Source organism: Saccopteryx bilineata, chromosome 3 (genome assembly GCF_036850765.1).
Source record: "Saccopteryx bilineata isolate mSacBil1 chromosome 3, mSacBil1_pri_phased_curated, whole genome shotgun sequence".
In the NCBI taxonomy this organism is placed as follows: domain Eukaryota; kingdom Metazoa; phylum Chordata; class Mammalia; order Chiroptera; family Emballonuridae; genus Saccopteryx; species Saccopteryx bilineata.
In genome coordinates this window covers 248,786,615-249,074,972 of record NC_089492.1, presented here as the reverse complement: position 1 = coordinate 249,074,972, position 288,358 = coordinate 248,786,615, and the positions used below count along the sequence as shown (strand labels likewise).

The 288,358-nt window shown below is 43.6% G+C and overlaps 3 protein-coding genes, 1 long non-coding RNA gene, 3 other non-coding genes and 1 pseudogene across 9 annotated transcripts; 6 read left to right on the top strand and 2 right to left on the bottom strand.

The window, feature by feature from the left end:
- Positions 1-12,236: 12,236 nt before the first annotated feature.
- On the top strand, positions 12,237-16,892 carry LOC136329057 (uncharacterized). Its single transcript, XR_010730145.1, has 3 exons — positions 12,237-12,513; positions 13,705-14,220; positions 16,026-16,892. It is a non-coding gene; the product is annotated as an uncharacterized lncRNA (long non-coding RNA).
- Positions 16,893-30,359: 13,467 nt separating this feature from the next.
- Positions 30,360-30,461, bottom strand: LOC136332715 (U6 spliceosomal RNA). Its single transcript, XR_010730875.1, has one exon. It is a non-coding gene; the product is annotated as a U6 spliceosomal RNA (small nuclear RNA).
- A 1,395-nt stretch (positions 30,462-31,856) lies between these two features.
- LOC136332651 (U6 spliceosomal RNA) lies at positions 31,857-31,963 on the top strand. Its single transcript, XR_010730817.1, has one exon. It is a non-coding gene; the product is annotated as a U6 spliceosomal RNA (small nuclear RNA).
- A 605-nt stretch (positions 31,964-32,568) lies between these two features.
- On the top strand, positions 32,569-98,238 carry ZYG11A (zyg-11 family member A, cell cycle regulator). The gene is made up of 14 exons (XM_066269169.1): positions 32,569-32,658; positions 41,746-41,911; positions 53,638-54,389; positions 62,839-62,979; positions 66,024-66,200; positions 72,609-72,673; positions 74,665-74,764; positions 74,862-74,915; positions 86,050-86,211; positions 86,286-86,330; positions 87,134-87,328; positions 88,844-88,905; positions 89,291-89,388; positions 97,983-98,238. The coding sequence occupies exons 1-14, from the start codon at positions 32,569-32,571 to the stop codon at positions 98,216-98,218; spliced, it is 2,343 nt and encodes a 780-aa protein (XP_066125266.1). The 3' UTR covers positions 98,219-98,238.
- Positions 84,641-84,732, top strand: LOC136332624 (U5 spliceosomal RNA; annotated as a pseudogene).
- A 3,890-nt stretch (positions 98,239-102,128) lies between the features above and the next one.
- Positions 102,129-127,578, bottom strand: ECHDC2 (enoyl-CoA hydratase domain containing 2). 3 transcript variants are annotated; one of them, XM_066269173.1, is made up of 10 exons: positions 127,359-127,578; positions 120,189-120,256; positions 120,031-120,118; positions 114,920-115,006; positions 113,972-114,064; positions 112,232-112,333; positions 111,828-112,015; positions 105,119-105,169; positions 103,341-103,388; positions 102,129-102,503 (listed from the first exon to the last, which is right to left on the bottom strand). In XM_066269173.1, the coding sequence occupies exons 1-10, from the start codon at positions 127,489-127,491 to the stop codon at positions 102,426-102,428; spliced, it is 936 nt and encodes a 311-aa protein (XP_066125270.1). In that variant the 5' UTR covers positions 127,492-127,578; the 3' UTR covers positions 102,129-102,425. The 3 variants fall into 3 exon arrangements, with proteins under 3 accessions (XP_066125270.1, XP_066125271.1, XP_066125272.1); XM_066269174.1 differs by having other exon boundaries at positions 112,232-112,288; positions 127,359-127,577; XM_066269175.1 differs by lacking the exon at positions 113,972-114,064 and having other exon boundaries at positions 112,232-112,288.
- Positions 127,579-135,512: 7,934 nt separating this feature from the next.
- Positions 135,513-281,713, top strand: SCP2 (sterol carrier protein 2). The gene is made up of 16 exons (XM_066269172.1): positions 135,513-135,680; positions 164,102-164,159; positions 175,607-175,678; positions 183,178-183,309; positions 184,460-184,524; positions 192,876-193,002; positions 203,609-203,672; positions 208,457-208,543; positions 209,659-209,809; positions 214,426-214,573; positions 217,772-217,879; positions 234,534-234,687; positions 254,562-254,655; positions 266,308-266,437; positions 277,670-277,749; positions 280,724-281,713. Exons 1-16 carry the CDS (start codon positions 135,612-135,614, stop codon positions 280,817-280,819), a joined length of 1,635 nt encoding a protein of 544 aa, XP_066125269.1. The 5' UTR covers positions 135,513-135,611; the 3' UTR covers positions 280,820-281,713.
- On the top strand, positions 275,837-275,912 carry TRNAT-AGU (transfer RNA threonine (anticodon AGU)). The gene has a single exon. It is a non-coding gene; the product is annotated as a tRNA-Thr (tRNA).
- Positions 281,714-288,358: the final 6,645 nt, after the last annotated feature.

Here is a 288,358-nt window from a genome sequence, read left to right as displayed (position 1 = left end):
ATGAGAGGTAGATTGTTTTGAGCATTGTAATCTTGTCAAGGAGAAAGTAATAAGCCAGTGATAGCATTGGTCGGTGGGATAGGAGCATTTATGTTGTGAAGCTGTAAAAACAGGCGGGTCTTGTGAATTGAACAGGGTTAGAAAATAATCCCTTTACTTCTGGAGAAACTTGATAGTTGACTCGGTTATTGTGATGGTCTTTAGGAAATTGAATAGTTACCATGATATTGAAGAGTTCAGAAGGGAGGTGACCTACTGGGATAGTACCTTGAGCAATAAAGCATAGGGGGGCAGGTGAAAGAAGGTGGGTATCCAGAGTGACTAGTCCTTGCCTGACCTGTGGTGGCACAGTGGATAAAGCACCAACCTGGAATGCTGAGGTTGCTGGTTTGAACCCTGGGCTTGCCTGGTCAAGGTATATATGGGGGTTGATGCTTCCTGCTCCTCCCTCTCCTTTCTCTCTCTCTCTCTCTTTCTCTCCCCTCTCTAAAATAAGTAAATAAAATCTTTAAAAAAAAAAAAGAGTGACTGGTCCTTGAGCAGGAGGGGTTGGGGTTTTAATTTCTCTAGCTGGGAGTTGTAGGTTTGGTGTAGCTTGTTTTCTTGGTTTGCAGCTGAGGTGATGTTGGGCAGATAAGTTTGTAAACTGTAATTTTATGCTCACTTTATTAAAGATGGTGCTGCCCATGTGGATGGCTGTTGCCTAGGTGATAATATTAATTACCTTTCTGCTTGGGAAGGGGCTTATTTCCTTCCTTTGGTTATGCTAATGTGTGCTGGGGGAGGGCTTTCGCTCTGGAAAGTTTTAAAAGGAGTTGCTAGGAGGCCTGTAAAGCCAGGAGCCGCCATCGGGGCCATTCACATGCAGGTTCGCATTGGATTCGGACAGTCGGTAAAGAAACAGCGGAGCCAAAAACTGATGGGCCATAGTCTTTTTTTTGTGTGTGTTTTTTTTTTTCTTTATTCATTTTTAGAGAGGAGAGAGAGGGAGAGAGAGAGAGACAGAGAGAGAGAAGGGGGGAGGAGCTGGAAGCATCAGCTCCCATATGTGCCTTGACCAGGCAAGCCCAGGGTTTCGAACCAGCGACCTCAGCATTTCCAGGTCAATGCATTATCCACTGCGCCACCACAGGTCAGGCTGGGCCATAGTCTTTAATTCTAGCTTGCACCCGGCGGGCAAGTAAAAATACACACTGGGCTCCAAAACCCAGTCACATTCAGTGCTCACAAAGCCACTGACTTATCCGAGTTTCCTAGAATCAAAGGTTTCTAGCTCACCAGCCTTATTCTCCTCAGTTCCCCATCTCCTTCCTTATCCCATATACAAACTCTACACAAACTGGGGTCTCACTCAGCACTCCGCCATCTTGGCTGCTTTTCCTGGCCTCCTCCACGTGGCCTCCTTCCGCTGCTGGCTCTACCTTCTCTGCTCTCTCATGCTAACCTCAGGAACCAAGAGTCCAAGCTCTCGCTCCATCCCCATTTTATAGTGTAGAAATCCAAACCCTTAATCCAATATACAAAATAGGGAAGTCTCTAATACAAAGTCACTTTCTGAGGCATGATTGGATTGTACCACCCCACAGCAAAAAGGGTGGGAAAGGCTTAATCCCAAAACCAAACCCCAGGCTACAATGATCCTGCCTGCCCCCAACACACATTAATATCACCTGGGTGACGGCATCTTTAACAAAGTGAGCATAATACATTTTATCCGCCCAACAAGGCCATTTTGGGAGAGAGAGGCCATCTGGTTGCAGAGGAGGCAGGGAGCAAGATGGAGGCATGCAGAGGGGACTGAGTGAGGCTGGTGAGGCCTTTGATTCTAGAAAAAACTGGAGAAAGTGGCTTTGGGAGCCCTGAATGGAAAGGGAAATGTTTTCCCGCTGTATTTTCTCCCCCTCCGATTGCGAGCAGGAATAAAGGATGGCCCACCAGTGATTGACTGTGGATTCATTATGATCTACCCAAATTAAACAGGAACCTGCACGGGCCAGGCGGCTGTGATGGTAGCCACGGCTACTGGCCCTACAGGTGGGGTAATCTCCTATGAGAGTGCCAGCTCTCTCAAAGAAGGTGGCCCCTTTCTGAATCTTGTACATAAGAGTGGTGTGGGCCCTGGCCGGTTGGCTCAGCGGTAGAGCGTTGGCCTGGCGTGCGGGGGACCCGGGTTCGATTCCCGGCCAGGGCACGTAGGAGAAGCGCCCATTTGCTTCTCCACACCCCCCCCCTTCCTCTCTGTCTCTCTCTTCCCCTCCCGCAGCCAAGGTTCCATTGGAGCAAAGATGGCCCGGGCGCTGGGGATGGCTCCTTGGCCTCTGCCCCAGGTGCTAGAGTGGCTCTGGTCGCGGCAGAGCATCGCCCCCTGGTGGGCAGAGCATCGCCCCTGGTGGGCGTGCCGGGTGGATCCCGGTCAGGCGCATGCGGGAGTCTGTCTGACTGTCTGTCCCCGTTTCCAGCTTCAGAAAAATACAAAAACAAAACAAAACAAAAAAAAGAGTGGTGTGAAGGAGATGAGTATTATTAAGAGGAATAGGGAGAGCTGAGTAAGCTGAAGATGACATGGACAGACATATCCAGCAGTCAGCTGCATAGGAGTTAGTCTTGATTAAGAGATTTTGTGTAAGATTAAGAGAGCATTCTAGATATGAGGATTCCAAGAGAGAGGGTATGGGGGCAGAGTATGCCTTTAAGGGTAAGGAGATAAGAAAGAATAGAGCAAGCTGGAATCTTCACCCTATCTGTTGCCAGAGGGTAGTCAGAGTTACTCACAGGCCAGGCTCTTCTTCTTCTGGGATTTTAATCAGTCTGAACTTGGCAGATCCTAAGGGGGAGCAGGCATATCTGGGCGATAATTCAGGTTGACTGGAAAGGCCATCCATAGGTGTGTGTGGAGACTGAGTTTTTGTCTTCTTTAATCTAGAGACATGAAACCAGGGGACCTTTCCCTGGAGTTTTGCAGCCATGGGGATGGCGAGCAGAACCTTGGGATTCACTATGCTGGGTGGTAGAGGTAAATTTGTAACAGAAGAAGGCAAATCTAGCTGGCTGAGAAGCAGTAACAGGGCCAACCCCAAGGATAGGAGGTAAAAGGGGAGAGAGGCTCTGAATTTGGAGAGTAGGTCCTGGCCTAAAATAGGCATAGGGCATCAAGGTAGGAGGAGAAAAGAGTGTGCAAAGGAGACACCATGTATTAGACAAGGCAGCGGATCCATGGCAAGTGGGAAGGAAATAAGACCATCAACACCCACAACAGAAATCTTTAAGGGATGAGCTGGACCTGAATATTTGGGCAAGGCAGAGTAAATGGCCCCTGTGTCTATAAGAAATGAGATAGGCTTACCTGCCACTTGGATGGTTACAGTAGGCTCTTTGATGGTGATGTAAGATGGGGCCCACAGCCCTGGGAACCTTCAGTCTTCAGTGGCAAGTCCCATCAGGCTTGGCAAGGTTCGGTAAGAGGTGGCTGGGGTAGGGCTGGAAGAGACTGAACTCTCCCTTAGAGGAGCAAGGGGGCAGTCTACCTTCCAATGTCCCTTTTTCCCATAGTGAAGGCAAGGACCTGGCGGGGGCTGAGGAGCCAAACAGGCTTTTGCCCAATGACCTTCTTTTCCACACGTGAAGCAGGGCCCTGTTAGAGTCTTACAAGGCCCCTTTAGGGGCGTTGGAGGCTTTAAGGGTGGCCACCAATAGCTGGTATTTTGCCTGATCTCTTTAGGCTCTGTCTGCCTTCTCCTGTTCTCTCAGTCATTATAGACCTTAAAAGCCATGCTCAGAAGATCTCGCTGAGCAGTTTGAGGGCTCTCCTCTGCCTTTTTAAGCTTTTTCTGTATATCGGGGCTGATTGGGAGATAAATGAGTGTTAAGAACTATGGCGTTGCCTGACCAGGCGGTGGCACAGTGGATAGAGTGTCAGACTGGGATTCAGAGGACCCAGGTTCGAGACCCCAACGTCGCCGGCTTGAGCGCAGGCTCATCTGGTTTGAGCAAAAAAAGCCCACCAGCTTGAACCCAAGGTCACTGGCTCAAGCAAGGGGTTACTCGGTCTGCTGAAGGCCCAAGGTCAAGGCACATATGAGAGGGCAGTTAATGAACAACTAAGGTGTTGCAACTTGCAATGAAAAACTGATGATTGATGCTTCTCATCTCTCTCCATTCCTGTCTGTCTGTCCCTGTCTATCCCTCTCTCTGACTCACTCTCTGTCTCTGTAAAACATAAATAAATAAATAAATTTATTAAAAATTTATTAAAAAAAGAACTATGGCACCCTCAACCGAATTGGGGTCAATTTTAGTATATTTTGCAATGCCTTCATTAGGCAGGACAGGAATTGAGCCAGATTTTTGTCCACTTGTGTAATTCTCGGAGTTTTTCGTAATTAACTGCCTTGTGAGCGGCCTTTTGGAGTCCCGCTATTCAGGCGACCATATGGTTACAAAGGTCTCTGCCAGGTTTGTCAATTTGATAGTCCCAATTAGGATCTTCCCGGGGAACAGCCACTGCTCCCACAGGGTGTTGATTGTTCGTCCTGTGGAGGTCATCAGTGTGCACCTGTGCAGCCAACCAGACTTGGTCCTTCTCCTCAGGTAGTAAAGTGGAGGAGAGAGTGATAATAGAGGTCATGCCAGGTCAGATCATAAGACTGGGTTAGGTATTTAAATTCCTTTACATAGGTGTCTGGGTCTGTGGAGAAGAAGCCTAGTATCTTCTCTATCTGTGACAGGTCTGAGAGGAAGAATGTAACATGGACTCTAACAATTCCCTTGGCGACTGCTACCTCACGGAGAGGGAGGAGGGGAGCTGGAGGGTCCTGGGGGGTATGTCGCCTTGGATGGGAGCTAGTATGAGGGGGGAAAGGAAGGTCGGGAGGGGGGTCAGTATCTGATCCTGAGCTTGAATGATCCCCAGATGGCAGAGAGTTGTCAGCATGGGGGGAGGTAGAGAGGAAGCAGACAGATTGACAGCGTGATTATCTGGATCGAAAGAAGGAGGGTCAGAATTTGTAGGAGGAGGAGGAGGTTTGGAGAGTGCTAGGAGGATCTGATATGTGAACAGGTTTGACAGAGAGAGGGATGAGAACAGAGAGCAAAGAAGGCCTGAACGTAGGGGATTTCTGTTGTGAGCCAGCATGACTCATAATTTTGCAGGTCTCAAGTGGGGACAGTGGAGGACTAGAAAATAAACACAGAAAGAAAAAGGGTGGGATCAGGAAGCCTCATTGCCAAGCTAATGGCTTGTAAGAGTGAACCTGCACCCCCAAAACACTTTATAGTGCAGAGAGCAAAGCCATTTGCAAAACAAAGAGAGTTCAGATACAAAGTCATATTTCTAAGGCAAACCAAAAATTCTCCCAAGTGCAGAAACCCCCCCACCATGCATAGCATCTTAACTTCACAAAACAAAGGATAAAAAGAAAACTGCCTCTAGTCACTTTCCAGGGACATGGGGGATAGGAGAGTAGAAACCATCAGCATCACAGCTAACATGGAGGTGTGGGGAAGGGCATGTAAATTGCCTTTACCAACTTAATTGAACAATCAGAGGTGTGGGTAAGAGCTTAGCCTTTAGCAGAGGGGTCCCCAAACTATGGCCCGTGGGTCGCATGCGGCCCCCTGAGGCCATTTACCCGGTCCCTACCATACTTCTGGAAGGGGCACCTCTTTCATTGGTGGTCACTGAGCACAGGATGCATCCGCCTCAAAGCACGGCACCGCTCACATACAGTACTACTTCCAGTGACACGGGACACACGCCTCATGGCTCCGGAAGCACGTCATATCACTTGTTACACTTGAAGCAGGGCCCTGTTAGAGTCTTACAAGGCCCCTTTAGGGGCTAGCAGTGACAAATATGGAACCGGACATTGACCATCTCATTAGCCAAAAGCAGGCCCATAGTTCCCATTGAAATACTGGTCAGTTTGTTGATTTAAATTTACTTGTTCTTTATTTTAAATATTGTATTTGTTCCCGTTTTGTTTTTTTACTTTGAAATAAGATATGTGCAGTATGCATAGGGATTTGATCATAGTTTGTTTTTTTTATAGTCTGGCCCTCCAACGGTCTGAGGGACAGTGAACCAGCCCCCTGTGTAAAAAGTTTGGAAACCTCTGCTTTAGCAACTTAAGCAAGTGAGGTGGGGGGATGGGCAGTAAGGGCCTTGTCAGATTACTGCCAGTCCCCCACACATCTGTCACCCAAAAGTCTAAACTGTCTCTTGCAGCCTGTTTTTCACTGATTTCTGTGACTGGACTCAGGGGTCCCCAGTGGGAATTATAAGTTGCCCCAGTGCTAGGTCTTTCTAACCTAGGAAAACCTTTTGTGCTGTATGTCTCAGAGAGGAGCAAGACAGCAATAGTGTAGTAACCCAGGACTTGGGGTCATGGCCTAGGGATAGCCTACCTCTCCAAACAACTAGACAGAGTTGCAAAGAGCTGGCCACTATACTTGAGAGCCCCAGCAGCCACAGCTATGCTGGTATAAGAGGCAGACAAAATAACTTTGGGACAAGACCTAAAGGTGCAGGTGTCACATGCTGTTGTGACTCTGATGAATGCCAAAGGACATCACTGACTCACTAATACTTGCCTCACTAAGTACCAGAGTTTATTATGTGAAAACCCAAGACTGGTAATAGAGGTGTATACCTCTTTAAATCTAGCCACACTGCCTGACCTGTGGTGGCGCAGTGGATAAAGCGTCAACCTGGAAACACTGAGGTTGCCGGTTCAAAACCCTGCGCTTGCCTGGTCAAGGCACATATGGGAGTTGATGCTTCCTGATCCTCCCCCCTTCTCTCTCTCTCTCCCCTCTCTATAATGAATAAATAAAGTCTTTTAAAAAAAATGTAAAAAAGAATCTAGCCACACTGCTTCCAGTGAAGGAGGGAAAGCCTCAGCACAATTGTTTAGAAGTTTTATTCAGTATACTCCAGCTGGATGGACTTACTAGATCAACCCCTAAAAGAGCCAGACTGAGCCCTGGCCAGTTTGCTCAGTGGTAGAGCGTTGGCCTGGCGTGTGGAAGTCCTGGGTTTGATTCCTGGCCAGGTCACACAGGAGAAGCACCCATCTACTTCTCTACCCTTCCCCCTCCCCTTTCTCTCTGTCTCTCTCCCTCCCTCAGCCAAAGCTCCATTGGAGTAAAGTAGGCCTGAGCACTGAGGATGGTTCTGTGGCCTTTGCCTCAGGCGCCAGAATGGCTCTGGTTGCAATGGAGCAACGCCCCAGATAGGCAGAGCATTGCCCCCTGGTGGGCATGCCGGGTGGATCCGGTCAGGTGCATGCAGGAGTCTTTCTGCTTCCCTGCTTCTCACTTCAGAAAAATACAAAACAAAACAAAACAAAACAAAAAAAACCACACCAGACTGGAAACTATGTGGATGGAAGCAGCTCTGTCAACTCAAGGGGAGAAAGGCAGACAGGGTATGCAGTAGTGACTCTAACAGAGACTTGGTAGAGGCTTGGCCTCTACCCCAAGGCATTTCTGCTCAATGGGCAAAATTGATTGCCCTGACTTGAGCCCTAGAGCTCAGTGAAGGAAAAAGAGAAATTTTTTTTTTTTGTATTTTTCCGAAGTGAAAAGTGGGGGATGGGGGAAAGACTAAGGGGGGGGGCGGTGTTGGCAAGCAGACAGACTACTCCCACATGTGCCCAATCGGGATCCACCAGGCATGCCCACCAGGGGGCAATGCTAGGTCCCTCTGGGCATTGCAACCAAAGCCATTCTAGTGCCTGAGGCAGGGGCCATGGAGCCATCCTCAGCACCTGGGCCAATTTTGCTCCAATGGAGCCTTGGCTGCAAGAGGGAAAGAGAGAGATAGAGAGAAAGGAGAGGCGCAAGGGTGGAGAAGCAGATGGGCACTTCTCCTGTGTGCCCTTACCGGAAATCAAGCCCAGAATTTCCACATGCTGGGATTACGCTCTACCACTGAGCCAACCAGCCAGGGCCTAGAGCAAACATTTTTACCAACTCCTGCTTTGCCTTTCTTTTCTTTTTTTTCTTTTTTTGTATTTTTCTAAAGCTGGAAACGGAGAGAGACAGACAGACTCCCGCATGCACCCAACTGGGATCCACTCGGCACGCCCACCAGGGGGCGATGCTCCGCCCATCCTGGGCGTCGCTATGTTGCGACCAGAGCCACTCTAGCGCCTGAGGCAGAGGCCACAGAGCCATCCCCAGTGCCCGGGCCATCTTTGCTCCAATGGAGCCTTAGCTGCGGGAGGGGACGAGAGAGACAGAGAGGAAGGAGAGGGGGAGGGGTGGAGAAGCAGATGGGCGCCTCTCCTGTGTGCCCTGGCCGTGAATCGAACCCGGGACTCCTGCACGCCAGGCCAACGCTCTACCACTGAGCCAACCGGCCAGGGCTGCTTTGCCTTTCTTACTCTGCAAGTCTATGAGGCAATGTACAAGGAAAGAGGGCTCCTGCCAGCCAGGAGCAAGAACCTCAAATATCCAGGAAAAATTCTCCACCTGCTAGAAGCAGTCTAGAAGCCAAAACAAGTAGCAGTAATCCACTGCCAAGAACATCAGAGGAGAGGAATGGTGGAAGCCCAAGGAAATGCCAGAGCAGATGCAGAGGCAAAGAGGGCTTCTGTTCTGCCCTACCACAAGGCTACTATAACTCCTCTCATCCCATAGGCCCTGGATCTTACACCCAAACATTTTTTTTTTTTTTTTCATTTTTTCTGAAGCTGGAAACAGGGAGAGATAGTCAGACAGACTCCCGCATGCGCCCGACCGGGATCCACCCGGCACGCCCACCAGGGGCGACGCTCTGGCCACCAGGGGGCGATGCTCTGCCCATCCTGGGCGTCGCCATATTGCGACCAGAGCCACTCTAGCGCTTGAGGCAGAGGCCACAGAGCCATCCCCAGCACCCGGGCCATCTTTGCTTCAATGGAGCCTTGGCTGCGGGAGGGGAAGAGAGAGACAGAGAGGAAAGCGCGGCGGAGGGGTGGAGAAGCAAATGGGCGCTTCTCCTATGTGCCCTGGCCGGGAATCGAACCCGGGTCCTCCGCACGCTAGGCCGACACTCTACCGCTGAGCCAACCGGCCAGGGCCTTGCACCCAAACATTTTAAGGGAGAAAAAAGGTGGATTGAAAAAGAAGGAACAAATGAATTGAAAGATGGCTGGATGCAGCTGCCAGATAGTTATCATCCTCCATCTATTGGGACCGGCAGTTGTCCAGGCTTTACACACTGCCACCCATCTGGGACAAGAAAAGACAGAAAAATTTCTAGGGAGGTAGTAGATCTACATCCCTCTCCTAGTAACCTTAGCCAAGAAAGTCAGCCTGCACTGCCCAACCTTCCACCAGAACAACACAAGACAAGGACCTTCAGTGCCCCCCAGTATCCAGTCTTACGGGGCAGCTCCCTTTGAGGATGTACGGGCAGACTTCACCGAGATGCCCAAAAGCCAAGGCTATCAGTACCTGCTGCTAGTATGCACCTACTCAGAATGGGTAGAACCCTACTCTACTCAGACTGAAAAGTTAGGGAAATAACCAGGACATTGCACAGTAAGTTATTCCAAGATTTGGATTGCCACTTCGGATAGGCTCTGACAACGGTCCTACCTTTGTGGCTAAAGTAGTGCAAGAGACTGCTCAAGCCCTGAACATCACATGGAAACTTCATGCGGCATACAGACATCAAAGTTCAGGAAAAGTGGAACGTATGAATAGAACTTTAAAATTAGGGCTTAGCAAATTGTTAGAGACTGCAAGCTGACAGGGTCTTGGGTCAAATAAGTTTGCAAATATGATGTATATGTTTGCTCTCTTATATATAGTTTGCATTGGGTGTGGGGGACAGGCTGTAAGCAGGCAGAGTCCTTATAGCCTAAGGCTTAGTTTTAAGACTAAGCCTTTCCCACCCTTTTAATCCTAAAATCTTCTCAACACTATGCTTCCCCCCACAACCTTGACTGTTGCATAATGTGGGGTGGTGCACTCTCATGAGGAATCCCATTTATGCCTAAGATAAGTGGCTTTGTATCAGAGACTTTTTTATTTGTATATTGGATTAAAGGTTTTGATTTCTACATTATAAAATGGGACAGAGGAGCCCATGCTGGAGGAGAGCAGAGAAAGGCCACGTGGAGGAGAGGAGAAGCAGCCAAGATGGTGGAGTGCTGAAGGAGAAGCCAGTTTGTGCAGAGTTTGTACAGAGAGAAAGAGATGGGGAATAGAAGTGAATAAGGCTGTTGAGGTAGAAACCTTTGATTCTAGGAAACTCAAATAAGTGGCTTTGGGAGCCCTGAATGTAAAGGAAAGTGTTTTCCCATTGTGTGTATTTCTTGCCCACCAGGTGCAAGCTAGGATTAAAGCTAATGGCCCACCAGTTCTTGGCTCTGTTGTTTCATTACCATCTGTCCAAATCAAATGCAAACCTGCATGGGCCAGACAGCTGTAATGGTGGCTGTGGCAACTGGCCTTACAGGGTGTAAAGCCAGAAGCCACGGCCACCAACACAGCAGCCCGGCCCATGCAGGTTCGCATTGGATTCAGATAGTCGGTAAAGAAACAACGGAGCCAAAAGCTGATGGGCCATAGTCTTTAATTCTAGCTTGCACTCGGCAGGCAAGCAAAAACAGACTGGGCTCCAAAACCCACTCACATTCAGTGCTCACAAAGCTACTGACTTATCTGAGTTTCCTAGAATCAAAGGTTTCTAGCTCACCAGACTTATTCACCTCTGTTCCCCATCTCCTTCCTTATCCCAGATACAAACTCTACACAAACTGGCTTCTCACTCAGCACTCCGCCATCTTGGCTGCTTTTCCTGGCCTCCTCCACGTGGCCTCCTTCCGCTGCTGGCTCTACTCTCTCTGCTCTCTCATGCTAATCATCCCAGGAACCAAGAGGGCAAACTCTCGTTCTGCCCCCATTTTATATTGTAGCTTCACAACCTCTAATCCAATATACAAAATAGGGAAGTCTCTAATACAAAGTCACTTCTCTGAGGCATGATTGGATTGTACCGCCCTACATCAAAAAGGGTAGGAAAGGCTTAATCCCAAAACCAAGCCCCAGGCTACAAGGATTCTGCCTGCCTTTAGCCCACCCCCAACACACATTAATATCACCTGGGCGACGCCTCCTCGTGTCATCTTTAACAAAGTGAGCATAATACATTTTATCTGCCGAACACAGGGTCCTTGTGGTTTAGATTTCTGGGGGACAGAGGTGTGGGGGACTGGCAGTAAGCTGGTAAACTGACAGGATCTTTGCTACCCATCCCCCCACCTCACTTGCTTGATTAATGTGCAGAGCTAAATTCTTCCCTACAACCTCTGTTTAAGTTGATAAAGGCAATTTCCACGCCCTTCTCCACACCTCCATGTTGGCTGTGTTTCCATTCATCCCATCCCCCATATCCCTGGAAGAGACTGGAGTTAAGATATTATATAGGGTGGAGGGTTTTCTGCACTGGCGAGAATTCTTGGGTTGCCTTGGAAATGTGTTAAGCCAGTATCCATGGTCACTATCGCAGCCGCCTGGCCCATGCAGATTCTCATTAGTTTCAGACAGTCGGTAAAGAAACAACGGAGCCACCTGACCGGGCGGTGGCGCAGTGGATAGAGCGTTGGACTGGGATGCGGTGGGCCCAGGTTCGAGACCCCGAGGTTGCCAGCTTGAGCAAAAAGCTCACCAGCTTGGACCCAAGGTCGCTGGCTCAAGCAAGGGGTTACTCAGTCTGCTGAAGGCCTGTGGTTAAGGCACATTTGAGAAAGCAATCAATGAACAACTAAGGTGTCGCCATGAAAAACTGATGATTGATGCTTCTCATCTCTCTCTGTTCCTGTCTGTCTATCCCTGTCTATCCCTCTCTCTGACTCTCTGTCCCTGGAAAAATAAAAAATGAATAAAAAATAAATCTTAACCTTAAAAAATATATATATATATATATAAAAGAAAAAGAAACAACGGAGCCAAGAACTGTTGGGCCATCACCTTTAATCCTAGCTTACACTCGGCGGGCAAGTAAAAACACACACTGGGCTCCAAAACCCACTCATTCAGTGCTCCCTAAGCTACTGACTTATTTGAGTTTCCTAGTGTAAGGTCGGTGGATAGAGGGATAGTCATGTGGAGAACTCAGACCCGCCCATTTTGGCTAGGACCACCCACAATCAAGCCCGCCAAAGGAAGCTTCCCAGGAACCATTTGGAAAGAAATGATCGTCTGCCAGCCAGTGAAATTTTACTACGTCATAGTAGCTCCACTTCCCTAGAGGGACCCTTTAAATATCTCCCACGCGGTTTAATCCGTGCAACTTCCCTATCCTCCATCTTTCTTTCCTCGGGGCCAGGGAACCTTGCCGGGTGGGGTGTGCTCTCTGTACTCAATAAAGCCGTTTACTTATTCCACACTTTGCGGCAATACCTTACATTTTGGTGCCGAAACCCAGGAACGAGTTAGCAGTCCGCAAGGACCGCTCCTTTCTCCTCCCCTCCGAGAAAGTACCAGGATCTCCGACTTCCACCCACTTCGGCGCACAGTGCGGTAAGTCCCCTGCCTCCAGCTTTCCTCTCAGTTCTTTCCTCTGAGACTCCCTGTCCGAAACCGTAGCTACGTCAAGGAACTCTTTTCCGTCGGAGTGCGTTTGCTTGTCCCCAAGCACATCCACTTTCGTCCGTGGCTGAACTCTTGAGGTTTTGGGTGTTTTTTTTTTGTATTTTTCTGAAGCTGGAAACGGGGAGAGACAGTCAGACTCCTGCATGCGCTCGACCGGGATCCACCTGGCACGCCCACCAGGGGCGACGCTCTGCCCACCAGGGGGCGATGCTCTGCCCCTCCGGGGCGTCTGTCGTGACCAGAGCCACTCTAGCGCCTGGGGCAGAGGCCAAGGAGCCATCCCCAGCGCCCGGGCCATCTTTGCTCCAATGGAGCCTTGGCTGCGGGAGGGGAAGAGAGAGACAGAGAGGAAGGAGGGGAGGGGTGGAGAAGCAAATGGGCGCTTCTCCTATGTGCCCTGGCTGGGAATCGAACCCGGGTCCCCTGCACGCCAGGCCGACGCTCTACCGCTGAGCCAACCGGCCAGGGCCTGAACCCTTGAGTTTTTAGGACGCTAATGCTCAGGTCTGACCACTCCGAGAACTGAGCGCGGCTGTGAGGGCACAGGAATTTCCCTCCCTAAGGAAGAAGAAACTGTTCTTCTCAGCTGTGGCCAGGCCACAGAACCCACTCATTAACCCACTTTATTAACCTGAAGGGTTTATTAGTCCTGAAGGGACTTTCGGTTTTAACACCCTCACCAATATAACTATTGCCAAAAAGCTGGGAACTGATTGGAGATCTCTTAAATACACGGCTCCTAATTATTGGCGCACCTGTCCTTAATCTCTGTGCTGCCTGTTCCACCGCACGGCCCTTTTTCTGGCCAGAGAAACCTCACCTAAAATCTCCACTCCTAATCTTTCCTTCTCCGCGGACTGCCAACTCTCTTTCCCTCCTGCCTGACCCCCGGGGGCGCCTCTCTCCCTCACTTTTTCTCTCTCTCCCTCTCTCGGAACTTTTCTCTGGTCCCTCTGCGGATGTCTTTTGTGCTCGCATCTCTCTTCCCTCTGAGAGTTCCGTCCCCCCTCCCTTCGCAAAAACCTGTTTCTTATTCGCCATCTACTACCATCTCTTTCTCCTCCCCTGCAGGCCAGGGGCCCCTGGTTTTCAGGACGTCCAACCCCAATTTTCTTACAGGAAGTTCCTGCCCTGTCCTGCCTTTGGCTCCAGCGTTTTTCCTGTGAGATCTGGATGCCGGGCTCCGCATGAGCCCCCCTCCTCTTATTCCCAATCCCCCAAACCCCTATCCGGAACCTGTGAACATGGCATTTAAAGTTTTTAACGGTCCCAACTACTAAAAACAGGCCTGTTTGCCAGGCCCCCATGCAGCAGAAGGTAACGCTCCAAACCCAAACTCTTGTGGCAACCCTGAGACCAGCAGAGCCACTAGCAGCTTGCTTTAAGTGTGGCAAGCAGGACCACTGGTCCCAGTAGGGCCCCTGCCTGTGGCTGCCCACTGAGCCCTGCCCTGACTGCAAGCAGCCCAGTCACTGGCGGAGTGATTGCCCCTTTGGGCAACAGGTTTTTTCCTTAGCGCCTCTACGTGGAGGACAAGCCGCCCAAACGGAAGGCCAATCCAGCCAGGTGGGTGCATCGCTCGAACTCCTAGGACACAGCCTGGACTCGGAGAACCCAGGGTTCTGCAACAAGTGGGTAAGTCAGTCCATCTCATTTCTTGTGGACATGGGGGCTGCCTTCTCTGTTTTTGCCTTTAAACTCTGGACCTCTAGTTCCTTCACAGGTTTCTGTTATGGGAATGGATGGGACCTTCTTCCTTTCCCCTTTTTATGCCACTCCTAACATGCAGTTTTGCCTCAAGCTTGCCTCCTTATAGGACCTCTGGCAGTCGGAACCACTGGACTCCATCCATCTCCAGCTCACCAAAAGGGTGGACCCTGAAAATTCCCCTATTACTCCTCTCTTTTTTTTAAAATCCTTACAGGACCGCATCTGCAAAGTTTCTCCAGTCACAGCCACCACCTTCTGATCTCCCCCTCCCCATGACGCCCCTATTTAGCAGGAAGTAGCTAGACGAATAAACGGCGCCCCTTTTTCTATTTAACACAAAAGGTCAGAATGTAAGGTTGGTGGATAGAGGGATAGTCATGTGGAGAACTCAGACCCGCCCACTTTGGCTAGGACCGCCCACAATCAAGCCCGCCAAAGGAAGCTTTCCAGGAACCATTTGGAAAGAAGCTATCGTCTGCCAGCCAGTGAAATTTCATGTCATAGTAGCTCCACTTCCCTAGAGGGACCCTTTAAATATCACCCACGCGGTTTAATCCGTGCAACTTCCCTAGCCTCCATCTTGCACCTCCATCTCTCTTTCCTCGGGGCCAGGGAACCTTGCCGGGTGGGATGTGCACTCTGTACTCAATAAAGCAGTCTGCTATTCCACACTTTGCGGCTCCGGCTCTCTTCCTTCCTTCTCGGGGAAAAATACCTTACACCTAGAATCAAAGGTTTCTAGCTCACCAGCCTTATTCACCTCTGTTCCCCATCTCCTTCCTTCTCCCTGCACAAACTGGCTTCTCCTTTAGCATTCTGCCATCTTGGCGCCTTCTCCTCTCCTCTCCACGTGGCCTTTATCTGCTCTCCTTTCTCTGCTCTCTCCTCTAACACTAATCTCAGGAACCAAGAGAGCAAGGTCCCGGTCTTCCCCACTTTATAGTGCAGAAATCCAAACCTTTAATCCATTATACAAAATAGGGAAGTCTCTAATACAAAGTCACTTATCTGAGGCATGATGGGACTCCTCATGAGAGTGTACCACCCTACATCAAAAAGGGTGGGAAAGGCTTAGTCCTGAAACCAAGCCCCAAGATACAAGAATCCTCCTGCCCACAGCCCACCCCCAACACATATTAATATAATCACACCCATCCCAAACAATCACCTGGGTGACAGGCTTCCACATGGGCAGCGCCATCTTTAACAAAGTGAGCATAATATATTTTATTTGCCCAACAATATGTGACTTTGTTTCTGAGTTCTCTTTAATTTGCTAATGACTTTGCTCTGCCCTATAAATAAAGCAGTTTTGGGGTGGAGACTTGCTCTTGCAAGCTATTAGCTGTGCAATGGGTCCTCCCAATCCTATCCTTTTTCTTTCTGTGTTTATTTTTTAATCCTGCACCGTTCCCACCCAAGACCTGCTAAATTATTTGCTGCGTGGGTTCACTACAGTAAGTTATGTCAGGAAATAGGTCTTAAATGGGTGCAAACTTTACCTTTAATTCTGTTCAAAATTTGGTGTACCCTATCGAAGAACATACCTTATGAGATATACAGTAGGCCTCCTCTAATATTATGTAGTTTGCCAGGGACCCCCTGAGAACTAGGAGAAACAGAACTACACAGGCAATTAGAGGCATTAGGCAAAGTAGCCTGTACCATATCCAAGTGGGTACTAGATAGGGCTCAAATCAGTTTGTTTACCTGTGTCCATTCTTCCCTAGGAGACCAGGTGTGGTTCATGGACTGGAATACAGCTCTCCTCTGACCCAGGTAGAAAGGATGCTATACCATAATCCTGACCACTCCTACTGCTACCAAGGTAGAAGGCATACCTGCCTGGATTCACCAGAGCTGGCTGAAGCCTGCAGCCCCTGCAGAGATGCCCTCGTGGACAGTAGAGATAGACCCCACCAACCCCTCTAAATTGACCCTGAGGAAGAGAACATGTCCTGCTCCAGCCCCAAACTGGAAGTTGGCTAGTCCATTGTTGGTCAAATAAAATATATGATGCTCACTTTGTTAAAGATGGCGCTGCCCACGTGGAGGCCGTCACCCAGGTGATATTAATGTGTGTTGGGGGGGGGGGGGCTGTGGGCAGGCAGGATCCTTGTAGCCTGGGGCTTGGGTTTGGGCTTAAGCCTTTCCCACCCTTTTTGATGTGGGGTGGTACAATCCCATCATGCCCCAGATAAGTGACTTTGTATTAGAGACTTCCCTATTTTGTATATTGGATTAAAGGTTTGGATTTCTACACTATAAAATGGGGGCAGAACGGGAGCTTGCTCTCTCGGTTCCTGAGATTATCATTAGAGGAGAGAGCAGAGAGAAGAGGGGAGAGAGGCCACGTGGAGGAGGCCAGGAGAAGCAGCCAAGATGGCGGAGTGTTGAGTGAGAAGCCAGTTTGTGCAGAGTTGGTGCAGGGAGAAGGAAGGAGATAGGGAACAGAGGTGAATAAGTCTGGTAAGCTAGAAACCTTTGATTCTAGGAAACTTGGATAAGTCAATAGCTTTGTGAGCACTGAATGTGATTGGGTTTTGGAGCCCAGTGTGTTTTTACTTGCCCGCTGGGTGCAAACTAGGATTAAAGATGATGGCCCATCAGTTTTTGGCTCCGTTGTTTCTTTACTGACTGTCTGAATCCAATGCGAACCTGCATGGGCCAGGCTGTTGTGATGGTAGCCGTGCCTACTGGCCATACATCCATGTACTACCAAAGCATGAGGAACTTGCCATAGGGCTCCTTATAATTGGACTCTGGAGAGGGAGAGGAACTAGGATAGAGGACAGTGAAATATGTATCCATATCACCATGGAAGGTCAAAAGGTCTCCACCACCTTGCTTTTGTATAGCTTCTGTGAGTGTAAGGTAACTCAGAAAGGGGCCTGTACCTATAATCAGACTCAATATTCAGTGTGTGACCCAGGGAATAACCAGCCCTATGTCTGTTATCATCCTACAGATCCTCCTACTGCAATATAGTATTTGACAGGAGGATGGGAAAAATAGATAGAACCAACAATAGCCCAGATGAAAGTTAAAAGAAACCCCAGTAGGCCCTGGCCGGTTGGCTCAGCGGTAGAGCGTCGGCCTGGCATGCGGGGGACCCGGGTTCGATTCCCAGCCAGGGCACATGGGAGAGGCGCCCATTTGCTTCTCCACCCCGCCCCCCTCCTTCCTCTCTGTCTCTCTCTTCCCCTCCCGCAGTCAAGGCTCCATTGGAGCAAAGATGGCCCAGGCGCTAGGGTGGCTCTGGTCTTGGCAGAGCGACGCCCCGGAGGGGCAGAGCATCACCCCCTGGTGGGCAGAGCCTCGCCCCTGGTGGGCATGCCGGGTGGATCCCAGTCGGGCACATGCGGGAGTCTATCTGACTGTCTCTCCCCGTTTCCAGCTTCAGAAAAATACAAAAAAAAAAAAAAAGAAAGAAACCCCAGTCAAGTTACACTGAGGTTTGATGCATGTGCAGCCATAAGCCAGGCGCCATGGGCACAGGGAAGGAACTGCAGGTCTCTCAGCTGGGAGAGAAGCTACAGGGTAGAAGAAAAGTATATATGTTCACAAAGTTTCACCTGTGAAACCAGCTGTGCACCATGGTCATGTGTCTTATAGGCAACCTGGGAAAAAATAGCATCAAAAGTAAAAAAACAAAAAAAAAAAGAAAAGAAAAGGGAAGTAGCCTGACCAGGCAGTGGCGCAGTGAATAGAGCATGGAACTGTGATGTGGAGGACCCAGGTTTGAGACCCTGAGGTCGCCAGCTTGAGTGCAAGCTCATCTGGTTTGAGCAAAACTCACCAGCTTGAGCACAGGGTCTCTGGCTCGAGCAAGGGGTCACTTGGTCTGCTGTACCCCTCACCCCTCATCAAGGCACATATGAGAAATCAATCAATGAACAACTAAGGAACCGCAATGAAGAACTGATGTTTCTCATCTCTCTCCCTTCCTGTCTGTCTGTCCCTATCTGTCCCTCTCTCTGACTCTGTCTCTCTCACAAGAAAAAAAAATTAAAAAAAAAAAAAGAAACAAAAGGGGCCTGATCGGGCAGTGGCACAGTGGATCGAGTGTCGGACTAGGATGCGGAAGACCCAGGTTTGATACCCTGAGGTCACCAGCTTGAGCGTGGGCTCATCTGGTTTGAGCAAAGCTCACCAGCTTGGACCCAAGGTCGCTGACTGGAGCAAGCGGTTACTCGGTCTGCTGAAGGCCTGCGGTCAAGGCACATATGAGAAAGCAATCAATGAACAACTAAGGTGTCACAACGAAAACTGATGATTGGTGCTTCTCATCCCTCTTTGTTCCTGCCTGTCTGTCCCTATCTGTCCCTCTCTCTTACTCTCTCTCTGTCTCTGTAAAAAAAAGAAAGAAAGAAAAGAAAAAGACTCATATACCTTCATTTGGCAGACAGTGGATACATATTCTGGATTTATAGTAACCTCTGTCAGAACAGGAGAGGCTGCTAAGCATGTTATAGCTCAGGGGTCCCCAAACTTTTTACACAGGGGCCAGTTCACTGTCCCTCAGACCGTTGGAGGGCCAGACTATAAAAAAAACTATGAACAAATTCCTATGCACACTGCACATATATTATTTTAAAGTAAAAAAACAAAACGGGAACAAATACAATATTTAAAATAAAGAACAAGTAAATTTTTTTTTTTTTTGTATTTTTCTGAAGCTGGAAATGGAGAGACAGTCAGACAGACTCCCGCATGCGCCTGACCAGGATCCACCCGGCACACCCACCAGGGGGCGACGCTCTGCCCCTCGGGGGTGGGGGGAGGTCGCTCTGTTGCGACCAGAGCCACTCCAGCGCCTGAGGCAGAGGCCCTAGAGCCATCCCCAGCGCCCGGGCCATCTTTGCTCCAATGGAGCCTTGGCTGCAGGAGGGGAAGAGAGAGACAGAGAGGAAGGAGAGGGGGAAGGGTGGAGAAGCAGATGGGCGCTTCTCCTGTGTGCCCTGGCCGGGAATCGAACCCGAGACTTCTGCACGCCAGGCCGACGCTCTACCACTGAGCCAACTGGCCAGGGCAAGAACAAGTAAATTTACATAAGCAAACTGACCAATATTTCAATGGGAACTATGCTCCTCTCACTGACCACCAATGAAAGAGGTACCCTTCCAGAAGTGTGGCGGGGGCCGCATGTGGCCCGCGGGCCGTAGTTTGGGGACCCCTGTTATAGCTCATTGTCTGTATGCATTGTTCTATTATTGGATTTCCTAAACTGGTTAAACTGAAAATGCTCCTGCATATGGAGCAAAAGCATTTACTGTATTTTGTCATTTTTACAATCTTTAAAGTTAAGGTATTATTAAAGTGTACCCAGTAAATATTTTAAGGTCAATTAAAAAAATTTTTTAAAGGTGCTAGTCATATCCTGGAACTCCTACGGGTCTACCATATCATACTTTTTACTTTAAAAAAAGTTTAAATTTCTTTTGAATGCTGAATAACAGGAGACGCCAAATCTTTTTCGCCTGCAAACAACTGCCTTCTTTATTTGATCCAGCTAATAACACTGTTTTGTCTTTTTCCAAATAGCTCCAGATATAAGGAAAAGATTTTTATAGGTGGATGGGGATCCTCAAACCCCTCAGCGAGATGTCCTGAGCATGGCTTTTTTTTTTTAATTTCCTTTTATAATTTTTATTTTTTTATTCATTTTTTTTAGAGAAGAGAGAGAGAAAGAAGAGAGAGAAAGAAGGGGGGAGGAGCAGGAAGCATCAACTCCCATATGTGCCTTGACCCGGTAAGCCCAGGGTTTTGAACTGGTGACCTCAGCATTCCAGGTCGACGCTTTATCCACTGTGCCACCACAGATGAGGCTGAGCATGGCTTTTAAGATACCTAGAGGCAGAAAAAGCCCAATAGAGATCAGGGGAACTACCAGCTTTTAGGATACACCCTTAAAGGCTCCAACGCCCCAAAGGGGTCTCATAGGATGCCATCTGGGTCCTGCTTCAATAGTGGAAAGGAAGGTCATTGAGCTAAAGCCTGCTAGACTTACATGCCTCTGCTGTGAGGAAACAGGGACACTGAAAGGTAGGCTTCCTCCTTGCTCCTCTAAGGGAGGGTTCAGTCTCTTCCAGCCCTGCTCCAGCCACCTATGACCTAAGCTTGCCCAGAATGCTGGGGTTTGCCACTGAAGGCTGATGGTGCCCAGGGCCGTCAGCCCCATCTACGACACTGTGGATGAGCCTAGGGTATTTCTTCCAAGAAGCAGGTAAACTGATCTCATTTGCACAAGGGCCACTTAACTGTGTCTTGCCTGAATAGTCAGGTTTTTTATTCTTCCCTCGAAGATCTCTGTTGTGGGTGTTGATAGTCCTATTTTCTGCTGCTTTGTTTAATATATAATGTTTCCTTTATTCCTCCTACCTCAATGCCCCACTCATATTTCAGTCTGGGACCTACTCCTAACTTAGAGCTCTCTTTCCCCCTTTTGCCAACTTCTGTTATGAATCTACCTCTGTCACCCAGCTTAGTGTATCCCAAGGTTCTCTTTACCAAGCCACAGTCACAGAGCTCCAGGGAAAAGCAACCTGGTCTCATCTCTCCAGGCAGAGGAGAACAGAAGCTCCATCTCCACACATGCTGCAGATGGCTTTTCCAGTCTACCTGAATCATTACCAGCTAGAAGCAGCGGTCATTGGGACTGGGACATGAGCTGCAAAGTATAGAATTGTGGCCCTGGCCAGTCAGCGGTAGAGCGTCGGCGTAGCGTGCGGAGGACCCAAGTTCGATTCCTGGCCAGGACACACAGGAGAAGCGCCCATTTGCTTCTCCACCCCTCCGCCGCGCTTTCACTCTCTGTCTCTCTCTTCCCCTCCCACAGCCAAGGCTCCATTGGAGCGGAGATGGCCCGGGCACTGGGGATGGCTCTGTGGCCTCTGCCCCAGGTGCTAGAGTGGCTCTGGTCGCAACATGGCGACGCCCAGGATGGGCAGAGCATCGCCCCCTGGTGGGCAGAGCATCGCCCCTGGTGGGCGTGCCGGGTGGATCCCGGTCGGGCGCATGCGGGAGTCTGTCTGACTGTCTCTCCCTGTTTCCAGCTTCAGAAAAATGAAAAAAAAAAAAAGTATAGAATTGTGACAACAATTCCAGTGCCATGCGAACTTTTCCTGGACTCCTGCTCCTTGTGACAGCTCCTAACAGACTGAACTGGGGTTGGGTTGCATTTTCCAGGGATTTGGCATGGTGATGGGGCCAACTTGGACTCGGTGAACATGTTAAGGACACTACTCTTTTATGGATTGTTGCTGTATTGGCCAAGAGTTTGCTTAAAGGCTTTAATCACTGTAAAAAAAAAAAAAAAAAGAAGACTAGATAAAGAAGATGTGGCACATATACACCATGGTATACTATTCAGCCATAAGAAATGATTACATTGGATCACTTACAACAAAATGGTGGGATCCTGATAACATTATACGAAGTGAAATAAGTAAATCAGAAAAAAACAAGAACTGCAGGATTCCACACATTGGTGGGACATAAAACGAGACTAAGAGACATGGACAAGAGTATGGTGGTTACGGGGGGTGGGGGGAGGGAAGGAGGGCAAGGGGGAGCGGGAGGGGGAGGGGTACAAAGAAAACTAGATAGAAGGTGACGGAGGACAATCTCTCTTTGGGTGATGGGTATGCAACAGAATTGAATGACAAGATAACCTGGACATGTTTTCTTTGAATATATGTACCCTGATTTATTGATGTCACCTCCCCCCAAAAAAAGAAAAGAAAAAAAGGGAAGTATACCTGAGAAAAGGAACAGCCCTGTCAAATTGCACTACCCATGGGTGCAATCCCTTAGAGCTAGTTATAACCAATCCTCTGGACCCCTGCTGGAAGAATGATGAGATATTAACCCTTACATTAATGGAGCTGGCCTAGACCCCTATGCTCAGTTTGTCATCCAAAGCCAGGTGCAGAACTACCCAGCTCGAGCCTTTCAAGTATATAAGTCTTTTTATGAAGAAGCAAGTAAGCCCCTGCTTTCTCCAACCCAATCTACTAAAAACTTATTCCTCAGGCTAGCAGAAAGGATAGCTCATTCCCTAACTATCACCTCTGCTATGTGTGTGGAGGTACCCTAGTGGGCGATCAGTAGCCATGGAAAGTCAAGGAACTGGTTCTCACCAAGACTTTGCCTAATGCCACAGCCCCCAGGATCTCGGAGGATAGTAGATTTTGAAACATACTATCATAGGGCAGTACTGCTTAGCCAGAAGAGGAGAAGTCTGACTGGATCAGTTGGGGAACTGACTTGCCTCGGGCAACAGTATTATAATGACACCTCCAAGCAAAGCAAATTGTGGGCAAACCAAACATAGTGAAATCTGTTGGCCAGATTCCCAGAGCTAACTAGAGCCTGGCAGGACCCAGGCAGGGCCCAAGACTGGATAACACCATGTGGACTTTACTAGATCTGTGGAAACAGGACCTATTCCTGCCTTCCCAGGAATTGGGAAGGGAGCTGTATAATTGGTATGATAAATCCATCCTTCTTCCTCCTGCTTCTGAAAACAGGGGAACTGCTTGGCTACCCGGCTTCATAGCCCTCACAATGAGTAAAGAGAGGACTCCAGATAGGAGACTAGAAAGATGATGAGTAGCCCCCAGAACAGATAATCCAATACTATGGGCCTGCCACCTGGGCAGAGAACAGGAGATACCATATCCCCGTTTACATGCTAAACCAGATTACTCAACTTCAGGCAGTTCTAGAAATCATTACCAATGAGACTGGGAGAGCCCTAACGTTCCTTGCATATCAACAAACTCAGATGAGAAACGCCATTTCCAAAACAGGTTGTCATTGCCTGACCAGGTGGTGGTGCAGTGGATAGAGCATCGGACTGGGATGCGGAAGGACCCAGGTTGGAGACCCCGAGGTCACCAGCTTGAGCGCGGGCTCATCTGGCTTGAGCAAGGCTCACCAGCTTGGACCCAAGGTAGCAAGGGTTACTTGGTCTGCTGAAGGCCTACGGTCAAGGCACATATGAGAAAGCAATCAATGAACAACTAAGCTGTCGCAATGCGCAACAAAAAACTGATGATTGATGCTTCTCATCTCTTTGTTCCTGTCTGTCTGTCCCTATCTATCCCTCTCTCTGACTCTCTCTCTGTCTCTAAAAAAACAAACAAACAGAAAAAAAAAACAGGTTGTCATTAGACTATCAATTGGCAGCAGAAGGAGGAGTATGTGGGAAATTTAATCTCACTAATTGTTGCCTGCAGATAGATGACCAGCGCCAGGTAGTTGAGAACCTGTCATCAAAAAGATGACAAAGCCTGACCTGTGGTGGCACAGTGGATAAAGCGTCGACCTGGAAATGCTGAGGTCGCCGGTTTGAAACCCTGGGCTTGCCTGGTCAAGGCACATATGGGAGTTGATGCTTCCAGCTCCTCCCCCCTTCTCTCTCTCTGTCTCTCCCTCTTCTCTCTAAAATGAATAAATAAAAAATTAAAAAAAAAAGAAAAAAAAAAAGATGAGGCCCTGGCCGGTTGGCTCAGTGGTAGAGCGTTGGCCTGGCGTGCAGAAATCCTGGATTCGATTCCCAGCCAGGGCACACAGGACAGGCGCCCATCTGCTTCTCCACCCCTCCCCCTCTCCTTTTTCTCTGTCTCTCTCTTCCCCTCCCGCAGCGAGGCTCCATTGGAGCAAGGATGGCCCGGGCACTGGGGATGGCTCCTTGGCCTCTGCCCCAGGCGCTAGAGTGGCTCTGGTCGCGGCAGAGCGACGCCCAGGAGGGGCAGAGCATCACCCCCTGGTGGTCAGAGTGTCGCCCCCTGGTGGGCATGCCGAGTGGATCCCGGTTGGGTGCATGCGGGAGTCTGTCTGACTGTCTCTCCCCGTTAACAGCTTCAGAAAAATACAAAAAAAAAAAAAAAAAGGATGACAAAGCCTAACCACTAACCAGGCGGTGGCACAGTGGATAGAGCATTGGACTGAGATGCGGAAGGACTCAGGTTCGAGACCCCAAGGTCGCCAGCTTAAGCGCAGGCTCATCTGGTTTGAGCAAAGCTCACCAGCTTGGACCCAAGGTCACTGGCTTGAGCAAGGGGTTACTTGGTCTGCTGTAGCCCCCCGGTCAAGGCACATATGAGAAAACAATCAATGAACAACTAAGGTGTCGCAACAAAAAACTAATGATTGATGCTTCTCATCTCTCTCCATTCCTGTCTGTCTGTCCCTATCTATCCCTCTCTCTGACTCTCTCTCTGTCTCTGTCTAAAAAAAAAAAAATGATTTGCATCAAATTACACAGTAAGTAGAGGAGCTTGTAGATTAAATCTAGACACTGTTTAAATTTTTAAAAATTATTTATTGATTTTAGAGAGAGGGTGTGGGGAGAGAGAGATGGAAATATCCATCTGTCCTGACCAGGTGGTGGCTCAGTGGATAGAGTGTTGGCCTGGGACACAGAAGACTCAGGTTTGAAACCTTGGGGTTACCAGCTTGAGTGTGAGTTTACCAGCTTGAGCACGGGGTTACCAGCTTGAGCACGGGGTTACCAGCTTGAGTGTGGGATCATAGACATAAGCCCAAGGTCGCTTGGCTGGAGCCCCCCAGTCAAGGCATGTATAAGAAAGCAAAGCAATCAGCCTGACCTGTGGTGGTGCAGTGGATAAAGCGTCGCCAGTTTGAAATCCTGGGCTTACTTGGTCAAGGCACATATAGGAGTTAATGCTTCCTGCTCCTCCCTCCTTCTCTCTCTCTCTCTCTCTCTCTCTCTCTCTCTCTTTCTCTCTTTCTCCTCTCTAAAAATTGAATAAAATCTTTTTTTAAAAAATAAAGCAATCAATGAACCGCTAAAATGCTGCTACTACGAGTTGATGCTTCTCATCTCTCTTCTTTCCTGTCTGTCTCTCTCGCTAAAAAAAATAATAATAAAATAAAATATGAAAAAAAGAATCTATGGAACAGCCTTAGGGAACCATTTCTCTAGTAATCTAGTTCCCCAGGAGCCCTTTCCCTTTCTCCAAGTTCACTCCTTCAGTGTATTTCCTTTACTAATAATCTTCCAGGGACACCTCTTAACTCTTTCCTATTTAGGGCTGCTGACATTTGGTACTTCTCTAAATTTCCAGTTCCTTTCTTTGTTTCCTAGGCAGGCCCTTTCTACACTAAAGATTTTACTGCTGATCACTACAATGGGAGAAATAAACCAAAGCTAACAGATCTAGAGATGGGTAATTCACAAATTTTATTAGGTAGTGTCTGTGTTCCCGATGCCCAGAAAGAGACAAAGACATGACCCTCTCCCTTAGAAACAACCTATTTGAAGAGAAAAAAAATTAAGACATCAGGTGTTAACCAATCTCTTGATTTTTGAAAATTTGCAAGTTTGATATTATTTATCTCATTTTCCAAAACAGGAAACTGAAGCTCGTAGGTTGAATAACTATCTTTTTTTCATTTGTTTCCAGGTAACCCTTTCATGAATTATCTTCAACTAATATTATTGGCCACCTTCTAGGCATGGTTTTAGGTCTGGGGATACAACATGTTGTTTATAATTTTTTCTTAGTGGGAAGAGGCAGAAAATAAACAGAAATAAAATAAATATATAGCATGACAAATAGTGTTAAGTATGTAAGCAGAACAAAAGGGACAAGAAGTGTGGGGAGGGTGTGCGGATGGTGGTGAGGATTTCCTTTTAATGTATCATAGTGAGGGAAGTTCTTATTAATTAGGCAACATTTGAACAAAAACTCAAAGAGCCATCAGTGAGGGTAGCAAGGAGTTCAATAGTGCCAGGAGGAGTGGCAGAAGATGAGATGAGAAAAGGGTATGCAGAGGACATATTATGTAGAAACTAGTAGAGCATTATCCTAAAAATGTTTTAGTTATTTTTTAATTCTATGTGAGATGGGAAGCTGTTAGAGATTTTTGGGGCAGAAGAGTGACATGATTGTTTAAAATGACCACTCCAGGTCCTATGTTGAGAATAGATATTAAAGGAGCAAGGGTGGAAGCTGGGAAACCAAACAGGAGAATACTGTGAAAATCCAAGTGGGTAACGACAGGGGCTTGGACCAGGGTAGCAGTGGTGGGAGAGGTAAGACACAAGCTGTCTCTGAATGTGTATATATTTTGAATATAGAGCAAACAAGATATAATTTTAAAAAAAGATTTTATTTATTGATTTTACACAGGGGTGGGGAATGAGAAGTAGTTGCTTCACTCTAGTTATTTATTGGTTGCTTGTCGTATATGTGCCTTGAACAGGCAAGCCCAAAGCTTTGAACAGGCGACCTCAGCATTCCAGATCAACACTTTATCTACTGTGCCACCACAGGTCAGGCAAGATTTTTTTAAAGATAGGATATAAAAATAATAGAGGAGTTAAAAATGATTTCCAAAGTTTTTGTCATAAGCCACTAAAAGGAATTGCTATATACTGACTTGGGAAAGACTTAGAAAAAGTAAGTTGAGGAGAGACTATCAGGAGTCTATTTTTGGATACATTAAGGCCATTTAGATAACCAGGTGGACATACTGAGTAGACAGCAGGATATATGAGTCTGAAGTTTAAAAGTGAGGTATAAGCTAGACCAGTGGTGGGATTCAGCCTGTTTGTACCAGTTCAGAAAAATGGAAACCTAATTTTTTGTTGAGTTCAGCGAACAGTTGTTAAAATGGCACATGAGGCCCTGGCCGGTTGGCTCAGTGGTAGAGTGTCGGCCTGGCGTACAGAGGTCCCGGGTTTGATTCCCGGCCAGGGCACACAGGAGAGGCGCCCATCTGCCTCTCCACCCCTCCCCCTCTCCTTTCTCTCTGTCTCTCTCTTCCTCTCCCGCAGCCGCAGCCGAGACTCCATTGGAGCAAAGATGGCCTGGGCGCTGGGGATGGCTCCTTGGCCTCTGCCCCAGGCGCTAGAGTGGCTCTGGTCGCGGCAGAGCGACGCCCAGGAGGGGCAGAGCATCACCCCCTGGTGGGCAGAGCGTCGCCCCCTGGTGGGCATGCCGGGTGGATCCCGGTCAGGCGCATGTGGGAGTCTGTCTGACTGTCTCTCCCCGTTTCCAGCTTCAGAAAATTACAAAAAACAAACAAAAAAATGGCACATGAAATCAGGGTTCTCTCTGAGCCGGGCTCCTAGGCAGCCACCCAATGTGGAAATCACAAATTTACATTCCTTACTTTTTTTTTTTATTATTCATTTTAGAGAGGAGAGGGGGAGAGAGAGGGGGGGAGAAAGAGAGAGAGAGAGAGAGAGAGAGAGAGAAGGGGAGAAGAGCTGGAAGCATCAACTCCCATATGTGCCTTGACCAGTCAAGCCCAGGGTTTCAAACCGGCGACCTCAGCATTTCCAGGTCGACGCTTTATCCACTGTGCCACCACAGGTCTCCTTACTTTTTTTAATGTTCACCTGCACAAGAGCGTACTGTATTCTAAGTGCCCATTATAATGTTCATTCAGTTCATAGTTGAAAAAAGTTGCAGGTGAGGACAACAGTCAAGATCTTTCTTGCCTGACTGGACAGTGGTGCAGTGGATAGAGCGTTGGACTGGGATGCGAAAGACCCAGGTTCGAGACGCTGAGGTCGCCAGCTTGAGCGAGGGCTCATTTGGTTTGAGAAAAAGCTCACCAGCTTGAGCCCAAGGTCTCTGGCTCGAGCAAGAGGTTACTCAGTCTACTGAAGGCCTGCAGTTAAGGCACGTATGAGAGGGCAATTAATGAACAATTGAGGTTGCAGCACACAAAGAAAAACTAATGATTGATGCTTCTCATCTCTCCGTTTCCTGTCTGTCTGTCCCCGTCTATCCCTCTCTCTGACTCTCTCCCTGTCTCTGTAAAAAAAAAAAAAAGAAAAAAAAAGAGATCTTTCTTTAATTTTTCTTTTTTGTTATAGAGACAGAGAGAGGGACAGATAGGCAGGAAGGGAAAGAGATGAGAAGCATCAATTCTTTGTTGTGGCATCTTAGTTGTTTATTGATTGCTTTTTCATATGTGCCTTGATGGGGGTAAGGTGGGGTTACAGCAGAGCGAGTGACCCCTTGCTCAAGCCAGCGACCTTGGGCTCAAGCCAGTGACATTGGGCTTCAAGCCAATGACCTTTGGGCTCAAGCCAGCAACCATGGGGTCATATCTATGATTCCATGCTCAAGCCAGCAACCCCGCACTCAAGCTGGTGAGCCTGCACTCAAGCTGGTGACCTTGGGGTTTTGAACCTGGGGCCTCTGCATCCCAGCCTGATGCTCTATCCATTGAACCACTGCCTGGTTAGGCAAAAATATCTTAAATAACAATTTTACTATTTTTTTGTCAGGTGTTATTTAATATTTTTTTCATAAATATTTTAAAACTTTTTCTTATGGCTTGACCTGTGGTGGTACAGTGGATAAAGCGTCGACTTGGAATGCTGAGGTCACCGGTTCAAAACCCTGGGCTTGTCTGATCAAGACACATATGGGAGTTGATGCTTTCTGTTCCTCCCCTCTTCTCTCTCTCTCTCACACACACACTCCCTTCTCTAAAATGAATAAATAAAATCTTTTAAAAAACTCTTAAAAATCTAGTTTTGTGTACTTTTTTTTTTTTAATTTTTATTTTATTTATTCATTTTAGAGAGGAGGGGGGGGTAGAGAGACAGAGAGAGAGAGAGAGACAAGGGGGAGGAGCTGGGAGAATCAACTCCCATATGTGCCTTGACCATGCAAGCCCAGGGTTTTGAACCGGCAACCTCAGCATTTCGAGGTCGACGCTTTATCCACTGCGCCACCACAGGTCAGGCTACTTTTTATTGTTCTTATTTAAGTATTAAATGCATGAAATAATAAACTACCTTTAGGTATATAATTTTTTTTTTATACTTAAAATAGTCATTAGGGCAGAGAACCGGTTGTTAAATTATTTGAATACTATCACTGGACTAGACATATAAAATTGAGATACATGAACACATATATTGCTTTTAAAGTTATGAAATTACACAAAGTCACCACAAGTAAAAGAGACCAGATAGAGAAGAGGTATAGAAGTACTAAATCCTAGGGTACCCAAAGATTTAGAAGTCCAGGTGATGAGGAATCAAGAGGATAAGAAGGGCCTAACCTGGTGGTAGTGCAGTGGATAGAGCGTGGGGCTGGGACCCAGAGGACCCAGGTTTGAAACACTGAGGTCTCCAGCTTGAGCGCAGGCTCATGACATGACCCTATGGTTGCTGGCTTGAGCCCAAAGGTCACTGGCTTGAGCAAGGGGTCACTTACGCTGCTGTAGCCCCCAGTCAAGGCACATATGAGAAAGCAGTCAATGAACAACTAAGGTGCCACAACACCTTATGCATCAAAGACTTGATACTTCTCATCTCTCTACCTTCCTGTCTGTCTGTCCCTCTCTCAGTCTCTCTTTCTGTCACCAATAAATAAAGAAATAAATAAAAAGGATGAGAAGGATGGCAATAATCCAAAAAAGAGAGAAATGGTAATGCAGGAGGAAAAAAGGATGTTGCTGGATGATATCTTTGAATAAGCAGTAGGGAATGAGATTTAATGCACAAGTTCACGGGTTGGCCTTAGATAAGTTCAAATTGCAGAGTAATAGGAGGAAATGCAAAAACAAAGAGCCTACACTGGTGGATAGATTTGACAATGGGAGTTTGGGATGTTCTTTTTTCCCCAAAAATTTTATTTATTCATTTTAGAGAGGAGAGGGAGAGACAGAGAGAGAGAGAGGAGAGACAGAGAGAGAGAAGGGGGGAGAGGAGCTAGAAGCATCAACTCCCATATGTGCCTTGACCAGGCAAGCCCAGGGTTTCGAACCAGCGACCTCAGCATTTCCAGGTCGACGCTTTATTTATTTATTTAAATTTAATTTTTTTATTTTTTATTTATTCATTTTTTAGAGAGGAGAGGGAGAGACAGAAACAGAGAGAGAGAGAGGAGAGACAGAGAGAGAGAGAAGGGGGAAGGAGCTGGAAGCATCAACTCCCATATGTGCCTTGACCAGGCAAGCCCAGGGTTTCGAACTGGGGACCTCAGCATTTCCAGGTCGACGCTTTATCCACTGCGCCACCACAGGTCAGGCGGGATGCTCTTTTTTGATTGTTTTTCTTTCTTTTTTTTTAATGCTTTATGAATTTGTATGTCATCCTTACTCAGGGGCATGCTAATCTTCTCTGTATCATTCCAATTTTAGTATATGTGCTGCTGGAGCAAGCCCAATTGCTTTTCTTTTTTTCAGTGAAAGAGGAAGCTGAAAGTTTGGTGTTGGAAGTTTGAGGACAGAGGAGAAGCTATGATCTAATTCAGGGGTCGGGAACCTTTTTGGCTGAGAGAGCCATGAATGCCACATATTTTAAAATGTTATTTTGTAAGAGCCATACAACGACCCATGTATGTTACATATTATCCAATAAAAATTTAGTGTTGTCCCAGAGGACAGCTGTGATTGGCTTCAGCCACCCACAACCATGAACATGAGCAGTAGGAAATGAATGGATTGTAATACATGAGAATGTTTTATATTTTTAAAATTTTTTAAATTTATTCATTTTAGAGAGGAGAGAGAGAGAGAGAGAGAGAGAGAGGGAGAGAGAGAGAAGAGAGAGACAGAGAGAGAGAAGGAGGGAGGAGCTGGAAGCATCAACTCCCATATGTGCCTTAACCAGGCAAGCCCAGGGTTTTGAACCGGCAACCTCAGCATTTCCAAGTCGACGCTTTATCCACTGCGCCACCACAGGTCAGGCTGTTTTATATTTTTAACATTATTTTTTTTATTAAAGATTTGACTGCAAGCCAGATGCAGCCATCAAAAGAGCCACATCTGGCTCGCGAGCCATAGGTTCCTGACCCCTGATTTAGTTCATTAAAAAAATAAGAATATTGACTTGGACTTGGAATTAGAAAACTCGATTACGGCTCCCAGATTTTCCATGCATCAGGTTGGTTAAATTTGTCTATTCAACCTCTCAGGTGTTCAGTTTCTCAATAGGTAAAATGGAGCTACCTACTGTCCAGAGGTGTGTGTGTGTGTGTGTGTGTGTTAAATAAAAGAATAAATGTGAAAGAAAAAGCATTTTGCAAAGTTATTTGTACTTGAAAAATAATTTTAACATTTGAATGAGCTACTCAAGGACTTGCTTTGTGAGTATTGTCATGTGCTTTACATACATTATCTTATTTAATCCTCACATTGACCCCGTGAGGCAAGGACTTCTTATTCCATTTTACTGTTGGCAAGTTGAGCCTCTACTCTAGAGGTGCTAAGAATCTTGCCCAAGGTTCAGAAGTTACTAGAAGGCGGAGCGGCATGCCAATCAAGGATTCAAATCCAAGGCCCAGACTGAAGAACTATACTTTTCCAAGACATATTTTCTTTTTGATTAGCTCAAGTGTAGTAATTTAGTGCTTTTTTGGCGCAGGTTATAAGGGTCGCTTGGGACCTTTTAGGGAACAAGAAAGATGAGTTGTTCGTTCTGTGGACTTTAACAGGTTAAAGTGGTTTTGATATTTGATTCGTCCAGTATCGATGGCAGCTGAAACAGAGAGGACTTATAGGAGAGAGGTGCTGTTGCCAGATTTTTAGGAGGCAGCTTTTAAAAAACTATTTTCATGCTTGCTTGGGCAGCATATATACTAAAATTGGAACGATACAGAGAAGATTAGCATGGCCCCTGCTCAAGGGTGACACGCAAATTCATGAAGTGTTCCATATTTTTAATTGAATGACAAGATAACCTGGACATGTTTTCTTTGAACATATGTACCCTGATTTATTGATGTCACCCCATTAAAATTAATAAAAATTAAAAAAACAAAACAAAACAAAAAAACCCCCTGTATTTTCAAGTATTAAAAATACACATTCTACTCCCCAATTCTATAAACTGGTCTACGGGCATCCATGCCCGCCGAGGGCGACAGCAATGTGGCGTGAACCCTGAGGGTGGGTCTTAGGTTGGTCTCACAGGGGTGGGTCGGGACTGCGCCAGTCGTTGGGCAAGAGTAAGGTAGGTCTGGGCCGTTAGGGTGGCGGAAAGAAGACGGTTGGGCCCTGACAGGGTGGAGTAGTGGTCAGAGGGGCGGGGGTGGGGATGGTGAGGACTCCTCCTGGGGGCGGGCCTGCGGCCGGCCTGCCGTCGCGGGGTGTGGCCGCTGCGGGCGCGTGCGCATCGCTACGCGGGGCGTTTCAAAAACCTTGCTGCTGGAGCCAAACGGCGCCTAGGCTGCGTGCGACGCCCGCGGACCCGAGCTGTCCAGCAGCCTCCCACAGCGGCCCGGCTCGACGCCCGCTCTGTCCTCACGCTCTGCTGGCGGGGTTGCCATGGTTCATTTATTGCATTCGGGCCTCTCGCCCTGGACCATCGTCCTTCCCGACGCTCGGAAGGATGCCCTGGGCTTTTCCGTGGTGCAGGTGAGCACTCGGGTGGGGGCTAGGACGCGAACCCCGGTAGGACGTGCGATGCCGGGAGAGCGCGGCGAGTCGTCAGAGACGTGCGGAGGTATTTGCTCGGTTGACGCGGGGTCAAGTCTGAAGAAGCTGAGCTCCTGCGGAACTCACATTGGCCAAGCGCAAGCTGGAAGGGACTTGACTGCCCGGGGCGTCCAAGCTCAGGGCCGTGCGCAGGACCTTGCGCAGCTGAGTGAAGGCACCGCGAGAGCAAGTCCCGCCCCTGCTTGACCTTGGGCGAGTTACCCTTCTGGTCTCTGGCTCTCCCCTGGGCGGCTGCGGCTGGTTTTTTTGCCGGGTGGTGTAAGATTGGATGTTACGTGCTGAGCATCACGCTAGGCCTGGCCCGCAGTAGACCGTGGTATTTGTTGTAATGAACCAAATGCCCCAAACCTCGACGGTTCCCCCGCGTGCATTGTGGACACCGTATCCCCTCGAGGGGCGCACCAGCCCCTACTACCCAAGTCCTTGGGGACGGGCACGGTACCCGGAACACCCTCCTGAGTGGGCTGGGGAAACTAGAAACCCTGAGGACTGAAATTCCTTCATTTTCAGTGTTTCTTTTCCTTCTTTTTTAACTTGGAATGCCTTTTAAACTAAACAAAATGCAAACTAAAAGAATGGCGCCTACTGTGGGTTAAGTGGTATCACATTAAATTAAAAAGTTACTAACTTTAGGGGGGGAGAGAGAAAGAGAAACAAGCATCGATTTGTTTTTCCACTTGTTTATGCATTCGTTACTTGGTTCTTGGAGGTACTCTTTTTTTTTTTAATTTATTCATTAGAGAGAGAGAGAGAGAGAGAAGGAGGGGAGGAGCAGGAAGCATCAACTCCCATATGTGCCTTGACCAGGCAAGCCCAGGGTTTCGAACCAGTGACCTCAGCATTCCAGGTTGATTGCTTTATCCATTGGGCCACCACAGGTCAGGCCTTGGAGGTACTCTTACCGGATATCCTACCGGCAACCTTGGCATGTGGGGTTGGTTGTGGCTCCAACTTGCTGAGCTATAGAGCTGGGGCAGTATCGCATTTCTGAAGTAAATCCCATCATCTCTTTTATTTGGGGTGGAGAATAGGCATTATAGTCTTCGTTAAACTGCTGTGTAGGGAAGTTGAGAACCCTGAAAGTTAATTGATTTGCTTATGAACTTGAACTTGACATTAGGTGTAATGATGTCAGTTACCACATTCTACAACAAACACCCCAAGGACCATCCTCTTAGAACTGAAAACCTAGTGAAGGCTCAACCCAAAATTAGTACAGAGGGAAGGAAATATTCTGATTGAGGGTATATTTTACCTCCCACTGTACTCCTGTAGTACTCTTTTGGACTTAACTTTTAAAAGCTTCTACATTAGTTCTTTTTTTTTTTTTTTTTTTTTACAGAGACAGAGAGAGAGATAGATAAGGACAGAGACAGGAATGGAGAGAGATAAGAAGCATCAATCATTAGTTTTTCATTCCACACCTTAGTTGTTCATTGATTGCTTTCTCATATGTTCCTTGACCATGGGGCTTCAGCAGACCGAGTAACCCCTTGCTTGAGCCAGTGACCCTGGGTCAAGCTGGTGAGCTTTGCTCAAACCAGATGAGGCTACGCTCAAGCTGGTGACCTCAGGGTCCCGAACCTGGGTCCTCTGCATCCCAGTCCGATGCTGTATCCACTGCGCCACTGCCTGGTCAGGCCTAAATTTGTTTTGTAGATAATTGAGAGACTGGGTTTTTAGAAGCAGTGTCTCAAACACATTTTTTTGTTTAGTAAGTTTTTATTTTAATTTATTTAAAAATTTATATTTACTGATTTTAGAGAGAAACAGGAAAGCCCTGACCTGGTAGCTCAGTTGCTTGGAGCATCATCCAGATAAACCAAGGTTGCGAATTCAATCCCAGGTCAGGGCACAGAAGTGGAACAATGAATAAATGTCTATCTTTTTGTTGCTGTCTCTCTGTCTCTTCCCCCCTTCCTCTCTCTCTAAGAATTAATAAATTAATTTAAAAGGAATCAACCAACGAATAAGTGGAACAACAAATCAGTGTTTCTTTGTTTTTCTCCCTCTGTCTCCCTCTCTCTCTAAATCAATCTATAAAAATTTTAAAAAATATTAAAAAAAAAAAAAAAAAGCCCTCCACAACGTTCAATTAGAAGTTGATAATAGGAGACTCACAGGCTGGCTGAAGGAGGAAAGTGCTGGCCTGGTTAGTTTTATAAGAAGTTTATTTAGCCTGACCTGTGGTGGCGCAGTGGGATAAAGCGTCGACCTGGAACACTGAGGTTGCTGGTTCGAAACCTTGGGCTTGCCCGGTCAAGGCACATATGGGAGTTGATGCTTCCTGCTCCTCCCTCCCCTTCTCTCTCTCTCTCTCCTCTCTCTCTAAAAATTAATAAATAAAATATAAAAAAAAATTTTTTTTTAAAAAATATAAAAAAAAATAAAAAAATAAAAATAAAAAAAAGAAGTTTATTTAGCCTAATCAGGCAGTGGTGCAGTGGATAGAGCATTGGACTGGGATGTGGAGGACCCAGGTTCGAGACCTGATGTCGCCAGCTTGAGCCCAAGGTTGCTGGCTCAAGTAAGGGGTTACTAGGTCTGCTGTAGCTCCATGGTCAAGGCACATGAGAAAGCAATCAATGAACAACTAAGTGCCACAACAAAGAACTGATAATTGATGCTTCTCATCTCTCTGCGTTCCTGTCTGTCTGTCCATCTCTCTGACTCTTGCTCTGTCTCTGTAAAAAAAAAAAAGAAAGTTTATTTATACATCTGCAAAACAGAATGGCTGAGACCCTAGTCATATCAGTGGAGAGCTGCAGGAAGGGGTGTCTGACAAAAGGGTTGCTGCAGACATTTGCTGGCATGGGGTTGGGACATGCCCAGATCAGCATATCTTGGTTTGTTGCCTTTTGTCATAGACTCTCTCCCTTTCTGATGGCCTTGTCCCAAGGACATTTCCCAGAACCTTCCCAGGGTGGTAGGGGAGGGGGAAGTTGGGTGAGGGAGATGCTTAATGAAGAAGTTGAGGGGAATTTGAGTTTAAAGGGGCTTTGGATTTAAAGGAGCACTGAACCCAAACCTAACATTATATAGCCTTTGTTGTTTAAGGAATAGGGGTAAAGGTCTCTTTTTCTGTATCTACTTTCTGCTGGTTAGGGTCTGTGAAGTATTTATGGGGAGGTGGATGAATGGGAGTTGTTTGGTTGTTGATGTGATCTTCTGGGGTTCGGGCTATGTGGTATGAAGTGGTGGTTTGAAGTAACATACAGTAATTTATCCAATGGATTGATTTGTTAATGTCTGTGGGTCAAATAAGTTTGCAAATATGATGTATATGTTTGCTTACTTATAGTTTGCATTGGGTGTGGGGGACAGGCAGGATCCTTATAGCCTAAGGCTTCATTTTTTGTTTTTTTTTACAGAGACAGAGAGTCAGAGAGAGGGATAGATAGGGACAGACAGACAGGAACCTAGAGAGAGATGAGAAGCATCAATCATTAGTTTTTCGTTGTGACACCTTAGTTGTTCATTGATTGCTTTATCATATGTGCCTTGACCATGGGGCTACAGCAGATCAAGTAACCCCTAGCTTGAGCCAGCGACCTTGGGTCCAAGCTGGTGAGCTTTTGCTCAAACCAGATGAGCCCTCACTCAAGCTGGCGACCTCGGGGTCTTGATCCTGGGTCCTCAGCATCCCAGTCTGATGCTCTATCCACTGTGCCACTGCCTACTTAGTTTCAAGACTTTTTGCTTTTCCCACCCTTTTAATCCTAAAATCTTCTCAACACTAAGCTTTTCTCCACACCCTTGACTGTTGCATGATGTGGGGTGGTGCACTCTTATGAGGAATCCCATTTATGCCTCAGATAAGTGGCTTTGTATCAGAGACTTCTTTATTTGTATATTGGCTTAAAGGTTTGGATTTCTACATTATAAAATGGGCAGACTGGGGGCTTGCTCTCTTGGTTCCTGAAATGAGCATTATAGAGAAACAGCCAAGATGGCAGAGTGCTGAAGGAGAAGCCAGTTTGTGCAGAGAGGAGGAGATGGGGAACAAAGGTGAATAAGGCTGGTGAGGTAGAAACTTTTGATTCTAGGAATACTCTGATGAGTCAGTGGCTTTGGGAGCCCTGAATGGAAAGGGAAGTGTTTTCCCACTGTGTGTATTTCTTGCCCACTGGGTGCAAGCTAGGATTAAAGCTAATGGCCCACCAATTCTTGGCTCTGTTGTTTCATTACCGTCTGTCCGAATCAAATGCGAGCCTTCATGGGCCAGGTGGCTGTGATGGTGGCCGTGGCTGTGATGGTGGCCGTGGCTACTGACCATACAATGTCCTAAGGCCATCCTGGAAAAAAGAAAGGAGGTGTACAAGACATGGTCCAAAAATTAGAGCAAGTATGAGGAGGAATACGGGACTTATGAAAGGGAGTAGCCATGCATACTAATTAATCTTGTTTAACCAAGTGTCCTAGATGTTAGACTAACATTCTTTTATCTTAGTGGCTTTTTTAGTTAGCTGATAGGTCAGGTCTGGAACTAGGCCCGATGGACTGACATAGAAGCAGCATTCCTCATCTAGGAAGAGGCAAACTCCCTTCCCTCTTTTTCAGCTGTGAGGAGATTTAATGCTCATTTGTTTTGTAAGGCAATGGCTGTGAGGGAGTCTATTTGGTCTTGTAAATTGACTAAGATTTTTGCAATATTATCCACGCTCTCTTTTTTTCCGATCATCTGACAGGGTTTTGAAATATTGTAGAGCTATTGTTAGTCCTCCTATACTAGTCCTAACCCTTGAAGTTATGCTGAGAGTTACTAAGAGAGGGATGAGCTGCACTGCCCTCCTATGCCGGAGTTGCTGGATCTCTGGAATGGATAGGGATTGGTTATTGGCGGCTATGTCAACATTGGGAGAAAGGTATGTTCCTGTCCAGTTAGTAGGAAGGCAAAGGTAGGCATCCTCACCGCAGAGGAAGAACATTCCCTGTTGTGTTAGGCAGGAAGAGAGGTGGATTGAGAAAAGGTGAGAAAGAGAATAGGGAGGTGTGCTCTTTTCTTGGGGTTCTGCTGTCCAGAGTGATAATGTAGACGCTACTGACTGCAGCACCGATACAGGGAGAGAGATGGGTACTTGCTCCTTGGATGCAGTGAAAATTAGAGGAATCTCCAGGGTGGAGGTGATCCAGGGGAAAAAGGAGAGGAAGGGACAAGAGCAATGAAAAGAAGAGGCTTGTAATGTAAGAAAGGAGGAGAATTGGACTGGTTGGAGAAAGCAGCCCTTTGTCTCAGGAGGGGCCTGATAGTCTATTCATCGAGACTAATGTGTGGTTGGAAACTGGAGTGACAGTGATGTTGCATGCTGTTTTTGGCAGATGACCCACTGTTCCCTGATGTTCCGGTGAAGCATAAGGGGGCTTGAGTTCATAGGAAAGTACGCAGAGCAATGGAGTCTTTTATTGGGGTGGGGGGGGGGAGTTAAGGGTGAACATTTTTAAACTGTCATATGAGTGTATGATGTTAAAGGTGCATTTGGAATCTGTATATATGTTAATATCACATCCCTGCGCTAGGGTGAGTGCTTTGGTGAGAGCAAATAATTCATCTTTTTGAGATGTGACTTCTAAGGGGCGGGATTTGGCCTTGATAGTTTGGTGGAGAAAAAGGGTTGAATTCAGGAGGGAGGGAGAATTTGTGTAGTTTTGTGAGATAGTAAGTCAGAAAGATTGTGGGAGGAAAGAACTGTTGTTGGTTGTCCAAATGTGAGGTTTTTCTTGTTTTTTTGTGTGAGGAGAGCGGCAGCTGCTAGGGCCCTGAGGCAAGTTGGCCACCCTTTAACACAGGGGTTGGGAACCTTTTTGGCTGAGAGAGCCATGAACACCACATATTTTAAAATGTAATTCCGTGAGAGCCATACGACCTGTGTACATTATGCATTATCCAATAAAAATTTGGTGTTGTCCCAGAGGACGGCTGTGATTGGCTGCAGCCACCTGCAACCATGAACATGAGTGGTAGGAAATGAATGGATTGTAATACATGAGAATGTTTTATTTATTTATTTTTTACAGAGACAGAGTGAGTCAGAGAGAGGGATAGACAGGGACAGACAGACAGGAACGGAGAGAGATGAGAAGCATCAATCATCAGTTTTTTGTTGCAACACCTTAGTTGTTCATTGATTGCTTTCTCATATGTGCCTTGACCGTGGGCCTTCAGCAGACCGAGTAACCCCTTGCTGGAGCCAGCGACCTTGGGTTCAAGCTGGTGAGCTTTTGCTCAAACCAGATGAGCCCGCGCTCAATCAAGCTGGAGACCTCAGGGTCTCGAACCTGGGTCCTCTGCATCCCAGTCCGACGCTCTATCCACTGCGCCACCGCCTGGTCAGGCTGTTTTATTTATATATATATATAATGTATATATATATATATTTTTTTTTTCTTTCATTTTTTCATTTTTCTGAAGCTGGAAACGGGGAGAGACAGTCAGACAGACTCCTGCATGCGCCCAACCGGGATCCACCCGGCAGGCCCACCAGGGGCGACGCTCCGCCCACCAGGGGGCGATGCTCTGCCCATCCTGGGCGTCGCCATATTGCGACCAGAGCCACTCTAGCGCCTGAGGCAGAGGCCACAGAGCCATGCCCAGCGCCCAGGCCATCTCTGCTCCAATGGAGCCTTGGCTGCGGGAGGGGAAGAGAGAGACAGAGAGGAAAGCGCGGCGGAGGGGTGGAGAAGCAAATGGGCGCTTCTCCTGTGTGCCCTGGCTGGGAATCGAACCCGGGTCCTCCGCACGCTAGGCCGACGCTCTACCGCTGAGCCAACCGGCCAGGGCTATATATATATATATATATATATTTTTTAAGGTTTTTTAAAATTTATTAATTATAGAGAGGGGAGAGAGAGTGAGAGAGAGAGAGAGAGAGAGAGAGAGAAAAGGGGGGAGGAGCAGGAAGCATCAACTCCCATATGTGCCTTGACTAGGCAAGCCCAGGGTTTTGAACTGGCAACCTCAGCGTTTCCAGGTTGATGCTTTATCCACTGCGCCACCACAGGTCAGGCCTGTTTTATATTTTTAACATTATTATTTTTATTAAAGATTTGTCTGCAGGCCAGATGCAGCCATCAAAAGAGCCACATCTGGCCTGGCCTGTGGTGGCGCAGTGGATCCAGCGTCGACTTGGAACGTTGAGGTTGCTGGTTCGGAACCCTGGGCTTGCCTGGTCAAGGCACATATGGGAGTTGATGCTTCCTGCTCCTCCCTCCTTCTCTCTCTCTCTCTCTCTCTCTTTCTCTCTCTCTGTCTCCTCTAAAATAAATAAAAAATAAAAATAATTTAAAATTAGTAGACTCTTAAAAAAGAAAAAGAAAAAAAGAGCCACATCTGGCTCGTGAGCCATAGGTTCCTGACCCCTGCTTTAAGAGTACATAGTTTCAAGCTGTTTTGATAAATAGGCTATGACTTGTAGGCTTGTCCTAAAATGCCAACAGCTATTTCCTCCCTTTCATCAGTATAAGGTTTGAAGGGTTTAGTGAGATTGGGAAAAGTTAGGGCTGAAGCTGAGAGAGGGCTTGTTGGAGTTTTTTAAAGGGTGAAGAGATGTTTGAGGAGGGATCTAGGGACTCTAGAGCAGTGGTAGTCAACCCCGGTCCCTCCTGCCCACGAGTGGGCATTCCAGCTTTCATGGTGGGCGGTAGCAGAGCAACCAAAGTATAAATAAAAAGATAGATTTAACTATAGTAAGTTGTTTTATAAGGATTTATTCTGCCAAACTTAGTGAAAATTCGACATAAAGTACTTGCTAAATAATTATTATTATATGCTTTAACTTGCTGTAACTCTGCTTTATAAATTTTATAAAGTAAAATTACTTCCCTACTTTATAAGTCACCATTACTGTGGAACCGATGGGCAGTTAGAAAATTTTACTACTAACAGAGATACAAAAGTGGGCGGTAGATTATAAAAAGGTTGACTACCCCTGCTCTAGAGGATAAGGGACCTTTTGTTGCTTGATGGAGGGGATTTGGTGTTCTCTGCTTTGAATAGTTTCTTATGTTGTATTGAAATTGTCAGATTTCTTGGTTATATTCCCCAGTAAACTGTTAGCTTAAAAGGATTAGAACTATATCTTATTCATCCTTGTATTTTCAGTGCTTGGTACAAAACAAGTGATAGATAAGTGAAGGATTGAGAGAGCTTATTTTTCAAGATATAACATGAAATTTTCAATTCAGTAACAGTTGGAATAAAGTGGTTCCATTACTTATAAATCATTATTAGAATAAGGAGAATGCATTTTTATTTTATTAAAAAAATTTTTGTGTGTGTGACAGAGACAGAGAGAGGGACAGATAGGGACAGACAGGCAGGAAGGGAGAGAGATTCATTGTGGCACCTTAGTTCACTGATTGCTTTCTCATATGTGCCTTGACCAGGGGGCTACAGCAGACCGAGTGACCCTTGCTTAAGGCATCAAACCAAATGAGCCCACACTCAAGCTGGTGACCTTAAGGTTTCGAACATGGGTTCTCCACGTCCCAGTCTCACGCTCTATCCATTGTGCCACCGCCTGGTCAGGCAAGGAGAATGCATTTTTAGATGTACTCATTAAGTAGTTAATGTATGGCATGACCACTTTTTTTTTTTTTTTTTTTTACAGAGACAGAGAGTGAGTCAAAGAGAGGGATAGACAGGTACAGACAGACAGGATCGGAGAGAGATGAGAAGCATCAATCATTAGTTTGTCATTGCGCGTTGCAACACCTTAGTTGTTCATTGATTGCTTTCTCATATGTGCCTTGACCGTGGGCCTTCAGCAGACCGAGTAACTCCTTGCTGGAGCCAGCGACCTTGGGTTCAAGCTGATGGGCTTTTTTTGCTCAAACCAGATGAGCCTGTACTCAAGCTGGCGACCTCGGGGTCTCGAACCTGGGTCCTCTGCATCCCAGTCCAACGCTCTAATCCACTGCGCCACCGCCTGGTCAGGCGGCATGACCACTTTTATGTTGACTTTTTGTACCTGTATTCTAACAAAAGATTTTTGGGGGTTTGTTTGCTAGGAGGAAGCATCTCCCTACTCTTTGGTACACACCTGCCTGAATGTCCTGATTGCTAATCTGGAGAAATTATGTTCTGAAAGATCTGACGGAACCCTGTGCCTTCCGGAACACTGGAGTTTCCCTCAGGAATTAGCTGATCGATTCCTTGGGGTGATGACTTGGCAAGGTAATGATAAGGTACTCTATCGTGTACTTTTATAAGACTCTACAATTTGAAAAGCACATTCAATTCCCATTTTGTTTCTTACAACAACTTGGTGAGAAATGAATAAATTATTCCAATTTTATCTGTGTGGAGACTCAGAGTCTCTCTGAGATCCCTTGGTGGAAATTGTTTTGCTTCTAGGCTTGACCTAGGCTTGTCCTGCGATTGGTTTAGTCAAGTGGAGATAGTGGAGAACTAAGTCAAGTTACAACCAGCTGTCTGCTGTCTAGCTGCTGAAATGCAGTTGCTGTAGTCTTGTCTCTTGTTCTTTTGATTAACACGAGCCTTTAAATAATTTTCCTTTACCTCCCATTATGTGGGGTGTTCAAATGGGCTATGTTTAATTTGCCATGTTATAGTGTTTCCTTAACAAAAAAAAAATTTTACCAACAAATTATTGGAATGTAATTCATATACCATATAATTCATCCATTTAAAATTTACAATTCAGTGACTTTTTTAGTGTATTCACAGATTTGTGCAGTCATCATTACAATTTTACAGCCATCATCACAATATTTCATCACTTCAAAAAAGAATCTCCTTACCCATCCTGCCTGCAACCCTAAGCAACCACTAATTTACTTTTTACCTTCATGAATTTGCCTATTCTGCATATTTAATATATTAAAAATGGAATCATGCAAATATGTGTCTTTTTGCATCTGGCTTCTTTTACTCGGTGCACTATTGTCAGAGTTCATCTATGCTGTAGCATCAATTGCCTTGTCATTTTTTTGGCTCATACTACAGCATACCTCAGAGAAGATATTGCAGGTTTGTTTCCAGACTACCACAACAAAGTGAGTAACACAGTAAAGCAAGTCACACCAATATTTTGGTTTCCCAGTGCATATTTTTTTTAATGGATTTAAAAAAAATTTTTTTATTTATTCATTTTAGAGAGGAGAGGGAGAGAAAGAGAGAGAGAGAGAGAGAGAGAGAGAGCGGAGAGACAGAGAGAGAGAAGGGGAGAGGAGCTGGAAGCATCAACTCCCATATGTGCGTTGACCAGGCAAGCCTGGGGTTTCGAACCGGCAACCTCAGCATTTCCAGGTCGACGCTTTATCCACTGCGCCACCACATGTCAGGCCCCCAGTGCATATTAAAGTTATGTTTACACTATACTGTAGTATATTAAGTGTACAATATCTAAAAAAAAAAATTATAAACTTTAAAAACTTTAGGCTCTAGCCTGTTGGCTCAGTGGTAGAGCGTCGGCCTGGCGTGCAGGAGTCCCGGGTTCGATTCCCGGCCAGGGCACACAGGAGAAGCACCCATCTGCTTCTCCACCCATCCCCCTCTCCTTCCTCTCTGTATCTCTCTTCCCCTCCTGCAGCCGAAGCTCCATTGGAGCAAAGTTGACCCGGGCGCTGAGGATGGCTCCATGGCCTCTGCCTCAGGTTCTAGAATGGCTCTGGTCGCAACAGAGCGATGCCCCAGATGGGCAGAGCATCGCCCCCTGGTGGGCATGCTGGGTGGATCCCGGTCGGGCGCATGAGGGAGTCTGTCTGACTGCCTTCCCGTTTCCAACTTCAGAAAAATACAAAAAAACCCCAAAAACCCAAAAACCTTTAGCCCTGGCCAGATTGCTCAGTTGGTTAGAGCGTCATCCAACTGTGCAAAGGCTGCTGGTTCGATCCTGGGTCAAGGCACATACAGGAACAGATCAATGTTTCTGTCTCTCTATCTCACTCTAAAATAAATAAATAAATAGATTTAGAAATGCTTTATTGCTAAAAATGGCATCTGAGCCTTTGGTAAGTTGTAACCTTTGCTCATGGAGGGTCTTTGCCGCCATGTTGATGGTTGCTGGCTGATCAGGTTGGTGGTTGCTAAGGGTTACGTCGCTGTGGCAGTTTTTAAAAATAAGACAACAGTGAAGTTTATTGCCTTGATTGACTCTTCCTTTCAAGAACGATTTCTCTGTAGCATGTGATGCTGTTTGATAGCATTTTACCCACAGTAGAAGTTTTTTCAAAAGTGGAGTCAGTCCTCTCAAACCCTGCTAGCGCTTCATCAACTAAACTTATGTAATATTCTAAATCCTTTGTTTTTATTTCAACAGTTTTCACAGCATCTTTAGCAGGGGTAGGTTTCATCTCAAGAAACCACTTTCTTTGCTCATCCATAAGATGCACCGCCTCACACGTAAAAGTTTTATCATCAGATTGCAGCAATTCAGTCACACCTTCAAGCTCCATTACTAATTCTAGTTCTTTTGTTATTTTTACCTAACCTGTTCTTGCTTCCTCCACTGAACTCTTGAACCCCTCAAAGTCATCCATGATGGTTACAAATAGCTTCTTTCAAACTCCTGGTAGTGTAGATATTTTGACCTGTTTCCATGCATCACAAATGTTCTTTTATTTTTTTATTTTATTTTTAACTTTATTCAGTTTTTTTTTAGAGAGAGAAACACACACACACACACACACACACACAAACACAGAGAAAGAGAGAGAGAGAGAGAGAGAGAAGGGAGAGGAGCAGAAAGCATCAACTCTCATATGCACCTTGACCAGGCAAGCCCAGGGTTTTGAACTGGCGACCTCAGTGTTCCCAGGTCGACACTTTATTCACTGCGCCACCACAGGTCAGGCCACAAATGTTCTTAATGTCAGTTTTAATGGTCAGTCCTTTCCAGAAGGTTTTCAATTACCTTTGTCCAGATCCACCAGAGGAATCTTTATCGATGGCAGCAATAGCCTTATAAAATGTATTTCTTAAATAAGAAGAATAATATTGAAATTACTCCTTGATCCATGGGCTGCAAAATGAATGTGTGTTAGCAGTCTTGGAAACACTGTATCTTCATCAGAGCCCTTGTGTGACCAGGTGCATTGTCAGAGCGCAGTAATATTTTGAAAGGAATCTTATTTTGTGAGCAGTAGGTCTCAACAGTGGGCTTATACTATTTAGTAAATCATGTTGTAAAAAGATATACTGTTGTTCTATTTGTAGAGCACAGGTAGAGTAGATGTAGCATAATTCTTTTTTTTAATTTTTATTTTTGTAGCATATGTGTGAGGGAGACAGACAGGAAGGGAGAGAGATAAGCATCAGCTTGTAGTCATGTCACTTTAGTTGTCCAGTGATTGCTTTCTCATATGTGCCTTGATGGGGGGCTACAGCTGAGCCAGTGAACCCTTGCTCAAGCCAGTGACCTTTGGGGCTCAAGCCAGCGACCATGGGGTCACGTCTATGACCATGTGCTGAAGCCAGTGACCCCGTACTGAAGCCATTGAGCCCTCACTCAAGCCGGCGACCTTGGGGTTTTTTTGTTTTTGTTTTTGTTTTTTTTGCATTTTTCAGAAGCTGGAAACAGGGAGAGACAGTCAGACAGACTCCCGCATGTGCCCGACCGGGATCCACCCGGCACGCCCACCATGGGGCGACGCTCTGCCCACCATGGGGCGACGCTCTGCCCACCAGGGGGCGATGCTGTGCCCATCCTGGGTGTCGCCATGTTGCGACCAGAGCCACTCTAGCGCCTGAGGCAGAGGCCACAGAGCCATCCCCAGCGCCCGGGCCATCTTTGCTCCAATGGAGCCTTGGCTGCAGGAGGGGAAGAGAGACACAGAGAGGAAGGCGCGGCGGAGGGGTGGAGAAGCAAATGGGCGCTTCTCCTGTGTGCCCTGGCCGGGAATCGAACCCGGGTCCTCCGCACGCTAGGCCGACGCTCTACTGCTGAGCCAACCGGCCAGGGCCTGTTTTTTGTTGTTGTTGTATTTTTCCGAAGCTGGAAACGGGGAGAGACAGTCAGACAGACTCCCGCATGCGCCCGACCGGGATCCACCCAGCATGCCCACCAGGGGCCACCCTCTGCCCACCAGGGGGTGGTGCTCTGCCCCTCCGGGGCGTCGCTCCGCTGAGACCAGAGCCACTCTAGCGCCCGGGGAAGAGGCCAAGGAGCCATCCCCAGCGCCCGGGCCATCCTTGCTCCAATGGAGCCCTGGCTGCGGGAGGGGAAGAGAGAGACAGAGAGGAAGGAGGGGGGGGTGTGGAGAAGCAAATGGATGCCTCTCCTATGTGCCCTGGCCTGGAATTGAACCCGGGTCCCCGGCACGCCAGGCTGACGCTCCACCGCTGAGCCAACCGGCCAGGGCCGACCTTGGGGTTTTGAACCTGGGTCCTCTGCATCCCAGGCCAATGCTTTATCCACTGTGCCACTGCCTGACTGGTCAGGCACAACTGAGCTATTTTTTTTTTAATTTTTTTTATTTGTTTATTCATTTTATAGAAGAGAGAGAGAGAAAGAGAAGGAGGAAGGAGCAGGAAGCATCAACTCCCATATGTGCCTTGACCAGGCAAACTCAGGGTTTTGAACCGGCGACCTCAGTGTTCCAGGTCAACACTTGATCCACTGTGCCACCACAGGTCAGGCACAACTGAGCTATTTTTATTGCCTGAAATAGAGGCTCCACCCAGCCATCCTCAGCGCCCTCAGTACTGGGGCCCATGCACTTGAATCAAATGACTGAGCTTTGGCTGTGGGAGGGGAAGAGAGAGATAGAGGGGTTGAAAAGCAGATGGTCGCTTCTGTGTGGGGCTGACCCTCTATTGCTGAGCCAGGGCTCTTGTTGGGTAAACAAACATTTTTTTTTTTTTTTCCCAGAGACAGCGAGAGAGTCAGTGAGAGGAACAGATAGGGATAGACGGACAGGAACGGAGAGAGATGAGAAGCATCAATTATCAGTTTTTCGTTACGACACCTTAGTTGTTCATTGATTGCTTTCTCATATGTGCCTTGACTGTGGGCCTTCAGTAGATCTAGTAACCCCTTGCTCAAGCCAGCGACCTCAGGTCCAAGCTGGTGAGCTTTTTTTGCTCAAACCAGATGAGCCCGTGCTCAAGCTGGCGACCTCAGGGTCTCGAACCTGGGTCCTCCGCATCCCAGTCTGACGCTCTATCCAATGCACCACTGCCTGGTCAGGCTACACAAACTTTTTTTTAGGTTTGCTGCTTGTATTGGTCCAGTGTCATGTATGTATAGTTTATGGAAGGCTGTATGTGCTTGTTCTGAGGGCAACAGATTGCAAATTGCAGATTGCCTTCCTGCTTGGAAGGGGCCATTGTTGCTATTGTTTGCTGGAGAAGGGGTTTTTTCCCCCAGCCTGTTTTCCTGTTTTGCAGAAGAGTAAAGAGAGAGAGAGAGAGAGAACCTTGCTGAGGCTTGTGGGGGCTTAGGAGTCCAGAGGGTGACTCCGGAGAATGAGTCTGGGTTGTGGAACCTGAGACAATGAGTTGGGGTTTCGGAGCCCTGAATTCCACCTGGCCTGTTTGACTGGGGAGTGCTGAGGCTGGTGGGGGCGTATGAGTCTGGCTGAGTCTGGAATGCTGAGGGGCTTGGGAGCCCTGCATGTTTGCTCATCCGCCCTTATGAGATTTTAATAAGCGGAATGGCCCACCATCCTTCAGCTCTACTGTTCCTTTACCATTTGCCCGAATCCAATGAAAATCTGCATGGCCATGCCAATGGCCCTTGGCCCTACAGCCCTAGAATCAGTTTCTTGATATCCACAGAATAATTTTCTAGGATATTTATTGGGATTGTATTGACTCTAGACCAAGTTGGGAAAAACTGGTAAGATTGACAATATTGAGTCTTCCTCTCTATGAACATGGAATATCTACTTTTTAGTTCTAATTTGTTTCATTTATCAGAGTTTTGTAGTTTTTCTCATACAGCTCTTGTACATATTTTCTTAGATTATACCTAAGTAATTTCACTGTTTTGGGGTGCCAATATGTCACGAGCCAGCACCACTTGTAATTATGCAGGTCTCTTGTGAGAATGGTGGAGGATTAGAAAATAAACACAGAAAGAAAAAGAATAGGATTAGGAGGCCTCCTGTAAACTGGTGATTTATAAGAGTGGCCTATACTCCCAAAAGCTTTGTTTTTATAGTGTAAAGCAAAGTTATTTTGCAAAACAAAGAGAGCTCAGATACAAAGTCACATTTTTGAGGCAAACTCAGAATTCTCCCAGGTGCAGAAAATCCCCCACCATTCATAACATTTTAACTTCACAAAACAAAGGGTGAAAAAAAACCTGCCTCCAGTGTCTTCTAGGGACATGGGGGATGGGATGAGTAGAAACCATCAGCGTCACAGCTAACATGGAGGTGTGGGGAAGGGCATGTAAATTGCCTTTACCATTTTTTTTTCCTGAATATGGAAATGGGGAGAGACAGTCAGACAGACTCCCGCATACGCCCGACCCCCCTCATGCACCCTACCGGGATCCACCCGGCATGCCCACCAGGGGGTGACGCTCTGCCCACCAGTGGGCGATGCTCTGACGCTCTGGGGCATGCTCTGTTGCGACCAGAGTCACTCTAGCGCCTGGGGCAGAGGCCAAGGAGCCATCCCCAGCGCCTAGGCCATCTTTGCTCCAATGGAGCCTCGCTGCGGGAGGGGAAGAGAGAGACAGAGAGGAAGGAGAGGGGGATGGGTGGAGAAGCAGATGGGCGCTTCTCCTGTGTGCCCTGGCCGGGAATCGAACCCGGGACTTCTGCACGCCAGGCTGACGCTCTACTACTGAGCCAACGGCCAGGGCCACCTTTACCAATTTAATCAAACAATCAGAGGTTGCCTTTAGCAATTTTTTTTTTTTTAGATTTTATTTATTCACTTTTTAGAGAGACAGGAGAAAGAGAGAAAGAGAGAAAGGAGGAGGAGCAGGAAGTATCAACTCCTACATGTGCCTTAATCAGGCAAGCTCAGAATTTCGAACCAGGGACCTCAGCATTCCAGGTCTGCTGGTTGATACTTTATCCACTGTGCCACCATAGGTCAGCGCCTTTAGCAATTTAAGCTTTAAATTGCAAGGCTATTTTGTCAGTTTACAGCAGGGGTAGTCAACCTTTTTATAATCTACCACCCACTTTTGTATCTCTTAGTAGTAAAATTTTCTAACTACCCACCAGTTCCACAGTAATGGTGATTTATAAAGTAGGAAAGTAACTTTACTTTATAAAATTTATAAAGCAGAGTTACAGCAAGTTAAAGCATATAATAATAATTACTTACCAAGTACTTTATGTTGGATTTTTGCTAAGTTTGGCAGAATAAATCTTTATAAAACAACTTACTATAGTTAAATCTATCTTTTTGTTTATACTTTGGTTGCTCCGCTCCCGCCCACCATGAAAGCTGGAACGCAGTAGGGGCCAGGCTGACTACCACTGGTTTACAGTCTCCCACAGCCTCTAGCAACTTAAGCAAGTGAGGTGGGGGGATGGGCAGCAAGGACTTTGTCAGCTTGCAGCCTGTTTCCCACACTAATACAAGTGGTGTTATGTTTTAATTTCAAATTCTACTTTTATTTGTTTGTATATGGGAACACAGTTGACTTTTGTATAGTAACCTTGTATCCTGCAACCTTGGTAGACTGCTGTATGTCCAGTTGTCAGGGCCATCGTTGCTGTGCATGTGCAGGTTCCCATTAGATTCAGACAGAAGGTAAAGAAACTGCAGAGCCGAAAACTGGTGGGCCATTCCTTTATTCTAGTCTTGCACCCTGCAAGCGAGTAAAAACATACAGGGCTCCAAAACCCACTCCTTCAGAGCTCACAAAGCTACTGACACATCTGAGTTTTCCTAGAATCAAACGCCCCCACCAGCTCAGTCACCTCTGGTTCCCCATCTGCATACCTTCTCCCTTCCCATCTCTGCACAAGCTGGCTTCACCTTCAGCACCCTGCCATCTTGGCTTCCTTTTTCCTTCTTCCTCACAAACTTTTTGGCACGAAACCCCTCCTCCAGCAACATTAGCTTAACAAAGCCCCTTCCGAAGCAGGAAGGTAATTAACAGTTTCACCTGGCAGCACCATTCACATGGCAGTGGCCATTTTTAACAAGAGTAAGCAAACATAAAAATCACATTTTACAAACTAATTTGCCCAACAACTGCTTATTAGTTCCAAGAGTTGTTTTTGAGGTTCTCTCAGATTTTCTACATAAGCAATTATATAATTTTTTAAATTTATTTATTTATTTATTTATTACAGAGACAGAGAGTGAGTCAGAGAGAGGGATAGACAGGGACAGACAAACAGGAACGGAGAGAGATGAGAAGCATCAATCATTAGTTTTTCATTGCACGTTGCAACACCTTAGTTGTTCATTGATTGCTTTCTCATATGTGCCTTGACCGTGGGCCTTCAGCAGACCAAGTAACCCCTTGCTGGAGCCAGCGACCTTGGGTTCAAGCTGGTGAGCTTTTGCTCAAACCAGATGAGCCCGCACTCAAGCTGGCGAACTCGGGGTCTCGAACCTGGGTCCTCTGCATCCCAGTCCGATGCTCTATCCACTGCGCCACTGCCTGGTCAGGCAGCAATTATATAATTTTAAACACAGTTTTGTGTCCTCCCCAATCTGTGTATCTTTCATTACCATTTCTTTGTCTTCTTGTATTAGCAAGGATTTTCAATACATTTCTCGAACATTTCACAGGAAAAGCCAAGTTGTTTTTCCATGCCAGGACTTGAGTGTCTCCCTCTAACTGGAAATTCAGCAACCTTTGCCTTTCACATCTTTTAGGTTTCAGCTTAAATGTTACCTCATCAAACTACAGAGTGACAGAAGATTCTCGTCTTCCATTACCCTATCCGTGTATTATATTCTTGTTTGTTTCCTTTGGAACACTTGCTGTGTTTTTAGTATTAGTAGTATTCTGCTTGTTCTGTATTCTCTTGTGTCTGTATTTTCCCTCTAGGATGTAAAGAAGCTTCATGACGGGCAGGAGCCATGTCTATCTCATTCACCGTTCCAGGCATGTAGCATAGCACTTTATATATAGTGAGCACTCCATATTTGTTGAATAAATGTATGAATGAATGTGCTCAGTTCCTCTGCAAAGCCTGAAGTAGAGGGGCTTCCTTTCTCCTGTCTTAGTAGCACAGCCTACTTCAAACTGGGAACCTGGGAATTGGCTTAGATAGCTTTTTCCTCAGTTTTTCTCCCTAGTCCATTTAGCTACCATATTCTGTAAGCCTTAGTTTAAATTTTCATCTCTCATGATAAAAATGATTAGTAACCTCTTGCTCCATCTCACTCCCATCAACCACCATTGTAATTCCTTTACCTCTGTCACATAATTGGTTTTTCTAAAAATATAATTATGACCACTAACTTTTCTGCTTAAAATTCTTTCTTTCTTTCTCTCTCTCTTTCTTTTTTCAGAGACAGAATCAGAGAGAGGGATAAATAGGGACAGACACAGGAATGGAGAGAGATGAGAAGCATGAATCATTAGTTTTTTGTTGCGACACCTTAGTTGTTCATTGATTGCTTTCTCATATGTGCCTTGACCGTGGGCCTTCAGCAGACCGAGTAACCCCTTGCTCAAGCCAGCGACCTTGGGTCCAAGCTAGTGAGCTTTGCTTAAGCCAGAAGAGCCCACGCTCAAGCTGGCGACCTCGGGGTCTCGAATCTGGGTCCTTGGCATCCCAGTCTGATGCTCTATCCACTGCGCCACCGCCTGGTCAGGCTGCAGTGTTTCTAAAGTGTGAATTTTCCAGCTTTGTGTGTAGGCCCTGTCTACCTTTTACTCTCTACTCTGATTCCCAGTTATGCCTTCCATCGGACACTGTTTCTAGCAGTGCCAATTTACTGTTCTGAATAATCTCCTGTTCTATGCCTCTGTGTCTTTTTGTTATTGTTTTTGTGGCAGAGACAAAGAGAGTTAGAGAGAGGGACAGACAGACAGGAAGGGTGAGAAATGGGAAGCCTAAATTCTTTTAAATATTTATTTATTTTATTTTTTCAGAGACTGAGCGAGAGTCAGAGAGAGGGATAGATAGGGACAGACAGGAACAAAGAGAGATGAGAAGCATCAATCATCAGTTTTTTGTTGCAACACCTTAGTTGTTCATTGATTGCTTTCTCATATGTGCCTTGACCGTGGGCCTTCAGCAGACGGAGTAACCCCTTGCTAAAGCCAGCGACTTTGGATCCAAGCTGGTGAGCTTTTTAGTCACACCAGATGAGCCCACACTCAAGCTGGGGACCCCGGGGTCTTGAATCTGAGTCTTCCACATCCCAGTCCAACGCTCTATCCACTGCGCCACTGCCTGGTCAGGTGGGAAGCCTAAATTCTTTTTTTTTTTTTTTTTTTTTTTTTTTTTTTTTTTTTTTACAGAGATAGAGAGTCAGAGAGAGGGACAGACAGACAGGAACGGAGAGATGAGAAACATCAATCATTAGTTTTTCATTGCTCATTGCAACACCTTAGTTGTTCATTGATTGCTTTCTTATATGTGCCTTGACTGCAGGTGTTCAGCAGACCGAGTAACCCCTTGTTCGAGCCAGCGACCTTGGGTCCAAGCTGGTGAGCTCTGCTCAAACCAGATGAGCCCGTGCTCAATCTGGTGACCTCGGGGTCTCGAACCTGGGTCCTCAGCAACCCAGTCCAACGCTCTATCCACTGCGCCACCGCCTGGTCAGGCTGAGTCTAACAACAAGTGCTTTTTTTTTTTTTTCATTTTAGAGAGGAGAGGGAGAGAGAGAGAGAAAGAAAGAGAGAGAGAGAGAGAGAGAGAGAGAGAGAGGAGAGACAGAGAGAGAGAAGTGGGGGAGGAGCTGGAAGCATCAACTCCCATATGTGCCTTGACCAGGCAAGCCCAGGGTTTCGAACCAGCGACCTCAGCATTTCCAGGTCGATGCTTTATCCACTGCATCACCACAGGTCAGGCAAGCCTAAATTCTTTATTGCGACACCATAGTTGTTCATAGATTGCTTTCTCATATGTGCCTTGACTGGGGAGCGCTACGGCACACTGAGTGACCCCTTGCTTAAGCCAGGGACCTTGGGCTCAAGCTGGTGAGCCTTGCTCAAACCAGATGAGCCCTCACTCAAGCTGGCGACCTTGGATTTTCGAACCTGGGTCCTCTGCATCCCAGTCTGATGCTCTATCCATTGTGCCATCGCCTGGTCAGGCTGTGCCTCTGTGTCTTTAACATGTTCTTCCACCCTTCACCTTCCCCCTGGCAAAGTGATATTTAGTCCTCAAAACTTTACCCCAAGTTAATCTCATTTGTACTAATTCAACACCTGGGATGAATCACTACTGCATATAATACACTATTTATAATTTATTTATGTGCATTCCTAAACTGAATTCTAATTACCTTGTGTGCCGTCTCACACGTAGAATATGCTTAGTAAAACTTTTCTAAGTGAAATCTAGTACAACCCACTTATTTTATAGATGAGAAAAATGAGACACTGAGAACTTTTCTAAGGCTATCCACTAATTTGGTTTAAAGTAATCATTAATAGAGTTATCTGCATACTATATATTTTGTACTTACTATTTTATTTTGTCTTTTTTCTGTGAACAAGGTTGATAATGGATAAAACTGGGTTCTGGAGTCCCACTGACTTTGATTCTTGATTCTGCCACATATTTGGGCCTCGAACAAGTTACATACTTAATGTCTTTAAGCTTTAGTTTGCTCAGCTTATAAGATGGTTAATAGTAATAGTCTTTTTTATAGTATTGTTGCAAAGAATAAGTGATATAATTTGAGTAAAGGGTTTCGAACAATGTTTGGCACAGAGTAAGCAGTAAATATAGTTATTGTTATATTATTAGCACCTGTCATAGTTTATTGGCCGTAGGCCTTCTGGAAAAGGTATGAGATTTAGTTATTACAAACTGGTTCTGGTCCTTTTTTAGGCAAGCTGACTGACAGAACAGCAAGCATTTTCCGAGGTAGCCAAATGAAACTGAAGCTGATCAATATTAAAAGAGCTAAAATCTCTACAACTGCATTCATTAAAGCTTTCTGCCATCACAAACTCATTGGACTGGATGCTACTGCACTGCACACGGACCTCCCAGTCCCAGACATCATACGGGGACTCTGCAGCAATAGCTGGATCCAGCAAAACCTCCGGAATCTCTTTTTGGACTCAACAAGCATTCCTCAAGATTCAGGACTCCTGCTCGTTGGTCAGCTCACTGGTCTTCGTGTTTTAAGTGTTTTCAGTGTTTGTTTTCATAGTGAAGACCTGGCTAGTGTTTCTCAGTTACCAAAACTGGAAAGCTTGGATATTTCCAATACTCTGGTCACTGACATCTCTGCACTCCTTACCTGTAAGGATCGACTCAAATCTCTCACAATGCATTATCTGAAATGCCTGACCATGACCAAACCACAAATTCTTGCAGTCATTAGAGAACTTAAATATCTGCTTCACCTTGATATTTCTGATCACAGGCAACTCAAATCAGATCTAGCTTTTCATTTGCTACAGCAGAAGGATATTCTACCTAATGTTGTGTCACTGGATATTTCGGGAGGCAGCTGCATCACTGATAGAGCTGTAGAACTATTTATACAGCAGCGGCCTGAGATGCAATTTGTGGGACTATTGGCTACAGATGCTGGTTATTCCGAGTTCTTTACTACAAAGCAAGACTTACGGGTTAGTGCTTATCCAAAATAAGTTTATTTCATTTGTTCAGAACATTATTAGGCTGCTGTTATATATATGAATCTAGATATTGGGGTTACAGAGACAGATAAAAAAAATCCTTAAGAAGCTTAACAATGAGTTATTGTATAGCTACTATGTGGTAAGTTGTAGAAATGTAGTCTTAAAACAAGGTACAGTCCTGGCCTCTAGTTTAGTTTCATAATGACAATGCTGTCATTTATACATCATTTCCTATCTGCCAGACATCATATGTGCACATTGTTTTCTTTTTTTTTTTTTTACAGACACAGAGAGTCAGAGAGAGGGACAGATAGGGACAGACAGACAGGAACGGAGAGAGATGAGAAGCATCAATCATTAGTTTTTGGTTGTGACACTTGAGTTGTTCATTGATAGCTTTCTCATATGTGCCTTCAGCAGACAGAGCAACCCCTTGCTCAAGCCAGCAACCTTGGGTCCAAGCTGGTGAGCTTTTGCTCAAACCAGATGAGCCCGCGCTCAAGCTGGCGACCTTGAGGTCTCAAACCTGGGTCCTCAGCATCCCAGTCTGACACTATATCCACTGCGCCACTGCCAGGTCAGGCTGTTCTCTTTTTAAATCTTCCCATTTTACAGTTGAGAGAATAGAAATTCAGGGAGCTTAAGCTACTTATCCACAGTCATAGATCTATTAAATGGTATAGCTAGGATTTGTACGCAAGCCTTTGTGACTCTAAAATTGTGTCCTTCACCTCTATTAACAGCTAAATAGAATTAATAAGGCAGGTGATCGGTATGGTTGACACTGTTTTTGGTGAAGATACGACACAAAGCAATTTGAAAAGAACCTTGGCCCTGGCCGGTTGGCTCAGCGGTGGAACGTCGGCCTGGCGTGCAGGGGACCCGGGTTTGATTCCCGGCGGGGGCACACAGGAGAGGCGCCCATTTGCTTCTTCACCCCCAACCCCTCCTTCCTCTCTGTCTCTCTCTTCCCCTCCTGCAGCTGGGGCTCCATTGGAGCTGGGATGGCCTGGTCGCTGGAGTGGCTCTGGTCGCGGAGGGGCGATCCCCCCCCCCCCCCCCGCAGAACATCGCCCCCTGGTGGGCAGAGCGTCGCCCCTGGTGGGCGTGCCGGGTGGATCCTGGTCGGCCGCATGCGGGAGTCTGTCTGACTGTCTCTCCCCGTTTCCGGCTTCGGAAAAGTACAAAAAAAGAAAAGAAAAGAAAAGAACCTTAAACATGTTTTGAATAATACTGGAATAGGGTTATAGTCTGTCATGGCGCTATTTTTTTTCTTTTATTCCCCCTATACCCTCCTTCACCACCTTTCACTACACCTAATCCTGTCCTCCCTTTCACCTCATCTCCCCTCCCCCTATCATAGTGCTATTTTTAAAGCAGCATATATTTAAATATTTATGCTTAGAATAGTTTTTAAAACAGTGGTTCTCAACTGTACATTTTAATCACTATGAAAGCTTTAAAATATACTGATACTTATGTCCCATCCCCCAGAGATTCTGGTTAATTGGATTGGGATTTGGCGTAGGCATCAAGATTTTAAAAGCACCCATTAATTACATATAATGTGCAGCCAAGGTTTAGAACCACTGCTTAGCCTGACCAGGCAGTGGCGCAGTGGATAGAACATTGGACTGGGACGTGGAGTACCCTGATCGCCGGCTTGAGTGCAGGCTCATCTGGCTTGAGCGTGGGATCATAGGTATGACCCCATGGTTGCTGACTTGAGCCCAAAGGTCGCTGGATTGAAGCTCAGGGTTGCTGGCTTGAGCAAGGGGTCACTTGCTCTGCTGTAGCTTCCCAGTTAAGGCACATAGGAGAAAGCAATCAATGAACAACTAAGATGCCACAATGAAGAATTGATACTTCTCACCTCTGTCTTCTTGTCTGTCCCTATCTGTCCCTCTCTCTGACTCTCTCTCCGTCTCTGTCAAAAAAGAAAAAAACAAAAACAAAAAATAACCACTGCTTAAAAAGAACCCCTTCTTTATGATTATACCTCATATGATTCTTCCTAGGATGAATAAGTAAAGTGATTTGGAGTCATTAGTTGTTTTACATTTTATTCCTTTAATTTTAAAACAGCAATTGTATTTTACAGTCCTTTTTATTTTCTGGCATCTGTAATGAAGGCAGAAGCCATCAGTAACATCATTATGCTTAAAATAGAGAGGTAATTTGAACTTTCAGATTGAATATGCGCAGTACAGAATTGTTTATCAGGAGTGTACATCTAGACCTGTTTAAGATTAATAGCATTTAATCACAGTGATCAAAAGACCACAGTGAGGCCCTGACTAGTTGGCTCATTGGTAGAGCGTCAGCCAGCATGTGGAAGTCCTGGGTTCGATTCCTGGTCAGGGCATACAGAAGAAGCAACCATCAGCTTCTCTACCCCTCCCTCTTCTCTCTCTCTCTCTCTCTTACTTCCCCTCCTGAAGCCATTGCTTGAAAGGTTCAAGTGGTTTGGCCCCAAGTGCTGAGGATGGCTCCATGGCCTCGCCTCAGGAGCTGAAATAGCTCTGTTGCTGAGCAATGGAGCAGTGGTCCCAAATGGGGAAGAGCATTGCCCTGTAGGGGGCTTGCTGGGTGAATCTGGTCAGGGGCGCATGTGGGAGTTTGTCTCTGCTTCCCTGCCTCTCAGCTATCACTTAATTAAAAAAGAAAAAGACCATAGTGATAAAAAATAGATTTTAGCACTTAAACTCTTGTTATATACAATAATGTAGGACAAGTGGTGGAATATTTATTCTATGGAAGGATTATGAGTGTAAAGATACTGACTACTGAAGCAGGTACAACAACAGAAAATGGGAAGTTTTTTTTTATGTAAACTTCTCTGGTATCCATGTAAGTATAGTTTATTTTAGATTTTTTTTTAAGCAAGTGATGGAGAGAGATGAGAAGCATCAGTTTTTTGTTGCGGTACCTTAGTTGTTCATTGATTGCTTTCTTATATGTGCCTTGATTTGGGGGCTCCAGCTGTGCCAGTGACCCCTTGCTCAAGCCAGTGACCTTGGACTCAAGCCAGCAACCTTTGGGCTCGAGCCAGAGACCACAGGGTCATGTCTATGATCCCATGCTATGAAGCCAGCAACCTTGCACACAAGCTGGTGAACCTGCGCTCAAGCCATCGACCTTGGGTTTTCTTTTTTTTTTTTTCCTAACCCCCCTCCCCCACTGGTTCCACCGTAATGGTGATTTTTTTTTTTTTTCAGAGACAGAGTCAGAGAGGGATAGACAGGGACGGACAGACAGACAGGAACGGAGAGATGAAAAGCATCAATCATTAGTTTTTCGTTGCGCATTGCAACACCTTAGTTGTTCATTGATTGCTTTCTCATATGTGCCTTGACCGCAGGCCTTCAGCAGGCCAGATAACTCTTTGCTTGAGCCAGTGACCTTGGGTCCAAGCTGGTGAGCTTTTGCTCAAACCAGATGAGCCCATGCTCAAGCTGGCGACCTCGGGGTCTCGAACCTGGGTCCTCGGCATCCCAGTCTGTCACCACTCTATCCACTGCGCCACCGCCTGGTCAGGCGACCTTGCATTTTGAACCTGGGTTCTCCATGTCCCAGTCTGACACGATCCACTGCGCCACCACTTGGTCAGGCTCAACACTCAATCTTATATATATTTTTTATTATTATTATATAGGAGGTGGGGAGGCAGAGAGACAGACTCCCACATGCATCCTGACTGGGGTCCACGTGGCAAGCCCTCTCTGGGGCAATGCTCTGCCCATCTGGGGCATTGCTCAGCAATCGAGCTATTTTAGTGCCTGAGGTGAGGCCATGGAGCCATCCTCAGGGCCTGGGGCCAACTTGCTTGAACCATTCTGAGTCATGACTATGGGAGGGGGAGAGAGGAGGTGAGAGAGAGAGAGAGACAGAGAAAGGGGAGGAGGAAGGGTGGAGAAGCAGATGGTCTCTTCTCCTGTGTGCCCTGACTGAGATTGAACTTGACACTTCCACACACTGGGTTGAAGCTCTACCACTGAGCCAACTGGCCAGGGCTTTATATTTTTTTTATTTACTTAAAAAATTTTGTTTGTTTTCATTCATTTTTTAAAAAAATATTTTTTTAACTGAATTTTTAGAAAGAGGGGAGAAGACGGGGGGGGGGGGAGCAGGAAACATCCATTTGTAGTTGTTGCTTCTCATATGTGCCTTGGCCAGGCAAGCTTAGGGTTTTGAACCAGTGACCTCAGCATTGCAGGTCGACACTTTATACATTGCGCCACCACAGGTCAGGCCCCTTGTTTGTTTTCTTGTATTTCTTCTCCTTAGTAAATTTTTATTTAAATCTTTCTTGAGTACCTTTTAACTTAGTTTTTATATTTAATATGATTTTGTCTTTTTCCTTAACTATAATGAACCCTTCATCTTTTTGTTGAAGGTATTTTTTCATATCCCAAAATACTAATTGAGACTATTTAGTTCAGTTTAAAATAGTTTTCTTCTCATTTGTTGGTATATAGGAAGGACTTTCTTTTTTTTTAGACTCCCACATGTGCCCTGATCAAGATTTACCCAACCATCTTTGGGGCTAATGCTCAAATCAACCACTGGCAGTGGGAGGGGAAGAGAGAAAGAAAGGGTAGAGGGAGGGGAAGAGAAGCAGATGATCGCTTCTCATGTGTGTCCTGACAAGGGATTGAACCCGGGATGTCAGTATGCTGGCCCAGTGCTCTGTCCACAGAACCAGCAGGCCAGGGTCAGAGAATGTCTTTTTAACTGAAATGTGTAGATTGGATTTTTTAAAAATTTCTTTCTTAAATTATTTACTCTACAGCAGTGGTCGACAAACTCATTAGTCCACAGAGCCAAATATCAACCGTACAACGATTGAAATTTCCTTTTTTTTTAATAGAGATAGAGAGTCAAGAGAGAGGGATAGATAGGGACAGACAGACAGGAACGGAGAGAGATGAGAAGCATCAATCATTAGTTTTTCATTGCGACACCTTAGTTCATTGATTGCTTTCTCATATGTGCCTTGACCGTGGGCCTTCAGTAGACCTAGTAACCCCTTGCTCGAGCCAGCAACCTTGGGTCCAAGCTGGTGAGCTTTGCTCAAATCAGATGAGCCCACGCTCAACCTGGCTACCTTGGGGTCTTGAACCTGGGTCCTCCACATTCCAGTCCGATGCTCTATCCACTGCGCCACCGCCAAGTCAGGTGAAATTTCTTTTGAGAGCCAATTTTTTTTTTTTTTCCTGAAGTTGGAAATGGGGAGGCAGTCAGACAGACTCCCGCATGTGACCGACCGGGATCCACCTGGCACCCCCACCAGTGGGTGATGCTCTGCCCATCTGGAGCGTTGCTCTGTTTCAACCAGAGCCATTCTAGTGCCTGAGGCAGAGGCCACAGAGCCATGCTCAGCGCCCGGGCCAGCTTTGCTCCAATGGAGCCTTGGCTGCAGGAGGGGAAGAAAGAGACAGAGAGGAAGGAGATGGGGAGGGGTGGAGAAGCAGATGGGCACTTCTCCTGTGTGCCCTAGCCGGAAATCGAACCCGAGACTCTTGCACGCCAGGCCGATGCTCTACCACTGAGCCAACTGGCCAGGGCCTAAGTGCCCTTTTTTTTTTTTTTTTGTATTTTTCTGAAGCTGGAAATGGGGAGAGACAGCCAGACAGACTCCCGCATGCGCCCCACCAGGATCCACCCGGCACGCCCACCAGGGGCTACGCTCTGCCCACCAGGGGGCAATGCTCTGCCCCTCCGGGGCATCGCTCTGCCACGACCAGAGCCACTCCAGCGCTCGGGGCAGAGGCCAAGGAGCCATCCCCAGCGCCCAGGCCATCTTTGCTCCAATGGAGCCTCGGCTGCGGGAGGGGTAGAGAGAGAGAGGAAGGAGTGGGGGTGGGGGATGGAGAAGCAAATGGGCGCCTCTCCTGTGTGCCCTGGCCGGGAATCGAAGCCGGGTCCCCCGCACGCCAGGCTGCCGCTCTACCGCTGAGCCAACCGGCCAGGGCCTGTTTTGGTTTTTTTTTTACAACCTTTGGTATGATGCTCTAACTAACTAAGCTATCTTGCCAGAGCCAAAATAATTTCTTATAGGAGACTTACATGGAATTAGTTTGAATCTTTTTATTTATTGGCATTTAATGTGTTCCTAACTCAAAATCACACTCCTGCCTGACCAGGCAGTGGCACATGGATAGAGCGTCGAACTGGGATGCGGAAGACCCAGGTTTGAGACCCCGAGGTCACCAGCTTGAGCGCGGCTCATCTGGCTTGAGCAAAGCTCACCAGCTTAGACCCAAGGTCGCTGGCTCGAGCAAGGGGTTACTCGGTCTGCTGAAGGCCCGCAGTCAAGGCACATATGAGAAAGTAATCAATGAACAACTAAGGTGTCACAACGAAAAACTAATGATTGATGCTTCTCATCTCTCTTTGTTCCTGTCTGTTTCTATCTATCCCTCTCTCTGACTCTCTGTCTCTGTAAAAAAAAAAAAAAAAAATCACACTCCTGTCAATTTAGTGATTTTGAGATTTCTTCAATGGATGGTGATGTTACTAGTCATGGTGAAGTGGAGATGGGGTTGTTTTTCAAGTGAGGAGAGGAGAGGCAGAGAGAGACTCCCATATGTACCCCTACCCGGATCCACCCTGTAAGCCCCTACCCAGCAATGCTCCATCTGGAACCACTTGGCAACCGAGCTTTTAACATTATTCTTTTTTTTTTTTCTTTTTTCTTTTACAGAGACAGAGAGAGGGACAGATAGGGACAGACAGGAACAGAGAGTGATGAGAAGCATCAATCATTAGTTTTTCATTGTGCATTGTGACACCTTAGTTGTTCATTGATTGCTTTCTCATATGTGCCTTGACTGCGGGCCTTCAGCAGACCGAGTAACCCCTTGCTCAAGCCAGAGACCTTGGTTCCAAGCTGGTGAGCTTTTGCTCAAACCAGATGAGCCCGTGCTCACGCTGGTGACCTCGGGATCTTGAACCTGGGTCCTCCACATCCGAGTCCGACGGTCTATCCAGTGTGCCACCACTTGGTCAGGCGGCAACCGAGCTTTTTAGCGCCTGAGGTGAGGCTATGGAGCCGTCCTCAGCACCTGGAGCCAACTTGCTTGAACCATTCGATCAATGGCTGCTGGAGGGGAAGAGAGAGACACACACAGAAGGAGGACGGGGAGCATGGAGAAGCTGATGGTTGCTCCTCCTGTGTACCCTGACCGGGAATTGAACTTGGGACTTCCACATGCTGGGATGATGCTGAGCCAACCAGCCAGGGCTTGTGTTTCAAGATTGTGCAATCCCCCCTTTTTTTTCTTCACTACCCACAAGTTCTGAGAACTGGGTCCTATCTAGTTTTATTTATATTACTTGTAGATTTTATGGTTTAGATCAGGAGGGTACCATTATCCTCTAGACCAGAGGTTCTCAACCTGTGGGCCGCGACCCTGGCGGGGGTCGAACGAGTGTTTTGGTCGTTCGACCCCCGCCAGGGTCGCGGCCCACAGGTTGAGAACCGCTGCTCTAGACCCAAAGTCTGTATATAGATTTTTGAAATTATTACTTCATACATAGGTGGAATATAAAACAGAAACTAATGGACAAACATATGGCAACAGAAAGTGATTTGACTTTGGGTGACATGCACACAACATAATCAGCAATTCAAATGCTATAGAGATGTTCACCAGAAATCTATGTACTCTTATTAATGTCATTCCATTTTTAATTTCTAACTAAAAATATATTTAAAAACTTTACTGCAGATAGCAAAGAAGAATTATATTAATATTAAATAATAATAAACAAGTAAAAATAGTACTACCACTGGAAAAGACCTTTTTGTCTTTTATTGTCTAATTTATCCTATTGAGTATTTAGAAGACATATGCAGTCATGATTATTGGTTGTTTAAAAATTTACATGCTACCCATTTTTCATTTGAGGTCTTAACTGTAATATAGTTGTGAGGAGATGGTATTTTTAGAGAGAGGGATAGCCAGGAAGGGAGAGATGAGAAGCATCAATTCATAGTTGGGGCACTTTAGTTGTTCATTGATAGCTTTCTCATATGTGCCTTGATTGGGAGCTTCAGCTGAGCCAGTGACCCCTCGCTTAATCCAGTGAACTTGGGCTGAAGCAACCTTTGGGCTCAAGCCAGTGACCATAGGCTTCAGGCCTGCAACCTTTGGGTTTAAGCCAGTGACCTTGGGGTCATGTCTATGATCCCATGCTCAAGCTGGCAACCCTGCACTTAAACTGGTGAGCCTGCGCTCAAGACGGCAACTTTGGGGTTTTGAACCTGCATCCTCAGAGTCTCAGGCCAATGCTCTGTTCACTGAGCTACCATCTGGTCAGGCTCACCTGGAAAATTTAATTGAACATTTATTGTTTCAAACATTTGTGGCACCTAAAAGCCTGTGCTTGAAGATGAACAGTGAAACCTATTGGTAATACCTTTGTTTTTCAGGTTGCTGGAGAAGCCAATATGATTCAGCTATCAGAAGCATTGAGCCAGTACAGGAACAGGTCATGTTTTATTAAGGAAGCCCTTTACAGACTCTTTACAGAGACGTTTTCAATGAAGGTAACCATGCCTGCTCTTTTAAAAGTAAGTACACCTCAGAAAGGAAGTTTTTATTATTACTTCTTACTTGATTCAGTTAAAGTTGTTCACTAGATTCATTGAATACGGTGACTTACATGTCTCATTCTATAGTGAATCAAAATGCCCTCATAGAGAAAGGAAAACAGTGTTAGGTTTAACTGCCGGATCATCTCTTATTTTGAAAATCTGAATTAATTAGAATTATCATCCAGCATTTTAAAATTAATATGAGGAAAGGATAATAGGACCATTGTACTACAGTGTGTCCGTAAAGTCATGGTACACTTTTGATTGGTCACAGGAAAGCAACAAAAGACGATAGAAATGTGAAATCTGCACCAAATAAAAGGAAAACCCTCCCAGTTTCTGTAGGATGATGTGGCAGCATGTGCGCATGCGCAGATGATGATGTAACACCGTGTATACAGCGGAGCAGCCCACAGCCATGCCACTTGAGATGTGGGCAGTACAGAGGAAAGTTCAGTGTGTTCTGTGGCTTGCTAAATTAGAATCCATGCAATGTGAATATCGGCGCGTTTATAACAAAGCGCCACCACATAGGAATAACATTACTTGGTGGGATAAGCAGTTGAAGGAAACCAGCAGTTCGGTGGAGAAACCCTGTTCTGGTAGGCCATCAGTCAGTGACGAGTCTGTAGAGGTTATACGGGATAGCTATCTAAGGAGTCCTAAAAAATCTGTGCGTGAGCCCACATCAAACTGTACTGAATAGGTATGAAACTGGGAGAGTTTTCCTTTTATTTGGTGCAGATTTCACATTTCTATTATCTTTTGTTGCTTTTCTGTGACTGGTCAAAAGTGCACCATGACTTTACGGACACACTGTATTTCACCTAAAACAAGACTGACTTATCTATAAATATGAATTCACTTTGCCCTAAACATTATTTCTTATTTATTTATTTTTTAAAAGCGAACATCTGGTTTTCTGGAAAGAGAACAATAACAATATCCCCAGTAAGAACAGAACAAAATAACAGTAATTGAAGGTGGCTAAATCTCCCATTTAAAGTATTTTATGACTGAAGTAAAATTACCAGTATTGATAGGGCCAGACCTTGCTTTGGCTTATGGAAGGGTTTATTTATTTTAAATGTAAGTATTAAGTGGTTTGGGGAAGAAAACCATAATTATTTAAAATTAAATAAAATATGAAGATGAAGAGTCTTAAAATCACCTTGTTTTTATTACTGTAATTCTTTGCAGTTTCTTAAAAATATGACTTATTTATGTACCATGGGAGGTTAGGTTTAATTAAAAGCAATATTTTATAAAGAACAAACTGGACTTTTGTTTTCCATCTGTAATGAGATTGAATTAGATCTTCTAAAAGTCCTTTTTTCTTATCTAAGAATCTGTAATTTTTGAAAGTCTTGTTTCTTTTGGTTTCTCCATACTTAAATTGCAAATGATGGTAATCCAGGGAAATCCTAACAGTAGTTTAGCAATATAGAAAAAGTCATTTTCCATAGTAAAAGTAAGTGTATGTCAGGTCTGCCTCTAGGCTCCATGAGTTCATGCAGCTGTCAAACTGAGGGGTTCTGGTCTTTTAAGGTCATGGTTTATGTGAGTATCAGAAGACCTATCTCTGAGGTGGGTAGGGATGATTATCACTATTTGAGAGACAAAACAGACCATATTGTCCCTGAATGTTAGAGCAGGTGTGATCTAGGTGTGTTGCAACACCTTAATTTTACATTTATGTTCTAAGTCTTCCACAATCTGTTGTTTAGTTACTGTTCTAATGCTACATTTTACTTTTCAGATTCTTTCAGATTCAGATTTCTTCTGTGTGAGTGCATTCCATTCCTTTGTCTACCTTGTGTTTTCCCTGTCACATTTCCCTTCCCTACGAAGCTCCTCTTCATTCCATCCCCACCTTCATCTGCTTCTCTCCATATCCTATTTGAGACCCTTGCCTAAATGTGTTCTCAGAACTAAGCCCTTTGATTGCATACCAGAAATAATTACTCTTTTCATAACTACCTTAGATGGCACTTCATTCCTCTTTTATGGTGACTTTTTCCGTTTTTTATTGAATTTATTGGGTGACACTGGTTAACAAAATTATACAAGTTTCAGGTACACAATTCTGCAATGCATCATCTCTGTACACCGTATTGTGTGTTTACCACCCCAAGTCCAGTTTCCGTCCATCACCATTAATGCCCCCTGTACCCTCCTCCACCTCTCCATGGTGGGTTTTTTTCCCCGCTTTCATGTTTTGGCATCTTTCACAATGTTGTTTGTTTATATACCTTATTTCCTTCACAAGGTTTTATGCTAAAGAACTGGATATAAGTGATACATGTTTGTGTCCCCTGTAGTGCTTATCACAATATTTTACGTGGAGTGAAGCTCAGTAAATGATTATGAAATTACAGATTAGGAGATGGTGGTCCAGAGAAAGGAAGTGACTTACCTAAAGTCATGCAGCTAGTTCACGGCTGCATTTGGATTAGAAGGTATTGCTGGTGTTCTAAATATAAATGTTGAGGATAGGGAAAAGTCTGTTCCTTTCTTTCCCAATAAGAAAATATTTTTGCCAACTGACACAGGGACAAGACAATATAAAGAATGATAATGGGCCCTGGCCGGTTGGCTCAGCGGTAGAGCATCGGCCTGGCGAGCGGGGGACCCGGGTTCGATGGCCAGGGCACATAGGAGAAGCGCCCATTTGCTTCTCCACCCCCCCCCTTCCTCTCTGTCTCTCGCTTCCCCTCCCGTAGCCAAGGCTCCACTGGAGCAAAGATGGCCCGGGCGCTGGGGATGGCTCCTTGGCCTCTGCCCCAGGCGCTAGAGTGGCTCTGGTCGCGGCAGAGCGATGCCCCCTGGTGGGCAGAGCTTCTCGCCCCTGGTGGGCGTGCCGGGTGGATCCCGGTCGGGTGCATGCGGGAGTCTGTCTGACTGTCTCTCCCCGTTTCCAGCTTCAGAAAAATACAAAAAAACAAACAAACAAAAAAAACACCAAAAAAAAAAAGAATGATAATTTTGTTATAAGCCACTAAAATCAAGTTCGTCTTCAGTTTATAGCTATAGGAATGAGGAACCATCCATTGGATTTGCCAGTGCAGTTCACAGCCAGTGCCTGTGCCCTCAACTTAACACACCAGGGCCTGGCCAGGGGAATGCCTGTTCGTCTGTTGTCAGAGGTCACCTGTCTACTGTTCAAGGCTCTGCAAAATTTCCCCCATTACCAGCAGGTAATTTAAATTGAATACTTGACTCTGGGTTTTACTTTAGGACAGATACATGAAAAATATGTATTATTGTTATTATTTATTCATCTGAGAGAGAAAAAACAGAGAGAAATAGAGAATAAAGAATTAATGTTTGTTTTTTAAAAATAGGAAATATAGATAAGGAATATCGCTTAAGTTAAAAAAAATTCTCAGAAACCAATTACCCAGAAACACTTATTAACACTTTCAGTACATTCGTGTAGGCTTAATATTATATGTGAAAATTAAACTGAATTGAACCACAGTTCTAAATATAAAAGTTAAAACCATAAAAACTTCAGAAGAAAACAGGAGAAAATATTTGTGACCTGTAGACAGTTTTCTTGGGACACAAAAAGTGTACCCATCGCCCTAGCCGGTTGGCTCAGCGGTAGAGCGTCGGCCTGGCGTGCGGGGTACCCGGGTTCGATTCCTGGCCAGGGCACATAGGAGAAGTGCCCATTTGCTTCTCCACCCCCCCCTCCTTCCTCTCTGTCTCTCTCTTCCCCTCCCGCAGCCAAGGCTCCATTGGAGCAAAGATGGCCCGGGTGCTGGGGATGGCTCCTTGGCCTCTGTCCCAGGCGCTAGAGTGGCTCTGGTCGCGGCAGAGCGACGCCCCGGAGGGGCAGAGCATTGCCCCTTGTTGGGCAGAGCGTCGCCCCTGGTGGGCGTGCCGGGTGGATCCCAGTCAGGCGCATGCGGGAGTCTGTCTGTCTCCCTGTTTCCAGCTTTAGGGGGAAAAAAAAAAAGGTGTATCCATCATAAAAGAAAAATAAATTAGAATTCCAAAAATTAAACTCAAGCACACCTGAAAAACATTAAAAGTGAAAAGGTAAGCCTGACTAGGCGGTGGCGCAGTGGATAGAGCTTCAGACTGTGCAGAAGACCCACGTTCGAGACCCCGAGGTTGCCAGCTTGAGCGCAGGCTCATCTGGTTTGAGCAAAGCTCACCAGCTTGGACCCAAGGTTGCTAGCTCAAGCAAGGGGTTACTCGGTCTGCTGAAGGCCCACGGTCAAGGCATATATGAGAATGCAATCAATGAACAACTAAGGTGTCGCAACGAAAAAGTGATAATTGATGCTTCTCATCTCTCTCCCTTCCTGTCTGTCTGTCCCTATCTATCCCTCTCTCTGACTCTCTGTCTCTGTAAAAAAAAAGAAGAAAAAAAAAAAAGAAAAATGAAAAGGTAAGCCCTGGTTGGTATCACATGGATAGAGTGTCATCCAGGAGTGCCAGGGTTGCCAGTTCCATCCCAAGGTCACTGATCTCAAGGTCACCAGCTTACTTGTGGAATTGCCAGCTTAATCCCCAGTGCAGTGGCTGGTTTGATTCCTGGTCAGGGCACATACGTGAAGCAATCAGTGGCACAACTAAGTGGAACACTGTGTTGATTCTTCTCTTTTTCCCCCTCTCTCCTCCCTCCCATCTTCTTCCCTCTCTAAATAAAATAAATAAATAAATATGTAAAGGTAAGCTATGGACTGGGGAAAATGTTCATTATACAGGGTATGGCAAAAGTAGATTTATAGTTGTAATTGCACGAAACACAGTTTATTCTTGTATTATTAATTATTGTGTTATTTTCCATATGAACAGCTGTAAGCTTACTTTTTTTTTTTTTGTATTTTTCTGAAGCTGGAAACGGGAGAGACAGTCAGACTCCCCGCATGCGCCCGACCGGGATCCACCCGGCACGCCCACCAGGGGGCGATGCTCTGCCCCTCCGGGGCGTTGCTCTGCCAAGACCAGAGCCACTCTAGCGCCTGGGGCAGAGGCCAAGGAGCCATCCCCAGCACCCGGGCCATCTTTGCTCCAATGGAGCCTTGGCTGCGGGAGGGGAAGAGAGAGACAGAGAGGAAGGGGGGGGGGTGGAGAAGCAAATGGGCGCTTCTCCTATGTGCCCTGGCCGGGAATCGAACCCAGGTCCCCCGCACGCCAGGCTGACGCTCTACCGCTGAGCCAACCGGCCAGGGCCTGTAAGCTTACTTTTTTCCCACCCTGTATATATGATGAAAGTCTTTTATTTTTTTATTTTTTTAATTAATTAATTTATTTTGTGACAGAGACAGAGAGAGGAACAGACAGAGTGGAAGGGAGAGAGATGAGAAGCATCAATTCTTTGTTGCGGCTCCTTAGTTTCTCAGTGATTGCTTTCTCTATGTGCCTTGACCGGAGGGCTACAGCAGACCGAGTGACCTCTTGCTCAAGCCGGCGGGGCTACAGCAGTCCGAGTGACCCCTTGCTCAAGCCAGCAACCTTGGGTTCAAGCTGGTGAGCCTTGCTCAAATGTGATGAGCCTGCACTCAAGCTGGCGACCTTGGAGTCTTTTGTTGTTGTTGTTGTTTTTTATTTTATTTTATTATTATTTTTAAATTTATTCCTTTTTAGAGAGGAGAGAGAGAGGGAGAGAGAAAGAGAGGGAAAGAGAGAAGAGAGAAAGAAGAGAGACAGAGAGAGAGAAGGGGGGAGGAGCTGGAAGCATCAACTCCCATATGTGCCTTGACCAGGCAAGCCCAGGGTTTTGAACCGGCGACGTCAGCATTTCCAGGTTGATGCTTTATCCACTGCACCACCACAGGTCAGGCCTGTTGTTTTTTTACAGAGACAGAGAGAGAGTCAGAGAGAAGGATAGACACGGACAGACAGACAAGAATGGAGAGAGATGAGAAGCATCAGTCATCAATTTTTCATTGCAACACCTTAGTTGTTCATTGATTGCTTTCTCATATGTGCCTTTTCCGTGGGCCTTCAACAGAGGAACCCCTTGCTCAGGCCAGCGACCTTGGGTCCAAGCTGGTGAGCTTTTTGCTCAAGCCAGATGAGCCTGCACTCAAGCTGGCGACCTCGGGGTCTCGAACCTGGGTCCTCGGCATCCCAGTTCGATGCTCTGTCTACTGCGCCACCTCCTGGTCAGGCGACATCGGGGTCTTAAACCTGGGTCCTCTGCATCCCAGTTCAGCGCTCTATCCACTGTGCCACCGGCTGGTCAGATTGACGAAAATCTTTTATACAGAATGTTAAGACTTCTTAATGCAATAACATAAGACAAACCAATTTTGAAAGGCAAAAGATTTGAGAAAACATTTCATCAAAGAAGATAGCAGATGACAATTAGCATATGAGAAGATGCTTAGTATCTTCAGTCATCAGAGAAATGCAGATTAAAACCCCAGTGAGGCCTGACCAGGTGGTGGCGCAGTGGATAGAGCATTGGACTGGGATGCCAAGGACCCAGGTTCGAGACCCCCGAGGTCGCCAGCTTGAGCTCGGGCTCATCTGGTTTGAGCAAAAAACTCACCAGCTTGGACCCAAGGTCTCTGGCTCAAGCAAGGGGTTACTCGGTCTGCTGAATGCCCGTGGTCAAGGCACATATGAGAAAAGCAATCAGTGAACAACTAAGGTGTTGCAATGAAAAACTGATGATTGATGCTTCTCATCTCTCTCCGTTCCTGTCTGTCTGTCTCTGTCTATCCCTCTCTCTGACTCTCTCTCTGTCCCAGTAAAAAATGAAAATAAAATAAAAATAATAAAAAAACAAACCCCAGCGAGTGGCCTGACCTGTGGTGGCACAGTGGATAAAATGTCAATCTGGAATACTGGTCGCAGCACATATGGGAGTTGATGCTTTCTGCTCCTCTCCTCTTCTCTGTTTCTGTCTCTCTCACTCCTCCCTTCCCTCTCCCTCCCTCCTCTCTGAAATGAATAAATAAATAAAAAACCAAAATGAGTTATTACTAGAGAACCCTTAGATTGGTTGAATTAAAAGACTGACAATACAACGTGTTAGCAAGTATGTGGAGCATCTGATATTCTCATACAGTGTGTTGATGTTAAGAACGTAAAACAAAAAACCAGATAGAAGATGACAGAAAATAATTTGACTTTGGGTGATGGGTATGCAATATAATCAAATGTGAAAATAACCTGAAGATGTTTTCTTTTTTTTTTTTTCTGAAGTTGGAAATGAGGAGGCAGTCAGACAGACTCCTACATGTGCCCGATCGGGATCCACCCGGCATGCCCACCAGGGGGCGATGCTCTGCCCATCTGGGGCGTTGCTCTGTTGCAACTAGAGCCATTCCAGTGCCTGAGGCAGAGGCCATAGAGCCATCCTCAGCTCCCGGGCCAACTTTGCTCCAATGGAGCCTTGGCTGCGGGAGGGGAAGAGAGAGCCAGAGAGGAAGGAGAGGGGGAGGGGTGGAGAAGCAGATGGGCACTTCTCCTGTGTGCCCTGGCCGGGAATCGAACCCGGGACTCCTGCATGCCAGGCCGACGCTCTACCACTGAGCAAATCGGCCAGGGCCCTGGGAATGTTTTCTCTGAACATATGTACCCTGATTTATCAATGTCACCCCATTAAAATTAATAAAAAAAACCCCGTTAAACAAGCCTGACCAGGTGGTGGCGCAGTGGATAGAGCGTCGGACTGGGACGCAGAGGACCCAGGTTCGAGACCCTAAGGTCACCAGCTTTAGCACGAGCTCATCTGGTTTGAGCAAGGCTCACCATCTTGAGACCAAGGTTGCTGGCGCGAGCAGGAGTCACTCAGTCAGCTGGAGCCGCCCAGTCAAGGCATATGTGAGAAAGCAATCAATGAACAACTAAGGTCCTGCAACCAAGAATTGATGCTTCTCATCTCTCTCCCTTCCTGTCTGTCCCTGTTTGTCCCTCTCTCTGACTCTCTCCATCTCTGTCACACACACAAAAAAGAAAGTAAAACAATACAACCACCACTTCAACAGTCTTATTCATAATTCCCTAAAATTGAAAACTTCCCAAGTGTCCAACAACAGGTGAATAGATAAGGAAATATCATTTGGCAGTACAAAGAAATGAAGTACTGATTGAAGTATATGGATGACTCTCAAAGAATATGCTGAGAAAAATAAGCCAGACACAAAAGAGTAACTACTATATGATTTCATTTACGTGAAAACTTAGAACAGACTAATGTGTGATGACAGTGTAATCTTCCAGGGCTGGGGTTTGCAAACTCAGGATTGATTTGAAGTGGCAAAGTAGAACTCTGGGGTGAAGTTTTTTTCTTGATTGTGACGGTGGTAGGGGGTAGTGGTTATACAGCTGTATACATTTGTGATAGGAAGCATCAGTTCTTCGTTGCGGCACCTCAGTTGCTCATTGATTACTTTCTCATATGTGCCTTGATCAGGGGGTTCCAGCATAGCAAGTGACCCCTTGCTCAAGCTGGCACCTCTGGGTCTTGAACCTGGGTCCTCTGCATCCCTGTCCAATGCTCTATCCACTGCTCCACCACCTGGTCAGGCTGAAGTGTGTACTTAAAATGGAAATTGATTTTTAAAAATACAATAAGGAAGGTGGTCTTCCTTCATTTAAAATTTAAACAAAATTTCTATTTTTGCTTAAAAAGTTGGACTTTCCTTCTTAATTCAGTCTTAATTCCTGCATGACAATCATCAGTTGGAGTGGAGTAACTACTGCCCTTATAAGAGTACGTTAATTCTCCAGTTTGCCATGATTTTACTAGTACTCTTCTATGGTTTCAGACTGCCCTCTTCAGTTATATTACTGCCTAGTTTCCACTGGCATTTCCGGTTTCTGGCCCTGGCCCATACACTATACTTTTGTCACATTGGCCTACTCATGGCCTTTCAAAGAGATGTTATATTTCTTTATTTCTATGGCTTTCCCAAGAGGCTTTCTCTCTTCCTTTCCTATCTGAAAGGCCTACCAATCTTAGGTAGAAAGTGAAAACTCTAGTTTAGTTATGAGATATGCTAAGTACACTTGTCTTTTAGTAGATGGGCTAGGCCTCAGGTAATGATTGGAGCTGATGTACATGAGGCCACTCTCCACCTAGACCCCTCTTTGCCAAAAACGAGAGGGGGAAAGGATTGTGGGGTTTTGTTTGGTTTTTTTTGGTGGCAGAGACAGAGTCAGAGAGGGACATATAGGGATAGACAGACAGGAAGTGAGAGAGATGAGAAATACCAATTCTTCGTTGCAGCACCTTAGTTGTTCATTGATTGATTTCTCATATGTGCCTTGACTGGGGGGCTACAGCAGACCGAGTGACTCCTTGCTCAAGCCAGCAACCTTGGGCTCAAGCTGGTGAGCCTGGCTCAAACCAGATGAGCCCACGCTCAAGCTGGCAACCTCGGGGTCTCAAACCTGGGTCCTCTACATCCCAGTCTGACGCTCTATCCATTGCGCCACCGCCTGGTAAGGCTTGGAAAGGATTGTTCTTTAGTCAGAGGTGCATGTGACAAACTTTATTGGTAAGGTTAAGTGAATAACTTGGAGAGGACCAGTTACACAGAAAAGCTCATTGGTAGCACCTTCCAAATATTCAGAATCATTTAGACTTGAGTACACGTTTACTCAAAATTAATTATCTTTATTCCTTAAAGTTACAGAAGAATTGTCTTCTCTACTTAACCAATTCCAGGATTCTTATGGATGTTCCATTTGACAGGCAAGTATAAAACTTGGGCATTTGATTTTGGGGTGTTGACCAGTGTTTCTCTAAGCATTGTTGGCTTTTAGGTTATTAATTCAGCAAGGATCTGAACAAGGCTGGGATAAGGTGTTTGGGGAGAAGGCTGTTGTGCTTCTTTCTCAGAGGTGATTGGAAGTACCCTGCCTGCAAATGTTTCCCAAAATGTGACTCCAGGGTAGTAAGACTAGGGGCTCCAGAGAGTCAGACGTACTTGGATTCAAGTTCTGGCACTTTCATTATCTTTGTGCATAAGTTTTCTCATTTGTAAAACAGTGACTCTTATGAGGATTAGCTATAATGTTTGTAAAGTACTTACAACAGTGCTTGCCTTAAGAAGTACAGATTGTTCTAAACATAAATTATCACTTTTGCTATTATTTTATTGATAGTAATTTAAAAAATCCTTATCCTAGACTCTAGAGGGATTCTTCTTGAGGCCTTTGTAATCTCCCAGATTCATGAGTTCAAAACCATGTATAATAGCTGCTGGCAGCAGGAGGAAAATTAAGCACTGGCTCACATGAACAAAGCCTGTGATTTATGGGTGCTGGGCTCAGCCAAAAGTGCGATGGGGAAGGTGGGCCTTCTCATTAAAAAACCAAACCTAAAAAAAAAACAAAATAAAAAAACCAAACCTCGCTTGACCAGGCGGTGGTGCAGTGGATAGAGCATTGGACTGGGATGCAGAAGGACCCAGGTTCAAGACCCCGGGGTTATCAGCTTGAGCGCGGGCTCATCTGTCTTGAGCAAAAAGCTCACTAGCATAGACCCAAGGTCACTGGCTCGAGCGGGGGGTTACTCAGTCTGCTGAAGGCCCGCGGTCAAGGCACATATGAGAAATCAATCAATGAACAACTATGGTGTCACAATGAAAAACTGATGATTGATGCTTCTCATCGCTCTCCGTTCCTGTCTGTATGTCCCTATCTATCCCTCTATCTGATTCTCTCTCTGTCCCTGTTTAAAAAAAAAAAAATACACAAAAAATCCAAACCTCTATTCCCACCTTCACTTGAAAACTTGGAAGCTCTTTCTAAATTCAGTCTTTGTTCCTACATCGCAATGATCAGCACTGAGTAACAACTGTCTCTATAAAAGGGAATGAATTCTCTCTAGCTAATTGATTTTTTTGTTGTGGTGTTTTAGCACTGTCTGCATTTCAGATTACAAATTGCTACCTCTTGGGGAACTTTTTTGTATTTTTCTGAAGTGAGAAGCAAGGGAGAAGGAGACAGACAGACTCCCGCACGCACCTGACTGGGATCCACTCAGCATGCCCACCAGGGGGCTTCGCTGGAATCAGAGCCATTCTAGTGCCTGAAACAGAGGCCACAGAGCCATCCCCAGCGCCCGGCCAACTTGACTCCAGTGTAGCCTTGGCTGTGGGAGGGGAAGAGAGAGACAGAGAGGAAGGGGGGGGTAGGGGTGGAGAAGCAGATGGGCGCTTCTCCTGTGTGCCCTGGCCGGGAATCGAACCTGGGATTTCCATATGCCGGGCTGATGCTCTACCGCTAAGCCAACCAGCCAGGGCTTGGGGAACTTCTTTTCTTTTTCAGTTTCATCATATTAGAAATTGAATACTAAATATTAAATCTTTCTTGAAGCTTCCCATCCTTTTTTAAAGTCCTGTGCATTTTGCTCACATTCTTGTTTGCAGGGTCTTCTCTTCCTCCTCTGATTTTTTTTTATGCCAGCTGCTCTTGGTTTTCATAGCTGAGGCTTTAGAAGTTGAGACTACATTTGTTACAGGATTAAAAAAACTTTTTAGTTGAATTTATTGGAGTGACATTGGTTAATAAAACTATACAGATTTCATGTGCATTAGTCTATAATACGTCATCTGTATTACATTGCATTGTGTGTTCGCCATCCATCACCATCTATCCCCCTTGTTACAAGATTGCTGGATTTTTTCTTCCCTCATACAGTTTTACAAAGTTTATTGTGAGAAAAATACTGCTTTTCAGGTTTGATGCTGCCAAATTTGTTATCAGATGGCTCTGTAAGAGTGAAAACTCCAAGATGCAAACAATGGCAGTGAGCATCATGTCTGTTCTAGCCTTGCAGGTATGTGATTGTTAAAAACAAGATCTCTCCCCCTTAGTTTTGAGGGAGCTTTGATGGAGAGCTGATAGTTTACTCTCAGCTTTTTGTTTGCTTCTAGCTCTCACCTGAGCAAACTGTACAGCTTAAAGAAGAGCTCTTCATGGCAATTAAGGTAGGTTGTCACTTACATATTTTTTTTCCTTCAAAATATAAGAGGAAGTTAGAAAGTCACAGAGGGCCTGATCAGGTGGTGGCGCAGTGGATAGAGCGTCAGACTTGAATGCGGAAGACCCAGGTTCGAGACCCCGAGGTTGCCATTTTGAGCACAGGCTCATCTGGCTTGAGCAAAAAAAAGCTCGCCAGCTTGGACCCAAGGTCGCTGGCTCAAGCAGGGGGCTAGACGGTCTGCTGAAGGCCCGCGGTCAAGGCACATATGAGAAAGCAATCAATGAACAACTAAGGTGTCGCAACGAAAAACTAATGATTGATGCTTCTCATCTCTCCGTTCCTGTCTGTCTGTCCCTGTCTACCTCTCACTCTGACTCTCTCTCTCTCTCTGTCTCTGTAAAAAAAAAAAAAAAAAAAAAAAAAGAAAGTCACAGAGGGCCCTGGACAGTATGCGCAGTGGTAGAGCATCGACTCGGCATGTGGAAGTCCTAGGTTCGATTTCCGGTCAGAGCACACAATAGAGGTAACCATTTGCCTCTCCTTCCCTTGCCCCTCCCCCTTCTCTCTCTCTCTATTCCTTTCCTGCAGCCCTGGCTCGATTGATCCACAGCCATAGCTCTACTGATCTGAGCACTGAGGATGGCTCCCTCGAGCCTCTGCCTCAAGTACTAAAAACAGCTTGGATGCAAGCATGGCCCCAAATGGGCAGAGCATTGGCCCCAGACGGGGTTGCCATGGATCCCAGTGGGGCGCATGCAGGAGTCTATCTTTGTCTCCCCTCCTCTTACTTACCAAAAAAAAAATCACAGATGTAGAAGAAATGGGCTTTAGGGAACAATTACAGAGGTAGAAGGGGCCATTGGAGCTTATGCGAGTGGAAGGTAAAAGTAACATGCTTGGGAGGGAACAGGATGGGAGAGAGGAAGAGTGTGGTACTGTGGACCAGTGCGGCTCCTAATTCTGGGTTTTGAGTGAGAGCGGTACGGAATTAAGAAAACAGATTCATTAAGAAAAAAGGATGGGATCGGGAGGACTCTTCAGTGTTGATGGCAATATCCGAGTGCCCCATAGCCCCAGTTTGCTTTATTATATAGCAATATAGAATATATAGAATCTCCCTGCCATGCATAAGTGAAATCAACCACCATCTGAACAGAGTAAGAGGAAGGGCATGTAAATTGCTTCTAGCAACTTAAGGAAGCAAGTGAAGTGGGTGCAAATACTCAGCATCATAGCCAATATGGAGGTGGTGGGGGGAGAACTTAGCCTTTTGCTAAGCCTCAAATCTACAATGGCTTTTTGCCATTTACGATCCACAATAGTGTGGCATGCTCCTGGGAGGGAGAGCATTTAATGTTTTCTTTTTCAATGAAAGTAATTTATGAACATAGTTTATAAAAATTAAATTATTATAAAAGGCCCCAAAATGACATATCTGTAAGATCTGCTCTCCAGAGGACATTACTTTCTACTATCATAGCTATTTCTTGTGGTATTTACCTCCACATCTCTAAATAAATCCTTATTTAGTAAATAATTAAAATTTTTTTTTTTTTGCGAAAAAGAAAAAAAATTTTTTTTTGTGCAAATTCTTGATTTATCAGTTTTAGATGTTATTTAGTGATTCTGTCGCTATGGTAAATAAAAACTTAGCTCTCCTGCATATATCTCTACAAATTACCTCCTCCCCCAACCCCAAGAAACATATCACATTTTTGGGGTTTTTTTTTGTTTATTTGTTTCTTTCTTACAGAGAGAAAGTCAGAGAGAGGGATAGATAGGGACAGACAGACAGGAACGGAGAGAGATGAGAAGCATCAATCATCTTTTTTTTGTTGTGACACCTTAGTTGTTCACTGATTGCTTTCTCATATGTGCCTTGACTGCGGGTCTTCAGCAGACCGAGTAATCCCTTGCTCGAGCCAGCGACCTTGGGCTCAAGTTGTTGAGCTTTTGCTCAAACCAGATGAGCCTGCGCTCAAGCTGGCGACAACGGGGTCTCGAACCTGGGTCTTCCACATCCCAGTTCGATGCTCTATCCACTGCGCCATCGCCTGGTCAAGTGGAAATAAACCTTTGACTATGATATGCAATGCAAACATTTTTGTTCAATTGGCTGTCTGTTTTTCCTCTTTATGGAATGTTTGCTTTACAATAATTTTATAATTTTTATGTAGTTGAGTTCTTCCATGCCTCTGGGATTTTTAGCACACTAGTTAATTTTAAAAAGACCTCATGTTTTCCTTGGCCAGCTGGCTCAGTGGTAGAGCGTTGGCCTGGCTTGGGAAATCCCGGGTTCAATTCCCGGCCAGGGCACACAAGAGAAGCGCCCTTCTGCTTCTCCACCCCTCCCCCTCTCCTTCCTCTCTGTCTCTCTCTTTTCCTCTTGCAAACAAGGCTCCATTGGAGCAAAGTCAGCCTGGGCACTGAGGATGGCTCCATGGCCTCTGCCTCAGGCACTAGAATGGCTCTGGTTGAAATAGAGCAACACCCCAGATGGGCAGAGTATCCCCCATCCTGCTGGTGGAGCCTGGTTGAGTGCATGCAGGAGTCTGTCTCTTCCTCCTTGCTTCTCACTTCAGAAAAATACAAAAAAAAGAGAAAAGTAAAAAGACCTCATGTTTTTTTTATCTATAACTTTTTATTTAATTAATTTAATGGAGAGCTGGAGAGAGGGACAGACAGGAAGGGACAGAGATGAGAAGCATCAATTCTTTGTTTCAGTGCCTTAGTTTTTTTTTTTGTTTGTTTTTTACTACAGGGTCAGAGAGAGGGATAGATAGGAACAGACAGACAAGAACGGAGAGAGATGAGAAGCAGCAATCATCAGTTTTTCGTTGTGAGACCTTAGTTGTTCATTGATTGCTTTCTCATATGTGCCTTGACCATGGGCCTTCAGCAGACTGAGTAACACCTTGCTCGAGCCAGCGACCTTGGGTCCAAACCAGATGAGCCCGTGCTCAAGCTGGTGTCCTTAGGGTCTCGAACCTGGCTCCTCTGTATCCCAGTCTGACGCTCTATCCACTGCACCACCGCCTGGTCAGGCATATTCTGTTTCATTAATTTGTGTATTTGTTTACATTCTGATGTCAAACTTATCATATACTAGCTTTATAAATCCTCTATAAGTGACAATCTTTCCTTGGGTGTCTTTCACTTATACTTATTTGTTTGTTTTCTATGTGAACGCTAGAACTGGCATGTCTAGTTCTAAGAAAGCACTATTTTTTTTTTTAATTACATTGCCTGCTTTTTTTTTTTTTTTTTTTTTTTACAGAGAGTCAGGGAGAGGGATAGACAGGGACAGACAGACAGGAACGGAGAGATGAGAATCATCAATCATTAGTTTTTCATTGCATGTTGCAACAACTTAGCTATTCATTGATTGCTTTCTCATATATGCCTTGACTGCGGGCCTTCAGCAGATCAAGTAACCCCTTGTTCGAGCCAGTGACCCTGGGCTCAAGCCAGTGAGCTTTTTGTTCCAACCAGATGAGCCTGCACTCAAGTTGGAGACCTCGGGGTCTCGAACCTGGGTCTTCCGCATCCCAGTCTGACGCTCTATCCACTGCACTACCGCCTGGTCAGGCAGAAAGCACTATTTTCTTTGTGATTGTATTATATTTATAAATTGACTTCTTTGTGATATTGTTTCTTCCTTTTTTTAGTCTTTCGTGTCCCCTAGAACAGTGGTCCCAACCTTTTTTAGGCTGCGGACCAGTTTAATGTCAGAAAATATTTTCATAGACCAGCCTTTAGGGTGGGATGGATAAATGTATCATGTGACTGAGACAAGCGTCAAGAGTGAGTCTTAGACGGATTTAACAGAGGAAATCTGGTCATTTTTTAAAAATAAAACATCGTTCAGACTTAAATATAAATAAAGTTGAAATAATATAAGTTATTTATTCTTTCTCTGTGGACTGGTACCAAATGGCCCACGGATCGGTACCGGTCCACGGCCTGGGGTTTGGGATCCACTGCCCTAGAGGTATGTGGGTGTTTTCTTCATGTTGATAGTATGTATTTCTTACATTTATTCTTAAGGCTTTTACCTTTTGCATTGCTATTATACGTGGAATCTTGTGTCTTGTGAGTGTTTTGAGGGATGAAAATCAAGAGTGATTTTGGAAGTGTTAATTTCTGAGATGCTCAAGATGAAAAGTAGGCAGTTTGATATATGGGCTGCAGCGCAGAGAACTAGACAGGGCTAGAGAAATAATTTGAGTCATCAGTTCTGACATAGGATACAGCCAGCTAGAAAATGTGGAATATCTATAGGGAAAAGGAAAAGGCTGAAATTGGTATGTTTGGAAGTAAAGGAGGAGCCAGAACAGGAGATAGAAAAGAAGCATCCCGAATAAGTTACTACTACGAGTTGATGCTTCCTGATTCTCTCCTTCTCCCCCCTCTTTTTGTCTCTTCTTGCTCTTTTTAGCTCTCTCTCTCTAAAAATCAATAAATAAAATATATTAAAATCTGGCAGTCATGTCATTCATGTGCTACTGAGAGATTGAGCCAGATGAGGACAGAGAGTTGACCATTGGATTTTGGCAAGTTGGAAATCATTAGTTATCTTGCTTACGTTATTTTAGTGGACTAGTGAGACAAATCTGATTGGAGTATAGTGATGATCAAATGGGAGGTGAGAAATGGAGACAACTTTCTGATATAATGAGAATGAAAGCAGAAGTTTGACCTGTGGTGGCACAGTGGATAAAGCATTAACCTGGAATGCTGAGGTCACTGGTTCGAAACCCTGGGCTTGCCTGGTCAAGATACATACAGGAGTTGATGCTTCCTGCTCCACCCCTCCCCCATTCTCTCTCTCTCCCCTCTCTAAAATGAATAAATAAAAGTATATCAAAAAAGAAAAAGATACTATATGGGGTCAGTAGTTTTTTTGTTTTCAAGATGGGTTACATTAAGATGGGTTTTATGATATGAGACTAATTTTGAAAAGGGAAAATTTAATGGCATAGGCAAGACTGAAGGAAATAATTATTTTTATTTTATTTTATTTTTTTTACAGAGACAGAGAGTCAGAGAGAGCGATAGATAGGGACAGACAGACAGGAATGGAGAGAGATGAGAAGCATCAATCATTAGATTAGTTTTCTTTGCGACACCTTAGTTGTTCATTGATCGCTTTCTCATACGTGCTCTGACCGTGGGGCTACCGCAGACCAAGTAACCCCTTGCTCAAGCCAGCGACCTTGGGTACAAGCTGGTGAGCTTTGCTCAAACCAGATGAGCCTGCGCTCAAGCTGGTGACCTCGGGGTCTTGAACCTGGGTCCTCCACATCCCAGTGCGACGCTCTATCCACTGCACCACCACCTGGTCAGGCCAGAAGGAAATAATTTTGATACCAGATCTTTATTTGTGTACACTAATCTCATATTAGAGCAGAAGTAAAGATGTTGGCTCTAATTTGGAGCAGAAGGGAAGGCAGAGTTTATTGATGCAAGTACAAGTAGGTTGGTAGATGTTAGAAAGAATAGCTGTAGTTCTCAGTGAAAAGTAGAGATGTGATCAAATGAGAGGAGTGAAAAGGTAGTAATTAAAGTTTGAGGAGAGAGAATCATAAAATAGAATTCTTTTTAAATATTTTTGTTAATTGATTTGAGAGAGAGAGGAAGGAAGGGAGATAGAGGAACATCGATTTGCTGTTGCACTTATTTATGCCTTGATTGGTTGTTTCTTGTATGTGCTCTGGCTGGGGATTGAACCCACAATCCTGGTGTATCAGGATGATGCTCCAACCGACTAAGTTACTGGGCCAGGCATGAAATGGTGTTCTTTTTTTTTTTTTTTTTTTTTTTTAGAACATTTTTTTTATTCACTTTTTAGAAAGGAGAGAGAGAGAGGAGAGAAACAGAGAGAGAAGGAGAGGAGGAGCAGGAAGCATCAACTCCCATATGTGCTTTGACCAGGCAAGCCCAGGGTTTCGAACCAGTGACCTCAGCATTTCCAGGTCGACGCTTTATCCACTGTACCACCACAGGTCAGGCGAAATGGTGTTCTTTAGAGCAAACTCACTGAGAAATATAGTAGGATTGCCAGGTACAGTCAAATGCCCTTTTAAAATTTTGGGGGAGATAATGAATGTGAGACTCAAGCACAGTCATTTTTTAATTTTTTGACAGGGAGAGAGAGAGTCAGAGAGAGGGACAGATAGGGACAGACAGGAAGGGAGAAAGATGAGAAGCATCAATTCTTTGTTATGGCGCCTTAGTTCATTGATTACTGTTTCATATGTGCCTTGACGGAGGGGGGGCTACCGCAGAGCGAGTGACCCCTTGCTCAAGCCAGCGACCTTTGGACTCCAGCTAGTGATCATGGGGTCACATCTATGATCCCACACATAAGCCAACCACCCCACTCTTAAGCTGGCGAATCTGTGCTCAAGCCGGGTGAGCCCACACTTAAGCCGGCAACCTCGGGGTTTCCAACCTGGGTCCTCCATGTCCCAGTCCAATGCTCTATCCACTGTGCCACTTCCTGGTCAGGCTCAAGCATGGTCTTTTAAAATATTCAGATGTCTATGGGTGAGGCATTATACAGGATTTAACTGAGGGAGTTTTGCCAAGATGATGGGATGGAGCAATATTGAGGTTAGTGGGAATGGTAACAGGAATAGAGTAGAGACGGAGTGGTAAAGATAGTGATATTGATAGAGAGCAAGTCCTGAAAGTGATACAGAAGGAAGACTAGCACTGTAGTTCTCAGAGAAATAGTTTTGTGTAGTTCAGGCTTTAGAGAACAAACCAGGTTGTTAGCCACTAGCCATAAAACCTTAGATAATTTACTAATCTAATCACCTTTGTCTCTTATATTCTTCACCTGAAAATTGGCAGCATTTGGAAAACAGTCATCTGTCATAGGAGCAATACTGTATTTCAGTTATTTTGAGTATCATTAAGATAAAATATATGAAGCATCTAACCACGAGCCTGGCCACAGTCATTATTATTGCTTTCAGGGTCGGCCTCACCTTCCATGTTTCTTGCTTATCTTGCTGTCATTCACCATATTGCCTGTCTAGATGATCGCTCCTGGTATTGTGTGCTGTGCATATACAGGGAATCCTTGGGTTACGACAGTCTCTAGTTTATGATGCTTACTAATATAAAAACTTAAAAAAAATTGAGGCATGAGTGTTTTGGCTTATGCCATTAGCATTGTACTTATGGACTACCGGGGCAAACTAGTTTGGTTACGCCTGGCGGAAGAAGAAGCAGAAACGCGGAATATGAATAAAGGACTTAGAGTCCCCCAGGACGCTTACCTTCGCCATTTTAGACTGTTAAAAGCACAAGTGTTCCGTTTGTGTTAGGTTAGGATGTGTTTTGACTTACACCAAAATTTGGGTAGTCACTGTCGTAGGAACGGAACTAGGTCATAACCTGAGGACCACCTGTAATCTCTTGGCTCTCACAGCTTTATTTTTTATTTTTAAATTTTAAATTTTATTTATTGATTTTAGAGAAAGAAGAATGGGGAGGGGAGAGAGACAGAGAGCCAGGAACATCAATCTGTTCCTGTATGTGCCCTGACCTGGTATCCAACGGCAATCTCTGCGCTGTGGGCCAGTGCTCTGACCACCTGAGCTATCTGGCCAGGGTGACAGCTTTATTCTTGTAATGTACTCTCTTCATAGGTTCTGTCCTAGTTGGGTAGAATATTTGAGGTTGTCTCATTCCTTCTGAAAACAGATGTTTTCATTTATTTAGTGCTGTTACATTTTATATATCTTTTTACTAGCTGGTTACTTGAAAATGGCTGTCTTTTTTCACTCACGTGACAGTCTAATATGCTTGAAAGAAAGCATAAATGCTAGCCTTACTGACCAGTATTGAAACAGTAGATAGAGCGTCAACCTGGGATGGTCCCAGGTTTGAAACCCAAGGTCGCTGGTTTGAGCATGGGGTTGTGGGCTTGAGCGTGGGATCATTGACATGATCCATGGTTGCTGGCTTGAGCAAGGGGTCACTGGCATGGCTGAAACCCCAAGTCAGGGTGTGTATTAGATGCAATCAGTGAACAACTAAAAGTGCCACAACTGTGAGTTGATGCTTCTCATCCCTCTTCCTTTCTCTCTCTCTCAAAAAAACCCCACCAAAAAACCCACCAAAAAACAAAAGAAAGGATAAATACTAGCTTAACTATGTCCAGAAATATTCTGACCTGAAATGATATGTTAGAATACCTGTAATAGAGAGCCAATGTCTTCAAACTATCAGAACAATAATGGTTATAATATTAATGTTACCCTCTAAGACAGGGGTCAGGAACCTATGGCTCGTGAGCCAGATGTGGCTCTTTTGATAGCTGCATCTGGCTCACAGACAAATCTTTTCTTTTTTTTAAAAATTATTTATTTATTCATTTTAGAGAGGAGAGGGAGAGACAGAGAGAGAGAGAGGAGAGACAGAGAGAGAGAAGGGGGGGGAGGAGCTGGAAGCATCAACTCCCATATGTGCCTTGACCGGGCAAGCCCAGGGTTTTGAACCGGCAACTTCTGCATTTCCAGGTAGACGCTTTATCCACTGCGCCACCACAGGTCAGGCGACAAATCTTTAGTAAAATAATAATATTAAAAATATAAAACATTCTCATGTATTACAATCCATTCATTTCCTAGCGCTCATGTTCATGGTTGCGAGTGGCTGGAGCCAATCACAGCTGTCCTCTGGGACAACACCAAATTTTTATTGGATAATGCATATCGTACACGGGTCGTTGTATGGCTCTCACGGAATTACATTTTAAAATATGTGGTGTTCATGGCTCTCTCAGCCAAAAAGCTTCCCAACCCCTGCTCTAAGACATACCTATTCAGTGGCCTAGCACAGCAGACTTTTTCTTTGCTAGGCATATTCTTTTCCACACCTCCCTCTCTGTGTCCCCATTCCTTGCCTGGCTGGCATCCTCTTTTCTTCTGTTACAATTTACCTTTATATGGAGGCTCCCCTTTCTCATGTTCTCTAAAGTAAATTCTTTTACATGTTTTCTTCAGAGCATTTACCAAAACTTAAAGATTAATTTTGAGAGGTGAAAACTGTGGGCCAAACAGAAAACACAAGGCTAGTATGTTCCAAAAGGAAAGTTTATTTTCAAAGAGCCTGGGTGCAAGTGAGCTGAGACCAGCAAAGGGTGTCAGCTCCGAGTGGCCATAGGGAGTATTAGATACAGGGGTTCCCACAGGCATTTGCTGGCATGGGGTTACCTGCACCTGGACATGCTCAAATTAGCATATCACAGTTTGTGGCCTTGATCACCGACTTGACAGTAAGCAGGAGGAGGGGGATTCAGCTACAGAAACACAAGTTCTTTCTGATGTAGCACAGGCCTAATCTGCATGGTCCTTTCTGGTGTCTTTGGTAAATTTTCAAGACAGCTGGGATTAGGCATCTCCAAGTTACAGTTCTTCCTGGAGTCCTTGGGCCTGTGGCTAGGCTTTCACAAACAACTATTGTGATTTAGACTCCCCTGTCAGGTCCCTTCCCCGATGTAAGCTTTCCCTGATATTCATGCAAAGGTAAACTTTTTGCTTTATTTCAAAATAAAGACCAGGAAGCCATTAAGAGAGAGACTAGCAAGCAAATTAACTATAACCTCACAGAGGGGGATGAGAATGTTCTGTTTTGAGCCCTAGTGGGAAGTTGGGTGAGGGGGATTTGAGTTTTGAAGGGGTTCTGGATTTAAAGAAGCCCTCAACTTAAACCTAACAATTTTCTTTTCAGAGCATATAAATCTTTTGCCTTTTACTAAAGATTTCCATGGGGAGGAACATCTATTGGATTTTTCTTTTTTTTTCTTTTTTTCTTTATTTCTTAGGTTGTTGTATGTCTTTTTGGCCTTTATTTATTTATTTATTTATTTATTTATTTATTTTATAAATACATTTTTATTAATTTTAATGGGGTGACATCAATAAATCAGGGTACATATATTCAAAGAAAACATGTCCAGGTTATCTTGTCATTCATTTATGTTGCATACTCATCACCCAAAGTCAGATTGTCCTCCATCACCTTCTATCTAGTTTTCTTTGTGCCCCTTCCCCCTCCCCCTCTCCCTCCTTCCCCCCCCACCCCCCTGTAACCACCACACTCTTGTCCATGTCTCTTAGTCTCGTTTTTATGTCCCACCAATGTGTGGAATCCTGCAGTTCTTGTTTTTTTCTGATTTACTTATTTTACTCCATATAATGTTATCAAGATCCCACCACTTTGTTGTAAGTGATCCGATGACATCATTTCTTATGGCTGAATAGTATACCATGGTGTATATGTGCCACATCTTCTTTATCCAGTCTTCTTCTTTTTTTTTTTACAGTGATTAAAGCCTTTAAGCAAACTCTTGGCCAATACAGCAAGAATCTATAGAAGAGTAGTGTGATTAACAAGTTCACCAAGTCCAAGTTGGCCCCAACACCATGCCAAATCCCTGAAAAATGCAACCCAACCCCAGTTCTGGATCTTTCTTTTTTTGTGTGGGGAGAACATCTATTGGATCTTTCTTTTCTTTTTTAATTGATTTCAGAGAGGAAAGGGAGAGACAGACAGACAGACAGGACATCAATCTGCTCTTGTATGTGCCCCTGACTGGGGACCAAACTGGCATCCTCTGCTCTCTAGGAAGATGCCCCAACCAACCAAGCCAAACAGCCAGGACAACTCTTGGGTCTTAACCCAATTTTTTGAGGCCTTGTTTTGGCAAGGCCTAAAAAAATTATTTTCTAATACATAGTTGAGAAAAACCAATTATTTTTTTTATCTGTCTCTCTTACCTGAATAAGTGTCTAATTTCAGAAGTTGATGACTAGATATTCTCAATAAATGAATAATGCAAAGCTGATATGTACTTGAGTATGAGGTTTATTAACAAGCACCAAAAACTAGTGTACGTGCTCATTAAACTTTAATTTTTGTTTGCATTTAATCCTCATAAAAGCCTTTGGAGACAGGAGTAACTCATTTTATAGGGCAAAATGGTTCACAAAGCTTTCAAGTAGTAGAACTTGGATTTAGAACCCAGGTTTGATTCAGAAGCTTTTCTTAACTGTTGCTTTTCATATACTGGAGTTGAGTTAGGCATTAGGGCATCTAACTTCCTGTCTCTTTATTTGTAGGAACTTCTAGCAATAGTAAAACAAAAGACTACTGAGAATTTAGATGATGTCACCTTCTTGTTTACTTTGAAAGCACTTTGGAATCTTACAGATGAGTCTCCAGCTGCCTGCGAGCACTTCCTTGAAAATCAAGGATTAGCAGCATTCATCAAAGTCTTGGAGGTGGGAATCAGAATTGAGTTGATATGTAAAGTACTTTTTTTGGTCATAAAGTAACCTGTATATTCTTTTGACAGACTTTTTCAGAGTCAGCAATACAAAGCAAAGTACTCGGTCTTTTGGTAAGGCTTTGTTTTGAGTTAATTCTAATTACTTAAGTCAGAAAACTAATATTTATGTAGTACCTACTATATGCTAGGCACTTTTGTCAGTGGTTAACTCATTTAATCTTCACATTATCCCTATAAAGTAAATACTATTATATGTTAGTCATTTATTGTTGTGAACATACTATGGTTTAAAACAATAGCCATTTTATTTCCTTATGAATCTCTGGGTCAGCAGTCTGAACGCAGTTCAGCTATATTGTTGTGCTGGTCTCATGTGGAGTTCTCCCCTAGCTGTAGTCATCTGGTGGCTCAGCTAGGGCCAGGTGTCAGTGCAGCTCCGCCAGCACTTTGCTGCCATGGGAGACCTCAGAGTAGAAGACCCAGCTAAGCCATGCCTGGGCTCTTGACCCACAGAGACTGAGAGAAAAATGTGTGTTGTTTTAAGCAACGAGTCTGTTGCAATTTGTTTACACAGCATAGAAAATGAATACAATATATATAAAAAAAGAAAATGCTACCTGTCTTTCTTTGTATAACAATTTTTAAGAGATTAAATGAGAAGTTAGATTAAAAACCATTTTTGTCTGTCTAGTACAGTGCCTGGCACTTAGTAAGTGCTTACTGAGTGATTTATTACAGATCATCATTATCAGGGGGTGGGATTGTGGGTGTTAGGCTAAACTGACTGGGAGCAAGACGGGACCAAGTGTTCTGAATGTATTTGACTGAGCTGAGTGCTAGGAGAGGGACAGGAGCCAGTTCCTGAGTCTCCCCTTCTTTCCTGTCCCTGATACTCTGCTCCATTCGACCTGTAGAACAACGTAGCTGAAGTGAGAGAACTCTCTTCCAAGTTGGTGACCAAAGATGTACTGAAGCATATCAGCATCTTGCTCCACAGCAAAGAAATTGAAGTCAGCTATTTTGCTGCAGGCATCATAGCCCACCTGACATCTGACAGACAGCCCTGGACATCCTGTGACCTTCCAAGGAGTGCTCTTCTCCAGGATCTGGTACAAGAGTCATTCCTCTTTACCAAACCCAGCGTAATCTCTTTCTGTAGAACACCTGTTTGTCTAGAGCACAAGAGTTTTAGTAACATGTATTCATTGTATAAAGTGGGAAACACAGGAAAGTATAAAGAAAATATTGTAAATCACCTATACCCTATCCTCCAAAGCTAACCTCTATTAACATTTTGTTGCAGGTCTTCTGATTTATATATATATATATATATAATATATATATATATTTTAAATAAAAACGTTATAGGCCTTGGCCGGTTGACTCAGCGGTAGAGCGTCGGCCTGGCGTGCGGGGGACCCAGGTTCGATTCCCGGCCAGGGCACATAGGAGAAGCGCCCATTTACTTCTCCACTTCCCCCTCCTTCCTCTCTGTCTCTCTCTTCCCCTCCCGCAGCCGAGGCTCCATTGGAGCAAAGATGGCCCGGGCGCTGGGGATGGCTCCTTGGCCTCTGCCCCAGGCGCTAAAGTGGCTCTGGTCACAGCAGAGCTATGCCCCGGAGGGGCAGAGCATCGCCCCCTGGCGGGCAGAGCATCGCCCCCTGGTGGGCATGCCGGGTGGATCCCGGTCGTGCACATGCGGGAGTCTGTCTGACTGTCTCTCCCTGTTTCCAGCTTCAGAAAAATACAAAAATAAATAAATAAATAAAAACGTTATACAGCTTGACCTGTGGTGGCGCAGTGGATAAAGCGTTGACCTGGAATGCTGAAGTCACTGGTTCGAAACCCTGGGCTTGTCTGGTCAAGGCACATATGGGAATTGATGCTTCCTGTTCCTCCCTCTTTTTTCTCTTTCTCTCTCTCTCTCTCTCTCTCTCTCTCTCTCTCCTCTCTAAAATGAATAAAAAAAATAATCTAAAAAAAAAAAGAAAAAAGTTATATATTCAAGCATTGTATGGGCTTATTCCAGTTCTCTTTCCCATGTTCAGCCCTTTTTTAAAGCTAACTCTTTTGGTATTTACCTCCATATCTCTAAATAATATATGTTGCTCTTTCTTGACATCTCAGTTTTAGGCATTACTTATTAATTCATTTTCCCACTCTGGAAGTTAAGATATTTTTTCCTCACTTTCCCTATGCACACCCTTCCCTGTACTCCAAGTATAAATCTCCTTTTGATACAGTCAAGCAGTTTCTATCTGTTTCAGCTTCTTAGCAACTTCTTTCCCAGAGCCTTCTATCTTTGTTTCATATGGTTTGGTTCTTTTTTTTCTTTTTTCTTTTGGTATATCTGCTGTCATCCCGGGGGTTCTGTTTGCTGCTCTTATGTTGGATTTCCTGTTTCCTGGAGTTCATATTCTACATATGTTGTAATAGCTTACCTAATTGATATTTTGGCAAGAAGGTGTACCTAATTTGGGTAATCATTCCTGTATTTTGAAAAATTATGTTGTTGTTTGTGTGTGTTTGTGTGTGTGTGTGTGTGTGTAATTATAAATGAAACAGCCTATTTTGACCTTTTAAAAATGATGGAGTCTTAGAATTCTTGTTCTCTTTTTGTATAGTATGCAACCATCCAGAATTGGCCCAGGTCAAGTTGTAAGATGACATCATTGGTGACCTATAGGTAATTTCATGATGATGTAGTACTTTTCTTAAAGTCTGTCCTCAGTCTACTTACTGCATAGAGGCCATATTACAGTGATAAAAATATTAGAGTTAAATAGCCTGTGTTCAAATTCTATTTTCTTTGTAATATTGGGAAATCACTTAGATAATCTGAGACTGTTTTCCTCATCTGTAAAATGAAGCAAGATTAAGGATGAAATGAGGTATTGAATGTATAGAGTTTATAACAGAATGCGATTTCTTAAAAGCTAGTTCCCATTATGTTTTCTATAATATATCTACTCGGTAAGGAATTGACTATATGTGAGAAATGGAGAAAATTATTCTTATATTCCTGATGTTAGCCTGAGTTCTGAATGAACATCTTATTTATATCTTTTTAGATCCTTCAAGTCATTTTTCCCGCTCCTTGGTAACTTCTCTCAACCAGAGGTTCAGCTCTGGGCACTATGGGCTATATATCATGTCTGCAGTAAAAACCGTATGTATTCAAAACAATAGTTTTACAGCTATTTTTCAGTATAATAATTAATTTCTATGTGGAATTTGAAAAAGTTCTTCACCTGTGCCAACTCCTTTTTAAAAGAAACTGAAAAGCGTTTTTATTAGTTTTAAAAATGCAACAAAAAAGCCTGACCTGTGGTGGCACAGTGGATAAAGAGTCAACCTGGAAATGCTGAGGTCGCTGGTTCGAAACCCTGGGCTTGCCTGGTCAAGGCACATATGGGAGTTGATGCTTCCTGCTCCTCCCCCCTTCTCTCTCTCTGTCTCCTCTCTCTCTCTCTCTCTCTTTCTCTCTCTCTCTCTCTTTCTCTCTCTCTCTCTGTCTCTCCTCCTTTCTAAAATGAATTAAAAAAATAAATAAATAAGTAAAAATAAATTTAAAAATGCAACAAAACTATAATATTTATATATTTGGGGGTGAATGTTAAGCAACATAGAAAGTGCCTCTCTCCCACAGGCAAGCGCTGGTCATGATTTGATAGCTATAGGGAGCGTTTGAGATCTTGCTCCTTGGCATATGTTGTCAGTTTGACTCAAATAAACTCGTACAAAAATTTTTAAAAAAATTGATAGCTGAGCCTGACCAGGTGGTGGCACAGTGGATAGAGCATCGGACTGGGATGCAGAGGACCTAGGTTCAAGACCCCGAGGTCACCAGCTTGAGCGCGGGCTCATCTGGGTTGAGCAAAGCTCACCAGCTTGGACCCAAGGTCGCTGGCTCGAGCAAGGGGTTACTTGGTCTGCTGAAGGCCCGCAGTCAAGGCACATATGAGAAAGCAATCAATGAACAACTAAAGTGCCACAAGGAAAAATTGATGATTGATGCTTCTCATCTTTCTGTGTTCCTGTCTGTCTCTATCTGTTCCTCTCTTTGACTCTCACTCTGTCTCTGTAAAAAAAAAAAAAAAAAGCCTGACCTGTGGTGGCTCAGTGGATAAAGCGTCGACCTGGAAATGCTGAGGTCGCTGGTTCGAAACCCTGGGCTTGCCTGGTCAAGGCACATATGGGAGTTGATGCTTCCAGCTCCTCCCCCTTCTCTCTTTCCTCTCTCCCTCTCTGTCTCTCTCTCCTCTCTAAAAATGAATAAATAAAATAAATTAAAAAAAAAAATTGATAGCTGTACCTATTCTTCAAAATAATTTTCTGTATACATACTGTAGTTAGTATGCACTATATAAATATGTTTTTAAACAAAATGGACTCATTCTGTACATTTTGATTTATAACTTTCTTTTCACTCCATAGTTTATCATGAATTTTCTTCCTTATAGTGGTACTCAGATCTGCCTTTTTGTAATTAATGATTTATAGGAAGCTGGGTGGATCAGGAGTTGTTTCCCAGCCAGATTAAATGGTTTTCTATGTTTCGCTATTTTAAATTCCCCTTTAATAATTTTTGGCTAAGGATAATTGTAAAATTTTTGGCTTTTACTATAAAAAACTAAGCTATAATTTTATGCTAAAAAACCAAGAGGTAATTTTTATAATTAAAGGTTTAGCTATCAGTAAAAGCATAAAATATCTAAAGGTGCCTTTCGTAAGTAATGAGATCTATATGCAGAAAACTATGAAAAAAATCTTAAAGGCCCAAAATCATTATGAGACATACTTTATTCATAGATGGGAAGACTTAAGATATAGGTGTCAATTCTTTTCAATTTATGGATATAATACAATTGAAGTTAAAGAGTAAGAGATGAGGGATCTGAAAATTGAAGTTAATCTGGCAGAATAAAAAGGAAGAACTGACCAAGAAAAATGGTTTTAAGAAGTTGACTTAATCTCTTTAAGTTGTAAAAAAAAAAAAAATACAACGAATGGCACTGTGAAATATGAATGTATATATATAGGCAGATCATTTGGTTAGAATGGCCCTGGAATAGACCACTGTATTCAGTAGCAACAGCAGTAACTGTAACAACTAGAACTTAGTTGAATATTTACTATGTGCAAATAGTGTTGTAAGCTCTTTATAACTCATTTAATTTTCACAACAATTATAAGAAAGTATTTCATTCAGAACTGCCTGAAATCCAGCTGAATGGAAGTTCCTACAATTAGGGAATTAAAGAAAAAGCCACATTGAGACTGGGCGGAGACATGGAACTGGCTGGTTCCACATCCATGTGTGGTGGATAAAAATTGGGGGAGATGTCTTGGCTATGAAGGTTCCCCTTGAGGAGTGAGGGGTCCCAGGCCCATACCAGGCCTTCCAGATGAACTTTCCAGTGCTGGAAAAAGAAGTCCCCATAACTTCTGGCTGTAAAAACCAGTGGTGATTGAACAGGCTAAGGGAAACAGAGGACTGATGAAGTCCCAGGTAGTTCCTATAAGTGGCTTACACATGGACTTACTCTTACTCCCTCTGAGCTCCAGCATTGGGGTATGAGCCTGAAAGGCACCAGTCATATGGGGAGGGAACTGAATTGTCTGGCATCAGGACTAGAGCTAGGGGGACAGCTTTTTCCCAGAAAGAAGTGCTGACAGAGCCTGACTGGTGGTGATGCAATGGATAGAGCATAACCTGGGCCACTGAGGTCTCAGGTTCAGAACCCTGAGGTCACAGGCTTGAGCACAGACCCGGCTTGAGTGCGATAACATTGACATGATCTTGTGGTCACTGGCTTGAAGCCCAAGGTTGCTGGCTTGAGCAAGGGGTCACTGACTTGGCTGGAACCCTCCAGTCAAAGCAATCAATGAACTACTAAAGTGACGCAACTACAAGTTGATGCTTCTCATCTCTCTCCCTTCCTGTCTCTCTCTCTCCACCACTCTCTCAAAAAAAGATAAAAGAGGAGCCCTGGCCGGTTGGCTCAGTGATAGAGCGTTGGCCTGGCGTGCAGAAGTCCCGGGTTTGATTTCCGGCCAGGGCACACAGGGGAAGCGCCCATCTGCTTCTCCACCCCTCCCCCTCTCCTTCCTCTCTGTCTCTCTCTTCCCCTCCCACAGCGAGGCTCCATTGGAGCAAAGATGGCCCAGGCGCTGGGGATGGCTCCTTGGCCTCTGCCCCAGGCGCTAGAGTGGCTCTGGTCGAAACAGAGCGACGCCCCCTGGAGGGCGTGCTGGGTGGATCCTGGTCGGGTGCATGCGGGAGTCTGTCTGACTGTCTCTCTCCGTTTCCAGCTTCAGAAAAATACAAAAACAAACAAACAAACAAAAAAAGATAAAAGAGGTGCTGGCATAGGCCATTGTTCCTTTTCTGAGCACCCTCTCCCCACCCCCAGCCCCAGAGCCAGCCATATCTGAGTCTCCATTAACCTGGCTATAACTGTTTGGCTCTGCCCAACTTTCTGGCTCACCCAAGGTATTTTTAGTGGCTTTTCCATACAAATGGACTGTCTTGGTTCAGGCTTCAGATTTTCCTAAAATCTTTCAAACAAGTAGGATCTGGCTTAGCTAAGCATGCCTCATACCTCTCACTAAGTGGCCCCAGGCTTGGCACTAGTAACAGCCAGCATTGGTTTACAGCTTGGCCTCTCCTTTGTACCTCCAAGCCCAGCACAAGCAGCAGCCACCTGCATATAGCTTTGTAGGTCATGCCAGGTGACCCCTGGCAGAACACAGTGGCTGACCTTGACCTGCACCACCTCAGAGGCCCCAGGGCCAGGCACCCCAGTGAATAGCTTCAGACAACATCAGACCACCACCACCCAACTACTTCCACAAAGGACACGCTCAAGGCGTTGATTCAGTGGACAAGAGAGCCTGCTGAAGTAGGTTATGCTCTGCTTTGTGGGGTGGGCCCCTTAACAGCTAAACCTCCATGGTAGTCAGAGGTTGGTGATCAGTGGTTACAGCCAGTCCTTGCAGCTGATCAGCCTGGGGATAAATCCCTTCCAGTGATGTGCCAACAGCAATCAAATCTCAACTACAGGGGGAGGTTGTACATATCCACATGGGGACACACTTAGAGTGTCAGCTTAGTGTGCCACTGGATGCTACAGAATACCTACTACTTTAGGCCATTTTGTCAAGCCTGGGAAATGTGGTGATTCTACCTGATACATAGAAACAAACACAGGGAGACTGCCAAAATGAGGAGACAAACTCCCAAATTTTAGAACAGAACAAAATTCCAGAAAAAGAAGTAAACAAAATGGAGATAAGCACTGTACTAGATCAGTGGTCAGCAAACTGCGGCTCACTTTGGCCTCTTGAGTGTGGCTCTTCCATAAAATACCACGTGCGGGTGCTATCTCGATAAGGAATGTACTACCTATATAGTTTAAGTTTATAAAATTTGGCTCTCAAAAGAAATTTCAATCGTTGTACTGTTGATATTGGGCTCTGTTGACTAATGAGTTTGCCGACCACTGTACTAGATGCAGAGTTCAAAACACTAGTTATAAGGATGTTCACTGAATTTACTGAGAACCTCAACAACATAAAAAAAGACCAGTCAGAAATGAAGGATATGCCCTGGCTGGTTGGCTTAGTGGTAGAGCATCAGCAAGGTGTGTGAATGTCCCAGGTTCAATTCCCAGTCAGGGCATATAGTAGAAGTGACCATCTGCTTCTCCACTCTTCTCCCTCCCCATTCTCTCCCACGCCACCTTCCTGCAGCCATGGCTCAGTTGATTTAAGCTAGTTGGCCCTGGCACTGAGGATGGCTCTATGGCCTCCGCCTCCAGTGCTAAAAATAGCTCAGTTGTAGAAAAACAGAGCAACACCCAAAATGGACAGAGTACCTCCCCATAGGGGACTTGCTGCTTGAATCCTAGTCAGGGCACATGCAGGAGTCTGTCTCTGCCTCCTCTGCTCTCTAAGAAAAGAAGAAAAAAAGAAAGAAATGAAGGATACATAGGTCTTGTCCAGGAGACTCAGTGAATAAAGCATCAGCCCTGGATACTAGGTTGCAAGTTCAACCTCCAGGCAGGGCATGTATGAGAAGCAATCAGTGAGTACAGAACTAAATGGAACAACTAACTGAAACAAGTTAATGCTTCTTGCTCTCCTTCCGCCACCCAAAATCAATGCAAAAAAAAAAAAAAAAAAAAAAAGGAAATGAAAGATTAACTGAAATGAAGAACAGAATAATGTATAGGGAATCAACAGCAGAGTAGATGAAACCAAGAATCAGATCAGTGCAAAAACACCCAGTCAGAACAGCAAAAAGAAGCAGCAAGAAAAAAGCAATTAATTACCTTCAGATGAGCTGTGAGCTGATTTCTCAACAGATATTTTGCAGGCCAAAAGGGAGTAACATATATCTTTTTGAATTATATATATATATATTTATATATAAAAATATATATATATATTTTTTTTTTTGTATTTTTCCCAAGCTGGAAATGGGGAGGCAGTCAGACAGACTCCCACATGTTCCTGACTGGCATGCCCACCAATGGGTGATGCTCTGCCGCAATCAGAGCCATTCTAGCGTCTGAGGCAGAGGCCACAGAGCCATCCTCAGCGCCCGGGCAAACTTTGCTCCAGTGGAACCTTGGCTGCGGGAGGGGAAGAGAGAGACAGAGAGGAAGGAGAGGGGGAGGGGTGGAGAAGCAGATGGGCACTTCTCCTGTGTGCCCTGGCCGGGAATTGAACCCCGGACTCCTGCACGCCAGGCCAATGCTCTACCACTGAGCCAACCGGCCAGGGCCTTGAATTATTATTTTATTTTCCTTGTATATATACCCAAAAGTAGAATTGCTTGGTTGTGTGGTAGCTCTATTTTTAATTTTTTTTTTCATTTTCAAGTGAACGTTGGGGAGGCAGAGAGATAGGCTCCCACATGTGCCTCAGGGGGGGTCCATCTAGTCACCCTGTCTGGGATGCATGCTCCCAGTGGGGATATTTTTAGCACCTGCAGCTGAGGCTCAATGGAGCCATCCTTAGCACCCAGGGCCAATGCACTCAAACCAGTCGAGCCATGGCTGTGGGAAGGGAAGAGAGAGAGAGGGAGGGAGGATTGGGTAGGGAAGGGGTGGAGAAGCAGATGGTCGCTTCTCCTGTGTGCCCTGATCAGGAATCAAACCTGGGACATCCACACACTGGGTCAACACTCTACCACTGAGCCAACTGGCCAGGGCTCTATTTTTAATTTTTGAAGAAATTCCATACTGTTTTCCATAGTGGCTGTACTAGTTTACAATCTTACCAACAGTGCATGAGGGTTCTCTATTTTCTGCATCCTTGCCAGCACTTGTTATTTATTGTCTTTTTAATAATAACCATTCTGACAGGTATGAGGTGGTATCATTGTGGTTTTGATTTGCATTTCTTTAATGACTAGTGATATTGATCATCTTTTCATCTGTGAGTAGGCCAGCTGTATGTTTGCTGTCTTTGGGAAAATGTCTCTTCGGGTCCTCTGCCCATTTTTAAATCAGATTGTATGCTTTTTCCTTTTTTTTTTTTTTTTTTTTGCTGTTGAGTTATATGATTTCATTATATATTTTGGATGTCAACCTGTTATTGGCTATATCATTTGCAAATATCTTCTCCCATTCCATAGGTTGCCTTTTTATGTTGATAATTTTCTTTGCTATTGCAAATGATTTGATATAGTCCTGTTTATTTTTTTCTTCAATTTTTCCATTATTTGAGGGGTGTTAGGGAGGAAGAGAAAGAGACAAGCATCAACTCATTCCACTTAGTTATTCGATTTGTATTGCAACTATAAACCTTAAACCTACTTTTGCCCACCCCTGTATATAGCAGCCTATGTATGTAGCACTATATTACTGTGTGTGTGTGTGTGTGTGTGTTAGCCAGAGACAGAGAGAGGGACAGACAGACAGGACGGGGGAGAGATGAGAAGCATCAATTCTTTGTTGCAGCACCTTAGTTCATTGACTGCTTTCTCTTATGTGCCTTGACCAGGGAGCTACAGTAGAGCAAGTGACCCTTTGCTCAAACCAGTGATGTTGGGGTTCAAGCCAATCAACTTTGAGCTCAAGTCAGTGACCATAGGGTCATGTCTATGAATCTGCACTCAAGCCAGCAGCCCCGTGCTCAAGCTGCCCTTTTCTTCTCATTCTCCCTAGAATGAGAATGTTAGTAAACTTTTCTCATTAAAATTTTTTTCTTTTTTACTGTTCATCTTGGTTGAATTCGACTACTCTGTCTTCTAGATCACTGATTCAGTCTTCTATATAATCTAATCTGCTGTTGATTTCCTGCAATGTATTTTTTATTTCAGTTATTTTATTCTTCAGCTCTTATTGTTACTGTCTTATATCTTCTATATCTTTTTTGAAATTCTCACTTGTGTCAATCTATTCTTTCATGTTTGATGAGGATCTTTATGACCAGTACTTTGAACTCTTTATCTGGTAGTTAATCTTTGTTTCATTTAGTTCTTTTTCTGAGGTTTTGTCTTGTCTCTTATTTGGAACATATTCCTCTACTAACTCATTTTGCCTAAATCTTTGTGTTTCTATCATTGCCAACGCCTCCTAGAAGTAGTGGCCTTATGTTGGTGATGTCCTATAGAGTTCCTCAGTGCAATTCCCTCTGGCCACAAGAGCCAGGTGCCCCAGGGCTGTCACATGCGTGGCCTGCATATGCCTCTGTTTCTGGCAGGGCCACAACTTCTGCAGGTGTGCTGATGTTTGGGGCTGGCTGCAAGGCATAGCTGTGACTGCTATGGATATGCTGACTGGGCAGGTTGCAAAGTAAAAAAAAAAGTCTCCGTATCTTTGTTTATTTTTGTGTGCAGTATTTTTGGTAATTGCCTTAGATATGTTTTTGGATCATTACTTTTCTCTAATCAGTTCTTGGGCTAAATAAGGTAATTCTTTTCAGACTATAGTGTGGACATATATACGTCTTCAATATAATTTTTTATTTGCTTCTTTCAAGTGTTAAGAGGTTAGACTAATTTTTATATTAATTCCTGAGCTCAGGGTTCCCAGAAATTTCCAGTAGTATTAATTCAAACCCTATACCCACTTAGGACTGAGGTTATGAATTCTCAGGAAAGTCTTCTCCTTTCTACTCCTGTATATCCACCTAGATCCCAGGCCAAGATAAAGATGTTTCATGTCTTCTCCTTTCTCTTTTCTAGCCTTTGGAGGGACCAGCCTTATGAACTGATTTTGCTTCTAACTTCCTAAATTAGAGTATAAATTCCTAGATTACTGCAGCTGACATCCCTTTCTGCTCTAGATTCACTGCAAGTTAGGTTATGTAATTCAGGTGCTCTCTTCTCCTTGTGTCTGGTTTCTGGACATTTTCTTTATTTTGTAAATTCAACTATGCATTAAAATTTCTTTCCATTATAATTTATGCAGCATCGGGTGTTTTCAGCTTATCTAGCTCACCATATTGCCTGAACCTGAAATGTGTATTAGTTTTATAATAAAATATGTTCTTATCCGTTTTTGCTAAGATTAGAAATATGAGAAGCATAGAGTTGCCTGGAAACAAACATACTAAAATAATCATCTGTTATGTCACTACACAAGCCAAGCATTCTTTAAGTTTGACCTCTTTCTTTTGAATTGATTCACTTTAGGTTAGTTCGTATGTCAAGGGCTTAAATCTTTGTACTCTTTCTTCAGAAGGGTGATGTGGGAATATTTAAAATACCAATTTCTCCATCAAGTTTTTTGCTTGATTTTCTTTCAGCCAGCAAATACTGCAAAATGTTAGTTGAAGAAAAAGGATTGCAGCTTTTGTGTGACATCCAGGAGCACAATGAGGCAGACCCCCAAGCACAGCAGATTGCAACCTCCATTGTAGATGACTTCAGAATGCATTTCATGAATTATCATTTGTGTGAATGCCCTTTTAAGCTTAGAGGGCCTCAGAAGTGCCCTTTCTTCCTCCACGGCAGGCATGCCTTCCACCCTGTCAGCGATTAAATGCTGAAAACTGTGTTGGAGTTTGTGAGTTAGCCATCTTTTATTGCTGATGTTCTGTAAGTTACCCAAAGGTTGCATTTTTATGATGGCCGTACTTCTAAATCAAGTTGGAATCATTCTGGGAAACAGTCCTTCAGCAGTGTTGGAAAGTCAAGACCTGATCTCGGTGAGAAGACCTGTGAGCTTGTGTTGGAACAGTTATGCCAGTTACTTCTCTCTAGCTCTGGCCAATTCCTTAATTCTGGGAGTTGGTCCGAGGTAGGGAAAAGAAAGATCTAGAGACCTTGTTATTTATGTTAAATTTCATGTTTGAAAGAAATCTCCTGAGTTGTTATTCCTGGTTATGTGCAGCCACTAGAAACGAAGTACATGAAAAGTATTCTGGGTAACATATGCTAATAAATGTTTTGTTTGGAGGAGAGAACTTATGCTGGAGGGGAGAGAAAATAAAATAAAATACTAAAGTACCTTCCACTTGTGGGGTGGAGGAAAAAGAAATATATTGTTTGCAATTTTCAATATTTTCCCCATGGCCATTTTCCCTCCAGCCTTACACATTCAATTGAGTGGCATAATAGTCTGGGTATGTGGCTGTGCTGGAGGGACATGGTGGGACTTGGGACTGAGAGTAGTGTGTAGATGGAAGATTGTATGGGAATTGTAAATCTCAGTTCCTCAAATTTTAATTTTTTCAAAGTATTAAAATTTTTAATTTAAAATTTTAATTAAAATTGTGTTTAAAAATTGCCCTGGCTGGATAGCTCAGTTGGTTAGAGGATCGTCTTGAAGCACAGAAGATGCTGGTTCAATTCCCAGTCAGGGAACATACAGGAATGAATCGATGTTCCTGTCTTTCTCTTTCTCTCTTCTTCTCTTGCTAAAATCAATAAATAAAATTTTTGCCTGACCAGGCGGTGATACAGTGAATAGAGTGTTGGACTGGGATACCCAGGTTCGAGACCCTAAGGTCGCCAGTTTGAGCGTGGGCTCATCTGGTTTGAGCAAAAGCTCACCAGCTTGGACCCAAGATTGCTGGCTCGAGCAAGGGGTTACTCGGTCTGCTGAAGGCCTGCGGTCAAGGCACGTATGAGAAAGCAATCAATGAACAACTAAGGTGTTGCAATGCGCAACGAAAAACTAATGATTGATGCTTCTCATCTCTCCGTTTCTGTCTGTCTGTCCCTGTCTATCCCTCTCTCTGTCTCTGTAAAAAAAATTAAATTAAATAATAAATAAATAAATAAAATTTTTTTCTAAAGATTTACTAAAAGTTTATGAAAGCTAGGGACAGTGAAACAAGGACGGGCTTAGGACAGAAGAAGCAACAGGAGGGAGCCTAGGCGGTCTACTTTGGCTCACTAGGAAATAAAAGTCACAATGAAGCCTGACCAGGTGGTTGCGCAGTGGATAGAGCGTCAGACTGGGATGCGGAGGACCCAGGTTCGAGACCCCGAGGTCGCCAGCTTGAGTGTGGGCTTATCTGGCTTGAGGCAAAAAAAAAAAAAAAAAAAGTCACAATGAAAGAAATGAGCCAAGGTGGGGCTGCTGTCAGCTTCCTGGAAAGTCAGGGAAAGGTGGGGGCTTGGAGACAGGATCAGGGGTTATCCTGGGATGAGCTGCTGCCACCCATTGCTCCCCTGGTTGCAAGCCACAGAGGGACCCTTAGAGGGGATGCACGCTGTGAGGGAAGAAGAGAAGGAAGGGAGAGGCGAGGGTGTGCTCCTGGAAGAGAGGGACGCTCAATCCCTCAGATTTTTAAATGGAGTAGAACTCTGACCAGAGCTGAGGGGAACAAGAAGAGCTACAGAAAGACTTTGCCAAAGATTTCGAAAGGTGCTCTTACCTAGCTGGAGACTTCTGAGAACTAGCCTCCATCACAATGTAAACTATAGGAAGCTTTTGTTTGTGTCTTCTGCAAACCCCCTTTGTAGAATAGAGTGTGAACTCCTGCCTTGCCTTATTATTGACAACTAACAAAACATTTTGCCATTCATGTGTTTAGGTTTTTCATGGAATAAAAATATTCCTTTTTTATTAGTAGCATATGTTAGGACTAGAATTTTATTTCCTTAACTGGAGTGCTATGTACCATCCTTTGGAATGAAATGAGACTTATTCTAAACCATATTACAAACTATTGCTTACCAGTGTCCCACTGGATAAGGGGAATTGTAACCTTCCTCCTAAAGCCCTGAAACTGCACTATATTTTTTTCCTTATTCACTCCTGCATGATTTTAAAAGCCTTAGTTTCATGACATAGGTTCTAGTATTTTTTAACAGTCTGTTACCAGATACTATCTAATGTGAGGATGTGGTGGGACGTTGGGCCTGTTGAGGTCCATTTAGTTCTACACTAGGCACCCCTCCAAGTTTTGTCTCATTCACAACAATGCTCTGTGATTTTATTCTCCCCATTTAACATATGAGAAAAAGGAAGTTCAGTAAGTTTGTTACTTTCCTCAGTAGTTAGCAGCTTATTAGGTTGGGGCTGATTTTGATTTTAAGGCCTGGGTTCTTCTGTGTTACTCTCCCTTCCAGGAAATGAACACAACCTTGGAGCACATTTGTATTTAGCTGCAGATTAACAACATTATGGGTATGTGTCCAGGCCCACGGCTTGGTAAACCTAGGCCAGGCCTAGACTCCAGAAGCTCAGGCAGAACTTAGTTCTGTTAAAGAATGTCCACAAGGCCCTGGTGTAGGATTCAGCCTTCTCTTCTCCTGCCTTGACACAGCAGGAGGGCTCCTGAAACGAGTGTGCAGAATAGCCCTCCTTCATTTCTCAGTGTGCCAGCTTGTTCACCTTGGCTCACACTGTACCCTCAACTTTCCTCTACTTCGCCGCAAATGTCTGAATTCTTCAGGCCTCACCTCTAGTGTTACTTACCCATTTCCTGACCTCCATTCTCCATTAGTTAACTACTTTCCTCCTTATGCTCCTGAAGTGTGTAATGGAACTGCAGAGGTTGATTGACCTGCCACCTCATAGTTTACGAAAGGTTGTCACAGCAGTGATTTCACTTGGTTCTCACGTGGACACTGTACGTTAGTAACTCACATTTATTGAACATGAGGCATTTTATTAACTTTTTAAAATCCTCATAACAGGCCCTGACCGGTTGGCTCAGTGGTAGAGTATCGGCCTGGCATGCAGGAGTCCTGGATTCAATTCCCAGCCAGGGCGCACAGGAGAGGCGCCCATCTGCTTCTCCACCCCTCCCCCTCGCCTTCCTCTCTGTGTCTCTCTTCCCCTCCCGCAGCCGAGACTCCATTGGAGCAAAGTTGGCCCAGGTGCTGAGGATGGCTCTATGGCCTCTGCCTCTGCCTCAGGTGCTAGAAAGGCTCTGGTTGCAACAGAGCGACGCCCCAGATGGGCAGAGCATTGCCCCCTGGTGGGCATGCCGGGTGGATCCTGGTCGGGCGCATGCAGGAGTCTGTCTGACTGCCTCCCCATTTCCAACTTCAGAAAAATACAATAAATAAATAAATAAATAAATAAAATCCTCATAACAGTTTCATTTTGCAGCTGAAGAAGCTGAGATACACAGTGAGTAACTAGCAGAGAGCTGGGATCCGCTGTCTGATTCCTGGCACCTAGTCATCTACCATGGTTTCCTTATCTGCTGCACAGAGTTAGAAACCAGGGCAGAGACATTTCTTACTACCTCTTGCCATCTCTGGTAAGCACCTGATAACAGAGAGGTTAGAGGTCAGGCCTGAGAACCAACAATACAAAGGCCTAGAAGGGTCTATATAAATGCTTAGTTTATCGTCAAGTAGGGAGAGACAGGTATTCTCCAAGCAAACCCACCCCAGTGATTATCTTGCCAGGTGGGAATAATGAAGGTAGCAATAGGTAGCATGGTCAGCACCGTAGTACCAGGCACCATATCAATCTTTTTTAAAAAAAAAAAATTATTTATTGACTTTAGAGAGAGGAAGGGAGTGAGACAGACAGACAGAAACATTGATTTGTTCCTGTATGTGCCCTGACTGGGGATCGAACTCACAATCATTCCATGTTGGGATGATGCTCTAACCAACTGAGCTACCCAGTCAGGGCCCATATCAATCATTTTATATTCATCATTGTGAGGAAACTGAAGCCCAGAGAGGTGAAATAATGAGGACAGTCCAGCTGCAAACTTCCTTCTGAAGCCTACACTTTAAGGTGTGCGTCTCCCATGCTTGAGGTTAAATGGGAGTCACTCGCCGACAAATCTGGGGGGTCGCTTCTCCCTGAAGGCTGCCATGCCCTCTAGCCGGTCCCTGGTGGGAATGTTCTGAAACAACAGGATATTAGTTTGTAGGGGTGCAGGACCAAAGACCAATAAAGACTTGCTCATGTTTGTCCAGCCCATGACAAAGCTAGGATCCAAGTCTTCCCATTGTCTGCAGACTGGAGTGTTGGGCCATGCAAATGTAAGGGCCTCAGTGGCTCCTTAGTCTAATGGAAGGCAGGCTGCCTCTTTGGAATCTGGCCTGTCATTATTAGCCTCCGCTTGCACTCTGTTTACATGCCTCAAAGAACGAACTGTCTCTTGCAGCAGTCTGATAGGAGGCTCCCCAGTTAGAAATCGGGCTTTGGACCCAGGTCTGTAGCTCATTAACACCACACTCTGCAAGTCCCAGGACCCACTGTTCAAGAATATTTTGGATATTTGTTGCTCTGGAGGTTAGTACCTTTTGACTCACCCAGGAGTCAGCTAAATAGGAAATAGGTCAGCCCCAGGTTTTTCACCCCATCGTCAAACACACAGCCTGCAGGCTATAATTTCCAAGGCCTTGACATCCCAACCCTAGCCTGGCTGCTGTAGTGGCCACTGGTACAGAGATAGCAGAAGCCATTCTTCCTCTCTCTCAAGTACTGCTGTGTTCTGTGAGTCTGGGCACTAAGTGGGGACAGTATGTGTCACCATTGGATGCTAAGGAAACGGTCCCAGGGAGAAGCAGTGTGGTTCCTTTGGCATCACCCCAAGCTAACTAAGGAGCAAGTGGTACAGAGTGAGACCCTTTGGGTTGGGAGGAATCTACTTAATTGGTCATGTATTTCACAAGGCCCCCACTGACTCAGCCTTTGCTTATAAGCATGCATGGATTGACTGGCAACAACTACATACCTGTGCATAGCATATCCCTTCAATGGCCATCCCTGATGCAATGTCCACCTGCAAGAAGGAAGTACCTGGGTCAGCCTGACCTTGTTCACCTCCATCTGCCCTCCAACTGCACTGGAAGCCAGCCCGCTCTACTGCCTCTGCGATTTCCTGCTGGTTCATGGAGTCCTCCAGCAAAGAATTACTGTGGCTTACTGCATGCCAGTCATGGCCAGAGATGATAGGGGCTGTGCGAACAATGGGGAGGCTTGCACACGGCCTGTAGAGCTGAGAGGGTGTGCATGAGCTGTGCTTGCACCGCCGGTGTTCTTGCTGGGGGCTGCCTCACCTTGCCTTCCTGCCACCCCCATTAGAGAACCTGCAGGCTTTCCACTGCCATAAAGAAAAAGAAAAAGGTCCTGGGCCTTCGTGACCTGGCCCCTGGCAGCTTCCCCGCCTCTAGTGCCTAGTGCTTACTATTACTACTGGTTAACAAGCATTGTTCTAAGAAAAATACTGAGTTTATATAAACTTAACAGCCAGGGTTATCCTTATTATGCATTTGAGAAATCTGAAGCATAGAAAGGTGAAGGAATTTGTCTAAGTCACCACAGTATGTGAAAAAATGGGTCTTAGAGCTCAGACCGCCCAACACCAGAGCGCATGCTCCTAGCCTAATGCTGTGTGGTCTCACTCACCCCCTACTCCCGTTCAGTCGAGTTGCTTATTTATGCACTGCTGTGCTTTTGCTCATACTTTCCCCTTTTCTGGAATTCTCATCCTTCCCAAGGCTCAATTCTAGAAAAATTCTCTAACTTGACACTACCCAGTGGGATAGTGTAGCTCTAACCTTTCTGGGGTATCTGCTTGGTACCCCAACCTTTTATTAATAATCTGGTCTGTATCTGTCCCCCTTCCCATCTTGGGGGCAGTGACCATATTAGGCTTACCTCTGTGTCCCAGTTCCCAGCTCAGCTCTAGACTTAGTGTGATGTAGGATTGAGGAAGTAGGAGGGATGGACTAGCTGCACCCAGGACTACTCTGAGCCGTGTCCTAGAGGTCACATTACTGTCCACCAGCACAAACCCAAGAACATGAACTGGGAGCCACACAGACCTAGTTCTTATTACTTACTCTGTGAGCCTAGATGAGTCATTTACCCTTTCTGAACCTCAATTTCCTTTACACTCCCAGGGAAAAAGATAAGAATAAAATGTACTGTGGACTATTACCTGGCCAAACTTGACATTTTGTAGATGGGTAAACTGAGGCACAAAAAGAGAGGGCAGGCCCTGGCTAGTTGACTCAGTGGTAGAGCATCTGCTCTGTGTGGATGTCCTGGGTTCTATTCCCGGTCAGGGCACACAGGAGAAGCACCCATCTGTTCTCTACCCCTCCCCCTCTCACTTCTCTCTCTTTCTCCTCCCCTCCTGCAGTTATGGCTGAATTAGAGCAAGTTGGCCCTGGGCGCTGAGGATGGCTACATGGCTTCTGCCTCAGGCACCAAAATGGCTCTGGTTGCAATGGAGTAAGGCCCCCAGATAGGCAAAGCATCACCCTCTAGTGGGCTTTCTACAATAGGTGGATCCCAGTTGGGGAGCATGTGAGAGTCTGTCTCTGCCTCCCCTCCTCTCACTAAAAATTTAAAATAAAAAATAAGTAGTAAAAAGAGAAGTGACAGGCTCAGTCAGTTATAAGAGTCCAGTTCTTGAGTTTCCCAGCTGTGCTTTCAGAGTATGTGAGCCATGACAACACTGCCTCTCAGACTTTAGGGGACCCTGGTCCTGACGAGAGCCCTCACCTCCATTCCTCGGTCGATGGCTACTTTGCTCAGCCGCACAGCAATTGGGGCCTAAGGAAGAGAAAAGGCTTGGTTAAGGAGGGGATGAATGCTGATAGGGAGCTGAAATAAAGGCATTAGCTCCATGGTGGAGGAAGAGTTGTGAACAGGAAGGCAGAATTCTGGCTGTTCTGCTAAGTGTTATGTCTTAGCACCTACTGGTTCTGTTGCTGTTCCTTTATAATTATTAAGGAAATCTGACCCCTGACCTGCCCAGTCCTGACCATCTGGGGTTCTTGTCATTTAATTCATTCCTATGAATACTAGACTTTACAAAGTGATGCTCTGGCCAGGTAGCTCAGTTGGTTAGAACGTCATTCCAAAATGCCAAGGTTGCATGTTCAATCTCTGGTCAGGGTACATACAAGAATCATCCAATGAATGCATAAATAAGTGGAACAGCAAATCAATCTTTCTCTCCTTCTCTCTCTAAAAAGCAATCAATAATAAAAAACTCAAACTGCTTTCCCTCTGACAGACTTGTCTAATGGTGCTCCCTACCATTCTCATCTTTAATTGAGACTCAGGGAGGTGAAGCACTTGGCCACATTTGCCCAGGAAGCCAGTGGTGAAGCTTGAATTTTCCCAGTCACGTTTCCCATTGCTGCTGTGTGCCTCTACCCCTCTCTCAGCAAGTGCACTGCAATCAGGTTTCATCCCAGCAGAATAAAAAGAGATGGCCAGGAGTAGGAAGTTGGGCTTTGAAGTCTGACAGACCTGGGTTGAAATTCCAAGGTGGCATTTTGCACAGGCACTTAGAAGCAAGACAGGGCGGCCAGCTTTGCTTCACTGGTTTTCCAATGAAGTGCATTCCCAGCTCCACTTCCAGGCAAGGAATGCACTTACTTCCTATAGTATCCAGGTCATTTGAAATGTTTATAAGTAAAACTTTATCAGAAAAAGTATGATTATTTTAAAGTCTGTTAGCATAGAAGCCATATCAAAAAAGCTAGTAACATAAAAACGAAGTTGGGAAAACTACCACGAAATAAAAGGCAAAAGTAAAAAATTGAAAAAAATGTACCCTGGCCAGTTGGCTCAGTGGTAGAGCGTCGGCCTGGCGTGCAGAAGTCCCGGGTTTGATTCCCGGCCAGGGCACACAGGAGAAGTGCCCGTCTGCTTCTCCACCCCTCCCCCTCTCCTTCCTCTCTGTCTCTCTCTTCACCTCCTGCAGTGGAGGCTCCATTGGAGCAAAGTTGGCCTGGGCGCTGAGGATGGCTCTATGGCCTGTGCCTCAGGTGCTAGAATGGCTCTGGTTGCAACAGAGCAACACCCCAGGTGGACAGAGCATCGCCCCTGGTGGGCGTGCCAGGTGGATCCTGGTCAGGCGCATGCGGGAGTCTGTCTGACTGCCTCCCCGTTTCCAACTTCAGAAAAATACAAAAAAAAAAGAAAAAATTTTTGAAAAAAATGTATTTGTGATATTTAGACAAATTTTCTTCATTTATAAAAAGCTAGTGTATATATATATATATATATATATATATATATTTAAAAACAAGGGTATGAAAATGTATAAACATAGATTTATTCTTTTTCTGTCTTTTGTTTTTAAAGATCTTATTGATTTTCAGAGAGAGGGGAGAGAGAAAGGGGGGAGAGGAGTAGGAAGCACCACTTAGTTGCTTCTTGTATGTGCCTTGACAAGCCTGGAGTTCTGAACTGGCAACCTCAGCATTCTAGGTCAATGCTTTGTCCACTGTGCCACCACAGGTCAGGCCCCAGCTTTACTCTTCAGAAAATGCAAATCAGTGAGATGCAGCCCTGGCTGGTTGGCTCAGCAGTAGAGCATCGGCCCAGCGTGTGGAAGCCCCGGGTTCGAATCCCAGCCAGGGCACACAGATGAAGTACCCATCTGCTTCTCCACCCTTCCCCCTCTCCTTCCTCTCTATCTCTCTCTTTCCCTCCCGCAGCCAAGGCTCCATTGGAGCAAAGTTGGCCCAGGCGCTAAGGATGGCTCCATGGCCTCCGCCTCAGGCACTAGAATGGCTTCGGTTGCAGTGGAGCAACAACTCAGATGGGCTGAGCATCACCCCCTAGTGGGCATGCTGAGTGGATCCCAGTGCGGTGCATGCGGGAGTCTGTCTGCCGGCCTCACCCCTTCTCACTTTGGAAAGATACAAACAAAACAAAAAAACCCCGTGAGATGCCCCTTTCACTTTCACTTCACACTAGGCAAATAGTAAAAATGTTAGTAATGTCCACTATTGCTGGATCAGAAAACAGGTATTTGCACACATTATTGGTAGAATAAATTGGTACAATGCTTTGGGAAGGCAAAAAGTAGCAAATGTTAGACCACTTGCTCTTTGATGTTGCATCTCTATGTAGGAATCTACCCTACAAATACATATCTACAAGTACAGTAGGATGTACAAAGTTATTCCTCCAACTAGTTTGCAGTAGCAAAAAGATGTAAGCAACATAAATGTTCACCATCAGAATACTGTATAAATAATAGCACATGCAGACCATAAATGAAAAAGTGCAGTTGTTTAAAAGAATGAAGTCAATAAATATACAGGGGTGGGCAAAAGTAGGTTAATAATAATAATAAACAGTACAATAATTAATAATACAAGAATAAACTTTCACCTATAACTGCAAACCTACTTTTGCCCACTCCTGTATGCTGAAATGAGAAGCTCCAAAAAATTAGGTTAAGAGAAAACAAGGTTTTCCTGACCAGGAGGCGGTACAGTGGATAGAGTGTCGACCTGGGATGCTAAGGACCCAGGTTCAAAACCCCAAGATTTCCGGCTTGAGCGTGGGCTTGTCCAGCTTGAGTGTAGGGTCGCTGGCTTGACCATGGGATCATAGACATGACCCCATGGTCGCTGGCTTGAGCCCAAAGGTAGCTAGCTTGAAGTCTAAGGTTTCTGAACAACTGACGTGATGCAACTATGAGTTGATGCTTCTCATCTTCCTTCCTTCCTGTCTCTCACTAAAAAAAAAACCCCAAACCAAAAACCCAAGGTGTAGTCTAGTATGTATATTATTACTCCATTTGTGTAAAAGGTGTTGATATGACATATAAACATAGTCTGATAGTATTACCAGGACAACTTTATTTTTTTGTACTGTTTTTATTTTTTATGTTTATTTATTTTTTATTTTTATTATTATTTTTTTTACAGAGACAGAGAGAGGGATAGATAGGGACAGACAGGAACACAGAGAGATGAGAAGCATCAATCATCAGTTTTTCGTTGTGACATCTTAGTTGTTCATTGATTGCTTTCTCATATGTGCCTTGACCATGGGGCTACAGCAGACAGAGTAACCCCTTGTTCAAGCCAGCGACCTTGGGTCCAAGTTGGTGAGCTTTGCTCAAACCAGATGAGCCCGCACTCAAACTGGCATTCTTGGGGTCTCAAACCTGGGTCCTCCGCATCCCAGTCCGATGCTCTATGCAGTGCACCACATAAAAAAAAAAATTTATTTATTTATTTATTTATTTTTGGTATTTTTCTGAAGCTGGAAACGGGGAGAGACAGTCAGACAGACTCCCGCATGCGCCCGACCGGGATCCACCCGGCACGCCCACCAGGGGCGAAGCTCTGCCCACCAGGGGGCGATGCTCTACCCCTCCGGGGCGTCGCCATGCCGCGACCAGAGCCACTCCAGCGCCTGGGGCAGAGGCCAAGGAGCCATCCCCAGTGCCCGGGCCATCCTTGCTCCAATGGAGCCTTGGCTGCGGGAGGGGAAGAGAGAGACAGAGAGGAAGGAGGGGGGGGTGGAGAAGCAAATGGGCGCTTCTCCTATGTGCCCTGGCCGGGAATCGAACCCGGGTCCCCCGCACGCCAGGCCGACGCTCTACCGCTGAGCCAACCGGCCAGGGCCTATTTATTTTTTTAAAGAGAGAGAGAAGCATCAACTCGTAGTTGTGCCATTGATTGCTTCTCATAAGTGCCCTGACCAGGGCTGGAACCAGTGACCCTGGAGGGTGGAGCCTGCACCCTCCATAGAGCTGGTGCCCTAGGGGTCAAGCCAGCACCCTTGTGATGGGCGACCCCACCATTGAGCCAGCAACCTCAGATTGTTAGCCCAACCTTCAGGCTCCTAGGCAGCGCTCTATTCACTGTGCCACCAGCCAGGGCTGATGGTGTTACCAGGACAATTTTAATGCTGTCAATTTTTATTACACTTGGTCAGAAAGTATCTGAACTAATGCAAAACTCTGAGTGACTCAAGATAGTGGCTGAAAGCACTTTCACAGAGAAGGCCTATCTAGCAAGACTTGCAGACTGTGGGGTTTGTGTCTTTCTGCATTTCAGCTGCTTTCATATCTTTTTTTTGTGTGTGTATTTTTCTGAAGCTGGAAACGGGGAGAGACAGTTAGACAGACTCCCACATGCGCCCGACCAGGATCCACCTGGCACGCCCACCAGGGGCGACGCTCTGCCCCTCCGGGGCGTCGCTCTGCCCCGACCAGAGCCACTCTAGCGCCTGGGGCAGAGGCCAAGGAGCCATCCCCAGCGCCCAGGCCATCTTTGCTCCAATGGAGCCTTGGCTGCAGGAGGGGAAGAGAGAGACAGAGAGGAAGGAGGGGGGGGTGGAGAAGCAAATGGACGCTTCTCCTATGTGCTCTGGCCGGGAATCAAACCCGGGTCCCCTGCACGCCAGGCCGACGCTCTACCGCTGAGCCAACCGGCCAGGGCCTGCTTTCATATCTTTATGGAAACTTGGGACCTACCTCTGGGTCCTGTTAGAGTCATGAGAAGCTACTAGAGGCTATCAGGTCCTCGGAGACCCCATCAGTCAGGTCCAGGGTATCCTGCTGAAGGCTATGGGCCTGCCAGCTGGTAGTATTAAAGTAGGGGGGCCTAAAACCACACCTGGCTTCTCTAAACCTTTGGTGCGATCATGCTCAGAGGCTATTTGAGGATTTAAAAAAATTAATAGGTCTTAACACATGTCCTACATGATGTACTTCAGGTCTTTCTCCACCATGCAGTATGGTCAGAAAGATGGACTTACAGTTCTTTACCTTGCTTTTTCCGTTTTGGGGGCACATGATACTGTCTAGTACAGTAGCCACTAAACCCATGTGGCTCTCAGCATTTGAAATGTGTGAAGTGTAACCGAAAAACTAAATTTTTTAAAAAAATATTTTATTTATTGATTTTTAGAGAGAGAGGAGTGAGAAAGAGAGAGAGAGAAGGGGGAGGAGCAAGAAGCATCAACTCCCATATGTGCCTTGACCAGGCAAGCCCAGGGTTTTGAACCGGCAACCTCAGTGTTCCAGGTCAACGCTTTATCCCACTGCACCATCACAGGTCAGGCAGAGAAACTAAATTTTTAATTTAATTTTATTTATTTTTTTAATGTATATTTTATCCTTTTATTTATTTATTTATTTTTTACAGGGACAGAGAGTCAGAGAGAGGGATAGATAGGGACAGACAGACAGGAATGGAGAGAGATGAGAAGCATCAATCATCAGTTTTTCGTTGCGACACCTTAGTTGTTCATTGATTGCTTTCTCATATATGCCTTGACCATGGGCCTTCAGCAGACCGAGTAACCCCTTGCTTGAGCCAGAGACCTTGGGTCCAAGCTGGTGAGCTTTTTGCTCAAGCCAGATGAGCCTGCACTCAAACTGGTGACGTCGAGGTCTCGAACCTGGGTCCTCCACATCCCAGTCTAACGCGCTATCCACTGCGCCACTGCCTGGTCAGGCAATTTTTTTTTTCAAATTTTTAATTTTAAATAACTACATGTGGCTAGAGGCTGCCTTAGTGGACAGCACGAGTATAGAACATGCTATCATCTCAGAAAGTTCTCCTGAACGGTGCTGTTCTGAAGATTTTCAAGCCCATTTGATTCCAGTCCCTTAGAATTCAATATTCATTCTAACTTAAATTTTTATTTAATTTGCCTGACCTGTGGTGGCGCAGTGGGTAAAGCATTGACTTGGAATGCTGAGGTCAACGGGTTCAAACCCCGGACTCGCCTGGACAAGGTACATATGAGAAGCAGCAACTATGAGTTGATGCTTTCTGCTCCTTTACCACCTTTCTCTCTCTCTTCTCTCTAAAATTAATAAGTAAAATCTTTTTCTTTTCCTTTTTTGTGACAGAGACAGAGGGACAGATAGGGACAGACAGACAGGAAGGGAGAGAGATGAGAAGCATCAATTCTTCGTTGTGTCACCTTAGTTGTTCATTGATTGCTTTCTCATATGTGCCTTGACCAGGGGGCTACAGCAGACCGAGTGACCCCTTGCTCAAGCCAGCGACCTTAGGTCCAAGCTGGTGAGCCTTGCTCAAACCAGATGAGCCTGCATTCAAGCTGGCAACCTCGGGGTTTCGAACCTGGGTCCTCCGCGTCCCAGTCCAATGCTCTATTCACTGTGCTACTGCCTGGTCAGGCAGTGAGTAAAATCTTTAAAAAACAAGCAAAAACAAAATGAAAAACACCCAAGGCACATACTAGAAGCAACTATGAGTTGATGCTTCCCACTCGTCTCTCTCCTCTCTCTTTAAAATCAATAAATTTGATTTAATTTTGTTTACTGGGTGGCTAACTGGATGCAAAACTCCAAAGAGGATTACTTTTATAAGTCTAAGTGAATGGATCTTGCGTCTAGGTGAGTGGATGCCCTGGCCTCCCACGCATGTGTCCCCATGACACAGGCCCTCCCTCCTGTCTTGGGCTGTCACCACACCTGGGGTAGGATCTCTTGGGCCAGTTCTCGTGCCCGGTGGTAGGCAGCATTGCCCTCCTCATTCTGGGCCACAGCATGATTCACCAGCCCCAGGGCCTGGGCCTGCGCCCCACTCAGCCGTCGACCCGTGAAGATGAGCTCCTTCGCCAGGGCCACCCCCAGGCATCGAGGCAGCCTCTGAGTCCCTCCTGCCAGGGTGGAATGGAGGTGGTAGGTCAGTATGGGCAGTGGGAGTAGAGAAGGCCTGGCTGGGAGTCAGCCAAGGCTTCTCAGAAGCAGATTCTGAGTTAGGATAGAAGGGCAGAGCCCAGAAAACAGGAACAAAAGGGCAGGCACAGCAGGGAAATACCGTGGGCAGAGGAATTGGGCAGGTGGAGGAGGATGGGTGCTGTGGGTGATGTTACCTGCTCCTGGGAAGAGCCCTCGGGTGGTCTCGATCAGCCCCATGACAGCTGAGGAAGCTGCATAAACAGAGTGAAGCCCCCATCCTCTCCTTAGGTTCAATCCTTGGGAAGAAATGACACCTCCGGGCTGTGCTCACCTCTTTGGCCACCCACTTCCATCATGGTTTGTCCACAAACAGACTTCTCCAGACTCTGCCTTTGGAAGAGCCCAGCCTGCAGGTCAGGAGGCCTAGGATTTTATCCTACCATCCCCACTGGGGTCTGGGCTGAGGGCTGTGCATCACCAGACAAGTCTCTTACTCTTTCTGAACCTCATAGGTGAAAAAAAGATAATTACCCCTCTTCTGGCTGCTTCAATGAGCTGCATAGGATCAAATGAAGTTTTGGTGCTTGAAACAAGGAAAGGGTTCCTGCAAGGTGCCTAATACCTGTTTTGGATTAACAGATTCTCTGTCTCACAGACCCTTAGCTATGGCCTAGCCTAGAATGTCCATGACTCTCGCTCCCACCATGGTTTTTCATCCCAGCTTTTCACTGTTCTAAAATGTCCTGTGTTCATTCCACATTCTTCTTTTGCATTCTCCTTTCTCTGGGAAGCACTCCTTGAGTGTTCCACTCCACAGGTGTCTCTTCTAAATCCCCTCTGGCCATCTGAACCCTGCAGTGTGGGCAGAAGGGAATGGCCATCTCTCCTCCTTGTGAGGGGTTCTCCCCTCACTCCTATTGTCAAAACCCTACAAATTAGTTGCCTTCAATATGGGTAAGGTGAGAAGCAGAGTTGGGGTTCTCACCTGACCAGGTATGTTGTGCCTCCTCTTTGACATGCATTATTTAGATATAAGCTACCTCTATGGATGAAGTTACATGTTCTGGTGTGGCAGGAGAAGGCCTTGAAGGGAGTTGTAGCACCATGATGGCACTCCAACTTTTTGTAAACTGCATTCAAGAAGGGTGCACTTAGCCTGACCAGGCGGTGGTGCAGTGGATAGAGCGTCAGACTGGGATGCGGAGGACCCAGGTTTGAGACCCCGAGGTCACCAGCTTGAGCGCAGACTCATCTGGTTTGAGCAAAGCTCACCAGCGTGGACCCAAGGTCGCTGGCTTGAGCAAGGGGTTACTCAGTCTGCTGTAGCCCCTGGTCAAGGCACATATGAGAAAGCAATCAATGAACAACTAAAATGCTGCAACAAAAAACTGATGAACAGAGATGCTTCTCATCTCTCTCCCTTCCTGTCTGTCTATCCCTCTCTCTCTGACTATCTCTGTAAAAAAAAAAGAAGGGTGCACTTAACCGCAAGCCAGGTTAAAGCGTGATCAGGTATACTTATTGCCTCCTTCCACTTGTCAAAGTTTAGTTACCTGGAGCAGTGAACCAGAAGGCAATGTACCTGCCCAGGTGTGTTTGTGTTAGCCGGGCTGATGATAAACTGTCCCTATGGCTTGGACATAACTGGAAGGTTAAACAAATAATCTTGTTCCCTTTCTGTGTGGTTTTTTCTGTCCTGTCAGGGTTTGCTTTGAGATTGATAGATACACTCCGAAAGTGAGAGAAGCTGGTACCTAGAGGTGATCTGGCCTACAGCAGTCGGGGGCTGGACCCTTCACTCTGGGTATACCTTGCCTTTAGATCTGCTGTTGGCTGGAAAGCCAAGAGCAGTGGCTGACTTCACAGAATCCCTGGACTCACCGGTTTCCCTCATCCTTTCCTCCCACCCTATCCCACCTCTCCCTGCCCAGTACCTGCCACTCGGAGGTCACAGGCCAGGGCAAGTTCCAGGCCTCCACCCAAGGCATACCCATCTATAGCCGTGATGGTGGGTGTAGGGAAGGCCGCTGTGGAGAGGAAGAAGGGCTCAGCCTGTGAGGCTCTGGCAGGGTCAGGACAGGGAGTCCAGATTGGAGAGGGGCCAGGTGATTAGGGGAGAGGGGCCAGGTGATTAGGACAGAGGGCCTCACTGGTCTCAGATTTGGGGGCCTCACATGGTACCTTGGCCAGGTTATTTTAGAAGTTGGTTTTTCTAACAGGGAAATTTGTGGGACCAGTTTAGGAACCAGAGTGGGGAGATGGGCTGGATGAAATACTGTTCAGGACCCTCCCTGCTGGCCACTCTGGGCCTAGCCATTCTGTTCTCCTGTCTTGTTCTGTGTGCCAAGACCTGTGCTGGGTGCTGGGAACACAAAATTGAATCAGACATGAGGAAGACAGACCCAGGGTGATTGGTGCTCTGTTAAAGGAAGCTGGGAGAATGGTTCCAGGAGGGCTTCCTGGAGGAGGAGGTACTAATGGTCTTAAAGGATGGGTATAAAGTTCAGGTGGCGAAGGAGGGATACTCCAGGCAAATGGAACAATTGTCAAAGCCTGGAAGTATGCTTGGTGAAAGCTGGCTCTGCTGGATTAGCTGCTTGAACCCTGAGGTCATGGGTTAGGAGGTGGGGGTCAAAACCAACAGGGCACAAAGACTGAAAAACTAGAGCCCCATGTGAAGGAAGTGCCCTCTACACCATCTTGTCACTCTCCTCTTTGTACAATTCCTTATGCCCATCTTCCCTGGAAGTCATTTCTCTCTCCATAGAGCTCACCAGAAACTGTCCCCTCTTTAGAGGATGGTGGGTAGGTGGGTGGGTGGTTGGGGTTGGGATCAGCAGGACCCCTGAATGCCCTCCTCCACCCCATTCCAGGACCCTCACCAATCTCATTCATCAGGCCTCGGAGCCGCTGGGTACAGACCCCCACCTCGGCCTCGTTCATCTGCTCCCGCTCCTTCAGGTCTGCACCTGCGGATGAGGGGTTGGTGACAGTCTTTGGGAAATAACCCGTTACTGAGTCCTAGGCTATTTAAGGTTCCAGCAAAGGAGTCTTGAGGAGAAGCAGCCAGAGAGGAGGGAGAAACACCAGGAAGCACTTGACCAAGGAAGCCAAGGAGGAAAGGGGGGAGGGACAAAAAAGGAGAGGTGCTATAACGGAAAAATTGAACTTACCAAAATTAAAACTTTGTGTATCAAGGAGTGAAAAGACAACCCACAGTGTGGTAGAAAATGTTGGCAAAGGACATTTCTGATAAGGGATTAACAATATCTAGGATATAAAAAGACCTCCTACAACTCAACAACAAAAAACACCACAAAGGCCTGATCTGTGGTGGCACAGTGGATAAAGCATCGACCTGGAAATGCTGAGGTCGCTGGTTCGAAACCCTGGGCTTGCCTGGTCAAGGCACATATGGGAGTTGATGCTTCCAGCTCCTCCCTCCCCTTCTCTCTCTCTGTCTCTCCTCTCTCTTTCTCTCTGTCTCCCCCCTCCTCTCTAAAATGAATAAAAACAAACAAACAAACAAACAAAAACACCATAAAGGACAAAGAGTTGAAAAGACTTCCCTCCAGTCTACGGCCATACCACCCTGAACGCGCCCGATCTCGTCTGATCTCGGAAGCTAAGCAGGGTCGGGCCTGGTTAGTACTTGGATGGGAGAAAAGACTTCCCTCCAAAGATAAACAGAAGGCCAATAAGCACATAAAAAGATGCTTAACATCATTAGTCATTAGGGAAATGCAAATCAAAACTTACAATTAACATTCAACACCCATTAGGATGGCTATTATAAACAACAGCAGCAGACAACAAGTGTGGACATAGAGAACCTTGGTGCATTGCTGTTGGGATTATAAAACATAAAACGATACATTGCTGTAGAAAATAACATTGGTGATTTCTTTAAAAAGTTAAATGTAAAATTGCTATGAACCAATAATTCACTCCTAAGGATATAGCCAAAAGAGGGGAAAGCTTGGACACAAACAGATACTTGCACACCAGTGTTCACAGAAGCACTATTCACAATAGCCAAAAGATATAAACAATTCAGTGTCCACCAACGATGGACGGATTAAAAAGGTGTGTATATACATAATGGAATATGATTCAAGCATAAAAAGAAGTGATGTTCTCATTCATGCTGCAACATGGAAGAATCTTGAGGACTTTATAGTAACTAAAATAAGCCAGACACAGAAAGACAAATATGTGATTCCACTTGGACAAGGTACCTAGAGTAGGCATATTCATAGAACTAGAAAGTAGACCAGACTGTGACCTGTGGAGGCGCAGTGGATAAAGTAACAACCAGAATGCTGAGGTTGCCTGTTTGAAACCCTGGGCTTGCCTGGTCAAGGTATATATGGGAGTTGATGCTTCGTGCTCCTCACCTTCCCTCCCTCCCTCCCTCCCTCCCTCCCTCCCTCCTTCCCTCCCTCCCTCCCTCCCTCCCTCCCTCCCTCTCTCTCTCTCTCCTCTCTAAAATAAATAAATAAATAATAATAATAATAATAATAATAAAGACCAGAGGCTACCAGGGCTGGGGGAAAGTGGGAATGGGAAGGGATTACTTAATGGGCACTGAGTTGTGTTTTTTTTTTTCTTTTGATTCAGTGAGAGGAGCCTGACCAGGCGGTGGTGTAGTGGATAGAGCATCCGACTGAGATGCAGAGGACCCAGGTTCGAGACCCCGAGGTCGCCAGCTTGAGCACAGGCTCATTTGGCTTGAGCAAAGCTCACCAGCTTGGACCCAAGGTTGCTGGCTTGAGTAAGGGGTTACTTGGTCTGCTGAAGGCCCATGGTCAAGGCATATATGAGAAAGCAATCAATGAACAACTAAGGTGTCGCAACGAAAAACTAATGATTGATGCTTCTCATCTCTCTCCGTTCCTGTCTGTCTGTCCCTATCTGACTCTCTCTCTGTCTCTGTAAAAAATAAAAAAAAGTTTATGATTCAGTGAGAGGAGGGAAAGTAGAGACAGTCTGCCACATGTGCTTGGACCCGGATCTATCTGGCAAGCCCACTAGGAGATGATGTTCTGCCCATCTGGGGTCTTGATTTGTTGCTCAGCAACCAAGCTCTTCTTAGTGCCTGAGGCAGAGGCCATGGAGCCTTTCTCAGTGCCCTGGGCCAACTCATTCCCATTGAGCCATGGCTGCAGGAGGGGAAGAGAGAGAAAGAGAGAGAGAGAGAGAGAGAAAGAGAGAGATGCAAGAGGGGGAGAGGGGGAGAAGCAGATGGGCGCTTCTCCTGTGTGCCCTGGTTGGGAAGCAAATCTGGGACTTCCACATGCCAGGCCGATGCTCTACCACTGAGCAAACTGGCCAGGGCCAAGTTCCTTATGTAATGATGAAAAATTCCTGGAAATGAAGAGTGATGATAGTTGCATAACCTGTGAATGTACTTAATGCCACTGAATTTTACACTTAAAAAATAGTTCAGCCTGACCAGGTGGTGGCGCAGTGGATAGAGTGTCAGACTGGGATGCGGAGGACCCAGGTTCAAGACCCCAAGGTCGCCAGCTTGAGCACAGGCTCATCTGGTTTGAGCAAAGTTCATCAGCTTGGACCCAAGGTCGCTGGCTTGAGCAAGGGGTTACTCGGGCTGCTGTAGCCCCACAGTCAAGGCACATAGGAGAAAGCAATCAATAAGCAACTAAGGTGTCGCAAGGAAAAACTAATGATTGATGCTTCTCATCTCTCTCTGTTCCTGTCTGTCTGTCCCTATCTATCCCTCTCTCTGACTCTCTTTCTCTGTCTCTGTAAAAAAAAAAAAAAAAAAAAAAGGTAAAATAATGTAAATTTTATGTAATGTATATACTTACCATAATTTTAAAATTATACAAAATAATAAAATTGATTTGGTCCCCAGTATTATTGTGTAATAACTGACATGCATCACAGTATAATTGGTTATGTTTTTTAAAAATTTTTATTTATTGATTTTAATGAGAGAGGAAGGGAGAGAGAGACAGGAACATCGATCTGTTCCTGTATGTGTCCTGACCGGGGATCAAAGGCAACCAGTGTGCTTCTGGTCGATGTTTCAACCAACCAAGCTGTCCAGCCAGGGCTGGTTATATTTTTTAAAAGAGTGAGGGGTCGGTGGGGTCCACAAGTCTGAGGGGTCAGGTAAGATGAGGGAACTGAAAAGTGAACGGAGGACACAGTGGCATGGAGGTGGGCAAGGATGTTGGTGAGAGTAGTGACGCTGGTGAGGTCACCAAAGGCCATATGGTAGAAGGATGAAGTGGGAGTAGAGGGTGAATATAGTTCCTTCCAGTCCTAGACTACCAAGTCAGAGCTGAGAGAGCCCTTGGAAACCTTTTTTTTCTTTTTTTTTTCAGAGACAGGGAGAGTGTCAGAGAGAAAGAGATAGACAGGGACAGACAGACAGGAATGGAGAGATGAGAAGCATCAATCATTAGTTTTTTGTTGCACATTGTGACACCTTAGTTGTTCATTGATTGCTTTCTCATATGTGCCTTGACCGCAGGCCTTCAGCAGACCAAGTAACCCCTTGCTCGAGGCAGCGACCTTGGGTCCAAGCTGGTGAGCTTTGCTCAAACCAGATGAGCTCGCGCTCAAGCTGGTGACCTTGGGGTCTCGAACCTGGGTCCTCTGCATCCCAGACTGATGCTCTATCCACTGCGCCACTGCCTGGTCAGGCGGAAACCTTTGATTAGTTCCAGCCCCTCAGTGATAGATGGAGAAACTGAGGCCCAGGGAATGGCAGGGATTCCGGAGCAAGCTGTGGGTAGATGCAGACCTTTGGCAACCTGTCTATTTCCCTGTGCTAATCTGGGATAGTGGGATTACAGAGGCATGGAGTGACCTTGCTAGAGGAGGTCAGACAGAGGTAGAAATACAGGAAGAGGCCAGGGCATGATGAGAACCTCAGTCAGGGCAACTGGGTCCAGCAGACCCGTCTGCATGCTCGTCCTGCCAGGGCAGACTCCAAGCTGGGCATGAAGATCCCAACAGCCAACAGCTCAGATCTAGGGACTGAGCCACATCCCCTCAGAAACTCCTGAAAATAACATTCCTTTCATCCTATCCCTCTATGACCACTTCCTGCTTCCCCAGTGACCGGCATTACCCTCTCCCCGACCCTCCCAGCGTAGGTTCTTAGCTCAGCTCAGTTGTCATTGACTTGCTTCTTGTGGGCTTGGGCTATGGTATTTCTTTGAAACAGAAGTTCATTGTGCTTTCCCTATTTTGAGGACCAAATAGTGTAAGGGATAGTGGAAAGCTTTGGTGACAGGGACTGGGAAAGGGGCACAGGGTCCCTTCTTGGCTACTGACCTTGCAAATGTCTTTGACTCAGTTTCCTCACTTCCTTAGTGACGGGTCAGAACACAGCATGGTGTAGCCAAAAGAATAAGGATGTGGGGGTCAGAGAGGCCACGTTCAAATTGAGTTCTACCTCTTACTAGCTGTGTAACCTTAGGGAAGGAGTTTTACCTCTGAGTCTTTTTTTTTTTCTTCTGAAGTTGGAAACGGGGAGGCAGTCAGACAGACTGCCGCATGTGCCCGACTGGGATCCAACCGGCATGCCCACCAGGAGGTGATGCTCTGCCCATCTGTGGCGTTGCTCTGTTGCAGCCAGGGCCATTCTAGCGCCTGAAGCAGAGGCTATGGAGCCATCCTCACCGCCCGGGCCAACTTTGCTCCAATGGAGCCTTGGCTGCGGGAGGGGAAGAGAGAGACAGAGAGGAAGGAGAGGGGGAGAGGTGGAGAAGCAGATGGGCGCTTCTCCTGTGTGCCCTGGCCAGGAATCGAACCTGGGACTCCTGCACGCCAGGCCGATGCTCTACCACTGAGCCAACCGGCCAGGGCCTTACCTCTGAGTCTTGAGTTCACATCTGTAAAATGGGAATAATAAGTCCTATGCTAGAGCTGACTTAAGCCTCCTCCCCCACCAACACCTGTAGGCTAGTGGTTCTCCCTGCTGAGCCTCTGGGTGGGGGAAGGGAAAGAAACTCACCTGCACAGAACACACCCTTCACTCCACTTCTGAAGAGCAGGACACGTATTTGTTGGTCATCCCGCAGCTGGGCCAGAGCTTCCAGCAGCTGCAGAGGAGACTCCATCAGAAACCTCCTAGCCCAGCCCCAGCCCACCCTGGTGTCCACTGTTTCTCACCTCGCTGACAAAGACGTTTCCCAGTGCATTACAGGCATGTGGTCTTTTCATCAGAATCTCAGTGATTCCTGCAGGGGACCCGGCAACCGTGGGTGAGTCAGCTGGCCTGCTCATTCCTGGGCTGAGGCCTGGGCAGCCTCTACCCTTGAGCAGCAGTGTGACTTGTGATAGTCACACATGCCCAGGCCTCAGTTTTCCTGACTAAAATAGGATAGCCCTTACCCTTTCCGCCTCACAGAAGAAGTGGAAGGGCTTGTGAGCTGTAGGAACATGGGGAGAGGAGCCAGAATGACCACCGCGGCAGTGTCTGCTACTCTGCCATTGTTACACACACGCGCACACTCTCTCTCCCTCGGTTCACAGCTCCTTCCATGTTATTCTTCCTTTCACAGCCACACTTCCTCCTTTAGAGTTGAGTGAGTTATAATAAGCAAACACCCTTATAACCACCATCCAGAAACCTCCTCATGTGCTCTGACTCGGTCATAGCGCCCTTCTCAGCCTCAAAAATAACAACTTTCTTGACTTTTAGAGTCATCATCTCCATCTATTTCTTTACAATTTTATCACCCAGCTGTGCATCACTAAACATTATAGTTTAAACTTGCTCATTTTAAAAAGCCTGATGTGTCTTGTACTTATTTGTTTATGTATTTTAGCGAGACAGAGAGAGACAGGAAGGGAGAGAGATGAGAAGAATCAGCTCATAGTTGCAGCACTTTATAAAAAAATCTGCTCTGCCTGACCAGGCTGTGGTGCAGTGAGTGGATAGAGCATCAACCTGGGATGCTGAGGACTCAGGTTTGAAACCCCAAATCACTGGCTTTAGTGTGAGCTCATCTGGCTTGAGCATGGGCTCACCAGCTTGAGCATGGGGTCACCAGCTTGAGTGTGGGGTCATAGACAAGATTTTCTGGTCACTAGCTTGAGACCAAAAGTTGCTGGCTTGAAGCCCAAGATCGCTGGCTTGAGCAAGGGGTCACTGGCTTGGCTGTAGCTCCCCCCATCAAGGCACATATGAGAAAGCAATGAACAATTAAGATCTCGCAACGAAGAACTGATGTTTCTCATCTATCTCTCTTCCTGTCTGTCTATCCCTCTCTCTGTCCCTCTCTGTCTCTCTCACTAAAAAAACCCAAAAAACAGCCTGATCAGGGAGTGGCGCAGTGGATAGAGCATTGGACTGGGATGCGGAGGACTCAAGTTCAACACCCTGAGGTCACCAGCTTGAATGCGGGCTCATCTGGTTTGAGCAAAGCTCACCAGCTTGGACCCAAGGTCGCTGGCCCAAGCAAGGGGTTACTTGGTCTGCTGAAGGCCCGCGGTCAAGGCACATATGAGAAAGCAATCAATGGACAACTAAGGTGTTGCAATGTGCAACGAAAAACTAATGATTGATGCTTCTCATCTCTCACCGTTCCTGTCTGTCCCTGTCTATCCCTCTCTCTGAATCTCTGTCTCGGAAAAAATAAAAAATAAAAATTAAAAAAAAAATAACAAAACAAAACAAAAATGTTGCTAAGAAAATAGTACTTAAAAGTTCTAAGAATGAGGGGGAAGAATATGTAAATATGTGTAGTGGTGGATCTTAACCAGACATATTGATTGTGGTGATTATTTCACAGTGTAACAAATATCAAGTCATTTTGTTGTACACCTGAAACTAATATTATATATCAATTATACCTAAATATACACTAGATCTTAGCCAAAAGGCTGAGAAGCAATATATTTTATCTATATCTCAATTAAAAAAAAAAGTTTATACCTCAACTCTTACAAAAGGTAATTCCACAAAAGAAGATACACAAATGGACAATAAACACATAAAAAGATATTTAATTTTATTAGTATCAAATAAATGAGAGTTTGCCCTGGTCTGGTAGCTCCATTGGTTAGAGCTTTGTTTCCATATGCTAAGATTCTGGGTTTGATCCCCAGTCAGGGCACATACAAAGATCAATCGCTGAATGCATAAATAAGTAGAACAACAAATCAATGTTTCTCTCCCTCTCACACCCTTCCTCTCTCCCTAAAATCAATCAGTCAATAAGAAGGAAATCTTGCCTGACCTGTGGTGGCGCAGTGGATAAAGCGTCAACATGGAAATGCTGAGGTCGCCGGTTCAGAACCCTGGGCTTGCCTGGTCAGGGCACATATGGGAGTTGATGCTTCCACCTCCTCCCCCCCTTCTCTCTCTCTGTCTCTCCTCTCTCTCTCTCTCTCTCTGTCTCTCTCTCTCCTCTCTAAAATGAATAAATAAATTTAAAAAATAAAAAAATCACTGAAAAAAAAAAAAAAAAAAAAAAAAAAAAAAAAAAAAGAAGGAAATCTTACCTTTAAAAATACTAAAAAATCTGCCTGACCAGGCGGTGGCACAGTGGAGTCAGCATCGGACTGGGATGTGGAAGACCCAGGTTTGAGACCCCGAGGTCGCCAGCTTGAGCGTGGGCTCATCTGGTTTGAGCAAAAGCTCACCAGCTTGAGCCCAAGGTCGCTGGCTCGAGCAAGGGGTTACTCGGTCTGCTGAAGGCCCGCGGTCAAGGCACATATGAGAAAGCAATCAATGAACAACTAAAGTGTTGCTATGCACAACGAAAAACTAATGATTGATGCTTCTCATCTCTCCTTTCCTGTTTGTCTGTCCCTGTCTATCCCTCTCTCTGACTCTGTCTCTGTAAAAAAAACACAAAAAACAAAAGAAAACAACTAAAAAATCTGAAGATAAAAACTAAATGTTAAAAAAAAACAAAAACAGCCTGACCTGTGGTGGTGCAGTGGATAAAGCGTCGACCTGGAAATGCTGAGGTTGCCGGTTCAAAACCCTGGGCTTGCCTGGTCAAGGCACATATGGGAGTTGATGCTTCCAGCTCCTCCCCCACTTCTCTCTCTCTGTCTCTTCTCTCTCTCTCTCTCTCCCCCCCTCTCCTCTCTAAAATGAATACATTAAAAATTTTTTTGGAAAAAAAACAACAACCCAAAAACTGAATGTTGTTGATGAAAAAAGAAACCCTACATATCTATTGAACAATTATATAAGAAATTGTGGGAGTTATAAATATGTCAGTATTTTTTAACCACTGGTCTTTAGATCAGTTTGCCAGAAATTTCATGTTGGTTTGCAAAAGAGTTAACCACCCTGATGTTATATGAAGATTATAGACCCAATGATCTTAACAGAATTTGCTTATGCTTAGGGTGACTTCTGCCTTTGCAGTCTCCAAATTAATTCTCCTATTTTCAGTGGTCCCCAAGTGTAAAAAGGTTGAAAACCACTGAATTATGTAACAGTTGTGTAACAAGGTGATTATAACCTAATACAAATAAAGTATTTTCGTGGTTACCAGAGGAGTGGGACGTGAGGGAAGAGAAAAGATAGGGGGGTGGGAGAAGAGTGTAAAGAGGGACAAATATATATAAAGTGATGTAAAATGATTTGACTTTGAATGATGAGTATACAGTACACATACCGTATGTCCCTCATAAGGAAATGAAGACCCCAGAAATGGTGGAACCTACTGCTTTTATAGTAGGTTGAACAAAGAGAGGTTGTTGTGGAAAGGTAACTAACCTATGTGGGGAGGCTAAAGGAAAATAATAATTTTCTTAACAAGGTACATTTGTATAGAATTCTCTTCACTTTGACTCTGTTGAAGAAGGCTTCTTTTCTCCTAGTCCAGGAAGGACAGCTTTCACAGGGGAGGATTTATCTCCTGTGGTCAGAAGAAAAGGGGAAATCTACTGCATCTCCTTTCTTTCAAATGCAGCTGCTGTTTTTTTCAAGTGCCTTCAGCTTAAAGTAATCCTAATGCCAAAGAGGCATATTTAAGGCTAACATATTCTGCCACCTTTCAGTGTCTTCCAGAGCTGGAGGAGTTTGGAACAAAGGGAGAGCAGTATGAGGTAGGGTAGGAGAGTGGAGGATCTGGGCCTGCTCAGCTGCCATGTCTTCTGCACCTCCCACGTGCTTGCCTCCATATCTCTAGGGCTGCCCTGCCCCCTGGCCAGCCCAGAGCTCTCCTCCGAGCTCCCAGCCTGCAGGGCCAACTGCCTGCCCACTTGACATCTCAACCAATATGTCCCCAGATTATCAGTCTTTCTCCTGTTCCCTTGGTATGAATGACTGTACTGTCAACCCAGAAGTCCTTTGTGTTGCCTTCCTCTCCCTCACCCATGAATCTTACTAATTAAGGCCTGCAATTCCCACCTTGTAAATAAATCTCAGATCTTTCAGCCCCTAGGCCTCCTTGTAGCCACTAACTTGGTTCAGGCTCTTTTCTCTGTGATGTGGGTCATCCAGCTGGCCTGGCCCTCTTGCCCTCTGTCTTGCTCCTCCTTCCTATATAAGTCTTCATTTGAGTCACAGTTAACTTTCTAACCCAAATCTGACCATGTCCCTGCCCTCCCCTTTTAATCAAAATAAAGTCCAATATTTAATGCCATCCACAGGACCCCCCCCCCCCAATCTGCCCTTGCACTCCAGTCTGGCCTCAACCCATCCCCCCAATCTGAGCCAGTTGTGGTGAAGAGACACCAGTTCTGGGCAGGGGCCGTTTTCCTTCTTCTAAAATGTCAAGGATGGACTAGAGGAGTGTTTACCAATCCTTTGACATTCCAAGGCCCCGTATTTTTTTTGTCCCAGGGTTCTCAGCTTTGTTGATGGAACCTCTTCTATTGCGTTTCCTTGGTTTGCTTATCTGTATCCCTCAATGGCCTTCTTCTTCGTCTTCTTTTTTTTTGTATTTTTCTGAAGTGAAAAGCAGGGAGGCAGAGAGACAGGCTCCCGCATGAGCCCAACTGGGATCCATTGGGGGCCCTGCTTTGCCCATCTGGGGTGTTGATCCATTGCAACTGGAGCCATTCTAGCACTTGAGGGGGAGGCCATGGAGCCATCCTTTGTGCCTAGGCCAACTTTGCTCCAATGGAACCTTGGCTGTGGGAGGGGAAGAGAGAGAAAGAAAGGGGAGGGGGAAGGGTGGAGAAGCAGATGGGTGCTTCTCCTGTGTGCCCTGGCCGGAAATTGAACCTGGGACTTCCACACACTGGGCTGACATTCTACTGTTGAGTCAACTGGCCAAGGCTTCCTCAGTGGCCTTCTAAATGTCCTCTGGCAGGGGCAGAGGCTTAATCTGCTGATCCTTGTTATTTCTGGATGATAATGTTGACCCTGATAACATTTTTTTTTTTAAGTGAGAGGAGGGGAGATAGTGAGACAGATTCCTGCATATGCCCAGACAGGGATCCATCTGGCAACCCCTATCTGGGGCTGATGCTCAAATCACCTGAGCTATCCTCAGTGCCTGAGGCCTTTGCTCAGACCATTTGAGCCACTGGCTGTGAGGCAGGGAGAGAGAGAGAAAGGGGTGAAAGAGGGGAAGAGAAGCAGATGGTCACTTCTCATGTGTGCCCTGACCAGGTATCAAACCTGGAACGTTTGCATTCTGGGCCAATATTCTATCCACTGAGCCAACTGGTTAAGGCCCAACATTTTTTTTTTTTTTTTACAGAGACAGAGAGTCAGAGAGAGGGATAGGTAGGGATAGACAGACAGGAACAGAGAGAGATGAGAAGCATCAATCATCAGTTTTTCATTGCAACACCTTAGTTGTTCACTGATTGCTTTCTCATATGTGCCTTGACTGTGGGCCTTCAGCAGACTGAGTAAGCCCTTGCTCGAGCCAGCGACCTTGGGTCCAAACTGGTGAGCTTTGCTCAAACCAGATGAGCCCACGCTCAAACTGGCGACTTTGGGGTCTCGAACCTGGGTCCTTAGCATCCCAGTCCGATGCTCTATCCACTGCGCCACCATCTGGTCAGGCAGGGCCCAACATTTTTTTAAAATGTTTATTTTTTATTGATTTTAGAGAGAGAAGAAGGGAGAGAGACAGGAACACTGATCTGTCCCTGCATGTGCCCTGCCCCGAGGATCAAACTGGCAACTTCTGCAAGGGGTGGTGGTGGGGAGGGGTGGTGGTGGTAGGGCATACTCCAATAACATTTTTTACTGATGTACAAATCTGTGTTTTGTACAGAATAGGCAGTTATGAGCTAATAATTGAGAACACAAGTTTTGAAATCAGACCTGGCTCACATAGCTTAACCTTTCCATGTCTGTTTCTTAATCTGTAAAGTGGGGAGAATAATTATAACTATCTGAATGCCAGCACTGTTGCCAGTCTGGCAGTGAACTAAACAGAAGAGTAAGGGGTACAGTATTCTCTTAGACTCCGCAAACCCATATGGCCAGAGAAGTTGACACCAAGTTATGTAGCAGGATGCTGGCAGCCCCTAGATATCCATCAAAAGTGGGGGGTGCACACCAGGGAGTAGTATCTACAGCAGGAAGGAGGAAACTAGATTCATATGGCAAAGCAGCTCTTCAAAAGTTAGTGTAGGGTGGGGGAAGGGAATAAGAGTCAAACGCCATCTGTGTAAAGAAAAAAAGTGTGACACAAACAATGCTACTTCAAACGCAGGGAAGAGGGGATAGGATTGGGGAGAAAGTAAAGAGAACAGAATGGCCTTGGCCTGATGGTAAGGTACAGCGGACTAAGGAACACAAAGCACAGTCGAAGGTGTTTTCTGCCAGTGTATTCGAACTTTCCCCTCTGAGTCAGCGGGACACAAAACTCATCTGGCAGTGGCGGGACCTGTACGCAGTGAAAGACGCGCAGTCCTCTGCCCTCACTCTCCTGCCTTCATCGCGGCCCTGCACGCGGATTGGCTCTGCTGCCTCAGCCCCCAAGGAGCCTTGCTGGGGCCCTGGGCCCTGGAGGGCAATCAAGCCTTTTAACCCTCAGGGGGTGGGGAGAGCTGGTGCCAAGTCCTATACCTGAGCGACTCCTCATCCTTACAGCCCAGGCCATCGAACCAGGCAGGGACTGATAGGACTGATATTGAACGAGTCCCACTCCAACTAGGGTCGGGGCAGTCAGTGGGGTGGTCATTCGCTTCCGGGGGGCCTAGATTGGAATGCAGAGGATTTGGGACCAAATCCTGAAACGCTCTGAGGGACCGTCCTTCCTCTTATTGATCTCAGTCTTTCCATATGTAATGGACGCGCTGGCCATCGCTTCGGCTCGGGCAGCAGTGCCAGGCTCCCCACTCCTCAGCTCGGCATGGGCTCGCCCCAGTCACATCCCGGTGCTCTCGGGCACTGTGCACTCTCACCTTTGTCGGCACCCGCCAAGGCGCGCACTTGGATCTCCGGGGCCAGGGCGGCTCCAACCGAGGCGCAGCGGCGGGCCGAAATGGGTGTCCGGGGGCGCGTTAGGCGCAGGGCGCTGATTAGGGCGCGCTGCATCTGGGCTCCGAAGGGAAGGTGCCGCTCGGCTTCTCCACTACCCGCTCTCACCGAAGGCCTGCCGCGGGCCCCGAGGCCTGCGCAAATTGCTCCACCTATCGGCCGACGGGAGACTGGGAGACCTGGGTAGAGGGGAAGCCCAGCTCTGCTATGTAATTTGGGGCAAGACTGCTGCGTTAATTAAGCGCAGTGTTTTAATCTGTAAAGTGGAGACAGTAATATTAACACTGAGAAAGATGAAGGCAGACGCCAGTTCAAGTACGGACAAGGGATTTAAATAGGCAGTATCCTACTGCAAAATAAAAATGTCCAGCCTGAACTGGACTCATTTGGACCCGGGGCAGGAGTTCACAACCCGTTGAGGACCTAGTCAATCTCAGCCATTAAATTAAAAAACTTTTCAACCTGAACCAGCCATTACGGTTTAGTTTCTCTAGGATAAGGAGTGTGGACCTTTTTAATATCTGAAACCTGTGATGGGATTCAAATAATTTAACAACCGGTTCTCTGCCCTAATGACCGTTTGAAGTATAAAAAAACTATATACTGAAAGGTAGTTTATTATTTCATGCATTTAATTCTTAAATAAAAACAATAAAAGAAGTACAAAAAACTAGATTATGTTATAAAAAAGTTTTAAGCCTGACCAGGCGGTTTAGCAGTGGACAGAGCATCGGCCTGGGATGCGGAAGGACCCAAGTTGGAGACCCAGGGGTCGCCAGCTTGAGCGCGTGCTCATCTGGCTTGAGCAAAAACTCACCAGCTTGGACCCAAGGTCTCTGGCTCGAGCAAGGGGTTACTCGGTCTGCTGAAGGCCCGCGGTTAAGGCACATATGAGAAAGCAATCAATGAACAACTAAGGTATTGCAACGAAAAACTGATGATTGATGCTTCTCATCTCTCTCCGTTCCTGTCTATCACTCTCTCTGACTCTCTCTCTGTCCCTGTTAAAAAAAAAAAAGTTCTGCCTGACCAGGCGGTGGCGCAGTGGATAGAGCGTCGGACTGGGATGAGGAAGTACCCGGGTTCGAGACCCCAGAGGTCGCGCGCGGGCTCATCTGGCTTAAGCAAAGAGCTCGCCAGCTTGGACCCAAGGTCGCTGGCTCCAGCAGGGGGTTACTCGGTCTGCTGAAGGCCCGCGGTCAGGGCACGTGTGAGAAAGCAATCAATGAACAACTAAGAAGTCGCAACGCGCAACGAGAAACTGATGATTGATGCTTCTCATCTCTCTCTGTTCCTGTCTGTCTGTCCCTGTCTATCTCTGCCTCTGTAAAAAAAATATTAAATAATACCTGACCAAAAAAATAAAACTGTTATTTAAGATTTTTCATATTGCTTCTCGATTGGCGTATTCACTTGCAATTTTCTTTGCTTTTATCCAACCATCACTGGCTGTGTGATTTATCCTTTACTATCTTTTTACTGTAGGAATAGGATCCCATTCCTTTAACTATGGATGGAATGAACATTAATTACTATGGGTGCTTAGAATACACTGTTGTGCAGATGAACTTTGATAACGAGTAAGGAATGTAAATTTGTGATTTCCACATTGGGTGGCTGCCTAGGCGCCCACCTTAGAGAGAACCCTGATTACAACAAGTTCCATTTTAACAACTGGTTCATGGAACTCAACAAAAAATTAGGTATCAGTTCTGCTGAACCAGTGTGAACGGGCTGAATCCAACCACTGTGCAGGTGGTAGATTTCCCCAGGAAGGAAATACATAGAACAAAATGGACCTACAGTTAATGGCCAATTTTCTTTTCTTTTCTTTTCTTTTTTGGATTTTTCTGAAGTTGGAAAGGGGGAGGCAGTCAGACAGACTCGGGCATGCGCCCAACCAGGATCCACCCGGCATGCCCACCAGGGGGCAATGCTCTGCCCATCTGGGGCGTTGCTCTATTGCAACCAGAGCCATTCTAGTGCCTGAGGCAGAGGCCATGGAGCCATCCTCAGCGCCCGGGCCAACTTTGCTCCAATGGAGCCTTGGCTGTGGGAGGGAAAGAGAGAGACAGAGAGGAAGGAGAAGGGGAGGGGTGGAGAAGCAGATGGGTGCTTCCCCTGTGTGCCCTGGCCGAGAATTAAACCCGGGACTCCTGCACGCCAGGCCAACGCTCTACCACTGAACCAACCGGCCAGGGCCTTAACGGCCAATTTTCATTAAATCAAAAGACCTTATAAAAATTGTACATTGCCTGACCAGGCAGTGGCACAGTGGATAGAGCATTGGACTAGGATGCTGAGAACCCAGGTTTGAAACCCCGAGGTCACTGGCTTGAGTGTGGGGTCACTGTCTTGAGCGTGGGGATCATAGATATGACCCCATGGTTGCTGGCTTAAAGCCCAAGGTCACTGGCTTGAGTGTGGGGTCACTGGCTTGAGCGTGGGGGTCATAGATATGACCCCATGGTTGCCAGCTTAAAGCCCAAGGTCACTGGCTTGAGCAAGGGATCACTTGCTCTGCTGTAGTCCTACATCCCCCGTCAAGGCACATATGAGAAGCAATCAATGAACAACTAAAGTGACACAACTACGAATTGATGCTTCTCATCTCTCTCCTTTCCTGTTTGTCTGCCCCTATCTGTCCCTCTGTCTGTAAAAAAAAAAAAAAAGAAAAAGAAAAGGAAATTGTACATTTATACCCACCATACCACACCCAATAAAAATCACCATAAGTTCAAAATATTCATATCCTAGGCCACACTCTACTGAATCATAGCCTCTGGGAGTAGAGCCCAGACATCAATATTTAAAAATTACTGTTCTAAGGAGCTTACACTGGGCTAGATAAAAACTCCTGGGCTAGGACTAGATCAATTTAGTAAAATCTTTAGTCAATCAGGGAAGAGGTCAAGAATCTCCCTTTTCTCTGCCTACCCGTATGGCCTGGCACAGGTACGACACTGAAGAGGCATTAAATGTAGAGAAGAGGCAATGTAGAGTTGTTTCTTTTTTTTCTTAAGTGAGAGGAGGAGCAATAGAGAGGGACAGATGCTCCTCTACCAGGATCCACCTGCCCCTGGGCCCCTGGTCTGAGGCAATACTTGAATCAACCCAGCTCAGCGCCTGAGGCCAACAGCTTGAACCAATTGAGCCACTGGCTGTGAGAGGGGAAGAGAAAGTGGAGTGAGAGGGGAAGAGAAGCAGATGGTTGCTTCTCATGTGTGCCCTGACCAGGGATCAAATCCAGGACCTCTATATGCTGGATCAATGGTCTGGCTAGGGCCAGAGCTGTTTCTTTTCGTGTGTGTGTGTGTGTGTGTGTGTGTGTGTGTGTGACAGAGATAGAGAGAGGGACAGATAGGGACAGACAAATGGGAAGGGAGAGAGATGAGAAGCATCAACTCTTCGTTGTGGCACCTTAATTGTTCATTGATTGATTTCTCATATGCGCCTTGACCAGAGGGCTCTAGCTGAGCCAATGACCCCTTGCTCAAGCCAGCAACCTTGGGCTATAAGCCAGTGACCTTTGGGCTCAAGTCAGCAACCATGGGATCATGCTGACGATCCTATGCTCAAGCCAGCAACCCTGCTGCTCAAGAAAGCTGGTGCTCAAGCTGGTTAGCCTGTACTCCAGCTGGATGAGCCTGTACTCAAACTGGTGACCTCAGGATTTCAAACCTGGGACCTCAGCGTGCCAGGTGAGTACTCTATCCACTGCGCCACCACCAGTAAGGCTGAAGATACTTCTTTTACATTTGTGGTGTGGATAAAAAATGGGGCCACATTCTAAAATTGACAAGCTCAGAGGAGGCCTGCATGGCAGGCCCTACAAACTCAAGACACGGAAAGTAACTACATTGGATGGTCCGAATATCTGAACATAAAAATTTCTAACTAAAGATGAGTCATGGTGGGTTGTCATGTCCTAGGCCAGTATCTTCCTTGACAAAAAAAAAATCAATCTTTACCTTAATTGAGATAGTCTGTCTATTGTCTTTTTTAAAATATACAATAACAGCCTGACCTGTGGTGGCGCAGTGGGATAAAGCGTCGACCTGGAAATGCTGAGGTTGCCGGTTCGAAACCCTGGGCTTGCCTGGTCAAGGCACATATGGGAGTTGATGCTTCCAGCTCCTCCCCCCCCCCCCTCTCTCTGTCTCTCCTCTCTCTCTCTCCCTCTCCTCTCTAAAAAAAAAAAAAAAAAAAAAAAAAAAAATATATATATATATATATATATATATATAATAACATACCGTTGAAATGTCAGAGTAATTTCCTTTTTCCAGATCCCCTCAGGGCACAAACTCCCACCAGAGCATAAGACCACAGAACCTTTCATTGATTCTTACCTTCTTTCCCAAATACCATCTATGTGTTCTGTAAATGTTAATTGTTAACTATCCTATAGCCATTAATGTAAAAGAGATATATGTTTCTCCATTTTACTTTTTATCTGATCTCAGATTTCCCCACTTTGCTTTCTTGTGCCTATGATTCTTTAAGGAGCAAAGGAAATGGAGTTGTATAACTGCCATTCTCTGGAGCATTTTCTCAATCCATTGAGATTTTGCTTCCCAGCAATTGTTGTGAGTTTGGCTCAAATAAACTCATAAAAATTCTCTACATGCCTGACCAGGCGGTGGTGCAGTGGATAGAGCATCGGACTGGGATGCGGAAGACCCAGGTTTGAGACCCCGAGGTCGCCAGCTTGAGCGCGGGCTCATGTGGCTTGAGAAAAAAAAAAAAAAAGCTCTGCTGAAGGCACATGGTCAAGGCACATACGAGAAAGCAATCAATGAACAACTAAAAGCGTCACAACGATAAAACTGATGATTGATGATTCTCATCTCTCTCCCTTCCTATCTATCCCTCTCTCTGACTCTCTCTCTGTCCCTGTTAAAAAAAAAAATTCTCTACAGGTTTGGACATTTCTTTTTTTTTTGGATTTTATTTATTCATTTTAGAGAAGAGGGAGAGAGAGAGAGAAAGAGAGAGAGAGAGAGAGAGAGAGAGAAGGGAGAGAGAAGGGGGAGGAGCAGGAAGCATCAACTCCCATATGTGCCTTGACTGGGCAAGCCCAGGGTTTTGAACCAGCGACCTCAGCATTCCAGGTCGATGCTTTATCCACTGCACCACCACAGGTCAGGCTGGACATTGCTTATATTGACAGTGGATATAGGATAGTTAACAGTTAATATATATATAGTACATAGAGATGGTATTTGGGCAACAAAAAAACAATGAGGGGTTCATGCTCTGGTCTCATGTTCTGGTGGGAGTTTGTGCCCTGAGAGGTCTGGAGAAAAGAGGATTACTTTGACATTCCAAAGGTATGTTACTGATAGATATATGAATTTACCAGAACTTCCAACTGCCCTTTTGTTGTCCCACCTGGCTGCCTGACCTCACCTTTACTTACTGAATAATCACCCCTAGGCAGAAGAGTTCCAGAAAGCAGACCAACTGCCCAAGGAGGAGCATTCCAGAAAGCTGAAATCCTAAAACCATAAAAGGAAACATACCAGAACTTTTGACTCAGTATCCCTTCAGGCTCTTCCAAACCCTATAAAATTCGCCCCTACTCTGTAACCAATGCCCTTCTCCCCTGAGAAGTGCCCAGCAGGGTTCCTTTCTTCCTTTCAATAAAGCCTGTTACTCTGGTCTTTTCAAACTCCCATGGATTCCAACAGTTACTGTGGATTAAAAAAAAAAAGGACAATAGACAGACTGGCTCAGTTAAGATAAAGATTGACTTTTGTCAAGGAAGATACTGGCCTAGGACATGACAACCCACCATGACTCATGTAAAGCCAGCGGCTGCGGCCACCATCACAGCCGCCTGGCCCATGCAGGTTCGCATTGGATTCTGACAGTCGGTAAAGAAACAATGGAGTCAAAAACTGGTGGGCCATCATCTTTAATCCTAGCTTGCACCCGGTGGGCAAGTAAAAACACACACTGGGCTCCAAAACCCACTCACATTCAGTGCTCACAAAGCTACTGACTTATCCGAGTTTCCTAGAATCAAAGGTGTCTAGCTCACCAGACTTATTCACCTCTGTTCCCCATCTCCTTCATTCTCCCTGCACATACTCTGCACAAACTGGCTTCTCACTCAACACTCCACCATCTTGGCTGCTTCTCCTGGCCTCCTCCACGTGGCCTTTCTCTGCTCTCCTCTCTAATGTTAACCTCAGGAACCGAGAGAGCAAGCTCCTGTTCTGCCCCCATTTTATAGTGCAGAAATCAAAACCTTTAATCCAATATACAAAATAGGGAAGTCTCTAATACAAAGTCACTTATCTGGGGCATGATGGGATTGTACCACCCCACATCAAAAAGGGTGGGAAAGGCTTAGTCCTAAAACCAAGCCCCAGGCTACAAGGATCCTGCCTGCCCACAGCCCACCCCCAACACACATTAATATCACCTGGGCAACAGGCTTCTATGTGGGCAGCGCCATCTGTAACAAAGTGAGCATAATATATTTTATCTGCCCAACAACTCACTTTTAGTTAGGAATTTTTATGTTCAGACCATCTGATGTAGTTAACTTCAGTCTCTTGAGTTTGTAAAGCCTGCCATGCAGGCTTCCCCTTGATAGATATGTGTATTCCAAACTGCCCTCTTTTTTTTTTTTTTTTTTTTCCAAACTGCCCTCTTGATGTTCCGCTTATCTGTCAGACCTCACCCTTACTGGACTATCGCCCCTGAGACAGAGGAATTCCAAAAAGCTGACAAGCTGCCCCAAGGAGGGGCTCCAGACATACCAGGACTTTTGATTCAATACCCACGTGCTCAAAGCCCCCCAAAGAGGAACATTCCAGACATACCAGAACTTTTGCCTCAGTATCCCCTCAGGCTCTCCCAGACACTATATAACTCGCCCCTAGTCTGTAACCAGCTCTCTTCTCCCCCAGAGAAGTGCTCCGCAGGATTCCTTTCTTCCTTTCAATAAAGCCTGTTACTCTGGTCTTTGGGACTCCCATGGATTCCCACACCCCTGAGTTTATTAGTTTTAGTTGTGGTCCCATCTTCATCCACAATAGGGATTCACATTCACAAATATTTTTGCAACCCAATTATTGAGGATAAAAATGAGATAAGTATGGGGAGGGAGCAAGCCTCCCTTCTCCCTCGAGAGGAGAGAAATCAGAAGAATACAAGAGAAAGGAGCCAGCAGGGATAACTGAGTCAGCAAGTTATAAATTAACTGCATACAGTAGTTCTCTAAATTGTTGCTTAGAGCCGCTTGCAACGCAAAGCAAGAAAAGCAGGATCTGTATCTAGCTACAACCAGTGATCTGGAAACCCCTTCCTCCTTGCTGACCCCACCGAAACTCCCCTCCCCTTGAGTCTTGGGAAACATTAAACAAAGGAATCACGCGCACATTGCTTAAATGCTGTAGAGGTATATAACCTGTAAGAAAATCTAATTCAGGGAGCTCCTGCTTTGGTGCTACTAGCCCACGTGTCCGCTGGCTACTAAATAATTCTCCTTGCTTTATTAATCAAGTTGAATGAGTGTCTTATCCTCTGTTGGGGTCGCTTCCTGCAACAAATTGAGGTTGTATATGGGACGAGAGGTAGTGAAGTCCACGAATGTAGACAATGCCAGAATGAAATGAAATGACATTTTAAAAATGAGAAAACATTGAGCATGTGTCTACAAAGAGCTACATAAGGGCGCGCTCCCGGAGCATGCACACACCTTTCTTTCCTCTCAAGGGTGCATGCCTCTAAGCGTCCCCACGGACCTGCAGCCAGGGGAGTACTGGGCATATTATTCCCTCACCTGGGGCAAGCCGTCTCCCGCTCAACCTGTCTCCAAAGCCCACTTTCTCTGACATACTAGAGCGCAAAAGCAGCCCACCTAGGCTCTCTCCCGTTGCTTCTTCTATCCTAAATCCTTCCTTGTGTCACTGTCCCCAGTTTTAATAAAGTACTCTAAAAAAAAAAAAAAAAAAAAAAAAAAGAGCGCCAAATGACAGTCCCCGCCTCCAAAGCTGCGCACGCAGCTGGCTTGGCTCCGGCGCCCCCTCTTGTCCCAGCCCCCTCCACTCACTCGGAACCTCCCACCTCTGTCCCTAAAGCTGAGTGAACTCTGGCTCCCCGGCCACTTCAGTCGTCGCACCGCCTCTGCTGCGCCGCCTTCCGCCAGAATAGCCTCTGCCATGACTCTTGCCTCCCTACGGCCTCCGCTCCGGCGCCGGGCGTTCGTGGTGGGGGTTGGGATGACCAAGGTAAACCAAGCCGCAGTCCCCCAAGGCGGGGATCTCTGTTCTGAGCCTTCGGGGTGACGGAGGTTGCTGCAAAACGGGGGGCGGGGCGCGGGCCAGAGACTGACACTGCCCGTGGGTCTGGCGTTTCAACCTTGAGGGCGCTCGGGACATCCCCCGTCCCTGGAATTTGGCCCTTGGGACATCAGAGTGGCCACTGAGTTGGGTTGTGATGTAGGTTGTCTCTGAGGTATTGTAAGGTCTCGGTTTTTCCTGTGGTCATTTCCTCTTGTTCCCTACATTTCCTCAGGGGTCAGACTTGTGAAGGACCCCCCCCCCCCAAGATAACCTGAAGTCCACATCGCCTTTGATTCTGAGTGGGAGGAGGTGAGGTCTGCCTTACTCCCAAAAGGGCCACAGATTATGAATGTCACTAGCTCTGCACTCCTAGGACTATACTGTATTCCAGGGGTCCCCAAACTTTTTACACAGGGGGCCAGTTCACTGTCCCTCAGACTGTTGGAGGGCCGGACTATAAAAAAAAACTGAACAAATCCCTATGCACACTGCACATATCTTATTTTAAAGTAAAAAAAACAAAACCGGAACAAATACAATATTTAAAATAAAGAACAAGTAAATTTAAATCAACAAACTGACCAGTATTTCAATGGGAACTATGGGCCTGCTTTTGGCTAATGAGATGGTCAATGTGCTCCTCTCATTGACTACCAATGAAAGAGGTGCCCCTTCCAGAAGTGCAGCGGGGGGTGGGGGGGATAAATGGCTTCAGGGGGCCGCATAGTTTGGGGACCCTTGCTGTATTCCCTCCTCATACACGGTTTCAGCTGTGAAATAGTCAATAGCTGGAAAATAGTCAATGGAAAATTACAAAAATAAACAATAAGGTTTAAATTGCACACTGTTCTGAGGAGCGTGATGAAATCTCATCATCCCACTCCATCCAGTCTGGGATGTGAATCATCTCTGTCTAGTTATCAATACTGTATACAACCTGTATGCAGTACCCACCGTTAGCCACTTAGCAGCCATTTCGGTTATCAGAGAGAGAGAGAGAGTGAGCACATTGACATAACTTATTACAGTATATTGTTATAAGTTTTGTCTTTTATTTTTAGTTATTTTTATTGTGCCTAATTTATATATTAAACTTTATTGTAGATATGTATATACAGGAAAAACCCCCCAGCATATATAGGGTTAGGACCGTACTATTTGTGGTTTGAGAGATCCACAGAGGGTCTTGGAACAGGTCCCCCAACAATAAGAGGGACTACTGTACTGCATGTTGGGATTCCTTCTAAGCGACAGTATGGATGAGGAAGAGAAACAGGGATTTTTCTGGATCTTCCTTGTTTCTGTTCCTCAAGTGGTACTCTGCTTAGTACTTAGGGGGCCGAGGCTCCTACAGTCTTATTTCTTGACACTCACCACCCCCATGCTGTAGTAATGCCCAACTGCTTTGAGTTTCACTGCACACTCTTTTATGCTTCTGTTACTTTGCTTCTGTTGTTCTCACTACTCTTGTACCATTTGTCTTCATGTGGTTAACTTTACGTTTTTTCAGAGCTCAGTTCAGATCTTCTCCAAGAAGTCTCTGATCCTCCTGACTTTCCCACAGAAACTCTGTACTTCTGTCTTGCTATGTTATACTGAAATTCTGCTTATGTGTCTATATTCTTCCTAGCATGTAAGCTCCTCCAAGGAGAATACCATGTCTAATTCCTACCTCTACCACTCTGAAAGTACCTGGTGCCTGAAGACACTCGATGAATATTAGGTAAACAGTACTAGATGATATGCTTTGTGAAAGAGAGCTTCCAGGGGAGGTTCTTTTTCTGAGAAAACATCTTTAAAATTTTAATCTTACCAATGGGCTGTATAGAACTCCAGCCCACTGGGAACTACCAGTGTCATGTGGAAAAAGACTAAAGACACAAACTTATGTCAAGAGGAAGAGAGAGGGAAGCCTGCTAAGGGAGGCAAAGAGACCTCCTGAATCTCCTTCTCCCTCAGCTTTTATTATCAGAAGCAGAACAGAGGTAACAGGATCACAGGGGAGGGAGATCAGATGACAAGGGGAAGAATGACTAATGGCCCTTTTGGTGACATAGAAAAAGGGCTAAATTGGTCAGTACATTCCTTTTCTTTTGCTAATTAACAAGCACAAAGGAAGGGGCAATCCAGAATCTCTAGGCACATGCATTCCTTTGTGTCTGCACAAAGGTCACTCACTCACACTTTCTTGGTGTTTGCATCTGAGAGACATTCACTGTGGCTTTCAGCTACAGTTCCCCCATAGAGGGTTCAAGGTTAGATGGGTGATTCCCTACAATGGGCCACCATCACAATTCAATCAGAATACACAAAATCAATTAATACATTATAAAACATATCTAAGAGATCATTCTATTGTTACATGAGAGAAGGAACTTCTAATATAGGTAGACAGTAAAACCTTTAAGATTTTGATATTAACTCAGATCCTTTATTATTGTTGAGTGTTTGATTATATTGGCTATATAGGAAAGCACGTAGAAAGAGTTTTCCAACACTTTGGGAAATAGGTGTATGTCTTTTTCCTAAAGTTGAGAGGTGATGATGTCAGGGGGTATTATACTCTTGAGAGAAGAAATTGGAAGTGTGGAGAACAGCTTATTAATGTGCTTTTTAGGTCAATGTACTTTTCCCGGGTTTGATTTTTTTTAGAACTTTGGGTAGGATTTGATGAAGAGGGAGAAATTTACTAGATAATAGTTTACGCTCTATTGGTAGGTCTGACTGGTTGGGTTCCTGTGTTATTCTGTTTTTGTGTGTGTGTGTGTGTGACAGAGACAGAGACACAGAGAAAGGGACAGATAGGGACAAACAGGAAGGGAGAGAGATGAGAAGCATCAACTCGTAGTTGTGTCACTTTAGTTGTTCATTGATTGCTTTCTCAATGTGCTTTGAAGGGGGGGGGTTACAGCAGAGCGAGTGGCCCCTTGCTCAAGCCAGTGATCTTGGGCTTCAAGCCAGAGACCATGGAGTCATGTCTATGATCCCACACTCAAGCCTGCAACCCATGCTCAAGCTGGATGAGCCCACACTCAAGCTGATGACCTCAGGGATTTGAACCTAGGTCCTCTGCGTCCCAGTCCTACACTTTATCCGCTGTACTAACACCTGGTCCGGCCCTGTGTTATTGTTTTTAATTGGAATAGCTGAATTATTCAGACACTTTGAAGTTCTCTTAATGAGTTTTTATTATCAGTGTAGGAAATGAGTTTGAATTCTATTGTGGATGTCAACAGTTTTTTTATTAATTTTTAATGCAGTGACATTGATAAATCAGGGTACATATGTTCCGAGAAAACATCTCCAGATTATTTTGACCTTTGATTGTGCTACATACCCCTCACTCAAAGTCAAATCGTCCTCCATCACCTTCTATCTGGTTTTCTTTGTGTCCCCACCCTCCCCCAACTCCCTCCCTCTCCTTCCTCGCCCCCTCCCCACCCCTCCACCCCACTCCTTGTTACCATCACATTCTTGTCCATGTCTCTGAGTCTCATTTTTTTTTTATTTATTCATTTTTAGAGAGGAGAGAGAAACAGAGAGAGAGAAGGGGGGAGGAGCTGGAAGCATCATCTCCCATATGTGCCTTGACCAGGCAAGCCCAGGGTTTCGAACCGGCAATCTCAGCATTTCCAGGTTGATGCTTTATCCACTGCGCCACGACAGGTCAGGCTGAGTCTCATTTTTATGTCCCATCTATGCATGGGTTTTATAGTTCTTAGTTTTTTCTGATTTACTTATTTCATTTCGTATAATGTTATCAAGGTCCATCATGTTATTGTAAAAGATCCGATGTCATCATTTCTTATGGCTGATCAACAGTTTTTTGTTTGTTTGTTTTCTTTTGTTTTTTTGTGTTTTTTTATAGCCTAAGGCTTAGTTTTTTTTGGTTTTGTTTTGTTTTTATTTTTTACAGAGACTGAGAATGAGTCAGAGAGAGGGATAGACAGGGACAGACAGACAGGAACGGAGAGAGATGAGAAGCATCAATCATTAGTTTTTCATTGTGCATTGTGACACCTTAGGTGTTCATTGATTGCTTTCTCATATGTGCCTTGACTGCGGGCCTTCAGCAGACTGAGTAACCCCTTGCTGGAGCCAGCGATCTTGGGTTCAAGCTGGTGAGCTTTTGCTCAACCCAGATGAGTCCGCGCTCAAGCTGGTGACCTCGGGGTCTCGAACCTGGGTCCTCTGCATCCCAGTCCGACACTCTATCCATTGCGCTACCGCCTGGTCAGGCTGTTTTCTTTTGTTTTTGAGACAGAAAGAAGGAGAGGGAGAGGGAGACGGAGAGACACAGGAAGGGAGAGAGATGAAAAGCATCAGCTCGTAGTAAGTAGCAGCACCTTAGTTGTTCATTGATTGCTTCTTAGATGTGTCTTGACCTGGAGTGAGGGACTCAAGCCAATCCAGTGACTCCACATGCTCAAGCTCATGAGCCTGCACTCAAGCCAGATGATCCCACACTCAAGCCATTGACCTTGGGGTTTCGAACCTGGAACCTCCACGTCCCAGGTTAATGCTCTTATCTACTGCACCACCATGGGCTAGGCACATCAACAGATTTTAACACAACTAAATTACACCGGCTTCCTGGCTAACAGTGGGCTAGGTCCTTTGCTTATGCTGCCTACCTCCTGATATAACCTCTTTTGATTGATTTAAATTCTACGTGTTTTCATGAACTTGTCTTACTCTGTTTGTGCTGTAACAACAGTGTCATAGACTGAGTAGACTTAAACAACAAATATTTCCTGGAGGCTGGGAAGTCCAAGTTTAAGGTGCTGGCAGATTTGGTGTCTGGTGAGGTCCTGCTTCTTGGTTCATAGACAGCTGTCTTCTTGCTGTGCTCTCACATGGAAGGAAGGGGCAAAGGAGCTCTCTGGGGTCTCTTTATAAGGACACTGATCCCATTCATGAGAGCTCCAGCCTTATGATCTCTCAAAAGTCCCACCTTTATATATGATCACACTGGGGATTAGATTTCTTTTTTTTTTTTTTTTTTAATTTTTATTTATTTATTCATTTTAGAGAGGAGAGGGAGAGACAGAGAGAGAGAGACACACACAGAGAGAGACAGAGAGAGAGCAGGGGGAGAGCTGGAAGCATCAACTCCCATATGTGCCTTGACCAGGCAAGCCCCGGGTTTCGAATCGGCGACCTCAGCATTTCCAGGTCGACGCTTTATCCACTGCGCCACCACAGTTAAGGGATTAGATTTCAATACGTGGATTTTGGGAGAGCATAGACATTCAGTCTATAGCAGAGTCGAAATCCTATATTTTCTTAAAATTTCCTCAGATATCACCTTTTTGAAATTCTGGTGTCTTTGGAGTCAGGGCCATATAATTAAGTACTCACTATTTCTTTCTTTCTTTTTTTTTTTGTATTTTTCTGAAGCTGGAAACGGGGAGAGACAGTCAGACAGACTCCCGCATGCGCCCGACCGGGATCCACCCGGCATGCCCACCAGGGGGCAACGCTCTGCCCACCAGGGGGCGATGCTCTGCCCCTCTGGGGCATCGCTCTGTCACAACCAGAGCCACTCTAGCGCCTGGGGCAGAGGCCAAGGAGCCATCCCCAGCGCCCGGGCCATCTTTGCTCCAATGGAGCCTCGGCTGTGGGAGGGGAAGAGAGAGACAGAGAGGAAGGAGAGGGGGAGGGGTGGAGAAGCAGATGGGCGCTTTTCCTGTGTGCCCTGGCTGGGAATCGAACCCGGGACTTCTGCACGCCAGACAGACGCTCTACCATTGAGCCAACCGGCCAGGGCCATACTCACTATTTCTAATACTTTTATGTGTGATAATTCCACTACCCACAGCTACCCACAGAAAAAAATACATCTTACATTGCAACTCAAAGAAGTTTGCTAAAGCAAAAACCCTGGGCTTTCCTGGTCAAGACACATATGGGAGTCCTACCCCCTTCTCTCTAAAATGAATAAATCTTTTTTTTTTTTTTACAGAGACAGAAAGTCAGATAGGGACAGACAGGCAGAAATTAACAGAGATGAGAAGCATCAATAATCAGTTTTTCATTGCAACACCTTAGTTGTTCATTGATTGCTTTCTTATATGTGCCTTGACTGCGGGCCTTCAGCAGACCGAGTAACCCCTTGCTCAAGCCAGCGACCTTGGGTCCAAGCTGGTGAGCTTTTGCTCCAACCAGATGAGCCCGCACTCAAGCTGGTGACCTCGGGATCTCGAACCTGGGTCCTTGGCATCCCAGTCCAACGCTCTATCCACTGCGCCACCACCCGGTGAATAAATAAAATCTGAATAAATAAAAGGCTGAATAAATAAAATCTTAAAAAAAGAAAAATATTGCCTGACCAGGTGGTGGCGCAGTGGATAGAGCGTCGGACTGGGATGTGGAAGGACCCAGGTTCGAGACCCTGAGGTCGCCAGCTTGAGCGCGGGCTCATCTGGCTTGAGCAAAGAGCTCACCAGCGTGGACCCAAGGTCACTGGTTCCAGCAGGGGGTTACTCGGTCTGCTGAAGGCCCACGGTCAAGGCACATATGATAAAGCAATCAATGAACAACTAAGAAGTCGCAACACGCAACGAGAAACTGATGATTGATGCTTCTCATCTCTCTCCGTTCCTGTCTGTCTGTCCCTGTCTATCTCTGCCTCTGTAAAAAAAACAAAACAAAAAAAAAACACACACAAAAAACCCCAAAAATATTACATTATTTTATATAATCCTCACCATTTAATGGATAATTTTCTCCATTTTGTCCATCTCTGAGGCTAAGCAGAGCTAATTTTTTTAGACACACCTAAATTTTGAAATTGATTACTTAACATCTTATGTTCCTTCCATGCTATCACTACCACACATTACTGGTACAGTTAATTCACCATTTAAGCATATAGTAAAAAAACATAGTATGTGTTATATGCTAGAAATGCAAACTTAAATATGATGTATTGGGACATTTGGTTAAACATGGCGGATTGATAATATGAGTTTATCTCTATTGGTGCTTTCCAGCTCCCACTAAAATGACAATAAGGAAATAAAAAGGTATTAACCCATAAGGGCAAAATGAACAGAGGAGAACAATAGTAGAGAAGTCAGAAAAACATTGGGTGATGAAAAGTTGATGGAGTAGTCATGACTGATCCAGAACAGAGGAACCCACGACCTAAGTTCCTGAAGAGGGGTTATGCTAGCTGAGTCTTCCTGCAGAACTCCAGAAGGCTTGTCATAGGTGCCAAGTAAGGTGGGGATGAAGGAGGGAAGGAAAAGACTCCTATGGAATAATGAGATCCCACAATCCCTTTAATGGAGGCATGTACTGTGGAAAAACTGAACAGATGAGACTCTAGAATCATCTGGGTCAGTAGGTATAGTGAGGCCCAAGTTGAAAAAGGCAAATAAATGAAATCTGCATACTGAATGATGGTACTTCCCAGCCTTGTTCCCAGAACACTGACAACCAGACATATACCAGCTTCCTGGTAGAGAAAATTATTTCAGATGACTCCAGAGAAAAGCCAGATTGCCACTTTATTTAAAGTGCAAGATTTTAGTGAATTTTAATATATCAAAGTATGAAAAGTTTATTGATATGGTTTTAAATTCTACATTGCGACTAACCTGTAAGAAACTCACTTGTCACCTGACCAGGTAGTGGCTCAGTGAATAGAGCATCAACCTGGGATGCTGAGGACCCAGGTTCACAACCCCTAGATTGCTGACATGAGCACGGGCTCATCCAGCGTGAGTGCAGACTCATCCAGTTTCAGCATGGGGTTGCTGGCTTGAATGTGGGATCATAGACGTGACCCCATAATTGCTGGCTTGAGCCCAAAGGTTGCTGGCTTGAGCAAGGGGTCACTGGCTCAGCTGCAGCCCCCTGGTCAAGGCACGCATGGAAAGCAATCAATGAATAACTAAAGTGAGGCAACTAGGGGTTGATGCTTCCCATCTCCTATCCTCCTTATCTCTGTCTCCAAAAAAAGGGAATTGCAGAAATGCAAAAAATGCTCTTCATCACTCTTTTGAGGGGAGAAATATAGTTATTTTTAAAAATTTATTTATTTATTTATTATTTATTCATTTTAGAGAGGAGAGAGAGAGAAAGGGGGGAGGAGCAGGAAGCATCAACTCCCATATGTGCCTTGACCAGGCAAGCCCAGGGTTTCGAACCGGTAACCTCAGTGTTCCCAGGTCAATGCTTTATCCACTGTACCACCACAGGTCAGGCTATAGTTATTTTTAATAAAAATTATGTGTGTTTTTTTTTTTTTTTTTTGTATTTTTCTGAAGTTGGAAACAGGGAGGCAGTCAGACAGACTCCCACATGTGCCTGACCGGGATCCACCCGGCATGTCCACCAGGGGGCGATGCTCTGCCCATCTGGGGAGTTGCTCTGTTGCAACCAGAGCCATTCTAGCGCCCGAGGCAGAGGCCACAGAGCCATCCTCAGTGCCCGGGCCAACTTTGCTCAAGTATTAGGGAGGGGAAGGGGAGAGGCAGCTGGAGGGTCTGTCCCTGACAATCCCATCCTCCATAATCCTATCACTCATGATCCCATCACTCATTCTCCTTCCTGGAGCTGCAATTCATTTCAAGGAACTGATAACCAGCAAGGTTCACACCTGTGGTTTGTTATTTTCCAAACATTTCCATCTGGCCCTGTTCCCTTTTCTTTCTCTAAGATTCTTCTAAAGAAGTTATATTTTTTTCTATTTTCCTTTTTTTTTTTTTTTTTTTTTTTTTTGTATTTTTCCGAAGCTGGAAACGGGGAGGCAGTCAGACAGACTCCCGCATGCGCCCGACCGGGATCCACCCGGCATGCCCACCAGGGGGCGATCCTCCTGCCCATCCGGGGCGTCACTCTGTTGCGACCAGAGCCACTCTAGCGCCTGAGGCAGAGGCCATGGAGCCATCCCCAGTGCCCGGGCCATCTTTGCTCCAATGGAGCCTTGGCTGCGGGAGGGGAAGAGAGAGACAGAGAGGAAGGAGAGGGGGAGGGGTGAAGAAGCAGATGGGCGCTTCTCCTGTGTGCCCTGGCCGGGAATCGAACCTGGGACTTCCGCACGCCAGGCCAACGCTCTACCACTGAGCCAACCGACCAGGGCCTCTATTTTCCTCTTAATACTATTTCTTCCCTGTATCTTCCAAATAGGTAAAACTTCTTTGGGTCAGTAGGTGGATATCTGAAACTAGTTTCTACTCTATACCTCCTTGTAAACCCACTAGCCACGGCCCATGCATGTTCACATTGGATTTGGACAGTTGGTAAAGAAACAACAGAGCCAAAAACTGGTGGGCCATCACCTTTAATCCTAGCTTGCACCCAGTGGGCAAGTAAAAACACACACTGGGCTCCAAAACCCACTCACATTCAGTGCTCACAAAGCTACTAACTTATCCGAGTTTCCTAGAATCAAAGGTGTCTAGCTCACCAGACTTATTCACCTCTGTTCCCCATCTCCTTCATTCTCCCTGCACAAACTCTGCACAAACTGGCTTCTCACTGAGCACTCCACAATCTTGGCTGCCTCTCCTGTTTTCCTCCATGTGGACTTTATCTGCTCTCCTCTCTAATGCTAATCTCAGGAACTGAGAGAGCAAGCTCCGGGTCTGCCCCACTTTATGGTGTAGAGATCAAAACCTTTAATCCAATATACAAAATAGGGAAGTCTCTAATACAAAGTCACCTATCTGGGGCATGATGGGATTGCACCACCTCACATCAAAAAGGGTGGGAAAGGCTTAGTCCTAAAACCAAGCCCCAGGCTACAAGGATCCTACCTGCCCACAGCCCGCCCCCAGCACACATTAACATCATCTGGGCGACAGGCTTCCATGTGGGCAGTGCCATCTTTAACAAAGTGAGCATAATATATTTTATCTGCCCAAGAACTTCCTCCAGCACTCTCTTAGATCATTAGTTAGTTTTTTAGCTTTAAGCAATATAATATTTCTATGAATTTTGCTAGTTTTATAATTTGTGGGCTAGTTTACGAATTTTCCTTCACTTTTGCCCTCTGGTTTTAAGCCAGAAATTTCCAATTGAAATCGCCTCTTTAAGGCTAAGTGCCTCACATAAGAGGAGAGTTAGGAGCTAACAGAAAAAGCAATTTCCTCTGGGGAAAAGTCAGACAGAGAGCCCTGAAACTAGAGGTCTTGGATCCAAGAAAAGAGATCTAGCAAGTCTGAAAAAGGTGGCTCAGACCAGAAAATGTCATGAGAGATTTCTCTGATGAACAAAGAAACTTCAGACAATTTACCATGTACATTTACACTGGACTTTTAGGCAGTTCAACAGACAAGGGGTTGCCCTGTCAGGGGCCTCTCAGGTGCTCGCCTGGCCACCTCCCTTACAGGAGCTACAAACTGGAAACTCAGATGCAGGCACCAGAGATTCCCCACTCACACACTAATCACTCAGGGGTTTTTTAACAGAAACAATAAAAACAAAGAATGAGATCTCGACATGGACAGCCACCACAAAGGTGTCCCTGGAAGTCCGAGGCAGGACTCAGCCTCTACTAATTGTCTTCCTAGAGCACAAACAAATGTCCCTGGAAGCCCAAGGCAGGACTTACTCTCCACCAACGTCTCGGTCTTGGAGAGCCCATTGTATGAGTGTGATCGCATCCGAATCTCCACTGTAATAGTTTCAAACTGACTAGTCACAAACAGAAAAGCTAGAATAGAATTCAGAATAGACAGAAAGCTGGAATTCAGCAAAGCAAAAGATTTGCCCTACTTACCTCCGGAGGTCAGAATTTACACTCCTTGATTTCTCTGCTGAATCATTGAATTTAGGGACCGGGGGTGTCTGCCAAGAAGTCTGAAACCCACAGGGAAACTGGAGCCCTGGAACTGTAAGGTATTTCACTCCAAGGAAGAAAGAAGGACATAGCTACCAAGTGTAGACAAGCAAAAGCTTTATTTAGAGCATTCCCGGGTGAGGGTCACTGGACCCAAGACAGGGGCCAGGGAAGTCGCACAGCTTCTCCCACCCTGGGGGGGGGGGGGCGGTGTAATTTACAGCATGACATTTCATTGGCTGACAGACAGTTGTTCTTTTTCAAAATGCTCCTGGGCCGTTTCTTTTGGTGGGCATGGGCGTGGGTGGTTCCTCATGTGACCTTCCCCCATTGCCGACCAACCTCACATTCCGACCTTTTATGTTAGATAGGGGCGCCACTATTTGTCTGGCTACTTCCTGCTGGTTAGGGGTGTCATGGGGAAGGGAGGTTGTAAGGAGGTGGCTCTGAGGACAGTTGCATATATAGATATAGGAGCATCTTGTCGACCATGTCTCGAGAAACCTCGTGGATGCGGCCCTGTAAGAATCTAAGAGAAAGAGGAGCAAACATGAGTAATATGCTGATAATTAGAAGAGTACCTAGGATAGGGGCAACCCAGGTGAGGATGGGTGACTGCCACCAGGAATTAAGTGGGTTGTAGGAAGAGGGGTCCTTGCATAGTTTCTCTTGCAGATGGTGGAAGACATTGATGTTTTCTTTCACCAGGCCAGTCTCATTGATATAGAAACAGCATTGCTCTCTACTTTAATTCACTTTGGCGGCAGGTTCCCGGTGGGAGGGACAGGAGTAACAGGAGGATCTGCAGGGCCCAACCTTTTGGTAAGCCAAAGATGGGTGGGCCCAGTGGTTCTGACTGCCAGTGGTCCTGCATGGGGGCAAGCTTGAGGTGAGAGACATGGTACTAAGGTGTTTGCCCTAAGAGCTTGACTGCAGTAGGAGTAGTCAATATTACCGTATGGGGTCCCATCCACCTGGGCTATAGGGAGCCGAGTGGAAGAACTTTGTCCCTTGGTTCGAGGGGGACTGCTGGATGAGCTTCACTTGGACCCCGTATGGGAGGGAGAGTCCGGTCCATGTGTTCCCTAAGAAGATGGCGGAGTAAACAGAAAGGGGAGGTATGTGGCAAGAGGAGGGGGGTTGACAGGTAAGCTGTGATTGATTAGGAATGGTCTACCGTAAACCAGCTCAAAGGGGCTGAGTCCAGTGGGGTTTCGTGGGGTTGCTTTGATTCTGGTGAGTGGCAGGGGGAGGAGGTTTGGCCAGGAGAGCCTGGTCTCGATGGAAAGTTTAGTTAGTTGACCCTTCAGCATGCCATGGGCCCTTTCCACCTTACCCGATGATTGAGGGTGATAGGATATGTGGAGCTTCCAAGTGATGTTGAGAAAGATGGCATCCTGCTGGGCTATTTGGGCAGTGAAGGCTGGGCCGTTGTCTGACTGGATGGTAGTCGGCAGTCCAAACTGCGGGATGATACGTTCAACGAGAATGGAGGCAACGGTGTCTGCCATTTCTTTTTTTTTTTTTTTTTTAATTTTATTTATTTATTTTTAGAGGGGAGAGAGAGAAACAGAGAGAGAGAAGGGGGGAGGAGCTGGAAGCATCAACTCCCATATGTGCCTTGACCAGGCAAGCCCAGGGTTTCGAACCGGCGACCTCAGCATTTCCAGGTCAACGCTTTATCCACTGCGCCACCACAGGTCAGGCCTGTGTCTGCCATTTCTTGAGAGGTGGGAAAGGCTTCTATCTACCCTGAAAAGGTATCAAAAAAAGTTAGGAGATAGCAGAGTTTTTTTGTGAGGGGGCATGTGAGTGAAGTCGATTTGCCAATCCTGGCCTGGCACGTGCCCCCTCAGTTGATGAGTAGGGAAGCAGGGACGAAGACCCCCTTGTGTAGAGGCTTTGGAACAGATAGTGCATGCTGTGTGGACCTTTTTGATAGTCTGCTGGAGGCCTGGGAAGAAACAGAGTGGTTGCAAGAACCAATAGAGAGCTTTTGGCCCTATGTGTAAGAAACAGTGCATATCAGAAAGGAGAGTTTCAGCCTGTCCTTTTGGTAAGGCAATTCTATCTCCGAGAAATATCCATCCCTGGTTGCACACGTCTCCACCCTTTCTGAGGAGGGCCTGTTCTTCCTCAGGAGTGTAGGAAGGTTTCAAGGAGGTGGAGAGAAACATGAGAGGAGTGGGGAGGTCCCCGTGGTGAGGTTTTAAGCCATTGCGTCGACCGAGCATTTCCTAAGGCCACCGGGTCCTGAGAGGTTTGATGGCCCCTACAATGTACCACAGCCACCTCAGCGGGAAGCTGTAATGCCTGCAAGTTTTTAGAAATGAGGGTAGCATTGATTATGGGGAGCTCCTGGTAGTGAGGAAGCCCTTTCCTTCCAGAAGGCAGAGTGGCTGTGGGTGATAAGAAAGGCATATTTAGAGGCAGTATATATGGTTACGCATTTTCCCTGGGCCAGAGTGAGTGCCCGCGTGAGGGCAATTAGCTCTGCTTTCTGGGAGGTGGTGCCCTCTGGCAGCTGTTGGGCTTCTAGGGTGGAGGAGGTGGTGACCACTGCGTAGGCCGCCCGTCATCATCGTTAGGTCCCTGTACAGAGCTCCCATCTACAAAGAGTATTAGATCTGGATCTTTTAGAGGTGAATCTGATAATCCATCTTGAAGTCTGTTGAGGAAATCTATTAGCTCTGTACAAGAGTGGGTGGGTTCTGGAAGTGTCACTGGAGCTGGCAGTAGAGTGGCTGGGTTTAGTCGGGGAGAGGGCAAAAGAGTGACTGAAGGGTTTTCTTTTTTTTTTTTTTTTTTTTCATTTTTTCTGAAGCTGGAAACAGGGAGAGACAGTCAGACAGACTCCCGCATGCGCCCGACCGGGATCCACCCGGCACGCCCACCAGGGGTGATGCTCTGCCCACCAGGGGGCGATGCTCTGCCCCTCCGGGGCGTCGCCATGTTGCGACCAGAGCCACTCTAGTGCCTGGGGCAGAGGCCACAGAGCCATCCCCAGCGCCCGGGCCATCTTTGCTCCAATGGAGCCTTGGCTGCGGGAGGGGAAGAGAGAGACAGAGAGGAAAGCGCGGCGGAGGGGTGGAGAAGCAAATGGGCGCCTCTCCTGTGTGCCATGGCCGGGAATCGAACCCGGGTCCTCCGCACGCTAGGCCGACGCTCTACCGCTGAGCCAACCGGCCAGGGCTGAAGGGTTTTCGATGAACAGCAGGTGAAATTCTTGTAGGTGGGAAGGATCTAACAGAGAGAGAGAGACTTACCTGAAAGGAGGTCGGTGAGCCTGTGGGAGGAAAAGACAGTGATGGGTTGAGAAAGGGTGAGCTTAATAGCCTCCTTGGTGAGTCCAGCTGCTGCACCCAGTGCCCGGAGGCAGGGCTGCCAGCCTTTGACAGTGGTGTCCAATTGTTTAGAGAGGTATGCTATGGGAAGGTATGTAGGCCCCACAGGTTGAGTTAACACGCCAACAGCATTGCCGTATTTTTTGTCAGTAAAAAGGTGGAAGGGCGCCTGACCTGTGGTGGCGCCATGGATAAAGCACCAACCTGGAAAGTTGAGGTCGCTGGTTCAAAACCCTGGGCTTGCCAGGTCAAGGCGCATATGGGAGTTGATGCTTCCTGCTCCTCCTCTCTTGTGTCTCCTTCTCTCTCTCTCTCTCTCCCCCCCTCCTCTCTCAAATAAATAAATAAAATCTCTAAAAAAAAAAAAGAAAAAGGTGGGCCCTGGCCAGTTGGCTCAGTGGTAGAGCGTCGGCCTGACGTGAGGAAGTCCCGGGTTCAATTCCTGGCCAGGGCACACAGGAGAAGCACCCATCTGCTTCTCCACCCCTCCCCCTCTCCTTCCTCTCTGTCTCTCTCTTCCCCTCCTGCAGCCAAGGTTCCATTGGAGCAAAGATGGCCTGGGCGCTGGGGATGGCTCTGTGGCCTCTGCCTCAGGTGCTAGAGTGGCTCTGGTCGCAACAAAGCGACACCCCGGATGGGCAGAGCATCGCTCCCTGGTGGGCATGCCGGGTGGATCCCGGTCGGGCGCATGCGGGAGTCTGTCTGACTGCCTCCCTGTTTCCAGCTTCAGAAAAAAAAAAAAAAAAAAAAAGGTGGAAGGGGAGTCTGGGGTCAGGTAGATCGAGAGGGGGAGAGGATATGAGGGTGTCTCGAAGGGTAGAGAAAGCTCTTTTAATAGTGTTGGGGGATGTGAGGGGTCCCATGGAGTCTCTTTTGCAGCCTTGTAGAGGGGTTTGGCTAAGAGCAAAATTGGGAATCCAGTGTTGAAAGAAGCCTATTAGACTGAGGAAAGAAAGAATTTGATCCGCACTGGTAGGTGGCTGGAGACTGCGGAGGGTCTGAGTTTGATCTAGAGTCAGACCTCGGGTGGTGGGGGTTAAGGCGATGCCTAGATAGACTGCGGACTGAGAGTGAAGTTGAGCCTTAGTAGAGGAGACACGATATCCCTTCACGGAGAGGAAGTTAAGAAGGGTGGTGGTGTGTTTCCTTGAGGCGGACAGGGAGGGGCTGCAGAGGAGTAGGTCATCTACATATTGCAAGAGGGTACTTGTCTCATGATTGCATGCAGCCAGATCTTGAGCTAGTGCCTGCTCAAACAAGTGTCCCTGTACCCCTGGAGTAGGACAGTCCATGTAACCTGTTGGGCTGCGTTAGTGTCCGGGTCAGTCCAAATAAAGGCAAACAGAAAGTAAGAGTCAGGGTGTAGAGGAATGATAAAGAAGGCATCCTTGAGGTCTAGGACCATGAAGTGAGTGGTGTCTGAGGGAATGTGTGACAGTAACGTGGTGTAGAGCTTAGGGACCACTGGATGGAGGGGAACTACCGCCTCATTGATTAGGCATAAGTCTTGTATGAGGCGATAAGCTCCTGAAGGTTTTCGAACAGGAAGGATGGGGGTATTGCAGGGAGAGTCCGTGGGGATGAGGAAGCCTTGGTTTAAGAGGCGGGTAAGAGGCGGCCCGCCGCGCGCCGGCAGAGGCCGGGCCCCGCTCCTCGGCTGCCGAGTCAGGGTCGGGGTCGCGCCTCGCCGGCCCGCGGGCTGCCCTCCCCTCACGGCCCGTCCAGCCCCCGGCGCACGTGCCGGGTGACAGGCCCCCTATAGGTTCCATACCTGCCACCGGAAGTGAGTGAGGAGGGCAGTATAGGCATTTCCTGTGACGGGGGCGCCTGGACTCCATTAGGCAGCAGCTGGGGGAAGAATCAACACACCAGGGAGCGGAGCGGACCCGAGGACAGAGGCGGCAGCCGCCGCCGCCTCCAGCGCCGGGGCTCAGCCCAGCGGCGGGCCCCGCGCCCCCGCACCGGCCTGCCGCGCCCCCCGGGCCGCGCACTCCGAGCTGCCTCCGGGAGGGGGGGGGGAAGGGCCCGGATCCTCCTTCTCCTCCTCCTCCTTTGCCCTCCGCCCCCTCCTCTCTCCCTGCCTGACCCCCGCCCCGGACCCCCGCACCCTGACCCCCGCCCCGCCCCCGCCTCCCTTCCCCCGCCTGGCCCCCCCCCCCCCCCCCCGCTTCATAAAAGAAAAGAATAAAATTTAAAAAAAAAAAAAAAAAAAAAAGAGGCGGGTAATTATTGGTTTAAGGCCCTGGCAGTGACTTGCTGAAATAGGGAATTGGGGCCTAGATGGGAATCGAGAGGGATCCTTCAAGCAGCTGTGTACAGGTGGGTGGTGGGTCGCTACCACTGGGGTAGAAGTGTCCCAGACTTGAGGGTTGACAGTATCTGGTGTAATAGGGGGTGTGATTGGGTTAGGGTGATCTGTGGTAGTGGGAGAGCCCTCAGTCAGGAGTGGTAGAAGTAAGTGGAAAGATGCTATCAGCTGGATAGTGGCTCCGACACTTTGTAGACAATGTCCCGACCCAGAAGGGGTATAGGGCATGAGAGCATAACAAGGAAGGAGTGCGAAAAGGGGAGTCCATCCACACTGCATGTCAGGGGTGGCATGTGAAGGGGAAAAGATGGGGTCCCATCCACTCGCATAACTGAGACCTGTGAGGGAACTAGAGATCCAGAGTGTGATGGCAAACAGAGAAGGTATCCCCATGTCCACAAGAAATGAGATGGACTTACCCACTACCTGCAGCACTACCCTGGGCTTGGCGAGGGTGAGGGGGTCTTCAAGTCTGGGCCACATCAGTTGTCCGTGAGGCCGAGGAGTTCTAGCAATGGGCCTGCCTGACTGGCTTGGCCTCCCATTTGGGTGGCTTGTCCTCTGCGTGGAGGGGCGATTGCTCTGTCAGTGACCGGGCTGCTTGCAGTTAGGGCAGGGTTTAGTGGGTGCCCTCAGGCAGGGGTGCTGCCGGGCCAAGTGACCCTCTTTGTCACATTTAAAGCAAACTCCTGGTGGGGTTCCTCCTTGCATCCCGGACTTGGGTCGGGCACTTCCTGTGCCTTGCCCCTGTTGCTCTGCCAGCCTCAGGGCTGCCACAAGAGCCTGGGTTTGGAGCGTTACCTTCTGCTGCATGTGGGCCTGGCGAGCAGCCTCGGCCTTTTCCTCCCAACCATTAAAAACTGTAAATGCCATGTTCACAGGTCTCAGATAGGGGCTTGGGGGCCCTCTTCTGCCTTTCTAAGTTTCTTCCGAATGTCCAGGGCCAATTGGGAAATGAAATGGGTGGCTAATACAGTGGCCCCGGCATCGGAGGCAGGGTCTAGATGGGTATGGAGGACCGTACTGTCAGTGAGGCGGTTCAAAAAGAGGGCTGGGTTTTCCTCAGGTTCTTGAGTAATTTCCCTTAATTTATCATAGTTAACTACCTTTTGTGCTGCGCTCTGCATCCCAGCTATGAGACATTCAATCATTTGGTCTCGTCGTCTCCTACCTGTTTGTCCCGTCTAGTAATCCCAGTTGGGGTCTGTATCGGGGACTGCCTGTACCTCAACTGGTATTTGGTTGTTTGTGAGATGAACCTGATTGGCATGAATCTGTGCCGCCGTAGGGATCCAGTCCCGTTCGTCGGGGGTAAGGGTAGAAGACATAATAACAGAGATCATGCCAAGTGAGGTCATATGCTTGAGTGAGATATTAGAATTCCTTGGTATAGGCGGTAGGATTAGAAGAGTAGGAGCCTAAATGCTTTTTGATTGCAAACAGACCAGAGAGGGAAAAAGGAACATGAACCTGAACAACTCCTTCCACTCTGGCCACCTCGTGGAGAGTGCAGAGAAGGTTGTCTCCCTCTTGTGTCTCGGAGCGGGATCTGGTGTGAGCACTGACAGGGAAGGAGAGAGAGGGACTGGTATCTGCCAGTGAATGAGAAACAGGATCTGACGAAGGGAGAGGAGGATCCTGATAGGACGGAGGGGGTTGTGCAGGAGGGGGAGAGAGTTCCTCAAGGGGATCAGCGAAGGAGGAAAGATCAGGAGCGGAGGATTTAGCTGAGGTTTCTCTGGCTAAAAGGACTTGTGCTGTAGAAGAGCAGGTGGCACAGAGATTAGGACAGGAGCATGTATACCAGAAGCCCTGAATGTAAGGGATCTCCAACCATTTCCCAGTTCTCTGGCAATAGTTCTGTAAATCAGTGAGGGTGTTAAAAGTCGAAAGTCCCTTCAGGAGGCCATTTGGTCTGGTTATCCAGTGGGTACTGTGGCCAGGCCATAGTGGAGAAGATCAGTTTCTTCTTCTTTAGGGAGGGATCTATGTTTGAGAGATTTCGGATAAGGCACCCTAGGGGTGTTTTTGAGTCAGGTTTAGATTCCTGTGTCCCCATGGTCGCCTCAACCTTGGGGTGATCAGAGATGAGAATTGGCATCCTGCAACTCAATCCCTGGCCACTGGACAGTCAGGCAGAGTGGGAGTGTCTGAGACGTTTCCACGGGCACACACGCACACGGAAATGGTAGGAGGAATCGCAGCTGCGATTACGGTCAGGGAGTCTTGGAGTTGGAAAGAACTGAGGGGAGGCCAGAGGCAGGGGACTTACTGCACCATGTGCCAAAGTGGGTGGAAGGTCGGAGATCCTGGTCTTCCTTGGAAGGGAAGGGGAGAGGAGCGGCGCTTGTGGACTCAAGCTCCTCCCAGGTTTTGGCACCAAATATAAGGTATTTTCTGCCGAGGAAGAAAGAAGGGCGTATGTGGACAAGCAAAAGCTTTATTTAGAGCGCTTCTGGGAGAGGTTCACTGGTCCGCAAGACAGGGACAAGGAAGTCGCATAGCTTCTCCCACCCCGGGGGTAATTATAGCGTTGGTAGGGTGGTGGTGGGTGGTGAAATTTCATTGGCTGACAGACAGTTGTTATTTTTCAAAATGCTCCTGGGCAGTTTCTTTTGGCAGGCATGGGTGTGGCCATTTCTTTTGGCGGTCATGGGTGTAGGTGGTTCCTCATGTGACCTTCCCCCATTGCCAACTGACCTCACAGGGACATCTCAGGGGGCGCCCCTCCTGGAGATCCAGCGGGGTCAGGCAACCTTCTGGAGAGGCCAGCCAGTCCGGGTGTCTCTACCCGGTGACATGGAACACCAGCATCCCGGATGAGACCCCAAATGTAAAGTACTGCAATCTGCAGGTTACATAGAGACACCAGGCAAGTTACAGAAGAAATTTGAGGAGTTTTATTAATTAGCCAGCTAGCTACATGGGACATGATCTGAAGTCATGTAGGCCCTCTTACCGTTCTAGACCTTCTTTCATACAAAATCAAGTACTGGTTGGGGTGGGTAAGGAGGGAGCATGGTACCAAGAGGAGTGGTCTTGTGATCCCTTTGTCTAGAAGTATACTTCACTCTCGGGATTCCAGGAGAACAGGAAGAGTTAGAATCAGTGTAGGATTTTTTTTTTCAGAGACAGAGAGAGAGAGAGTCAGAGAGAGGGATAGATAGGGACAGATAGGAACAGAGAGAGATGAGAAGCATCAATCATCAGTTTTTTGTTGTGACACCTTAGTTGTTCATTGATTGCTTTCTCATATGTGCCCTGACTGTGGGCCTTCAGCAGACTATGTGACCCCTTGCTCGAGCCAGCAACCTTGGGTCCAAGCTGGTGAGCTTTGCTCCAACCAGATGAGCCTGCGCTCAAGCTGGTGACCTCGGAGTCTCGAACCTGGTCCTCCGCATCCTAGTCCGATGCTCTATCCACTGTGCCACTGCCTGGTCAGACAGTGTAGGAATTTTTTTTTTTTTTGTATTTTTCTGAAGTTGGAAACAGGGAGGCAGTCAGACTCCCACATGTGCCCAATCGGGATCCACCCGGCATGCCCACCAGGGGGCGATACTCTGCCCATCTGGGGCATTGCTCTGTTGCAACCAGAGCCATTCTAGCGCCTGAGGCAGAGGCCATAGAGCCATCCTCAGTGCCCAGGCCAACTTTGCTCCAGTGGAGACTTGGCTGCGGGAGGGGAAGAGAGAGACAGAAAGGAAGGAGGGGGGAGGGGTGGAGAAGCAGATGGGCGCTTCTCCTGTGTGCCCTGGCCGGGAATTGAACCTGGGACTCCTGCACGCCAGGCCGACGCTTTACTACTGAGCCAACCGGCCAGGGCAGTGCAGGAATTTTTTTTTTTTTTTGTATTTTTCTGAAGCTGGAAACGGGGAGAGACAGACAGACTCCTGCATGCGCCCGACCGGGATCCACCCGGCATGCCCACCAGGGGCGACACTCTGCCCACCAGGGGGCGATGCTCTGCCCCTCCAGAGCGTCGCTCTGCCGCGACCAGAGCCACTCTAGTGCCTGGGGCAGAGGCCAAGGAGCCATCCCCAGCGCCCGGGCCATCTTTGCTCCAATGGAGCCTTGGCTGCGGGAGGGGAAGAGAGAGACAGAGAGGAAGGGGGGGGTGGAGAAGCAAATGGGCGCTTCTCCTATGTGCCCTGGCCGGGAATCGAACCCAGGTCCCCCGCACGCCAGGCCGACGCTCTACCACTGAGCCAACCGGCCAGGGCCCAGTGTAGGAATTTTTAATTAAGATATATTGATATATAGCCTGACCAGGTGGTGGCGCAGAGGATAGAGCGTAGGACTGGGATGCGGAGGACCCAGGTTTGAGACCTTGAGGTGGTCGCCAGCTTGAGCGCGGGCTCATCTGGCTTGAGCAAAAAGCTCACCAGCTTGGACTCAAGGTTGTTGGCTTGAGCAAGGGGTCACACAGTTTGCTGAAGGCCCGCGGTCAAGGCACATATGAGAAAGCAATCAATGAACAACTAAGGTATCGCAACGAAAAACTGATGATTGATGCTTCTCATCTCTCTTCGTTCCTGTTTTTCTGCCCCTATCTATCCCTCTCTCTGACTCTCTCTCTGTCCATGTAAAAAAAAAAAAAAAGATATGTGTACATTGTCTTCTAAAGGATCTTAAGGAAGGGGAAGAGGGAGTTTCCATATAAGTTTTATCCTTCCAGAGAACTATGACTAGTTACTAACTAACTTTTGCCCCTTGAATCTCCTTCTCTGGGTTTTTTTCTTTTCAGAGAGGAGGGGTAAGGGGGCCTGACTCTTCCTTTTAAAATAATAATGTTAGCAATTTTTTGGCACCTTATCTCTCTCTCTCTCTCTCTCTCTCTCTCTCTCACACACACACACACACAAATATAAATAAAATGTCCTCAGTTTTAAGTATAAGATGGTAAATGTTGGTAAGTATGACCCTTTTAATCAAAAGCTCTTTGGCATCTTCAGTGATCTTTTAAGAGAGTAAAAGAGTCTTGAGACTAGGAAGTAGTCATTGAGCACCAACAGCTGCTAACACACCACAGAGAGATAAGCAATCAGACATTACATATACTGGGTTTTTTTTTAAAGACTTTATTTATTCATTTTAGAGAGGAGAGAGAGAGAGAGAGAGAGAGAGAGAGAGAGAGAGAGAGAGAGAAGGGAGGAGCAGGAAGCATCAACTCCCATATGTGCCTTGACCAGGCAAGCCCAGGGTTTTGAACCAGTGATCTCAGTGCTCCAGGTTGATGCTTTATCCACTGCGCCACCACAGGTCAGGCGAGTACATATACTGTTAATGATTTCTTTTATGGTTCGGATTCACAAGGAATAAGACACATCAGATGAAAGTAGTACAAGCAGAGGGCTGAAACTCGGAAGCAGAATCAGCCCCGAGAAACTGAGCCACTGCATATTTATTGAGTTCCAAAAGCCACAGCTCATGGCCTGACCTGTGGTGGCGCAGTGGGATAAAGCGTCGACCTGGAACACTGAGGTCGCCAGTTCGAAACCTTGGGCTTGCCTGGTCAAGGCACATATGGGAGTTGATGCTTCCTGCTCCTCCCCCTTCTCTCTCTCTGTCTCTCTCTCTAAAAAAATCAATAAATAAAATATTTAAAAAAAAAAAAAAAAAAAAAAAAAAGCCACAGCTCAGCAGATAAAACTATTGATAGAAAGCTACAAAAGTCTTTTTTCCCAACTAAACCATCCTTAATCCTGCACGTCTACTGTTTTCTTCATGATCAAGGTCACGAGAAGAATCAGAGTCCCAGAGTTTATCAACCATAAAGGACATCTGTTTCTTGATGGCGTTCCTCCAAGAATCCCGTGTACTTGCATTCAAATAACCCCAGGCCAGTCTCCTGTTATAAGTTAACACACTCCGAGACCCCCTGTTCTTCAAGTAACCCCTGCTCTGAAGTTAACTAGGTTCCTATTTGTGCAGGGTCTTTCCCTACAATATATCACCTATAGTTTTGCCAAGAGGCAAATATGAGTAGGCAAGCTTTTAGATTGGCTGCCAATTTGCATATATGGAGAAAAGAGAAACATGTTGAGCTACATGATTATGTAAGCAATTGGCAGAATCAACATTCTGGGAAGCCACAGGTCAAATGCTCTGGGCTCTTGAACAGCTCCATTGAGAGGAAAAGAGTAGTGGAGGGGAAGCTGTAGATTAGAAGAGAATTAAAAGGTCTATAATATTTTAAAAATGGGCAAGACTAGACCATAATGTCTAGAGATACACACTTAGGAATTAAAGCTATGAAATATTACAAGGAAGTGATTGCTGTTAAGAATCAGGATAGTAGTTAATTATTCTGGTGGTGGGGTGGGGATAGAGATCGGGACGGAGTCCCTAGAGGACTTTCTGGAGTGGCAAGCAAATTCCAATTTTTTTGGTCTGGGTGGTAGTGTTAAAGATCAAGGTGGATTCTAGGTAAACTATTAGGATATTTTAATCAATAATATACTGTTGCAAAAGAGAAAAAAGTCCAATGTAAGCTGAACTCAACTTTACTTTATACAGAGGTGACTAGGTGTTTTAAAGGGCGAATGAAGGGATCAAGAGGGTGGTGAGTGGGGGCAGAGTTGTGTCAGGGAAGTGAAAACTTACAAAAGTGTTAAGGAGGGTGGATTAGTCCACATGAAACCCGTATAAATTTGCTGACACTTAGGCAACAGAGACTGGGAGATGGGGGCCCTGCCTTCGGGGCTTTGGCACATTCTTTTGGTAGCCTTGAGTTTTCTCAGCCAGGTACATTGAGCAGGTGGGGAGTATGAAACAGGATTGCTCTTTTGATTATGAGTCTTGTGATACTTTTTAAAAATTTTTGATTGCTTAAAAAGTAAAAACCAGCCTGACCTGAGGTGGCGCAGTGGATAAAGCGTCGACCTGGAAATGCTGAGGTCGCTGGTTCGAAACCCTGGGCTTGCCTGGTCAAGGCACATATGGGAGTTGATGCTTCCAGCTCCTCCCCCCTGTCTCTCTCTCTCTCTCTCTCTCTCTCTCTCTCTCTCTCCTCTCTAAAATGAATAAATAAAATAAAAATTAAAAAAAAAAAAAAAAAGTAAAAACCAGAATAAAATATAAATAGATCATGACCAGTACCTCAGAAATTCCCGTTGTGCCCTCATTCAGTCACTGACTAGTCTTCAAAGGCTTGCTATTATCCTGACTTTTGACCTTTAATACCATAGATTAGTTCTGGCTTTTTTGTTTAACATTATGTTTGTGGGATTCATCCATAATTTTATGTGTAGTTATAGATTATTCATTCTCATTGATGTACTGTCCATGGTTTACTGTCCATTATCCAATCTGTTGTTAATTGACATGTGGTAGTTTCCACCTAAACATGATTTTAATTTTGAAAGGGTAATGTTGTATATGTTTATTTGCCTGATTAAATTTTTTTTTGTATTTTTCCAAAGTTAGAAGCAGGGAGGCAGTCAGACATACTCCCGCATATGCTCAACTGGGATCCACCTGGCATGCCCACTAGGGGGCGATGCTCTGCCCATCTGGGGTGTTGCTCCTTTGTGGCTGGAGCCATTCTAGAGCCTGAGGTGGAGGCCATGGAACCATCCTCAGTGCCCAGGCCAACTTTGCTCTAATGGAGCCTTGACTGCAGGAGGGGAAGAGAGAGACAGAGAGAAAGAAGAGGGGAAAGGGTGGAGAAGCAGATGAGCTCCTCTCCTGTGTGCCCGGGCCAGGAATCGAACCCAGAACTTTGCCACACCGGGCTGACGCTGTACTGCTGAGCCAACTGGTCAAGCTTACATTTTTTTAAAAATTGCCTTGATTTCAGTAAGAAATGGGAAGGTGACATTATTTCACTACATGGTTGGTAATTTAATCTTTAACAGATATTACTTATTAGCGCCTAGCACAGTACTCTTTATAATACACGCTTTCTGTAAGTGCTCTAATTGTGACTAATAGACTGAAGAATAAGTAAGAGGAGATAGGCAATTTTTGGATCCTGAATTAGGGAATTATGAAGCATTCTCTAATTCAGGAATTATGAAGAATTGGGATGGGTCAGAGATAGGAATAAATGTTAAATGTTTGGGTTTGGTCTAGTTTAACAGATTCATTTTGGTACAGCATTGAAGTGTGGTATTTAAGTACAGTATCTATACAGTGTTTTAAACTGGGTCCTGTGACCCCCTGGAGGTTATGAAATTAATTTAGAAGATTGCCTCTAGTGTTAAAGAAAAAGAAAATACTGTACTAATAATATAATAAATATTTAATGGATTTTTTGCTTTAATTATATATGAATATACAGTTGGTCTTCCATATCTGCTCGTTCTATAGACCAATTCTACAGATCAAAAATATTCCTCTGAAAGGATTATGTTGTATTCGATTCCCTGTCAGGGCACACAGGAGAAGTGACCATCTGCTTCTCCACCTCTCCCCTTCCCCCCTTCTCATTCTCTCCCTCTTCTCCTCCCACAGCCATTGCTCCAGTGGTTTGAGCAAGTTGGCCCAGGGCACTGAGCCTGGCTCCATGACCTTGCTTCATGTGCTAAAATAAAGTAGCTCGTTTGCTGAGCAACGGAGCAGCCGCCCCAGATGGGCAGAGCATCACCTTGTAGGGGGCTTGCTGAGTGGATCCCAGTTATGGCACATGTGGGAATCTGTCTGTCTTCCCACCTTTCACTTAATAAAAAAATAATTATGTTGTAGTTAATATGTACTATGTAGTTAGGCTTGTATGGTTGTGATAGGTGTGTCTGTACTGGACATGTGCAGACTATTTTTCTTGCCATTATTCCCTAAACAATACAAGATAACTATTTATATAGTGTTTATATTATATTAGGTATTATATGTAATCTAAAAATGATTTAAAATATAGAGGAGGATGCGCATAGGTTATATGAAAATACACTATATTATGTAAGAGACTTGAGCATCCGTGGATTTTGGTATCTATTGGGGGAGTCCCGAAACTAGTCCCGTGTGGGAACCCATGGAGGACTGTATGTGTATACTGGGCTGTGTATCTTATTGTGGTTTGTGGTCAGAGATTTATTTATTTATTTTAAGTGAGCAGGAGAGAGACAGACAGATAGATAGGAAAGGAGAGAGATGAGAAGCATCAACTTGTAGTTGTGGCACTTTAGTTGTTTATTGATTGCTTTCTCATATGTGCCTTGACTGAGGTGGACGGTGGGGGGGCTCCAGCAGAGCCAGTGACCTCTTGCTCAAGCCAGCAACCTTAGGTGTCAAATCAGTGACCTTTGGGCTCAAGTTAGCAACCATGGGGTTATGTCTATGATCCTACATGCAAGCAGGTGACCTTGGAGCTTTGAACTTGGATCCTTATCATCCCAGGCTGACACTATCCACTACGCCACCTCCTGGTCAGGTGCAATCAGAGATGTTTGAAAGTAACTTATCTTTAACATAAGCACTGAACAGCAAACCATTCCACTTCTAATCAGTCACCAAGTTTGGTAGATTTTACTTTATGTTTCTTAAGGTAGCTACTTCTTGTCATCCTCTGTGCTACTATGTTAGTCAACTCACACTTGGACTATTTCAAAATTATGCCATTTAGTCTCACTGCCTATAGCCTTGCTCCCTTTTTTTATTTCTCCATATTGCATCTAGAATGATCTGAAATGCAAGTCTTCTCATCCCTGTCTCCCAGTCTCTTTTTAAAAATAAGGCTTTATTTTTCAAAACAGTCTTAGGTTCACAGCACAACTGAACAGAAAGTACATAGTTCCTGTATACTCCATGCCCCAACACATGCATAGCCTCGTCTACTATTATTAAGTTAACCAGAGTTCAGATTAGTTACAACTGATGAACCTACATTGACAAATCATTATTCAAAGTCCCTAGTTTACTTCAGAGTTCATTCTTGATGTTGTACATTCTATGAGTTTGGACAAAAGAATGATGAAGTGTTATCTGTTATAGTATCATACAAAATAGCTTCACTGCCCTAAAAATCCTCTGTGCTCTGCCTGGTTATACTTCCTTCCCCTCAATCCCTGGCAATCACTGATATATTTACTGTCTTTGTAGTTTTGCTTTTTCCAGAATGTCATATAGTTGGAACCATATACTATGTAGCCTTTTCAAATTGGCTTCTTTACTTAGTAATATTCATTTAAAGTTATTCCATGTCTTTTTGTGGGTTGATAGCTCCTAGCATTTTAGTGCTGAATAATATATTTCATTGTCTGAATATGCAACAGTTGATTTATCCATTTACCTATAAAAGACATGTTGATTGCTTCCATGTTTTGGCAATTATAAGGCTACCACAAACATCCTTGTGCAGATTTTTTGAAAGGACGTAAGTTTTCAGCTTATTTGACTAAGTACCAAGGAGCACCATTGCTGGATTGTGTGGTAAGAGAATGTTTAGTGTGTTTTTTTTGTTGGTTTTTTTTTTACAGAGACAGAGTCAGAGAGAGGGATAGACAGGGACAGACAGACAGGAACGGAGAGATGAGAAGCATTAATCATTAGTTTTTCGTTGCGCATTGTGACACCTTAGTTGTTCATTGATTGCTTTCTCACATGTGCCTTGACCAGGAGCCTTCAGCAGACTGAGTAACCCCTTGCTCGAGCCAGCGACCTTGGGTTCAAGCTGGTGAGCTTTTGCTCAAACCAGATGAGCAACACTCAAGTTGGCGACCTCGGGGTCTTGAACCTGGGTCCTCGGTATCTCAGTCCAACACTCTATCCACTGCGCCACTGCCTGGTCAGGCGAGAATGTTTAGTTTTGTAAGAAACTGGGAACCTATTTTCCAAAGTGGCTGTGCCATTTTGAATTACACCACATCCTTGAGAGTTCCTGTTGCTCCACATCCTTGTCAACATCCTTGTCAGTATTTGGATTTTGGCCGTTCTAATAGGTGTATAATAGTATCTCATTGTTTTATTCCAACCTCTATTTCTCTCTTTTTTTTAGAGAGAGAGAGAAGTGGAGGGACAGGCAGGGTCAGGCAGGCAGGAAGGGAGAGAGATGAGAAGCATTAACCCGTAGTTGTGGCATCGTAGTTGTTCATTGATTGCTTTCTCATACATGCCTTGGATTGGGGGGGGGGGGCTTCAGCTGAGCCAGGGACTCCTTGCTCAAGCCAGAGATCTTTGGGCTCAAGCCAGCGCCCGTGGGGTCATGTCTATGATCCCATGCTCAAGCCGGCAACCCCACAGTCAAGCTGGTGAGCCTGCACAAAGGCCTGATGATCCTGAACTTACGTTGGCGACCTCAGAGTTTTGAACCGGGTCTTCAGTGTCCCAGGTCGGTGCTCCATCCACTGCGCCACCACGTGGTCAGGCTTCAATCTCTTTTAAAAAATATCTGGTCTTCAGGATAAAACCCAGACGTCATAGGAGGGCCTCTAAGATCTCTTGTGAGTTGTTGTGAGGATTAAATGAGGAAATACATGTGAAGTGCTTAGCAAAATTCATAACACAGTAAGTTAATAGTGTTAGTAGTTACTATTTGGTCCTAAGTTACTATTCTGCCCCATCACTTGTTACTTCCTATCTTGTGCTTCAATCTCTGCAAAATAAGAATTGTTTGTAGTACCTGGATTGAGCCATATTCTCTTACTTCTAGACCTTTGCCCTAGATTTTCCTTTTCTCTTACTTGGCTAACTCACCCTTAAAGACGTAACTTCAATGTCAGTTCTTCTGGGAAGCCTTTCTAGTCCTCCCTTTGAGGCTGGGTGGTTTTCTCTCCAAATCGTCCTGTACTTACAACGCTGTAGTATAAGTTCCTATTTTTCGTTAGACTGGAAGTGCCCTGCGGGTAAGGACTGTATATTATTTATTATCAGAATCCAGGCACATAATAGGTGTTCAATATGTTTTTATTTAAATGAATGAATTTCTCTGATGTGAGAAAATCTAACCAAATTTGTTTCTATTTATTATCTCCTTCTGTATTTCTAGTTCGTGAAGCCTGGGCAAAAGAATGAAAGAGACTACCCTGAAATGGCAAAAGAAGCAGGTAATATAGAACATTTATATCTTTTTTGTTTTTTAAGATTTTATTTATTGATTTTAGAGCGAGCAAAAGAGAAAGATGGGAGGAGGGCAGGAAACATCAACTCGCATTTGTTTCTTGTGTGTGCCTTGACTGGGGAAAGCCTGGGGTTTTGAACCAGTGACCTCAGTGCTCCAGATTGACTCTTTATCTACTGTGCTACCACAGGTCAGGTGAATAGTTAAATCTTTGAACATGATAGTTTATTGTGTTATTAGTCTTGATTGTGGAACAGTCTTGCAACCATCAAAGGAAACCCAGTCAAGGGAGAAGAACCTATACAGGCAATTGCCCAGTGGCTCACTAGAAAGGAGAAAGGGAAAAGAGCTTGGTTACTCTTAGCTAGAGAGCCAGAGCAGACAGTGATTTTATGTGCTAAACAACTGTGTGTTGGGACAGCAAAGGGCTCTATGGGAGAGAAAGGTAGGGTCATTAAAAGGGATAACTTGATTCTAGGAGATAATACAAAACTAGTTAGTGTCTTCCTTTCGTACAAAAGGGATCATCACATTCAGAATGTATTAAATACTTGTATGGTAGTTTTCCTTTCTTCACTTGACTGAGCCAATGTAGAGAATTCTTTTTCTTATCATTAGGCTAGTATGCGACTAATAGGTAATGAAATTAGTTATTGTTTATTCTAGTGAGTATTAAGCAAATGACTTAGGTGGATGCTAGTGAGCTGGAACCTAAAGAGAGAAGGGTCCATAAGTGTGTGGATCTATGTTCTGTTAGTCATTCTTCAGTGACACATGCTTGGGCCAGGCTGTTGCTGGCTGAACTGTGGATCTGAATTTCATTATTTCTTTCAAAAAAGGAGGACAAGCACATTAGCTTCTTTGCATGGTGGGAATACGTGTTTTAGACTCAAGGCCAAACAATCTAAGTTTAGGTGTCAGTTGTTTGGGAGTGCTGGAAAATACCAGTTTCCCAGCATATGGAGACCTTGGGAGCTCCTTGGCCCCATGAAGTTGTTAGGCATACAGTCCTGTGGGAAGTCTCCTGGACCTTTCCTGTTCCTGTGAGCTTGTTGCCAGGCAACTCCAAAAGAGTTACTATGGTTACTATGGTTATTCATTAGATAGTCCTCCTTGTCTCCACCAGTACCTAGTACTTAGTGCGTGTATATTTGGATTTATTTTTTGGGGGGGACAGAGACAGAGAGAGGGACAGATAGGGACAGACAGACAGGAAGGGAGAGAGATGAGAAGCATAAATTGTTCGTTGTGGCACCTTCGTTGTTCACTGATTGCTTTCTCATATGTGCCTTGACCGGGGGGCTACCGCAGACCGAGTGACCCCTTGCTTAAGCCAGTGACCTTGGGCTCAAGCTGGTGAGCCTTGCTTAAACCAGATGAGCCGTGCTCAAGCTGGTGACCTTGGGGTTTTGAACCTGGGTTCTCCGCGTCCAAGTCCAACACTCTGTCCACTCACTGTGCCACCACCTGGTCAGGCTATATTTGGATTTTGTTTCAACTCTATTATTTAACTCAGTATTTAGATATTACTATACATTAAATCAGAGCATCTCTGCTCCCCAAAAGAAGATTCATGAAATTTTTTTTTAATTTATTTTTTACAGTGACAGAGAGTGAGTCAGAGAGAGGGATGGACAGGGACAGACAGACAGGAACGGAGATAGAGGAGAAGCATCAATCATTAGTTTCTCATTGCGTATTGCAACACCTTAGTTGTTCATTGATTGCTTTCTCATATGTGCCTTGACTGCGGGCCTTCAGCAGATTAAGTAACCCCTTGCTGGAGCCAGCGACCTTGGGTTCAAGCTGGTGGGCTTTTTGCTCAAACCAGATGAGCCCGTGCTCAAGCTGGCGACCTCGGGGTCTTGAACCTGGGTCCTCTGCATCCCAGTCCGACGCTCCATCCACTGCGCCACCGCCTGGTCAGGCAGATTCATGAAATTTAATTAACTGATGTTTATTCTCTGAGTAGACACTGTTCATTTAATGTGTATGTTTTAGGTTGTTTAACATTCTTTCTCTCTCTCTCGCTCTCTCTCTCTTTTTTTTTTTTTGTTAAACATTCTCTTGACTGATGTCACCAAGTACTTTCTTTCTCTGAAGTGGGAGATGTTTAAACAGTTCTTTTTTTAATTTTTATTTATTTATTTATTTTGTGTGTGTGTACTTTTCTGAAGTTGGAAGCAGGGATGTAGTCAGACAGACTCCCGCATGCGCCCGGCCGGGATCCACCCGGCATGCCCACCAGGGGCGATGCTCTGCCCATCCGGGGCATCGCTCTGCCGCAATCAGAGTCATTCTAGCGCCTGAGGCAGAGGCCATGGAGCCATCCTCAGTGCCCAGGCAAACTTTGCTCCAATGGAGCCTTAGCTGCGGGAGGGGAAGAGAGAGACAGAGAGGAAGGAGAGGGGGAGGGGTGGAGAAGCAGATGGGTGCTTCTCCTGTGTGCCCTGGCCAGGAATCAAACCCGGGACTCCTGCACGCCAGGCCAACGCTTTACCACTGACCCAACCTGCCAGGGCCTTAAACAGTTCTTTTTATTGTTCAATTTTTTTTATTTCATTAAAATTTTTTATTACTTCAGTAATATGCAAATATAATATTTTGATTATAAAATGATAATGTAGAGCCCTGGCTGGTAGCTCAGTTGGTTACAGAGTCATCCCAATATGCCAAGGTTGGAATATTTGTTTTATTTATTGATTTTTTAATTGATTTTTAGAGAGAGGGGAGAGAGAGAGAAGGGGGAGGAGCAGGAAGCATCAACTCCCATATGTGCCTTGACCAGGCAAGCCCAGGGTTTTGAACCGGCAACCTCAGTGTTCCAGGTCGACGCTTTATCCCACTGCGCCACCACAGGTCAGGCCCGGAATATTTGTTTTAGATCTGTGAAATATGCCACTGGTATTTTTTTTTTTTTTACAGAGACAGAGAGTGAGTCAGAGAGAGGGATAGACAGGGACAGGCAGGAATGGAGAGAGATGAGAAGCATCAATCATTAGTTTTTCATTGCGCGTTGCAACACCTTAGTTGTTCATTGATTGCTTTCTCATATGTGCCTTGACCGCGGGCCTTCAGCAGACCGAGTAACCCCTTGCTTGAGTCAGCTACCTTGTGTCCAAGCTGGTGGGCTTTTGCTCAAACCAGATGAGCCCGCGCTCAAGCTGGCGACCTCGGGGTCTCGAACCTGGGTCTTCCGCATCCCAGTCCGACGCTCTATCCACTGTGCCACTGCCTGGTCAGGCGCCACTGGTATTTTTAAAGGAATTGCATTGAATCTATAGATTGCTTTGGGTAGTATGGACATTTTAATTATATTAATTCTTTCAGTCTATGAACATAGTATATGCTTCCACTTGTTTGTTTCTTTCTCAGTTTTTTTTCTTCAATGTCCTATAATTTCCAGAGCACAAGTATTTTACCTCCTTGGTTAAATTTATTCCTAGGTACTTTATTTTGTTGTAATAGTAAATGGGGTTGCTTCCTTAATTTTTCTTTCTGATATTTCATTATTGGTATATAAAAATGCCACTGATTTCTGAATATTAATTTTGTATTCTGCTACTTTGCCAAATTGATTTATGAGGTCTGGTAGTTTTTTGCTGGAGACTTTAGGATTTTCTGTGTACAGTATCAAGTCATCAGCAAATAATGACAGTTTTACTTCTTTCTTTCCAATTTGGATACCTTTTATTTCTTCTTCTTGTCTGATGGCTGTGGCTAGGACTGCCAGTACTGTGTTCAATAAGAGAAATTAAAATGTACACCCCTGTCTTGTTCCTGATCTTAAGGGGATTACTTTTAGTTTTTGCCCATTGAATATAATGTTGTCTGGAGGTTTGTCATATATGGTCTTTGTTATGTTGAGGTATGTTCCTATGTTGCTAAGAGTTTTTATCATAAATGGGTACTGGATTTTATCAAATGCTTTTTCTGCATGATCATGTGACTTTATCCTTCATTTTGTTTATGCGATGAGTCACATTTATTGATTTGTGAATATTGCATCACTCTTGCCTCCCCAGAATAAATCCCACTAGATCATGATGTATGATCTTTCTTTCTTTCTTTTTTTTAGTGAGAGAGAGAGAGAGAGAGAGAGAGAGAAACAGACAGACAGGGACAGACAGGCTGGAAGGGTGAGAGATGAGAAGCATTAACTCATAGTTGCAGTGCCTTAATTGTTCATTGATTGATTTCTCATACATGCCTTGGCTGGAGGGCTCCAGCTGAGCCAGTGACCCCTTGCTCAAGCCAGCGACCTTGAGCTGAAGCCAGTGACCATGGGGTCATGTCTGATCTTATGTTCAAGCCGGTGACCTTGGGGCCTTGAACCTGGGTCCTCAGCATCCCAGGCTGACATTCTATCCATTGCACCACGCCATGGCCAGGCTGAGTCATGTTTTCTTTTTCTTTTTTTTTTTTTTAATTTTTTTTAAAATTTATTTATTTATTTATTCATTTTAGAGAGGAGAGGGAGAGACAGAGAGAGAGAAGGGGGGGGGGAGGAGCAGGAAGCATCAACTCCCATATGTGCCTTGACCAGGCAAGCCCAGGGTTTCGAACCGGCGACCTCAGCACTTCCAGGTCGACGCTTTATCCCACTGCGCCACCACAGGTCAGGCTGAGTCATGTTTTCTTATCAATTCAGCTACACTATGTCTTTTGAATCTTTTTTTTTTCTTTTTTAAAGATTTTATTTATTGGCCTGGCTGGTTGGCTCAGTGGTAGAGTGTCGGCCTGGTGTGCAGGAGTCCCGGGTTCGATTCCTGGCCAGAGCACACAGGAGAAGCGCCCATCTGCTTCTCCACGCCTCCCCCTCTCCTTCCTCTCTGTCTCTCTCTTCCCCTCCCGCAGCCAAGGCTCCATTGGAGCAAAGTTGGCCTTGGCGCTGAGGATGGCTCTGTGGCCTCTGCCTCAGGCACTAGAATGGTCCTGGTTGCAACAGAGCAATGTCCCAGATGGGCAGAGCATCGCCCCCTGGTGGGCATGCCGGGTGGATCCCGGTCGGGCACATGGGGGAGTCTGTCTGACTGCCTCCCCATTTCCAACTTCAGAAAAATACAAAAAAAAATAGATTTTATTTATTGATTTGAGAGAGAGAGAGGAAAGGGGGTGGAGAAGGAAGAAGCATCAACTTATAGTATATGTGCCTTGACCAGGTAAGGCTGTGGTTTTGAACTCACGACCTCAGCATTCCAGGTCAACTCTATTTACTGTGCCATCACAGGTCAGCCCCTATGTTTGTTTGTTTTTTTTTGTTTTTTTTTTACAGCGAAAGAGAGAGAGTCAGAGAGAGGGATAGATAGGAACAGACAGACAGGAACGGAGAGAGATGAGAAGCATCAATCATCAGTTTTTCGTTGGGACACCTTAGTTGTTCATTGATTGCTTTCTCATATGTGCCTTGACTGCGGGTCTTCAGCAGACTGAGTAACCCCTTGCTCGAGCCAACGACCTTGGGTCCAAGCTGGTGAGCTTTTTTTTTTTTTTGCTCAAGCCAGATGAGCCCGCGCTCAAGCTGGTGACCTCGGGGTCTCGAACCTGGGTCCTTCTGCATCCGAGTCCGACGCTCATATTCACTGCTCCACCGCCTGGTCAGGTCCCTATGTCTTTTAATTGGAGCATTTTAACATACTTACATTTAAGGTTATTATTGATATGTACATACTTATTTATTGCCATTTTATTCTTTAATTCTATAGTCCTCTTTCAATTTCTTTTTTCTTTTCTTCTTTTTATAGCAGTTTCATTAGCATTTCTTCTAATTTTTTTTAGCAAGAAAGAAAGAGACAGAGATAGGAAAGGAGAAAGATGAGAAACATCAACTTGTAGTTGCATTACTTTAGTTTTTCTTTTCTTTTTCTTTTTTTTTTTTTTGAGAGAGTCAGAGAGAGGGATAGATAGGGACAGACAGACAGGAAGGGAGAGAGATGAGAAGCATCAATCATTAGTTTTTCGTTGCAACACCTTAGTTGTTCATCGATTGCTTTCTCATGTGCCTTGACTGTGGGCCTTCAGCACATCGAGTAACCCCTTGCTTAAGCCAGTGACCTTGGGCCCAAGATGGTGAGCTTTGCTCAAACCAGATGAGCCTGTGCTCAAGCTGGCAACCTCAGGGTCTCAAACCTGGGTCCTCTGCATCCGAGTCTGATGCTCCATCCATTGTGCCACCGCCTGGTCAGGCACTTTAGTTTTTCATTGATTGTTTCTCATACGTGCTTTGACTCCAGCTGAGCTAGTGACCCCTTGCTCAGGCCAGTGACCTTGGGTTCAAGCCAGTGACCATGGGATCCTGTTGATCAGATGCTCAATTGATGGTCTTAGGGTTTCAAACCTGGGACTTCAGGGTCCTAGGTCAAGGGTTTATTTACTGCACCCACCGGTCAGGCCCTTTAATGCTTCTTACAATACTGGTTTGGTGGTACTAAACTTCTTTAGCCTTTTTTCTTTTTTTGGTCTGGGAATCTCTTTATTTCTCCTTTAATTTTAAATGATAGCTTTGCTGGATAGAATAGTCTTGGTTGTACTTCCTGTTTTTCATCACTTTGACTATTTCCTGCCAATCCCTTTGGCCTGAAGTGTTTTTGTTGAAAAATCAGACAATAGCCTTATGGAGGCTCCTTTGTTGGTAGTTAATTGCTTTATTCTTGCAGCCTTTAGAATTCTTTCTTTGTCTTTAACCTTTGGCATTTGAATTATGATGTATCTTGGTGTAGGCCTCTTTGGGTTCATCTTGATTGGAACTTTTTGTGCTTCCTGAACTTGTATGACTTTTTCCTTTACCACGTTAGGGAAGTTTTCAGCTATAATTTCTTCAAACAGTTATTTTATACTTTGCTCTTTTCTCCTTCAGAGTTGTGGATGTTGTTTCACTTGATGTTGTCCCAGAGGTCTCTTAGACTTTCCTCAGCCTTCTTAATTCTCTTTTCTTTTTTGCTCTGCTTGGGTGCTTTCTGTGACCTCATCCTCTAAATCACTGATATGATCCTCCGCTTCATTTAACCTGTTGTTGATTCCTTCTAGTGCAGTCTTCATTTCAGATGTATTCATCATTTCTGACTGGTTCTTTTTTTATGGTTTTTATGTTCCTTTTAATGCTTACTATCTCTTTGTTTAAGTTCTCACTGAGATAATTTATTCTTACCCTAAGATCCTTGAGCATCCTTATAGCCATTGTTTTAAACTCTGCCTCTGGTAGTTTGGTTGCTTCCATTTCATTTAATTATTTTTCTGTGGATTTCTCTTGTTTCATTTGGGGCATATTTCTTAGTTTGCCCATTTTGTCTGTGTATTAGGTAGCTGTGCTCTGACTCCAAAACTTGTGAAGATGACTTCTTGGTCTCAGTGGTACAAACCTCCAGGCCACCTGAGCTCCATGCTCTAGGAATGTTTCTTGTGGGTTATATGTACCTGCTATTGTATGTGAGTCTTGAATACTGTTGGCCTATTCATGGATGGAGTTAACCCTTCAGGCTGGCGGGCTCTAAGGGTCAACCTTGATCACTACGTATGAGATACTGTGCCGTGGCTGTCCCCTGGGGCAGAGTTATTTCCAGCAGAGTCTGGTGTTTGCTGGACCTCCCCCCCCCCCTTTTTGATGTGCCACTTGTGTGGCTAGTTTATTCTAGTACTGGTACAGTCTGAAACTCACTACTGGTTGTGTTGGTTCTGGGTCTTCTTGGGCAGGATTCAGGTATGGGTCTATGTCAGGTGTTGTTTGTGACCACCTGTGGGCTACTGTCTGGAGCTACCACTGTGTTCACTTTTTGTGACTGTGTTTACTGTGTCTGAGTGTATGTGAGAAGGGTCAACCAGGGTCGACTTTCTCTCTTCAAGGCCTGAGGGCAGCTTTGTAGAAGGGCCCAAACTCCCTAACCTTTGCCTCCACTTGTCAGTTGCTCTACCTCCCCTTGCAGAGGCCTGGCCTTCCTGAGGAGCCTTCTGAAGAAAGACTGTGGTGTGGCCCAGACTGACTCCGCCCCACAGACCCTTCCACAGGTTGCAAGCTTGGTAGGGCAGGGCAACTGAGGTTGGGAGGACAATGTTAGTGGGACTTCTAATTGGGCGGGGGTCTCTTGGTCAGGCACTCAGTCAGGGAAAAGTGGCCTCTACTCCAGAGCCTAATCCCTCAGCCACTGCTGGATACCCCAATTCTATTTCTCCTCAGAGGGGTAAGCAGCAGGTTCATGTTGGGAGGGGCCGTCAGTCCCCTCTGTAGTTCTTTCAGCTGAGGAACCACTGGTGTCAGGGAGGAGGACTGAGAAAGTCTCTTACTGGGTCTGATTGTGGCCCAACCCACAGGAGTAAGCTAATACTTTCATGAGTCTCTGACGATAGGCTCCAAGGAACTCACACTTTGAATGTCTGAGCTCTGAGCCTCTTGCCCTTCTGTAGAACTAAGCCCAGCATGGCAGGATATCTAGGGCTTGGCAGTGCTGATCCGAACAGTTTCCCCTTGTAGGTGATGCCTGCATTCTTGTAGAGGGTTTGGGGCACTTCTTTGCCTTCCTAAGGTAGCTTGGGCTGAGCTCACAGGGGAGGCGGGCGTCACCACACCCTGGTGTGAAGTTTCCACACACCCCTGCTCCTGCCCATTTGGCTCCCAGGCCAAAGCTTCCCCAGGATGGCAGCCTTGGAAGGTCCTGATTCTGCACACTGATCTCCCAGCACTGTGAACGAGGCATGTCCTGTAAAAGCCCTGGCTCTCTGCAGCTTTGTGCTCTCCCGGTGCTCTCAGTGCACTCACTGCAGGCCCGACCCGGTCCTAACACCGTGACCGCACGGTGCTCAGCTCTCCCAGTGCACCACACTCTCTTTCCAAGACTCCACCAACTTTCTGCCTTTAGGGAGGGTGCCTGCCTGCCTATAATGGAGCTGGGGACTCTTCTCCTTACCTGGGTAGCGGGGGCTGTGTTTGCAGGGGAATGGGAGTTGCACCCCTGCAATAGCTCCATACACCGCAGCTCCCACCTGGTTGACTCCTGGTTCAAAGCTTCCTTGGGCTGACAGGCCTGGAAGATCCTGGCTCTTCACATGGCTCTTTGCTCTGTTGTATCTTGAATTTTTACACTAATTTTATCATGAGCATTTCTCCTGTTGCTTATAATTATTTGAAAAAATTGAATTTTTCCATATTTCATTATACATTTATGGTGTGTTTTTTGTTGGACATTTAGGTTTGCAATGTTTTGATATTTTAGAAGAATTATAGTGAACATTTAAAAAATACTGATTGTAGAGAGAGAGGAATGGAGAGAGATAAATATCGATTTGTTGTTCCACTCATCCATGCACTGATTGGTTGGCTCCTGTATGTGCCCGATTGAGGACATAACCACAGACTTGGCCTGTTGGTAGTAAATATCTAGCTAAATAAATATTTAGTCTCATCTTTAGTGACTTTTGAGGACAGAGCCTGGAAGTGAACTCATTGGAACAGGGAATATGAACATTTTAAGACACTTGATAAATTATTTTTCAAACTGTTTACAAAATTAGTCTTACTAGCAGTGTATGAAAATGCCCTTCTTAATATAATCTTGCCAGCATTATTATAACTAAAACATGAAAAATTTTTTGTTCATATCCTGAGTAGGAAAAGATAACTGGTCTGACTAAACCAATTCCATAATCAGTTATAGGTCTTCTTGGTTTAGAAAATTCAAAGCAATACATTCATGTAGTTAAAAAAAAACCCTCAAAACACAGAATGGCTTATAATTCCCAGGCCTGTTCCTCGGGGGGCTATTTTAAAACCTATTTTGGCTTTAGTTCTTCTGGTGGTGATCTTTATATATCTAATGTCGGTTCTCCCACACTTATTCCAGTGTTTGCTTCTCACTGTCATAGATGAGGATTTAGCACACGCCTTTTCTTGAACCTCCACTTTCTTCCTCTCAGTTTATTTATTTTATTCATATATATATGTATATATATATATTTATTTATTTATTTATTTTTGACCAGAGACAGAGAGAGAGAGTCAGAGAGATGGACAGATAGGGACAGACAGACAGGAAGGGAGAGAGATGAGAAGTATCAATTCTTTGTTGCGACACTTTAGTTGTTCAATGATTGCTTTCTCATATGTGCCTTGACCCGGGGGAGGGAGGTGCTACAGCATACCGAGTGACCCCTTGCTCAAGCCAGCGACCTTGGGTCCAAGCTGGTGAGCTTTGCTCAAACCAGATGAGCCCGCACTCAAGATGGCGACCTTGGGGTCTCGAACCTGGGTCCTCCACATCCCAGTTCGATGCTCTATCCACTGTGCCACCGCCTGGTCAGGCCAGGCTATTTATTTTATTTTATATTTTAAAAAAACTTTCCTAAGTGAGAAGAAGGGATGCAGAGAGACAGATTTCTGCATACGCCCCAATGAGTATCTACCTGGCAAACCCCCTATCTGGCGATGCTCTGCTCATTTGGAGCTGTTGTTTCGTTACTTGGCAACTGAGCCATTCCAGTGCCTGAGCTAGGCCAGCTTGCTCTAACTGAGCCATGGCTGAGAGATAATGAGAGAGAAGGGAGAGGGGAGGGGTGGAGAAGCAGGTGGTCGCTTCTCCTGTGTGCCCTGGCCTGGAATCGAACCCAGGACTTCCACACGCTGGGCTGACGCTCTGTCACTGAGCCAACTAACTGGTCAGGGCTTCCCAGTTACTCTTTCAGTTCCTTCATTGATCATTTTTGTAACTTTATTCTTTTTTTTTTTAATTTTTTAAAAAAAATTTTATTCATTTTAGAGAGGAGAGAGAAAGGGAGAGAGAGAGACAGAGAAGGAGAGAAAGAGGAGAGAGAGACAGAGAGAGAAGGGGGGGAGGAGCTGGAAGCATCAACTCCCATATGTGCCTTGACCAGGCAAGCCCAGGGTTTCGAACCGGCGACCTCAGCATTTCCAGGTCAACGCTTTATCCACTGCGCCACCACAGGTCAGGCTCAGTTTTGTAACTTTAGCATCGTTAAAGCTCCAGTTTTTCTTTCATAGACGAGATCGTCTCTTGATCCTGATTGTGTAAGATGACCACATGAATGCTCTCATCCCTCTTCACTCCCAGTATTGACATTCTATTTAATTTTTCCCACTAGATGTGCAGTTGGAGCCACAGAGATGAATAAGACAAGAACCTTACCATTAAAGAGATTTAAGATTCCTGGGATTTAATATATTTATAGTTAGGTATACAGTTAGGGCAGCAAGTGTTAAGTATTAAGAGAGAGGTGTGTAAAAGTGATGCAGCAGCATAGAGGAAGGAATTATTACTTCTGAAAGGAGAGATAGGAGATGATTTGGTGAAGGGCTTGTTATTTGAATTGGACATAGGCTAGGTAGAGGTAGATTTACCACTCTGGGAAAACCCTAAACTTAATTTTTACTCATTTAAAGCAAATACTTAAGGCACTATTTGATAAAACTTTCTTTTTTTTTCTTTATAGGTGAGAAGGCCTTAGCTGATGCCCAGATTCCTTATTCAGCAGTGGAACAGGCATGCATTAGCTTTGTTTATGGTACGTGGTAAACTATGTATTATAAAAATTATTCACTTAAATCTAGCAGCAACCATATAAACAATGCAGGGGCATTTGTGAATTTTAACTTTCAAAACTCAGAATTCAGAGTTTTACACATCACTCCTTGATTTCTCTTATGTGTCAGTCTAGTTTAACATATATTTTTGCCATTATTATATTGTCAAAGCAGGAGATAAATTAAAAAAAAATCTTTAAAAAGAAAATAATTATCCATAGTTCTACCATATAAAGATAATTACTGTTCAGAAGATAAATTTTGCCCTGGCCGGTTGGCTCAGCGGTAGAGCGTCGGCCTAGCGTGCGGAGGACCCGGGTTCGATTCCCGGCCAGGGCACACAGGAGAAGCGCCCATTTGCTTCTCCACCCCTCCGCCGCGCTTTCCTCTCTGTCTCTCTCTTCCCCTCCCGCAGCCAAGGCTCCATTGGAGCAGAGATGGCCCGGGCGCTGGGCATGGCTCTGTGGCCTCTGCCTCAGGCGCTGGAGTGGCTCTGGTCGCAATATGGCGACGCCCAGGATGGGCAGAGCATCGCCCCCTGGGGGGCAGAGCACCGCCCCTGGTGGGCGGGCCGGGTGGATCCCGGTAGGGCGCATGCGGGAGTCTGTCTGACTGTCTCCCTGTTTCCAGCTTCAGAAAAATGAAAAAAAAAAAAAAAAAAAAAAAAAGAAGATAAATTTTTGTTTCTTGTTGTCTTAACATATTCATTAATTGATGCTTTTGTATTTAATAATTTTTTTCATTTACCCTTTTCTGATAAAAAGTGATATATACTAATTGTAAAAAAAAAGTGAAGAAAAAGTAGTCAACTGTTGAAATGATGTCAGAAGCATGGCAGTGTAAGAGGTTCCTCTTGTCTCTCCCCTTGAAGTTACCACAAGTTGGACAGCTATAATTTAACACACAAACTTATCTGAGAGATCCATGCCTTTAAACATCAAAATGGGGCCACTTTGAGTAAGCAGAGAAGGAGGAAAGTGGGAAGAGTAGAGACAGGTGCCAGGGATACAATTTGGAGCTCACTGTGGGTGTTGAGAGAGGAGAAGAATCAGTTTGCAGTGTGTACTCTCTGCAGCTCTAAAGAGGAGAGAGGTAAAATCAACATTCCTGCCTGAGTGCTCAGCATGTGCTGTGTGGCTGAACCTAGTGATTGGAGCAGAGGCAGAACACAGGTGCTGCAGTTGTGATCTAGCAGACATCATTGCCAGGCAGAAAACAAAGCCATGGAGCCTGGCTGCCTCCCCTCACCCTTCCAGAACTAGCAGCGGGCCCCAGAAGAAGCTGTGGCAGTGAGTGTTGGGTTGCAGAGCACAATATCTGCAATCCTGGGAACTGGAGAAGAAGGTGCAATCCTCCTTGAACAATGGATGCACACTGTGGCTGATCCCAGTGATGGGGGTGGGGGGTAGTGTGAGGGTAAGGGTGGGTGGCAGTGGTGAGATACTGAGGTGTGGCAGCTGAGATCTGGCAGTCGCCATTGCTGGGAGGAGAACAAAGCCACAGATGCAGAAACTCACCTCTGCCACCCTCTCCCACCCCATTGCAGCTGAGCCAGGTGTGTGTGTGTGTGTGTGTGCGTGCACGCGTATCTGGAATACTTTGGGCAGTGCCAGCAGCATCTAGTTGCACAGGGAAGCACCAGGATTAAATGGGCTTGGAACCCCATCATCCATCACATTCACCCATAGGAGTGGTGTTCTGAGACTGATGTGATCTGGTCACAAAGGAGACTTTCATCTCCCCAGGGAATACAGGGCATTTTTCTCTAGGTCCTCAGAGATCTGAGAAGCCAGAGAAGAGCAAGCATAAATAAAAACTTGTGCTTCTGCACCACCTTCTGGAAAACAAAAGAAAGGCTGCTTTTTATCAACTTGCTAAATAGAAAATAGTTATCCTTTAAAAAAGCCTAGTTCATGCACATAACTAGCCAAAGTACTGAGGCATCTCAGAAAGAAAATGAAAAATCTCCAGAAAATAAACTTAACCCTTTGAGTAGTACGATGTTCTTGTACGTCCTTGTGCCTCCTGACCATCCAGAGTACGATTGATTTATTCTAAAAATGTGTAAGGCAGCATTTAAAAAAGGCAAATGTATGTTTTTCTTGTTTCCATAAATTGGTTATCAAACAAACATGGTTTTAAGTTAATAAAACTGTAACTGGGTCCTGGCCGGTTGGCTCAGCGGTAGAGCGTGGCCTGGTATGTGGAAGTCCCGGGTTCGATTTCTGGCCCAGGCACACAGGAGAAGCGCCCATCTGCTTCTCCACCCTTCCCCCTCTCCCTTCTCTCCGTCTTTCTCTTCCCCTCTTGCAGCCAAGGCTTCATTGGAGCAAAGTTGGCTCAGGCACTGAGGATGGCTCTGTGGCCTCCACCTCAGTCACTAGAATGGCTCTAGTTGCAATGGAGGAGTGGCCCAGATGGGCAGAGCTTGCCCCCTAGTGAGCATACCAGGTGGATCCTAGTCAGGCACATGTGGGAGTCTGTCTGCCTCCCCACTTCTCACTTCAGAAAAATATTTAAAAAAACCACACACAGTCTGACTTGTGGCGCAGTGGATAAAGCGTCGACCTGGAAATGCTGAGGTCACTGGTTCGAAACCCTGGGCTTGCCTGGTCAAGGCACATATGGGAGTTGATGCTTCCAGCTCCTCCCCCCTTCTCTCTCTCTGTCTCTCTTTCTCCTCTCTAAAATGAATAAAAAAAAAAAAAAACTCACACACAAAAACTATAACTGGAACTAATTTTATATTTTGAAAAAAACCTCAGACCTGGGGTCATCGAACATGAAAAAACTCACTACTCAAAGGGTTAAGACATGGAAATACAGTGGTCCCTCATCTATCACAGTTGTTAGGTTCCCGAACCCTCTGCAACAGGCAACAATTCGTGAAGTAGTGACCTTATATTTATTTTATTATTTATATATATTTCAAGAATTTATAAACCCTACCCACACTCTTATAAACCTTTCCTACACTGTTATTAACCTTTTTCACACTTACTTTGCTGCAAAAATAACAAAAATATAAAAATACCTATATACCGCAAAATCCTGCAATAGAGTGAAAAATCTGCGATACAAAATTAGATATATACAATTTAAAAATCTGTGATACAGTGAGGCTGCGAAAAGTGAACTGCAATATGGTGAGGGATGACTCTATATGATTTAAATGACAGGGAATTCAAGATTGTAGTTCTGAAAAAAACTCAACAGGATAAAAAAATACATAGTCAGTTTAATGAACTCAGAAATAAAATCAATGAATAAGTTGAGTACTTTACCAAAGGGATTAAAACTTTAAAAAATAGCCTGACCTGTGGTGGCACAGTGGATAAAGCCTCGACCTGGAATGCTGAGGTTGCCGGTTCAAAACCCTGGCCTTGCCTGGTCAAGGCACATATGGGAGTTGAAGCGTCCTGCTCCTCACCCCCTTCTCTCTCTCTCTCTCTCTCTCTCTCTCTCTCTCTCTCTCTCTCCCCCCCTCTAAAATGAATAAATAAATAAATAAATAAATAAAAATAATTTTAAAACTTTAAAAAATAATCAAATAGAAATTCTGGAGCTGAAAAACTCAACAAAAGAGATGAAGAATCAACTAGCAAGCTTAGGAAATAGAACTGACTGGATGGAGGAAAGAATTAGTGATATTGAAGATAGAAATCTAGAAATGACATGATGGAAGAAGATGGAGACTTGAGAGTAAAAATAAATGAAAGATCTAGGAGAACTATCTGACTTCATCAGAAAGAGCAATATAAGAATAATGGGTATACCATAAGGAGAAGAGAGGGAGAAGGAAACAGAGACCTCTTTCAAACAGTTGATGAGAACTTCTCAAACCTATAGAAAGAGCTGGTTCCTCAAATTCCAAAAGCAAAAACCTAATTATCTCAATTCAAAAAGGCCTTCTACAAGGCACATTATAATAAAATTGTCAAAAATTAATGACAAAAAAAGAATTCTCAAGATATTTAGGGAAAAGTGGACAGTAACCTTTAAAGGAAATCTCATTAGATTATCAGATTTTTCAACAGAAATCCTACAAGCTAGGAAGTGGAATCAAATGTTCAAACTATTTTCTTTTTGTGATAGTGACAGATAGAGAGAGGGACAGATAGGGACAGATAGACAGGAAGGGAGAGAGATGAGAAACATCAATTCTTTGTTGCAGCACCTTAGTTCTTCATCAATTGCTTTCTCATATGTGCCTTGACCCGGGGACTACAGCAGAGCGAGTGACCTCTTGCTCAAGCCAATTACCTTGGGCTCAAGCCAGCAACCTTGGGATTATACAAGAATACTATAAAAGACTATATGCCACAAAATTCAATAACCTAGAAGAAATAAACAAGTTCTTAGAAATGCATAACCTTCCTAGACCCAATCATGAAGAACTGGAAAATCTAAACATACTGATCAACATTAGAAATATTGAAACAATAATTGAAAACCTCTCCAAAAGTAAAAGTCTAGGTAGGATCAGATGGCTTTACCAGTGAATTCTATCAAACATTCAAAGAAGATACTTATTCTTCTCAAACTCTTCCAAAAAATTGAAGAAGAGGCCATTTTATGAGGCCAGCATAACCCTGATACCAAAATCTGGCAAAGACAACACAAAAGAAGGAAACTACAGGGCAGTATTTCTGATTAATACAGATGCAAAGATCCTAAACAAAGTACTAGTAAATTGAATACAACAATACATTAAAAAGGTAATACATCATGATTAAGTAGGGTTCATTTTGGGGGTGTAAGGATGAGTCAACTCACACACATTAATGAATATGATACACCACATCAAAAAAATAAAGGATAAAAATCATGTAACCATATCAATAGATGCAGAAAAAGCATCTGACAAGATACAACATCCACTTATGATTAAAACCCTAATAAAATGGGTATAGAAATAAAGTACCTCGCCTGACCAGGATGTTGCGCAGTGGATAGAGCATTGGACTGGGATGCGGAGGGCCCAGGTTTGAGACCTTGAGGTTGCCAGCTTGAGTGCGGGCTCATCTGGTTTGAGCGAGGCTCACCAGCTTCAGCAGAAGGTCACTGGCTCAAGCAAGGGGTCACTCGGTCTGCTGTAGCCCCCGGTCAAGGCACATATGAGAAAGCAATCAGTGAACAACTAAGGAGCCACAACAAAGAATTGATGTTTCTCATCTTTTTCCTTTCCTGTCTGTCTGTCCCTCTGTCCCTTTCTCTGACTCTCTCTGTCTCTGTCACAAAAAAAAAAAAAAAAAAAAAAACTTAAAAAAAATTAAAGTACCTCAAGTAAAGGCTATATATTACAAACCCTCTGCTAATATATTCAGTGTCGAAAAACTGAAAACTCTAAGGTCAGGAATAAAGCAAGGATGCCCACTTTTCCACTGACAGTCAACATACTAGTGGAAATCTTAGCCAGAGCAATCAGGCAAGAGAAAAATAAAAGGCATTCAAATTGGTAATGAAGAAGTAAAATTGTCACTTTTTGCAGACGAGATGATTCTTTATTTTATTATTTTCTTTTTAGTGCAAATGTGAGAGAGACAGACAGACTGGAAGGGAGAGAGATGAAAAGCATCAACTTGTAGTTGTGTCACTTAAGTTGTTCATTGGTTCCATTCTCATACATGCCTTGACCCCGGGGCTCCAGCTGAGCCAATGACCCCTTGTTCAAGCCAGCGACCATTGTGTTATGTCTCTGATCCCATACTCAAGCTGATGACTCCACACTCAAGCTGGAGACCTCAGGGTTTCAAACCTGGGTCTTCAGCATCCCAGGTCCTTACTCTACCCATTGTGTCACATCTGGTCAGGCAGACAGTATGATTCTTTTTATAGAAAACCCTAAAAATTCTGCCAAAAATTATTAGAAATAATTAACAAATACAGTAAAGTTGCAAGGTACAAAGTCATTGTATAAATTTGATTTTGGGTGGGGAATACATAATATAATATACATATGATATTGTAGAATGGTACACTTAAAACATGTAATTTTATTAACCAATGTCACCTCAGTACATTTATTTATATTTTATTGAGAGACAGAGGGAGGAAGGGAGAAAGAGTGACAGAGAAGCATTTATTTGTTGTTCCACTTAGTTGTGCATTTATTGGTCATTTCCTGTTATGTACCTTGACTGGGATTGAACCTGCAACCTTGGCGGTTGAGTACAATGCTCTAACTGACTGCGCTAATTGGCCAGGGGCTTCATCTAAATAAATTTGTTTTTATTTATTTATTTTAAGTGAGGGGAGGGGAGATAGACTCCCTCATGGACTGCGGGCTAGGGTTCACCCAGCAACCCCTGTCTGGGGCCAGTGCCCTAGCTGTCCTCAATGCCTGAGGCCCACGCTTAGACCAGCTGACCTATCTATCCTCAGTGCCTGGGGTGACGCTTGGGTCAATTGAATTACTGGCTGTGGAAGGGGAAGAGGGAGAGATAGGAGAGAGGGAAGGGAAAGGAAGCAGATGGTCACTTCTGATGTGTGCCCTGACTGGGGGTTGAACCCAGGACTTCTGCATGCTAGGCCAATTCTCTATCTACTGAACCAACCTGCCAGGGCCTCAATAAATTTAATAAAATAAAAATGTCACTTGCCATCTCATTATCTAGAAATTATTACCATTAATTTTTGGTATATATCCTTCATTGAGTATGAATGAATATGAATATACATGCACATATAATTTTCTCTTCAAGAAAGTAAAGTCCTAGTATACATACTTTTTGGTGACCTGCTTTTATCATTTTACTGTATTTAGTATTTCCCATGTCATTAAGTCTTCTTTTATACTGTTTTTATTAACATTTTGCAATTAAGTTTTTCTTTCTGAAATTAATTAAATATTTACATGGTACTAAAATCCAAAGTATGGGTAATTATCTAGCAGAGAGTCTCACTCTTATTTCTATCTTCTTGTCTCCTGGTTCCCTTTCCTTAGATAACCATTTTCACTAATTTCTAGTGTATCTTTCCAGAGGTAATTCAAATGTGTATTCAACTTGGATCATTATTTTTCTGGAATTCCCTGGCATTTGGGATCTTATAAACTTTTTAAAGTTATGGAACCTTTATATGAAGAGAAAATCATGGCCTTTTCATCACTTGGTACAGTTTTAAGGATTTATATATAACAGTATAAATGGAACATTGCTTCCTTAAAAATACAACCCTAGCAGTATTGAATTGTTTGCTATTACTTGGTAATTTCTCTACTTTCCTACCTTTGTATTGTGTAAAGAAAGTGCATATATATTCTGTGTTTTGAGAATTTTTATATTTGCAGTGTAAATGATTCTTAATGCTAAAACTGTTTCTGAATAAGATGTTAATTGTGTATTTATTGTTGTGTCCATGTTGTATGCTAAGCAAAGGCATAACACTGAAAAATCATAATGTGGTATTATACTGTGTTGCAGCTCTGTAATTCCCATGTGCTGCATATATTAAAATTTTAATTTCTTTTTCTGCATAGGTGGCACTGCGTCTGGGCAGAGGGCTATATATCACAGTTTGGGACTGACTGGAATTCCTATAATCAATGTTAACAACGCCTGTTCTTCTGGTTCTACTGCTTTGTTTGTAGCCCGGCAGCTGATTCAGGGTGGTGAGTAGTACTTATTAGTCTAGTACTTAAATAGATGTGGGGTGATTGGCTCCCTTTCATCATTTCTCCACACAATCACCAGAAAGATGGTTTATAATGTATTTCTTTTTTTTATTTTATTTTATTTTTTTATTTTTATTTATTTATTTATTTTTTTTTTCATTTTTCTGAAGCTGGAAACAGGGAGAGACAGTCAGACAGACTCCCGCATGCGCCCTACCGGGATCCACCCGGCACGCCCACCAGGGGCGATGCTCTGCCCACCAGGGGGCGATGCTCTGCCCATCCTGGGCGTCGCCATATTGTGACCAGAGCCACTCTAGCGCCTGAGGCAGAGGCCACAGAGCCATGCCCAGCGCCCGGGCCATCTTTGCTCCAATGGAGCCTTGGCTGCGGGAGGGGAAGAGAGAGACAGAGAGGAAAGTGCGGTGGAGGGGTGGAGAAGCAAATGGGCGCTTCTCCTGTGTGCCCTGGCCGGGAATCGAACCCGGGTCCTCTGCATGCTAGGCCGACGCTCTACCGCTGAGCCAACCGGCCAGGGCTATAATGTATTTCTTTTTTTAAGAAAAAATAACGTGATGGAGATGTGGTTTATATACCATAACATTCACCCCTTTAAAGTATACTATTCAGCCTGACCAGGCAGTGGTGCAGTGGATAGAGTGTCAGTCTGGGATGCTGAGGACCCAGGTTTGGAACCCTGAGCCGGCTGGTTTGAGCGTGTGCTCATCTGACCTGAGTGCGGGCTCACCAGCTTGAGCACGGGGTCACCTGCTTGAGTGTGGGATCACAGACACGACTGCATGGTCGCTGGCTTAAAGCCCAAGGTCAGTGGCTAAAGTCCAAGGTTGCTGGCTTGAGCAAGGGGTCACTGGCTCTGCTGGAGCCCCCCAGTCAAAGCACATATGAGAAAGCAATCCGTGAGCAACTAAGGAGCCACAACGAAGAACTGATGCTTCCTGTCTGTCGGTCCCTATCTGTCCCTCTCTCTGTCTCTCACTGTCTCTGTCACACAAAATAATTTTTATAGGATTATAGTATGGTTTATTTTTCATTTTATATAAACTGACATACTTAAATGGAACTATTTAATATATTTTTTTGGTGGCTGGAAATAAAATTTTTCAAAGTAATTACATTTTCTTTCAAGGTATGGCAGATTGTGTCTTGGCTCTTGGGTTTGAGAAGATGGAAAAGGGATCCATTACAATTGAAGTGAGTCTCATTTACTGTTATTTTGGAGTTGTTATGACACTAAGAAACCTTTGCCCATCAGATTATCATAAATAGTTCCTGTTAGTAAGTAACATAAAATATAATTAGGCATCATTATTGAATGAATTGCTATAACCCAAAAGCTGAAAGGTAACACTGTATATCTACACATAGATACTGTTATTTTAGAACAGTAAGAGTGAATGATGAAACTGTTTTTTGAATGATGAAACTAATGTTCAGAGAGGTCAGATTATTCAATTTGAGGTTGACTTATATAATTAATTTGAATGTCATTTATTCATTCACTCAAAAATTAATTCCATTCAACAAGTTGAAGGTAATTAATAGCATGTGGAACTCCTGTTTCTTGTGGCAAGCCAAGTTATTTGAACCAGTTCTCCTGCTGACAATAACAAGAGTATTTGAATAGAATATAAACAAGCCTGACCAGGTGGTAATGCAGTGGATAGAGCATCGGACTGGGATGTGGAGGACCCAGGTTTGAGACTCTGACCGAGGTCGCCAGCTTGAGCACAGGCTCATCTGGTTTGAGCAAGGCTCACCAGCTTGAGCCCAAGGTCACTGGCTCGAGCAAGGGGTCACTCGGTCTGCTGTAGCCTCCCCCCACCATCAAGGCACATATGAGAAATCAATCAATGAACAACTAAGGAGCCGCAACGAAGAATTGATGTTTCTCATCTCTCTCCCTTCTTGTCTGTCTGTCCCTATCTGTCCCTCTCTCTGACTCTCTGTCTCTGCCAAAAAAAAAAAAAAAAAAAAGAATAAAAACAAAATATCCTAAAGCATCAATGAACTAATAAGGGAGATAAAGATCAGCATTTGAAGGTGTTTTTTGCATTGAAGACCTTTGCTAACCAGGAAGGTAAGAGCTTCAATCTTGATGGCACCTAGAATGAAGAGGACGTAGGCAAAGCTCAGGTCTTCCCAACATAAGAGGTTTAATATCCACTCCCCACATTAAACTGGGACTCTGTGATGGTAAACTCTTGGGGTAAGGGCGAATGCAAAGTAAACTTCCCCCTTCCCTATCTCCTCTTTTCTCTACTTTATCATGAAATTGCAGGGAGAATTGCTGGTACTGAACAGAAAAAGGGGAGGAAAAAGAGAAAGGGAAATAAAAAACCCAGAAGAACCTTATCCTTGATGTAAGATTGCTGCCAAAATTCTCATTATGTAGGTGATTAAAGAAACCCCAAACCATGAATTGAATATAAATTGGTTCCAGAGTGTTTGTAACCTAGGTACTTAATAGAAGCAAATGCAAGTATTCATTTAGAAGAAAGCATCTTTCTTCTAGGCTTTGAGAACTCTTCAAATAAGTTTTCAAGAACATACAGTCAAAGAAAATCAAGCATTAAAAAAACAAGGCACTATAACTGAGAATCAGGAGAAAGAGAAGAGATCTTTGAAGACTTTGAAAACTGGACTTAATTGGACATAGATGTAGGCATGATTACTATGTTTAAAGAATAAAAGACAATCTTGGAAATATCTTAAGAGTGTAGAAAACTGCTTGACCAGGTGGTGGCGCAGTGGATAGAGCGTCGGACTGGGATGCAGAGGATCCAGGTTCGAGACCCCGAGGTCGCCAGCTTGAGTGTGGGCTTATCTGGTTTGAGCAAAAGCCCACCAGCTTGAACCCAAGGTCACTGGCTTCAAAGGGGTCACTCAGTCTGCTCAAGGCCCGCGGTCAGGGCACATATGAGAGGGCAATCAATGAACAACTAAGGTGTTGCAGTGCGCAATTAAAAACTAATAATTGATGCTTCTCATCTCTCTCCATTCCTGTCTGTCTGTCCCTGTCTATCCCTCTCTCTGACTCACTCTCTGTCTCTGTAAAAAATAAATAAATAAAATTAAAAAAAAAAGTGTAGAAAACTTCAAAAAGAAACACTATAGGCCTGAAACAAATAAAAATAGAATTTATAGAAAAGAAAAACAAAATAATTAAAAATTCAAAAGATAGGTTTGATAGCATATATTATATATGATTAAAAAGAGAATTTATGATACTGGATTAGATTATAATTATTTAGAATATGCTATAGAGAGAAAGAAGTAGAGGATTTGCAGTAAGTTTAAGCTATATGGAGGATAGTGTGCTAAGGTATATTAAATGTTTAACTGGAATTAACAGAGAAGAAGTGGTGAGAGAGAAAATAGGGTGTAGGCATTTCGTTTATCTTTCCAGAATAACAGTGCTTAATTTCATTGATTTTTTTTTATTATTTGTTTCTATTAATTTTTTAGTCTCTATTTCATATATTTATTTCTAGTCCGATATTGGTTTTACCTAATTCTTTCCTTCTATCTTTGGGCTTAGTTTGTTCTTTTTCTAATTCTTTAAGGTATAAAGTTAGGTCGCTTATTTGATTTTTTAGAGAGAGAGGAAAGGAGACAGAGAGACAGGAACATGAGTCTGTTCCTGTATGTGTCCCGACTGGGGATCGAACCTGGCAGCCTCAGTGCTTCAGGACAGTGAATGCTCTAACTAACCGAGCTATCTGGCCAGGGCCCTGATTTCTTTTTTTTTTTTTAAGGTTTTAATTTTTTTTAATTTTAATTTTAATTTTATTTATTCACTTTAGAAAGGAGAGAGAGAGAGAGAGAAACAGAGAGAGAGAAGGGGGAGGAGTAGGAAGCATCAACTCCCATATGTGCCTTGACCAGGCAAGCCCAGGGTTTTGAACCGGCGACCTCAGCATTTCCAGATCGATGCTTTATCCACTGCGCCACCACAGGTCAGGCCCTTGATTTCTTAATGTAGGCATTTATTGCTAAGTTTTGATATGTTATGTTTTCATTTTAATTTGTCTGAAGATATTTTTGATACCTCTTTTTTTTTTTTTTTTTTTACAGAGAGAGAGAGTCAGAGTGAGGGAAAGACAGGGACAGACAGACAGGAACGAAGAGATGAGAAGCATCAATCATTAGTTTTTCGTTGCGCATTGCGACACCTTAGTTGTTCATTGATTGCTTTCTCACATGTGCCTTGACCGTGGGCCTTCAGCAGACCGAGTAACCCCTTGCTTGAGCCAGCGACCTTGGGTCCAAGCTGGTGAATTTTTGTTCAAACCAGATGAGCCCACACTCAAGCTGGTGACCTCGGGGTCTCGAACCTGGGTCTTCAGCATCCCAGTCCGACGCTCTATCCACTGCGCCACTGCCTGGTCAGGCATTGATACCTCTTTTGATTTCTTCCTTGAGCCATTGGTTGTTCAAGCTATTTCCGGTGGCTTTTCCATATGAACTGCCTGTCTTGGTTCAGACTTCCCTAAAGTCTTGCAAAGAAGCAGCATCTGGATTCAGTGTGCTTTGTACCTCTGGTTCACAGCTCGGCCTCACTGGGGCACCTCCGAGCCCAGCACAAGTAGTAGCCACCTGTAGATTACTTTGTAGCTCATGCCAGGTGGCCCGAGGTAGAACACAGGTGGTGGCTGATGTTGGCCTATATTTCCCAGGAGGCCTCAGAGCCAGCACACTGGGTGGACAGCTTCAAACCACATCAAAGCCCCAGCCAACCACCTCCATAAGCAGGGCACTCAAGAGGCAGACATAGCAGGCACCAAAACCCTGCCAAAGTAAGTCCTGCTCTGTGGGGTGGGCCCCTGCACACCTGATCTCCCATGGTGATTGGTGGTTGCAGCCAGTCTTTGCAGCCCATTGGCCTGGGGTTAATCCCTCCCATTGATATAACAACAGCAATCAAGGCTCAAGTACAAGAGGAGGGTGTACACACACACACACATAAGGGAGTACACTTTGTATGCCCAGCTTAGGTGATTTGGGAGGCTGTGCCACTGAACCCTATAGAACACTTACTACCTAAGGCCACTTTATCAAGCCTAGGAGATGTAGCAGCTCTACTTAATACATAGATACAAACCCAAGGATGAGCCAAAATGAGGAGACGAAAGAAACATGTCCCAAATAAAAGAACAGAACAAAACTCTGAAAAAGAACTAAACAAAGTGGAGGCAAGGAATCTACTGGATACAGAATTCAAAACACTAGTTATAAATATGCTCAGTGAACTTTGTGAGAACTTCAACAAAGAGATGGGAAACAAAAATGGAGATAAGAAACGAAAAGAAAGTCAGAAATGAAGACTACTAACTGAAATGGGAATTCAGGGAATCAACAGTGGAGTAGATAAAGCAGAGGATCAAATCAGAGATTGGAATATAAGGAAGCAAAAACATCCAATCAAAACAACAAAAAGAAAAAAATAGTTAAAAAAAACCCTGAAGATAATGTAAGGAGCCTATGGAACTTCAGGTGTACCAACATTTGCATCATTGGTGTGCTAAAAGGAGAAGAGAGAGAGCAACAAATTGAAAACCTATTTGAAAAAATGATAGAAGCCTAACCAGGCGGTGATGCAGTGTATAGAACATCAGACTAGGATGCTGAGGACCCAGGTTCGAAACCCCAAAGTTGCCGGCTTGAGCACGGGGTCATATGAGCATAGAAGCATAGATATGACCCCATGGTCACTGGCTTGAGCTCAAGGTTGCTGAGTTGAGCAAATGGTCACTGGCTTGGCTGGAGCCCCCTAGTCAAGGCACTCAATGAGGAAGCAATCAATGAAAAACTAAGGTGCGCCGCAACTATGAGTTGATGCTTCTCATCTCTCCCCCTTCCTGTTTTTCTGTCCCTGTCTGTCCCTTCTCTCCCTCACCCACCTCTTGCCTAAAAGAAAAAAACAACAACAATGATACAAAACTTTCCTAACCTGGTAAAGGAAATAGACATACAAGGCCATTCTCTCCAATATTTGTTATTTCTTGTCTTTGATAATAGCTATTCTAACAGATGTAAGATGATATCTTATGTTGTTTTTTTTTTCTTTGTTTTTTTTTTCTTTGTTTTTTTGTATTTTTCTGAAGTTGGAAACGGGAGGCAGTCAGACAGACTCCCGCATGCGCCCGACTGGGATCCACCCAGCATGCCCACCAGGGGGCGTCACTCTGCCCATCTGGGGCGTCGCTCTTGCAACCAGAGCCATTCTAGCGCCTGAGGCAGAGGCCACAGAGCTATCCTCAGCACCCAGGCCAACTTTGCTCCAATGGAGCCTTGGCTGCGGGAGGGGAAGAGAGAGACAGAGAGGAAGGAGAGGGGGAGGGGTGGAGAAGCAGATGGACGCTTCTCCTGTGTGCCCTAGCCGGAAATCGAACCTGGGACTCCTGCACACCAGGCTGACGCTCTACCACTGAGCCAACCGGCCAGGGCTCATGTTGTTTTGATGTGCCTATTGGCCATCTGTATGTCTTTGGAAACATTTCTATTCAGATCCTCTGCCCATTTCTAAATTTGGTTGTTTGTTTTATGTTGTTGAGTTGTGTGAGTTCTTTATATATTTTGGATCTTACCCTCTTTTTGATGTATACATTTTGCAAATATCTTCTCCTGTCCAGTAGATTGCCTTTTCATTTTGTTGATCGTTTTCTTTGTTGTGCAGAAGCATTTGATATAGTCCCATTTGTTATTTTTGCTTTTGTTGTCCGTGCCTTTGGAGTCATATCCCCCTACCCCCATCCCTGGAGAAAAAAAAAAAAAAAAAGGAAAAAAAATCACTAAGACCAATGTTAAGGAGCTTATCACCTGTGTTTTTTTCTAGGAATTTTATGGTTTCAGGTCTTACGCTCAAGTGATTAATTTATTTTGAGTCAATTTTTGTGGTGTAAGATAGTGGTCTAGTTTTATTCTTTTGTATGTGGCTGTCCAGTTTTCCCAATGCCATACAGTAAAAATTGTTCTTTCCCCATTGTATGTCCTTGGCTCCTATGTTGTAAATTGTTTATATATGTGTAGGTTTATTTTTGGTCTCTGTTCTGTTCCATGAGGTATATGCCTGTTTTTATGCCAATGTAGTATTTTGATTACTATAGCTTTGCAGTTTGTTTGTTTAGGGAATGTGATACCTCTAGCTTTTCTTTCTCAAGATTGCTTTGGCTATTCTGAGTCTTTTGTGATTCTATACAAATTTTAGAATTATTTGTTCTAGTTGTGTGAAATATATTTCTGGAATTTTTAATAGGGTTGCATTGAATCTATAGATTGCTGTGGGTAGTATGGACATTTTAACTACATTTTTTTAAATCATATTAATTCTTTTGATCCATGAATGTGGAATATCTTTCCATTTTTTTGTGTGTGTCTTCAGTTTCTTTCAACAGTGTCTTGTAGGTTTCAGTGTGTACAGGTCTTTTACTTCCTTTGTTAAATTTATTCCTAAATATTTTATTTATTTATGTTTTTAAAAAATATTTATTGACTCTAGAGAGAGAGAGAGGAAGAGAGAGATCTATTTGTTGTTCCATTTTACTTATGCATTTATTGTTTGATTCTTGAGGATCAAACCCCCAACCTTGGTGTATTGGAATGATTCTCTAACCAACTGAGCTACCTGGCAAGGGGTAGTATTTTATTATTTTTGATGCAATTTAAAATGAGATTTTTAAAAAATTTCTCTTTCTGATAGTTTGTTTTTTTGTGTATAGAAATGCCAGTTTTGCCTGACCTGTGGTGGTGCAGTGGATAAAGCGTCGACCTGGAAATGCTGAGGTCGCCGGTTCGAAACCCTGGGCTTGCCTGGTCAAGGCACATGTGGGAGTTGATGCTTCCAGCTCCTCTCTCCCTTTTCTCTCTCTGTCTCTCCCTCTCCTCTCTAAAATGAATAAAATAAAAAAAATGCCAGTTTTTTGTATATTGATTTTGTATCCTGCAACTTTACTGAATTCAATCCACAGTTTTTTTTTGTGTGTGGAGTCTTTCAGGTTTTCTTTGTATAGTTAATATTGTGTCATTTGCAGATAGTGACAGTTTTATTTCTAACTTGTATAATTTATATTTCTTTTTCTTATTTGATTGCTGTGGTAATGACTTCTGATACTATATTGAATAAAAGTGGTGGGATGGGCCTTATTGTTTTGTTCCTGCTCTTAGAGGGAGCTTTAAGCTTTTTGCCATTGAGTCTGATATTACCTGTGGGTGTTTCATAGGTGGCCTTCATTATGCTGAGGTATGTTCCCTCTATATCTACTTTGTTGAGAGTTTTATTTTTTATCTTAACTGGATGTTAGATTTTGTCAAATGCGTTTTCTGCATCTATTGAGATGATCGTATGATTTTCTTTTTCATTTTATTAATGTGGTGTATCATATCGATTGATTTGCAGATGTTGAATCATTCTTTCATCCTTGGGATAAATCTCACTTGAACATGCTGTGTGATCCATTTAATGTATTGATGAATTCCATTTACTAATATTTTGTTCAGGATCTTTGCATCTTTGTTTATGAGGGATATAGGCCTGTAATTTTCTTTTGTTTTGCTATCAGGGTAATGCTGACCATGTGAAATGAGTTTGGAAGCATTCTCTCTTGTTCAATTTTTTGGAAGAGTTTGAGAAAGATAGATATTAAGTCTTCTTTGAATATTTAGTAGAATTTACATGTGAAGCCATCTAGTTCTGAACTTTTGTTTGCTGGGAAGTTTTTTGTTTTTAATTCCTAATTCAGTGTTCTCACTAGTAATTGGTCTGTTCAGATTTACTGTTTCCTCATGGTTCAGTCCTGGAAGGTAGTGTGTTTCTAGGAATTTATCATTTTTTTTCTAGATTGTTGTTGGCATATAATTGTTCATAGTAGTCTATTATGATATTTTGTATTTCTGTTGTATCAGTTGTAACTTCTTTTTCATTTTTTATTTTATTTATTTGAGCCATTGCCGCTTTGAGTCTTGAATTCATTATGTATAGCATTATTATATACATTATTATTTTATTTTTTTGAGAGACAGGAAGAGGGGAATCAAGAGAGAGAGAAGCATCAGCTTGTTCAACTTAGTTGTGCATCCATTGATTGCTTCTTATACGTGCCTTGACTGGGGCTCGAATTGGCAATCTCAGGGTCAAGCCAGCATCCTCGGGATTGAGCCAGCGACCCCTGGATTGAACTGGTGACTCCAGAATTAAGCTGGCAACCCCAGGATTGAACCAGCAACTCTGGGTTTGAGCTGGCGACTCTGAGATCAAACCAGTGACCTGAGCAGTTCAGGATGATGCACTATCCACTGTGACACCATCAGGGCTTTTTAAATTTTTATTTACTTTTGTCCTCATTACCTTTCAGTCTCTTCCCTCTCAAATGTAAATGCCAGATGAGCAGAGATTTTATTCGATGTTTTTCAACTGCTTTTCAACATTGTCCATTTTTGGTTTGTATTGCATTTAAAGTAAGCAAATGTCTTAGTAACACTGTAATAGTTGAAAGAGACACTATCATGCCAAGTGCTTATTAATTTTGTTTTTTCCTTTTTCTTAGAGTCCAAACATGACTAATCCACTTGATAAACATGTTGAAGTCTTGATCAATAAGTATGGATTGAGCCCCCATCCAATTACTGCTCAGATGTTTGCGCATGCCGGAAAAGAGCACATGGAAAAATATGGTATGTTAAAAAAACTTTAAGGCTTTTTGGTTAATACATGTTATATAGATGTGATGAGAAATAACAGGTATTTATTAAGAAACTGTGTACGTTGCCAGGATACATATGACATAAAATGTTTTTTTGTGTTTTTTTTTGTATTTTTCTGAATTGTGAAGTGGGGAGACAGAAAGACAGACTCCCGCATGCACCTGACCAGGATCCACCCAGCAAACCCACCAGAGGGTGATGCTCTGTCCATCTGGGCCATTGTTCCCTTGCAGCTGGAGCCATTCTAGCACCTGAGGCAGAAGCCATAGAGCCATCCTCAGTGCCCAGGCCAACTTTGCTCCAATGGAGCCTTGGCTACGGTAGGGGAAGAGAGAGATAGAGAGAAAGGAGAGGGAGAGGGGTGGAGAAGCAGATGAGCGCTTCTCCTGTGTGCCCTGGCCAGAATCAAACCCGGGACTTCCACACACCAGGTTGACGTTCTACTGTTGAGCCAACTGGCCAGGCCCATAAAATGGTTTTTGTATTAAGTTGAAGAAATTGTCTCTGTTGAATTTTGTTGTCAAGAACGTATTTATATATTGGACATCATATTGAAAGTACCTAGAATGTTTTACAACCAGAAATTGAAATAGGGAAAATAACATATCCTGACTGGTCATGGCACAGTGGATAGAGCATTGACCTGGGATACTGAGATCCCAGTTTCAAAACCCCAAGGTTGCTGGCTTGAGCACAGGCTGATCCCACTTGAGCGCAGGCTCATCAGCTTGAGCACAGGATTACTGGCTTGAGTATGGAATCATCGATGTGATCGCATGGTTGCTGGCTTGAGCCCAAAGGTCACTGACTTGAAGCCCAAGCCACTGGCTTGAGCAAGGGGTCACTGGCTCAGCTGGAGCCCCTGGCCAGGAACATAGGAGAAGCAATCAATGAACAATTAAAGTGCCACGGCTACAAGTTGATACTTCTCATCTCTCTCCCTTCCTGCCTCCATCTCTGTCCTCCCCCCAAAAGAAAAGAAAAAGAACATATATCTTGTCTCCTTTAATCACGGACTATAAATTCTGGTTCATTAGTTCTGAATGTGGTAATAAGACTTATAGCTTGCTCTTGATAATAAGTTTATATACTCAAATTTTATTCCTTATAAAAATTTTACTTTTAGCCCTGGCTGGTTGGCTCAGTGGTAGAGCGTCGGCCTGGCGGGCAGGAGTCCCGGGTTCAATTCCCGGCCAGGGCACACAGGAGAGGCACCCATCTGCTTCTCCACCCCTCCCCCTCTCCTTCCTCTCTCTTCCCCTCCCGCAGCCAAGGCTCCATTGGAGCAAAGATGGCCCCGGGCGCTGAGAATGGCTCTATGGCCTCTACCTCAGGCACTAGAGTGGCTCTGGATGTGACAGAGCGACGCCCCAGAGGGGCAGAGCATCGCCCCCTGGTGGGCATGCCGGGTGGATCCCAGTCGGGCGCATACGGGAGTCTGTCTGACTGCCTCCCCGTTTCCAGCTTTGGAAAAATGAAGGAAAATAATTTACTTTTAGTAATAGATTTTTATCATTAAATTTTATTCTTAGTACTCAGTACATCATCATCCTTCATTCCATAGTTATTATTATTTTTATTTTTTTAGCAAAAGAGAGAGACAGACAGGAAGGGAGAGAGATGAGAAGTATCAACTCGTAGCTGTAACACTTTAGTTGTTTATTGATTCCTCCTCATATGTGCCTTGACCAGTAGCTCCAGCTGAGCTAGTGACCCCTTGCTCAAGTCAGTGACCTTGGGCTTCAAGTCGGTGACCTTTGGGCTCAAGCCACTGACCATGGGGTCATGTCTATGATCCTACACTCAAGCTGGTGACCTCGGGGTTTTGAACCTAGGTCCTCAGCGTCCCAGGTCAATGCTCTCTCCACTACGCCACCACCTGATCAGGCATGTCATTCCATAATGTTTTATGAGTTGTAAATTTTATGGTTGATTTTTATATTTTAGGCAAACATACTAATTTTTTGACTGAAAGTCAATAATTGGCCTGCCTTAGCCGGTTAAAGCATGGGATAGTGCAGATAGGATTTTCATTTTTTATTGTATGAACTTGAACCAGTGCCTTGTTGTGTATTGTGAGATAAGAAAGAAAATTTTCATGCTCATAGGTTCAGCATTCCTGTTCTTTATAGAAAAAAAATATCCCAAGTTTGATAGCCAAAATCAAGTAATCAGAAAGGAAAGAAATCTCCTTTCTGATTTGAAAAATGGTGGGGTCGTATAGAGGAGCACTGCCAATATTTAGCTATGGAAATTTTCTTTCTTGTACCTGTTTCTTACCATTTTAAATTCAGTCTATTCTAGTCTGGCTTCCCTTCTTCCTCAAGGCTTTCATTGATCACTATGTTGCCATATTCAGTAAATACTTTTCAAACCCAATTTAATAGACCTCAGCAGCATTAATTCTTTTTGATCACTTTTTTCTTTTCTTTTCTTTTCTTTTTTTTATAAATTTTTATTAATTTTAATGGGGTGATATCAACAAATCATGGTACATATGTTCAAAGAAAACATGTCCAGGTTATCTTGTCATTCAATTATGTTGCGTACCCATCACCCAAAGTCAGATTGTCCTCCGTCACCTTCTATCTAGTTTTCTTTGTACCACCCCGCCCCGTAATCACCACACTCTTGTCCATGTCTCTTAGTCTCGTTTTTATGTCCCACCTATGTATGGAATTGTGCAGTTCTTGTTTTTTTCTGATTTACTTATTTCACTCTGTATAATGTTATCAAGATCCAACCATTTTGTTGTAAATGATCTGATGTCATCATTTCTTATGGCTGAGTAGTATTCCATAGTGTATACGTGCCACATCTTTATCCAGTCATCTATTGAAGGGCTTTTTGGTTGTTTCCATGTCTTGGCCACTGTGAACAATGCTGCAATGAATATGGGGCTGCATGTGTCTTTACATATCAATGTCTCTGAGTTTTGGGGGTATATACCCAGTAGAGGGATTGCTGGGTCATAAGGTAGTTCTATTTTCAGTTTTTTGAGGAACCACCACACTTTCTTCCATAATGGTTGTACTACTTTACATTCCCACCAACAGTGAATGAGGGTTCCTTTTTCTCCACAGCCTCTCCAACATTTGCTATTACCTGTCTTGTTGATAATAGCTAACCTAACAGGTATAAGGTGGTATCTCATTGCAGTTTTGATTTGCATTTCTCTAATGACTAATGAAGATGAGCATATATCTGTTGGCCATTTGTATTTCTTCCTGGGAGAAGTGTCTGTTCATGTCCTCTTCCCATTTTTTTTATTGGATTGTTTCTTTGTTTGTTGTTGAGTTTTATGAGTTCTTTGTATATTTTGGATATTAGGCCCTTATCTGAGCTGTTGTTTGAAAATATCATCTCCCATTTAGTTGGCTGTCTGTTTATTTTGTTGTCAGTTTCTCTTGCTGAACAAAAACTTCTTAGTCTGATGTAGTCCCATTCATTTATCTTTGCCTTCACTTCTCTTGCCTTTGGAGTCAAATTCATAAAATGCTCTTTAAAACCAAGACCCATGAGTTTAGTACCTATGTCTTCTTCTATGTACTTTATTGTTTCAGGTCTTATATTTAGGTCTTTGATCCATTTTGAATTAATTTTAGTACAAGGGGACAAACTGTAGTCGAGTTTCATTCTTTTGCATGTGGCTTTCCAGTTTTCCAGCACCATTTGTTGAAGAGGATTTTTTTGCTCCATTGTGTGTTGTTGGCCTCTTTATCGAAAATTATTTGACCATATATATGTGGTTTTATTTCTGAACTTTCTATTTTGTTCCATTGGTCTGAGTATCTATTTTTCTAACCATACCATGCTGCTTTGATTGTCGTGGCTCTATAATATAGTTTGAAGTCAGGTATTGTAATGCCCCCAGCTTCATTCTTTTTCCTTAGGATTGCTTTGGCTATTCGGAAATAATTTTTATAGTTAGATCACTTTTTTCTTGAAGGATTTTCTTCTCTTGGCCTCTGTGACACCTCATTCTCCTGGTTTTTCTTACCTCTTTGGCTATTCCAAGCACTATTCTAGGCACTGGAATATAGTAGTGTATAAAGTCAGCTATTGCTATATAATAAACCACTCCAAAGCTCAGTGGTTTTAAACAATATTTATTTATTATAGCCTACAGGTCTATAGATTGACTGGGAACCAGCTGATCTAAACTGAGTTGAGCTCTTCCTGTCTGGGTGAATTATATAACTGTAGGTTGGTTGGAGGCTCTGTTCTACTTTTATTTGACTGGGTTTATGTCTCTCATCCTCCTACTGGGATGAGAGGGCCAACCCTGGCATATCCTTTTTCTGGTTAAAGCAGAAGCATGAGAGAATAATCTGCAACATGCAAGTCCTTTTGAGGCTTAAGTTGTTGATTAAAGTAGTCACATGGCAAACTCGGAGTCAAGGGATAGGGAAGTATACTGCACTTCTTTTGTGGTAGGAAACTGCACAGACAGCAAAGGACAGTCAGGAGGGAAAAAGAACTAGATATGTTAATGCATTCATTCACAGGCAACAAATAAACAGATGAGATCTGAGGCTTTTGCTTAAATTTCTACTAGGGGAGAAATAATAACACATGAACAAAACTAAGATAATGTCAGATAATTATTAGTCCTGTGAAGAAAATGAAACAAGTTAAGATAGTTGTGGGTAGTGAGGAGCAAACTTAGGATAATTAGTGATGGCCTCTATTCTTGTATATCCAGTTGGCATCTCTGTTTGTATATTTAACAGGCTTCTCAAATTTAACATGTTCAAATACAGACTCTTAATTTTGTTCTCTCATTATCTTAATCTTTCCCCTCCTCCATTTTTCTAAAGTGGCACTTAGCTGTTCAAAGCAGAAACGTGTTATCTTTGACGTCATTCTCTCTTTCCCCTCCTCCAGTCCCTCTCTATGTTCTTTTAATTGTACCTCTTAATTAGATTTCTTCCTTCCAATTCCTTTCATTACCACAGCTCTTACCATAGGATAGAATTTTTTAAACTGCAAGCTTAAAAAATGGCCTTCTTAGGAAATTAAAGAATTAAGTCAATAGGTTGAACCCAGCATTTTTTAAAATCTAAACTTTTGTTATATATTATAATTCAGTACAGAGAAACATAACTTAGTGAATTCTAACAGACCTTGTAACTGATCTAAATCACTTCCCTGGTTTAAAATAGGTTGCTGACATACAAGAATGCTCTCTGTAGATTATTTTTTTGTCTTAAGGACATGGTGGGTCTCCTGTGAATCTTGTTGGGTCACTCCATTAGACAAAAAGCTACACCTGCCAATGTCTTTGAGGTAAGCCCTTCTCTACCTTGGGTTTCTGCTGAGATGGCTGAGGAACATTCTTTTTTTTTTTTTTTTTTTTTTTACAGAGACAGAGTGAGAGTCAGAGAGAGATAGATAGGGACAGACAGACAGGAACAGAGAGAGATGAGAAGCATCAATCATCAGTTTTTTGTTGCGACACCTCAGTTGTTCATTGATTGCTTTCTCATATGTGCCTTGACCGTGGGCCTTCAGCAGACTGAGTAACCCCTTGCGCGAGCCAGCAACTTTGGTTCCAAGCTGGTGAGCTTTGCTCAAACCAGATGAGCCCATGCTCAAACTGGCGACCTCGGGGTCTCGAACCTGGGTCCTCGGCATCCCAGTCCAATGCTCTATCCACTGCGCCACTGCCTGGTCAGGCCTGAGGCACATTCTTAAGCTTCCTTAGCAGCCCTTTGTTTGATTCAAAGAATTTTTGAGGCACTACCTTTTTCTCTTTAGAGGACTTTTTTCCTGTCTGACCGGTGCTCTGAGGCATCACCTTTGTTCTTTTGAGCTCTTTTTCTTTTTTAAAAAATATTTTATTTATTGATTTTAGAGAGAAGAGAGAGAGAGAAATGGGGGGGGGGGACAAGAAGCATCAATTTGCAGTGGTTGCTTTTAGTATGTACCTTGGTGGGCAAGCCTGGGGTTTCTAACGAGTGATCTCAGTGTTCCAGGTCACCACTTTATCCACTGTGCCACCACAGGTCAGGCTGTTTTTGAGGTCTTAAGAAAAGATTTGTCATACCCTTGGCTTCATCTTTGGACCATGCTGTCCTGCAGTGCCCTGGCTTTGATCTTTGCTCAAAGGCCATTTCTTACTTTGACCATTTTTTACACCTTGACAGGCTGAGAATTTTCAATACCATCAAGTCCTGAATCCTTTTTGTTTAATAGTCCTTTCCTCAATATAGCTACATAGAAATTTTCTGTAAGCAGCAAGAAGCCATGTGGAAACTTCAATATTTTGCTTATTATCTAATTTCCACATAACTGAAAGTAATCCTGTTACTAGAATTTTTTTTACTATTGTAACAAGAATGCTCTGGTTCTCAGTAAGGTTTTTATCTTTTTGCAAACTCTTCACCTGTAGCATCCTCAGAAGACCTCGAGGCTTTTCGTGATAATTTTCTTTAAGGCATTTTAGCCTTTCACTAGCAGGTTCCTTAAAACCTACCTCCTGGTTCCAAGGTCATTCCTATATATATATATATATTTTTTTCATTTTTCTGAAGCTGGAAACAGGGAGAGACAGTCAGACAGACTCCCGCATGCGCCCGACCGGGATCCACCCGGCATGCCCACCATGGGGCGACGCTCTGCCCACCAGGGGGCAATGCTCTGCCCATCCTGGGCGTCGCCATGTTGCGACCAGAGCCACTCTAGCGCCTGGGGCAGAGGCCACAGAGCCATCCCCAGCGCCCGGGCCATCTTTTGCTCCAATGGAGCCTTGGCTGCGGGAGGGGAAGAGAGAGACAGAGAGGAAGGCGCGGTGGAGGGGTGGAGAAGCAAATGGGCGCTTCTCCTATGTGCCCTGGCCAGGAATCGAACCCGGGTCCTCCGCACGCTAGGCCGACGCTCTACCTCTGAGCCAACCGGCCAGGGCCGGTCATTCCTATATTTTACATTTTTGTTCAGTGTAACTCCACTTCCAGTACTTAGTCATCTTAGGCTGCCATAATAAAATACCATAGACTGGGTAGCTCAAACAATAGACATTTATTTTTCACAGCTCTAGAGGCTGGGAAGTTCAAGACCAAGGTGTAAAATAGGTTTATTCTGAGGCCTCTTCTCATGACCTATATGCAGCTGCCATCTCACTGTGTGCTTATATGAATTCTTCTTTTGTGTGGTTGGGCAGAGAGATAGAGACATACAGACAGACAAATATATTTTTCTTCCTCTTCTTTTAAGGGCCCTAATTCCATCATTAGGACTTTGTTCTCATGACCTCATCTACCCTAATTACCTCCCCAAAACTTCATCTTCAAATACCATCACCTTGAATATTAGAACTTCAACATATCAATTTGGGGGTGTACAATTCAGTCCATAGTGTTCAGGGACCAAATATGTATTCATTATCTATTACTGTGTAACAGTGAGGCTCTTATTTTTAAAAATTATTTTGGCCCTGGCCGGTTGGCTCAGTGGATAGAGCATTGACCCAGTGTGCAGACGTCCCAGGTTCGATCCCCAGTCAGGGCACACTGGAGAAGTGCCCATCTGCTTTCTTCCTCTTCGTCTCTCCCTTCTCTTCCTCTTCCCCTCCTGCAGCCAGTGGCTTGATTGGTTCAAGTGGCAGCCCTGGGTGCTGAGGATAGCTTGGTTGATTTGAGCATCAGTCCCAGACAGGGGTTGTTAGGTGGATCCCTGTCAGGATCCACATGCGAGAGTCTATTCTTCGGTCTCCCCTCCTCTCACTTCAAAACAAAACAAAATAAAACACCATTTCTTGTTTTTATCCCTCTGGTCTAGTCTCTCTGTGTAAGCTCACTGGCCTCCTTTCATTGTGTTCAGTAAGCCAAACTATTCCCTGCCTCAGCTTCCTTTTCCCTTTGGCCACAGTGTTCGTTACTTCATTCTTTCAGGCTCAGCTCCATCTCATCCTGTAGGTCTTATATCATTAATACTCAACAAAAGAATCTCCACTTGGATGTCTAATAGGCATCTCAAATATAACAGGTCTAAAACTGAAGCCCTAATTCTTTCCATGGAAGACGTCCTAATACTTCCTTCCCTTTCCTGTCGTTCTTCCTGAAGTTTTCCCTATTCAATAAATTACGCCATCTTTCTGGGACCTTTGGCCAAAAACATAGAAGCCATTCTTAATTCTACTCGTATCTGATATTCAATATATCAGCAAACCTTTTTGCTTATTTCTCAGAATATCCATTTTTCACCATTTCCATCACTTCTGCTTTAATGCAAGCCACTATAATTTCTCACCTGGACTCTAACAGTCTCCTAACTAGTCTTTTTTTTTTTTTTAAGATTTTATTTATTCATTAGAGAGAGAGAGAGAGAGAGAGAGAGAGAGAGAGAAGGGGGGAAGGAGCAGGAAGCATCAACTCCCATATGTGCCTTGACCAGGTAAGCCCAGGGTTTTGAACCGGCAACCTCAGCTTTTCCAGGTTGATGCTTTATCCCCTGTGCCACCACAGGTCAGGCACCTAACTAGTCTTTTTTTTTTTTTTTTTTTTTTTTTGAGATGGAGAGAGGGACAGGTAGGGAAAGACAGAAAGGAAGGGAGAGAGATGAGAAGCATCAGTTCTTTGTTGCATCACCTTAGTTATTCATTGATTGCTTTCTCATGTGTCTTAACTGGTGGGCTACAGCAGACTGAGTGGCCCCTTGTTCAAGCCAGTGACCTTGGGCTTGAGCTGGTGAGCCTTTCTCAAATTAGATGAGCCTGCACTCAAATCTGGGTCCTCTGCATCCCAGTCTGATACTCTATCCACTGCTCCACCACCTGGTCAGGCCTAATTTGTTTTTCTATTTCTGCTTGTGTACTTCTATAGTCAGTCTTTACAGCTAGAGCAGTGCTTTTAAAGTATAAGCCAGAGCCTTTCACTTCTCTGCTCAAAACTCTTCATTGTGCCTGACCAGACAGTGGCACAGTGGTAGAACGTTGGTCTGGGACATTGACCCAGGGTTTGAAACCCTGAGGTCACTGCCTTGAACATGGGCTCAACTGCACATCTCTTTTTATGCCAGTACCATGCTGTTTTGATTTCAATGGCTGGCTTACTAGCTTGAGCACATAGTCCCCAGCTTGAGCATGGCTGGTTTGAAGACCAAGATTGCTGACTTGAGCCCACCGGTCAAGGCACATGTAAGAAAGCAGTCAATGAAAAACTAAAGTGCTGCAACTCTGAGCTGGTGTTTCTCATCTCTCTCATTTATCTGTCTGTCCCTGTCTGTTCCTCTTTCTCTCTCTTTCTCTCTCTCTGCTAAAAAAACAACAACAAAACAAAAACCTCTCCATTGTGACTTATTACACTCAGATTGAAACCTCTAAGTCTTCTTATGACCTACAAGCTTCTGTGTGATCTGATCCCTCATTGTCCTTTGCTCCTGATCTCATCTCTAGTCTTTTTCTTTTCACTGTTCTGCTCCAGCCACACTATAGGCAGGGCTGTAGGCTTACTATTTCTACTTCCAGAATGCTCTACCCTAAGATATCATCAGTGCTAGCTCCCTTACTTCCATCTTTGCTTAAATGTGATCTTCTGTTTTCTTTCATCACTCTTCCCAGAGTTTTCTATCCTCTGTCTCCTACTTTTTTATTTTATATGGCACTTATAAAAATCTGGCGTGTGGCCCTGGCTGGTTGGCTCAGCAGTAGAGTGTCGGCTCCATGTGTGGAAGTCCCGATATCTGGTCAGGGCACACAGAAGAAGCACCCATCTGCTTCTCCACCCCTCCCCCTCTCCTTCCTCTCTGTCTCTCTCTTCCCCTCCCGAAGCCAAGGCTCCATTGGAGCAAAGTTGGCCCGGGCACTGAGGACAGCTCCATGGCCTCCACCTCAGCCATTAGAATGACTCAGGCCGCAATGGAGCAACATCCCAGATGGGCAGAGAATAGCCCCCTGGTGGGCATGCCTGGTGGATCCCCATTGGGCTTATGCGGGAGTCTGACTGCCTCCCGCTTCTAACTTCTGAAAAAAATACCAAAAAAACAAAAACAAAAACAAAAAAATCTGGTGTATATGTATGTTTTTCTTATTTATTGACTATATCTCCTTTAACCAGAATCTAAGTTCCACAAGAGCACTGATCTTTTTGATATATTCCTTGCTCATTGACTGTTACCTAGAGCAGTGCCTAGCACAACGCAGGTATTTTGTAATTAATTAATACATTTTCAAAGAAAGAAAGATACAGCAGGCCCGGGAGCACAGTGTGTTGCAAAATTCACTTAATCCAGGACATTGGATGGTTTGGCAGACTTCTTGAAGAATTGCTGGCAGTGCTTTCTTGCCTTAAAACTACTGTGATCCTAGGTTATATTTTTTAGTTTTTGAAATTGGACCCATAATTAGGCCAGTTTGAAGTATTTTCATATGATATGTATATTAGTTAATTCAACTCATTAAATATGCCCACATTTAATGATAAAGAAATATCTGTTGAGGGATTAATGCTGACATCTTAAATACTGATATCTGTGCAAAGGAAAATGTGGAAATATTTAGCAGGACACTGAGTACCATTGCAACATTTGTTCACAAGCAACAAAAACATGAACTCTCTAATATTTGCTTTCTTTACAGGAACAAAAACTGAACACTTTGCAAAAATTGGATGGAAAAATCATAAACATTCGGTTAATAACCCGTAAGTATTTCAGATAAGTGAAATAGTGAAAACCTGGGTTATTCTGCTATACAACATGCAACTTTAATAGTTGAAAAGCTAATGCAAGAACTCAAAGATATTAGCCAGAATGTTGTATTTTATTTTTCAGTTACTATTTACAGTCAACATTATTTTGTATTAGTTTCAGGTATTAGACAATATGTACTTTACAAAGTGTTTCCCCTGATATTTTCAGTACCTACCTGGCACTATACAGAGTTGCTACAATATTATTGACTATATTCCCTATGTACCTATTTTTCTTACAAAACACTGTGCCCAAGTAAACTTTTGACTTTTTTTATTTTAGTTTTTGGTCTGTTTATATATATTTAGAAAATCATTTAAGCTTAATGACTCTTTTATATTATTTATTTTTTAAATAACTCTAAGAAAGAATGTGAATGATGTATTAAAAGATGTAATTGGTCATATATTAAAACTCTAGTGAATAAAATGTAATAATTTTAGTTGGAGATAACCAGTCACCATTTTAAACCATTCCTTAAAACTTCTTTTAGTTCAATTTTTTTGGTGTTGAGTTTTGTAAGATCTTTATAAATTTTGGATATTAATCCCTTATCAGATGTATTGGCATATATGTTCTCCCATTCATTGGGTTGTCTTTTCATTTTGTTGTAGGTTTCCTTTGCTGTGCAAGAGTGTTTTAGTTTGATGTAGTCCCATAAGTTTATTTTTTCATTTCCTTTGTGTGAGGAGATACATTAGAAAAGATATTGCTGTGAGAAATGTCTCAGATTTTACTGCCTATGCTTTCTTCTAGGATTTTTATGGTTTAGAGCAGGGGTCGGGAACCTATGGCTCGCGAGCCAGATGTGGCTCTTTTGATGGCAGCATCTGGCTCACAGATAAGTCTTTAATAAAAAAATAATAACGTTAAAAATATAAAACATTCTCATGTATTACAATCCATTCATTTCCTACCGCTCATGTTCATGGTTGCGGGTGGCTGGAGCCAATCACAGCTGTTCTCCGGGACAACACCAAATTTTTATTGGATAATATGTAACGTACACGGGTCGTTGTATGGCTCTCATGGAATTACACTTTAAAATATGTGGCATTCATGGCTCTCTCAGCCCAAAAGGTTTCCGACCCCTAATTTATGGCTTCGCAGTATTTTCAGCCGTATTTCTTTATTTCATATTTTTCGAACCTGGGTCCTCCGCATCCCAGTCCAACACTCTATCCACTGCCCCACTGCGTGGTCAGGCAATTGTGTTCTTTTTTTTTTTTTTTTTTTATGTTTTTTTTGTTTGTTTGTTTTGTTTTGTATTGTTTTTGAGGCAGAGATAGACAGGGACAGACAGACAGGAACGGAGAGAGATGAGAAGCATCAATCATCAGTTTCTCGTTGCGTGTTGCGACTTCTTAGTTGTTCATTGATTGCTTTCTCACATGTGCCTTGACCGTGGGCCTTCAGCATACCGAGTAACCCCCTGCTGGAGCCAGCGACCTTGGGTCCATGCTAGTGAGCTCTTTGCTCAAGCCAGATGAGCCCGCGCTCAAGCTGGCGACCTCGGGGTCTCGAACCTGGGTCTTCCTCATCCCAGTCCGACGCTCTATCCACTGCGCCACCACCTGGTCAGGCAATTGTGTTCTTCTTTCTCAAGATTTCTGTGGCTCTTTAGGGTCTTTTGTGGTTCCATATATATTTTTGAAATATTTGTTTTAGTCCTGTGAAATACACCATTGGTATCTTGGTAGGAATTGTGTTGAATCTATCCATTGCTTTAGGAAATACGGATATTATAATGATGTTAATTCTTCTTATCTATTATCACAGTATTTGCTTCCATTTATTTGTATCTTCTTAAGTTTCTTTCTTCCATGTTTTATAATCTTCTATGTACAGGTCTTTTACATCCTTAGTTAAACTTATTTCTAGGCATTTTATTCTCTTTGAAGCAGTTGTGAATGGTATTGTTCTCTTAGTTTCCCTTTCTGATAGATCATTATTGGTATATAAAAATGCAACTGATTTCTGGATATTTATTTTATATCCTGCTACTTTACTGAATTAATTACCAGTTCTAGTAGTTTTTTGGTAGAATCTTTAGAGTTCTCTATATACAGTATTATGTCATCTGCAAGTAATGACAGTTTTACTTCTTCCTTTCCAATTTGAATGCATTTTATTTCTTCTCCTTGTCTGATTGCTGTGTCTAGGACTTCAGTACTATGTTGAATAAGAGTGGTTATAGTGGACATCACTGTCTTTTTTTTTTTTAAAGAGATAGAGAGTCAGAGAGAGGGATAGATAGGCACAGACAGACAGGAACGAAGAGAGATGAGAAGCATCAGTCATCAGTTTTTCGTTGTGACACCTTAGTTGTTCATTGACAGCTTTCTCATATGTGCCTTGACCGTGGGCCTTCAGCAGACCAAGTAACCCCTTGCTCAAGCCAGTGACCTTGGGTCCAAGCTGGTGAGCTTTTGCTCAAACCAGATGAGCCTGTGCTCAAGCTGGCAACCTTGGGGTCTCAAACCTGGGTCCTCGGCATCCCAGTCTGATGCTCTATCCACTGCGCACTGCCTGGTCAGGCGATATCACTGTCTTTTTTATGACCTTACGGGATAGTGTATGACCTTTTTAATGTATTGCTGGATCTAGTTTGCTAATATTTTGTTGAGGATTTTAGCATCTATGTTCATCAGGGATATTGGCCTATAAATTTCTTTCTTTGTAGTGCCTTTATCTGATTTTGGAATTAGGATAATGCTGGCCTTGTAAAATGAGCTTGGGTGTCTTCTCTCCTGTTGAATTTTTTGGAATAGTTTGAGAAGGATAGGTGTTAATTTTTCTTTGAATGTTTGGTAAAACTCACCAACAAAGCCATCCAGTCTAGGACTTTTGTTTCCTGGGACCTTTTTGATTACTGCTTCAATTTCAATGGTGGTAATGCATCTATTCAGATTCTCTAATTCTTCTAAATTTAGTTTTGGAAGATTGTGTATTTCTAGGAATTTATCCATTTTATTCATGTTGTTCAATTTGTTTGCATATAGTTCATAATATTTCTTACAATCCTTTCTGTTATTTTAGTATCAGTTGTTAATTCTCCCTTTTCATTTCTGATTTTATTTATTTGGGTCTTCTCTCTTTTTTTCTTGATAAGTCTAGTTAAAGGTTTGTCAATCTTATTTAGTTTTTCAAAGAACCAGTTCTTGGTTTCATTGATATTTTGTATTGCTTTTTTAGACTCTATTTCACTTATTTCTGGTCTGAGCTCTATTATTTTCTTCTTTCCACTCACTTTGGGCTTTGTTTGTTGTTTTTCAAGTTCCTTTAAATATAAAGTTAGATTGTTCATTTGAAATTTTTTTGTTTTTTTGAGGTAGACCAGTAATGCTCTAAGTTATCCTCTTAGGACTGTTTTCACTGTGTCCCATAAATTTGGGGTTGTTGTGTTCTCATTTTCATTTGTTTCAAGATATCTTTTGACTTGTTCTTGATCTCATTGTTAACCCTTTTGTTGTTTTGTAACATGATATTTAGCCTTCATGTCTTCGTGTTTCAGGTTTTTTTTTGTGATTGATTTCTAGTTTCATACCATTATGGTCAGAGGCGATGCTTGATATGATATGATATTATTATTATTATTGTTATTATTATTTTAAGATTTTATTTATTTATCTACTTATTTATGTATTTATTTTTTCCAGAGTCAGAGAGAGGGATAGATAGGGATAGACAGACAGGAACGGAGAGAGATGAGAAGCATCAATCATTAGTTTTTTGTTGTGACACCTTAGTTGTTCATTGATTACTTTCTCATATGTGCCTTGACTGTGGGCTTTCAGCAGACTGAATAACCCCTTGCTTGAGCCAACGACCTTGGGTCCAAGCTGGTGAGCTTTTTGCTTAAGCCAGATGAGCCTGTGCTCAAGCTGGCAACCTCAGGGTCTCGAACCTGGGTCCTTCCGCATCCCAGTCTGATGCTCTATCCACTGCACCACCGCCTGGTCAGGCATGATATTGTTATTTTATTTATTATTTTAATTGATTTTAGAGAGAAAGAAATAGACAGGAAGGGAGAGAGAGGAAGGAGAGAGATGAGAAGCATCAACTCAGTTGTTTCACTTTAGTTATTCGGGAGAAAGAGGAAGGAGAGAGATGAGAAGCATCAACTCAGTTGTTTCACTTTAGTTATTCATTGATTGCTTCTCATATGTGCCTTGAATGGGGTGGGGCTCAAGCTGAGCCGGTGACCCTTTATTCAAGCCACTGATGATATGTTCAAGCTGGTGAGCCTGTGTTCATGCCAACAAACCTGCATTCATTCCAACAAGCCTGCACTCATGTCAGTGACCTTGGGATTTTGAACTAGGGACCTCAGCATCCTGGGTCGATGCTCTATCCACTACGTGACCACCAGTCAGGCATGATTTCATTCTTAAGTTTATTGAGACTTGTTTTATGTGGTCTATCCTAGAATATGTCTCATCACTTCTTGAACTTTTGACTAAGATCAAGTGTAGTATTTTAGAAAGAGTGTTTATTCTGCTGCTTTGGGGTAAAATGCTCTGAAGATGCATATAGTGTTTTGAAGTTAGGATTTTTTAAAAATTCAATTCAGACAACTTACTTATTAAAAGTTGAGACTTTATAAAAGCTTGTCTTTTGGTTGTGAAAAGAATAACTTACCTATTATTCTCTCTTTAACTTCTAGACCTGAACATCTTCAACAAAATATTATAATTGCTACCCAACATTCTATAACTACTTGTTTTTCATTTAGGTATTCCCAGTTCCAAAAGGAATACAGTTTGGATGAAGTGATGGCATCTAGAAAAGTTTTTGATTTTCTTAGTATCTTAGAATGTTGGTAAGAAAAACATTTTAATATTTAAAAGCAGTAACTGCCCCCCTCCCCAGCTCGCCACCTTGGGTAACCCTTAGGTTAGCCTTTGTATTTGGGTATATCTTTACCGTATCTGTATCTGTCTCTATAGAACTTCCTTCCTTCTGCTTAGAATCTCTTCTCTTGTAAAATTATATATTTTAATTCCTTTTCTGATGACTTCTATCTACTTTGTTTTAAGTATATTTATTAATTTAAATGTAATTAGGAGGCTAGTGGAGTCCCAAGATTTTTCCCTTGAGCATTTTGGGTTTTTTGCTGTATACTTCTATTGTAGAAAATTTTACTCTATCATAGTATCTGAGAGTAAACATAAAACAAGAAAAAAAATCAAAGTCGTAGTAATGTTAGTAGTTGCTTGTTGAAAATTGCTTGACAATATTTATCCCCTAGAATACTGAGTTAGTGCTTCCTAGGTCTCTCCTGTGCCTAGTTATCACCAGACTGTGCCCTGGAGATCTTGGCTGGGATGCAAGTGAACAAATGGGGTCAGCTTTAGTCTGTCGCAATACGAGAGCACACTCATTTATAAAAGTACAGCTAAACTCATGGAAGGCTTCTGTGTTCGCCACCTCCCTCCACAGCTTACCCTAAGGAAGAGATCTATTTTGAAGATATCTCAGGAATCTTAACCACATCATGGACTTTCTGGTATTCTCTATTCCATCTTTCCCAGTTTTAAAAAGGATTCCAAGGCTGACTTATTTAGTAGAGTTGGAGATAGTTAGGCCTATGTAGAATCTTCATTGTACTGGGAAATGAATAACCTTGTATTATACCCCTCAGAAGTCACCAGAAGATGCTTTACGTATCTACAGAATCAAATCCAGAGTTTTTGCAATAAGAAGGTTTTGGGAGAGATTCTTAGAGACCAATCAGTGACTAACAGAATTTAAGTTCTTGATGGAGGTTTTCTCCTCAGATAGGAAGCATGTGAAAGTTTTAACTGTAGATATCACAAAGAAGACCATCTGGTGACCATTGAGCATACTCAGTCTTTCTTCCCAGAAAGAACTCCTAGTCTGAATCTTAGGATTGGGGTTGACCAGGTGTAAATAATTATTTTTACTTTCTCTTAGTCCCACTTCAAATGGTGCTGCAGCGGCAATTTTGGCTAGTGAAGAATTTGTATGGAAGCATGGCCTTCAATCCAAAGCTGTGGAAATTCTGGCACAGGAGATGGTGACTGATTTCCCAAGCTCATTTAAAGAAAATAGCATTATTAAAATGGTATATTTAAGATTTTGTTTTATTAATTAATCAAAGGATTTCTGTTTTAAAATGTCAAGGTGACATGATATTGATATTTGTTCTGGATATAATTTACTTGAAAAACGGTCTAGAAAATCTAATATTGGCCCTGGCCAATATCTCAGTGGATAGAGCGTTGGGCCGGCATATGGACATCCTGGGTTTGATTCCCAGTCAGGGCACACGAGAAAAGTGACCATCTGCTTCTCTCCCCTTCCCTTTCCCCCTTCTCTCCCTCTTCCCATCCCACAGCCAGTGGCTTTATTGGTTTGAGCACCACCCCCAGGTGCTAGGATAGCTTAGTTGGTTCAAGCTTGGGCCCCAGGCACTAAAAATAGCTTGATTGATTCCACCATTGGCCCTAGAAGGAGGTTTCTGGGTGGATCCTGGTTGGGGCACATGCAGAAGTCTGTCTTACTATCTCCCCTCCTCTCACTTAAATAAAAGAAAAGAAAATCTAATCCATCCTTAAGAATTTGTTAGAGGAGCTTGACAGTGATGGCACAGTAGATAGAGTGTTGACCCTGGAACCCCAAGGTCCCAGATTCAGAACTCCAAGATCACTGGTTTGAGTGCAGGGCATGGGATGATCAGCTTGAGCATGGGATGATCAACACGATCTCATAGTTGCTGGCTTGAGCAAGGGGTTACTAGCTTGACTGAAGCACCCTGGTCAAAGCATGTATAAGAAACAATTAATGAATAACTAACAGTCTGGGTTTTTTTGTTTTTCTTTTTGTTTTTTTTTACAGAGACAGAGAGTCAGAGAGAGGGATAGATAGGGACAGACAGACAGGAATAGAGAGAGATGAGAAGCATCAATCATCAGTTTTTCCTTGCGACACCTTAGGTGTTCATTGATTGCTTTCTCATATGTGCCTTGACCGTGGGCCTTCAGCAGACCAAGTAACCCCTTGCTCGAGCCAGTGACCTTGGGTCCAAGCTGGTGAGCTTTGCTCAAACCAGATGAACCCGCGCTCAAGCTGGCGACCACAGGGTCTTGAACCTGGGTCCTCCGTATCCCAGTCCAACGCTCTATCCACTGCGCCACCGCCTGGTCAGGCAATTAATGAATAACTAAAGTGCTGCAACTAGAAGTTGATGCTTCTCATCTCTCCCTTCCTGTCTCTGTCTCTGCCTCTGTCTCTCACTAAAAAAAAAGAATCTGTTAGGGGAAAATAACTAATGAGAACATGCTTCCTGTGATAGAGCCATGCATCATTATATCATAACTTTTAACTAACTAGGCATGCTGTTTATTTTGATTTTGTGTTGACTAAATATGCTCAGAACTCCAATCTTACAGAGTTAAGGGAAAAACAAAGATATTTTCAGGGAACTTTTTTTTTAATTTTTAAAAAAATTTATTGATTTTAGAGGGAGGAGAAAGGAGAAAAAGAGTGATTGATTGATTGATTTGTTGTTCCATTATTTATGCATTCATTGGTTGATTCTCCTATGTGCCCTCACCAGGATCAAACCTGCAACCTTGGTGTATTGGGCCAATGCTCTAACCAACTGAGCTACCTGGCCAGGGCTCAGGAAATATTTTTATTTTATTTTTTTTTTTTTATTTTTTATTTTTTTGTATTTTTCTGAAGCTGGAAACGGGGAGAGACAGACAGACTCCCACATGCGCCCGACCGGGATCCACCCGGCACGCCCACCAGGGGCGACGCTCTGCCCACCAGGGGGCGATGCTCTGCCCCTCCGGGGCATCACTCTGCCGCGACCAGAGCCACTCTAGCGCCTGGGGCAGAGGCCAAGGAGCCATCCCCAGCGCCCAGGCCATCTTTGCTCCAATGGAGCCTTGGCTGCGGGAGGGGAAGAGAGAGACAGAGAGGAAGGAGGGGGTGGGGGTGGAGAAGCAAATGGGTGCTTCTCCTATGTGCCCTGGCTGGGAATCGAACCTGGGTCCCCCGCACGCCAGGCCAACGCTCTACCGCTGAGCCAACCGGCCAGGGCCTCAGGAAATATTTTTGATTCTTCAAAAATTCTGAATGAATATTTAGTATAAAATGGAGGATGTAAAAAAAGATGAGAATTCAGATCTAGAGTTAGTTTAATATGTGAAGATATATGCACACATATACTGCTCACAAATTAGGGGATATTTCTTTTTTTTTATAAATTATTTTTATTTATTCATTTTAGAAGAGAGAGAGAGAGAGAAAGAGAGAGAGAGAGAGAGAGAGAGTAAGGGGAGAGGAGCAGGAAGCATCAACTTCCATATGTGCCTTGACCAGGTAAACCCAGGTTTCGAACCAGCGACCTCAGCATTCCAGGTCAATGCTTTATCCACTGCGCCACCACAGGTCAGGCCTAGGGGATATTTCAAAATGAATATGAAGTGATAAAAAAAGAAGCATTTTATTTTTTATTTTATTAAACAAGAACATCAGAAAAGCCAAACAAGTCAAAGAAAATTGTTCGATTATGCAAATGAGATGCAAAACCAACTTTTATTTCATTGGTGAAAATGCACTATACAAAGGCAGAAAGATTGGAGTATCTGTATGTTCCCTGATCCCCTAATGTTTGTGAGCAGTATATATACATATATAGTGTGTGTGTGTGTTTGTGTATACATATATATATATTTATGCATATACCTAAACAATCATGCTAAGCTACAATTTACCAAGTGATTTTACACCAATGTTTTGAATTTGAAAATGTCCCTATAATTTGCCCAGGATCACAAAGCTAGGTAGGATGCTGGGGTGTGGTAGAGGTGGAACTTATACGTAGGTTTTCTGATTATAGTACGTTTCCCACTATGCCACTGTTTTATTCTTTGGAGAAAAGTTTAGTTTGCATGTTATTATCTGAGACCAAAGAGGTTTAAGAGCATGGATATTTGAAAAAGTGTTTTGAATCCCATATGATCTTCTACAAGATTATTTATTTATTTATTTATTTTCAGAGACAGCACATGAGTCAGAGAGAGGGATAGACAGACAGGAATGCAGAGAGATGAAAAGCATCAATCATCAGTTTTTCATTGTGGCACTTTAGTTGTTCATTGATTGCTTCCTCATATGTGCCTTGACTGTGGGGCTACAGCAGATCGAGTAACCCCTTGCTCAAGCCAGCAACCTTGGGTCCAAGCTGGTGAGCTTTTGCTCAAACCAGATGAGCCCGTGCTCAAGCTGATGACCTCAGGGTCTCGAACCTGGGTCCTCCGCATCCCAGTCTGACGCTTTATCCACTTCGCCACCGCCTGGTCAGGCGGTGATTATTTTCATATAAAAAATTCTATTATTTTTCAGTATATCTGAATCATAATGATGTTGCTAAATCTCTTTAACCTGTTTACCACAACTACACATTGTAGATTGATAGTTTTTGTGATTTAACATATGGTCTGAAGAATTATAAATTCTTTTTTATATATCTTATTTAAAATTCTGTCCTTTATAGTACCAGGTTTTTTTTTGTTCTGTTTTTTTATTTTTCTTAAGTTGGAAACGGGGAGTCAGTTAGACAGACTCCTGCATGCGCCTGACCGGGATCCACTCGGCATGCCCACCAGGGGACGATGCTCTGCCCCTCTGGGGCGTCGCTCTGCCGCAATCAGAGCCATTCTAGTGCCTGAGGCAGAGGCCACAGAGCCATCCTCAGCACCCAGGCAAACTTTGCTCCAATGGAGCTTCGGCTGTGGGAGGGGAAAAGACAGAGAGGAAGGAGAGGAGGAGGGGTGGAGAAGCAGATGGGTGCTTCTCCTGTGTGCCCTGGCCGGGAATCGTACCCGGGACTCCTACACGCCAGGCCGAAACTCTACCACTGAGCCAACCGGCCAGGGCCTATAGTACCAGATTTAATATATATATATTTTCCCTCCTGGATATCCTTTTATTTGGACTTTCTGTGTAATATAGAATCGCAGATATTTCAATATATGTGGTCAATTCTCCTCTGTTAAGCTTATATGTATTTTTTTCTTTGTTTTTATTTATTTTTTTAATGATTTGAGAGAGAGAGAGGAAAGGAAAGAGAGAGAAAGAGAGAAAGATTAATTTGTTGTTTCACTTATTTATATATTCATTGGTTACTTCTTGTATGTGCCCTGACCGAGGATCAAACCCACAACCTTGGCGTATGGGATGACACTCTAACCAACTGAGCTACACTGTCAGAGCCAGCTTATACATATTAATCTCTTACATTCCAGTTCTTTTTAAAGAGTTTTTTTTGGGTTTTTTTGTTTGTTTGTTTTCTTTTTTTACAGGGACAGAGAGAGAGTCAGAGAGGGATAGATAGGGACAGACAGACAGGTACTGAGAGAGAGATGAGAAGCATTAATCATCAGTTTTTCGTTGTGACACTTTAGTTGTTCATTGATTGCTTTCTCATATGTGCCTTGACCATGGGCCTTCAGCAGACCAAGTAACCCCTTGCTTGAGCCAGCGACCTTGGGTCCAAGCTGGTGAGCTTTTTGCTCAAACCAAATGAGCCTGCGCTCAAGCTGGTGACCTCGGGATCTCAAACGTGTGTCCTCCTCATCCCAGTCCGACGCCTATCCACTGTGCCACCGCCTGGTCAGGCTCCAGTTTTGATGCCCTTAATTTATTTATATATGATTTTGGTTTTAGGTTGGCTATGATCTGAGTAAAGAAGCTGCCAGAAGGTGCTATGATAAATCTGGCCTGGGACCAAATGATATTGATGTAATAGAACTTCATGATTGCTTTTCTTGCAACGAGCTCCTTACTTATGAAGCCTTGAGACTCTGTCCAGAAGGTAGTATCTTTCATGAGATGAGTATTAACTTAGTTTCTCTGAGAAAATTTTATTTTTACCATTAAACAAAAGTATTTGTTAATTGATTTTCCCTTCATGTTGGCTCTGCCACATTGTACAAAGGAATTGTAAGCTATCTTGATACTGGACTTTTTAGAACTTGTAGTCTTGGACAATACCAACACCAAGATAACAGTGTACAAATAATTTGTGCTATGTAAATGAAGGGTACTTACAATGTTCTGTTAAGTGGAAAAAAATATATAATTCAATGTGGAAGTCCCAGGTTTGATTCCCGGCCAGGGCACACATCAGAAGCGCCCATCTGCTTTTCTACCCTTACCCTTCTCCTTTCTCTCTATCTCTCTCTTCCCCTCCCACAGCCAAGGTTCCATTGGAGCAAAGTTGGCCCCAGGCACTGAGGATGGCTCCATGGCCTCTGTCTCAGGTGCTAGAATGGTCCAGTTGCAATGGAGCAACAGCCCAGATGAGCAGGGCATCGCCCCTGGTGGACATGCCAGGTGGATCCCAGACGGGCGCATGTGGGAGTCTGTATTTGCCTCTCTGCTTCTCACTTCAGAAAAAAAAAATTACTGTTCAAATACATTTGAAAGAAAAACTATTTCAAATGTGTTTGAATAAAGATATACAGAAAGGAAAAAGGAAAAACTAGTTTGTGGAATCTGGAGCATTCTTTTTTTTTTTTTCATTTCTAATGTGGTTGTATCATTTTTCACTACTTCCTGCAGTATATGAGAGTATTAGTTGTTTCACATCCTTACCAATTCTTGATAGGATCAGTTTTTTGTTTTTTTAAAGATTTTATTTATTGATTTAGAAGTATCAAATCATAGTTGCTTCACTTTAGTTGTTCATTGCTTGTCATATGGCAAGCCCAGGGTTTTGAACCAGGGACATCAGCATTCCATAACGACTCTCTTATCCACTGTGCCACCACAGGCAAGTGGCATCAGTTTTTTTATGTGTCTTATTTTCATTTTAATTTGCATGTCTCTGATGACTAATGGTGTTAGCATCTTTTCATGTGCATATTGGTCATTCATATATCTTTTTTTTTTTAAGATTTTAGTTATTAATTTTTTTTTTGTATTTTTCAAAAGCTGGAAACGGGAGGCAGTCAGACAGACTCCCGCATGCGCCCGACTGGGATCCACCCGGCACGCCCAACAGGGGGCAATGCTCTGCCCATCTGGGGTGTCACTCTGCCGCAATCAGAGCCATTCTAGCACCTGAGGCAGAGGCCATGGAGCCATCCTCACTGCCTAGGCAAACTTTGCTCCAGTGGAACCTTGGCTGTGGGAGGGGAAGAGAGAGACAGAGAGAAAAGAGAGGGGGAGGGGTGGAGAAGCAGATGGGCGCCTCTCCTGTGTGCTCTGGCCGGGAATTGAACCTGGGACTCCTGCACGCCAGGCCGACGCTGTACCACTGAGCCAACCGGTCAGGGTAGTTATTAATATTTTAGAGAGAGGAGAGGAAAGAGAGAGAGAAAGGGGTTGGGGAGGAGCAGGAAGCATCTACTCGTAGTTGCTTCTCTTCTCATATGTGCCTTGACTGGACAAGCCCAGGGTTTCGAACTGGCGACCCTAGCATTCCAGGTTGATGTTTTATTCACTGTGCCACCACAGGTCAGACCATATATCTTCTTTTGTAAAAGTTCAGAACTTTTACCCTTTGATTATTAGGTTTTTTGCCTTCTTTATGGAATTGTAAGAATATATGAAAAAAATATATATATATTCTGGATACAAGTCATTTGTCTGATATGTGAATATTGTGATCATTTTCTCCCAGGCTGTGGCTTGCCTTTTTGTTTTAGTAATGGTATTGGTTAGTGGAATATTATTCAATCACAAAAAAGAATGAAAATCTTGCTATTTGTACCACATGGATGGACCTTGAGTGCATTATGCTAAGTGAAATAAGTTAGAGAAAGATAAATACCATATGATCTTCCTTATATGAGATCTCACTTTATGGAATCTGAAAAATAAAACCCCCCAAACCCAAGGTCATATATACACAGAACACATTGGTGGTTGTGAGGATCGATGGGTGGGGGTTGGGCAAAATGAATGAAGGGAGTCAAAGTGTACAACTTCCAGTTATAAAATAGGTCATGGGCGGTAATGTCCAACTACATTACGTGGTATACATAACAAAAATGGTTAACTACACAGCTATAGTTAATAATACTGTATTGTGTGTTTGAAAGCTGCTAAGCGTTTAAATCTTAAAAATTCTCATAAGAAAAATAAATTTTGTAAGTACCTTTGGTGATGGATGTTAGCTAGATTTACTGTGATTATTTCACAATATAGACAAATATGGAACTATTATGTTGTACACCTGAAACTAATATAATGTTACATGTTAATTATATCTTATAGATTTGAGAATAAAATTATGTAGATATATGTAAAATAATTAGAACAAGGCCTGATACAGAGCAAGTGCTTAAAAGCTTTAGCTGTCTCTGACAACCGTTATTATTGTTTGGAGATTTCACCTCTTGTTACTTTATTAGAAATTTTATCTGGAAAAATATGTACATGCAATATAGTGCATGCAATTTTGTTTGCTTCTTTGCCACCTGGAAAAATGTCATGAGAATTTATAGGAATGTCAGAATTGCTAAGCATATGATGTAATTATTTTCTTTTTAAAAAGCTTATTATATTTATGGCTTTGCAGTATTTTCAGCCATTTTCCTTTATTTCATAAAGTGTTCATTTATTTCCTGTCCCTTTTCCTCTTACTGTTTATTTAAAATATTTTTATAGTGAATCAGAGTACAGTTGAAAACATAGGGAAATGAATACATTTTGGCAAAACTATGAATTTTTAAAGCTGATATGATTAAGTTACAGTATTATATCCATTTCAATTCTTTTCTTTTGGTTCTCTGAATCTCTATTATATCTGTAGCTATTTTGGAGCCAGAGAGCTGTTAGGAATTAGTAAGTGCTTTGTTTCATGTAGGAGGTGTTCTGAAAATATAAGCCTTTATTGCTCAATATTTATTACCTAATTTTTAGATGTGTTTATATCAATTTGATGTTAGTTTGAGCTATTAAGACATGTTTGCTGTAAGAAATTTTTAACTATATGGAGGTTTAAAAAACATCATTTGTTCCAATGTTATTTTTAACATTTGTGAATGTATTTTTTCTCCTATAGGACAAGGTGGGAAACTGGTTGATAGAGGAGATAATACTTATGGAGGAAAATGGGTCATAAATCCTAGTGGTGGATTGATTTCAAAGGGACACCCACTTGGAGCTACAGGTAATACTGCACATATAACTCACACAGTTTTGTTATCATTTGGCATAAGTGTGAATAATTAGTCATTGATTTGAATGAAAGATTGGAATGAAAGATTGTATTCTCTGAACTTGGTAGCCAGTGCTTTAAATGATTGTTTAGCTACACTATTTTTTATTTTCCTTTAAGTACAATATACTTCAGTGATCTTGATTAATTGATGAGAAATTGAATTAGTAGACATTCTAAATTCAATAATTTATGTTTTTTAAAGTTTGATTATTTTCAGGTATGTGTACAACTTAACAAGATATTTCCAAATAGAGATCTGGCTAGACCTGTATGTGCCCTGACCAAGAATCAAACCGGCAACTTCTGAGCTTTGGGATGATGCTCTAACCAACTGAGCTATCAGGCCAGGGCAGAAACTTCCAAAATAAGTTAGCATTAAAATTCTGGGTCTTATTTTTTTATAGATAAGTTTTATATTTTCCATATTGTCTTATATATGAATTAAGTAAAATTTTTATAAATTCTCAGATACCAAAATAGAGATGTTAAAATTAATAGTGTATTCATTATAGCAGTTAATTTTTGTTTATTTCTGTTTATCACTAATTTTAGTAAGCTATAATTTATTAGAGAAAATAGATGTACATGGATAGATGGAGAGTTAGAGAGATAGCTAGTAAAATATGTGTACACACATAATTGGAATATAATGTGCTACCTTGCTATTTGTTTTTTGTCTTGTCTGTTCTTTGGTTCCTTTATCATGCTATCTTGTTACTAACTAGGCAATTTTTAGTATTTCATTTTCTCTCTTGTATTGGATTATTTCTTTTTCTTGTTCTTTAATAGTTACTCTAGGATTTACAATATGATCTTTAATTTATCATAGTCTACCTTCAAATAATAGTATACCACTTCACATATAGTGTAAGTGATTTTTACAACAGAATATTTTCATTAACCCCCCTCTTTTCCTTTGTGCTATTTTTTGTTTGTTTTTGAGAGAAAGAAAAGACAGAGAGACAGGAAGGGAGAGAGATGAGAAGCATCAACTTGTAGTTGTGGCATTTTAGTTGTTCATTCATTGCTTCTCATGTGTGCCTTGACCTGGGGGCTATAGCAGAGTGAGTGACCCCTTGCTCAAGCTAGCGACCTTGGGCTCAAGCCAGCAACTGTGAGATCATGTCAATGATCCCTGCTCAAGCTGGCAACCCTGCACTCAAGCTGGTGAGCCCACGCTCAAGCTGATGACCTTGGGGTTTCAAACCTGATACCCCATCATCCCAGGCCAGTGCTCTATCCACTGCGCCCAGAGGCGGATTTAACTGCAGGGGCACCAAGGCAGATTTAACTGGGCTCCGACTTCTGAAGGGCCCCACAAAATCCCAACTTGACACTTTTTTCTAATGACCCCAAGTTTGGTTTCATATGTGCAGTTTTAACATTAATAGTACATAATATTTTTTATTGATTTAAAAATATGGTTAACATGTATTTTTATTTTCTCTGTCTCTCTCTCTCTTTTTTAAGGGGCCCAATGTTTTCTTTTGCGCCCGGGGCCTCAACCGACCTTAATCTGCCACTGACTGCACCATCACTGGTCAGGCTCCTTTGTGCTGTTATTGACATACATGTACTTTTAATTTTTTTTCTGATACATGTACTTCTAAATATATCATGTACTCTACAACATACTATTATTATTATTGCTTTAAGCAATCTAATCTCTCAGAGAAATCTAAAAATGAAGAGAATGAGAATGATGTCACCGGGAGTGGCAAAAGAACAGCATCTGAAAATCCTCTCCTGTGTAAAGTACCAAGAACACTGGCAAAAATTGTCAAGATGAGCTTTTTCCAGAACTATGGAAATTAACAAAGGCTTAAAACAATCTAGGTGAATATTTATTAAAAACAAATAGCTGAAAAAAAATCTAAAATACAGTAAAACAAATAGCTGAATCTGTAAGAACAGCAAGCTTTGTGGCCCTCTGAACTTGTTCTAATACTACCTGCCTTTTTCCAGCTCCATTCTTAAAAGTAAACAATAAGAAAACAAAATAATTAAAAAATAGCAAAGACCCAAGTAGACACCTCATATATAGATGGCAAATAAGTATACAGAAAAATTCTCAACATCATAGAGGGTTGTGAATTAAAACAGCAATGAGCTACCACTGTACCCCTATTACAGTGTCTGTCTAAATACCAACTGCTGACAACACCAAATGCTGGCAGTTTCTGACAAAGCCAAGTGTTCTCCTGTCATATGATTCAGCAGTTATGTTCTTTGACATTTTACATAAAAGAGTTTAAGTCTATGTCCACATAAAACCTACACATGGAACCTGACCAGGCGGTGGCGCAGTGGATAGAACGTCGGACTGGGACATGGAGGACCCAGGTTCAAGACCCCGAGGTCACCAGCTTGAGTGCGGGCTCATCTGGTTTGAGCAAAGCTTACCAGCTTGGACCCAAGGTCTCTGGCTTCAGCAAGGGGCTATTCAGTCTGCTGTAGGCCCATGGTCAAGGCACATATGAGAAAGCAATCAATGAACAACTAAGATGTCGCAACAAAAAACTAATGATTAATGCTTCTCATCTCTCTTCGTTCCTATCTGTCTGTTCCTATCTCTGACTCTCTCTCTCTGTCTCTCTGTAAAAAACAACAACAAAAAAACCCCAAAAAAAACCTACACATGGATATTTATAGCAGCTTTATTCATAATTGCCAAAACTTGGAGGCAACCAAAATATCCTTTCGTAGGTGAATGAACGAATTGTTGTTGTACGTACATCCAGACAATAGAATATTATTCAGCACTAAAACAATATAAGTGACAAGGCAGCAGAAAAAGGACTTTAATAGTTTAATAGAGCCTGACCAGACAGTGGCGCAGTGGATAGAGCATTGGACTGGGACACAGAAGACCCAGCTATCAAGTGATGAAAAAACAGGGAGAGGTTACCTAGATGTATTGTGATGATCATTTCTCATATATATACAGATACTGACTCACTGTTTTGTATTCCTGAAACTAATATGTTGTATATCATTTATATTTGAATTAAAAATTAAAAAAAAGACATGAAGAAACCTTAAGTGCATATTTCTCAGTGAAAATAACCAAACTGAAAAGGTTATATACTGTGTCATTTCAACTAGATGACATTCTAGAATAGGCAAAAATATGGAAACAGTAAGGAGATCAGGGATTAGAGGAGAGGGAGGGATGAATAGGCAGAGGATTTTTAGGGCAATGAAACTGCGATGAATAATGCGATAAACTATAATGTTTTCTATATGTTACACATAGAATGTACAACACCAAGAGTCAACCCTAATGTAAACTGTGGACTTCAGGTGGGAAGGATGTGTCATTACAGGTTCCTCAATTGTCATAAGTTTAGCCATCTTGGGTGTGATGTTGGTAATGGGGGAAGCTATGCATGTGCTGGAGAAAGGACTATGTGAGACCTCTCTGTACTTTCCATTAAATTTTTCTATGGACCTAAAATTGGTCTAAAAAATTAATTGTGTTTTTAGAAGAAGTCGGTCTCTATTAACATATTTATGTTAGATGATAAGTCATGGAAGAGAGGAAAATGAAAATAATTTGGCTAATATATACAAAGATATTTATGTCAAAGGAAAGAAGATAGTCCTATTAAACTATTTTTTTGTGTGTGACAGAGACAGAGAGTCAGAGAGAGGGACAGAATGGGACAGATAGATAGGAAGGGAGAGAGATGAGAAGCATCAGTTCTTCATTGCAGCACTTTAGTTCAGTTGTTCACTGATTGCTTTCTCATATGTGCCTTGACCGGGCTACAGCAGACTGAGTGACCCCTTGATCTAGCCAGCGACCTTGGGCTCAAGCTGGTGACCTCGGGGTCTAGAACCTGGGTCCTCTGAGTCCCAGTCCGATGCTCTATCCACTGCGCCACTGCCTGGTCAGGCTCTATTAAACTATTAAAGTCCTTTTTCTGCTGCCTTGTCACTTATAATAAAGTCTTGATTTCTGAAACTTGTAGATAGTTATACTCGGTATTTATAATTCCTTCTTCTACTACTCATTCCTTATTTCTTTTTAAAATGTTTATTTATTGATTTCAGAAAGAGAGAGAAAGAAACATTGATTCATAGTCCCCCTTCTCCATGCATTCTTTGGTTGATACTTGTGTGTGCCATGAATGGGAATTGGACCCACAGCCTTGGCCTATGGGGATGATGCTTTAGCCAACTGAACTATCCAGCCAGGGCCACCCATTCCTTATTTTCTTTGCCTGTAGCAGGTACTTATTCATAGTTCCGTATTTGGTGGTATGATGCAAACCTTCCTTCCTGAACAGTCGGTGCCATCAGCAGTCCTGCTTCTGGGTTTTGTATAGGTTTTGCTAACCTTTACTATAAGATGTGGGAGATCCTCTTGTGCATGTAGGGTCTCTGAACCACATATTTGGAGTTCCCATTACATAGGTATTAAATTTGGTTATTTTCTCTTGCTTAAAAAAAAAAAAAAGAAAGACATGGGAATATAAGAGACACTCACTAGTATCTTTTGGGTCCACGCTGATCCTTTTTGTCCTCATTATGTAGTGGCCACCCAGTATTCTCATGGTAATCAAGGTCAATCACTCCAGTCAGTTCATCCCCTCCTTTGCTTGTTCTGCATAATGAGGAGCCCAAAGAGGCCAGGTCATAGTTTCTGATTCTAGTTCAGTGGTACCATTGTTGTGGGTAAGACCTGTAAACCAGCAGAGGCTAAAGTTTCAGGAATGGCAGGTAAATTTTAGCTAGTGGTTCTGTAGGTATAATAGTGAGAGGAGCCAGTCCCTTTCCTGTCCTTTGATTCCCAGGAGACTTGCATATACTGACTGTGGGGAAACAGCATTATGGATTCAGAGCATGTTCCTGTTCTGGGTGATATTACCCTAGCCTCGCAAAGTGTTGCTAGCACCCTTGTGGAGTCTTCAAAAGGCCTTTATGTTATTCCATCAGCTCAACTGTTTCAGGCGATAGAATACATGTTAAGTGAATGCTGTAAGCAGGAGTCCATTTCTGCATTTCATTTATTGAGGCTAAATAAGCTGCTTAATCAGAGGAAATACTGTATGGAATACTATATTAGCAAATAAAGGATAAAACCCTAGGGGAGCCTGACCTGTGATGGCGCAGTGGATTAAGCATCGACCTAGAATGCTGAGGTTGCTGGTTCAAAACTCTGGGCTTGCCCTGTCAAGGCACATATGGGAGTTGATACTTCCTGCTCCTCCCCCCCTAACCTCTCTCTCTCTCTCTCTTTCTCATCTCTAAAATGAATAAATAAATAAATAATTTTAAAAACCCTAGGGGATATAAAAATTAAAGATATAGATAGAGAAAAAGAGATGTTCAAGAATTATGAGAAGAGCCTGACCAGGCGGTGGCACAGTGGATAGAGCGTTGGACTGGGATGCGGAGAACCTAGGTTCGAGACCCTGAGGTCACCAGCTTGAGCACGGGGCTCATCTGGTTTGAGCAGGGCTCACCAGCTTGAACCCAAGGTCGCAGGCTTAAGCAAGGGGTCACTCGGTCTGCTGAAGGCCCATGGTCAAAGGACATGCGAGAAAGCAATCAATGAACAACTAAGGTGTTGCAACGAAAAACTAATGGTTTGATGCTTCTCATCTCTCTCCATTCCTGTCTGTCTGTCCCTATCTATCCCTCTCTCTGACTCTCTCTGTCTCTGTAAAAAAAGAGAGAGAGAATTCTAGGAAGAAATGGTCAGTTATCTAGGGTAGGAGACTGTTTCAAAAGAGATCAGGCCAGAAAAATTAGCTGAGTAAAGAGTGAGAGGTGGCTTTTGGATTTGGCTATTATGAAGTCATAATTAGCATATTGGCAATCTTGGAGCAATTTTAGCCAAATGTTTTGCATGGAAGCACATGGGAGTTTGGACATAATTAGAAATGAGAAAGTAGCGTCAATGTTGCAGATAAACTTCTAGGAGTAGTGGCTGTGATTGGAAAGCGATATGTGGGGGTGGCACCTCAACTGCAGGTATGTGTTCTGTTGAATGAAGCCTTGGGTCTGATCTTAGACTTTTCATTGTATATACTGTAGCTTTGTGATCCTTGCTTTTTTTTTAATTTGTAAAATAGGAAGAAAATCTACTTAGTAGGATTGTTGTGTGGATTAAATTAGGAAATACATGTATGTAAAGTGTATAGCAGAGTCCCAAAACAGAGTGAGAACTGAGTAATTACCAGCACTCTCCGGATGCCATTATATTTGCTGCTGGTGCTTCAGCCCTGTTTTGTTTCACAGTATGAAAAATAATTTATAACCATTTCAGGAAAAGAACATTCTTTAATTTGTAGAGAAAATAATTTTCCTTCTGGCATGACAGCTGCACGGCATCTATATCTCCACGGAAATATTGTGCCCAGTGCTACACAGACATTATTTTTGAACTATTTTTCTGCCTTTGGTAAAGAGACTAAACTGTTCCCTTTATCCATCAAAAGACTTAGGTCATACTTCAGTGTTGATTTTGTTGCTAATGGGACATAGGGAAGTCAGGGGATAGTAAATAATTCTATGGTATGGTCACTGAGGCCCTGACACATTATGTTTGGGTTTGAGGACCGTGATTTACACATTCCTTTCAGACAGCTTCCTTGCTCTCATACAGGACACTTCTGTTTCTGGAGATGAATGTGACATTTCAGTTAGTTGCTTTCATTGACATACAATTTTTTTTCTTCTCTGAAAGCACATTTGTATGATAATTGGCTTGTTTGCCATTCTGAGATATTTGTCTCCTGCCACCCACCAAAATACTCAGAAATAATGTTTGGTAGTAACAAGATAATTTTTCATATTCATATTCTTTCTTAAAATTGAGGTATATAATTTTCTTATGATAAAATGCAGTTACATGATAAAATTACAGTCTTCTACACAGTTGTTTGTAACATTATTTATAATAGCCAAAAGGTGGGAAAAACCCAGGTGTCTGTCAATCAGCTGATGCACGGGCAAACAAAAATGTGGTATATTCATAAAATGGAATATTCTTCGGCCATAAAAGAAATGAAGGATTCATCTATGCTACACATAGATGAACCTTGAAAACATTTTGCTAAGTGAAAAAAGTAGTCAGAAAAGACCACATCTATGATTCTATTTATATGAAATGTCCAGAATAGGTAAATCTATAAAAACAGAAAGTGGATTAGTAGTTGCTTAGGACTGGGGGAGGTGAGAGAGTGATAGCTAAAGAGTTGGATTTCTTTCTGAGATAATAAATACGTTCTCAAATAGATTATGGTTATGATTGCACATATCTGGGAATATACTAAAAGCCATTTAATTGTAAACTTTAATTGGATGACTGGTTTTGACAGTTGTATACATCTATGTCATTACCAGCTAAAACAAGGTATACATTTCCATCACTCCAGAAAGTTCCATTGTGTCTATTTCCACTAAATCCCCTGGCTTCTCTCAAATACTTCCATTATCCAACCCCTGTCCTCTAACCAGGCTAAGACTTTTTTACTTCTCTCATCATAAGATTAGTTTGACTGATCCTAGAACTTCATATAAATGGAATCATATAATGTATATATACTCTTTTTGCGTCTGGCTTCTTTCACTCAGTGAAATGTCTGTTAAGATTCATCCAAATTTTTTCTTATATTCAGAGTCCATTCTTTTTTATTGTTAAGTAATATTCCATTTTTAAAATTATACCAGTTTGTTTATCCGTTCTCCTATTTATGGACATTTGAGTTCTTTCCTGTTTGGGGCTGTCATAATGCCACTACGAACATTTTTGTACAAGTCTATTTGTGGGCATACTTTTGCGTTTCTCTTGGGTTAATCAGTCAAAGTGGACTTGCTGGGTCATAGGGCAGATGTATGTTTAACTTTATAAGAATCTACTAAATTGTTCTCCAAATGTTATCATAATGCTTTTTGATATCATAGCTGGATGACAAATTTTAATATTTACCAAGTCTTTCTCTTCTTCCTTACCCTTAGTTCTATTCTTCAGCGTCAACCCCTTTTAATGTCTCTTATATTTTTCTAAAATTATTATGCTTATACAAATATATATGTGTATATGTATTTATATAATTCTTCTATATTTATATGTATGCATATGTGTATATTTATCACATTGTAGATTGCTTTTATAACTTACATCTAATAACATGATTATATTATCACAAATTCTTTATTCTTCTTAATGGTTGGGTAGTACTCTCTTTGTAAGAAATTTACCTAGTTATTCACTTATTGGTAGACAGATTCTGTACAGTCTATTATTACAGAGAATGCTGCAGCAAGTATCCTTGTGTCATTGCAAATTTTTGCAAGTATACCCGTAGGATAAATTCCAAACAGTGGACTCACTATGTCAAAAGTTAGTATGTATTTAATAATCAGTGGATATTGCCAAATTTTCTTCAAAAGAGTTTATACCAACGTGTATTCCCAGCAACAGAGTATGAGAATGCTTTTTTTTCTACAATATTGTCAACATTGGATTTTATTTTTATCAAATATAAATAATTTTGCCAATCTTGGCAGGTTATCCAGTTTATCTGGGGCACTGAAAGCTAACCTAAAACACCCCAGGAAAATGGCATTTATCCATTTTTTAAAAATACTTAAGAGAGACTTACCCCTCCATCTTTTGAAAACTCTTTCCAATATTTATTTGAGTCTATACTGTTGGTCAAATTTTCCTCTTCAGTCTTTGAGGGATAGTGTTTAGTGGTAGTATAGCATTTTAAGGGAAAAACTTACAAATTTTGATGATTAGATTGGTAGTCTGAATAAGGATGAAGAATAAATGGAGAGTAAATGTTTACTTGCTACATATTGTGATTTGGATATATTTCAAGTAAATCTGACACATGGCCATTAGCCGTAGCCCACGAAAGAATTCAGACTCCTGGAAAATATTTCAGAATGACAGCTCTGACTAGTTTAAATATTTTCTCCTGGTTGCTTGGATAACAAACAGCAATAGGATCTTAAGGGAATCGAGTGAGTTCTTCCAAAACATGCTGAGTTAATATGGGGTGGTGAGGGTGTAAAGTTCTCTTCTATAAATGGTATTAGTTAAACTGTAATATATATATATTACTACTTTGATGGGAATTCAGTTTTGGAGAATTAGCCTTAAAATTAAAGCTCTATGATATTAGTTTATGGTTTTAACTTGTTCAGATCTATGTGAAGAAAAACTTCTAGCTGCCATAGCAATACCCATAGTAAAAGATAGATTTAAACATTTGAGTTGAATATTCTTTTGTTCACTGTCAGTTTAAAAATGTGAAGTCCTTTTAGATTTTGCAGTTAGAAAGATCACATTAAACCTGAGTTTGTTTTTGTTTTCTGTTTTGCTTTGTAATGGTCATAATGACAAAAAATAAATTAGTATCCAGACGATATCATATTTTATTGCCGGTTTTCAAGTGTTTTCACATATATTGCTTAACACTTACTGAACAGTTAGTTGTTTAAAATGAATATATAGAATTTGATTTCAGCATGCTCTTTATTATCTGGTTTTTGAAACTGCATATGAATGTCTGCTGAAAGGCCATGAAAGCGCCTTTGAGATCAAGTTCCTCATGAGGTGGGGCTGCTTTGAAGTTTGAAGTTGGTTATTTAGTTTGGCCTTTTGTACCAATTCAGCCTGACATTTAGTACCTTTCCAGTATGGCTTCATCCTAGTTTTTGGTCCTAATCTTCCATTTTTCAGTTCGTGAAAGTATTGTGTGCCCACCTCATCTTAGGTGCTATAGGTAACTGGTTTTCAAATATGGGGTTTACTGCTGGGCTGATTAAGAATCTTCTGTACCTTTTAAATATATATATTCCTGCCCTTTGAAGTTCTGATTCCTAGGTCTGGTTTATCCTAAGGACTTACATATTTTTAAAGTTCCCCAAAGGCTTCTCAGGTACAACCAGGTCTGGGACCAGGGCTGTAATATACAAGATAGCCATTGCCCTCAGGAAGCACACGGAGGCAGAGAATGTAATAACAGATAATTATAATGCAGGGTGGAATATAACTGCCTTTAGGCAAAGTACAAATCAAAACTATAAAGGGAAGGAAAGGGGGAAGGGGAATAGCAGGGCTGAAAATTTATTAAATACTTGCCACATGCCAAGTTCTGTGCTAACATTTCTGCCTAGTTGGGTTTTGGGGGACAAGATGCAGAAAGAGGAAGCGTGTTTAAACTCAGCTGGGCTATGTGCTTTCACCAGGTGGGACAGGTTTAATGCCTTCTCACCTCTACGAACTCTGTCTTTTCTGTTTTCTCAACAATTACAAGAGCAGATACTTATAAAATGCTAAGTGCTAGATACTGTTCTCAGTATTTTTCATGTATAAATACATTTAGTTTTCATATCTGTCTTTATATTTCATAAAAGAGAAAAATAGAGGCAGAGTAACTTGCCCAAAGTCACCAAGCTAGAGAGTGGCAAAGCTACGATTCATACCCAGGCAGTGTATTTCTCTGTATTGATTTTAGAGAGAGGAGAGAGTGTGAGAAAGGTGGGTGGGGGGTGGGAGAGAAGCAGGAAGCATTGGCTCATATTTGCTTCTTGTATGTGCCTTGACCGGGCAAGCCCAGGGTTTCAAACCAGCGACCTCAGTGTTCCAGGTCGACACTCTGTCCACTGCGCCTTCACAGGTCCCAGGCAGTATATTTCTAGACGCTTTTTTTTTTTTTTTTTTTTTTTTTTTGTATTTTTCTGAAGCTGGAAACGGAGAGAGACAGTCAGACAGACTCCCGCATGCGCCCGACCAGGATCCACCCGGCACGCCCACCAGGGGGCGACGGTCTGCCCACCAGGGGGCGATGCTCTGCCCCTCCGGGGCATCACTCTTTTGCGACCAGAGCCACTCTAGCGCCTGGGGCAGAGGCCAAGGAGCCATCCCCAGCGCCGGGCCATCTTTGCTCCAATGGAGCCTCGCTGCGGGAGGGGAAGAGAGAGAGAGGAAGGAGAGGGGGAGGGGTGGAGAAGCAGATGGGTGCTTCTCCTGTGTGCCCTGGCTGGGAATCGAACCCGGGACCTCTGCACGCCAGGCCGACGCTCTACCACTGAGCCAACCGGCCAGGGCTTATTTCTAGACCTTTTTTGAGAGAGAGTAAGGAGAGAGAGAGAGAGAGAGAGAGAGAAGCATCAACTTGTTGTTCTACTTAGTTTGCCATTGATTGCTTCTTATATGTGCCCTGACCTCGGGCTCCAACCAGTGACCTTGGGGTGGAGCCGGCAACCCTGGTGCTCTGGGGCCGATGATTTATCCACTATGCCACCAGCCAGGGCAATTCTGTGTTTTGTTTTTTTTTTGTTTTTTTTTTTCATTTTTCTGAAGCTGGAAACAGGGAGAGACAGTCAGACAGACTCCCGCATGCGCCCGACCGGGATCCACCCGGCACGCCCACCAGGGGCGGTGCTCTGCCCCCCAGGGGGCGATGCTCTGCCCATCCTGGGCGTCGCCATATTGCGACCAGAGCCACTCTAGCGCCTGAGGCAGAGGCCACAGAGCCATGCCCAGCGCCCGGGCCATCTTTGCTCCAATGGAGCCTCGGCTGCGGGAGGGGAAGAGAGAGACAGAGAGGAAAGCGCGGCGGAGAGGTGGAGAAGCAAATGGGCGCTTCTCCTGTGTGCCCTGGCCGGGAATCGAACCCGGGTCCTCCGCACGCTAGGCCGACGCTCTACCGCTGAGCCAACCGGCCAGGGCCAATTCTGTGGTTTTTCATAGCACTTATTCATTATCTTTATCAACACTTTATATTATACTGTGAGTTCTTTATATCTTCAGGACTTAGTGGAGTGCTTTATTCATGTTTGAATGGTTTATTTTCAGTAGCAACTAGATTGTATATCTGTGTAACTGAGTTCTAGGCTAATTATTTTTCTATAAAAAGATTGACCATCTTGTTAGGAAATTTTTGCAGCAAGATGGTAGTAAAATGAAGTAATCAGGTTAAAAAACTTTTTTCCCTTTATAAGAGACTGTAAGAAGGACATTACTGTTTGAATATACTATGACAGGTTGCCTGTTCTATGCCCATCCACAATTTATAAATATATTCATGCTTGATAGCTTATATTTTTCCAAGCAGAAGAAAATTATGGTTTTCAGTTTAGTGCCAGAAGCTATCCAAGGAAGGAAAATTAAAAAGAAATCTCAAATAGTGGATTTCTGAGGCCAGCTTTTGACTTCTGCCCTTCACAGATCTAGGTTTTAGAAATACAAGAAACACCAGTTTATTATGTAGATAGACAACTAGAAAGATTGAATAATCAGTATGTTTTCTCACAGTTGTCTTTTGTCAGCAGCAAATAAATTACAAGGAAATGGGTTAATGTTTATTTTCTCCCTTCTTTTTGCCATATGTGAGTTAGGCAAATCATGAGTCGAGATTCATTACAGTATACCGCATCTTCTACAATATAGTTGTATGGTGCTATTGAAATTGTTGCAGAATCTGTAAATGCTTCTAGTATTTGTTTATATTCTCTTCCTTTCTCCCTCCTTCCCTCTACCCTTCTCTACCTGCTTCCCGCCCCTCTCCTCCTTTCTTGTCTTCCTTGCCTCCCCTTCTCCCTGTCTGCCTGCCTACCCTTCCTCCCCCATCTCCCTCTCTCTCCCCCCTCCCTTCTACCTCTCACTCCCATCTTAGCTGTCTTGAGCACTCTCTAGTCTCACTCACTGAACCTTCATTCCTTAGGCAGGCATGTGCCTTCCTTGCACATGCTCATTTCTCTTCATGAAGCATCTTTTCTTCTTTCTTTTCTTTTTTCTTTTTCCCTCCCTCCCTCCCTCCCTCTCTCTTTCTTTTCTTTCTTTTTTTCTTTCCTTGCCTAGCTAGCGCCTCTTTCATCATAGGATCTCAGTATAGATATTCATTCATCTGGTACTCATTTCCTGACCTACCAAGCTGTGAGAGGGATTCTTCCTCTGTATGCTTGCCTGTGGTAGCAAGATCAGACTGTATTGTAAATGCCTATATTTTTATATTTCAAGACTACTGGCTTCATGAGGGAAGACACCAAGCCACATCTTATTTATTGTTGGATCTTCTGAGCCTTGTGCAATGACCGGCACAAAATAAACATTCAATAAAAATTGTTGGATGGATGAGAAGATAAATATCTAATTGGTTCATTGCATTTTCCCCCCCTTGGATGGTGTCATAAGCATTTTTTAAAATTGTTAAAATATAACTTTATAAACATCATTTAAAATAATACTTTGTCATATAGCTCATAATTTATATAACCATTTCCCAGTTATTTCACTTCTAGATTATCTAGTTTTTTACCGTTATCACAGTGTGATGAACAGATAGCTTTGTTAAGCTTTCCCTATGCTTATGTAGGGGATGAAGAAACTACCTGCGACCCTCTGAGTTCTTTCAGCTGGTCTATTAATTAACTCTACATGCGACAGATTAACAAGAGAGAATGACCAGATTCAATTACAGGAATATGTATGGGAACCCTACATACATGAGAATCACAGATCCCACATATATGTGAGATTCGAAGACAGAAAGGGAAAATAAGATATAGGGTGGGGCAAAAGTTGGTTTGCAGGTAGTTGTATGTGAAACACAGGTTTATCCTTTTATTACTTATTAATTATTGTATTCTTTTCCATACAAACAACTGTAAACCTACTTTTGCCCCACTCTATATATATGTGACATTCCGAGCTAAGAAATGAGGTCAAGTGCTTTGGGGCTTAAGGCGGGAGGATTTCATTGTAGGATGATAAGAAGAGCAGATGTTTAGTAATTAGTAGTCTGCCCGGCCATATAGATAGGTAAAAAAAAATTATTTCTGGTGATAACTCTTACTATGGGCAAGGCCCCTAATTTAAATTCTTTAAAGGAGAGTAAAAATTTCTCATGAGCCTATAGGGTTTGTTTGTTTTTTTAAAAGCATTTTAATTTTATTTATTTATTTTGTTACAGAGACAGAGTCAGAGAGAGGGACAGATAGGAAGGGAGAGAGATGAAAAGCATCAACTCTTCGTTGTGGCACCTTAGTTATTCATTGATTGCTTTCTCATATGTGCCTTGACCAGGGGCGGGGGGAGGGGGGCTACAGCAGACTGAGCAACCCCCTTGCTCGAGCCAGCGACCCGATAGGGTTTTTTTTTTTCCCAATAGGGTTTTGATTACCTTTAGCCCAAAATAATTCACATGATAAAGTGGCACATTTTGGGGAGCATAACTCCTACACTTGATTATATGCATAAAATGAACTTTCAAGGCATTTTAAAGGCTCTTAATGATTTTGTACATTGCTTTCCAGAAAGGTTTACTGATTTGAATTCTCATCAATACTTTATTGTGGTGGCTGTCTTGTCAAAGGCTTCCCAGGATGATTAGTCCCTTTTTTAAACATCTCTACCAATTTGATTGGTTAAAAATGGTATCGTTCTGTTTGATTTGATCAAAGGGAGGTTGAATATTTTCTCAAATATTTATGAAGTATGTATATTTATTCTTTTGGGAATAAAACTGGTAGTATGTCCCCACTCGTGTGTAATAAAACCAGTTTTAATACTTTTTTGGCCTTACATACTTATTAACAGTTAAAGCTTTTAATATGGCAGATTTCTAGTCAAACCAATTGCCCCAAAGTTTGGATATATTCATCAAATCATTCACTTTGAACTTCCTAATTAATATTCAAAATGTTCCCAACTAAAAAAAATCATTACAGGCCCTGGCCGGTTGGCTCAGCGGTAGAGCGTCAGCCTAGCGTGCGGAGGACCCGGGTTCGATTCCCGGCCAGGGCACATAGGAGAAGCGCCCATTTGCTTCTCCACCCCTCCGCCGCGCCTTCCTCTCTGTCTCTCTCTTCCCCTCCCGCAGCCAAGGCTCCATTGGAGCAAAGATGGCCCGGGCGCTGGGGATGGCTCTGTGGCCTCTGCCCCAGGCGCTAGAGTGGCTCTGGTCGCAACATGGCGACACCCAGGAGGGTCGCAACATGGCGACGCCCAGGATGGGCAGAGCATCGCCCCCTGGTGGGCAGAGCGTCGCCCCTGGTGGGTGTGCCGGGTGGATCCCGGTCGGGCGCATGCGGGAGTCTGTCTGACTGTCTCCGTGTTTCCAGCTTCAGAAAAATGCAAAAAAAAAAAAAAATCATTACAGGTTGTGGAGTTTCCTATTTTAAGACAGTGTTTAAGATACATATTCTGTAAATATATAGACACTGCTTAGAAATAAAAAGTGGCATTTAAATTTCTTGAGGAGGTTGGAGTTTATATAGGACACTGTCACGGGTAGTCAGGAGTCAGGAGTTGTGATGGGGTGTGGATGGAAGAGTAGACATTGTAAGTAGACCTGGGAAGCTCTGCCTCTAGGAGGAGGAGACCAGTCTATCTTGATGAACATCTTTTCCTCTTCTTTAATTTTTAAAAATTGATTTTAGAGAAAAAGGTAGGGAGAGAGAGAGAAATATCTATTTGTTGTTCTACTTATTTATGCATTCATTGGTTGATTCTCGTATGTGCCCTGACTGGGATTAGACCCATAACTTTGGTGTGTCGGGATGACGCTCTAACCAACTGGATACAGCCAGGGCCTGACAGAACATTCTTAACTCAGCTATCCTCTAATAGCTGGTCTGGTAGAAAGACAAAACAAATGTAAACCAGGAGATTTGGGTTCTGAGCTCTACTCTGGAATTAGCCTACTTTGTGACCATTCACAAATTAATTTTACAGTTTCTCAGTGCTTACATGATTATCTTTTTAGCTCTAAAAATCTTTGATTTTGTTATCTAGAGGACAAAAGCTATTCTTGTAAATAACTATGTTTATTCTTTTTATTTTATATTTTTAAAATATTTTATTTATTGCCTGACCGGTGGTGGTGCAGTGGATAGAATGTTGACCTGGGATGCTGAGGTCTCAGGTTCGAAAGTCTGAGGTCCCTGGCTTGAGCGTGGGCTCATCTGGCTTAAGCGTAGGCTCAGAGTTTGAGTGCGGGGTTCCTGGCTTCGGCGTGTGATCATCAACATGATCCCATGGTGGGTAGCTTGAGCTCAAAGGTCGCTGGCTTGAGCCCAAGGTCACTGGCTCTGCTACAGCCTCCCCCCCCCAAGGCATGTATGAGAAGTAATAATTGAGCAACTAAAGTGGATGCTTGTCATCTCTTCCTGTTAGGGAGAATAATAGAAAAGTCTCCATACTAGCTAAATTATTTAGGGACAACGAACTTCAAAATACTAGATTATTTTCTTTTGATACATAAAAATGTTAAAATTAGTTAAATCATTTACAGTATATGCCATTTTGCCTTGGCTAGAGAACTTTATATTCAGTGTTTTCTCTTTCAGCCTAGCCAGAAAATGACAGGTTGGATAAATTTTAGAGTGCAGAGAATGTCTTAATCTTGCATGTTGCCTAAATACGGAGATTACTTAAGAGAAGAAAACTAGGTGCCAAAACCATTAGTGCTTTTAAGAGAAGTTATTTAAGTAACGTTATCTTGGCTTAATTAAAAGCTTTAATTAAAAGTCACAAATGTTGGCTAGCCCTTATCTGGCTTAAGAAAGCTAGCTGTTGGGGCAGCTTTTTTTAAAGCAACAGACTCTGACTGCTCTGTGTTTGATTTGTTAGGTCTGGCTCAGTGCGCTGAGCTCTGCTGGCAGCTGAGAGGGGAAGCCGGAAAAAGACAAGTTCCTGGTGCTAAGGTTGCTCTGCAGCATAATTTAGGCCTTGGAGGAGCTGCAGTTGTCACGATCTACAAGATGGGTTTTCCTGAAGCTGCCAGGTAAGTGTCATTCTGGTTTTTGTCTGGCAGTGAATCTTTTTGACTTTTCACAGCTGATGACGTTTTACATGTAACAAGTCTTAATTTTATTGTCTTAGTACTCAAAGAGTAAGTTTCTCATTACATTACTTTAACAGCATATCATTAAAACTTCAACATTGGCCATGAGCTTTAAACTTAACCTCCTTTGTTCAAAAAGGAGGCAGCACAATCAAAAGAGAGTACAGAACGAGAAGCCGGAGCTGGCTGGGTCCTGGTCTCAGCCTAGCCAACCGGAGTGATTTTAATTTAGGCAGGTCACTTTTTGGTTTCCATTCCCACAATTTGCTTTCTCCCCAGAGCTTCCCAGGTTTCCGAGGTTGTTTAGAGAAAGTCATCAAACATGCTGATGGGACTTCTGCAAATTTATTTCTTAATCCTGCTGCTAGAATCCTTTTTATTTGTCTGTTACTGATTTTCTTCCTGTCTGTGAATGCCTGTGCTCATCAGATCTCTAAGCACTTTTCCCCCAAAACCCTTCAGGTTCCCTCAACTAACATGCTCTTCTGAGAAGTGCTCCTCCATCCTAGAGGAAGAACGTGCCTCTTCCTTTCCAAGGCCCAGCTTTCCTCTTTGCATGCTTTTCTTTCCACCCACTTTCTGTAACTTTGTTGCACAAACGAAGTATACCCTCTCCCTTTTGAATCTTTCCATCTTTGCCTTTCCATTAATTCCTTTCCCTCTTGCAGCAAGCATGTTCAGGTCTTCTGTATTGTAAAAGGTCTGTTTTTTTGTCCTTACCTTTCATTATTTTTTTATGATGAGCTTTTTATATTGAGCCACCTTTGTTTTTCCATGCTGAAATTTACCGTCTAGTTTCTGACTTCCCACTGAGGTCAGTAAGGTCACCAATAACCTGATTATGAAATTGTGATGTCCTTGTCTTTATTTTTAGTACTTATTGTCTGCTGTAGCTTTCAACACTAATTGGATCCTTTTTATTTTCCTGAAATTCTTGGGAATTATTTATTCACACTGGTTCCACAAGGATATTCAACACAGTTCATTAACAGAGTCCATTATTCTGATATTTTGCAAGCTCTTGAGTGTATACTCTCTGACCCTTCAGCCTTTGTTGTTTGCCTGAAATACCATTTCTTTCTTTCTTTTGAAGTATCATTTCTGATGTGAAAATTCTTTCTTTTAAGGCCCATCACAGGTACCATCTTCCTTTAAATATCCACTTTATACCTCTTGGGTTCCTATCCAATTTTGGTTTAGTTACAGAATATCTAGTTTGTTTTTATCCCTTTTATTATATGAAATCCTTGAGGCCAAAAACTGATTCACCACACCCCTCTGAGGATCTCTCATAGTGGGTATATATGTTTATTGAATTAAATAAAAAGATGATAAGAAGTTGAATTTTGCTCTGGCTGGATAGCTCGGTTGGTTGGAGCAATGTCCTGAGAGGCAGAAGTTGCTGGTTTGATCCCCGGCCCAGGGCACGTATAGGAACAGTTGGATGTCCCTGTCTCTCTCTCCCTTCCTCTCTCTCTAAAATCAATAAAATATATTAAAAGTTAATATAAAAAGCCCTGGCCAGTTGCTTAGTGGTAGAGTGTTGTCCCAGGTTCAATTCCTTCCTGGTCAGGCCACACAGGAGAAGTGCCCATCTGCTTCTCCACCCTTCCCCCTCTCCTTTCTCTCTACCTCTCTCTTCCCCTCCCACAGCCAAGGCTCCACTGGAGCAAGATGGCCTGGGTGCTGAGGATGGCACCATAGCCTTGCCTCAGGCACTAAAATGGCTCCTGGTTGCAGCGGAGCAACGGCCCCAGATGGGTAGAGCATCGCCCCCTAGTGGGCTTGCCAGGTGGATCCAGGTTGGGGCACATGCAGGAGTCTATCTCTGCCTCCCCACTTCACTTAAGAAAAAAAAAATGAAGTTGAATTTTTAAGTTTCCTCCTAAATTTGACTTGCTGGTTCTACACTGTCCTCTGGAATTCCATCAGCTCATATCCTTAGTGAAAGCAAAACTATAAAGAGCTACCAAAGTCAGAATATTAGTGCAGCTCTTAAATTTGCTCAAAAAACATGGAATTCTCATAATTCTTTTAGTTTCAGGAGACTAAATTGAGATATAGAACTGTTCACAGTAACCACAGTTGATATTTCTGGGAAGAGAGAGGTCCAAAAAAACTCAGATAATATATTAATGACAAAAAATTTGTTTGAAATATTTAAAGATATTGATAGTTTTAGTGATAGAAACATAACTCCAGCAGCCAAAGTTGGGAAAACAATTCTAAGTCTGATGGTGCAAATACAGTTTTAAAATGAGATTATAGACCCTGGCTGATTGGTTCAGTAGTAGAGTGTTGGCCTGGCATGTGGAAATTCTGGGTTTGATTCCCAGCTAGGGCACACAGGAAAAGCGCCCATCTGCTTCTCCACCCTTCCTTCTCTCCTTTCTATCTCTCTCTTCCCCTCCTGCAGCCAAGGCTTTATTGGAGCAAAATTGGCCTGGGCACTGAGGATGGCTCCATAGTCTCTGCCTCAGGTGCTAGAATGGCTCTGGTTGCAACGGAGCAATGCCCAGATGGGCAGAGCATCGCCCCCTAGTGGGCATGCTGGGTGGGTCCTGGTCGTGTGCATGCAGGAATCTGTCTCTCTGCCTCCCTGCTTCTCACTTCAGAAAAATACAAAAAAAAAAAAAAAAAAAAAAAAAGATAAAATGAGATTGTGGTTTGGTTTTAACAAAGTAGCTTTAAGGTACCCATTTTACATAATCTGATTTGCTTGGTTTCTCATTTAGCTAACTCTGATGGAGCAACTGCGACATTTTTGGCCCAGAAGTATAGTCCTTTGACTATGTGGGGAAGACAGACGTACTTTTTATTAAAATGCTATAGAAGCCCAGAGGAAGAAATTATTTAAAGAATGTAAATTTGCCCTGGCCAGATAGCTGGTTAGAGCATAGTCCTGAAATGCAGAAGTTACCGGTTCAATTCCTGGTCAGGGCACGTACAGGAACAGCTCAATGTTCCTCTCTCTCTCTCTCTCTCTCTCTCTCTCTCTCTCTCCCCCCCCTCCCTTCCTCTCTCACTAAAATCAATAAATATAAAAAAAATAAAGAATGTAAGTTTGAAATGGGATGACTAAGATTGCCCAGCAGAAGGATAAAGGAAGGGCATTCTAGTCTTGTACAGGAATTTGAAATTAGGTAGAGAGATTTGAAAATACACAGAGGTTTAGTGAGTGGCTGTGCTGGGTGGTGGAGAGTAGACTCTTTTGGGTAGAGAGGCAAAGCAGTAGTGTGGAGGTAACAGTAGATTGGATCATGGTTTTGAAATGGCTCAAATGCTATGGTCAGGAGTTTGGAACTTATTCTACAGAATACTGTATATGTATTAACAAAAAAATCATGTGATTATATTGTGCATTAGGTAGATCAGTCTGGCATTATTTTGAGTTGAATGGGAGGAGACCAGAGGCCAGGGATCCTTAGGAGGGAGTGGTGGTGTGGGTAAGAAAAGTTAGTGCTGCAACAGGAACCATAAAAATGAAGAGGGAGAGGTCCTATTTAACAACTATGACTGGTTGCATTTAATTTATAGTTAAACTATTCTTTCCTTTAATTTAGACCAATTTTAATTATGTGAATTTACTTTGTATTATAACATACTATATTTTTTTCATATAATTGGAGCTTTTAGATACAGAGGATAGACTTTCATTCTGTAATCTGTTAAATAAAACTTATTCTTAAAACCCAACTTTTTTTTTCCATTTTAAATTAAGGTATAATTTACATACAGTAAAATTCACCTTTTTTGTGTGTGTACAGTTCTGCAAAATTTGACAAAACATATACCATAATCAAGATATCAGATGGTTTCATCATCCCCCCAAATTTCTCATTTACATTAGTAGCCAGCCTTTCTCCCTACACTTCACCCCCTGGCAACAACTTACCTGTTTTCAGCCCAAAAAGTTTTCCCTCTCTAGAATATCACACGAATAGAATCAAAAGACCTTTCTTTCACTTAACATATTACCTTTGAGATTCATCCATGTTATTGTGTGTATCAGTAAATTATTTCTTTTTATCTGTGAGTGGTATTCCATTGTATGGATATACCACAGTTTGTTCATTTTTGGTTGAGGCATATTTAAATTGCTCAGTTTTGTTTGTTTGTTTGTTTTTAATGGAAAATTATCTAATTAGGTTGGAAGTAAAAAGCCTGGGTGAGATAAAGAGTTAAAAGTTAGAAGTAGCCTGACCAGGCGGTGGCACAGTGGATAGAGCGTCAGACTGGGATGCAGAGGACCCAGGTTTGAGACCCTGAGGTCGCCAGCTTGAGCGTGGTCTCATCTGGTTTGAGCAAAAGCTCACCAGCTTGGACCCAAGGTCGCTGGCTCGAGCAAGGGGTTACTCAGTCTGCTGAAGGCCTGCGGTCAAGGCACATATGATAAAGCAATCAATGAACAACTAAGGTGTCGCAACGAAAAACTGATGATTGATGCTTCTCATCTCTCTCCGTTCCTGTCTGTCTATCCCTCTCTCTGACTCTCTCTCTCTCTCTCTGTCTCTGTAAAAAAAAAAAAAAAAAAAAGAAGTAAAAATTGTATCCATGTAATGATTATAGCTGTATATATGCTCATAAACAAGGGCAAGAAGAGAGATGTCAAAAAAATGAATATAGGAAACTTGTTGGAATAGTGGGATTGTAGGTGATTGGCTTTTTCATTTTCTAATTTCTATTCTAATTGGAACTCTTTTTTTTTATACATAACTTCATACAGAAAAAATTACAAGAATAATATAAGGAACTTCCATATACCTTGTATTCAGATTCACTAACTGTTTATATTTTTCCCCATTTGTTTTATCATTTTTTCTCTACATAAATTTATACATATATGCATATTTTCCTGAAATATTTGAGAGAAAATTGGAGACTTTATGCTCCTTTATCCATATATATTTCAGTGTGCATTTCTAAAAACAAGGACATTCTTTACTTAACCACAGGTTAGTTAACAAAATTAGGAAATATAACATTTATAAAATATCATTACCTAATCCAAAGACATAGTCACAGTTTGACAGTTGTCTCAATAATATCTTTATAAAAGATACTATAAGTTTTTCTTTAATCCTCCTTGTCCACAATCCATTCCAGGATCCCAATGCATTCATGTCTCTTTAGTTTCCCTTTCATCTCTAAAACAATCCCTCAGCCTTTCTTTGTATTTCCTGATGAGTATTTTGAAGATTGCAGTACATTCCTTAAAAATAGAATGTCCCGCAATTTGCATTTATCTGGTATTTCCTCATAATTAGATTCAGGGTACATGTTTTTTTGCAGGAATACCACTGATGTTGTGTCCTTTGTAGAGTATCATATCTAGAGGCACATGGTGCTGGTTGTTCCATGTTGATGATTTTTTTTTGTTTTGTTTTGTTTTGTGACAGACAGAGGGACAGATAGGGACAGACAGGAAGGGAGAGAGATGAGAAGCATCAATTCTTTGTTGCAGTACCTTAGTTATTCATTGATTGTTTTCTCATATGTGCCTTGACTGTGGGGCTACAACAGACTGAGTGACCCCTTCCTCAAGCCTGCGACCTTGGGCTCAAGCTGGTGAGCCTTGTTTAAACCAGATGAGCCTGCGCTCAAGCTGGCGACCTTGGGTTTTAAACCTGGGTCTTCTGCATCCCAGTCCGATGCTCTATCCACTACTCCACTGCCTGGTCAGGCCCATGTTGGTGATTTTTATCTTCGTTCTTTTGGTTAAGGTATCTACGGTATTTTTCTCTGAAAAGTTACTGGTTTTTTGTTTTGTAGTTCATAAGCAATTTGTGTTGCCGTGCTTGAGATTGTATAAATATCCTCTTCCTCAAATTTTGCCTATTACTCATTCATTTTATCATCCATTGATGATTTTTTTTTTTTTTTAAAGCTGGAAACGGGGAGAGACAGCCAGACAGACTCCTGCATGCGCCCGACTGGGATCCACCCGGCACGCACACCAGGGGCGATGCTCTGCTCACCAGGGGGCGATGCTCTGCCCCTCCAGGGCGTCGCTCTGCTGCAACCAGAGCCACTCCAGCGCCTGGGGCAGAGGCCAAGGAGCCATCCCCAGCGCCTGGGCCATCCTTGCTCCAATGGAGCCTTGGCTGCGGGAGGGGAAGAGAGAGACAGAGAGGAAGGAGGGGGGGTGGAGAAGCAAATGGGCGCTTCTCCTATGTGCCCTGGCCAGGAATCGAACCCCGGTCCCCCGCACGCCAGGCCGACGCTCTACCTCTGAGCCAACCGGCCAGGGCCTGATGATTTTTTTTAATGTCATCATTTGTTACAGCTTTCTGCTGTAAGGAAGAGTTTCTCTTCTCCCCCATTTAAATTTTATTTCAATCTATATTTATATATTGATAGTTACATCAGTATGAACTCATGAATTCTTATTCCATTCAGTGGGTTATAATCCATTATTATTACTTTTTTTTTTTCTTTTTGCATTTTTCTGAAGCTGGAAACGGGGAGGCAGTCAGACAGACTCCCACATGTGCCCTACTGGGATCCACCTGGCACACCCACCAGGGGGCGACACTCTGCCCATCCGGAGCGTCACTCCATTGTGACCAGAGCCATTTTAAGTGCCTGAGGCAGAGGCCACAGAGCCATCCTCAGCACCCAGGCCATCTCCGCTCCAATGGAGCCTTGGCTGCAGGAGGGGAAGAGAGAGACAGAGAGGAAGGAGGGGGGGAGGGGTGGAGAAGCAGATGGGCACCTCTCCTGTGTGCCCTGGCCGGGAATTGAACCTGGGACTTCTGCATGCCAGGCCGATGCTCTACCACTGAGCCAACCGGCCAGGGCCCATTATTATTATTACTTTTGATACTTGAAATGCCCCTGCTTTGGCCAGTGAGAGTTCCTTCTAGTTGACTCATATTGGTTCATGAGTCCTTTTAATACATACTAGCTCAAAAAGATACTCCAAGCTCCTTCTGTGCCCAAGCCCTAGGATCAGCCATTTCTCCAAGGAGCCCTGGTTCTCTTTAGTGGAGGATGGTATTTTGAAACCACAGTGTAGCTGCTAGCTAAGTGCCTGTTTTTACTAGTTGTGGGCCTTCTCAGGTACACAGTGGACACACACACGCGTGCAATTTTAGTTTCATTTTAAAAGAGATATTTAAGGACTACATACAAAAATCTCATGTGATTTATATGTCTTCATAGTAATGTAGCCACCAGTTAGCAGTTAGAATGAAGAAATTATAAAACTACTTAAATGTCACCTGTCTGCAATATCTTTTTAAATTTTTTATAGACTGGAATTTATCAGAAAGGCATTGTTGATTAGTGGAAAGAGCACCCTATCAACTTTCTTTCACAGTAATTGCTTTGGTCATATTGACTTAACCTTTTCCTCAGTTACAAAAGAGTGAAAATATTTACTTCAGGGATTAGATAACTGACAAAAAATACCTGCCGTGCATTGTAGTTGCTCAATTAACTGCTGACTTCTGATCTTTCCATGCATTTTTCTTCTTTTTTATTACTCTGCTTTTTGTTACTGGTCAAATGGTTGAATATAGTTTTATTATTAAATTATAAATATCATTTAGGGGTTTGGGAAAAAAATGAACTTTAATTTTTAGTTCAGAATGGGAATAATATCTAATTCATTGAAGCCTCCAGTTTGGCTCTTTGGGCTAGATTTCTGTTTGTGATGGGATCATGTGCCTGCTCTGAGGTCAAGGGGAGTTCCTGATTGCAAATGAACCTTACTCCCTAGACCTTATGTGCATTGCACAATCATTTCTAATTAGAACAAACTGATTACTGGTAAAACTTGCGATTTAGAGATGGAGATGTGATTAAAATGTAGGATTCTATATTCTTTCTAAATATTAAGAATAATAGCAACTACTTTAAACATTTTTTAAGTTTTATTGAGACATAATTTATGTGCCACACAATTTATCCATTTTAAGGGTACATTCAGTGGTTTTTAGTGTATCACAGAGTTGTGCAATTATTACCACAATCAATTTTAGAACATTTTCATCACCCCAGAAAGAAACCAGGTACTCATTAGTGGTTACTTCCTCATCCCTGTCCCATAGGCTCTGGCAACCACTGATCTTTCTCTCTCTATGGGTTTGCCTATTCTGGACATTTCATGGAAACGAAATAATATAATATACAATCTTTTGTTTAGCATAATGTATTCAAGGTTCATCCATGTTATAGGAATGAATGTAGTACAGGTATACATCATAGATATTGTGGGTTCAGTTCCTGACCTGCACAATAAAGTGAATATCACAACAAAGCAAGCACACAAATTGTTTCGTTCCTCAGTGCATATAGTTATGTTTACACTATACTGTAGTATAGTAAGTGTATAATAGCATTGTGTCTAAGAAACAATGTACATACCTTAATTTAAAATACTCTATTCTGTAGTCTATTAAATGTGCAATAGCATTATGTCTAAAAATGTACATACCTTAATTTAAAAAATCCTTTTCTGCTAAAAAAAAAACAACCCACTACCATCTGAGCCTTCAGGAAGTTGTAATCTTTTTGCTAGAGTAAGGTGTTGACTCAGTGGTGATGGCTGCTGACTGGTCAAGGTGGGGTGCTGAAGATTGGTGGCTGTGGCAATTTCTTAAAAGAAGACAACAATGGGCCTGGCTGGTTGGCTCAGTGGTAGAGCTTCGGCTCAGCGTGTGGAGGTCCCAGGTTCGATTCCTGACCAGGGCACACAGGAGAAGCACATATCTGCTTTTCCACCCTTCCTCCTCTCCTTCCTCTCTGTCTCTCTCTTCCCCTCCCACAGCCAAGGCTCTATTGGAACAAAGTTGGCCTGGGCACTGAGGATGGCTCCAGGGCCTCCGCCTCAGGCAACGGAGCAACGCCCCAGATGAGCAGAGCATCACCCCCTCGTGGGTATGCCGGGTGGATCCTGGTTGGGTGCATGCAGGAGTCTGTCTCTCTGCCTCCCTGCCTCTTACTTCAGAAAAATACAAAAAAAAAAAGACAACAGTAAGATTTGCCACATAGACTGACTTTTCATTTCATAAATAATTTGTAGCATGTGATGCTGTTTGATAGCATTTTATCCAGAGTAGAACTTCTTTCAAAGCTGGAGTCAGTCCTCTTAAACCGTGCTGCTTTATTATTGTCTAAGTTTATGTGATATTCTAAATCCTTTGTTGTCGTTTCAACAGTTTTCACAGAATCTTCACCAGGTATAGATTCCATTTTAAGAAACCATTTTCTTTGCTCAACCATAAGAATCAACATCTCATACATTTAAGTTTTATCACGAGATTGCAACAATTCAGATACACCTTCAGCTGAAGCTCCACTTTAAAAAAAAAATTATTGATTAATTTTTGAAAGAGAGAGATTGATTTGTTGTTCCACTTATTTTATGCATTCATTGGTTGATTCTTGTATGTGTTTGCCCTGACTGGGGATTGAACCCGTAACGTTGGTGTGTTGGGAGAACATTCTAACTAACAGAGCTTATCTGGTCAGGGCCAGATTCTACTACTAATTCTAGGTCTCTTGCTGTTTCCACCACATGTACAGTTACTTGCTCCACTGAACTCGTGAATCCCTTAAAGTCATCCACAAGGGTTGTAATCAACTTCTTCCAAACTCCTGTTAATATAGATATTTTGACCTGTTTTCATAAATCACGAATGTTCTTAATGGCATCTAGAATGGTGAATCCTTTCTAGAGGGTTTTCAATTTCCTTTGCCCAGAACCATTAGAGGAATCACTATGCCAGCTATAACCTTACAGAATGTATTTCTTAAATAATAAGACTTGAAAGTCAAAATTGCTTTTTTATCCATGAGCTACAGAATGGATGTGTGTTAGCAGGCATGAAAACATTAATCTTATTGTACATTTCCATTAGAGCTCTTGTATTGTTAATGAGCAGTAATGTACTTGTATTGTTAATGAGCAGTATATTACTGCTCATAAAAATTGGGATATTTCAAAAATGAATATGAAGCAATAAAATATCCCCTAGTTTTTGTGAGCAGTGTATTTTGAAAGGAATTGTTTATGTCTTAACAGTGGGCTTAAAATATTCAGTAAATCATGTTGCAAACAGATGTGCTGTCATCCAGACTTTGTTGTTCCATTACAGAACACAGAGTAGATGTAGCATATGTAATTCTTAAGGGCTCTAGGATGTTTGGAATGGTAAATGACCATTGGCTTCAACTTAAAGTCACTAGCTGCATTGGTTTCTAACAAGAGCGTCAGCCTGTTCTTTGAAGCTTTGAAGCCAGGTATTTACTCCTTTCTAGCTATGTAGGTCCTAGATGGCATCTTCTAATATAAGGCTTATTTATCTACATTGAAATCTGTTGTTATTTAGTGCAGCCACCTTCATTAATTAGCTTAGCTCCTAGATAACTTGTTGGATCTTCTACATCAGCATTTGCTGCTTCAGCTTGTACTTTTATGTTATGGAGGTGGCTTCTTTCCTTAAATCTCATGAACCACTTCTGCTAACTTCCAACTTTTTAAATTGCATTTATTGGGGTGACATTGGTTAATAAAATTATATAGGTTTAAGGTGTACATTTCTATATCATCTGTATATTATTGTATTATGTTCACCACCCCAAGTCAAGTCTCCCTCCATCACCATTTATCCCCCCTGTATCCTCATAATACCCTCCCCTACCCCCTTCACCTCTTCCAATTATTTTCTGCAGCTTCCTCACCTCTCTTGGTCTTCGTATAATTGAAGAGTTGGGGCCTTGCTCTGGATTAGGCTTTGGCTTAAAGCAGGGGTCCCCAAACTTTTTACACAGGGGGCCAGTTCACTGTCACTCAGACCATTGGAGGGCCGGACTATAAAAAAAACTATGAACAAATCCCTATGCACACTGCACATATCTTATTTTAAAGTAAAAAAACAAAACGGGAACAAATACAATATTTAAAATAAAGAACAAGTAAATTTAAATCAACAAATTGACCAGTATTTCAATGGGAACTATGCTCCTCTCACTGACCACCAATGAAAGAAGTGCCCCTTCCGGAAGTGCGGTGGGGGCCGGATAAATGGCCTCAGGGGGCTTCATGCTGCTGGTGGGCCATAGTTTGGGGACCCCTGGCTTAAAGGAATGTTGCGGCTGGTTTGATCTATCCAGCCCACTAAAACTTCCTCTATATCGGCAATAAGCCTATTTCACTTTCTTATTATTCGTATGTTCATGGAGTGGTGCCTTTTTTTTTGTTTTTTTTTTGTTTTTTATTAAAGAGACAGAGTCAGAGAGAGGGATAGATAGGGACAGACAGACAGGAATGGAGAGAGATGAGAAGCATCAATCATCAGTTTTTCGTTGCGACACCTTAGTTGTTCATTGATTGCTTTCTCATATGTGCCTTGATCGTGGGGCTACAGCAGACCGAGTTTGAGCCAGTGACCTTGGGTCCAAGCTGGTGAGCTTTGCTCAAACCAGGTGAGCTTTGCTCATACCAGATGAGCCCGAGCTTAAGCTGGCAACCTCGGGGTCTTGAACCTGGGTCTTTCCGCATCCCAGTCCGACGCTCTATCCACTGCACCACCGCCTGGTCAGGCTGGAGTGGCGCTTTTAATTTCCTTCGATATCTTTTCCTATGCATTCCCAAGTTGGCTATGTGGCACAAGAGGCCAAGTTTTCAGCCTGTCCTGGCTTTCAACAGGCCTGCCTTACTAAGCTTAATTATTTCTATCTTTTGTTTTAAAGTGAGAGATGTGTGATTCTTCCTTTCACTTGAACATGTACAGGCCATCGTAGCATTATTTTTTTATTTTATTTTATTATTATTATGTTTTCATCGTAGCATTATTAACTGGCCTAATTTCACTATTGTGTGTCTCAGGGACTAGAGAGGCTCACGGAGAGGGAGAGAGACAGGAGAATGCCAGGTTAGTGGGAGAGTCAGAACAGACACAGCATTTATTGATTAAGTTCACTGTCTTATATGGGTGTAGTTCATGTTGCCCCAAAACAATCACAGTAGTAACATCAAAGATCACTGACAATAGATCACCATAACAAAGATAATAATAATAATAAAAAAGTTTGACATATTGTGAGAATTATCAAAATGTGACATAGAGACAGGAAGTGAACAGAGGCTGTTGTGAAAGTGGTGCCAGTAGACTTGCTTGACACAGGGTGGCCAGACCTTCAGCCTGGAAAAAACCGCAGTTATCTGTGAAAGGCAGTAAAGCACAGTGCGATGAAGTGTGGCATGCCTGTACTTCATTCCCTTTTATAGCTGAGTAATATTTTATTATGAGGGTTCCAGTTTCTCCACATCCTCACTAACACTTGCTATTATCTGCCTTTTTAATTTTAGCTGCTAGTGGGTGCAGAGTGGTCCCATTGTGGGTTTGATTTGCATTCCCCTAGTGACTACTGATGTGGAGCATCGGGTTGTGTGCTTATTGGCCATTTGTATATCTTTGGAGAAATACCTATTCAGATCTTTCAGCCATTTAAGAATTGGGTTATTTGTCTTTTTATTTTTCAATTGTAATGGTTCTTTTAACCACTTTTTGAGGGCCTAGTGTGTGCCAGGACCTTGCTAGGTGCTTCACATGTACTTCTTTATTTAATCTTCATAAAAGCCCCAAAGGTAGGTCCTACACCTTCTTTACAGCTGAGGAGAGTCATGGTCAGAATTAAAACAACTTATCTAAAGAGAGTTTTGAGTGGTAGCAATTAAGATTCTAACCTTCATATGAGTTCAGAGTTCCTGTATTGTTGGCTACTTGGTGCTTCTGATCTTTGACATTGTTGAAGCCGTGCCCAATTCTAGGCCTTAGATTGAAAATTTTCAGGATGCTTAGAGGGAATTCATACACAAATAATCTTTATAGTCCCATCCATGTACTATATTTATTTCAGGAAACTTGTGTATAAACCAGATTTTTAAAAAATCAGAATTTAGTTTCTGTTAAAAGAACTTTGTATATAATGCAATCATGATGAGCATCCTTCTGTGATATGAGGAATCTCTTTTCTGAGTTTACTTAAGTTGTTACATTCAGATTCTCTAGACTAGGGCACATGTCAAATAAATTGTAAGGTTTGAGGGATTTTCAGAAAATATTGATAAAATGTTTTATATATTAACTTTTTTCCTAATCTGGATGACAGAAAGTTGGTTAATTGTTAGCTTGATGAGCTTTTCAAAGCAAGCAAGATAAAGAGATATCTGTGACCTGTGGAAACTTGTCTGGACTCTGCTCCACAGAGAATCAAGATGTTTTGTACACTGAAAAGTGCTGCTCGTATCAATTATTATTTTATCATGTACAGTTAAGAAGTGGCAAGTTGGAGAAGGGCACATGAGGATGAAAAGTTGGAGAGCTGAATTAATGAGATAAGATGGGCCTGTGGAGGACTAGTTGTGGCCACTTGATTTTAGGTTGTTCATTCAGACTCTTGACAGGGAAGATGGTGACCACAGATAATTCTGTTCCAAGGGAAACAGGAAAAAAATTAGAATTAAGTAAGAGGGAATTCACTGTAATTTCTGTTCCATTTACTGAATACCTGTTGTGTGCTGAGAACTAGGGATATAAAGATTTTGGTTTGCTTGTTGTTTTGTTCATTTCTTTATTTATTTTAGAGAGGCAGAGGGGAGGGAGAAGGTAGGGGGAGCAGGAAGCATCAACTCTCATATGTGCCTTGACCAGGCAAGCCCAGGGTTTCGAACCAGCAGCCTCAGCGTTTCAGGTTGATGCTTTGTCCACTGCACCACCACAGGTCAGGCTTAAAGATTTTGTATTTTAAAGATGTGGTCTCTGCTTTTAAGAAGCTGACATTTAGTAGGGTTTCCCAGAAAAAGGAGTTTCTTGGCCTGGGTAAATGAAGTTTGTTAAGACAGAAGCAGTCCAGACACAGGGAGCCGCACTGGCGAAGGCGTGGAAGCTGAAGTGCCAGCATGCGCTCTGCGAGCTGCACACATTCCAGCGTGGCAGGAACGTTAGTTCCCTGCCTTGTCCTGATGTTAATATTATTCTTCTGCCAGACTCACTTTCAGCTTCTTAGACTTCCTGTACCCACCCTTTTATCCTCGTTCTCAACCAATAACTTTGTTGAAAAATCAGACACCATAAGATCCAAACTCTTGGTCCTGGCCGGTTGGCTCAGCGGTAGAGCGTCGGCCCTGCATGGGGATGTCCCGAGTTCGATTCCCGGCCAGGGCACACAGGAGAGGCACCCATCTGCTCCACCCTCCCCCTCTCCTTTCTCTCTATCTCTCTTTTCCCCTCCCACAGCCAAGGCTCCATTGGAGCAAAGTTGGCCCGGGCGCTAAGGATGGCTCTGTGGCCTCTGCCTCAGACACTAGAATGGCTCTGGCTGCATGGAGCAACACCCCAGATGTGTAGAGCATCGCCCCCTGGTGGGCATGCCGGTGGATCCCTGTGGGGCGCATGCGGAAGTCTGCTTCCCTGCTTCTAAGCTTCTAATTTTGGAAGAATACACACACACACACACACACACACACACACACACACACACATCCAAACTCTCATCTTCCCTCCCAAGACCTGTAACTCTATCTAGGCCCACATCCATCAGATCGGATTTCCCTAAGTTGCTAGGCCTCAGCCACTGTCACCTTCTCAAGCTTTCTCTCTTTGTATCTGCTTTCCCCTAATTCATTACCATCATCAGGCAACATGCTCAGTATGTTAATCTTAAAACAAAGACAAACTTTTCTTGACATTACTATACTCCTCTCCAGAGACCATTCCATTTCACTGTTCCCCTAAAAGTAATGTCTCAAAAGAGCCACACCGTCTTCTTTCCTTCCCCGTTCCCTCTTTAATTCACTATAATATGACTTCTACCTTTCACCACTTCCTTAAAATTGCTTTTGTCACAGTCACCTGGTACTCTCCATGTTGCCAAATCTGGAAGGTCCTTGGCATAGCGTGCTCCTCCCTCCAGGTTCTTTCTGCCCCTCACCTGTGTAATAACATGCTCCACTGGTTTTTCCTTGCATCACCGCTGGCTCCCTGTCTCTCCCAGTCTCTAAAGAGTGGAGTGGCATAGGGTGTTGTCCTGGGCTGGCCTTTTCTCTATTTTTCTCTCAAGGTGAGCTTATCAGTTCCCATGTTTTTTTTTGTTTTTTTTTTTTCCCTGAAGCTGGAAACGGGGAGGCAGTCAGACAGACTCTCGCATGTCTGACGCCCACCAGGGGGCGATGCTCTGCCCATCCGGGGCATCGCTCTGCCGCGACCAGAGCCACTCTAGCGCCTGGGGCAGAGGCCAAGGAGCCATCCTCAGTGCCCGGGCCATCTTTTGCTCCAGTGGAGCCTCGGCTGCAGGAGGGGAAGAGAGAGACAGAGAGGAAGGAGAGGGGGAGGGGTGGAGAAGCAGATGGGCGCCTCTCCTGTGTGCCCTGGCCGGGAATTGAACCCGGGACTTCCACACGCCAGGCCAACGCTCTACCACCGAACCAACCGGCCAGGGCCAGTTCCCATGGATTTTAATACATTCATTATGCTGATGATTATCTCCACTTTATCTCCAGCTTGAATCTCTCCTCTGGGCTCCAGACTCTCATATCCAGCTGCCTTCTTGTCTGAGAAACATCTCATACTTCCTGTGTCTAAAATGGAGGAGCTTGATCCCCTTTATTCCCAGTGTACTCTTCCTTTTGTCAATAAATGGCATTGCCATCCTTGAATCGGTCTGGCCTGTTCCCCGCCCACGTAGATCTCCCTCATTCTCTCTGGATTCTATCTCCAAAATTTATTTTGAATCCACCACCTTCTCTCCATCTCCACTGGCAGACTGCCCCCACTGTAGTCCAGACCACCATCACTACTCATTTGGACTACTCTAGCAGCCTTCTGCCCCCCCACTTCTGTTCTTGTACCTTCCTCCCCAGTCCATTCTGCATACTGTTGTAAGAATAATCACAAATCAAACTATTTCGCTTCCATATTTAATCATTTTCTTGGCTTCCCAGATTTTTTGCTTTGGTGTGAATCATCTGGTGTCCCTGCCTGGTTCTCCAATTTCATTTCATATCGCCCCCCACCACTTACCGTGCTCTGGTGACACCGGTTGTGTTTTACTTTTTTTGAACATACCAAACTCTTTTCTTATGGACTTGGCAGTTTCCTCCTTGAGTTACTAACTCCTTTTGTTTCTTTAATTGCTCTTAGCTTAAATTCATATTCTCAAAGATGTCATTCCTTGATTGTCCTACCTAAATTAGGGTCTTCCTCTTTTTTTTTTTTTTTTGGTCTTTTTCCGAAGTGAGAAGCGGGGAGGCAGTCAGACTCCCACATGTGCCTGACAGGGATCCACCCAGCCTGCCCACCAGGGGGCGATGCTCAGCCCCTCTGGGCCATTGCTTTGTTGCAACTGGAGCCATTCCAGCGCCTGAGCTGGAGGCCATGGAGCCATCCTCAGTGCCTGGGCCAGCTTTGCTCCAATGGAGCCTTGGCGGGTCTTCCTCTTTTTGTTTGCTTTCTGATACTTGCAATTATTTTGTCTATTTTACTTCCTTTTATTCTCCACTAAAAATGTAAACTCAGTGAAGAGACTGACTTTTTACTCCCTTTTTATTTTGTGACAGAGACAGAGAGAGGGACAGAGATAGGGACAGACAGGAAGGGAGAGAGATGAAAAGCCTCAATTCTCAATTCTTTGTTGTGGCTCCTTAGTTGTTCATTGATTGCTTTCTCATATGTGCCTTGACTGGGGGTGGGGTGGGGGGCTAAAGCAGAGCAAGTGACCCCTTACTCAAGCCAGCAATCTTGGGCTCAAGCCAGCAACCTTGGGCTTCAAGCAAGTGACCTTTGGGCTCAAGCCAGCGACCATGGGGTCATGTCTCTGATCCCACTCTCAAGCCAGCAAGCCTACGCTCAAGCCGGCGACCTCAGGGTCTCGAACCTGGGTCCTCTGCATCGTAGTCTGACCCTCTATTCACTGTGCAACTGCCTGGTCAGGCTTTACTCCTTTTTATTTTATTTTAAAGATTTTACTTATTGATTTTAGAATGAGAAGAGTAAAAGGGAGAGAAGGGGTTGGGGAGGAGTGGGAAGCATCAATTCATTGCTTCTCGTATGTGCCTTGACTGGATAAGCCCTGGGTTTTGAACTGGCGACCTTGGCATTCTAGGTTGATGCTTTATCTACTGTGCCACCACAGGTCAGGCTGACTTGTTTAGTCTTATACTCCTAGTACCTGGAACAATGTTTGGCATGTAGCAAGGACTTATTACTATTAAATAATATTAATGAAATGATAGAAAGAAGGAAAAGGAAGAGAAAAGAGAAGTGGGTGTGGTGGGTGGGAAGAGAGACAGAAGGAGAGGGGAGGAGAGAAAGAGAAAAAGAAAAGAAAAAGAAAGAAAGAAAAGGAAAAGGAAGAAAACAATGCTTACCGAGTAGCTGCTATCCTCTTGACTCCTTCTGTACCTTCCGGTGTTGCAGTCTCAGTCCCGGCCACCGCCAGCATGCTGCAGTATGTCAGAGAAAGCACCTGACATCCAGAGGTGCCCTCGTGTTCGTCAGACCCTTCAAGTTTCTGTCTGTAACTAACACTTGGGGCTCTGGAGCCCGTAATGGTCATGTCTATCATTTTCCACCATGGGCCAGGATCTTTGGTAGGTGCTTTGCACACTGGATTCCATTTAATTCTGGAAAGTCACTGGCTCGCACCTTCTACCCTACCTCCTCACCAGAGGCGCATAGAGAGGAAGTCTCTGGCTCATAATCATAGCTAGTGAGTGGAGGAAGCCTTTAGGGTTCCAACCCAAGCCTTTGTGGCTATAAAGCCACGTGAGGCCATTTATCTAGAGTGATTCCCTAAGTATCAAACAACCAATAGGCAAATTGTTGTTAATCTGTCAATATAAGAAATGTCCAAATCTGTAGAGAATTTTAAAAAGATGTTATTTGAGCCAACGTAGATGACATGTGCCGGGGAGCAAGAACTCAAATGCTCTGGAGAATACAGTCTCACAGTTTCTTTTCTGCACTGAAATTAAGGAAGGAATGTAAGGGAGATTACCTGAAGGTGGGAGAAAGCAAGGCAAGATTATGTGCTTTCTTGAGGGCGGTTATCAACAATGTACAGAAACAACGGACAGGGCTTGGTTAAGGCAAAGATATACCTTTTAGCTAAAAAGCTATATGCCTGGGTCATGACTACCCACCATGACCTGCCCATTTAAGAATTTATGGTCAAATGACCCTGTGAGGCTGCTTTTCATCAAATCTCTTTTTTTGTCTACAAATTCACACCTTGTATCACATGGAAACCATGAATCTGAAGTCCATCCTCTGCTTATTCCACACTTCCTTGTAACCCTGTTCTAATTACCACCATCTCCTGTCTGAACTGCTGTAGTTGCGCTCTCCGGCCTCCCCGCCTCCTCCTTTGCCCCCTTATAGTCCATTTACTAGCTGGCAGCAGGTTTATTTTTATAAACATATAAACTGGACGATGCTACTTTCCAGTTTATACTCCACAGTTCTTATTATACATAAAACCAGACACCTCGCCTGACCAGGCGGTGGCGCAGTGGATAGAGCGTCGGATTGGGATGTGGAGGACCCAAGTTCGAGACCCCGAGGTCGCCAACTTGAGCACGGGCTCATCTGGCTTGAGCAAAAAGCTCACCAGCTTGGACCCAAGGTCGCTGGTTCGAGCAAGGGGTTACCCGGTCTGCTGAAGGCCCACAGTCAAGGCACATATGAGAAAGCAATCAATGAACAACTAAGGTGTTGCAATGCCCAACGAAAAACTGATTGATGCTTCTCATCTCTCTCTGTTCCTGTCTGTCTGTCCCTGTCTATCCCTCTCTCTGACTCTCTCTCTGTCCCTGTTAAAAAACAAACAAAACAAACAAACAGAAAAACCAGACACCTCATCATGACCTATAAAGCCCCTTGTTACCACACCCTATGTCAGGGGTCCCCAAACTTTTTACACAGGGGGCCAGTTCACTGTCCCTCAGACCGTTGAAGGGCCGGACTATAAAAAAAAAAACTATGACCAAATCCCTATGAACACTGCACATACCTTATTTTAAAGTAAAAAAACAAAACAGGAACAAATACAATATTTAAAATAAAGAACAAGTAAATTTAAATCAACAAACTGACCAGTATTTCAATGGGAACTATGCTCCTCTCACTGACCACCAATGAAAGAGGTGCCCCTTCCAGAAGTGCGGCGGGGCCGGATAAATGGCCTCAGGGGGCCGTAGTTTGGGGACCCCTGCCCTATGTGTTTCTGTGACCTTCGATCCTTCTACTCAGCTCTGCTCCAGGCACGCTGGCCTTTTTATAGTTCTGTAACTGCCAAGCTAGTTTCTACCTCAAGTTCTTTACAGAACTGGCTTCCCCACCCAAACCTTTACGTGGCTGGCTCATTGACATAATTTCTGTATCGCCTCCTCAGAGAGGGCTATATAATTAGGCTATCTAAAATACAACACCCAACACAGATAAGTATATTTCTCTATATCCCATTCACTTGCCTTATTTTCTTCATATGACTGTATTCTTTGTTGTTTTTTGTTGTTGTTTTGGGCTTGTTCATTGACTCTCCCCATTGGCATATAAGCTTCACAAGGGTGAGTTCTTTGCCGTAGTTTCAAGGATAGTACCTCGCACCCAGTGAGCACTCATATTTGTTGGGGAATAAATAGGAAGTAAAACTTGTTTTACTGGTTTAATAACAATTTTATTTGGGTAAGAATCACAACATCTTTGTTTTTAGGGATTTTGAAAATTACTACTACATAAATGTTGAAAAACCTAGTACCTGTATGACTCCATGGTTGAAATTTAGTCTTTTCCCCAATTTTTTAGAACTCGTCAAATTCAGGCTATTCCAACCAGCTCTGCAGTTGAAGGATTCAAGGCAAATCTTATCTTTAAGGAGATTGAAAAGAAGCTTGAAGAGGTAAGTAATATTTATATAAAATACTACCAGGAACCCAGAGGCTAGAGGAAGTGCACATAGATTACAGGTGCTGCTATGAAGTAGTACAAGTTGAAATTTTATGTGATATTGTCCAATAGTTAGTGTATTTTAGATATCTGAATGTGTATTATGGTTTCTTTGTAATTCTGGTGGCTGCATTTCTGAGATGTACAAATCTCTAGGTTTGAGTTATATAAAGAACTGTAGTAAATTGCTGTTAAAATTTTAACTTCAGAGGAAAGACTAGCCCTTGTCACTTTTTTCTCCATCTTTTGTCTGGGAGATAATAATATGGATAGAGTTTATATGTTAAGGGATTGAATTAATTTTTATGTAACTTTATTCTGAATTTAAAAGAGCTCACATAGAACCATTCAAAACATTTAAAGTCAGCCTTTAAAGCTACCTAATACCCAAACTTTTTTTTGTGTGTATTTTTCGGAAGTGAGAAGCCTGGGGGGTGGGGGACAGCATCCAGACAGACTCCCGCATGCGCCCAACTGTAATCCACCCGGCATGCCACCAAGGGGCGATGCTCTGCCCATCTGGGGCGTTGCTCAGTTGCAGTGGAGCCATTCTAGCACCTGAGGCAGGGGCCGTGGAGCCGTCCTCAGCACCTGGGCCAGCTTTGCTCCCATGGAGCCTTGGCTGTGGGAGGGGAAGAGAGAGACAGAAAGAAAGGAGAAGGGGAAGGGTGGAGAAGCAGATGGGCACTTCTCCTGTGTGCCCTGACCGAGAATCAAACCTGGGACTTCCACATGCTGGGCCGACATCAAACTCTTTTTAAAAAGAAATCTCTTGTACTTGATTTTTTCAAAGTAGTTTTTAATTTGTTTTTTTTGCTGTTGTTGTAAAAATGCTGTTAATTTTTGAAACATTCCACTGTATAGAAACATATAAAACAGAAAAAATTTAAATCTTCTGAAATGGGAGCATTTGAGATCTTGCTCTCTGGTATATATCATCAATTTAGCTCAAATAAACTCTTACAAAAATATAAAATAAAATATCCTGAAAAGTTAGAGTTCACTAAAATGTTAACAATGGATGGCATTCTTTTTTTTTTTTTTTTTTTTTTTTTTACAGAGACAGAGAGAGAGGGATAGACAGGGACAGACAGACAGGAACGGAGAGATGAGAAGCATCAATCATTAGTTTTTTTGTTGCTCACTGTGACACCTTAATTGTTCATTGATTGCGTTCTCATATGTGCCTTGACTGTGGGCCTTCAGCAGACCGAGTAACCCCTTGCTCAAGCCAGCAACCTTGGGTCCAAGCTGGTGAGCTTTTTGCTCAAACCAGATGAGCCCGCACTCAAGCTGGCGACCTTGGGGTCTCGAACCTGGGTCTTTGGCATCCCAGTCTGACATTCTATCCACTGCGCTACCGCCTGGTCAGGCAGATGGCATTCTTTCAGACATCTCTTTGTGTATATGAACAACAGTTTTACATAAATATAATTATGCAGTACCTGTTGGGTTTTTTAAATTACACTATATATGCAGATCTATTTTAATGTACAGTAATTAGTTTTCAATAGATAATAATCATACTAAGGTAATCTAATAGTAGCTCTCCAAAAGGAGAGTTATTTTTTTCAGGCAAAATGAGATATTTAGTTCATTGTTTCAGACCTAAAGGCATCTTGGGATTTTATTATTGATTTCAATTTTGAGACCAACAAGCTGTAGTTAGAACCTGAGTCACACAGTTCCAATTGCGTATCTAATCACTAAGCTGCTCAAAGTGGGCTGAATAAAGAAAAGGACTCGGAACATTTGAGCTCTGTGTTTCACTCATGTTAGAGCCACCGTGTGGGAAGGCAAACATTTTGCATGTTGTAACTCCCTTATTGTAGCACAAAGGACTTCTTAACCTCTAATATGATTGGATTGGGGACAACAGCAAATATGACTAACATGTCTTGACAGAGGTCCCTGAATTTCTAGGATTTTTATAATGATCAACAACTTTTTTGAGGTAGAAAGGGCCAGGCTGACAGTTGGCCCACATGCTACAGACCTTTCACACACCTGTGTGAGATTACCTTTTATTATATAACCTGCTTTTTCTTCTTTTTTTAAATTTCTGTTTAAAAACTTTTTTTTAATTTAATTTATTGGGGTGACATTGGTTAATAAAGTTATACAGGTTTCAGGATGCTTTTTCCTCTTGACAGTGTGTCCCAGTTTGAATGTGTGTGTACCAGAATCTATTTAGGTAGTCTATGGTGAATGTTGGGTTGTATTTACATATTGTCAGTAAAACAGTGGTTTAATAAATTTCATTTTGTACTCATCTATAAGTACTCAATGCCATGATTACTGTAACATAAATAATTAAAAGGGAAAATTGTGGGGTAGTTGGATATGTATATTTTGCATTTTGATACAATCCACCAAAAAGAGGGCACTAATTTACAAATTTAATAGTAATTCATGAGAGTGACTTTTTTTTTTAGACCTTCTCCATGCTATGTTGACTGTTTTTTTTTAAAAACAATCTTTGCCATCTAGTAGGAATTAATAATCTTACTAATTTTTTTTCATTACAAATATCCACTAAAATGAAATTGGACTGTCTGAAAAAATTTTTGGATGCCACCAATATTTGCCTACAGAGTAATCCATAGTATAGTTGCTTCTGCCAAGTTGCCCCATTTTTTTGAACTTTATTCTGTTAAAAAAAAAATCAAATAAAAATAATTAGAGAGTATTTGGTATGGCTAGATGTCAATCATTGAATACTTCATTACTGGGACTAACAAAGCAGTGCTGTTTTCATTTCAGTCTTCTTTTAGCTTTGCAAATGTATGCCTCTTGCTCCCATTTTAATTCTTTTATCCTTCCATAACCTCACTTGCATGGACCTTGTCCCCTTGTTTCTTTTCTCCTTCCCACGATTGTCAGTTTCCTAAATGTTTGCAGGACTAGAAAATGAAAGAAAGTCTTGGAATCTTTTGTCAATTCATGCATTTTCTGCCTTAGCAAAGGAAGCCTGGCAAGATATTTTATTTCCACTTTTGTCTTTGTTAGCAATACCCCATTGCCCTTCTTTGAATTCTCTTAATTTTTTGTTCTGATTATGTTTACGACAGGCCCTACTCCTTAACCTTTTACCTACTCAGAAAGAAGTACTTTTCTTCAGTAAGGAGGCACTTAGAACTTTCTTAGTATTAATGACCTCCGGTTTCGCAACAAATGTGTATTTGCTTTCCTCTTTTAACTCTCTCCCTCCCTCTTCAAATGAAAATGTCTTATTGACCACAGGATGTGATTTTGAGGGATGGTCAGATGGTTTTCAAACTTAGCAGCAAGAGCAAAATTAATACACCTGTCTTAAGGAGGTGGGAGGAATTTCTCTCGAAGTATGTAGGTAGAATTTCTAAATGTTTGCTGGTGTTTTCTTGCTCTAACTTGTTGGTGTCTGTCATGGCTCTATTCCTGAGGCATTGTACAAGCAGATGGCATGGATGCACCTGGAAGTAGTCATTCAGGAACCACTGGCCCCAAAGAAAGCCTGGCTGTTAGGTTACCCAACATACCAGCATTTTTAACCCACTCTTCTAGATTGTCTCCATAGAACCTTGAGGGATAAAATATTTTAAGGAATGTGTAGAAGACCTTGAACTTTGTTTTAATTCATTTACGGTGACAATCTGCTTTCATAGTCTAAAGTTTGGAAGTATTGATATAGTCTACTTTGCAGTATGTTATGGTCAAGTGGAAAGAGCACTGAATGTGGAGTTGAACCAATTTAGGATTGAGTTCTAGTTGTATAACTTTCTAGCCATAAGTCCCTGCCCCTGCCCTGAGGAAACAGAGTTTAGTGGAGAGAAAGAAATAAAAAAATTTTCCCAGAAAAAAATAACTGCTTTTTTTAACAAGAAACCTGGGTGCATGTGCAAAGGACTATTGAAGTATCCCAACAGAGACAGGAAAGCCTTCCCAGAAGAGTTAGCTTGTGAGCTGAGACTTGAACTGGTGAGATGGGGATGGGAATGGAGAACAGGAGGAAGGTGAATGACCCAGGACAGGGCAGGAGCAAGGGCACAGAGCCACATATGTTCCTGGAATTTAAAGTGATCAGTATTGTGAGAACATAAAGGCTGAGGCTGAGGAAGATTAAAAAGTGTCTGAAGATAACGATCCTTAAGATCATGAAGAATCTTGAATAATATGTGGAAACAAACTTCATCCTATAGTGTGTGGGGAGCCATTTAAGAAATGCAAACCTGAAGCCCTGGCCGGTTGGCTCAGTGGTAGAGCGTCGGCCTGGCGTGCAGAAGTCCCGGGTTCGATTCCCGGCCAGGGCATACAGGAGAAGCGCCCATTTGCTTCTCCACCCCTCCTCCTCTCCTTCCTCTCTGTCTCTCTCTTCCCCTCCCTCAGCGAGGCTCCATTGGAGCAAAGATGGCCCGGGCACTGGGAATGGCTCCTTGGCCTCTGCCCCAGGTGCTAGAGTGGCTCTGGTCGCAGTAGAGCGACGCCCTGGAGGGGCAGAGTGTTGCCCCTGGTGGGTGTGCCGGGTGGATCCCAGTCGGGCACATGCGGGAGACTGTCTGACTGTCTCTCCCCGTTTCCAGCTTCAGAAAAATACAAAAAAAAAAAAAAAGGAAATGCAAACCTGAAAGTGTGAGGTGGATTATGGAAGAGTTAGATTATGTTAAGTGGATTATTTGGCAGCAGGATAGAGAATAGTCTGAAGGGTTCTTAACCTCTGTGAGCCTAACTGTTTTTTCTGCTCAGTGAGCAAACCTGTCTAACTACTTACAGGGTTTTAGGAAGATTAAAGAAAAAATGTATATAAAAAAAACTTAAAAAGTTTATAGCCCTGCAAAGATCATTATTGTTGTTAGTAATTTCCCCCTAAAGTTAACTTAAAATTTGAGTGAGATCTTAAAGGAAACCAAAATAAGAGAATTTATTTTTCATTTCAAAAAAATCTGACAGTCATTTTGGTTTCTTGATATAATATAACTAGGAAATATTGGTAGTTCATTTCAGGATACCCACTTGTAAGAATGCCTCCATGACTGTTGTGATAAATAGACCTAAATATTTTTAGAATAGCTTCTTTGGAGTCCTAAGACCTATGTTGATTCTAAATAAATTCAGATTTGTTATCTTTATATAAGAAAAAGATTGACACACCCTCTAAGATGACTAAAAAGACAGGTAAAAGTGTTTGTGAGGCCTGACCAGGAGGTGGTGCAGTGGATAGAGTGTTGGACTAGGACACAGAGGACCCAAGTTTAAGACCCCGAGGTCGCCGGCTTGAGCAGGGGCTCATCAGCTTAAGCGTGGGGTTTCTGGCTTGAGCCCAAAGATTGCTGGCTTGAAGCCCAAGGTCGCTGACTTGAACAAGGGGTCACTTGCTCTGCCCATCAAGACACACATGACAAAGCAATCAATGAACAACTAAGATGCAGCAACGAAGAATTGATGCTTCTCATCTCTCTCCCTTCCTGTCTGTCTGTCCCTATCTGTCCCTCTCTCTGTCTGTCTCTCTCTCTGTCACACACAGAAAAAGGTGTTGGTGAAGATGTAGAGAAATTGGAACCTTCATTCATTGCTGGTAGGATTGTAACATGGTGTGTAGCCACTTAGAAAGCAGTATGGTAGTTCTTCAAAAAGTTAGACATCTGCCCTGGCTGGATAGCTCCTTTGGTTAGAGCATTGTCCTGAAGCCCAGAGGTTGCTGGTTCGATCCCCAGTCAGGGCATATACAGGAATGGATTGATGTTCTTGTCTCTCTCTCTCTCTCTCTCCCTTTCCCTCTCCCTCTTCCTCTCTGGCTAAAATCAGTAAATAAAAAATAAAAAATAAAAAAAGTTAGACATCTTCTTATGACTCAGAGGTTTCACTTCTAAATATATACCTAAGAAAAATTAGAGCCTATGTCCATATAAAACTTACACACAAATGTCCACAGCAATATTGTTTATACTAGCTAAAAAGGAAAAAATAACTATCAACTGATGAATGGCTAAACAAAATGTGCTACACCCATACAATGGAATATTAGTTGGCCATAGGAAGGAATGAATTATTGTTAGATGCTTCAACCTGGGTGAACCTTAGACACATTATGCTTACTTAAAGAAAACAATCACAAAAGACCATATATTGTATGATTCCATTTATGTGGAATGTCCAGAATAAGCATATCCACAGAGACAAGAAGTAGATCAGCAGTTGCCAGGCAGGAGGGGAAAATAAGAGTGGAGGAATGATGGTAATGGATATGGGTTTCTTTGGGGGGGAGTGATAAGAACATTCTAAAATTAGATAGTTATGTTGGTTGTACAATTTGGAATATATTAAAATACCACTGAATTGTACTTTAAAAGTGTAAATTTTATGGTATGTAAATAATATCTCAATAAAATTGTTATAAAACAAAAAAAGAACACAACAAAAAGAAAACACTTAGACCAGGCTCTCTGCATACATAGAAACAGATGTCAGCTTATGTAAATTCCTTGTGGATAATAATTATTTGAGTATTTCAGGCACTTATCACAGTGTCTGAACATAGTAAACACTTAAAATCTTTGTTAAAAAGGATAATATTACAGCCCCGACTGGTTGGCTCAGTGGTAGAGCATCGGCCCGGTGTGTGGATGTTCTGAATTCGATTCCTGGTCAGGGCGCACAGGAGAAGCACCTATCTGCTTCACCACCACTTCCCTTCTTGCATCTCTCTCTCTCTCTCTCTGTCTCTCCCCTGTAGCAATGGCTTAACTGGAGTGAGTTGACCACGGTCTCTGAGGATGGTGCCATGGCCTCTGCCTCAGGTGCTGAGAAGAGCTCAGTTGCCGAGCAACAGAGCAACACCCCAGATGGGCAGAGCACTGCCCCCTAGTGGGCTTGACAGGTGGATCCCAGTCAGGCGCATGCAGGAGTCTATCTCTCTGCCTCCCCTCATCTCACTGAATTAATTAATAATATGATACCAAAAGGAAGACTCATATATAAATTATTATGGGGATATAAGGCTAAAATAAAGAAGAGAAATAAAAACTTTTAGAAATGGTAAGAGAACTCAAAAGATAGTCAGTTCCAAAATAAATAAATATTAATATAGTTTATATATATTTGCAATAACCCAGTTATAAAACATAATGGAAACTATATTACTAATAACAGCAATATAAAATACTTAAGAATCAACTTGACAAGAAATGAACAAAAGCCTGTGTGAGGGAAAAAAAAGACAAAATATTGTCAAGGAATATCAAAGAACACTTGAAGATATACCACATTCATGGATAGAAGGACTTAATATTGTAAAAATACTACTCTCCTAAACAGATCCATATATATACTTTATGCAACTCCATCTAAATCTAGCAGTGTTTGGGGTTGGAGGTTAGAATTAACTGAATGATTATAATGTATATCTAGAGGGGGAAAAGTCCAAAACAAATCCAAGAATAGCCAAAAAGTAATTTGAAAGAGAGTAGATTTACTATACTAGAATAGAGTACATTATAAAGCCATAATAGTGGCACAGAAATAGCAGACGGATCATGAGGGAAATAAAAAAAAAATGCAAACATTTCACTGGGGAACAAAGTTTTTTTCATTTTCTGTTGCATGAGGTTTTAGAACTGTTTTTATATATTTCTGCATCGCTGATTCCAAATCTGAAATCTGGTTTTTGGTGCATGCTCTAGTTTTTATGCAATTTTAAATTCTTTTTGTTAACAGTTAATGGCATGCATTGGTTTTTAAATTGGAGTTAAAGGGCAACAACTCTTGGATTGAACATAACCACAAGGCAATTAATGTTTTACAAACATCACTTTTACATAATTGTAGTTGTTCTTAAATGTAAAAAAATATTATCTGATAAAAACCATCCCCTTCTTTTGTTTTAAGATTGAATCATGGCTTCTTCGAGTAGGCATAAATGTAAGAATAGTCCTGACATAACAGTCCTGTATAATAGTCCTTCTGTTATATATGTGGCTGTTACACACTTCAACGTCAGAGGCACAATATTTCATCATTTGTGACATGTGCATATATTGCCTATTTTCAAGTTCCCCTTGGCGATCAAGACAAGAATCGGGCTCCTCATATTGTATGTCTTAATTGTGAGGAAATGCTTTGTGACTGGACAAAAGGAAAATGCGAAGGAATACCTTTTGGTATTCCCATGGTTTGGCGTGAACCTAAGGACCACAGCAGTGACTGTTATTTCTGTCTGATCCATACAAAGGGCATCGGCAAGAAAAAACGGCATATGATCACATATCCTAATATTCCTTCAGCAATTCGACCTATCCCGCACTCGGAGACACTCCCGGTTCCAGTTTTCAATGGTTTTATTTCTTCTAAGGATGAAGAAAATTAACATGGTGATCAAGTATATTTTGATAAGATACATGAGGAAATGGTTGTAGAATCTGAAAGGGTCTTCTTCTGATGCCAAGCAGTCATTAACCCCTCAGCAGTTTAGCCAATTGAATGACTTAGTAAGGGACACTAATTGAATGACTTAGTAAGAGACTTGGGCCTATCAAAGAAAGCAGCTGAGTTATTAGCCTCCAGGCTTCCAGAAAAGAATGTACTTCACTGGTCAGTTAAAGTATCCCATTTCAGGAAGTGTGAACAAATTTTTGTGGACCTTTTTTCCGAAGACAAACACTTTGTTTATTGTCACGGTATCAGCAGTCTTCTCAGCCAGCTAGGTGTTACCCCTTACATTTCAACAGAATGGCGGCTATTTCTTGACAGCTCTAAACAGAGTCTGAAATGTGTTCTCCTACACAACAGTGATGTTTATGCAGCGGTTCCAATTGGTTATTCAACTCATCTGCGAGAAGATTATAATGACATAAAAATTGTCCTCGACTTTCTGAAGTATGAGGAGCATAACTGGATCATTTGTGTGGATCTTAAAATGGTAAATTTCCTGCTAGGACAACAGAGAGGTTTCATGAAGTATCCTTGCTTTCTGTGTTTGTGGACAGCCGAGCTCGGGAGAAACACTGGACACAGAGGAGTGGCCAAAACCTGAAGCTCTGGAAGTAGGGATGCAAAATATTGTGAATGAACCTGTAGTTAATCAAGACAGGATCATTTTCCCCCCACTTCACATCAAACTTGGCTTAATGAAGCAGTTTGTTCAGGCTTTGAATAGAGAAAGTGAATGCTTTCAACATATTATTTCTGCTTTTCCTGCCTTGTCTTTCGAGAAGATAAAAGCAGGTGTATTTGATGGACCTCAAATTCAAACCCTCATACATAATGAAGAATTGCCAGGAAGATGAATAAGGAGGAGAAAGCAGTATGGCAGTCTTTTGTGGCACTTACAAAGAACTTCCTTGGCAACAAAAAAGCAGAAAACTATGAACTTCTGGTTCAAAGGATGCTGTTGGCTTTCTGCGACAGTGGATGTAACATGAGCGTTAAGATTCACTTTCTGGCCTGACCTGTGGTGGCACAGTGGGTAAAGCGTCGACCTGGAAATGCTGAGGTCGCCGGTTTGAAACCCTGGGCTTGCCTGGTCAAGGCACATATGGGAGTTGATGCTTCCTGCTCCTCCCCCCCTTCTCTCTCGGTCTCTCTCCTCTCTTTCTCTCTCCTCTCTCTCTCCTTTCTAAAATGAATAAATAAATAAATAAAATAAAATTAAAAAAAAGATTCACTTTCTGAACAGTCACCTTGATAAGTTTCCCGAAAATCTTGAAGCTGTTAGTGATGAGCAGACTACCGCTGGAGCATCAAACGAGATTGTCCTCAACAAGTACACAAATGCAAGAGCTACAAACGCAAATATTTGCCTGAATAGAATTTAAATAAGTTTTGCGCAAATTTTATGATTAAAATAAGTGTTTTAATATGTTCTGTTTTGAAATTGAAGACAAATTCTGATGCAATCATATCTTTTAATATATTAGTGTATTTACTGCATTATATAAATTATTATATTTTCACAAAGATGATGTCCAAGAAGACATTCTACTTCATTATGTTAAACTAAATGTTGAAAATTTTACAATAAGATAAAAACCTAAAATCTTTAATTGCAAAAAAGCTATAGCTTACAGAGAAAAACTAATGTCAGATTTGAGATCAGCACACTCGAATTAGGTAAGAACAAGTGTTTTTGTGGATGCAACAAAAATTTTGTTCCCCAGTGTGTTGAGCAGTTACTCTGTGCCTTATGGGTATTGACGTAATTATTACATACCACTCGGAGTTACATAACTCTACTGTTATTATCTCCATTTCACATCTAAAACTGAGATTCAGAGAGGTTTAGTAATGTGCTCAGGGTAATATAAGTATTCAGTAGAGCAGGAATTTAAACCTGTGCTGATTACAGATTCAGTATTCTTAATTAACAAAGGAATTTAATCTTAAATAAATGAGGCTATGTAAAAATACTTAGATATACAAATGTTATTCACAACATTGTTAAGTGCCAGAAGTTAGAACTAAGTTAAATATCAAGCAACAGAGTATTGGTTAAATAGTAGTACATTTCTACAATTAAAGACTATCTGTGGTCATTTAAAATTATGTGGAGGAATATTTAATGATACAGTAATGAGGAAAATTATATTAAACAGAAAAGTGGATTATAAAAGTTTGTACAATATGATCCCATATACTAAAATATTTTCTGTTATAAAATGATGAATTATTTATATTTTCTAAGTGTTTACTTATTGATATTTTATAGTTACTTCTCAGTAAAATGTATTTTCTCTCTAAAGAAAAGTAATTGCAATAAAATGATGATGATTATTACTGTTTTAAAGATGTGAGAGGTTGTTATTCCTATACCCTGCTAGCTGGCTTAGCTGTTCTTCTGTGCTTTCCTCTGTATAGTCCCTGGTGTTTCCCTTTATTCCAGTATATTGTCATAGTCATCACAGTTCATTATCACTTATCCTTACTCTAACTCTTACGTCTGTATTCTGGGTGCCCAGAGCAATGTCTGGGGTCAGTTCATGGTTTCAGTCAGAAACTATTGCAGTGAGGGGTAGATGAAGCAGAGTGGGAATGAAGGGGAGAGGGTAGAAATGGAAACCGACCTACAGAGATATGTACCCTAGGTTATTTTCCCAACTTCATTCTTCAAGATCCAAAAGTAAGTTGTAGATGGTATAATACTTGAATACCTAATCCAGAAAATAGGTTGATCAAAAAAAGACTGATCTCAGAACCACATATCTTAATGGTGGGAAACCAAAAATGTGGGAAGCCAAAATATGTATGTAAAGGAATGTACCTGCAAAAAAAAAAAAAAGAGAGAGAGAGGGGGGCAGTTTATACTTTTAGAGACGCCAGAGTGAATGTTTCAGAAATTATTGAGACAAATCAAGGCTATTTCAGTAGAAAAGGCTGTCGTGCCCCACCCCCAAACTTCTTTTTCCTTCCACCAGTTGTATCCAGAAAGCCATTTTTAACAAGAGACTTGGCAGATGAGAGAGTTCTTGCCTGTTTGCCTCTCAGACTTTTCTGGGTAAAAGGTCCTAAGGGAGCTTGGGGACTGCCCCTGCTGGCCCAGCTGCTCACCTCATGTATCTGTTTAAACATTTAATTTGATTGGGGAAAAAGTCAGAAAAAATGAGCTTAATTTAACTCCCAGTGTTATTCTTCTTTCCAGGAAGGGGAAGAGTTTGTGAAGAAAATCGGTGGTATTTTTGCCTTCAAGGTGAAGGATGGCCCCGGGGGTAAAGAAGCCACCTGGGTGGTGGATGTGAAGAATGGCAGAGGATCCGTGCTTCCTAACTCAGGTCAGTGCAGTAATGGCTTCAGGAATACGGACAAGTTCACAAAGGAAAACGGGAGTCTGCTTTGGTGTTCCAGAAAGGATTGACTTTAGGACCTTGTTAAACTAGTGAATCCTTGGGAATAGGAATAGGAATAGGTCACAGCTGCCTCCTCCCAAAGCTTTGGAGAATCTACTGGATTACAGAGCCACCAGTCTTAGGTTTTGGAGTTAGACAAACTTGGGTTAGGGTCCTGGCTTTGCCAATCACAAATTTTGACCTTGAATAAATTAACTTCTCTGAGCCTCAGTTTTCTAATCAGTACATGGGAATAATAAGTGGTATCTATTTCACAGGTTTAATCTGAGGATTAAGAGAATTATCTCTTAATTATTTGTAAAGTACGTGGTCCAGTGTATGGTTACTTGGTGTGAGAGACCTGTCTGTACTCACTATCTCTACTTCCTCTCATCCCAGTCTTCTTTTTTTCTTCTTTCATTTACTGTCAACCATTTATTCAGTAGCTCTCCGTCTCTTTCATCCCAGTCTTTTTTGAATCCGCTAGTCAGCTTTTGTCCTCAGCACTCACGGCTATTCTTGTTGAGGTTACCAGTGACCAACCATGCTGCTAAACTACCCAGCCCTCATGATATTAATTCTTCTTCCTGGCTTTCCTCTTACCTCCTGGCTGTTCCTTCTTGGTCTCGCTTCCTGTTTTCTCTTCATTTCCAAATTTCTAAACATTGAAGAGCTCCAAGGCTTAGTTCTATCTACTGGGGATCTCCTTTACCACCATCTCTACACAGGTGACTCCCAGATATCGCCAGCACTTGGAGTTCAGCCACTGAACTCCAAAGTGTATGTCCAGCTGCTTAATTGACAAGTTTACTTGGATATTTAATAGGTAACCCAAAACTAACAAGTATAAAAGTGAACTCCTGGTCTTCCTCCCGCTCCCCTTTAATCATGTACTCTTCCACTGTCTTCCCCGTCTCAGTGAATTGTTCTCTCCTACCAGTTCCTCAGTCCCAAAACCTTGAAGTCATCTCTGGCTCCTCTTTTTCTCATACTCTGCAGGCTAATCTATCAGCAAATCTTGCCTCCCCTACTGCTACCACCTTGGTCTAAGCTTCTATCTTTTTTTTTTTTGCCTGGTTTCCCGGTCTCTAACCTTGCCCTACAGATTTCCTCTTCACACACCAGTTGCAGTGATCATTTTAAAACTCAAGTCTGATTGTGACCCTCCTCGGCTTAAAACCATCCATGGCTTTCTGCTCACCCAGAGGAAAAGTTCCCTCTTTCCATTGGATCTTTGTCCAGATGTCACCTTCTTGGGAAGCCCTTTCCTAACCACACTTTTAAAATCACACCCCCATTACCATTTCTTATTTTTCTTTATGGTACTTATCACTTTCTGATATGCCATATAGCATTTGAATTCTTAGCTGCGTGAAGGTAGAGCCTTTTCCCTGTTAGGTTCACCACTGCAGTCCCAGTGGCTAGAATAGTACCTGATACATGGCAGGCCTTCAGTAAAATAACTAATTTAAAAACAAACAGCAGAATGAATGAATGATGCTTAGTAAGCATTCAGTAAATGGTAGCTGTATTGTCTGTTCTGTTTCTCTTGCTGAAAAGAGCCTGGTGCAACTGAGAAATAGGATGGATGAGAACTAGCTTTTTGGAAGGTTTAAAATACCATGCTTAGAACTTTGAAAGTGGTATGGTGTATAGTTAAGCTAGTAAAGCTTTTTTTAAAATAGAAAAGTGAAAGAGGATGAAGCTAGTGCCATGGACTAGATGAACTGGAAAGGGAGGAATCAGAGGCAGAGAGAGCAATTAGGAGGGTGGACGTTGCCACCGTCTGTATGAGCAGAAAGGATAGCAGGAATGTTGACAGTGAGAACAAAATGGCTGTTGTTACTGGGTCATTGCCAAGGACATTTGGGGTGAAGTTGATGGGACTGGAAGCCATGTAGGAGAAGGAGGTCTATCAAAGATGGCAGGGTTCATCATTGAAACGTTCTTGAGGGTGCTCCTGGAGGGAAGGTTGACATCAGAAGCACAGGTGGAAGGCAGGTTAGCTTAGCAAGGAGGGATAGGCACTTCTTTCTCTGAGAGGATAAGTAGATATCCAGGGGCATTCTGAAATAGAGAGGGATCGGCAGAGCTTCTGGAATAGAGTTTAGAGCCTGGAGACAGATGTTAACAGCAGTGGTCCATCACTATTAAATAAGGAATCGACTAGAGATGAGGGAAGGAGGAGCTGAGTAGTAGTAAGGGTATCCTTCTGATGTGGGTAGGATGGCTTGTGAAAAGTTCTTGAATTATATGTAGTCAATTTTTTATTTTTCTCAAAATGAGTGGACAGAAGGATAACTACAGGTTTGACTTCATGAGCTGCTTCATCTAGAGATTCTAGCTCTTAGAAATAAAAAGAAGTTTTGGAAAATAGTGCCATTTTTTTTAAATGACTGAAGGGTTATAGATTCTTCAGGATTATATTCTGATATACTCAGGCAGATGTCAAGATGATTTTTAAGAATTTTTCTGTTTTGTTATTGATGTGTGTTTGTCATGAAAGATAATATGCTTATGGAAGGCTAGTGCATAATTTCAGAGAAACTGTGTTCCCTGCATGCGGGCTCCGGCAGTGAGCTCTCCCCTCTGCAGGTGCCCCGTCCCAGACCTGAAGGGATTGCACCCTGGGGCAAGGTAATTTCTGCTGAAACTGACACGTGTTGGCAGCCAGGACTGGTGCTGAAATATGGACTTACCCAGTAAAAGCCACCCCTGGAAATTGCCAGCTCCTTTTACATCAGCCAACAAATGACCATTTGTTAGAGATCAGCTATGTTAAAGCATTAATGACCTGTCCTAGTTTGAACTGGCATCTTAGAGAATTGCTAGTTCTTTTGCCATGTACATAGTGTTGAGAGATTTACTTACTGTTAATGAAGTAAGATTTACTTGAATATATTTCATTTGCTTATATTCTAAGAGTTTGGTAATGATTATACTTTAGATTTTGTGCATTTTCCATTATCTTTTTTTCCTGCCTCGGTGCCTTTTTGTACCTTCTCTACGAATTGTGCCCCTTTCCTGTTCTCTGAAATAACTCACATAGCATGTCTCCAGGAAACCAACTTTGAGTAATCTGACATGACAAGTCATTCTTTCATTCCTTTATTCTGCCTTCTCAGCACTTACTTGAATTTTCAACCCTGTCCTTTTATGAGGAACATGCTATAGAAGCCTCGGAGTCTCCTGTCCCCAAGGTAGGGTAGAAAGAGCATGGCCTTTGGAGCCACCCAGACCTAGGTTCAGACAGTGGCTCTGCTGTTTATTAGGAGCATCTTTCCTGAGTCCAGTTGTCTCATCGAGAAAATGGAGAGAATAATTTTTATTCCTGGAGCTGTTGTGGGGATTAAATGAGATACGGTACATACAGCATATTAGTATAGTAAGTCCTCAGTAAATCATTTCTTTCTTTCCAACCCATATAATAAACATGAACTTTGCTTGGCAGTTAGACTTGTCTAAGACATGCTGATGAATTGGTGAAGGCCCAGTAAAGACTGAGGTGTTGAATGGGTTTGTATCCGTCTTATAACAAGAGGAAGCCATACAGCCTTAGGGAGTGTGGGCTTTAGCTGCAGGAATACGCTTTCAGACCTAGCTCAGCTGCTTATTTGCCGTGTGATCTTAAGTCTCTGACCCTCATAGAGTTGTTGTAATGATCAAATGAGTTATAGACATGAAGCGCTTGGCATAACAATAGCTCAATAAATGCTGATATTGCGTCAGTAGACTTCACTTCCTAAAGCCACTTTCAATGACTAATACTACTTTCTTGGAATATCAGGATTAAGTTCAACTATAAATCAAGTTCTGTTACCTCAACTGGCTAGCTTGCTCCACCCCCCTTGATGTTATATATTTACAAGAGAACTGGATTTTGTAAATTGTAAATTCTTTTATTTTTAAGGCTTTACACCATTTTTCCAGTAATAAGAGAAAATTTGTTAAGAGGTAAAGATGGAATGGCCATTGAATCTCATTCTTTTTAGAGGTTATCTCTGAGTTGTAAGATATATAATAAAACCTTTTTATTTTCAAGCTTGTTTTAGTTATTTAATAATATGGGCATGTTATAATTTTTAAAAATTTTATTGATTGATTTTTAGTTAGTGGGCAGAGAGAGAGAGAGAAAGAGGGGTTAAAGCGGTAAGCACCAACTCATAGTAGTTGCTTCCCATATGTGCCTTGACCGGGCAAGCCCAGGGTTTTGAACAGGTCACTTCAGCATTCCAGGTCAATGATTTAGCCACTGCGCCACCAAAAGTCAGGCTGGGCATGTTGTAATTTAACAGTTCACCCTATGTTGTCTGTTCAGGCTGCTCTAACAGACATACCACAACCTGGGTGGCTTATAAACAACAGAAAGTTATTTATAACAGTTCTGGAAGCTGGAAATGCAAGATCAAGGTGCCTGCATAATAGTTATGGTTAGTGAGGCCCCTCTTTCTAGTTCTTAGCCAGCGCCCTCTTGCTGTGGGCTCACATGGTAAAAGTAGCTAGGGGTCTCTTTGGAGTTTCTTTTGTAAGGTACTAATTGTATCCAAAAGGACTCCACCCTCGTGACCTCCCAAAGACCCTACCTATTAATAGCATCAGGCATTAGGATTCCTACATCTGAGTTTTGGAGAGGGGACACAAATGTTTAGAACATAGCAACCCCTATCTTCGCTATTAAGGCATAAATTATCTGATTAGTTATTGGACCATAATTTGATACTTTTTTGAATTTTAAATAATTGATTGATTCAACAAGAATTTATTGATTTCCCTTTATGTATCAAGTACTCTTCGGGGGCCTGGGGATAGAGCAATGAACAAACTGACAAGGGCCCTGTCCCTACGAACTTTTCACTCTAGTGGACAAATATAAGCAAAGCACATACACAGGTGCGTAAGGTAGTGTTAGGTAAGTGCACCAAAGAGAAGTCAGAATAATGAGATAGAAGGTGGCTCGGTTTCTGGGAGAGGCCAACTTTAATTTGAGGACGATGCTCAAATTAGCCTCAATAGTTACAGTACTATTGTTACATTGATTGTCGAGAACACTGCTGAGCCTGACCAGGTGTTGGCACAGTGGATAGAGCGTCAGACTGGGATGCGGAGGACCCAGGTTCGAGACCCTGAGGTCGCCAGCTTGAGGGCGGGCTCATCTGGTTTGAGCAAAGCTCATTAGCTTGGACCCAAGGTCGCTGGCTCAAGCAAGGGGTTACTCGGTCTGCTGAAAGCCTGTGGTCAAGGCACATATGAGAAAGCAATCAATAAACACACTAATGCGACACTAAGGTGTCGCAACAAAAAACTGATGATTGATGCTTCTCATTTCTCTCCTTTCCTGTCTGTCCCTATCTATCCCTCTCTCTGACTCTCTCTCTGTCTCTGTAAAAAAATAAAAATAAATAAAATAAATAAATAAAACACTGCTGAAAATTTTGATTTCTTGGAGAATTTTTTTTTTTGCACTTGAAAACTCTCATTTGTCCAAGGTAGACATGGCTGATTTAGCAATGAGATATTAGAGTCTTTGTTGTACAGTTTTTTTATTATACTTTGATTATATTAAAATTAATATAATATGATATTAAAATAAAATTTTGTATTATAGAGGGAAGGGCAAAAGTAGGCTTCCAGTTGTTTGTATGGAAAATACTGCAATAGTAAATAATAATACAAGAATAAACTCTGTGTTTCACATACTCAGTGTAAAAAAAAAAATTAGAAAAGATGAAGAAAATGAAAAAATTACTCTCCAGTGGTTCCATCATCTACTTCAGGGGTTGAAATACTAAGGCCTCCAAAAAAACCAAAAAAAGAAATACTATGGCCTCTGAGCCAAATCCAACCCCCACCTTTTCCTTCCTTCCTTCCTCCCTTCCTCCCTTCCTCCCTCCCTCCCTCCCTCCCTCCCTCCCTCCCTCCCTCCCTCCCTCCCTCCCTCCCTCCCTCGGGAGAGGATAAGACGCATTAACTCGTAGTTGCTTTCACTACAGTTGTACATTGAGCTTCTTATACGTACCTTGACCGGGCTTTGCCCGTGTCCCCTTGCTCAAGCCAACGATCTTGGGCTTTTCATGCCAATGACCTTTTAGACTCAAGCTGGTGTGCTTTTAGGATCAGGTGGACCATTCCTCATACAAGCCAGCGACCCTGTGCTGACGACACGGCGCTCAGAGTCAGAGATCTTGGGGTTTCCAACAGGCTGCCTCAGTGTTCTGGGTAGACGTTTTATCCACTGCGCCATGACTGGTCAGGCATCCGTCACCTATTTTTTTGGTTTGTTTTGTGTAAAATTTTTATTGATGTCTGGCACATAATAAAGGTTATAAATTTGAAGTATACAGCGTGATAAATGTTAACAAACATGTATTTCCCAGATCAAGATGCAGAATGTTGCCTGCACTTCAGAAACCTCCCTCACACTGCCTCATCACTACCCACTCCCAAAAGGAGCCATTATTTCAAATTCTATCACCATAGATTGATTTTATTTATTTTGGAAATTCATATAAATGGAAGCATGCAATATTTACTCTGTTAGGCCTGACTTCTTTTGCTCAGCATTGTGAAATTTATTAATATTGTTGCATGTAGCTATAGTTCATTTTTACTGCATGAATGCACCAAACTTTATTTATTCATTCCGTGGGTGATGCATCTTTGCAGTGTTTCCATATTGGGGCCTTATGAATAAAAGCCATTTTGAACATTCTCATGTGTGTCTTTTAGTGGACATAAGTACTCATTCCATTTGGCATATAACCAGGTGTAGAAATACTAAGTCATAAGGTATACTATATGTAGCCAGAAAGGGTTTTTTAAAAATGTGGATATACTATTTTACATTCCCTTCCATATTATATGAGAGTTTCATTTGCCCTACACTTTTGATAGTATGTGTTCCTCTCATGTACCTTTTTCTTAGTCAGGTTTATTGAGGTATAATTTACATATAATAAAATTTAACCTTTTAAATATAGTACAATTCTGTGAATTTAGACAAATGCATACACTTTTATAACCACAACCAACAAGCAAGATATAGAATATTTCCATCACCCCCAAAAAGTGTCTTCCTATCCATTTGTAGTCAATCCTTTTCTCCCACACTCAGGCACTGGCAGCCACCAATCTGATTTCTGTCCCTATAGTTTTACGTTTTCCAGAACATCTTATATATGGAATCATATGATATGCAGCTTTTTGACCTTGCTTTTTTCAGAGATTTATTTATGTAGCGTCAGCAATTTATTCCTTTTTGTGGCTCAGTAGTTTATCCATTTGCCAGTTGGTACACATTTGGGTTTTTTTCCAGCTTTTGGCAATTTGAATAGAGCAACTATCAACATTCATATGTAGGTTTTTGTGTGGACACATATTTTTATTTTTCTGGAGTCAACACTTAAAAGTGAGACTGCTAGATCATTTGGCATGTATATGGTTAGTTTAATAAGAATCTTCCAGACTGTTCTCTAAAGCAGCTGTACCATTTTACAGTCCCTCCAGCTGTCACTTGCTCCTCATTCTTGCCAGCACTGGATATTATCCTTTTGTTTAAGACTTTCATTCTTTTTTTTTTTTTTTTTTTTAAGATGAGAGGAGGGGAAGATAGTGAGGGAGACTCCTGCATATGCCCCGACTGGGATCCACATGGCAAAACCCATCTAGGGCTGATGCTTGAGTATAGAGCTATTTTTAGTGCCTGCGGTTGATATGCTCTGACCAACCTCAGTGCCTAGGGCTATGCTTGAACAAATCAAGCCATTGGCTGAGGGAAAGGAAGAGGGAGAGAAGGGGGAGAGAGAGAGAAGAGAAGCAGATGGTTGTTTCTCTTGTGTGCCCTGACCGGGGATTGAACCCAGGATGTTCATATGCTGGGCCAATGCTCTATCCACTGAGCCACTGGTCAGGGCCAAGACCTTTATTCTAGTAGCTATGTTGTAGTATCTTACCCATGCTTCTAACCTGATTTTCCTGATGACTAATGAAGCTGAACATTGTTTTATGAGCTCATTCGCTCATTTTTTATTGGATTATCTAATTTTTTCTAATTGAGTAGGAGTATTTAAATATATATTTTGGGTGCAAGTTCTTTGTTAGATATCTGAATTGCAAATACCTTCTCCCTCTGGGTATGCTACCTGTTTTGGAAATACATGGAGCAGAAAGTTGGTTTGCAGTTGGTTTGAGTATACCAAACACAAAGTTTATTATTATTTTTTAATCCACTGATTCTAGAGAAGGAGGAAGGGAGAGAGAGAAATATCAATCTATTTTACTTATTCATACATTCATTGGCCGATTCCTGTATATGCTGTGACCTGTGATCAAACCCACAACTGTGGCATATTGGGACGATGCTCTAACCAACTGAACTACCTGGCCAGGGTATTCTTGTATTATCATTTATTAATTATTGTATTCTTTTTCATATGAACAACTATAAACCTACTCTTCCCCAGTCTGTAGTTTTATTGGACCATAGCCACACTCATTTGTTTTTTTTTTTTTGTTGTTGTTTTTTTTTTCATTTGTTTTTTCTGTGGCTGCTTTTGAGATAAAGACATAGAGTTGAGAAGTTGCAATAGAGATCTGGTGGCCCACAAAGTCTGTAAACTATTTAGTGTCTCATCCTTTACTGAAGAAGTTTGTTAACCCCTGCTCTAGATAACTGTGTTCATTTTCTCTTACTGCATAACAACTTAGCACAAGCTTAGCAGCTGAAGACAGTACACACATTTGGGACCTCATAGATCCCCTGGTTAAGGTGGCTGAGGACAGCTTAGCCGGGTCCTCTGCACAGGGTGTCACAGGCTGCAGTGAAGGTGTTGGCCAGGGCTAGGATGTCATCTGGAGATTTGACTGGGAAAGGGTCTATGTCCAAGCTTACTTAGATTGCTGGCAGAATTTATTTCCTTGCAGCTGTGAGAATGATACTTTTAGTTTTTTATGGGCTATAGGCCAGTCTACCCTCAGCTCCTAAAGGTGGGTAACCTGCAGCATGGCTCTCTCCATCACCATTCACAGCATAGCAGCTAGCTTCTTAATGCCAGCAGGAGAGTAAGAGTTAGTGTTCTTACAAGACAGAATCATATAGAACATTATAGAGCCATAGGGATGATGTCCTGTCACCTTTGCCATGTTTGTTGGCTCGAAGCAAGTCACAGACCCTGTCCACACTTGAGAGAAGAGAATTATACAAAAGCATGAACACCAGAGGGAGGGATCATGGGGGTCATCTTAGAGTCTGCACACCACAATAACTATTATTAATATATTGGTGTCTAAGTTTATAGGTGTTTTTCCTATATCTATAAAATTGAATATCTGTTTTTGTATAGAAATGAAGCCCTGGCTGGTTGGCTCAGCGGTAGAGCGTCGGCCTAGTGTGCGGAGGACCCGGGTTCGATTCCCGGCCAGGGCACATAGGAGAAGCGCCCATTTGCTTCTCCACCCCTCCGCCGCGCCTTCCTCTCTGTCTCTCTCTTCCCCTCCCGCAGCCAAGACTCCATTGGAGCAAAGATGGCCCGGGCGCTGGGGATGGCTCTGTGGCCTCTGCCCCAGGCGCTAGAGTGGCTCTAGTCGCAACATGGCGACACCCAGGAGGGTCGCAACATGGCGACGCCCAGGATGGGCAGAGCATCGCCCCCTGGTGGGCAGAGCGTCGCCCCCTGGTGGGCGTGCCGGGTGGATCCCGGTCGGGCGCATGCGGGAGTCTGTCTGACTGTCTCTCCCTGTTTCCAGCTTCAGAAAAATGCAAAAAAAAAAAAAAAAAAAAGAAATGAGATCATGCTTACAGTTTTGTTTTTTGTTTGTTTTTTACAGTACAGAGAGACAGTCAGAGAGAGGGATAGTAGGGACAAACAGACAGGAATGGAGAGAGATGAGAAACATCAATCATCAGTTTTTTGTTGCGACACCTTAGTTGTTCATTGATTGCTTTCTCATATGTGCCTTGACCATGGGCCTTCAGCAGACCAAGTAACCCCTTGTTCGAGCCAGCGACCTTGGGTCCAAGCTGGTGAGCCTTGCTCAAACCAGATGAGCCCGTGCTCAAGATGGAGACCTCAGGGTCTCGAACCTGGGTCCTTCACATCCCAGTCCGATGCTCTATCCACTGCGCTGCCTGGTCAGGCTACAGTTTGTTTTGTAACTGGTTTATAGAGTAGTATCTGGAACCATATAACATGAACATTTTTTTCAGGCCAGTACATGTAGATCCATATCTTAAAATGGCTGCACTGTATCCTGTTAAATAAACATATCATCATTTATATATATGTATGTATATACATTTATGTGTGTGTTTTTTATTTAAACAAAAGTAGAGCAGAGACAGGGATATCAGGAGTATAGGCAGATTGTAATATAAAATACTGAATTTACCTAACTTGAGATACAGTATAAATATTATTACAAATAAAAAAAATTTTTTTTCTATATTTTTCTTAAGTGAGAAGCCAGGAGGCAGAGAGATAGACTCCTGCATGCACCTGACCGGGATCCACCTAACATGCCCACAGTGGGGCGATGCTCTGCCCATCTGGGGCATTGCTCCATTGCAACTGGAGCCATTCTAGTGCCAGAGGAGGAGGCCATGGAGCCATCCTCAGTGCCCGGGCCAACTTTGCTCCCATGGAGCCTTGGCTGCAGGAGGGGAAGAGAGAGAGAGAGAGGAAGAAGAGGGGGAAGGGTGTAGAAGCAGATGGGCGCTTCTCCTGTATGTCCTGACCAGGAATCGAACTCAGAACATTCATATGCTGGGCTGACACTCTATCACTGTGCCAACCAGCTAGGGCCCAAATAAAAACTCTTAGATGTTTACCAGTTTATAAGAAACTAGGAAAAAATCTAAGAAATGAAACCATCATTTATATTCTGCTTTTAATATTCTTAAGACTGTCAGTAGACTTTCATTAAAAGTCCTCAGAATAAAAAAAAAAATCTTAGCATATCTAGTTGTTTTTAGAATATCTGTTGAACAAATGATTGCTTACACTCTACCATCATTAATCAATTTTCTCTTGTAAATGTTGGTATTGCTTATAAGCGTCTCCCATTTCCCCACTGCTCCTGTTGTGGATGTGATTTGGTCACAGTCAGTGGCTTTTGACTAAAATGTATACATAAAATTGAACACTCCCCTTTTTCTTTTCCTTCTCCTGTATATCTCTGTTGTAGATAAGAAGGCTGACTGCACAATCACAATGGCTGACTCGGACTTAATGGCTTTAATGACTGGTAAAATGAATCCTCAATCGGTAAGTATATCCTCCCAATAGGTGGGTCTTTTAGTCCATTCTACTTTATCTCCTGCCTCAGTCTCATATCATCAAGTGCAAAGTGGTCCAACTCACGAAACTCAGTGTTCACTTAACAAATGACAAACATTTGTGGAGCAAACTGTGTGCCAGACCCTGTCCTGTGTGCTGGAAATGCCCAGATAAATAGGAAACAGTACCCGCGCTCAGTGCGTCTACAGTTTGGTACAGGACACACCTGCAAGAGTAAGTGCAGCCAGATATTCAGGGTGTCATTGCCCGATTGTGGTCCGGGAGCGTGGGGAAAGGAGCAGTTGTGGCTTTCTGGGCCATCAGAGAAAGGTTTACAGACAGGATGTGACACTTGAGCTGAGTCCTAAGGGGTTCAGAAGTGAGCTGTGCAGAGATGGAGAAAGTAGGAGCGATCCAGGTGGAAGGAGGGAGGGGTGTAAACAGAGGTGTGACCTTTTATGTTTTGTATCGGCTCATTCTTTTGCCTGAGCTGTCCTTCCCTGATCAAATCCTTTTCTCTCAGCTTAAGTTCAGATGTTCTCTCCAAGGCCCTCTTTCGTGTTGTTGGAGGCTGTAGCCAGTCTCTCTCCTGTCCAATCCCTCCCTGGGCTGCTAGCTTAGCACTTGTCACATTATCTGAGTGTTAATGTGCCTGTCTTACCCCTTTTCAGGGGTCTCAAACTCGCGTCCCGCGGGCCGCATGCAGCCCGCCGAACAATTTTGTGTGGCCCGTAGACTAATCTACGGGTTTACTTAATTTTATCCAAAATATTCTGAACTTCGTGGATTAGTCTGCGGGCTGCACAAAATTATTCGGCGGGCCACATGCGGTCCGCGGGCCGCGAATTTGAGACCCCTGCTAGATTGTGGCTGTCTTAAAGAAACAAACCACATCTTACTTATCTTCTGACTCCAGAACTTTACATGATGCCTGACCTTTTTTAAGTTTTCACAAAATTGGATTATATTGTATTTATCTGACATGTATTTATGTATCATGTGGATTTTCCTGGCCCCCAGTTTGTCAAGGGTCTTCTTTTTCACTTTAGTTGCAGGGTGGTGAACCGACTGCTGTCTAATTCACTTCCCATGAGCCATCGATAATAAAAAGGAAACTAAGATGCTTCTTTCCATGGAAACCTTAGTTTTTTTTTTGTTGTTGTTGCCTCAGCCTGGTTTGTTTCAGGCCATATATTCCTGTGGTCCCACAGTAATTCCAAAGATTGGATAAAATCCTGACTCCCACTAGTATTCCTTTTTTAAATGATTTTTCTGAACAACTAAGCATATTTCAGTTGCCACATTGACAAACGAGAGATGTGCCTCTGTGATGTTTCAGTTGAGTACACACCACTGGCTCTGACATGTCCACCCACCGAGCCCACTCCAAAAAAGTCTGGACAGAGCAAAGGCCACGAGTCTAGGAGTGGCTGTCATCCTCCTTCCCACCCTCCGTTCCTCACTCCCCTGTGCACTCACCCCATGCGCCTCCTTGGCAGGTGGTCACGCTTTACACCTCGCCACCCTTGGTCCTCTCTGTATCTGCTTACCGTCCATTTGGGGGAGTGAAGTGTCAACTTATTTTTCTTGAGCACCTGTTAGCACCCAAAGGAATTAAAGATAAAAATGACAGACCTTTCTCTTAATGTGCTAATGGTCCTCCCTTATGCTCTGTGGTGGAGGGTTTGACTGGAAACCACTAAACGCAGTGGAAATTATAAATTCAGCGTTTGGCTCCAGTTGGCACAGAGCACTGTGCTCTCCAGCGGCAAGCACACAGGAAGAACACCTAGGTGCCCAATTAGAATGATTCTTATGGTTAGATTCTCTCATGGGTGAAGATTTATGTGTTTTCTATAATAATGAGTGAATGACAAGTCATTTTCTCTTTTAATTAGAAAAAGGAAAAGATGGTGAGTTTCTCTACTAGGTACCATTGGTCCATATTTTTAAAGGACATATGTTAAATATATTGCGTTCTGAGACACCTGACCTTTAAGTCATCAGACAGAAGGCTGTGTGCCATATAGGAAGGAAATATTTAGTTTGTCCAGACAGAGCAGGGGGAGAAAAGGAATTAGTCACCCTTTCTAGGAGATGTAGAAAAAGCCGGGCTCCCTGCGTTCCCATGGGTGAGGCAGAAGAGCTCCTGACTTCTTCACGTACTTGTGAAGAAGCTAAGGCTACCAGGAATCTTTTTCATCTCGCCCTTACTTATTTAAAGAATTCAGTTAAAAGACTGAGATCATAGCAGGGAAATCTGGCTGTGTTCCCAATTTTGCTATGTCTCCAAAGTTTTCCCGGGATTTTGTTACATGATAAATTTAGCAAGTATCATGTGGTCTAATCCCAGGCAGTTAGTAAGTGGAACAAACTGTGGCTTTGCACTTCGAATTGGTTTGGTTCTTGTTATTAAACCAAAGATTAACACGAGCCCCTCAATCTCTGCAGGCTTATCCCTCTGTAGGGATACGTCCTTTATCGTTAAGACCAAAAAGGGGAAAAATTGGTGACATTTCATCCATATTGTATTCCAAGAGTTTCTAAGGGTATTTTGCATGTATTTTTTCTCTCAGCAGACTTCTGAAAGTTTTAGCTCATATTCCTGATCCATGTGTAATGCTTTTAAACAAAATCAATGTAGTATGAACCCAGTTAACCTAGTATTTGGGAAGTGTACCCTCAGTGAGGAAGGTTAATTTAAGGCAGACCCAGTTTCTAAGAGAAGATATTTAGGAAAGATGTGCCTTTTGACTGCTCTGTGAAAAGCATGACTTTTACAGTTTCTTCCTTTTGAAGAAGCTGGGTCTAAATCTGTTCCAGAAAGCGGAATTTCTTATTCTGTAGAAAGTATAAGAAACCTGATAAAGAAATGATCTCAGGGCTGGAGAGTCTGGAAATATCAGCAATCTCAAAACAAAAAAAACACCAAGTAATAAATTTTTTTTCTTCTTACTCACAGGCCTTCTTTCAAGGCAAATTGAAAGTCACCGGCAACATGGGTCTGGCTATGAAGTTACAAAGTCTTCAGCTCCAGGCCGGCAAAGCTAAGCTGTGAAGAACGTCCTGTGTCTACCTTTGAAACTCAAGATGAGACTTAGAGATATATATCCATATATTTCATTGTCAGGACTTAGACCGAAACCACGCATTGGCAAATAGCATGAGATTTGTTTTTCAGTGGGTGTGACCAATCCTGTTTTTCCTAAGCTCTGGGTGAATAGAGCCTGATGGTATACTACTGCTTTGCTGAATTGCATACAACCATGCATTACAAAGTTAATATGGTAATTGTGGTTGGGGGTAAAATTGAGTTTCATAATAAAATTAGAAACAGCACAATCCAAAAACTATATAAACAAAAGCTCTCATTTTGCTTATGAAGTGTATTTAGGGGTTATTCTGCTGAAGTTTCAATTTACGTTTTCCATGGGAGAGCTAGGGGAGAAACAGAATTCCAGGAGCACTCATGACCTTAATCCATTTTCCATTAATAGTTTTTAAAATTCTGTACTGGGATTTAAAAAAAAAAATTCAACTTTGCATTTTGCGCTATCAAAATGATACTTTCTTCCCAAATCTAAATAAAAGAAATATGGTCAGAGCTTGAGGAAGAATTTATAGCTGAACACAGGCATATTTTTAAAATAAAAATATTTTTAAATGATTTTCCTTCTTGAGAAATCAGTGTTAAATAATTTTAACGATGAAATTTTCTTTGAGATGCATAGTTTTAAAGTTATAATCTCATTAATTTAAGTTCATAAAGCTCTCTCGGTCCTCCGTTATAATTTTCCTTTCCATATGTTTAGTTTAATTATCCACATTTATCTTTCTTCCTAGTTTTTCTAATACTAATGTTATTTCTTATAACTCAGTAAGATATGGGGTAAAATAATGCTTTTGGAAGAATATTTAATAGAAAATTAAAATAGCTCTTCCTGATCTCCTATGTTTTTATTGCGTGTGTTCTTTTTGTTCAGGGTTGTCTAAGGGAAGGAGATGAAGAGAAAGAGAAACATTGGGGGATTTTCAGTCTGTGTCATATAGACTTACCTATCTGTTGCTTGGATGTAATCACCAGTTCGTGGTTAAGGAGGCCATAGGCTGTTGTGGGAGGAGCATCTGTCTAGGAGGAGCCAGGAGTCCTGCTCCTCTTAGGCAAATAAGTAACTGCCTGCTTGCCTGTTTACTCAACTGTTAAAAGAGGGGATTGAAGTAGATGGTCTCCAAGGTTTCTTATGCTCTCTGATCATCCGGTGGGTCTGTTCACAGCCCAGAAGAACTGTTTGGGAGTTATCCACACCCCACCTTTCTCTTGTTGACACGTTACTTCACCTGAAGATGGTCAGAGGCAAAAAGCCAGGTTGTTTCATTTGTTTAGATGCTTGTTGGAGCCTGTGCTAATCAGCCAGGACTATGGATCAGATCCCCTTCGACCACTTAGCTTTTCATGTTCTGTGACCAGCAGAATAGCTTTTGGTGACGGGGCAATAAGGTAAATTAAACCAATAGAAGTTTAAGGCCCATGAAATGAATTCAAAACACAGACCTAATCATAGTAGCTTCTTACTCTAAGATCAGCGGTTCTCAACCTGTGGGTCGGAGTCGACCGACCAAAACACAGGGGTCTCCTAAAGCCATCAGAAATACAAACACAGGGGTCACCTAAAGCCATCGGAAATACAAACACAGGGGTCGCCTAAAGCCATCGGAAATACAAACACAGGGGTCACCTAAAGCCATCGGAAATACAAACACAGGGGTCGCCTAAAGCCATCAGAAATACAAACACAGGGGTCGCCTAAAGCCTTTGGCGTTTTGGTGTTTTGGTTGTTCGACCCCTGCTGGGGTCGTGACCCACAGGTTGAGAACCGCTGCTCTAAGATGAAAGACTTCAAGAAAATAGTTCCCACGAAGTGTCTGATTTACCTGTGGTTGGCACTTAACTAGTTCTTGTAATAAAAATGTATCCACATCTCAGTGCACTTTCTATGTATAATAGAAGTTTCTTCAATGAAGTAGAGCAGCAGTTGAACGTCTAGGGAAGCATCATGGTTTGGAGGGAAAAGGTTAACAGGTCTGGGTTAAAACTGCAGCTGTTACTGTTTTGCTCCTTGAGGCGGTTGAGCCTCAGTTTTCTGACTTAATAAACTAAAGATATTAATATTGACTTCCTAGGATTATTGAGAACCTAGAGAGATAACATGTAAAGTCCGTACATTAGTGTTAGGTACATTGTAGTCGTTCCTTGAGAGTTCCCTGCCTGACCCCACCTCTGCCTCTGCCTCTGCCTTTGCCTCTTTGATATGTGATATGATATCTGTAGAGTTTTCTTATGTCCCACTTTTAGAGTCTTTCTTTCTCTGTTCATTCACTGAACAAATAGTTACCAAGTGCTTGCATTATATAGGGTCCTATATTGAGGGTACAGCACTAGGCACTGGAGGTAGAGAGGAGCTTCCTCCCTCACGGTACTTATGGTCTAATGCGAGAGACAGTCAATCAAAGAGGTGAATAATGATGACAGATTGTGTAGGAAATGCTCAGCGTGCTGAGATGGAGAAATCACAGCGAGGGGTCTCTTTTGATAAACTGGTTAAGGGAGACTTCTCTGAGGAGGTAATATTTAAGCTGTGAAGATCTACGGGTTGAGGAGTGAACCCTACAAAGAACATTGCATGAAAGGGTAGAAAGGGGCTTGGCATGTTCCAAAAACTGCAAGGAGGCCCGTGTGAGTGAGTATATGGACGGGAAGGACAGGGAAGGATGGGGTGGGGTAGGTACTCAGAGCTAGTTATACTGGAATCTGTTCATCATGGTGAGGCGTTTGTATGTCATTCTTAGTGCAGTGGGGAGCTGCCAAAGGTATAGCTTTACAAATGTTTATTTCCTACTCATGCTACATATCCACTTTGCCATCACATCCTAAGTCATATCCAGACCTGTGATGGCGCAATGGATAAAACGACCTGAGACACTGGGGTCACTGGTTTGAAACCCTAGGCTTGTTTGGTCAAGGCAGATATGAGAGTTGATGCTTCCTGCTCTCCCCTTTTCTCTCTTTCTCTCTCCTCTCTAAAAATGAACAAAGGAAAAAAAAAGAATTAGGCTAATGGAGCAGCTATACTCTGGAGCACAGTGATCATCATGGCAGTCAGAGAGAAAAAGGTTTAAGAGCCAGTGGCTCTTAAAGTTACCACCCTGAAGTGACCCACATCATTTTTGCTTTTGCTCCCATTTCTTTCTTTTTTTATTAGTGAGAGGAGGGGAGGCAGAGACAGAATCCCATATGCATCCCAAATGGGATCCACCCAGCAAGCCCACGATGCTCTGCCCAACTTGGGTGTTGCTCTGATGCTCGGCAACTGAGCTCTCCTTAGCACCTGAGGCGGAGGCCAGGAAGCCACCCTCAGCACCCAGGGCCAACTCGCTCCAATCAAGACATGGCTGCATGAGGGGAAGAGAGAGAAGCAAGAAGAGGAGGGGTGGAGAAGCAGGTGGGCACTTCTGTGTGCCCTGACTGGGAGTCAAACCCAGGACATCCATATGCCAGGCCAAGGCTCTACCACTGAGCTAACCAGCCAGTACCGCTCCCATTTCATTATCCAAAGAAAGTCACATGCCCTCCTAGCTAACTTCACAATCTCACCGTGTACCAGGAGAGAATGGGGCTGGAATGTTTGTGAAAGAACTGAAGAACTTCACAGAAGGGCTGTAAGCAGGGGAATGAAGTGACTTAAACTGTCACTGGAGCTGCTCTGTGGAGAATGTCCTGAAGGTAGAGTGGATGTCCAGGTGCAAGAAAATGGTGTCCTGGACTAGGATGTCAGTGGTGGAGATAGAAGTGGAAAAGCAGAGGTAGAGCTGACAGACCTGGTGACTGGAAGTAGGAGCAAGAAGGACTTCCAGTGACTGGCCAGGTGAATAGTGACCCATAACTGGAATGATGAGGGGACAAGCAGGTTTTAGGGAGAGTGGTTGAAATAATAAGCTCCAGTTTTGAACTTGTTAACTTTGAGATGCCTGAGAGATTTCTCAGTGGAGCTATCAAGGAGGCGGTTGGATTTACAAGATGAGCTCATAGGTAAGATCAGCTTGGAGAAACACATTCTGAAGTCATGAGCATATAGGTGGTCTAAAGTGACAGGAATGGCTGATACCATCTGGGGAGAGAGGAAGAGGGTTGGGTTAGCCCTGAGGTTTTCAGCCTTTAGAGATCAGGGAGAGGAGGGGAGTTGGGCAACAGGGATGAAGAAGAGTGGCTAGAGAGGTGGAAGGAAATTTCCTGAGAAGAGAGTACAAAGCCAAAAAGTGGGAATGACAGACTGTGTCTTGTGCTACTGAGAGTTCAAGTAGGATGATGTCTGCAAAGCATCTGCCGGAATTAATTTGACAACATAGAAGTCACTAGTGATCACTACAAAATCAGTTTCAGTGCAGTAGGAGGGGTAAAAGCTAGATTAGAATTGGTTTCATAAAGAGCTATAAATAATAACAGTAAAGTTCCATTTGGTAGTGATATGTTCGGTTTCCGTGATACAGAAACAAGCACGTTAGCTAATACTTTTAAATTAAGCATCTTGCACGTGGTGTTCTCTGTGTTCACTCTCCCCAGTGTGTACTGGCACCCCCACCCCCCAACCTCATCCGTTTGGAAAATCCCTTTTTATCCTTTTCATGCCTTAGCCTTTGGGAAGCTGTCCCTGTTTGTCCCCAGTAGAACTAACCACTCCTTGGTAGTCATTTGTTTCTGCCTTTCACCAAGCAGAGAGCTCTGTGAGGGCAGGAGAACGGCATCTCATGCACCCACTTTGATACCCCAGCACAGAGTCTCAGCTTACTGTCATTAAGTGAATAAGATAAGATGAATGACAAGTTTATATTCACAGGGGCCATTTTTGAGGATAGGAACTTGTCACAGAAATGCATCTCTATTACAATGACCTTCTGTTTGTTGCCCTGATGATGAAAGACCATGCAAAATTCTTCATTAGCCTGACCTATCCTGCTCTTTCTTTGAAAATATTTGTAGCTTCTCGGAACAGAGTTCAATTTAAGATTGAAGCAACCCAAAGTAAATACGAAAAGTCACTTTGATGTGGTTTTATAACATAGCTTTTTGTTTGTTTTTTGTTTTTTTTTAAATTTTTGCTATGAAGTTAACTATTTTATTTTATTTTTATTAAATAAAATTAGAAAGGAGAGAGAGAGGGAGAGAGAAAGAGAGGAGAGAGAGACAGAGAGAGAGAAGGGGAGGAGGAGCAGGAAGCATCAACTCCCATATGTGCCTTGACCAGGCAAGCCCAGGGTTTCAAACCGGCAACCTCAGCATTCCAGGTCGATGCTTTATCCACTGCGCCACCACAGGTCAGGCCTATAACATGTTTTTTAAAACAAAGTGGCCTACTGGGTTCTGTATGCATTAAAATCAGTCGTCTTGTTGCTTGCTGCACTTGTCTAAATGAATTCCAGTTCTCAGGCTTCTACCATCTTTGATGCATATGTACAAAAACAGTAATGGAGAGCATGACTAGGGAGCTGAGGAGGAAGGTGGGAGGTGCACAGAGGAGTCACTGAGGGGTGATCAGAAAAATCTGGAATCAGTCCTGTCAGCTTCCTGGAACCTCAGTTAGGACGAGGCATTGAAGCCTCTTCAGCCCTTAGTATCTTCCTCTGCACAGGGAGGATGCTGTTATTTCTTTTAAAAATAGTCTTATTAGACTGCGAACACCTTAAGGATAGAAACGGTTATTATCTTTGTGTCTCTAGTAGTAACACAATGTCTGCCAGAATATATGTGAATGAAAGTTTCTTGAAGAAATGAAGATGAGGCAGTGATCACTAAAGTTCTTTAAAAATTTTAAAATACCTTGTCAAAGGTCCAATCACATATGAGTATAAACTTATTCTCATATATATTACCTTAAAAAATATGAAATTAAATTCTATAACTAACAGCTTTATGTTCAGAAACTGAAGCCGTTTCTGAAAAGTGCATGTTTAGAACAGCCTGCTATAGTGGGAAAGCCTGGGGCCCAACAGAGGAGGGTTTGGGTCCTAGCTCTGGCACTCACAGCTTTGGGCCCTTGAATGATGACTTAGCCTGTTTCTCCCTCTGTAAAAAAGGAATAATAATGCCCACCTTGTTGGTTGTGAGGATTAGCAATTATAGCTGTAAAATGTCAAACACATAGTAGGTACTCAATAGATAGGTGGTGCCTAATGTTACTTGAGAAAAAAGTTTTTTTTAACTTGAAGGAATTTATTCATTGGAACATTTTGTGACGGTTACTTTGAGTTCAGATAATTAGCTGGCTTCAAGATTGAGGACAAGTTGCATTTTTTTATTGACTGTCTACATTCTTACATTTTCCTCAAGAATCATTAAAATTTAATAGTACCTGTAACTAAGTGAATGAATATAGAATTATTTAGTTTGCTGTCCAGAAGTTTTGCATTTCAGCCAAAGATGATAGTTCTAGCTGCCCATGGCATGGTTGCTTTGTGAACACAAAGAAGTTGCTTGATGTTATTTACTAGAAAATAAGAAAGTAATCAGCCAGATGGTACTTCTGGGTAAATTACTTTGTTGAGTTGAGTTTATTTAGGGACCACACTGATATGGATTAGGAATTTGGGTTATAATACTAAACAGCTAATGGGGGCCCTGGAAGATTTATGCACTATCAGGAAGGGAACCACAGCCATGTCTGGCCAAATTTTAGAGTTTTTCTCAATAGAGAGTTACAAAATCTGGAAAGGTTCAGTATTAATATCTGTCTGGAGACTGCTGCAAACAAACAGCTCTTTAGTTCTCGCTAAGAACAGAATATTGGGCCAGATTTCTGGCCCTTAAGAAATGTGGCGTCTGATTCCATTTGGCAGGAAGTTTAATCTGGTGTGGAATTTTAGCCAGACTTCTTGGAGAAATATATTTTTTAAACGTAGCGTATCCAAAACTTACTACAAAAAGTGATGTCCATTTAGTCTATCTATTCTATTAATAGTCATTTCAATACTGTGTAAATATTCACAGTGCTGTTTTCAGCAGCATATTGTAAATACTTGACCTTTTTTAGTCCCTGAATTTGTGACCAAAAACTTTTACGTAAAATCAGGGAAATTCATTGTAGTCTGCTGTTTATTTACATTGCAGGCAGGGAAGCAGTACGTGCTATAGTTTTCTAACTAACTACCGAGTTGGTTACTGTATAATTCATCTTTTAGAACATGGATCTTCTGTAGTGTACTTGGCTCAAGATTAAACAGCTCATTAGAACTTAAGTAGGTAGAAGAGAAGTTCTGACATGAGGACACAGCAGAATGAGAGAGAGGTTGACTTAGGTGGACTGAAAGGCGACTTCAGCTTGCAAGTGATCCCCAAGGGTATAGTGTGATAATGGTTCACAAATATTTAAGAAATGGGAAGACTAAGGGCAAGGAATTCTTTTTCTTTGTTATTAGAAGTAATGGGAAGAAATATAGAAAGGGAAATTTCAGACTGAAAATCAGGTGAACTCCCAGACAATAAAAGTTGGTCATGAATGAACTGAAATCTCCAACCACAGAGATGTTTCTAAACCCAGCAGGCGAT

Coding starts and splice junctions, on each gene's coding strand:
- ZYG11A (XM_066269169.1), top strand. CDS start 32,569: ATGGTTCATTTATTGCATTCGGGCCTCTCGCCCTGGACCATCGTCCTT. Junction 62,980..66,023: donor CCATGCCTGCTCTTTTAAAA/GTAAGTACACCT, acceptor GTTCGTCTTCAG/TTTATAGCTATAGGAATGAG. Junction 86,212..86,285: donor CATTCATCAAAGTCTTGGAG/GTGGGAATCAGA, acceptor TTCTTTTGACAG/ACTTTTTCAGAGTCAGCAAT.
- ECHDC2 (XM_066269173.1), bottom strand. CDS start 127,491: ATGCAGCGCGCCCTAATCAGCGCCCTGCGCCTAACGCGCCCCCGGACA. Junction 120,257..127,358: donor CTTGGCGGGTGCCGACAAAG/GTGAGAGTGCAC, acceptor GGTCCCCTGCAG/GAATCACTGAGATTCTGATG. Junction 114,065..114,919: donor AGGCCTGATGAATGAGATTG/GTGAGGGTCCTG, acceptor TCCTCTCCACAG/CGGCCTTCCCTACACCCACC.
- SCP2 (XM_066269172.1), top strand. CDS start 135,612: ATGACTCTTGCCTCCCTACGGCCTCCGCTCCGGCGCCGGGCGTTCGTG. Junction 208,544..209,658: donor CTTAGTATCTTAGAATGTTG/GTAAGAAAAACA, acceptor ACTTTCTCTTAG/TCCCACTTCAAATGGTGCTG. Junction 214,574..217,771: donor CTTGAGACTCTGTCCAGAAG/GTAGTATCTTTC, acceptor TTTCTCCTATAG/GACAAGGTGGGAAACTGGTT.